The following is a 236,800-nucleotide window of genomic DNA, read 5'->3' as shown; positions in this document are numbered from 1 at the left end:
ATCATGACCTGGGCCGATATCAAGAGTCGTATTCTTAACCAACAGAGTCACCCAGGCACGCCTAAAGATTTTTATGTTTAAGTAAGCTCTCCACCCAATGTGGGGCTTGAACCTACAACCTGGAGATCAAGTGTTATATGCTGTATGGACTGAGCCAGCAGACACCCCTGGAGCTATATTTACTTTGAATACATTCTTCAGTGAACCTGTTCTCTTAAGTGAATTATCCTGACTGGGCCTTGGGGACAGCAAGGAGGATGAGATTGTCTATCAGGCCTCACCAAAGTCTCACTCTTGAGGTTTGATTAATTTTTCATCATTGCAGCTGATGTGCTTTCTTTTTTTCTTTTTTTTTTTTTTAAGGCTTTGTAGTTGTAGAATGTTACCAGCAGAGGGAGATAGTTTCTTACAATTTTGTTATATTTGCCATTGCACCTTCACAAAGGAATTAGTTGGACATTCCTGAGACTGAATTTTCCAGGCGAGCAGAAAGATAGAGACCTTGGAAACCATTTGAGCATGTTGCAAAGGAAATAGCTTTTGTTCCACTAAGGCTGGACACCAGCCCTAGATATAGACCCCTTGTGACCTTGGGCAAGTCCCTTCCTCATCTGTAAAATGAGGGGATGGGACCAAATAAGTTCTGAAATTGAGGAAGTGGTGGTGATTTTCTTCGATCAGGGGGAAAGTCCAAGAAGTTGCAGTAGTGGTACATGTAGATATTAGCAGATATCCTAAAACATGAGTTTCTCTTTCCTGTGAAATACATTTGATACACTATTCACATTTGGGACTTGTACTCAGAACTGCAGGCACCTTTGATACATCAGATAAAACACTCTGATATGTGATAGGAATTAAGAGCAAAGCCCATAGTGAGGAAACTTTCCATCTAATGCACAAACTGATGCTAGGTAGACAGTTGTGTTAAGAAATAAATGGGAAAGCAAGCGAAAGAAAGAAAGAAAGAAAGAAAGAAAGAAAGAAAGAAAGAAAGAAAGAAACATCTTACCAATATTTAAAGTGTACATTACATGCCTTTTGACCCAGCAGTTGCATTTCTAGAAAATTTCCCTGTGGATACATTTGCTCATATGCAAATAACAAAAGTACAAGGATATGCTTTGCTACTTTGTTTATACTCACAAAACAGTAGAGACAAATGTCCACCTCTAGAGAATTTATTTAAAAAATATATGGTACAGGGCATCTGGGATGTCTAGGTGGCTCAGTCGGTTAAGCGTCCGACTTCGGCTCAGGTCATGATTTCATGGGCCGTGGGTTCGAGCCCCATGTCAGGCTCTGTGCTGACAGCTTGGAACCTGAAGCCTGCTTCGGATTCTGTGCCTCCTCTCTCTGCCCCTCCCCCGCTTGCACTCTGTCTCTCTGTCTCAAAAATAAACATTAAAAAAAATTGGGGGGCACCTGGGTGGCTCAGTCGGTTGGGCGTCTGACTTTGGCTCAGGTCATGATCTCATGGTTCGTGGGTTCAAGCCCTGCGTGGGGCTCTGTGCTGACAGCTCGGAGCCTGGAGCTTGCTTTGGATTCTGTGTCTCCCTCTTTCTCTGCCCCTCTCCCGCTCATGCTCTGTCTCTCTCTCAAAAATAAATAAACATTCTTTTAAAATTATTATTTAAAAAAAGCAGCAAGGTAAAGAGCAGCATGTATAGCTTGCTGCTATTTGTATTTATTTATTTATTTATTTATTTATATGTTGTATGTGTACTTGTTTTGCTTTTTATTTATTTTTTTTAATTTTTTTTAACGTTTATTTATTTTTGAGACAGAGAGAGACAGAGCATGAACGGGGGAGGGTCAGAGAGAGAAGGAGACACAGAATCCGAAACAGGCTCCAGGCTCTGAGCGGTCAGCACAGAGCCCGACGCGGGGCTCGAACTCACAGACCGCGAGATCATGACCTGAGCCGAAGTCGGCCGCTTAACCGACTGAGCCACCCAGGCGCCCCTGTTTTGCTTTTTAAAGTAATCTCTACCCCAAACGTGGGACTCACAGCCTGGAGATCCAGAGTCATATGCTTTTCCCACTGAGCCAACCAGGAGCCCCTATGTGTGTATGTGTTTGTTGGCGTGTACATCTCTGGAGAGATATAAGGAATTTGTAACGGTAGTTGCTTTGGTGGAGGAAAGAGGTAGCTAGGGGACTGGTAGGATGGATTTCATTTTTGTATGTCCTTTTGCACCCTTTGAATGTTGCTCTATGTTTATAGCTTACTTACTCTACATGGGTATATACATAAGAAATTAATTTCAGTAGTTGATGATTGGAATCGACTCTGGAGGAAAACTTTTCTTTTTTTTTTTTTTTAATTTTTTTTTCAACGTTTTTTATTTATTTTTGGGACAGAGAGAGACAGACAGAGCATGAACGGGGGAGGGGCAGAGAGAGAGGGAGACACAGAATCCGAAACAGGCTCCAGGCTCTGAGCCGTCAGCCCAGAGCCCGACGCGGGGCTCGAACTCACGGACCGCGAGATCGTGACCTGGCTGAAGTCGGACGCTTAACCGACTGCGCCACCCAGGCGCCCCGGAAAGCTTTTCTTTTACACTTATTAGAGAGGCGACAGCCAGCCCTCTCGTCTCTTGTCTCATTGTATTCAATCATATCCCAATTGGCCTTCACACTGCAGAGAGATTATTCTAAAATACTGTTTTCATCACATATCCTCCCTACCCCCAATTCTCCATGACATAGAAGTTAATATCCAGTTTTCCTGCTGATATTTCAGACCATATATAAACTGGCCTCAATCTTCCGTCCTCCTGTTTGTCAGAAGCAACATTGTATAGGGTTCAATAACCAAGGTTTTGAGGCTCAACACCACTTATCATCAGGGAAATGCAAATCAAAACCACAAAGAGACACCACCTCACATTTGTGAAAATGGCTGTTATGAAAAAGAAAGGAAATACCAAGTATTGGTGAGGAAGTGGAGAAAAAGGGAGCCCTTGTGCACTATGGGAGGGAATGTAAATTGGTGCAGCCACTGTGGAAAACAGCATGGGTGTTTCTCAAAAAATCAAAAATAGAGCTACCATAACAACTAGCAATTCGACTTCTGGGGATCTATCCAAAGAAAACAAAAACATTACTTCAAAAACATACATGCATCCTTATGTTCATTGAAGCATTATTTATAATAGCTAAGTGTCCATTGATAGATGAATGGATAAAGGTGTGATATATTTGTACAATTGGATATTACTCAGCCATAAAAAAAAAAAAAGAATTCAATTTTGCCATCTGTGACAACATGGATGGACCTAGAGGCTATTTTGCTAAGTGAACTAAGTCAGAGAAAGACAAATACTGTGTGATTTCAGTTTTTTATTTTGAGAGGGCGCACACATGCGTGTGCAAGTGGGGGAGGGGAGGAGAGAGAGAGACACACACACAGAGACCGAGAGAGAGAGAGAGAGAGAGAGAGAGAGAGAGAGAGAATACCAAGCAGGATCTGCACTGTCAGCACGGAGCCCGACTTGGGGCTCGATCACAAACTGGGAGATCGTGACCCGAGCCGAAATCAACAGTTGGATGCTTCACCAACTGAGCCAACCAGGCACCCTTGTATGATTTCACTTACGTGTGGGATCTAAAAAACAAAACGGGGACATCTAGCTGGCTCAGTCAGTGGAGCACGGGACACTTGATCTTGGGTTGTGGGTTCAAGCCCACATTAGGTGTAGAGATGACTTAAAAATGATAAAATAAACTTGAAAAAATTAAAAAACAAAACAAATGAACAAACAAAACAGAACAGAAAGAAATTGATAGATACAGAGAAAAATCTGGTGGTTGCCGGAGGGAGGGGTCAGAGAGTGGGCAAAATAGGAGAAGGGGACCACAAGGTATAGACTTCTAGTTATAAAATAAGACACAGGGATACAACGTACAATCGGGAATATAGTTAAAAATATGTAACAACTCTGTGGTAACAGTAACACATGGCAGATATATTGTGGTGATCACTTTGCAATGTATACAAATTTTGAATCATTATATACCTGAAACCAACAAAATGTTGTGTGTCAAACTATGCTTTAGAAAAAAGTTCTGGAGGCACCCCTGTTGGCTCAGTCAGTTGAGCGTCCCACTTCAGCTCAGGTCATGATCTCTCCGTTTGTGGGTTTAAGCCCTGCATCAGGCTCTATACTGACAGCTTAGAGCCTGGAGCTTGTTTCAGATTCTGTGTCTCCCTCTCTCTCTGCCCATCCCCCGCTCATGCTCTGTCTTTCTCAAAAATAAATAAACATTAAATTTTTTAAAAAAAATTAAAAATAGGGGTGCCTGGGTGACTCAGTCGGTTGAGCGTCCAACTTCGGCTCAGGTCATGATCTCGCGGTCTGTGAGTTCAAGCCCTGCATCGGGCTCTGTGCTGACGGCTGGGAGCCTGGAGCCTGCTTCTGATTCTGTGTCTCCCTCTCTCTCTGCCCCTCCCCCACTCATGCTCTGTCTCTCTCTGTCTCAGAAATAAATAAACATTAAAAAAAATTTTTTTAATTAAAAATAAAAAAAAGTTCTGGAGATGGATGGTGGTGATGGTTCCACAATATGAATGTACTTAATACCAACAAATGCTACACTTAAAAAGGATAGGATAGTGAATGTTGTTTACAAAAAAATTGGAAAAAATAATTAACAAAATTAACAACAACAACAACAACAACAAAGGCTTTGACGTAAAACCACCTGGGTTCAGACCTCTGCCTGTGATCATGGGTTGAGCTACTTAATCTCTGTATGCCTCAGCTTTTTTCTTTTCTTTTCTTTTTAAAGATTTTATTTAACAAATGTTTTTTTAACGTTTATTTATTTTTGAGACAGAGAGAGACAGAGCATGAATGGGGGAGGGTCAGAGAGAGGGAGACACAGAATCTGAAACAGGCTCCAGGCTCTGAGCTGTCAGCACAGAGCCGACGCGGGGCTCGAACCCACAGACCGCGAGATCATGACCTGAGCCGAAGTCGGCCGCTTAACCGACTGAGCCACCCAGCGCCCCGAAAGATTTTATTTTTAAGTAATCTCTGCACTCAACGTGGGGCTTGAACTCACAACCCCAAGATCAAGCGTTGCATGCTTCACTGACTGAGCCAGCCAGGCGTCCCTCCTCAGTTTCATCAGCTGCAAAATAAGCACAGAATGGCCCCTATTTAGCAGTTTGACTCATAAGACCAAACAATACACATCAGCTGTGATTATTTTTGACAATTTTGTTTTAATGATAATACTTTCATTCTTATCACAATTTATCCTTTCATTTTGGTTTATTTACTTGTTTATTGTCTGTCTCTCCCAGTAACGTAGGGAACTTCCATGGGTTCCTCCACGAATATATTTAAAAATATATTACCAGGTGCACCTGGATGGCTCAGTCAGTTAAGCGACTGACTCTCAATTTTGGCTCAGGTCACGATCTCACGGTTGTGAGATTGAATCCTGCGTCAGGCTCTGCACTGGCAGCATGGAACCTACTTGGAATTCTCTCTCTCTTCCTCTTCCTCTGCCCTTCCCCACTTGTATGTGCACACGTGCATGCATGCTCTTTCTCGACATAAATAAATCAACATTTAAATAAAATAAATAAAAATATATTACCATACATATTACATGGTTTGGCATATAGTAGGCACTCACTGAATATTTGTTGACTGCATGCTCCCTCAGTTGTCAAATTCCCAGTGTGTTCACTTATCCAACACATATTTAGCAAGTCTCTACTGTATGCCAATCTCTGTACTAGATAATAAAGCTGCGAACAAAACAGAGCAGTATCTGTTGTCTTTGAGCTAGGAGATTCAGGGTGGAGTAGTTCTATGTTTTAACCTGTTCTAACATGATCGAGCAGTTGCAAACCAATCCGGGCATGAGAAGCCCTAGAAAGTTTTAGAAAAAGTTTGAAGTGGGGTCTGAGGCCAGCCCTGGAACCGGCATTTTTAAAAGGAAGCAGTTAGCAGCCAGTTCAGTGTTTCTAACATTGAGCTCTATAGAGTATTTTTTTTTTTAATTTTTTTTTCAACGTTTTTTATTTATTTTTGGGACAGAGAGAGACAGAGCATGAACGGGGGAGGGGCAGAGAGAGAGGGAGACACAGAATTGGAAACAGGCTCCAGGCTCCGAGCCGTCAGCCCAGAGCCTGACGCGGGGCTCGAACTCACGGACCGCGAGATCGTGACCTGGCTGAAGTCGGACGCTTAACCAACTGCGCCACCCAGGCGCCCCTCTATAGAGTATTTTGATGGGTGGTAGGATTAGTCACAAACTCTATGGCAATTTTTATGCTTGGGTTTTTAATGACAAGATCTTATATTATATTATATTATATTATATTATATTATATTATATTATATTATATTAAATGCTTATTTATTTTTGAGGAGCAAGCAGGGGAGGGGCAGAGAGAGAGGGAGAGAGAAAATCCCAAGCAGGTTCAGCACTGTCAGTGCAGAGCACGATGGGGGGCTTGAACTCATAAACCGCGAGATGGTGACCTGAGCCGAAATCAAGAGTCAGATGCTTAACCAAGTAAGCCACCCAGGCGCCCCGGAAAGACTTGAGTTTCTTTTTTTATTTTTTTTATTATTTTTTTTTCTTTTTAACGTTTTATTTATTTTTGAGACAGAGACAGAGCATGAACGGGGGAGGGGCAGAGAGAGAGGGAGACACAGAATCCGAAACAGGCTCCAGGCTCTGAGCCGTCAGCACAGAGCCCGACGTGGGGCTCGAACTCACGGACCGCGAGATCGTGACCTGAGCCGAAGTCAGACGCTTAACCGACTGAGCCACCCAGGCGCCCCAAGACTTGGGTTTCTTAAATCGGTGTTTCTCATACTGGGATTCGGTGAGTGTATCCCCAGGGGTTTCTGCATTATTCAAGTTTGAGGAACACAGATCCAGTGCTTTCTGCGGCTGACCCAAGACTCCTCAGTAGCACCTTGCCCTCCCTACTTGAGAGGGGACCTGGGTTCTGACCCAGACCTACGTCCTAAGAGGTATCCCAGAAGGTCCACTTTATTCCAGAGTGGTGGGCTGGCAGCTTAAGATTCCTCCAGTCTCAGGTACAAGGGGTGTAGACTGAAACCCTTGGGCTCTGTTATCTCTGGCATTTCCTTAGACCACGCATGAGTTCATGAAGATTCTCACCTACACACCAGGTTGCCCCCTTGGAAGGGGTACTTTGCTGGCCCCCGCCGCCTGGTGACAGTGATACCGTAAAGTACCGGAGCTTGTGAATCATATATGCCTAAGTCCCAATTCTGTCTTGCTTCCCCCACCCTCACCCTGCCCCTCAGATGTGTGGCCTTGGGAAAACATACTCATACGACTTTGCACCTCAGTTTTCCTCATCTGATAAATGGAGCTGTACGAACAAGTCACACAGTGGTTGCTTCCGTTAAGGGACACTTCGACTGCCCGATCAAGGCACGTTGTTTCCCTTCTTCAGTTGACATCCAAGAGTACTTCCATTCACCACTGCCCTCCCTTGCTCTCATCAGGCCTCAGGGGGTCCAAATGAGTTAATTCCAGGCCAGGGGTCTATCAGTCCCAGTTGCCCCTAGGCAGTGCCAGAGAGGGTGGGTGCAGCTCTGAGGTCGGTTCCAGGGACCCAAGGAAGGCGGGCGCAGAAGCGCGACCCTTCATTCACTCCCCCTTCACACCCCCAGGCGGCGTTCCAACCTCTGGAGAACCTCTGCCCAGGACCGCAACCCTTCCCAACATGGCCGCACCATTAGGCCGCCTCGCGCGGGGCCGCCGCGCTGACGTCTGTGCGAGCGCATCCTCCGCGCCGGCCCCCAGCGCATGCGCATTCCGCGCTGTCTTCTCCTGGCCAGAGCAGCGGCGGCGGCGGCGTTTGAGTGGAGGAAGATGGCGGCTCCGGGCGGTTCGGGGTCCCGCCAGCTGTGAGGGGCTTGAGTGCGGCAAGCGCGGCCTGAGACGAAGCGCCTCTGCTCTGGCCCTGTGCCCGGCTCCCTCATCGCCGTCGCCAGCGGCGCGAACCCGAGAGCGTGGCGCGGGCTGGGCCAGGTGAGGCCTCTCCCCCTCCTGGGGCCGCGGCGGGGAGCCGGCGCCTTCTGCCCTTTATGCCCCAGGCCCGCAGGGGGCAGGGGGCGTCCCGGGTCCCGCGCTGGACGCGCATCCTGCGCGGGGGTCGGTGCTGGCTGGCCTGGGGGCCTTGCTGTCGTCATCCTCGGCCTCCCTGGGTTGGGCAGGGAGGAGGAGTGCCCCCTTTCCACCCGGCCCCTCTCCTCAAGCAGGGCGGTCCACGTCCCCTCGCCGGGGCCACGAAAGGGGATAAGACCGGAGCAAGGATGGCTGTAAGGGTGTCAGATAATCTTTCGCCCAGCCCCGGAATCCCGTAACGCCTTGCGCTGAGGAGCCGGAGCCCGGTGCCTTCCAAAATTGGGGCTGCGGCGAGGGGGCCAGCGTCTTTGAAGCTGAAGCTGCAAAGGAAAGATTTTGGAACTGGCTTTGAAAAATTAGACGCAAGCAGCCGGTCTCACCGCCTAGCTTTTCGAGGGTTCCTCCGGCGAAGTGGGAACCGCGGGTCTCCTTGATTGAGGCAGCCATCCACGTTGTGACTGTGAGAATTGTGCAAAGGGGACGGTGCAGGGTGGGAACGGATCTGTAAGCGGAGAACAGCCCGGTCTGAGATCTTCGTGGTCTCTGCAGGCTCACTTAGGTGCTAATGAAGCCTTCGTTTGTTTGAAAGCTTTGTATTTTGGGGATTCGGCGTAGCCGGTTGCTTTTTGTCTGTTAAATCTCCCCGGATTTTATTAGGAAAATAAAAGCTGCTTTTCTTAATTGCCGAAGTCTTCGGAGTTTCGATGGTGGGATTCTGATTGCTCGGGGTGAAGATTCAGACAACCTTACCAGTTCTCACTTGCTGGCAGGGGCCTTGTGCTATGCCTGTTATTCCTTTCTGAGAGTAAGTTTTTGTTGTTGTGCAATTGCTAATTTGGAGATTTTGATTTCGTTTATCTCACGCTGGGAAGCCGGTTTGAAGCCTTGTGGTCTCTTGAAGGATGATGGAATCAGTTGGAATTGTGCTATATGGGCGTTTGTTGAGGCGATGGCTTTGGGCTTGGACACACCGACTACCTTTGTAACTTAAATTTGCTTTGCTTATGTTTAAAATGATGACATCATAGGTAAAGGGAGAAGGAAATTAGAGGGGGAAATGCCCCATTTAGAACTGAACATTTACAATGCATCCTGAAAAAAAAGAAATAAAATGCATCCTGTAGCTTTTACAGCGAGTAGTGACTCTCTGTGTCAAATTCCTAACTTTGTGCATATTCATGTGTCTAATCTGATTGGGTGTCCTTTGTATTGTGTGTTGTCATTTTATACCCTGTAAACTGTTTGCTTTTGACAAACCCAGTATGAATCTTAATCTGTGTCGACCACGGATGTTTCCTTTACTTCAAAAAGCTTTTAATTGTTAAAATGACAACTGTTCGGTTTAATATTAGCTAATTCTTTGTTTTTTTTCCTTAAAGCCTTTCCCATAGAAATTTGTAGATTTTCTTAGTGCCTTCCATAAGGACATAAACGTGAGCAGATAATGTCTTCATCATAGAAAATTTGAGAGCCACTTTACATTTCAATTTGCTAATGAAGAGTCATGAAATTCATGCAGTAAAAGATCCCGATCGTTTGACATTATGCATCTTGGCATAATGAGTTGCATTGTTGTGCTAAATCATCACCAGGTATTGATGCAACTTCATGACATCCATGACATCATTCATTCTCCAGCGTTTTGCCTTTTGCAATTCTTTACCCTTCCAGAGTCACGAAAAGAATAGGATCAGGGGGAAAAAAAATAGCTTAGGATGCTCTTTACTGTCTGATTTCTAAGAGCCTTTGTGTAACACTGCTTTATGTAGTTAAAACTCTCCTGGAAGATTCAGGGCGGTGTGTGATTCCTACCTATTATGAAGAGCAGACACGGAAAATGCTAGTAAAACCTCTGGGTTTTACAAGAATATTGAGGTCCCAAGGAGAAGGTATTTCAAAGATGAACACATACGTGATTATCTTTTGTGATTTCAGGGTTGTTTTAGTCTGCGCATTAACAATTCTTTATAAAACCAGAAGCTGTCTGGTTAACTAATGCCTTTTCCACTCCCAAGATTGTTACGTGAGTCAAAAGAGGTGATGTTTTGTGAAAGTTCTTTGTAAAATAAAAGGTAAACGTAAGATTGATTATTCGATGATCGGTTTCATGAAAATCCCTACCGAGGGCCCTCTAAATATGCTGGGCATTTTGGGAAGTAGGCACTAATGATTCTAAGATAAGACACCTTCTGATCTCAAGTTGCCTATAGTCTGGTTGGGGAGCCAGACAAGGAAACTGGTTAAGTATATTGTAGTGTAAGAAGTGAGAAGTGCACAAAATCCAACCAAGGGAGTCAAGGAAGGCTTCTCAGAGCCAGGATTACTCCCCATTCTTTCCTGTTGCTGCAGAAAAATCTGCCTTTTGTGAGTGACTTGCTTTTTATAAGACCTTAACAATTTTTTTATCATGAGTTCTTTCCCCCTTATATTCATTCAGTGTCATGACACCTCCCACACAGTATGCCCCAGGTATGATTTCTGCATTCTCAAAAATCCAACAGAGTCTTGGGAGAACCTGAGAGTGAGTCATACGCCAGGCAGCAAACACAAACATTGCAGCTGCAGTTAAAAGATCTCAGATTACTGAATGGTGACAACGTTAGAGTGGTGCTGTTTTTGTTTTTGTTTTTGTTTTCTAAACTGGCACAAGAAGTACTGTTTGATTTTCGTTTGATCATGTTTGGTTAATGTTTAGTTGTGAGTCCCTTGGAATATTGATTATAAGTGGTTATTGGTACTGTCTCCCTTCTCCCAGTAATAAATTAAGGGAGAAAGTCCTTTGCCTTTTCGGGTGAAGTTGATAATTTAAACCAGAACTATACTAAGCTATTTTATAGAATTTACTCATGTAGATTGAGATTGCTTAGAATCTGTGATACTGAGTTGCTGCAACCCAATACAGTTCCTCATCTTAGTACTGTGGTCGTTTTATAATTAATTAAGCGTGTTGTCCCATATATTGCGAAAATTTTGAGTTTTTGGATGTGTAGAATCTTTGGTGCAATATTAATTGAATATTTACAATTTGGTAACACTCATGTTTACATGTTACCATGTAAACACTCAACACTAAAAATGAGGGCTTTAATGCTGTGGTTGACAGAAAAATGAAGGTGATGTGTTCACTTATTTTTTTGTAATTGTGAGTTTGTTACATGTACAAGGACAATGGACAAGTCATTTAAAAGTTGCCCAGGGGTGCCTAGCTGGCTCAGTTGGTAGAGCATGGGATTCTTGATCTTGGGATTGTGAGTTCCAGCCCCATGTTGGGTGTAGAGATTGCTTTACAAAAATAAAGTATTTTTAAAAAATTGCCCAGTATTGGGGCACCTGGCTGGATCATTTGGAAGAGCATGCAACTCTTGACTTTGGGGTTGTGAGTTCAAGCCCCACATTGGGCATATAGCTTACTGTAAGCCAAAAAAAAAAAAAAAATGTTGAATAAAAAACTAAATTGTTTTTAGTGACCTTCTAAATGTCTTATAAAATTATGACTTATGGTATTCCTGTCGTTTAATTTTACACTTCCTTACTCATGCATGTGTTAGAAGGCAAATTTGCGGGGCGCCTGGGTGGCTCAGTCGGTTGAGCGGCTGACTTCGGCTCAGGTCATGATCTCACGGTCCGTGGGTTCGAGCCTCGCGTCGGGCTCTGTGCCGACAGCTCAGAGCCTGGAGCCTGTTTCAGATTCTGTGTCTCCCTCTCTCTGACCCTCCCCCGTTCATGCTCTGTCTCTCTCTGTCTCAAAAAAAAATAAACGTTAAAAAAATTAAAAAAAAAAAGAAGGCAAATTTGCTTTGAATTTTGATTTGTTCTGTATGGAATTTCTATTTAAAAAAAAATTTTTTTTTTACATTTATTTATTTTTTTGAGAGACAGAGAGAGACAGCATGAGCAGGGGAGGGGCAGAGAGAGAGGGAGACACAGAATCCGAAGCAGGCTCCTGGCTCTGCACTGTCTGCACAGAGCCCTATGCGGGGCTCAAACCCATGACCTGTGAGATCATGAGCTGAGCCAAAGTCAGACGCTCAACCGACTGAGCCACCCAGGCGCCCCTGGAATTTCTATTTTTTAATTTGTAAAGTTTTCTCCCAAGTTTTTATTTACTTATTTATTTAATTAAAATTTTTAAAAAAATTATTTAGAGAGAGACAGAGACAGCACAAATTGAGGAGGGGTGGAGAGAGAGGGAGAAAAGAGAGAATCCCACGCAGGCTCTACACGGTCAGCACAGAGCCCACGAAACCGTGAGATCATGACCTGAGCTGAAACCAAGAGTTGGATGCTTAACCAACTGAGCCACCCAAGTGCCCCTTCTTCCAAGTTTTTAATTTAATTTTTTCCAGTGTCACTATGTTTTGCTTCCAAAGTGGAAGTAATCTTGTGGTGCTTTGATGCTTGTTTACTTATGATAAATATACAGATATTATATAAAATATTGGTTGCTCATAAATTTTTACATAAAATTTTACTTTTCTGGACAGTAACTTATTTTATCTTCCAGTAATAAATAAATTTGAGGTAGTTCAGTTAATTTCAATAAAGGCAAACAAGATTTACATTTCAGCTATTAATATTCCTCTAGAATATTCAATATTTTGGATACCTTTTTTAAAAGTTTATTTATTTTTATAGTTTATTTATTTTGAGAGAGAGCGAGAGCGAGAGCACTGAAGGGGTAGAGAGAGGGAGAGAAAGAACCATAAGCAGGCTCCACACCATCAATGTGAAGCCTGATGCGGGGCTCAAAGCCACGAACCATGAGATCATGACCCAGGCTGAAATCGAGAGTTGGACACTCGATTAGAGTTGGTTGGATTAGCCAACCAGGTGCTCTATTTATTTATTTTTGAGAGAAAGAGAATGCAGGAGAGGGGCAGAGAGGGAGAGAGAGAGAATCTGAAGCAGGCTCCACACCATCAGCCCAGAACCTGATTTGGGGCTCAATTCCACAAACTGTGGTCTGATCACCTGAGCCGAGATCAAGAGTTGGACACATAACTGACTAAGTCACTCAGGCGCCCAAAGGATACTTAAAAATTTTTTTTTTATTTTTACATAAGCTCTATGCCCAATGTGGGGCTTGAACTCATGACCCTGAGATCAAGTGTCACATGCTTTACCAACTGAGCCAGCCAGGTGCCCCTATTTAGGATATTTTTATTTCAACTATTTTAAGGAATTCATTGGTATGACATTATTTCCAAATTTGTGTTTCCCATGTTATTCTCATTTTATTTAAATTTTTTTTTAATGTTTGTTTATTTTTGAGAGAGAGAGAGAGAAACAGAGCGTGAGTCAGGGAGGGGCAGAGAGAGAGAGGGAGACACTGAATCTGAAGCAGACTCCAGGCTCTGAGCTGTCAGCGCAGAGCCAAACAAGGGGCTCAAACTCATAAACCACGAGATCATGACCTGAGCCAAAGTCAGACACTTAACCGACTGAGCCATCCAGGCATCCCTTGTTATTCTCATTTTAAATGCTTGGTTCATGTAGGGTGCCTGGTTCCTGGGTGGCTCAGTTGGTTAAGCGTCCAACTTCAGCTCAGATCATGATCTCACAGCTCATGACTTTGAATCCCGTGTTGGGCTTTGTGCTGACAGTGCAGAGCCTGCTTGGGATTCTCACTCTCTCCCTCTCTCTCTCTCTGCTGCTCCTGTCCGTGTACTCTTTCTCTCTAAGTAAATAAATAAGTTAAAAAAAAATAAATAAAGCCTTGATTCATGTTGCTGATTGGGAACAGGAATTTTTTTCCAGAATGAAGCTCTTGGTGCATTGTTTGGAGAAAGATTGATTTTTTTTAAAGTTTATTTATTTTGAGAGAGAGCGAGAGAGCATACACACTCATTGGAGAGGGGCAGAGAGAGGGAGAGAGAAAATCCCAAGCAGGCTCTGCACAGTCAGCACATAGTCCGAGGCGGGGCTTGAACCCATGAACTGTGAGACCATAACCTAAGTCGAAGTCGGACACTTAACCGACGGAGCCACCCAGGTGTCCTAAAAGCAGTTAAGATGGCGTGTATGTATGTTATGTATGTATTATCACAATAACAATTTTAAAAAAGGTAATTTAATAGTTTATATATGCTCTGTAGGATGGCCTGATAACCATTTATTTTAACATAGTAATTAAGATCCTAGGCTTTGGTCCTAGGTTGACTCAGGCTCATAGTTCTTCTTTCCTTAGATATGGACCTTAGCTTCTCTGTTTTTCATCTATAAAATGAGGATACTGATACCTATGTTGTGGGACAATTAAACGTGGGAATGTATGTGATCATCTTAGCACATTGCTTAGCAAAGAGTAAACATCCAAATCTTAGACGTTATTATATTGCTTTTTTTAATGTTTATTTTGAGACACACACACACGGTGTGCATGCGCACATGTCTGGGAGGCTGGATCCCACAACCACAAGATCATGACCCAAGCCGAAATCAAGAGTCGGATGCTCAACCAACTGAACCACCCAGGCACCCCTATTATGCTGTTTTTATGGAACATCGAAACTGGGACAGGGAGGGGTGCCTGGCTGACCCAGTTGGTAGAGCATGCGGCTCTTGATCTTGGGATTGTGAGTTCGAGCCCCAGGTTGGTTGTAGAAGTTAAAAAAATAAATAGCTAGGGCTCCTGGGTGGCTCAATTGATTAAGCATCCAACTTTGGCTTAGGTTATGATCTTGTGGTTCACAAGTTCAAGCCCTGTGTAGGGCTCTGTGCTGACAGCTCAGAGCCTGGAGCCTGCTTTGGATTCTGTGTGTGTGTGTGTGTGTGTGTGTGTGTGTGTGTGTGTGTGTGTCTTTCTCTGTCCCTTTCCCACTTGCACTATCTCTCAAAAATAAATAAATAAACATTAAAAAAAAATCTTAAAAAAAAAAAAACACGGTAACTCATTGTCTCTTTCCTCTACTTATCTTTTGAACTCTCTGACCTTCATTGTACCTTGCCTTGCCTCTTGTGTATATTATGCTCATTTGTACAAGAACATTCATCTTCCCAGGTAGGGAGCCTTCTTTTTTCCCTTTTTCATTAACTACTGTCTGCAGCTCTGTATAGTGTCTCCTGTATGCTATACCACTGAACCACTTGTCCTTGCACAATTAGGTTAAAGTTAATATCCAAAATGAAAATTATTGTGCTAATTAATTTCTGCCAAATAGCTTAAAAGGGATATATCATACAGTGTAATTCATATGTAATATTTTTAGTGCCCTGTTGGCACATTTAGTGCTTATGTATTAGGCACTCAGATATTCATTTAGAATATACTTTTGATTCTTACAGATTTATGTTCCTCATGAGTTTTCTGAGATATTGTGTGATCCCAAGTATCTGTTGAATCTTTCTTGCCTTTTTGCCATTGAATGCTATAATGGGATAGGCATGGTTCAAGGTAGCAGGGATACGATATACAAAACAGGCAAGGTCTCTAATTTCCTGGATCTTACTTTTGAGATTGGAGAAACCAATTAATGAGTGAACAAAATTTCTGATAGTAATTACAACACAGAAAATAAAACAGGGGGATGTGGGTAATGACATGGAGTAGAAGGGGAAGACTGAGATTGGGTGGTTTACCGTTCTGGACAACAGTGTGGAGGTTCCTCAAAAAATTAAAAATAGAACTACCCTGGGGCGCCTGGGTGGCTCAGTTGGTTAAGCATCCCACTTTGACTCAGGTCATGATCTTGTGGTTTGTGGGTTTGAGCCCTGTGTCGGGCTCTGTGCTGACAGCTCAGAGCCTGGAGCCTGCTTTGGATTCTGTGTCTCCCCATCTCTCAGCCCCTCCCATGCTCATGCTCTGTCTCCCTCTGTTGCTCAATAATAAATAAATGTTAAAACAAAAACAAAAACAAACAAAAAAAAGTACCCTATGACCCAGCAATAGCACTGCTAGGAATTTACCCAAGGGATACAGGAGTGCTGATGCATAGGGGCACATGTACCCCAATGTTTATAGTAGCACTTGCAACAATAGCCAAATTATGGAAAGAGCCTAAATATCCATCAACTGATGAATGGATAAAGAAGATGTGGTTTATATACACAATGGAATACTACTTGGCAGTGAGAAAGAATGAAATCTGGCCACTTGTAGCAATGTGGATGGGATTGGAGGGTATTATGCTAAGTGAGATGAGTCAGAGAAAGACAGACACCATATGTTTTCACTCATATGTGGATCTTGAGAAACTTAACAGAAGACCATGGGGGAGGTGAAGGGGGGGAAAAAGTTACAGAGAGGGAGGGAGGCAAACCATAAGAGACTGTTAAATACAGAGAACTGAGGGTGGATGGGGGTTGGGGGAGAGGGGAAAGTGGGTGATGGGCATTGAGGAGGGCACTTGTTGGGATGAGCTCTTGATTTTGTGTGTAAGTCAATTTGACAATATATTTTTAAAAAGATTAGGTGGTTTAGAGAAGGCCTCCGTAAAAGGGTAATATTCGGGCTGGAAGACACAAGGCTGAATGTTTAGTGTTCAGTTTTGGGGACAGAGAGAACACAACCGCAGAGGACTAAAGTAGGAACCAGGAACCGATGAGGATTCCTAAATTGCATTTGGCTGTTATTGAGTTTTTGCTTCTTAATCTAAAACAGCCCACCCCCCCCCCCCCATTGACACCCCTCTCCCCTTTTCTTTCCCTAAATGACATTGGGTTTTTGAAGATACCAGTCTGGTTCTCTGATAGACGTTTCCACATTTGTGATTTGTCTTAGTGTTTCCTTGTGTCTTTTAACTACTTTATCCCCTTTTAAGACGACTCTAAAGGCTTGATTATATTTATATCTGCAATCCTTTGTCATACCCTATACTCACATCAAACTAGATGTCATGTTTTTCCATGATAATGATGAAAAATTTGGTCACTCGGTTAATGTGAAAATCTTGATCTTTGTATTGTAAAGCTTTCCCTTTACAGTGATCAGGTAATCTATGGGGTGGCAATTTAACATAATGTAAGTAAACTGTTTCTCAACTGTCTTTCACTTGTTGGTTTTAGCATCCATTAATGATCCTTGTTTTGAATCAGTTGTTTCATTGGAGGTTGGAGAAGGATGATATTATTACTCTTCCTTCCACACTTATTAGCTGACAAGGAACCACCAAATGAGAATGAGCTACTAAAAATCTCTCCTAATCAGGCAGAGTGTTTAATTCTTTGCTTTTCACTGTAGATTTTCCTAGTAAACAGTTGGTCATCCCAGTGGTGGCAAGTAAGTTTCTCTGCTTTTTTCTGCATCACTGTAGGTACATGGATTTTTATTTATTCGTTATTTCACGCTTAGTTGCGGCCATTATTAGTTTTTTTGATGCTAATGCTCTCCCTGGTCTTCGGATTGTTTTCAGTCACAGCAAGATATCCCAGATTCACCTTGTACTTTTCCTGTCCTTGACCTAAAATCAGTCATTTTTCTAGGAAGGCCTAGTTTCGTTTATAGGCAATGCCGCTAGAAACCCAAGATCTGAGTGCTAGGGATGCTCATCGAGACTGGGTCTTCATTATTTCTGGGTCCTTTAGATGGGCCGACTTGGAAAATGTGTTTTGTTTTGTCTTTTTAGAAATGAGAACTTCATATTGATATTTCCAGTTTAATTTGAACGTATTGCAGGGTTTTTTTCTTTAGATTTTATATTTGTCTCTCTTTAACTGGAAATCTTGGTTTGTAAGTACTGTTCACATTTATTATTTGCTTTCTCTTCCAATAGACATAAGAAATTAAAAAATAGATAGTGTCTATATTCTAACGAAATTACTGAGGCAAATTTAAGATTCCTTTGTGATTCTTTTTGCCCTTAACATTCTGTCAAGATCCAGTCAAGAGAATGGAAAACGTACTGGGTATTCAAATAGAGGAGATTTAATGTGGAGAATTTGTGATGCAAGACAGTAAAAAAAGAGTTGGGTGTAGCTTAGAGATTCATAACTGTAGGATGAAAGTATTATCTCAAGAGTCAGGGGAACTTCAGGGGTACGTGGTGTTACCAGAACTTTTGAAGAATATGGAGGAGGGGTCACCACGTCAAACATGCTGCCACTTGCAGAGCCGGGACCATGAGGAGGACTTGCCAAGATGTGCCACATGGTTGGGGCCCGGACTGTCCTCTTACCCCTAAGTTTTGTTAGTTCTTAGTTTAGCCTTTTCAGGTTTTTCTTTGGGGGGGGGGCAAGAATCAGCAAATATCTGCATATATTCTTTTTACTCCTTTCTTACACAAAAGGTTGCCGTATTATGTACACTATTCAGCACCTTTCTTGCTGTGTCTTAGTGATCTTGTCATAACGGAGCAGGTAATCCTGAATCATTTTCACAGCATTTTTGTTATGTGGATGTGCTGGATTTGTTCTAGTCAGTCTTTGATAAACATCAGTAAGGAATGCTTTACTGCTGCTCTTTTGAAAATAGATCTTGGTACGGTGTGTTAGAAGGAGCACTGAGACACAGGTTCTGTTTTGTCCCCTTAGGAAGTTGCATGTTTTCTGACCTCAGTTTCTCCTCACTGGTAAAATAAGGGTTCAGTTGCTCTATGATCTCTAGGATCTCCTGCTATATTTTATATTTTTTCTGGAAATTTTATTAGCCATTTTTTAATTTTTAAAAATATTTTTAAATGTCTATTTTTGAGAGGGGGCGAGTGGGGCAGAGAGAGAGAAGGAGAGAGAGGATCCAAAGCAGGCTTTGCGCTGACAGTAGAGAGCCTCGTAGGGGCTCGAACCCATGAACCATGAAATCATGACCTGAGCTGAAGTTGGACGCTTAACCAACTGAGCCACCCAGGCACCCCTATTAGCCATATTTTAAACCTATTGCTTACCAAAGTATGCAAGGCACAGGAAAACCATAAATGAGAACATTAAGCCAAGTTTCATTTATTTATTTATTTATTTATAAAATTTTATTTATTTTTGAGAGAGAGAGAGAGACAGAGACAGAGTGTGAGCGGAGGAAGGGCAGAGAGACAGGGAGACACAGAATGTGAAGCAGGCTCCAGGCTCCGAGCTGACAGCACAGAGCCCGACGCGGGGCTCGAACTCACGAACCGTCAAGATCGTGACCTGAGCCAAAGTCGGATGCTTGACTGACTGAGCCACCCAGGCGCCCCTGAGACCGGCCACATTTTAATGGTTACTCAAGAACTTGATACTCAGAGTCAGTGGGCTGGCAGCATTGGCATCACCAGGGTTAGAATGCAAAAGTGTGTCAGGTTGCACCCCAGGCCTATTGGGTCCAAGTCTGTAGTTTAATGAGATCCATGTTACAACTTGAGAAGCACTGGAACCTTGAGAGATTTGTAGTGAGAGTTCCTCCTTTTTGTCTGAGTTCCTAATGATTTGGTGGTTCTTTGTGCCTTTGGCAGGTTGGTTTTGCTGTACACTATTAGCTGAAACTATTTTGTTTTATTATTTTTAAAGCTTTTGTTCTTTGTGGGACCCAAACTTACGACCCCGAGAACAAGAGTCACATGCTACGCCGACTGAGCCAGCCAAGCACCCCTGAAACCGTTTCAGATGAAATATATGAGCACCGTTCAGGATAAAAGTTCAGTTGCAGAAATCTTTACATGCTATTATTAAATAGTACTAAAGATTAGGTTCAGCTAGATTTTTAAGTGTTATGAGACATTCCAAATAACGCATGAAATATGTGTTTAAAGAATAATTATAAGCGAACACCTATGTAACCACCAACCAAGTCAAGAAATAGAATATTGCTGGAGACCAGAGGCACTTCCAGTGTACCCCGCCCTTGATTACATCCATTTATCTCTCTTGAAAGTAACCGCTGTTCTTTTTCTTTTTAAGTTTATTTTTTTAAAGTCTATCTCTTTTGAGAGAGTGTGAGTGGGGGAGGGGAGGGTAAAGGGAGAGAGAGAATCCCAAGCAGGTTCTACGCTAAGGTGCCCCAGAAGTAACCACTATTCTTTCTTTTGTGATAATTTCCTTGCTTTTCTCGATAGTTTTATCACCTGCATACGTATCTCTAGACAGTAGTTTAGTTTTGCCTGTTTGTCAACTTTATGTAAAGGGGACCATACTTTATGTGTTCTTTTGTTGTCTTCTTTTGCTCAATTTTAGTATATGTGCTGCCGAAGCGAGCACATCTTTTGCTCAATTTTAAAGTAGTGAAGCCAAAAACAAAAGTCTGACAAGTTTCAGTTTTAGAACAATTTTAATTATAGCGTTAAGCCTTGATGTTCAATTGTCTTTGGAGAGCACCCATTGATACAGAATTTGTTTCTTTCCTCTACTTAAAGATACACAGTTGTAATATGTAAACCATTTAGCACTTTGATTCTAAACATTACAAAATAGCTAGTTTTTTAATATTTATTTTTGGCAGGAATATTATAAAATCTCCTAGGTGTCTTTTTTTTTTTTAAGTTAGGCTATAGAATATTCTACTTTTAAATTTGTATTTTTATATTTAAAATTGGAACCATGTTGGATTTACTGAAAATTTGGAAGATATTTATTTATTTATTTATTTATTTATTTTAAGGGAGTGATCTTGTGCATGAGCAAGCACACACACATGTGCATATGGGAGGGGCAAACAGGGAGAGAGAGAGAATCCCAAGCAGGCTCCGTGCTATCAGTGCTGTGGCTGTATAGGTCCAGGCAGGGCTTGAACTCGGGAACTGTGAGATCATGACCTGACCCAAAATCAGGAGTTGGATGCTTAACCAACTGAACCACCCAAGGATCCCTGGCATGTGCATTTAAAATGTTGGCAGGTAACATTTTAAAAAAGATTTTAACAAGTATGGTTTAATTTTCCTTCACAGCCCTCAAGTTGATTGGAAATTTTGAATTAGGGAAAGGAAAGAAAAATAAGATAAAAAAAAGAGGGAGGCAAACCATAAGAGACTTAAATGCAGAGAACAAACTGAGGTTTGCTGGAGGGGAGTTGGGTGGGGGTATGGGCTAAATGGTGATGAGCATTAAGGAGGGCACTTGTTGGGATGAGCACTGGGTGTTATATGTAAGTGATGAATCACTAAATTCCACTCCTGAAATGTAACATATTACATTATATGTTAACTAACTTGGATTTAAATAAAATTTAATAAAAAGAAATTTTGAGTTATCAGTTATAACAGTTATGTTATAAATGTTATCATTTATTCATTGTCTACCACTGCTAGTTACTAAAGGCAGTACATACATAATTAGATATAGAACCATACTTGCTGAGAAAGGTGTGTACCTGATTATCATATATGGTAGAAAGAAGGAGATATAAAGGGAATTCAGAAAAAGATCCCTTCTAGTTGGAACAATCAGGGAAAGTTCTCTAGACTGGGTGGTGCTTGAGCCAGCCTTGAAGTATAGGCAGATTTGCATGTATGAAATTGTATCCCAGACAGAGAGCATCAAGGACAAGGGATCACAGAGGCAGGAGGAAGAGGCTCTATGGAAATTTAGTTTGTCAAATAATAGAGGACTAGGCTGGAGTGGGAGAAGCACACAAAAAGTGAGGTTTGACCCAGGTTGTGGTGACTTTAAAGTGTTATGCTAGCTGTGGATACCAGTTCCTCAAAAAAGTAAACGTAGAATTCCCATATGATCTAGGAATTCCACATCTAGGTTTATATCTAGAAGGATTGAAGTAGAAATTCAGACAGGTATTTGTGCATCGATGCTCACAGTAGCATATGATATGCACAATAGCCAAAAGGTGAAAACAACCCAAATGTCCATTGACAGATGAACAGGATATTAAAATACAATGTTACAGCCAGCGTTCCATATGATGAATATTCTTCAGCCCTAGAAAGGAATGAAATTCTGACATATGCTACAACATAGATGAAGCCTGAAGACCGTGTGCTAACTGAAATAAGCCAGACACAGAAGGACAAATACTATACCATTCTTCCTATGTGAGGTACCTAGAACAGTCAAATTCATAGGGACAGAAAGTAGAGTAGGAGTTGTTGGGGCAGAGGAGAGGGGAGAAACGGGGGGTTTGGGCTCAATAGGGAGTTTCTGTTTAAGATGATGAAAAAGTTCTGGAGACGAATAGTGGTGATGGTTGTACAATGTGAATGCACTTAATGCCATTGAAATACATATTTAAAATATTTAAGTGTTATATTTTATGTTATGTATATTTTACAATAAAACATGAAAAATACAATGCTAAAGACCTTAAATGTTAAAGAGAAAGCATTTAGTAATTGATGAAAGTTTTTTTTTTTTACTGAAGTATAATTAATATACAATATTATATTAGTTTCAGGTGTGCAACATTGATAATTCTTTTTTTTTTTATTGTTTATTTATTTTTGAAAGAGAGAGCATGAGCGGGGGGGACAGAGAGGGAGACAGAGAATCCAAGCAGGCTCTGTGCTGTCAGCGCAAAGCCCGGTGTGGAGCTTGAACCCACAAACTGTGAGATGATGACCTGGGCCGAAGTCGAACAGTGAACTGACTGAGCCACCCAGGCGCCCTCATTTGATAATTCTGTACATTCCTCAGTGCTCATCCATGATAAGTGTAGTCCCCACCATCTACCACTATACAAAATTATTGCCAATTGCTGGCTGTATTCTTTATGCTGTATTTTTCTTCTCTGTGACTTATTTATTTTATAATTGGAAGTTTGTATCTTTATTTTAGAGAGAGAGCAGGGGGGAGGGGCAGAGGGAGAAAGAGAATCTTAGGCTGACTCCATGTTCAGGGGGGGAGCCCAGTGCAGAGCTTGTGGGATCAAGGCCTGAGGCTGAGTCGGTAGCTCAAGCAACTGAGCCACCCAGGTGCCCCTGGAAGTTTAGATCTCTTAATCCCTTGATCTTTTTCACCCATCCCCCCACTTGATGAAAGTTTTTGATCCAGATTTGCACATGAAAATTAATTCTGAATTAAAAGAAAGAGTAAATTGGAGGGGTGTCTGGCTGGCTCAGTTGGTGGAACATGCGACTCTTGATCTGAGGATCATGGGGTTAAGCCCCACGTTGGGTGTAGAGATTACTTTAAAAAATAATAATAAATTGGAGAGGGAAGGAGTAAGCAGTGGAAAAACTAAGTCGTCCTCTTTATTAAAGTAGTTTAGTTAAGAGATGATTTGGGCCTCTAAGGCAGCAGTGGAGAGAAGTGGGAGGAAGGGCTAATGCTGGGGGGTGGGGGTGGGGTGGAATTTGACAACAGATTAGATGTGGGAGGGAAGAGAAAAGGAAAGATAAAAGATGACCGCTAGGGGCGCCTGGGTGGCTCAGTCGTTAAGCATAGGACTCTTGATTTCTGCTCAGGTCATGATCTCTTGGTTCACAGGTTCAAGCCCCATGTTGGGGTGCGCGGACAGTGTGGAGCCTGCTTGGGATTCTTTCTCCCTCCCTCTCTCTCTGCCCCTCCCCTGCTTGCTTTTTTTTGTCTCTTGAAATAAATAGACAAAAAAAAAAAAAAAAAAAGATGGCCGCTAGATTTTGGGTCAGGTATGCAGGAGGATAAACAGGTGGCTAGAAGAATGTTCAGTATGAATTTAGCATCACCTATCCAGAAGGCAATAAAAATATGAAAGTGGAGAGATGTAATTCAGGAGAATCAGGCCTACAGATGAGTTGTGGGGTGATTCTCCTGTCTGTCCATCCATCTGTCTTGAACATTTGTTCTGCCTTTGCTGGGCATGTTAGATGGACACAGCAGTCTGTAACCTCAAGGATCATACAGTCTTGTGAGTCATTTAGTGGTTGTGTTCGAAACCATGTGATTGTCTAAGGAGAAAATGTGGCAAGGAAAGAGAAAGCAAAATGGAATTTTAGGGGCCACCTCCACATTTAGGTATGAAAGGAGAAAAGAACCTCAGAATGAGAGGTCAGAGAGGTAATAAAGACCCAGGGGAATATATAGTCATCAAGAATTAAACAATTTGAGGAATCAAAATAGTGATAACAGATGAAGTTGGAAATTTTCAGAAATGTGTTCTTCAAAATAAATTTAAGGTTTGCTATTTCACTTTTTTTGTCCATAGGTGTGACAAAAAAATATTTTTTCTCTTGTGCCATTTTTCATATTTTTTGATCCATGACTGAGATAGAGTTACATCAGTGTGCCGTCGGCTGTGCTTTCAGTTTTGGATTTCTGCTGTTAAGCGGGAATTCCCACTTGGAATTTTTGTCCTTAGTTTTTTTTCCCTGTCAGTAAAATTCGTCTTGCTTCAACTTAAACTGGCTTGACTGATAATACTTTTCTTTTTTATTGTTAAAGTATACATAACACAGAATTAACCATTTTAGCCATTTTTAAATGTGTAGTTCAGTGACATTAAATATATTCACCTTTTTATGTAACCAATAATACATTTCTTTATTCTTCCTGCTTTTTAAAAAGCAAACCTCTTTCCTAGCAATTTTTTCATCTTTCCCACCCATAAGATTGATTCTTGTTTAATTTCACTAGAAGATTTAACACACTTAATTTGAAGTACCTAGTAGAGTGATTCAAGAATGTTATTTCATTTTCCTAGGGTTTTTTTTGTTTTTTGTTTTTGTTTTTGTTTTTAAGAAATAGGATGCCTTATACCACGTTTTACAGAAAGATACTTATAGGGGCAGTAAAATTTTTTAAACATTGTAGCTTTATCAAGTTTGTCTTTTTGCTGTATTTGCTTCAGATTTTTCTAAAAAATATAAGACACAGGTAACAGTTGAAACCCTGTATGTTCCCCATCCAATCTCAATTGCCTTGATGTCTAACCATAATGAATTTGGATCATTATTCCCATGTACGTTAGTATATTTTACTATATATTCATGTATTTATAACACGATATAGTGATAGTTATGTTGTGTAGGTATTTGATATAAGTAACAATTTTTATTTTTATTTTTGTTTAAGTGTCTATTTATTTTGAGAGAGAGGGAGCATGCATGTGGGCAGGTGAGGGGCAGAGAGAGAATCCCAAGCAGGCTCCACGTTGTCAGCACAGAGCCTGATGCAGGTCTCGAATTCTCGAACTGTGAAATCATGACCTGAGCTGAAATCAAGAGGCAGACACTTAACCGACTGAGCCACCCAGACACCCCCAAGTTTTATTTTTAAATGAGTAATATTGTACAAATTAGGTTTTGTTTTATGAAGTCATTTTTGTGACTGTAAACATGAGTTAGTCAAGGGGTGCCTGGCTGGCTCGGTTTGTAGAGCATGCAACTTGATCTTGGGGTTGAGAGTTCAGGCCCCATGTTGGGCATAGAGAGTTAAAAATAAATAAAAAAAAGAGTTGGTTAAGCAGGTCTTTCTGTACTAATGTACAGAATTTTTTTTACTAATGACTTCCCTTTTTAGGTCTAACGTTAATGTAACTTTCTTTACACTGAAAATATGCATTTTATGAAATGTATACATAATGAAAAATTTATTTCATTAATTTAATGAAAGTGTATTCATTAGTACTGCAACTAAGTTTCGGATAACTACTGCTACTAAACCAGCAGAGGGGGCTCAGCAATGTAAGAAATTAGCAATGTCAGTTCTGACTAGAAAACTTGAAAATTTAAAATAGAAGAGTCTTAGTGATTCTATCTTTGCATGTAAATGACTACATCCTGATTAATACAAATTTTAAATCACTACCACTGTGGGTGAAGGTTAATAACAAAAATCTTTTTGTAACATCTAAATCTCAAGTGTTCGTCCCCACTCCCCATATATGTGTGTGTGTGTGTGTGTGTGTGTGTGTGTGTGTGTGTGTGTACATGCATACAATTGTATATTTCTTTCTAAATCAGATTCTGGTAGACAGCAAACATTTGTAGAATTCGTAATTGTGTTGTTTAAATTCTGAATACTTTTTTTCCTGTCAGTTCTTTAAATTTGCAAATAGCTCCTGGTTCTGGCCATACCACTATAAATAGGAAGATATTTATGCTAACCTGCAGTTTTAGTTAAGCAGGCTTTTCTTTATAAAATTAAACACTTAGAACTATAATTCTAGGCTTTCCTCAAGTAACACTGCATTCTATAAACAGAACTTAAAAGTTCTGGTAAGCTGGTTTTAAAAGAAAGTTTTCATTATATTAGGCTTCCTGAATTGGAATACTGTAGTCAAGAACTCAGCTATAGGGGTGCATGGGTGGCCCAGTCAGTTGAGAGTCCAGCTCTTGATTTCAGCTCACGTCATGATCCCAGGGTCATGGGATCGAGCCCCTCCTTGGGCCTCTGCGCTGGGATTCTCTCCCTCCCTCTGCCTCTCTTTCTCTCTCTCTCTCTCTCTCAAAAAAAAAAAAAAATCAGCTGTCAATCATCTTGGAGGGAAATAAGAATATATTTCTCTTTTAGTGTAATACAAGCAAATGAGCATTAGTATAAATAAATTGTCTAGATTTAGTTACTTTATCAGTAAAAGTAGTTTCCATACTAAATTGTTTGTAAAATGTTAATTTTACATAACATAATTAGAAAAATGTTTGCTTTTTGAAAAATTTTTTTACTTATTTTATCTTTATTTTTATTTATTTTTAATTTTTTAAAAATTTTTATTTATTTTTGACAGAGAGAAAGACAGAGCATGAACGGGGGAGGGGCAGAGAGAGAGAGAGAGGGAGACAGAATCCAAAGCAGGCTCCAGGCTCCGCGCTGTCAGCACAGAGCCCGACACGAGGCTTGAACCCACAGATCGCGAGATCATGACCTGAGCTGAAGTCGGATGCTCAACCGACTGAGCCACCCAGGCGCCCCTGCTTTTCAAAATTTAAAAGACAGTATTTTTTATTTACATTCAAAATGTTCTACTCTGGCAAAAATAGGAATATTATTTATGCAAAGTAACAGTAACAGACTCTTCCATCAAAGTGAAACTAGAGATTCTAAAATCATTTGGAAATCAAGCCATACATGTTACATGATGAAAAATGACTGTCAGCACACAGCCGAGTGCATGGCTTGAACTCACAAACTGTGGGGTCCTGAACTGAGTCGAATCAAGAGTCAGGCACTTAACCCACTGAGCCACCCGGGTGCTGCTACAGTTTCTGACAGTCATCATCACTGGTTCTCAGCAATTTGCTTACAATACGCCTTGGTGTGATTTTGTCTTTGTGTGTGTGTTTTTATCCTGTTTGGTTTGTTCAGATTCTTGGATCTCTGGGATTATAGCTGTCATCAAATTGGGAAATTTTTTCACCATTACTTCTTAAAATCTTTATCTGGCCCCTTCCCTCTTTTCCATAAGGACTCCAATTATGTGTATGTTAGACCATTTGGTATTGTCCCAAAGGTCACTGAGGCTTTGTTAATTTTTTTCAGTCTTTATTCCCTGTGTATTTCATTTTGGACGCTTTGTGTTGCTGTATCTTAAATTTCGACTGATTCTTTTCTTCTGCATGCTCTAATCTGCCATTAATTGCATACAATGATATTTCCATTTCTCATATTGTATTTTTCATCCCTACAAGTTTCTTTTCTTTTAAATGTTTCCTGTTCCTTTCTGTTATAGTGATGTTTCCCTTTAAGTCCTTGAGCGTAATGAAGTTCTTAAAATTTTAATGTCCTTATCTTTTAGTTACATTTGCCATTTCCAGGTTTGTTCTGTTCACTAACTTTTCTCTTAGTATGGTTTTGTTTATTTTTGTTTTTTTTTCTTTTTGTCTCTTGGCACATCTGAGAATTTTTGGTCGGGTGTTGGATGAGTGTCTGGCTTTTGTTGTCTTTCTATAGTGAGTGTTTTGGCTTTGTTTTGGTAGTTAAGTTGCCTGCTGATCATTTTCATGTTTTTGAGATCTGGCCTAAAGTCTTGCTGGAATAGATCTACAGTAGTCTTCATTTCAGGGACAGTTCAGCCCTATACTAAGGGGTGAACCCTCGCAGGTCTCTACTGAATATCTCAAGTGATCACTGAGGACTCTTTACTCTGACTTGCTGGAGCTTGAATATTTTTCTGCTTGTGAGCTGTGGCAATTGACCAGATTACAACTTCCCTGTCATTCTTTGCCTGACTTTGTGGAGTTTTGCTATGCATGTGTTGCCCAATACTTAGCAAAGATTCAAGAGGATGCTATGCAGATTTTAGTTCTTTTTCTGCGTAGCTTCCTTCCTTTCTGGAATTTTGCCCTAGAGTTCTAAACTCTTCAGCCTCCCTGAGCCCTGTTATCTGTGTCCTCAACTCAGAGGCTAATGGGCTCTTTTGGTTCCTCCTTACTTCATTGAATATAAAAATTGCCTCTAGGCAGACAGCTTGGGCTATCAGTCTTTTCAATATCAGAATATGCCATAGTCTGCATTTATCTGATTACTTGTTTATGGTATCATTTAGCTTGATCTAGAGGCTAAGTGTTTAAATTAAAAATTTAAAGCAAGAACCCTTCACAGGCAGTCCTCAGTCCTGCAGACTTGCCATTGTTTGGCTCATGATGCACAATTTCTAGAGGTCTCGCTTTTTTTTTTTTTTTTTTTTTTTTTTTTTAATTTTAGAGAGACAAAAAGTGCAAGTGTGAGTGGGGGAGAGGGGCAGAGGGAGAGAGAGGGAATCTCAAGCAGGCTGCATGTTCAGCATGGAGACTGATGAGGGGCTCTGTCCTATAACCCTGCGATCATGACCTGAGCCAAAATCAAGAGCCAGACTCTCAACCGACTGAGCCACCCAGGCACCTCAAGAGGTCTCCAGTTTTAACCATGTTCAGATTGAGCATTGGGTTCAGGTGATAGTAGCCCCATATCTCCATTGGAATATTTTCCATTAATCTTTCATGGAATGGTTTTAGTACCTGTTTGTTGACTATAAATTATTTTGGGGATTGCAAAGTGGTAATTTTCTTATTGTGTTCTTCATCTAAGTGGAATTTCCAGAAAGAACGTTACCACATTAACTGTTTGGTTGCTCTCTTGATTAGTGTAGGAAAAGTAGGAAAGGGACTTATTCTTTCCCTTATTTTTCGAGTAATTTTAGAGTAATCATGAACTAGTCCCTTTAGTAGCCTCCCCTGGTAACCATTGGAATTTTTTTTAGTAGCGTTATGAACATACAGATTTTTATATATTTCATATGTTTTAATCCGTAGTAGTTTTGTTTTTTGTGGTTTTGATGCTCAAATTGTTTCCTCGCAGGCCTGTGGGAGTGAGTTTTATTTGGGTCCCATGACTTTTCGACATGACTATATTAGGTTTTTTTTTTTTTTATGTTTATTTTTGAGAGAGAGAGAGAGAAACAGAGCACGAGTGGGGGAAGGTTAGAGAGAGGTAGACACAGAATCCATAACATTCCATGCTACATGCTGTCAGCACAGAGCCTGATTCAGGGCTCAAACCCACAAATGGAGGGATCATGACCTGAGCCAAAGTCGGACACTTAACTGACAGAGCCACCCAGGCGCCCCTACATTAGTCTTTAATAAGTCTCCTTGCTTTGGGCCCAATAAGATGTTCCAGGCTCACCTTGTACATTTCCTGCCCCAATTTTAGAAACAGCTATTTCTCCAAGGAGACCATCTTTTTAGTGAAAAATAGGATATAAAGGCCACAATCTAGGTTCTGGGGTACTCTTTACTACTGAGAGGTCATTGCTTTTAAATCTTTTCAAAGTAATCTCTGCCCTCAACACAGGGCTCAAACTCACGACTCTGAGATCAAGAGTAGGATGCCCTACTGACTGAGCCAGCCAGGTGCCCCAGGAAATGCTTGCTTGCTTTTTTCTTTCTTTCTTTTTTTTTTATAGTTTATTTATTTTGAGAGAGGGAGAGAAAGAGAGCTCAAGTGGAAAAGGGACAGAGGGAGAGGGAGAGAGAGAATCCCAAGCAGGCTCCACGCTCAGTGTGACACCCCTAACGTGGGGGCTCAGTACCCTAACCATGAGATCATGCCCTCAACTGAAATCAAGAGTTGGACACTTAACTGATTGAGCCACCCAGGCACCCCAGAAATGTTTTCTTTAAAGAGGAAAAAAACGAGTTCCTACTGATACCTTTTTTTTTTTTTTTAAATGTTTATTTTTGAGAGACAGGGTGCAAGCAGTGTAGGGGCAGAAAGAGAGGGAGACACAGAATCCGAAGTAGGCTCCAGGCTCTGAGCTGTGAGCACAGAACCCGACGCGGGGCTTGAAACCATGAACGGTGAGATCATGAACTGAGCCAAAGTCGAATGCTTAACCAATTGAGCCACCCTGATACCTCTCTACTGATACTTCTGATTCAAATGTATAATTATAGGGTTTTTATTTGACCTCTTTTATTTTATACTTGTATATCTTTGTTTATGCTGAATGTTTTTGTTTTTTAATACTGTTAACATGTTTATTTGCTTTATCCTGTAGGGTATCTGTATTCTTTTTTTTTTTTTTTTTTTAAGTTTATTTATTTATTTATTTTGAGAGAGAGAGAGAGGGAGAGAGTGTGTGTGTGTGTGCAAATGGGATAGGGGCAGAGAGAGAGAGGATTCTGAGACCAAGAGTCACATGGTCTATCGACTGAGCCAGCCAGGTACTCCATGCTTTTATACTTAAAATATAACTCACAGAAGATATGTAGTCAAAAACACTGTACTTTAAAACTGCTTGAATTAATTCCTCTCTCTATGATGTTATGCCACCAGCTTGATATAAAATTAGGTCATTTATTTATTAAAACTTTTTCTTTGCTTCCTGATAATATATCAAGGTCACCTTTTACCTTTATACCACTCACTCCCATTTAATGGGGATTTGCTTTCATCCAAAGAATTTCAGTGTATAGGAATAAGAGTATTTGAATGTTTCCATATACCTGTTTGCCTGTATGGTTCATCTTCATGCACTCTCTGAGTATCTCTCCTGAAGGTTAGATTTATGGTTTGCAGCTTAAAAGAAGTAACAGAGAATAACTCCTAATAACATAACTATTATCTTTCTTTTGTATGATAATGTTATTGTGTGGGTGGGAAGTCTATCAATGTATGTCAGTTTTATTTTAGAGTTTGTAAACTGATCCAGAATAGTACATGTGAAGCAGTGAAATCAGGGGTATTTTGTTTTATATTACGTTCTTGTGGGTTTCTTTTAAAGAATTAAAAAAAATTTTTTTTTAACGTTTTTATTTATTTTTGAGACAGAGAGAGACAGAGCATGAACGGGGGAGGGGCAGAGAGAGAGGGAGACACAGAATCGGAAGCAGGCTCCAGGCTCTGAGCCATCAGCCCAGAGCCCGACGCGGGGCTCGAACTCACAGACTGTGAGATCGTGACCTGAGCTGAAGTCGGACGCTTAACCGACTGAGCCCCCCGGGCGCCCCAAAGAATTTTTAAAGTCAGCTGTTTAGAACAGACCATACAATTGACCTTTGACTTCAAACACCAGTAAAGTGTTGTATGAGGCCATTAGTTTAAGTGTAGCATCAATTTTAAGTAAGTACAAAATTTTGCCTTCACATATTTGTGTCTGATAGCTGAATTCAATATTAATAATTTGAATACATTTATATTTTGCACAGTCTTCACTTATTTTTATAGAAATGATATAAAATGCCACAATTTGAAATTTCTGGTAGATTTTTTTTTAACCAAATAATTGATATGGTATGCAAAATCAGTTTCTCTCAGGTCACAGCAAATTTAAAGGCCAAAGATGGAAATCAGTTTTCCTGACTCCATCCTTTCAGATGTGTCGACTCCTTTTTTTTTTTTTTTTTTTTTTTTTTTGAGAGAGAGCACACACGTGCACACCTGGTTGGGGGGTGGGGGGGGGGGATGGGAGGGTGGAGAATGAATCTTAAGCAGGCTCCAAGCTCATCATGGAGCCTGATGATGCTGGGCTAGATCTCATGACTGTGAGATCATGATCTGAACCAAAATCAAGAGTCAGACAGAGGCTTAACCGACTGAGCCACCCAAGTGCCCCTAAACGTGTGGACCCTTACAGAGTGTTAAAGATTTTTAGCCATCACACTACTCATCTGAAGGACAGTATGAGGCAGCACATAAAAAAAGGGCAGTTGGCATTGGTCATTTTCACATGTTCCTAGACCCCTTATCTTAAAGTATATTGTCTGCCTGGAAGCAAAATTTGGGTTGTATATGTTGAATCTTGAGTGCCTTTTGTGATGTTTCTTTGTCTGGACTTTATTGGAAACCATAGCAATAAGAAGTGAAATATGGGTTTTAATTAGGCGAGTTATTAATGAGCAGAATTGTAACTTGTGAAGTGATGAAAAGTAGGAACTATCTGTGTTATTTATCTAATGTTGGCTTAGGTCTTGTAGGCCACCTAACTCAACAAATATTTATACAGCTCTTAGGTAATGACGATACTGTACAAAATGAATAGAACGCCAGAAGGAATATTTAATAAGCTGGAGGGGATGGGAGGATCTCACAAGGCATAACTCTTAAATAACAAGTAGGAATTTGCCAAGCTGGCAAGTAGGAGAAGGGTATTTTAGGAAGGGGGGCGGGTAGCCAGCAAGAACAAAGACCAGCGATGGGAAAAGAGCTTAGTCTATTACAGGAACAAGTAGTTCAAAACGACTGAATTGAAATCTGTGAGAAAGAGACATTAATCTTATTCTTAAATCCCTGGCATGCTTTGGTAGCTATTCCTTAGTAATTTTATTCATTTAATCAAAACATTCATATTGTTGATAGGAAGAATTAAACCAAATAAGATATATTTTCCAAGGTCCAGTAGAATAACTTTATTTACTTTCTGTCCAGATGACATATCAAAGTTTAGTCCATTAAATCTTTTCATCTATTCCATAAATGTTCCCCTTTTTTGGATTAAAGTAGATATATTTGATCTTCATTCAATAATAATAGTAGTAGTCTGCTTTCCTACTGTGTTGGAGAAATTAAATTTTAACATATAAGTGCAATATCATTTTTTAAGATTTTATTTTATTAAAAATTTTTTTTAATGTTTATTCATTTTTGAGAGAGAGAGAGACACACACAGAGTGCGAGTTGGGGAGGGGCAGAGATCGAGGGAGGCATAGAATCTGAAGCAGGCTCCAGGCCCTGAGCTATCAGCACTGCATCTGATGTGGGGCTCAAACTCATGAACTGTGAGATTATGACCTAAGCCGAAGTCGGATGCTTAACTGAGCCACCCAGGCACCCCAAGATTTTATTTTATTCAAAAAAAATTTTATTTAAAAAAAATTTTTTTTAATGTTTATTTTTGAGAGAGAGAGAGAGAGAGAGAGAGAGAGAGACAGAGCGTGAACTGGGAAAGGGCAGAGAGAGAGGGAGACAGAATACGAAGCAGCCTTTAGGCTCCAAGCTGTCAGGACAGAGCCTGACACAGGGCTTGAACCCACAAACTGTGAGATCATGACCTGAGCCGCAGTTGGATGCTTAGCCAACTGAGCCACCCAGGTGCCTTGTAGAATTTTATTTTATTTTATTTTATTTTATTTTATTTTATTTTATTTTATTTTATTTTATTTTATTTTATTTTATTTTATTTTATTTTATTTTATTTTATTTTTAATGTTCATTTTTGAAAAGTTTTAAAAAATGTTTATTCATTTTATTTTTTGAGAGAGAGTGTGCAAGCCAGGGACGGGCAGGGAGAGAGAGGATCCCAAGCAGGCTCTGCAGTGTTGGCACAGAGCCTGATGTGGGGCTTGAAATCATAAACTGAGATCATGACCTGAGCTGAAACCAAGAGTTGCCACTTAACCAAGTGAGCCACCCCAAGGTTTTATTTTATTAAAAATTTTTTTAATGTTTATTTATTTTTGAGAGAGAGATAGTGCATACATGCAAACAGGGAAGGAGTAGAGGGAGAAAGGGACAGAGAATCTGAAACAGGCTTAGTGCTGTCAGTACAAAGCCCGACATGGGACTTGAACTCATGAACTGTGAGATCATGCATGACCTGAGATGAAGTTGGATGCTCAACTGACCAAGCCACCCAGGTGCCCATTAAGATTTTACTTTTAAGTGATCTTCACATCCATCGTGGAGCTTGAACAGTTCTTGAGTTTGAGCACTGTGTCTGGGTCTCTGCTGTCAGGGCAGAGCCTCTGCTTCAGGTCCTCGGTCCCCTTCTCTCTGCCCCTCCTCCACCCCCAATAAACAATTTTTTAAAAAGGTTTATAAGTAAAATTTAAATTAAAGTTAGTTTGTTGGGGCACCTGGGTGGCTCAGTTGGTGGAGTGTGCAACTCTTGATCTTGGGGTTGTGAGTTCGAGCCCCACATTAGATGTAGAGATTGCTTAAACATAAGATTTTAAACAGTTTATTATGCTATAAATCCACAGTGGCTTACTTCCTACGTAGTTATGTTATCATTTTTTTCAATGAGGTGTTTGGAAGGAGAGTGTCTTAGCTTGGGCTGCCAAGACAAAGTACCATAGACCAGGTGGCTTAAACAACAGAAATTTATTTCTCATATTTGTGGACTGAAAAGCCCAAGATCAAGGTGCTGGTAAGGTAGTTTTCATCCTGAAGCCTGCTTTTCTTTCTTTCTTTCTTTCTTTCTTTCTTTCTTTCTTTCTTTCTTTCTTTCTTTCCTTCTTTAAGCTTGCTTGCTTATTTATTTATTTATTTATTTATTTATTTATTTATTTATAGAGAGACAGAGACATGCAAGTGGAGAAGGGGCATAGAGAGAGGGAGATAGAGAATCCCAAATGGGCCCTGTGCTCAAAACCAAGACTCAGTTTCTTAAGTGACTGAGTCACCCAGGCGCCCCTGAAGCCTTTTCTCTTGACTTGCAAGTGCCTACCATCTCCTTGTGTGCTCATGTGACCTCTTTGGGGTCTCAGGTAGAGAGAAAGGGAAAGCTCTCTGGCAGCTCTTCTTACTAGGGCCCTTAATAGGATTAGGGCTCCTACTTCCACTCTTGACTTCATCTAACCCTAATTACCTCTGAAATGCCCCATCTCCAAATACCATTGGGGGTTAGGGCTTCAACATATGAATTTGAAGGGGACACAAACATTTAGTCCATCACAGAGGGCAATGAGTTCCTTGTCAGCATTTTATGTTTTTATCCTTCCAAGAAAATTCTCAAAGGAAATGAATAGAAGCTCTTAAGAGTTTGCTTAATAATGTGATCAAAACTGGGCTTCAGAAAATCCTGTCGTGGGGTTCAATTGAGGCCTTGCCTCCTTAAGATTGTGCTTCTGTCCTACAGCTCTTTTACCAAAAATCTCTGTTTTTCATTTGCACAGAATGTGAATATATATTAAGAAATATCGATAGTTCACTTTAGCTAAAGGGAAAAATAGTTTGTAAGCAAGGGAGTCTTGTGATTATTATTATTTAGTCAGCTCTCATTATCAAGTCAGCCACCAAAACTGGCAGAGTCTAGTTCTTGGTGTGCAAATATGAAGGAATGCTTGGTAGACAAACACAACTTGGAAATTATGCCAGTTGGAAATGAGGTGCCGGGTGCCTTGGTGATGCCTCTTAATGGAAAGTACTTGTTGGTTTTCATTAAAAAAAGTTTTTTAATGTTTATTTATCTTGAGATTGCATGTGTAGGGGAGGGGCAGAGAGAGAGGGGGAGAGAGAATCTGAAGAAGGCTCTGCCCTTATCTCATGTACTATGAGATCATGACCTGAGCCAAAATCAAGTCGGACACTTAATCAACCGAGCCACTCAGGTGCTCCTTCCTTCCCTCCTTCCCTCCTTCCCTCCTTCCCTCCTTCCCTCCTTCCCTCCTTCCCTCCTTCCCTCTTTGTTTCCTTCCTCCCCCCTCCCTCCTCTCACCTTCCTCCCTCCTTTCTCTTTCCTTCCTTCCTTCCTTCCTTCCTTCCTTCCTTCCTTCCTTCCTTCCTTCCTTCCTTTCCTCCTTTCTTTCTTGGGCACAAGTGAGCCAGGGGCAGAGAGAGAGAGAGAAAGAGAGAAGCAGGGCTTACCTGGGGCCTGTGTTTTACCTGAAGCAGGACTTGAGCTCGCCTGATGTGGGACTCGAACTCACGAACTGTGAGATCATGACCTGAGCCAAAGTCAGACGCTTAACGACTGAGCCACCCAGGCACCCTTATTTCTTTATTTTTAACCTTTATTTCCCCATTATGAATTTCCTGGCATAGGTATACACAGTTTTATTTGCCCAAGGTATGAAGAGTGACATTATGCAGTAGTCTTCTGGTCGAAAGTATTTTCTATTTATTGTAAAATTACCTTAGTGTCTAGCTACATTGTGTGCTAATAAGAATTTTACCTAGGTGGAGAGAAGTTTAGGAAGATAGGGGAAATTAAGTTCCACCTATTGAAAGGGAGAGAATCTACATAAATTATTTGGAAATCTGCAAAGGGGATTTGTCTTCTGTATTTTTTTTTTAACCAATCATTTATATTGCTATAAACTCATGGATATTGTGCTCGAAATGGTTTAGCTTTGACCAGTAGGAGCTCTTTCATTTGTCTTGTGTGTCCCTTAGACATGATCTTATAAGTGTTTTATTTTGTTTTGGGATTGTGTCCTTACTTCCTGACACTCCAGGATGATCCAGGCTCATCTTGTACAGTTTCTGTCCCACTCGTAGATTCTGCCATTTCACCAAGGAGCCCTAGTTCCTTTTATTGGAGGATGGTATTAGAAGTTAAGATCTGGGTGCTAAGGTATGCTCATTGCTACTGGGGATGTTGCTGCCCTCTCAGCTGACAGAACAAAGAAATACATGTGTGTACACTAACTCATGTATATACATAAATCTATAAATATTTCTGTGTGTAATCATCTGTATCTATATGAAGCTAAACATGAGTTTATATTAATGCATTATCACATGATCATTAAACCTCCTTGCTTATCTGTGAGTTCCTACCCCACAAGTGAGGAACTTGGCTCCAGCCATCAACTTTACTTAATTGTTCAAGTCCAGTATATGTGTATAGCTGTATTAGAATTATTAACTATGCTCCTGTAGGAAACAACTTCATCCGCTAGTAGAAACAATAAGCTAGTGCTTATTTGCAGTGCCTTCTGTATGTAGTCTTACAGATGTCACGCGTTTTCAAAGTTACTTAGGTTAGCATGGTTTCCTCCACCCACAGCTCTTTTATGTGTTTGTAATACAGTTAGATTCTTTTGTCAGTCTCATTCCTTCCTAATAAGTTTGTTAAAATATGTGTACGTTAAGGTTTTTTTAAGTATACGTACATATATATATATATATATTTTTTTTTTTTTTTTTTTTTTTTTAAGTAATCTCTGCACCCAACATGGGGCTCAAACTCGTAACTCCGAGATCAAGCTTTGCATGCTCTTCCAATTGAGCCAGCCAGGGGCCCCATAATTTGCATACATTAAGTTTCACTGTGCTGTAAAGTTCTGTGGGTTTTGACAAATGTGGATTGGGATAGTTTTACTAGAATTTTAAAATGCTAAATAATATGGTTTGGCCAAAATGATATCCGGCCCTAACTTTTAACTCTATAGTGCTGTGATTCTAACATTTATCTTTCTCATTTTGGCTTCCCTCTAATATTTTTCTTCTAGTACTTATCACTATTAAAAGTTGGCAATTTGGGGGGTGGGTTTGCTTCTTTCTTTTTGTTTTATCAGCTAAGCTCTTAAATCTAACATGCAGATTTTTATAAAGGAACAGTTAGATCTTTGAAGATTCCAGGCATTACCGAATCTGTGATTGAATTGATGACAGGTATTCATAATCTGGCATTGAATGGTATCTTAGCATTTTTACCCTTGATTGTTTTGGGGTGTTATCCCTATTGGTCATTTTACAGTTTTATTCTTAGGTGGTTGACTCATTTGGTTAGCACGAAGTTACCTACAGCAAGTAGTTGAAGATTTATTTTTAACTTAGTAACTTAATGCATTAGTGAAGGCAAACCTGTTTAATGTTCTTCTTCCGACTAAGGCTGTCTTTCAGATGGCTTTGTGCCTTTGATCACAAGGAGGGCCATGCGAAAGTATTGTTCAGTAGGAGTCCTTCAACACTAAACAGCTTAACGGTGGCAACCAGAAGTGAGTCAGTAACACTAATCTCTTCAGGAGGGGACCTTGTAATTTGTAATCTTCATTCATTAAAAAATACTCATTGGTAAGGTACCAGCTAATGTGCCAGGTGTTACAAAGATGAACATGACTTGGCCTCTTCTCTCAAGTAGTGTATCGTGTAGTGGGAAGAAAGGAAGTTAAAATGAAATTTGGAAGCAGGTCATAGAGATGAAGTCTGTATAAGTGAACAGGACTTTTTAGTGACATCTGTTGAGATTAGAAAAATTTAAATGTCTCATCATCAATTGAAAGTTTTCGGAGGATATATATCTTACTTAAGAGCATTTACCCATTACTTAGATGACATCTATGTAATTCACTTCTATGTTTTGGCAGTGGTCGTAAATTTAAATTATTTGGGTAATGAAAGCTATAGTTGATTCTGATTAGTGAGTTTTCTCTTGGATGAAGTGTAAATTTCTAGAAAAGGATAGGACTTATTAACATTAACTCAAGAAGAAACAAAACTCAAGTAGTCCTATTACAAAGGAAATGGAATCGGGACAGAAAAATCTCAAAAAGAAAACCCTAGGCCTAAATAGATTTACAGGTGATTTCTGCCAAATATTCAAGAAGCAGATAATTCCCCATTTTATAAAAGTAAACTCTTCCAGAGAATGGGGGAAAGAGGAACAGACTTCAAATCATTTAGTTTTTTTAATTTATTTTTTGACCCCAAATCATTTTATGAAACTAGCATACTTTTTGATTCTCAAACTGGAGATAGACAATAGAAGAAAGAAGAATTACAGGCCATGTCTCTCATGAACATAGATACAAAAATTCTAAACCAAACATTAGTAAACTGAATCCAGCATTGTAAAAAATAGAATAAATCATATTCCATTTTATCTCAGGAACGCAAGCTTGTTTTAACATTAGAAAATCAATTGGTAGGGGCACCTGACTGGCTGAGTCAGAAGAGCATGTGACTTGATCTTGGGTTGTGAGTTTGAGCCCTATGTTGGTGTAAAGAGTAAATCAATAAGTTAATTAATTAATAAGTTAACTAACTTAAAAAAAAAAAAAGGAAAATCAATATAATTTACTTAAATGGACTAACAGGAAACCATACATTTTAGTAATTGCAGCAAAAACAATTGATAAACTTTTAAAACCCATTTATGATTTTATTTTTGTTTTTATTTTTTTCAACGTTTTTTTATTTTATTTTATTTATTTATTTTTTTTTATTTTTGGGACAGAGAGAGACAGAGCATGAACGGGGGAGGGACAGAGAGAGAGGGAGACACAGAATCGGAAACAGGCTCCAGGCTCCGAGCCATCAGCCCAGAGCTTGACGCGGGGCTCGAATTCACAGACCGCGAGATCGTGACCTGGCTGAAGTCGGACGCTTAACCGACTGCGCCACCCAGGCGCCCCTATTTTTTATTTTAATAAAAAAAATTTTTTAATGTTTATTTATTTTTGAGAGACAGAGAGAGACAGAGCATGAGTAGGGGAGGGACGGAGAGAGAGGGAAACACAGAATCGGAAGCAGGCTCCAGGCTCTGAGCCATCAGCACAGAGCCCGATGCGGGGCCCAAGCCCACAGATGGCGAGATCATGACCTGAGCCAAAGCCAGGTGCTCAACTGACTGAGCCACCCAGGCACCCCTATGATTTTAAAATAAAATAAAATTGGGGTGCCTGGTTGGCTCAGTTGGAAGAGCATGCAACTCTTAATCTCGGTGTCATGAGTTCAAGCCCCATGTTGGATGTAGAGATTACTTACAAATAAATAAACTTTAAAAAGCTAAATTAAATTAAAATCACTTGTTACATACACTGCAGATGGGAGTGTGCGTCGGAATAATGACTTTAGAAGACAATTTGACATTACCTAGGAGAGATGCACACACTTGTACCTACACCCTGCAATTTCACTCCTAAATATGTAGTCTAAGTTCATTTATTTATTTATTTTTTTGAGAGAGACAGTATGTTCACGAGAGTGGGAGAGGGGCAGGGAGAGAGGGAGAATCTCAAGCAGGTTCCATGCTGTCAGCATAGACCGTGATGTGGGGCCTGACCTGAGCTGAAACCAAGAGTCAGACACTTAACCAACTGAGCCACCCAGACACCCCTCCTAAATATGTATTCTAGAGCATTGTTTTCAATCTATGGTTTGCAGCCCATTAGTAAGAATGAAGGCAATTTAATAGCATTTGACCAACAATTTTCTTAAGTGTTAAATACAACAGAAAATGTCAGTGTACCTCATTGTTAGGGTATTACTTTTGAAAAACTTATTCCCAATTATTTATCTGTAGGTGTAGGTGGACTGATTTATGAGGTAGAATGTGTTTTCTTATTTTGTTTGTTGTCAAGAAAGTTTGGAGGCCACTCCTAATCTACACAAACTAAAAAATGCTCATTATTTCATAAGAGCAAACATTGGAGACCTTGATTTCTTTCAGCAGTAGAATGGATAAATTGAGATGTATTCATGCAACAGTTTTACGCTGTGTTGAAAATGAACTACAACTACATCCATCAACTAAACAATATATTGCTTAGGAATAAATTTTTATGTGATATCCTTATGTGGCAAAACTATAAAGAAAGGTAAGAGAGTGATAGAGAAAATAGCATAGTGATTACTTATGGTTGAGTCAGAGGTAGATGGTAACGAGGGGGGCGTACAGAGGCTTTCTAAGTGTCCTGGTGATGTCATATTTCCTAACTTGGATGTGGGTACGAAGTGGTTCATTTTATTATTTTTTAAATTGTGTATCTATGTCTATGAAGTTTTTTTAATTGTGGTAAAATATACATAAATTTTACTATTTTAATCATTTTAAGTGTGCAGTTAAGTGGCATTGAATATGTTCACATTGTTGCCCATCACCACTATCCATCTCCACGTTTTCATCTTCCTTGACTGAACCTCCATACCCGTTAAATAATAACTCTCTGTTCTCCCTCCCCTCCCCGCTGGCAGCCACCATTCTGCTTTGTATCTGGATGTATTAACTACTTCAGGTACCGCATGTAAGTGGAATCCTGCGGTATGTCTGGCTTGTTCCATGTTGTAGCAGGTGTAAGAATTTCATTCCTCTTTAAAGTGAAGAATATTCCATTGTGTGTATATGCTAGATTTGACTTATAATTTATCAGCTGATAGACATTTGGGTTGTTTCCACCTTTAGCTATTGTGAACAGTGCTGCTGTGAACATGAGCGTACAAATACCTGTTTCAGTCCCTCCTTTCAGTTCTTTTGGGTATATACTCAGAAATGAGATTGTAGAATGTGGTAATTAGGATTAATTTTTTGAGGAACTACCATACTGTTTCCCACAGTGGCTACACCTCTATACAGTTTTGTACGTATGATATTTTTGGCTGTTAAAAGTTAATTTTAAAAAGGTAAAGACTCCATCTTTCCCTCCTCAGAGATTATGTCTTAAATTTGATGTGTGTCTTTCTAGATAATTTTTCTGTGTTTATGGGGTACTACATGGATTTATGTTTATTCATTTGTTGTTGAACTGGCTGTGAAAGAGTTGTTGGGTGCTTCGTTAAAGGTAAAAATGATGGAGGGGCGCCTGTGTGACTCAGTCGGTTAAGTGGCCCTATTTTGGCTCAGGTCACGATCTCATGGTTTGTGCGTTCGAGCCCTGCATCAGGCTCTGTACTGACAGCTCAGAGCCTGGAGCCTGCTTTGGAATCTGTGTCTCCCTCTCTCTCTGCCCCTCCCCCACTCATGCGCGCTCTTTCTCTCTTTCTCTCTCAAAGATAAACATTAAAAAAAAAAAAGATAAAAATGACTGAGATCCACTGATCCCTCCACTGTGTGCCCCGGAGATTTTGATATGGTTGGTTTGAGTGATCAGGAATCTGGATTTTAATAGTTTTCAAGGGATTCTGATGGGCAGCCACTGATTTATTCCTTTTTTTTTTTTTTTTAAGTTTTCTTTAAAGGTCATTCTTTTTTTTTTTTTTTTTAAGTTTATTTATTTATCTTGAGAGAAAGAACACATGCATGAGCAGAGAGGGGCAGAGAGACCAGGAGAGAGAGAATTCCAAGCAGGCTTCTTGCTGTCTTCCTGGAGCCTGGAGCCCGACTCAGGGCTCAATCCCATGAACCATGAGATCATGACCTGAGCTTTAACCAAGAGTTACGCTTAACTGACTGAGCCACCCAGGTGCCCCTTAAGTTTTTATTTATTTTTTTAGTAATCTCTACACTTAACATGGGATTCAAACTCACAACCCTGAGATCAAGTCGCATGCTTTTCCAACTGAGCCAGACAGGTGCCCCTGATTTATTCTTTAACATAAATGGTATTATGCATTTTTTGCATAATAGTTTGTCTTGGAGATCTCTTCATGTCAGTATATGCTGAAATACCCATATTTTTAAAAACTGGTGTTCTAATTCTGTAATTTAGATCCAGCATAATTTATCTAGCCATTCTCTTAATGGGCATTTAGGTAGTCGCAAGTTTTTGTCATTACAAAGAAGATACAACAGACCTCTTGTGCATACATCTTTGGGCACGTGTATGGATGTTTGTGTTGGAAAGATACCTGGAAATTAAAATTTGCTAAGTCAAAGAGTTTGAACATTAAAAATTAATAAACATTGTAGGGGCAGGGGCACCTGGGTGGCTCAGTGGGTTAAGCATCTGACTTCAGCTCAGGTCATGATCTCACATTCCGTGAGTTTGAGCCCCGCATTGGGCTCTGTGCTGACAGCTCAGAGTCTGGAGCCTGCTTCAGGTTCTGTGTCTCCCTTGCTCTCTGCCCTTCCCCCACTCACACTCTGTCTCTCAAAAATGAATAAACATTAAAACAAATTTTAATTGACAAATATTATTAAATCCAATACATTCTTGAACTTGTTTTTTTTCTGTTTATTATCTTAATGTTTATTTTTGAGAGAGAGAGAGCAGGAGTGGGGGAGGCGCAGAAAGAGAGAGGGAGACACAATCTGAAGCAGGCTCCAGGCTCTGGGCTGTCAGCACAGAGCCCTACACGGGGCTTGAACCCACAAACTGTGAGATCATGACCTGAGCCAAAGTCAGATACTTACTCAGTCACCCAGGTGTCCCTGTGTTTATTTATTTTGAGAGAGAGAGAGAGTGCACTCACATAAGCAAGCAGGCAGGGGAGGGGCAGAGAAAGAGGGAGAGAGAGAGAATCCCAAGCAGGCTCCATGCTGTCAGTGCAGAGCCCAATTCAGGGCTCGATCTCATGAAGCATGAGATCATGACTTGAGCCAGGATCAAGAGTTGGACGCTTAACCAACTGAGCTACCCAGGTACCCCAAACTTTTTTCCTCTTATGTATGAATTTCTTCTTCTGAAGGAAGTATTTATACAAATATTTACCTGTATAAAGTAAAATGAATTTGATTTAGAAAAATTTCTCCTTCCATTGAAATAGATCTGCAATGGATGAGTGAACCAGAAAGGTGTTAGCCTTTCTTAAAACTGAAGCCATGAGGTGGTGATTGCTTTAGTTAATCTTTAACCCAGGAGAGACTTCTGTTTTCTTTATTATTTCAGACTTTCTACTGGATCTTGAAGAGTTTTCTAGCTTATATAATTTTGGAATGAAGTTTAGACTTGTGTTTTTTTGTTTGTTTGTTTTAAGTAGCACAAATAGCATCTTGTGTGAGAACCTGGTGCTTAAAACTTTAGTTTCTATGAAAAATTTTGAAACTCTGGTTTGACTGTAATACTCCCAATAACAGTAATAAAATGTTACTAATACACTCAATTACAGTTTAAAAGAAGAAAAAGTGCTATAGTTAAATCTTAATAAAAATATAGACCTTAAAAAATATATAGACTTTAAGAATTTAGTGGAGAAAACGCAAGAGTGAAAGTATTGTAAATGCAAAGCCTTGTAAATTAAAAAACATTATTAAAAAAGCCAACTAAAGAAAAGAACAGCTAAGATATTTTTAAAAGAAATCAGGTTGCATTTATCTTTTATGTATTCTTGCCAGTAGCCATCGTTGTCTCTGATTTAGTATCATTAGGGAATGGTTTCCCAGTATACTGGGAAGAGCTAGTTTTGTTAAAAATAACAACCTAGAAGAAATGGATAAGTTCCTAGAACTTATTATTACCTACCAAAACTGAAGCAGGAAGAAATAGAAAAATTTGAACAGACCAGTTACCAGCAATGAAATTGAACCAGTAATCAAAAAAACCCCAACAAACCAAAGTCCAGAACCAGGCAGCTTCACAGGTGAATTCTACTAAACATTTAAAGAAGAATTAATAGCTATTCTTCTCAAGCTATTAAAAAAAAAAAAAAAATGGAAGAGGAAGGGAAACTTCCAAATGCATTGTTTGAGGCCAGCCTTATCCTGATACCAAAACCAGATAAAGACACTGTAAGAAAAGAGAACGAGAGGCCAGTATCTCTGATGAACATAGATGCAAAAATCCTCAACAAAATACTAGTAAACCAAGTCCAACAATATATTAAATCATTCAGCACAGTCAAATGGGATTTATTCCTGGCATGCAAGGGTGGTTTGATACTTGCAAATCAATCACTATGATACATCACATCTGTAAGACAAAGGATGGGACGCCTGGGTGGCTCAGTTGGTTGTCTGACTTCAGCTGGGGTCGTGATCTCGTGGTTTATGGGTTCGGGCCCCACTTGGGCTTGCTGCTGTCAGCTTAGAGCCTGCTTTGGATCTTGTCCCTCTCTCTCTCCCTCCCCAACTCACGCTCTCTCTCTCTCTCTCTGTCAAAAACAAATAAAAACATTTTTTTAAAAAAAGAGAAAGGATAAAAACCATATGATCATTTCAATAGATGCAGAAAAACCATTTGACAAAGTACAACATCCACTCGTGAAGAAAACCCTCAACAAAGTAGGTTCATAACGTCCATATATGAAAAACTCACAGCTAGTACCTTCAGTGGGGAGAACTGAGAGCTTTTCACCTGAGGTCAGGAATAAGACAAAGATGTCCACTCTTACCACTTTTATTCAATATAGTACTGGAAGTCCTAGCCATAGCAATCAGACGACAAAAAGAAATAAAGTGTGTCCAAATTGGTTAGGAAGAAGGAAAACTTTTACTTTGCAGATGACATGATACTATAATTATAAAGCTGTAGTAATCAAAACAGTATGGTACTGGTACGAAAATAGACACATAGATTAATAGAATAGAATAAAAAACTCAGAAATAAACCCACAATTATATGGTTAATTGATCTTTGACAAAGGAGGGAAGAGTATTACGATGGGAAAAAAATAGTCTCTTCAAAGATGCTGGGAAAACTGTACAACTACATGCAAAAGAATGAAACTGGACTACTTTCTTACACCATACACAAGAGTAAAGTCAAAATGGATCAAGGATCTAAATGTGAGATCTGAAATCATAAAAATTCTTGGAACAGGCAGCAATTTCTCTGACATCAGCCACAGCAACAGCTTTCTAGATAGATCTCTTTGGGCAAGGGAAACAAAAGCAAAAATAAACTGTAAAAAAGCTTCCGCACAGCAAAGGAAACAGTCATCAAAACTAAAACTCGTCATCAAAACTACAGAATGGGAAAAGATATTTGCAAATGACATATCTGATAAACGGTTAGTATCCAAAATATATAAAGAACTGATACAACTCAACACCTCAAAACCAAATAACCCAATTAAAAAATGGGCAAAAGACACGAACAGACATGTCTCCAAAGAAGACATACAAACGGCCAACAGACTCATGAAAAGATGTTAAACATCATTCGCCATCAGGGAAATACAAATCAAAACTACAATGAGATATCACCTCACACCTGTGAGATTGGTTAACGCAAAAACACAAGAAACAACAAGTGTTAGGATGGCTATGAAGAAAAAGGAACTTTCTTGCACTTTTGGTGGGAATGCAAACCAATGCAAGCACTGTGGAAAACGGTATGGAGTTGCCTCAAAAAATTAAAAACAGAACTATCATGTGATCCAGTAATTTCACTACTGGGTATTTCCCCATAAAATACAAGAACACTAATTCAAAGGGATACACACACTGTGTGTTTATTGAAGCATTGTTTTTTTTTTTTTTAATTTAATGTTTATTTATTTGAGAGACAGTATGCACGCATGAGCAGGGAAGGGGCAGAGAGAGAGGGAGACAGAGGATCCGAAGCAAGCTCTGTGCTGACAGCAGAGAGCCTGACCGCGAGATCATGGCCTGAGCTGAAGTTGGACACTTAACCGACTGAGCCACTCAGGCGCCAGTTTATGGAAGCAGCCCATGTGTCTGTCAGTAGATGAATGGATAAAGAACCAACACACGCATGCACGCGCGCACACACACACACACACACACACACACACACACACAGGAATGTTATTCAGCCATTTAAAAAGAATGAAATCTTGCCATTTGAAACAACATGGGTGGAGCTAGAGAGTATAATGCTAAGTGAAATAACCCAGAGGAAGACAAATACCGTGTGATTTCACTAAAGTGCAACTTAAGAAATAAAACAAATGAGTGAAGGAAAAGAGAGACAAACCAAGAAACAGACTCTTAACCTATAAAGAACAAACAGATGGTTACCACAGGGGAGGTGGGGTGGGGGTGAAATAGGAGATGGGGATTAAGGTGTACGCTTAGCCATGATGAACACTGAGTAATGTATAGAATTGTTGAATCACTATACTGTACATCTGAAACTAATAGAACAGTGTGGGTTAATTATAATGGAATTAAAATAAGAAAATAAGGGCACCTGGTTGGCTCAGTCAGTTGAGCGTCTGACTTTGGCTCAGGTCATGATCTCTCAGTTCGTGGGTTCGAGCCCTGCGTCAGGCTCTGTGCTGACAGCTCAGAGCCTGGAGCCTGCTTCAGATTCTGTGTGTGTCTTTCTCTCTGCCCCACCTCCGTCACCCCCCCCCCCCCGCCCCGCTCTTTCTCTCTCTCTCAAAAAAAAAAAAAAACATTAAAAAAATTTTTTTAACAAAATTTTAAAATTCAGATTATATAACATTTTAATTGTAGGATTTTTTTTCCCCACAAAGCAAAGTGTTAAAGTTTCCCCCACAAACCACAATAGTGGTTCCCCAAAATAGTCATCCACACTTATTATCTTGAGGGTGTGTGCATAAGTGTGTATATGTGTGTATGGTTTCCTTTCTTGGAAGGGAAACCTTTGATTCAAACACTGTGATCTTCCACCTTGTTCAGGTTTTTAAATGTCCTTTTGTGAAACTATATTAGATGGCAGGATTTGTGTATACGGTGTTTCTTTCCCCCTTGTCCTTATTTGGGAAAATAAAAATTTGTTGACCCTGTATCAGTCCAAAAAAAATTGCTGATCTATGAAATTCAGAAGTCTGGGAACCACTGTGAAAGAATCTTTCCACAAAAGGCTAAGAGAACCCTGGCATGCAGTGGTTTTTGTGCAGTCCTCTCTTGTCAGAGGGAAGGTGCCTGATACTGTATGTTTTTAATTTAAGAGTAAAAATTCCCACTTATTCATGCCCTTTTTTTACTCTCTGCTCTCTGGTTTTGTTAGTCTTTAGCCATCTGAACTCTGATTTCATTGCTTTTTATCTTTTTGATATGGTTTGTTTCTTTCGTGAGAATATGTAGGAATTAACATTTAGGTTTTGTTTTTGACTCAAGAGTCAATTCATAAAGTTGCATTTGTTCATTCAGCAGCCTTTTGTTGAGGGCTTGCCTGTGTGGATGCAGAAAACAATTTTCTGTCCTGCCCTAAGGGGAGAGTAGGAGGCAGGCAGACAACTGCAGTGTAGTAATTTCTAGTACTGCAGGCACGTATGCAGTATTGTGGGAGCCATAGCATGTAGAGAGAGGTCTGTATGTTCTGAGCATTTCCCATAGCCTGATACAGTCAACTTTGAGTTAATACAGTTTACTACTGTTACAGTACGGTTATTTGCTCCTTTTGCATTTTTCTTATTTTTTTAATTTTTATTTATTTTGAGAAAAAGAGAGAGGCAGAGGAGAGGGAGAGAGAGAATCCCAAGCTGACTCCATGCTGTCGGTGCAGACCCCAACCCAGGGTTTGGTCCCACAAACTGCGAGATCATGACCTGAGCCGAGATCAGGAGTTGGACTCCCAACTGACTGAGCCACCCAGATGCCCCCATTTTTCTTAATGTCTTAAATATTTTTGAGAGGGAAAGAATTTCCCAACCCAAAATAAGGCACCTTTTAAAAAAATGTTTATTTATTTATTTTGAGAGAGAGAGGGAGAGAATGCGAGTGGGGGAGGGGCAGAGCAAGAGGGAGACAGAATCCCAAGCAGGCCCCGACTGTCCGTGCAGACAGACCCTGACTTGGGGCTTGATCCATGAGCTGTGAGATCATGACCTGAGCCAAAATCAAGAGTCAGACGCTTAACCGACCGAGCCACCCAGGACGCCCCAGAATAAGGCACCCTTTTAATGTACCTTTTTTTCTCCTCTAACTCCTCTCTGATTTATACTGTACTTCAAATGAAAACCTGTTGTTTAAAATTGTTATATGTTAAATTATTACAATCCAAATTGTTCTATACTTTGTAAATTACTACTGTCTTCTCTTAAAATCTAAAGATTAAAAAAAATCTAATAATTCAAGCTCTCACACAATACAAATTTGCATGTTAAAGTTCTGTTATACTCTTTCTACCAAATGAAACATTTTGCTGAACCTAGAATATATGGTTCCTCCATATGGAATTTTCAGAACCTAGAGTATTTCCATTCATGATATGAAACCAGCACATTTTTCTTGACCATTTATACTTAGTAATAACAAATCCTTTAGCTTCTACATATGAATATGGAGAACTCCCTGAGAACTGGTCCATTTCTGTCATAAAGTGCTTTCATTTAATATCAGCCATTGTGAAGAATAGAAGTATACTAAGTAGGTAGTTTGGCAAAATACTTTATTTTTCTATTTCATTGAAGAGAGTCTTAATTAGATAACACATTGATGAGTTAGCCACTTAAAAAAATTACTGCACCTGATATCTCTTTTAGGTTTGGAGTGCTTTACGGAAACAGCTCTCTGAATTTGCTTGTCAAAATAGCTCACAGTTTGCTAATAGCAACAGTCGTTATGCCGAATTGTTCTATTTCTAGACTTTGTCACAACATTGACTGTCAGGAACTAAGGAGTTTCCAGATTATGAGCTTCTGTTAATGTGGATAAAATAGTAAGTAGTGTGTACAAGTGGTAAAACACCCATCAAATAAGAGATAGTTTTTACCTTTGTCCTAAAGGTAGTTGTGGAAAATAGCAAAGCATATCATTTCAAGAGAGAGTAATTTGAAGATCTTTATCCCTCCACCTTCCCCCATTTCATTCTCTGAAATCCTGCGTATTCTTCAAAGTTGAAATGCTTACCTTTGTGTAATTTCCTGCTCAGACTAGTTGGAAGCCATCTCCTCCTTACCTGAACTGCTAAAGCTGCTTGTTTCATACCACAGGTCTGTCCTGTGTTGCTGTTCTTTATTTAGGTGCCTTTAGTTCTTACCATGTTAATCCCCTTGAGAGGAAAGACTGGCATCTCTCTCTCTCTCTCTCTCTCTCTTTTTTTTTTTTAATTCTCATGGGATGTAAGCACAGTATTTTCTTCTTTTATTTTTTAAGTTTATTTATTTTGTGAGAGAGGGAGAGAGTGCTTGTACAGAGGTGGGGGGTAGAGAAAGGGAGGGAGAGATAGCAGGGCTCCATGCTGTCAGCGCTGAGCCGACTGGGGGCTTGAACTCATGAAAATCATGAGATAATGACTTGAGCCGAAATCAAGAGTCAGATGCTTAACCGACTGAACCACCAGGCACCCCACACAGTATTTTCATGTATAGCAAATGTCTCATTGATATTTGTTGAATGCATGAAGGTATAAATTTTTATTTTCCCATTTTCTTTTTTTTTTTTAACTTTATTTTTTTTTGCTTAGTTTTGAGAGAGCAAGCAGGGGAGGGACAGAGAGAGAGGGAGACAGAATCCCAAGCAGGCTCCATGCTGTCAATGCAGAGCCCAATGCGGGTCTCACAAATCGTGAGATCATAATCTAAGCCGAAATCAGAAGTTGGACACTTAACCAACTGAGCCACCCAGGCACCCTCCCCGTTTTCCCATTTTCTATAACTCTTTCATTTGACTTAGTACAATGATAATGTATGTTATTAATAAGAAGGCCTTGTTATCTTAGATTGAATCATTTTGTGGTGTTCTATAAATCTTCACTTAACAGTATTTCATATTTTTAAGAGTAGAATTTAATACCTTTTAGCTCATGTTAGTACTGCTAAGGTGGGTAACTTCATGAGTTCATATCGATATCCAGAAGCCTCAGAAGCCCTCATGTTGAGGGATGACTGGGGTGCTTTTCCATTCAATTCAGCCACATGATTTTCAGTTAAGTCTCAGTGCTTTATTTTACTGTCAGTAAGAGGTTCCCTTATTGAATTTTTGAAAAGCTTTTTGAAATTGTGAAGAATAATCTCGATTGCATTTTAAATGTTTGTTTATTTTTGAGAGAGCGAGAGAGAGAGAGAGCATGCACACGACGGGGAGAGGCAGAGAAGGAGAGAATCTCAAGCAGGCTCCGGTCTGTCCGTGCTGGACTGAGCCACCCAAGGGCCCCAATCTTGATTGCATTTTAAATCTTCAGGTTCCTTTTAGGTAGGTGAAGTGTATTTTGATTTCCATAAAGACATGTTTACTCCAAAAGGATTGTCAGATGTCTAATGTACAGAAACCAAGGCATAGTTAATCAAATATTGTACTAGGATCTGATAATAACTTTTACATGGATAACGAAGTAGTTTTGTTCCCATCCTGAATTTCTGTGAATTGATTTTAACTCTTTCCAAGTTAATCACTTTCCTCCAAGGAGTTCAGAGTAGTTTGTTGATATCTGCTACCTTTATAGAATCTTCATATTGGTAGGGAATTTTCATTACTTACGGGTAAAGAGGTTTTCCCACGTTGTTCTGTGTGACTTACCCTGGATCACACAGCATTATATAGGCAGACTTTCCATCTCAAAATCTTAACCTTAGTTTATACTTCAGAAGGGCAAGGTATTTGGATTTTTTTTTTTTTTTTTTTTTTTTTTTTTGGTAAATAAACTCTACACCCAATGCGGGGCTTGACCCTGCCATCAAGAGTCACATGCTCTACTGCCTGAGCCTGCCAGGTGCCCCAGGGCATTTGGATTTTTGAAAGTGATTTGTATTCGGTTGGATGTGGTCTGGTAGTATACTGTATATAGTATAGTATAGTATAGTATAGTATAGTATAGTATAGTATAGTAGTGATACTACTGGGCCAAATACATGGTTTCTCTAGTACCACCCATCTTGACCTAGCCAAGGGTCATTGGGTCTGGCTCAGGAGTCCGGCAGCAGACTCACAGGCCAGTGTACACCTTAAAAGGCCAAAATTCAAGGGACCAGAGAGAGATGTCCATTCTGACCAATAAAATACCTTGACAGCAGCCCGTAACATGTAAGGGTAGGGTCTGCTACTCCTGGATGTACTGACGATGTAATTTTGATTATAAAATAACAGGAAGTCAGCACAAGGGTGTTGTGAGTCCTTGTGCTAATTTGAATGTCTAGTGCTAGCGAGACAAGATGGCCAGGCAAATGGTCTCTGCCCTCAAGAAGCTCAGATTCCAGTAAACCGACTTCGTTTGATGTTTGTCCCCAAAACTTGGGGAAACTAAGAAGGCTTCACACAAACGTGAAGGGTATGGAAGATTTTTTTTTTAAAGACTTCATGATCTCGGAGTTGGTTTGAGCCCTATGTTGGGTCTAGAGATTACTTAAAAAAAAAAAAAAAAATCTTTAAAAAAAAATAAATAAATAAAGACTCCATGAAAACCGTGGCACCTGGCTGTCTCAGTCTGTAGAGCATGCAAGTCTTGAGCTGAGAGTTGGAAGTTCGAGTCCCACGTTGGGTGTAGAGATTACTTTGAAAATAAAATCTTAAAAAATAATAAATACTTCATGAAAACCACATTCAGTGAGTTAACAACAATTGCATGTGAAATGTTTTATAGGGCTTCTTTTGGCATGAAAAAAACTGTTTCAAAATGCCTCCATATCCTGTGGGAATGTGAGTGATGATTTCATTACCTAATCATGGAAGTGAAAATGAGGGACCGTGCAAATTGGTGCTGGAAGTGTAATCACAAGGAATTACATCTGAGCCCATCCCTGTGTGTTCTCACTGGCATTTGTGCTCGAGGCCAAGTTCGCAAACATGCCCCCAGGAGCATCGGGTTTGGTGCTTTTGTGGACAGTAAAATGGTTGAATGGTGAGAGTTACTTAAAACTGGGCATTACAAAAGTTTGCATCCCTTTATGTAGGCTTACTAAAGGGAGTAAGAAGTTGTTTTATTGAGCCAAACAAATTTATTTTGCTTGGGGGAAACATAGTATTATACAAATAACCTTTTGCAGTCTTCATTGATTCAGTTTGTTCTGAAGCAGACCCTAGACTCACAGTCTGTCAAGTTGTTGAGTAAAGAACAACTATATTTGAGATACTATGTTTAATTCAAATGTGAAAGATGCAGCCAAACTTAAGGAATCTGTTTCTTTGGACTCTTTTCCTTGGTGAATTCCAGAGCTGAGTGGGAGTTAAAAATATGAGAAAGTCAATAAATTAGGGAAGATAGCCAGTGAGAGGTGAGAAATGATAACTTGTAGAGGGGAGAAAAAAGAGGGAATACGGGAAGTAATTTTTTTCCAGTAGTAAAAGGTACCTTTTTTATCCCCCAGAAAAAATTTTTAGTTTTTGTTTTGTATTGTACCCCAAACTGTACTCTTTCGGGTCAGTGTTGGAGCTGGACATGGAAAGGCCTCCTCTTGCAAGTTAAGCATGTGGAAGAACCGCTCACCCAAAGTGGGGAGCAACTAACTGTCTAGGATCCTTTATGTGCTATGGTTACAGTGAACCTACAGTAAACACTCCTTCCCTGCTGCAGGGGAGTGGAAGACATTGCCCCACCTTCCTCTGCTGCTGCCCCAACGGGGGCGGGGGGGATTTCGGCTGCCCCACTATGTGTATAGCTCGCCACCAGTCCTTCACCATCAGCAGGACTCCAGCAGCCGCTCTGCCAGGATACATTGTCTTATCATGAGCTAATTTGATAGATGAGTTTCTTGGAAGCAGTTTCATGACTTGATTCATGTTTTCATTTTCCTTATTGTGATCATCCTTCCAGTTTTTAAGATGTACGCAATTTCCTGTATGATTCATAGGAGTGGCAAGGTGAGGTGGGAAGCTTCCCTTCTTTGCTTTCCTTGTCCCCCTCACCTTTGGGAACATTTCAGATCTTTGTTCGTTTTGTTTTGTTTTGGTTTTTAAAGATTTTATCGGGGGTGCGTGCCTGGGCAGCTCAGTTAGTTGAGTGTGTGTCTATTGATCTTAGCTCAGGTCATAGTCCTGGGTCATGAGATCGAGCCCCACAGCAGGCTCCACGCCTGCTTAAGATTCTCTCTCTCTCTCTCTCTCTCTCTCTCTCTCTCTCTCTCTCTCTCTCCCTCTCCCTCTCCCTCTCCCTCTGCCCCCTCCCCTGCCCTATCTCTCTTTTTAAAAAATTATAATAAAAAAAGGATTTTATTTTTTTAAGTAATCTCTGTAACCAACGTGGGGCTCGAACTCACAACCCTGAGATCAAGTGTAGCATGCCCTGCTGACTGAGCCAGCCAGGTGCCTCTGGAACATTTCAGATCTTTCTCAAAACCCCAAGTGTATTTCAGAATCACTCTTCTCTTCCCATTATTTTTTGTTCTTTACATCAGTGCTAGAGGCAATGCTGGAAATTTCTAAGGTGAATGGCATAGTGAATGGTCTGGGTAGGTATGTGTGGTCAAGGGGAATAGGTGTATTAGAAAATGAGAAAACAAACTCAGATGTCCTTTCAAGAAAAGACTTCCTGCCCATCTGTAAGGAGTGTAACTGAAGAAAGCTGTTAGTCTCTTCTTCAGGGTCAGCCTCAGCTTTGGAGCAGCCCCCCAGCCAGTGGCTGAGCAGAGCAATGACAGATATGCTGCATTCTGGAGCCTTCTAAATGGCCGCCTTGTTCCAGGCATTGTCAAATCTGCATCACACTCTGCTCCCCCCGCCCAGTCCTGCTTCCTTCTTTTTTCTTCTCAGAAGACTTCTCCCCATGAAACATTTTTTCATTCCAAATTTTGTTTTTTTAGCATTTGCTTCCTGGGTAATATAACCTGTGACACACTTCTTACATAAATCACCCTACTCCCTTCATTTTACTGTTTTTTGCCCCAGGCTGTGCATGAAACATCATGGGAATGGTGTGAGTGAGTTGCCTGCCTCTGCGTGTATATTTCAACATGTTGTGCTCTTTCTAGAAAATTTAGGGAATAGAGAAATTAAAACTCAATCATAATGATTTTTTTAAATACCTTCACAAGAGGTAACTTGATAATGGCTTATTTTGATAAACTTGAGAGAAGTGCATTAAACATTAAGTGCTCATCTTGGTGAATTTATCACAAACTGAACATATCTGTATAACATTACCCAATCAGGAAACAACTTCACCAGCACCCCTGCGGCACTCACTTTGAGGAGCATGAATTAATTTTACCTGGTTTTGAATCTGATATAAGCGTGGCCATGTAGTATGCACTCTTCTGTCTTTGGTTCAGTGTTGTGTTTGAGAGAGTTACCTGTGTGGGTGTCTTGCAGAAGTTCCATTGTGTGAATGGACCACAATTTATCTGTAACATTGTTAATGGGCATATATATTATTTCTGGTTTCTTACTCCCTAGATCTGTTTTGATGTTTTCTAATACAAATGTTGCCTAGTATTTGGTATTTTAGCTGGGTAAGCCTATTCTTGGAACGTTTATTATCCTTGTAAGTGAATTGTCTTATGTAAGAAGACTTTGTAAGAAAAACTTTTCTTAATCCACATCCTCAGAATGTTCTTACTCCTCTTTATAGGACCCTCAGTTAGTTTTTCCTCTGAAGTCTGAGGTCTTGAATCATGTTACTGGCCAAGGGAGTTTAGTTGCTGTTCCTTTTGCTGTCTTCCAGTCAGATGCTTGCCTTAGAGGAGCTGTTACGGAACAACTTTCGTGTTTTATGGGTATGCCAGAACACGGCTGTCATTCTGGTTTACAGTGGAGAGAAAAAATATAATCAGAAGCTTTTAGGGGAGCCTGGGTGGCTCAGTTGGTTGAGTGTCTTACTCTTGGTTTCAGCTTAAGTCACGATCCTGGGATCGAGTCCCACATTGGCTCCACACTGACAGTGTGCAGACTGCTTGGGATTCTTTCTCCCTCTCTCTCTGCCCATCCTGCATGCATTCTGTCTCTCTGTCTCTCAAATAAGTAAGCCTCAAAAAAAAAAAAAAATAAATAAAGAAGCCTTTAGGGATTTGTTAGATATTTGGGATGGGCTTGGTGTTTGAGCTCTACCTGTCCAATTAAGGTGGCTCTCAACTAGTGTGGGAAAGTGCTGGAGAACAGATTTCACACCGAGGGTCTAAAAAATATCATGTGCAGCTTGGATGCATGTGCCTGAGTTATTTCAGAGCTTCTGACAGTGTATACTGATGTTTGTTCGTTTCCCACTATAGCTGTTGAGTGGAATGTCATGGCCAGCTCCTCGGACAGTGAAGATGACAGTTTCATGGCCGTGGACCAAGAAGAAACTGTGCTGGAAGGGACAATGGAGCAAGATGAGGAGCCCCACCCAGTACTGGAGGTTGAAGAGACTAGACATAATAGGCCCATGTCTGAGCTGCCAGAAGAGGTTTTGGAGTATATCCTGTCCTTTCTTTCACCATACCAGGAACACAAAACTGCAGCCCTTGTCTGCAAACAGTGGTATCGACTTATCAAAGGTACTGTGCAAAGTGGAAGGCTTATTTATCTATTTGAATTTGCTTTAATGGTTTATTTTTTTTTTATTTTTTTTAAATTTTTTTTTCAACGTTTTTTATTTATTTTTGGGACAGAGAGAGACAGAGCATGAACGGGGGAGGGGCAGAGAGAGAGGGAGACACACAGAATCGGAAACAGGCTCCAGGCTCCGAGCCATCAGCCCAGAGCCCGACGCGGGGCTCGAACTCACAGACCGCGAGATCGTGACCTGGCTGAAGTCGGACGCTTAACCGACTGCGCCACCCAGGCGCCCCTTTAATGGTTTATTTTTAAGGTCCCAGTTTCGTTTTCTCCTTTCTCCCTTAAATTTATTGTGGTTCTAAAATTTAGTGTTAGACAATTAACTGTACATTTTCCTTTTCTCTTAATTCTGGTTAGTTTTATGAACAGCTTGGATTTTGTAGTATTTAATCCAACTTGCAGTTTTAAAATGTGGATTCTTTTTTTGCATATTCTTAGAGTCGGTCTGGTAAATTGTGTCGTTCTTGAACAGACGAAGTAGGGACGGATGTGGGATAACAGTGCAGCTAATGTTAATACACCTCTTCCCATTGTCAGCCACTGTTGTGACTGCTTTACTGTCCTCACAGAAAACTCTGAACAGGTGAAGAAACAAGAGTGTGAGAGGCACAGTTAAGTAACTTACCCAAGGTCACACGGGTATCACGGGGGATCGAAGATCCACATTCAGGCAGTCTGGCTTTAGTGTCCGTGTTCTTTAAGAGGATATCATTTTGTTTCTTAAAGTAGCTAATTGTGGCAAATGTGGGATTGTGCAAGTATTTACTGCTTTATTTTATCTCTAAGTGATAAAGGCTCTATGCATATCTTTTACTTTTTAAAATGTTTTTTTTTTTAATGTTTATTTTCGAGAGAGAGAGACAGAATGTGAGTGAGAAAGGGGCAGAGAGAGAGAGGGAGACACAGCATCTGAAGTAGGCTCCAGGGTCTGAGTTGTCAGCACAGAGCCTGACAAGAGGCTCGAACTCATGGGCCGCAAGATCATGACCTGAGCCGAGGTCGGACGCTTAGCCAACTGAGCCACTCAGGCGTCCCTCTTTCTCTTTTAAAAATGAGTTTCTCCTCTTTTTCTCCCATTTTTCTCTCTCTCTCTTTTTTAACGCTTATTTATTTTTGAGAGAGAGAGAGAGAGAGAGAGAGAGAGAGAGAGAGAGAATCTGAAGCAGGCTCTGTGCTGACAGCAGAGATGCAGGGCTCAAACTCACGAACCATGAGATTATGACCTGAACTGAAGGTAGATGCTTAACCAACTGAGCCACCCAGGCACCCCTTCTTTTGTTTTTTTTTTTCAATGTTTATTTATTTTGAGAGGGAGAGAGAGAGAACACACGAGTGAGCATGAATTGGGGAGGGTCAGAGGGACAAAGAGAATCCCAAGCAGGCTCCTCACTGTCAGTCTCCAGAGCCCTACTCAGGGCTTGATCCCAAGAACCATGACCTGAGCCAAAATCAAGAGCCAGCAGCTTAACAGACTGAGCCACCCACACACCCGTCTTCCATTTTCTAATCAAGTTTTGAACTTTAGCTAAATGTTGTACTTACCAGGGGTGGTGTCTTTTTAATTGAATAGATAGCAGTTATTTTTTTACATTTACAGTTACATTTTAACTGGAAAGGGCCCATTTTTGAATGAAGACCAAGCCAGTTGAATAAACTTTGATCAAGCAGTTTGTTCCTTCCTAGTGGGAACAGGCAGTCAGAAATACAACAGGAAAAAACCTTTAGATCAGAATCAGTCTTAAAATCATTTCCTTTCATCAGGGTGGTTCTCATGGGGCATGGGGTCATTGTCAATTGCTCAGAACCCAACCTAGAAGGCTAAGGACCGGCTGTGTTGAAACTGTTTGCTGGGTCCTGTGCTCATCTGCTTACAACTGGTAATGCTTGCTTTCTCTTTGCAGATTTAATGGACCCTTCAGTAGAGATTGAATGCTTACCCTGTGAAAATAGATGATTTCACCTCTAAAATAGAGGTGGAAGAACCACAGATGAGGGGCTATGATCTAATCAGATTTATGAGTTTATTCTTGGTTTTATATGGCATTCTTACTGTTTTGATATGTATGTATGTGTGTGTCTATATATATATATATATATAACATATGCACATAGATATGTGCATATGTATGTATATATGTATGTATACATATGTATGTATATGCACATACATATATGTATACATACATACATACATACATATACATACATTTATACACACACACACTTTTTTTTTTTTATAATTTTTTTTTTTAACGTTTATTTTATTTTTGAGACAGGGAGAGACAGCATGAACAGGGGAGGGTCAGAGAGAGAGGGAGACACAGAATCCGAAACAGGCTCCAGGCTCTGAGCTGTCAGCACAGAGCCTGACACGGGGCTCGAACTCACGGACTGTGAGATCATGACCTGAGCCGAAGTCGGACGCTCAACCGACTGAGCCACCCAGGCGCCCCCACACTTTTTTATTTTAAAGAGGGAGGAACCCTAACCTAGCACTCACAGTCTTAGATCTTCTGGGAGAAGGAAGTCACTGCCAGGACAGCTTCTTCTTTCCCCCTCTCTATCATTATGTATCTGTCCCTTATTCATTACTGCCTTACCTCAATTCAGCATTTTCAAATCTGTTACTTTCTTCATCAGAGTATAGTTGGCACTGTAGTCACACATTGAAGATGACTATCTTTTTAATATTCCAGTTCTTAACTGTGAGTTCAGCCAAAGGATAGTAATCATCATTGGAAAACATGTTTAAATACTGTGATCCTGCTTAAGGATCCACTAAGGTGACATGAATTAAAAAATGATACATTCTTTCAAAGTGTAACATAAATTATTGTACTCTTCATTCAAAATGTTGCTCTTTGAAATAAGGTAGTCATCTCATGTGTTAAAAACATAGATTGTTCCAGAAACATGAAGCTCTCACCTTTTAAAAAACAAAGACTTTTATTTTTCTTTCTTTCTTAAGAGAGCTCAAGCTAGGAAGGGGCAGAGAGAGGGAGACAAAGGCTCCAAAGATCCTAGCAGGCTCCATGCTGACAGCAGAGAGCCCAAAGCAGGGCTTGAAATCATGAGCCGTGAGATCATGGCCTGAGCCCAAGTCAGACGTTCGCCTGACTGAGCCACCCAGGCGCCCCCATAGACTTTATTTTTTAGAGTGGTTTTAGATTCACAGCAGAATTGAGCAGAAAGGTCAGACATTTCCTGTTTTCCCACATCCACAACCTCCCCTACTGTCAACATACCCCGGTGCATTTGTTGCAGTTGACAGACCTGCATGGACACATCATCATCACCCAAGTCCAGAGTTTACATTGGGGTGCACATTCTGTGGGTTTGAACAAATGTATGATGATATGTGTCCACCATTATAGTACAAGCGCTCACTTTTAATTTTTTTTTTTAACGTTTTTTAAATTTATTTTTGAGACAGAGAGAGACAGAGCATGAACGGGGGAGGGGCAGAGAGAGAGGGAGACACAGAATCGGAAGCAGGCTCCAGGCTCTGAGCCATCAGCCCAGAGTCCGACGCGGGGCTCGAACTCACGGACCGCGAGATCGTGACCTGAGCTGAAGTCGGACGCTTAACCGACTGCGCCACCCAGGCACCCCAAGCGCTCACTTTTTAAAACAGCTTTCCTTAGTTGTAAAATCATCATTTCATAATTCAGTGTAAGCTAATTATTGTCTCCTCGTTTATTAAGATGGAATATGCTTGGTTCCCATGGTCTAACCACAGGCATTTATGAACACCTGTTTTTTATACTCCAGATGCTGTTTTACCGTGCTCTTTCTCCCAAAGCTAAATTACCCCCAGTCCCTTTGCTTTGTTTAAACAATTCCCATTATTGAAATTAATTTAACTTTAATTTTATTTTTTAAGCTTATTTATTTATTTTGAGAGAGTCAGAGAAAAAGTGTGAGTGGGGGAGGGGGGGAGAGAATCCCAAGCAGGCTTTGCGTTGTCAGCATGGAGCCTGACTGGGGCTCTGTCTCACAAACCACAATATCATGACCTGAGCCGAAAGCAAGAGTTGGATGCTTAACTGACTAAGCCACCTAGGCACCCCAGTTATTTACTTATTTTTAAAGTAACCTTTATACCTATCGTGGGGCTCAAACTTACATCTCTGAGATCAAGGGTCGCATGCTCTACTGACTGAGCCAGCCAGGTGCCTCTACCAATTATTTTAATGTGTTGCTTTAAGATATGATGTAAAGGGGAGCAGAGTTATAGTGTGAGCTAATTTTGTAACCTTGACCTTTGTAACACTTAACCACCCTGAGCCTTTGTAAAGTGAAAGGATTGGATCTTCTACTTTTGAAATTCTGTTTCTTACTTTGAATGAAAAATAAGAAACAGGTTTTATAGAAGTTATGTGACAGCTAATAGATGCAGTTTTAATAATTTGGTTGAAAAGTGAAGTATCCAGGCTGAAGCATTTGTTATTTTTGTCTTTAGGTGTAGCCCACCAGTGTTATCATGGTTTCATAAAGGCTGTCCAGGAAGGAAACATTCAGTGGGAGAGTCGGACTTACCCTTATCCTGGAACCCCGATCACTCAACGGTTCTCACACAGTAAGTATTTACTGTGAGAGTAGATGCCATCCTGCCCGTGGTCGTATTTCCAAAAATTCCTCTGGAGGCATGTATTTTGTTTGACTTTTTAATGAAGAGAATGTAAAATGAGGACTTACATTAACTTTAGAATCAGGGAAGAGTGTGAGCCTAAGTACAGCATAGGCACCTTGGTATAATTTTATATTTGAATTTTTCTAGTATCTCTACCCCAAAGAAGTCAAGGTGTTATCTTAGACTTGAACATTGATATCAAGTAAGAGGGTATCAAAGAAGTACAGGAAGGTGTTTCCAAGATCCTGCTTAGGGAGTAGCCAGAGTTTAACACTAAGAGTTAAAATAATTCTTTATTTTAACATAGTATATGTTTAGCCAACACTGAATTTGGCTGGGATCACACAAAGATTTTGAACATGAAGGGTATTAATTTTAAAATGTCAATTTAAATAGTAAAATTATAAATGCTCTGGTAAATAAGACACAATTTAGAGTTTTTATTTTTTATTTTTATTTAAATTTTTTTAATGTTTGTTTATTTTTGAGAGAGAGAGAGAGAGAGAGAGAGAGAGCGCGAGAGAGAGCATGTGAGCAGGGAGCATGAGAGCAGAGAGAGAGGGAGACACAGGATCCGAAGCAGGCTCCAGGCTCTGAGCTGTCAGCACAGAGCCTGAGGTGGGGCTTGAAGTCACGAACCGCGAGATCATGACTTGAGCCGAAGTCAGATGCTTAACCGACTGAGCCACCCAGATGCCCCTAATTTAGAGTTTTTAGATTATTCTAGAATTAACTCTCCATTTGAATTTGATTTTTGTAGACACCATTTTATTCTATTAGTGATTCATACCTTCATCAAAATGAGATTAAGATGTGGTATATCTTAGGCCAGTACAGGTATATTAATAATGGTTCTCCATAAAGAAAGCTCGTGACAGTGGGGTGGGGGTGAGGGAGCTCTAAATACTTTCCCATAATTACAGCTTTAATTATATTACTTCCCAGTTCAGAAACCTTCAGTGCCTGTTGCTTACAAGATAAAAGCTAAACTTAGTCTTATATTCAGAGCCCTCTTTAATTTGACCTGTGTTCAGATTTACCACATCATCTCCCAGCTTTTCCCAAGAGCTCTCCTCTTTCAAGCTGTCACATTGCCATGCTGGGTTCTTCCTCCCTGGAGTGTTTGTATCCACTTAGCTAAAGCCTGCCTTTCCTTGAAGACTCCATTGAAGTTCTGGCTCCTTCGTGAAACCTCTCAACTCTTTAGCTCATAGAAAATATTTTCCTGTTCTGAGCCTATGTTGTTGTCTGAAATACTGATTTTGATACTTTCTGATACTCTTTTTTTTTTTTAATTTTTTAATGTTTATTTTTGAGAGAGACAGAGCACGAGTGGGGGAGGGGCAGAGAGAGGGAGACAGAATCCAAAGCAGGCTCCAGGGTCTGAGCTGTCAGCACAGAGCCTGACATGGGGCTTGAACTCATGAACGGTGAGATCATGACCCGAGCCGAAGTCAGACGCTTAACCGACTGAGCCACCCAGGTGCCCCAACTTTGTGATACTCTTGAATATTACTACTAATTTTGAACTCTTTTGTGTTATTCAGGTTTTAATTTTAATTCCAGTATAGTTAACGTACAGTGTTATATTACTTTCAGGTGTCCAGTGTAGTGATTCAGTACTTCTGTACAATACTCAGTGCTTATCATGATAACTGTGGATATTTGGAACTCTTGAGGGAAGGAGAGTGTATTGGTTATTCATGTTGTTTAAAAAACTTAGCAGCTTAAAACATTTATTATCCCACAGAGTTCCCAAGGGTCAGGAATCTGGGAGTGGTTAGCTAGGAAGTTCTGGCTCAGTGTCTCTGATGAGGTTGCAGCCAGTCTGTCAGGGCTATAGTCACCTGAAGGCTTGACTGGGGCCCAGGCGGTCTGCTTCCAGGTTCACACAAGTAACTGTTCACAGGAGGCATCCGTTCCTTAGGACTTGGACCTCTGGGGGCACTTGGGTGGTTCAGTCGGTTAGGCATCCAACGTTGGCTCTAGTCACGATCTTGCAGTTCATGGGTTTGAGCCCCATGTCGGGCTCTGTGCTGACAGCTCAGAGCCTGGAGCCTGTTTCAGATTCTGTGTCTCCCTCTCTCTCTGTCCCTACCCCGTTCATGCTTGCTCTCTCTTTCTCTCTCTCTCTCTCTCTCTCTCTCATAAATAAACATAAAAAAAAAAAGGACTTGGACCTCTTCGTGGAGCTGCTCATGACTTGGTAGCTGGCTACCCACAGAATGAAAGAATGAATGATTGGGGAGAGAGAGAGAGAGAGAGAGAGGGAGGGAGAGAGAGACACCAAGATAGAAGCTGTAGTGTCTTTTACAACCTAATCTCTGAAATGAATCTCTTTCCTGACCCGTTCTGTTGGTCACACAGATATTGACCAGCAGGGTAAATACCAGGCAGTGAGGACCTTTGGAGGCCATCTTGGAGGCTGGCTGTCCCAAACCCTGTGTTGTATTCTCATTTCCAGAGGAGAATTCAGTACATAATTATAATGTATCATTGTCTTTGAACTGGATCTAAATAGATCAAAGGAGCAGGCCAAATTGTTGCCGTGTTCTCAGTTCTCTCCAGGAGCTGTTTGACTTTTACTATCATAACCCCCCCTAGGGCAGTGGATCTCAAAGTGTGATTCCTAGGCCTCTGGGGAAGAGGGCAATCTGTGAGACCCTTTTGGGGGTCTGTGAAGTCAGAACCGGTTTTCTTTGTTTTAATGCCCCTGCCTTGAGTTTTGCACAGGCTGTAACAGTTTTATTCTGCATTGCTTTTGTACCATTAGTGCAAATGTCAACAGAGTGGAAAAGGCCATTAACAGCAACTACTGAAAAAAACGTAAACAGGGCACCTGAATGGCTCAGTCCATTGAGCGTCTCTTGATTTCAGCTCAGGTTGTGATCTCATAGTTCGTGAGATAGAGCCCCAAATTGGGCTCTACGGTGACAGCATGGAGCCTGCTTGGGTTTCTCTGTCTCTGTGCCTCCCCCGTTCACACTGACTTGCTCTCTCTTTCAAAAAAAAATTTTTTTTTAATGTTTATTTATTTTTGACAGAGAGAGACAGAGCATGAGTGGGGGAGGGGCAGAGAGAGAGGGAGACACGGAATCCGAAGGAGGCTCCAGGCTGTGAGCTGTCAGCATAGAGCCCGACGCGAGGCTGAGGCTGGAACCGTGAGATCATGACCTGAGCCGAAGTCGGACGCTCAACCGACTGAGCCACCCAGGTGCCCCACTTGCTCTCTCTTTCAAATTAAATAAATAAACATTAAAAACAGAAACAGGGGCCACTGTCGGTTAAGCATGTGACTTTGGCTCTGATCATGATCTCATGGTTCGTGGGTCCAAGCTCCACATCCAGCTCTGTGCTGCCAGTTCAGAGCCTGGATCCTGCTTCGGATTCTGTGTCTCCCTCTCTCCCCCCCCAACCCCCCCGACCCCGCACTCTATCTCTTAAAAGATGAATAAATGTTAAAAAGCAAGCAAACAAACAAAAAACAAAGCCCAGGCTACTGTTACTACTACAGGTACTTCCTTCTCTTCCTCTCTCCCTCCTTCCTCCTCCTCCTCCCCCCCCTTTCTCTTCCTCTCCTTCTTACTACAAAAATAGTTTTTGAAAGGGACTTGAATGTTTTCAGGAATCCACACTTTAATACTTAATTCATTTAAGACTATAAATGAATCCTTGTCAAGCATATGTAATGAGGGGCACCTGGGTGGCTTAGTCACTTTAGGTCAAGTCATGATCTCATGGGTTTGTGAGTTTGAGCCCCTGGATCTCGCTCTGTGCTGACAACTCAGAGCCTGGAGCCTGGAGCCTGCTTCAGATTGTGTCTCCTCTCTCTGCCCCTCCCCCACTCATTCTCTGTCTCTGTCTCTCTGTCTCTGTCTCTCTCTCCCTCTCTCTCAAAAATAAATAAACATTAACAAAAAATTTTTTTAAAGGATATGTAATGAAATTACAGGAGAATCCATGTTAGATCCAGTATTTGTTGTTGAGGGAGGGTTAACCTCAGTTACTGACAGATAATTGGAATGAGAGGCAGAGACAGAGTTTCTAAAGACTGTTTTAAGATGGTTTTTTTGAAACAAGTATTTTTAAGAACCCTAAGTGAGGGAAATGGAGTGAGTCTGGATAAAGTAGAAACCAAGCTGGGAAGTATTCAGGGGTGAGTAATTATCACAAGACAGACAATTTAGCTTTCTAATGAGAGAAGAAAAAAATTTTTCAATTAACTAGCTTTTGAAAGAGTATCATTACAAAATAGTGACAGTTATTTGCAGGGGACATAGAGAAGAAAAATAGAGTGAGTAATCTCACAGAAATTCAGAGGTTGGTGCATTTCAATATTTGTTTTTACCTTAAATTTTTTTTCATGTCTTCATTTAAAATCCAAGAAAAGGTGCCATAGATTTTTTTTTTTAAGTTTTTTAATGTTTATCTATTTTTGAGAGAGAGACAGCGAGCAAGCAGAGGAAGGGCAAAGAGAGAGGAGACACAGAAACTGAAACAGGCTCCAGGCTCTGAGTCATCAGCACAGAGCCCGACACAGGGCTCAAACCCACAAACTGCAAGATCATGACCTGAGCCAAAGTCGGACGCTTAACCCACTGAGCCACCCAGGCGCCCCGAAGGTGCCATAGATTTTTTAAAAAGGTGTCTGTGTGTCTCGTTTCCTCTCTCTCAGCTCATCTCTCGCTGTTGCCTTTCTCTCTGCATGCTGGCAGACTGAAGAGAACTGTTACACAGAAATGGGCATTTTTCAGAATAGGTTGAAAACAAGGAATTCCTTCAATGTCTTTCCTTAGCTCCTTCCTCTTCCTACTGCATGTTTCTCCCCAGAGCTCAATTTTATTTCTTTTTTCTTTTTCTTTCTTTCTCTCTCTCTCTTTTTTTTTTTTTTAGAGACAGAGCGCAAGCTAGAGCAAGCAAGTGGGGCGAGGGGCAGGCAGGGGAGGGAAGAGAGACAGAGAGACAGAGAGAGAGAGAGAGAGAGGGAGGGAATCTCAAGCAGGCTCCACGCTCAGTGTGGAGCCTGACACAGAGCTCAATCCCATGACCCTGGGATCATGACCTGAGCTGAAGTCAAGAGGTGGATGCGACTGACTAAGCCACCCAGATACCCCTCAGTTGTATTTCTTATTCCTGATTCACTCTGAGCTGGAGATCTGCATTTCCAATTCTTTGCTCGTATTGCCACAGAGATACACAGATGCTTCATATCTAGTCAGCTAAAAGTGGAATTCAGTAGTTCCTCCCAAGTTTTCCCCTCTCCATAATTTAGTTAATGGCATTATCATTCTCGCAGTTACACAGTGTGAATTCTCGGATTTATCCTCAATTCCTCTTCTTCCTTCAGTGACAAAAGTCAGATCTTGTTGATTCTGTTCGTCTCTGCAATCTCTCTCATATCTTTCCTTCTTTTTCCCATTACTCACATTTATGAATGTGAGTAATGATTACATTACTCATTAGAATGATTACATTCTATCTTTCCTAAATCTTTTCTAAATGATTGCATAAATAAGAAGTTCAGGTTCTCCATCTGAACCTGAACGAGACACTGTTGGCAGCCATCTCTAAAGCTGGGACAGTGCCACCTCCTAGGGCATTTGGAAATGTGTAAGGTCATTGTTCATTTGCTTGACTGGGTAGCACTGTATGCATTTAGTAGGCAGGAATGCTCGGTGTCCTGCAGTGAATGGGCTGCTCCTCCACAAAGAGAATGGACCTGCCTAAAATAACAGGAGTCCCTGTTGGGAACCACTGTAAGTGAAGCATCAGACCAGTCTCGTCACTCCTCTGCTAAAAAACCTCAGTCTTTCCACGCTGATGGAGGAGTTTCCACTCCCCTTGGCTTTCGAGGCCCCAGCTTACTCTTTCAGCCTAATCTCTCCCACATCTTCACACAGCCAGGCTCCACCCACACGAGACTCCTTGTTAGGTCTTACACTTCCCTACTTGATGGCCTTGCTTGGATGCCCTGATTTCCTTCTCCCTTCCCCTCCGGTTCCCCTTTTCGTCCCTGGACTTGTTTGCCCATTGTTAATGGACTAAAATGTTCTATCCTCTAAAACCCATCTCAGAGATAAAGCCAAAAGCCCCCTCTTCACAAGCTCCTGTCGGATTCCCTGCCATGGAGATTAAGATCTTTTTTTCCTCTGCCTATACACCCCTAAAACACTCCTCTTGCCTTTCTTTTTACTGTTTATTACCATCTGTCTGTCGCCATAATTGTCTGTGTTGGAGAGGCTGCATCTGAAAGAAGAATTTTAAACTTGGGAAGTAAGTTCCTTGGCTCTTCTTTTTTTTTTTTTTTTTTTTTTTTTGAAGATTTTTTTTTAATGTTCATTTTATTTTTGAGAGAGAGAGCAACTGCAAGCGGGGGAGGGGCAGAGGGAGGGAGACACAGAATCCGAAGCAGGCTCCAGGCTCTGAGCTGTCAGCACAGAGCCCGACGAGGGACTCAAACCCACGAACCGTGAGATCATGACCTGAGCTGACGTCAGACGCTCAACCAACTGAGCCACCCAGACGCCCCCAAAAATATGTTTTTAACTGCAAAATGATAGAGTGGTGGAGAGATCTCTTCCTCAAATGGTTGTCTGCTTGAGGACAAGCAGGTTCCAGGTGTTAGACATCCATGCACCTTTCACAACACTTGGTCCATAGTTGAAATCGTTGAATTCTGTGAAATTAAGTGTAACAAAGATGTAGCAGTACAGCTTCTTTCCTGTTTAAAAGTCTGGGACAGAGAGGGGAAGGAAAATGAAGCCAGTTTTCCTAACTCTTTGGTGAGTGTGCGCATGACCGATCATGCAAACCTTAACTAACAGAGAATGTCCTTTTCAGATTGATATAGGGATCTGTTGAGTGTCCAGCATCGTGCTTTTTGTATTTCGGTGAAGGCTGCAAATAGGGTCGGGTCATGTCACACCCATGCTAGCTGTGCTCCTGTAGTAGCTGAGCAGGCCCAAACGGGATAACCAGCCTTGCTTGTTCCATAGTTATGTAATTACAGGCCTTATCAAATATGTCCTGGCTTGTAGACGTGAGACACATGACAGCATCGTCTCTCTGAGCATGGGATTCATGCCTCCGGACCTTTCCCTGGAAACAAGTGTGGAACAAAAGAGAATTTAACATCTGAATGCAAAAGTTAGAGTTAAGTAAACATTTCTCAAGTGGCTCTCTAAAACAACTGGAAGACCTTGCACTAGAGAGGAGCATGCTACAGTACAGAGATGTTTAGGATGCCAGAGAACTACTGGTGTGCTGTGTGTTGATATGAATATTGGACTTGTCTTTGAGTAGGGATTATCGGATATTAACTGGAAATGTATGTTTTGCAATAGTTGTTCATGGAGCAATCAGGCCATTTCAGAAAATTTGAAGAAATGTAGTAATTAGAATAAGCATTCTTTTTTTTTTTTTTTAATTTATTTATTTTGAGAGAGACCGTGCAAGTGGTGGGGGGGGGGGGTGGACAGAGCAAGACTGAGAGAGAGAGAATCCCAAGCGGGCTCCGCATTGCCAGCGCAGAGCCCAATGTGGGGCTTGAACCCACAAAACCGTGAGATCGTGACCTGAGCCAAAACCAAGAGTTGGAGGCTTAACCGACTGAGCCACCCAGGAGCCCCTAGAATAAACATTCTTAATGTTACTTAGAGTATTCATACTGTACTATGAACTGTAACTTTCGTATTGCACATTCCACTGGTCTAGATGTTTTGAAAAGAAAACTATGTGGGTGGAGAACGTTGGTAAAAGGGAAATGACTACTTGAGCACTGGTATTTGCTTAAATTCTTAATTTTTTCTAAAAGGCCCATTGAACTTGTTGAGTCTCCCCGCACCCACCCAGACCAACATGTAGATGTCTTAAATAAAAATAGACAATAAACAAAAGCTTAGTAGGATGCTGAAAATATTTGAGGGTATTATTGATGGCTGTTTTCTTATTCCATTATATTGGAGTTCTAAACATAGCTGCCCAAACTGACTCTCTTCCTCTCTAAGCTTCATTGCTGATTAACTGAGAGACATTGAGAATACGGTGTGCGAAACTTGTCATTTTAGTCCTGCTAGCTTTGCATAGTTTGGCCTATGCCTTCCTCTTCCAGAAACCTTTGTTTGTTCCAAGAGAAGCAGGAGAATGCCGATTGCCTTATTTTAGTATAGGATTAAAATACATGTGGCAGGGACCTCATGGGGCCTGGCTGTTGGCTGGGTTTTCAATCCAAATAGAGAAGAAGAATGTTTGCTACCTCTTTGAAAAATAAAGGCACTGTGCTCTTTTGCTGTATGAAGGAAGCAGCTGCCAAGAGTTGATGTTTGAAGAACGGGGAGACATAAATGAGCCCTTGACTCTTAGTTATGAAATCACAGATTTGTCTTATTAAAGATTGTTATAATGGACACACATTAAGGTTTCAGAGGCCATAGGACATTGTTAATTTATTTTCCGTAATATGGGTTATCAAGAAGAAAAGAATGTTCTTTTATGCCTGGTACCAGTTGGTTCAGTTCAGAATTTCAGTCAATTTGTTGGAGTAGCTAATTCAAGAAAGATATGAGAAGACCAAGATATCTGAAGCTCAGCTCCTTTAGTGGAGATTGAAATGTGACTCTAGCAATTATCCTTCTTGTTTGTCTAATATCAGCTAAACTTGATCCTTCATTATTTACAGTTCTTTTTAAAAAATGTTTATTCATTTATTTTTGAGAGAGAGACTGTGCACACACATGTGTGCAAGCAGGGGAGGGTCAGAGAGAGAAGGAGAGAGAGAGAATCCCAAGCAGGTTCCCTGCTGTCAGTGAAGAGCCTGACTCAGGGCGCAAATTCACAACTGTGAGATCACGACCTGAGCCAAAATCAAGAGTCGGATGCTTAACTGACTGAGCCACCCAGGTGCCCCTTGTTATTTGCAGTTCTTAACCAATCTGAAATATGAGCATTGGAGTTTCATAGGATTTTATTTCTTAATAGATTTTCTTGTTTAGATGTGGATTTTTTTTGAGGGGGGAGGGGCAGAGGGAGAGGAAGAGAGAGAGAGAGAGAGAGAGAGAGGGAGAGAGAGAGAGAGAGGGAGAGAGAGAGGGAGGGAGGGAGAGAGAGAATCCCAAGCAGGCTCCACACCCAGCCGGGAGCCTGACGCAGGGCTCCTCTCATGAAACGAACCGGGAGATCATAACCTGACCCAAAATCAAGAGTCAGATGCTTAACCTACTGAGCCACGCAGGCGCCCCTGCGATGTGGATTTTAAAACTTATACAGATTAGAAGTTATTTGCAAAGGCAAAGAAAGTTAGTGGAAAGTGTAAGATCATTTAAATCTTCATATACTGTAGTGTGTTAATTTGAAAAGTCTGGAGCTCCATTGTTGCACAGTGTCAGAGGTCAAGATGATTTGGATCTGTGCCTTCCACTGGCTGAGATCACTGGGTGTAAGCGACTAAATACACTACTATGGTACCTCTTAACTCCTGAAGTTTTCTGACTTGGCCTTTCTGGTGCAGAGATTCCTTAAAGGGCCTATGGGGTGGGCTGATTTAAGAAAAAAAAGGAGGGTTATTCCCAGAGCTAGTACATATCACAGAGATAATTATAGCAGTAGCATTTCTCTTTTTCTGAACTTGACTAAGTGGTGCCAGAGTTCAGAAGAGATCTTAAAAACAGAGGTGTGCTAAACTGCACTAGAACTGCAAATAAGCTGACTGGTCACTGAAACCATGCACTAGTGGGTTGAATCTCTGAGTTTCTTTTCACTTTCCTCCTACTCTTATGTAAGGGGAACATCGAGAATTCTTTTTTTTCCCACCGGTATGCATGAAATGAATGGAAAGGAAAGTTTTGCTTGGCCCCCTTCCTGAGATCCGAGATGGTAAATGCAAGTCTGTAAAGAGTGGGGTCATCGTTTCCAAAGAATAGAGACTAAGTGAACTTTTTAGGGCAAAACAAGGTGGTAGTGCCTCTCCTCTAGACTTTGGCTGTGGTCCTTCTGGTTTTGGAGGTACAGCCCAGCCCCTCTCACAGTCCTTACCCCTTTTCTTTGGAATGGTGTCTGTCGGTGAGGAGTGTATAATCATCTGATTGAAAAGGCTCTTCTCAGAGACCTTGATGCTTTTTAAATGTTACTTCACTGGTTTTCTGTGTAGCACCGAGCAGCCTGTCTTGGTGGCTTTCTGATGCACCTTGGTGGCTTTCGGCTTAACGACCTCCATGCTGTTCTCTCCGTAGCTTGGGGACCGTCCTACTTCTGAGATCCCCGAGATACATTGATCTTCATGTGTGGTTACTTCATGGCATCGATTAAAATGGTTTTCTGTCATTCTCTTCATGTAAAGATGTGTTTATTAGTTTGTGCTTCAGGTTTCATTTGAAAACAAAAGCAATAATAGGAGGGCTGGAGGAGAGAAACAGGAGGACAGTGCATCCATTAGCACTGGCTCTCTCTGCCTAGCCCTAGAGGGTGAGGATGCAGAGTTAGGTTAATTGTGCAGCTGTACTGAAATTTTACCCATTGAGCACCCATAATCTGAATTCTTGTGTGCTCTTGCTGGAATTATACGGTCTTATTTAATGGTGACATTGTCAATTTGCTCAGTGTTCTCAGAAATGATATTTCTATAGCTTTCCTCTGAGCTTTCTTTTACTTTATTTTTTAAGTTTATCTGTTTTGCATAACCTCCACACCCCCCACTGAGCCCAGACTCACGAGATCAAGAGTCAGCCAGGCGCCCCTTGCTGGACCTTATTTTAAAGAATAATATGATATTAACCAATCTGAAGACAAGAGGCTGGTTCTAGAAAGTTGGTACCTGGCCACAGAGTCGCCGAATGGCTGAAATTATTGATCTTTGAAAGACAAGTGTTATAGTTAAGGTGTCAGAGGGGCTTCAGTATTGAACATCAGTTATGCTCTTATTGTTTTCTTTCTAGGTGCGTGCTATTATGATGCTAATCAATCTATGTACGTGTTTGGAGGCTGTACCCAGAGCAGCTGCAATGCTGCTTTTAATGACCTCTGGAGACTTGACCTAAATAGCAAAGAGTGGATCCGACCTTTGGCTTCAGGTAAGAGCTAAAGTGCTGATGTTTGCCTTCTCACCAGGTAACTCCCTTTGCATGGAAATTCTATCTGCTCTGTTTTGGTGTTGGTCTCTGGTACTAGGGTCCCAGGTCAAATCTGTGTAAATGCTAAAAGTAATGTGTTTGTATAAGGTCTTTGAATTAAAAAAATTATACTTTATTACTAGTATTGGTGCCCTGCCAGAATTGTACTACTGTGTGAATTCATTTGTGTGGTTTTCTCAAGTCCTTGCACTGGTGTGATGTGCCTTTTGGTATGAAGTTGAAGTAAGCAGAAACACAGCATCGTGAGAACGGTAGTTCACTGACAGAAGCTGTTGTTCCAGGGCTGAGATCTCTGAATATCTTTGTTGTTGCCAGCTCAGACATTTGGGGAGTGTATGGAACATGCCTCTGCTGGTTACTCTTAACGACTCAGGAATGTGGGAAGATTCTCCAGTAGATACATTCCTGCATAGTCCCACTATGCCGAAATTCTGGCAGAAAGAAACTAGATTATTTTCTTTAAAAATTTTTTTTTTGTTTTAAATGTTTATTCATTTTTGAGAGACAGAGCACGAGTGGGGGAGGGGCAGAGAGAGAGGGAGACACAGAATCCAAAGCAGGCTCCAGGCTCTGAGCCGTCAGCACAGAGCCCGACGTGGGGCTTGAACTCATGAACCATCAGATCATGACCTGAGCCGAAGTCAGACACTTAACCAAAGGAGCCACCCAGGAGCCTGATTATTTTCTCCTTTTTGATTTAACCTTTCGGGGATTTGTTTTTGCACTCTTGAGGCAGGACAGTTTGAAAAGGCACAGCCGTAAGACCGAAGGGGCTGGTGTGCTGGAGAAGTAAGAGTCCACTGAGCATAGAGTACTCTGTGATTTGTTGACAAGCTTTTCCCAGACATTCGTGTGGCTTTTCAAGATTGAAATTCACTCTAGGACTAAGGAGACTCAGGTTTTCTTGGGCAGATTCCTTACTCCTTTAGGTCTTGATTTACTAGTTTGATAACTACATGGGAAGTGACTTGGTGTAGTAGAAAGAGCCTAGGCTAAGAGTGAAGAGACCTGAGTTTCATCTCCTGCCATAATAGCCAAGTCTGCATTGTCAGTGAACAGAGGACTGATTGCATCTCTCTGGGACAAATACGGAGTAGGATTAGATGATTCTGTTTTCAAATGGCTAGTTTATGCTTTTCTTTTTTTCTGGAATGACTGCTATGATTGTCTAAGCCAGGGGCTTAAAACCTTTTTTTTGGGGGGGGGGGGGGGGAGCAGTGCTTAAAACCTTTTTAAGAGAAGAAACTGTAATTTGCTTCCCCAAAGCTGTAAGCTCCTGTTCCTTCCCCTGCAATAGACAAATCTAGGAGGCAGAAGCCTACTGACAACAGGTACTCACAGGTGGGGCTGGGTTTTGTACAGATGAAATTCTTTATTAAAATCATTAGAAAGAAGACCAAGTGTTAATCTTAAAAATTTTGGAAGTTAGTGCTATTTTAGGGCCCTCAGAATTGTGTGCTTTGGAGAGTTTCCTTTTCTAGCCCCCTGTCCCCTCTTGCACTTAGAGCAATGCTGATTAATGTTTGGAATCACAGATCTAAAATGTCCAAGATTTCTTCAGCTTCAGCATCCTGTTGCCACCGTACTTGGTGTCCAGGTCCCATTCCAGAGCAGTTTCGGCTATTCCAGTCACAAAACGCCAATACTGCCCCTTCTCTCTTGTGTAACCAAGCTCTGCGCTTCTGATACTTTGGCCTGGGGGTTGATCTTCCTTCTAGAAGTGGAGCCCCGGACTGTGGGACCTTCATGGCATACTGCTGCCTACTGTGCTTATTTCCCTAATTTCCCTCTGTAAGGTAGACGTGGGACTTTTTTTTTTTAAACCACTAAGACTCTGTTTTGAGATCCTCAAGGTAGAAGTATCAGAGAAATAACCGACTTTAAAAATACAATGGTAGACTGTTTCCTTTTGTAAAACATAGAAGCTCCTGAAGGTTCAATTTTCTAACAAAGTGTCTCAAAGAGACCGCTTGCCACTTCACTGTAATCTACAATTAGAGCCTAGTTTTCAAGGGGGGGAGACAGTTTTTTGAAATGTCTCCTTTTTTAAACAAACAAGCACTAGTTTTTAATAAAGAAGCCTGTGAGATTCTCCTTCAGGCAGAAATCCCATGGGAAGATTGCCTGAGGACATGCTTCTGTGTGCTGTCATGAGTCCCAGCCAAAATGACTTCCTCACTGAAACATCAGTGAGTCTTTCTGAACAGCACCCCGTTGTCGATACGCCTTGGTGTGCCTGACTCACCCGTTCTGGCGCACGGAGGTGGGCAGGTTGGAAAGTGACTGAGGGGAGGGTGTCAGCTGTGGAGTCCCCTCGCTTATATTTGTAAGCAGAGGGTATTTAAAGCCGTAACCTCAACAGGGTTCAGTCTTTGAAAGTGTAGCCGTGTGGAGAAGAGTAGCAGACAAGCAGTGGGGCAGTTTCATTTGGAGTGGAGAGTCTTTCTGGACGGTGCTTCTGCATCAGGTGCCTTTTTCCTTGTTTATCGGCTGCCCCTACACATGAGACAGGAGCCCTGCCACGTGGGGTGGTGTCCTAGCCAGCTCAGGCTGCCACAGCAAAATACCGCAGACGAGGGGCTTCAGCAACAGAACTTTATTTCTCACAGTTCTGAAGGCTAGGAGACTGAGATCAGGGTGCCGGTGAGGGTTGTCTTCTGGTCTTGGGGACAGCTGCCCTCTTGCTCTCTCCTCATCTGGCAGAGACAGAGTTCTGGTGTCTCGTCCTCTTCTTATAAGAGCACCAATCCCATTATAAAAGGCCTCAACTTTGTGACTTCATCTAAATCTCATTAATCTCCCAAAGGTCCTATTTCCAAAGGCCATCACACTGGGGTTGGGGCTTCAACATACGAATTTTGAGAGGACACAGTTCAGTCCATAACCATGGGAATTAACGCGACTTGCCTCTGAATCCCGGTTGTTAGTTCCTTTTGCAGTGATAGAAGCACTCCATCTAGAGGGAGTGTGGTGATGACAAATGTTAGAATGAGAACTCTTCCGGCTGAGCCAGACCTACCTATAGCTAGTGCTTCTCAGATGTTTCCAGTGAGGCGCCCCCTGCTTCCTTTTACAGCTGTCTTGTAGCCCCTCCCCTCATGAAGTGTATATCGTATCCTGTAATGGGGGAGAAACAAAAACAAGCAAGCAAATTATTACAAAGTATGGAGAAAACAAGGAATGAGCCAGAATAAGAGGGGGAGAGCTACTTTAAACAGAAGGCAACTTTTTTTTTTTTTTTTTGCTGAGATTTGAAGGATGAAGAGTGGAAAAAGCGAGGCCAGCATATGCAGAGGCCCTGGGGCAGCAAAGAATAGCACACGTAAGAGGACCCGAAAGTGGACCTTGGTGGACAGACATAGTATGCTGAGCAAGGAGCAGAGTGGCCCAGGTGGAGCTGAGATGTAAACAGGAGCTGACTTGTTCACGCTCCAGCATCTGAGAGATTTTGAGATTTTAAGCAGAGGAATATGGTCCAATTTACATTTTAAAGAACACTTTTGCTGCTACTCAGGAAATGGATTGAAGAAGGCAAGAAGACAAAGCCGAGAGAACAGCTAGGAGGCCCCCACATGGTACGGGTGAGGGGATGTAATGACTTGGACTAGAGTCCTAGGAGTAGAGGTAAAGGGAAACGGAAGAATTTGAGCTGAAACTCTGATAAAATCAACAGGACTTCTTGATGGATTGGCTGTGGGAGGGTCAGAGGGCCGGTCAAGGCTGACTTATGCTTCAGGTTTGACAGCTGGGTAGATAGAGGGCCCGTTCCCTGAAATGGACAGTAAATATTTGGAAGAAGTTTAATTTTTTTATTTCTTTACACATTTCAGTGGTGGTATCATGTAACTAGTTGTTATGAGAGTTTGATGTTTAAAGTAGAGGGCTTGACTTCCCGTAAACGACAGCACAGTCCTTCCTTTTGTTCCGTTAGTTCTACTCTCATCCTTCATTTGTTCTTGCAGCAAATATTTATGGATTTCCTACTCTGTGCCTGGCATTGTTTTAGATGCTGGGGACACATGAGTGAATAAAACAGACACAAATCCCGCTCTTGATGGAGATCAAATCCAAATGAGGGAAGACATATTTAAAATGCCAAATAACATAATATAGTATGTTAGAAGGTGATTACTGCTACTGAAGCAAAATGATAGCATGGTAAGGAGGGTCAGGAATAGGGAGGTATAACTAGGTCGATAAGGGTAGGCCTCATGGAGAAGGTAGGATTAGAACAAAGAGTTGATTGGGTACAGAAGTGAACCAAATGGATAGCTAAGTAAAAGAACATTCCAAACTGAGAATAACCAGTGCAAAGGTCTGGAGGTGGGAGTGTGCTTGGGACAGTCAAGGGGTAATGAGGAATGAGAGTGAACAAAGGAGAATGTTCTAGGAAAGGGGGTTGGACAAATAATGGACGGAAATGTGTCATACACGTAAGACCTTCAGGCTGTCGTGGGGACTTTTTCGCATTTTTTGAGTGCAATGACTGGCCATTTAGTTTTCTGAGAAGAGTGTATACGAAGACAAGTGTAAGAATGAGGAGACCAGCTAAGAAGTGGTAGCAATAATCTAGACAAGGAATGGTGACTTGGGTTAGGGTGTTAGCAGAAAGCTAACAACTGGATGGATTGAATGGAGCCAGTGGGATTTGCCCATGATGCGGATGTGGAGTGTGATAAGAGACAAGAGTCAAGGGCAGTCCTAAGGATTTTTAGCCTGGGCGTTTGAAGGAATAGTGTTGCCATTAACTGAGATGGGTAAGAAAGGCTGTGGGTGGTCAAGGTCGGCAAAGTTCAGGAGAGATGAGAAATTCAGTTTGAAACACATTACATTTGAAACACACATTGGGACGTCCAGGTGGAGTTGTGTCTGGAGTTCCAGAGAGACCTGCACGCCTGAGACAGTTGTCTAGATAACCATATGGGAGTGATTAGCATCATGGATTCCCTGGGTGAGATGACCAGGGAAGTCTGGGACATAGCTTTGTTTGGGGATCAGGGAGAGAGGGAGAAACAGCAAAAAAAAAAAAAAACTAGCAAAGGCATATCTGTGGAGGTGGGTGGGGGAAGACAGGAGAATGAGGCATCTTAGAAGCCACCAGACTTGAAAGTGTTTCTGGGAGGGGAGGAAATAGCAGCCGGGTCCTACTCAAGGGAGAGGTCAAGTCATTTGAGGACTTCGAATTGTCCTTAGGTTGAGTGAAGAGTACTTTCAATGAGTGATAAGGACGAAAGTGTATTTGGAATGGTTTCAAGACAGTGGGAAGAGAGGACTTGAAGACAGGACGTATAAACAGTGCATTCCCGTTTTTGAAGAGTTTTGCTGTAAAAGAGAGCAGAGAAACCAAGCACTAAGCGGAGGGGAATGTACATTTGAGAGGTTTGTTTTTTTAAGATGGCAGATTTTATAGCATATTCGTGCTGCTGGGAATGATCTAGAGGGAAGACTTGATGTGGATAGAGAGGAAGGATCGTTAGAGCTTGTCCTCGAGGGGTAAGAAAGGGAGAGGGCTGGCCATGGACGAGAGCATTGAGCATTTATCACAAGGAGCAGGAAGGAGCATGTGATTGCAGATGCTGGCGGATGGGGAGATGTGGGAACCGGTAGAAGTCCTGATTGCTTTATCGCTTAGATAGAATAACCGAGGGTGGAGCAGAACAGGCCATCGAACATCCTGGCGGTGAGTATGAATGTACAATTGTCTACATTGTAGTCTTTGCCAGGTGTTCTAGGAAGTTGAATCTTCCACCTTCTGGAGGTGTGCTAAGGGAACACCTTAATTCTAATCAGCCTGTGTTGATTCCCCAGCAAATGCACAGTTCTTGGGACAGGTCCTTCAAAAGACTAATGTTTAAACACTGTTTCTAAAATACCCTCTAGTCAGACGGAAGGTAATTGTGGCATCTGTTTAATGTATAATAACATTATATAAGTCACGGCCTTTTTTGGTTACTTTAAATCAAAGTAGAGATGTTCAAGTACACATTTTTGCACTTAAAATTGGAGTGTTCTGGTTTTCAGAACTTCAAGATTAGCCCACACTCATTTACAAAAGGGGAACAAATTTCAGTTTTAGAATTTTCCACAGGTAGGAGAGTTGATAGATGTTAGATAAGGATTTAAGACTCAACTTGTCTTCTCTGTTAATGAGTCCTAGAGCACAGTTGATTTTCCCACTACATTCTCCCTATAGAATCTTATTGTCCAATACATTTTTTTGCTTTTCAGTTTCTACCCTATCAATCACACATGAAATTCCAAGTGATGGCTTATGGCTCAGACCCTTTGTTTTAGAAAACACTCAGGGACAGAGATACGCAACCAGGCTACCCTTGCCACTCCTGAGCCACTTGCCTCTGAACTTAATCCTTGATCACTTGTGTATTCATTGGGCCTCGGTTTCTTCTCCGTGAAAGAGGTAGAGACAAGATCACTGCTCCTAAAAGTCACAGGTTGACAAAAGTCACTTTTGTCCAAGTAACCTGGGAAGAAGCTTACTAAAAAAAATAGATTCCTCTGCCTCATAGCAGCCTCACCTAATCTCAAGAGGTTGGGAATAGAGTGGAGGATCTCCATTTTTAAAAAAGAGAAAATATCCCTAGCTAAATTTGGAAATCCTGGATCCCTCCAAAATCTTTTGGCTTTTCTTACTGCACAATCTGTGACTTCACTTTGTTATCGCGGTCTGTTAGGTGAGTGTGTAATGCTCAAAGCTAGACTCCTAAACTGTTGTTAAGGAAGAAGGATGACTGCTCGGTGTTCTCTTAACTGCTTCTTTGTAGAAACAGCTACCTTTTACTCTGATTAGTCAGGAGTGGCCTGCTGTCTGAGGAAATGTGTATGGATGACACCCTTGAAAGCGTTTTAGGGTGGGGTGTTGGTTGTCTCAGATTCTTCAGACAAACTATCTAACCTTCAAACCGACCCAGTTAGGTTGGCACTGCTGTTATCCCCATTTTACAGATGAGGAAACTGGAGCTCAGAAAATCACCTAGTAATTTACCTAAGATCACACAGCCAATAAATGATGGAGCAGTGATTGAAACCCAAGATTTTATCTCTAAAGTCTGTGTTCTTTCTCCTCTGCCAAGCTGTGAGTAGTTTTATTTTTCTATAATTTCTTTCACGTTTTAAAAAACTTTTTAAATAGACTTATTTTAGAATAGAACAGAGTTCCCATATGCCCCACACCTAGTTTTCCCTATTGTTAACAGCTTGCGTTAGTGTAGTACATTTATGACAATTAATGAGCCAGTACTGATACATTATTATTAACTAAAGTCTGTACTTTATTCTTTTTTTTGAGAGAGAGAGAGAGAGAGAGAGAGAGAGAGACAGACAGAGTGTGAGCAGGGGAGGGGCAGAGAGAAAGGGAGGCAGAATTTGAAGCAGGCTCCAGGCTCTGAGCTGTCAGCACAGAGCCTGACGCGGGGCTTGAACCCACGGACTGTGAGATCATGATCTGAGCTGAAGTCAGACGCCCAACCGACTGAGCCACCCAGGCTCCCCAGTTCTTTTTCTTTTGTTTGTTTAATACCTTTCTTCTGTTCCAAGGTCCCATCCAAGATACATTACAGTTAGTCTTTGTGTCTCCTTAGATTCCTCTTGGCTGTGATAGTTGCTCAGACTTCCCTAGTTTGATGATCTTGACAGTTTTGAGAAGTACTGTCAGGTATTGTGTGGACTGTCCTTCGTTTTGGGTTTGTCTGATGTTTCTCTTACGGTTAGATTAGAGTTACAGGTTTTGGGGAGGAACACCACAGTGGTAAAATGTCCTTATCACATCCTGTTGAGGGTACATACTGTGAACATGATTTTTTTACCATTGATCTTAACCTTGATCACCTGGCTGAGACAGTGTTTATTAGATTTCTCTACTATAAAAAAAAAATTTTTTTTTTGCCCTTCCTTTAAAATTCTTTTTCCTAGTTTGTTTTTCTTTCTTTTCCTGTGATTCCCTTTATTTGTAGTTGCCCTTGGTCCTTGATACTCTATTGAATTTGGGGGAAAAACTAAACGCTCTGGCCGTTATGTCTGTGATCAGAGTCAGAAAAGGATAATGAGCAGAAGGGTATATGTCATTTGAGGAAACCTTTTCACAGCTTAGAGAATTTTCAAATATCAATATGATTTGCCTTTTCAAATTTCTTTTGGCGGGGAGCAGAATGCTGAAGACATCTTTTTTTTTGACCTAACACATCAAGATTTTTCCAGCCGTGCAGAGTCAAAAGCTCTATTGGAAATAATTTTGTTTTCATTAAGACTGTTTCCTAAACAAATAATCACATCTTCCAAAATCACTGAGTAATCTAGCAGAAAAGCTAGTTTACTTTTGGAGTTGGGCAAGAAAAAGAAAGAATATTGGTCATATCAGATGTCTGTGGGAAGGCCAGAATATCCTTAAAGCTGGAAAGTTCTGGAACTGCCCAGAGTGTTACTGTTTCTTTTACTCTGTAAATGATATCTGAAAAATGGTGCACACAGGGCTCTTGGATCCATTGATGAAGCTTTGCTGTCCTGTGTCTGGTAGAAAAGTTTAGTCTTTCCTGAGCCTGTGCTAACATGTTCAGGAAATGTCAAAACAAAGAAGGGAGTGTGGGACTGATACCTGGCACCAGGTATACCCAGAACAGCTAACCAGGAGAGTGTGTTCTGGAAAAGATCACCCAGTCCTTCCCTTGGCTTAGGTCCCAGGTGTCAGTATTGACATTGAAATAGCTGGATGTGGAATTTTTTTAAATAACTTATTAGTGTGTTCAAAGGCGTTAGATTCTGCTTTGTAGTGTTGTTTTGAATCTAAACACTTTATACATTTTTAAAACTTACCATTATGTTCTGAGAATGCCAGTTCTGTGGAGATGAGAGAGAGGTAGATGCCTATCAACTGGTAAATATTGGACCATATTTAACAAGAGGACTTTCAAATACAATCCAAGCTTCTTCTTTTCTCTGTGCTAAAAACTGATCATTGACCTCACTGTTTTAATATTTTCTTTATGAATGAGAAGGCCCAACTAATTTTACCTATGGATCTTTGTTTGTTTTTTAATTTTTAAAAAATGTTTATTTATTTTTTAGAGGGAGAGAAAGAGTATTAGCAGGGAAAAGACAGAGAGAGGGAGACACAGAATGCAAAGCATGCTGTAGGCTCTAGGCTGTAGGCTCAGCACAGAGCCCAGTGTGGGGCTTGAACTCATGAACTGCGAGATCATGACCTGAGCCAAAGTCGGACACTTAACCAACTGAGCTTCCCAGGTGCCCCTTTTTAAAAAAATTTTTTTAATGTTTATTTTTGAAAGAGGGGGACAGAGGCTCTGTGCTGACAACAGAGGCCCCAATGTGGGGCCCAGACTCACAACCATGAGATCATGATCTGAGCTGAAGTCGGATACTCCACTAACTGAGCCACCCAGGCGCCCCGGATCTTTTCTTGATTATTTAATGTCTTGATTGCCAAAATGTATTAAAATCTGTCCATGTTGAAAATTCTGCATCCTTTCACTTTTATTTACTTGGTCCAGCTCATGAGTTTTTCTGTCCTTTCTTAAAACTCTATAAACATTTTCTTATATTTTATTTTATTTTATTTTATTTTATTTTATTTTATTTATTGTATTTATTTATTTTTTAAATTTAAGTTTATTTATTTATTTTGAGAGAGACAGAGAGAGCAGGGGACAGGCAGAGAAAAAGAGAGAGAGAATCCCAAGCTGGCTCCACACTGTCAAGCACAGAGCCAAACGTGGGGCTCAAACCCACAAACTATGAGGTCATGACCTGAGCCGAAGTTGGACGCTTAATCAACTGAGCCACCCGGACACCCCTGCCTTTTCTTATTTTAGATAGAAGTCTGAGTGTCACTGAGCATAAGCAGTGACTTTCCTTAGAATTCTGAGCCTCCATACCCGCACTGTTATCCCGTCTGCCCACCCTCTTGACAGGCAGTTTTTGGTTGCGTTTCCTGTGCAGTGAGACTCTCAGACCATCTAGTGTTTGTTTTTCTCAGGTATCCACATAACCACCCCCCACCAATAGCACTTGGTGTTTTATGAGCACAGTAGACTTCATTTTGTATGATGCTTTATCCCTATCTCCAGTGCTATTCAGATTTCTTAATTTTATTTTGTGTCCTGAGTGAAATTGCAGAAGGCTAATCTTATGTGGGGGAACACAAAAGATACTGTGCTAGACTCATTTCTGACTCCTTCCCCATGACACTGTTGGCTTCTAGGAAACTCGGCAGTGCCTTGCACCAGCTCATGCCCTGGTGCTTATTATTTGGCTCTTTATTCTCTGTACAGTCAGGATTGGGCTGGTTTTTCAAGTTTTTCAGTTCTTGTGACCTTGAGGAGATTTTGTAAAGAATCTGCAGGGTGGTTGGTCTTCTAGGTGGGTGAGAATTGTGATTGGTCATTTATTAATTTGAAATATCAACTTAGGTTCTTAGAGACTACTTTAACTTTTCAAAACTTAGAAGCTACCTCTCATCTCCTTTTTGGGAAATGAACTCTTGAAATACTGCTTTAATTAATTCTACTTTTTCAAACAAGCAGCGTGCCTGATAATTTCCTCTGTTCCGTAATTCTCTCTAGGAGTGATTATGGGCTATTTTATATTTGATTTGTCGGCTTTTATGCTGTGTTCCTTTTTTGCCTTCTTGCCCATTTAGTAATGTTTCTGAAATTCATTGCCCAATCTTAAGTTGTTTCTTGCTGTTTTATTTACATATATGAGTTACAGCGTGGTTGCATTTTATGGAAGGAATATGTTCTCAAAGACCTCCCGTAATGAATTTTCTGGCAGTGGATTGGTCTTTCTGTTTCCTGGTAAAAGGAGTGGCTGATGCCATGTGACGGTGGTATAAACATGATTTACAGTTCACTTCATTCTATCAGCTCTGACATTAGCTAGTCTTTTTTTCTTAATACTTTATTAAAACATAATTTACATACAGTAAAATGAATAAATCTTAACTTAGATTTGTTCTCTGCACAACTCAGACTTTTTTTTTTTAATTTTTTTTTTTTAACGTTTATTTATTTTTGGGACAGAGAGAGACAGAGCATGAACGGGGGAGGGGCAAAAAGAGAGGGAGACACAGAATCGGAAACAGGCTCCAGACTCCGAGCCATCAGCCCAGAGCCCGACGCGGGGCTCGAACTCACGGACCGCGAGATCGTGACCCGAGCTGAAGTCGGACGCTTAACCGACTGAGCCACCCAGGCGCCCCTACTCAGACTTTTTAAACTGTGTATACACCCGTGTGATTATCACCCAGATCAAGAAACAAAATACTTGTCACCTCAGAAAGTTCCCTCATGCCCTTTCATGTCAATACCACTCCCCACCGAGGTAACCACCTTCTGACTTCTAAGAGACTTGAGATTCATCTTGGTCTGTTTGAGATTGATCTGTGCGGTTGCATTTATCAGGGGTTTATTCCTTTTCGTTGCTGTAACTGTTCCGTAATGTGAATATACTACTTTTTTTTTTTTTAACCTATTCTAATGTTGATGAATACTTGGGTTATTTCTGCTTTGAATATAGTTGCAGTCAACATTCTTATGTGAGTTTGTTTGTGGACATATCACTCATTTCTTACTTAAGACCTACCATGTCAACTTTAAGAAATATTCTAGGGGCGCCTAGCTGGCTCGGTCAGTAGGGCATGCAAGTCTTGATCTTGGGGTTGTAAGTTTGAGCCCCACAATGAGTGTAGAGATTACTTTTTAAAAACCTTAAAAAAAAAAATAAGACATATTCTAGATACAGTGAGTATCCCAGAGAGTTCTCTATTCACTTAATCCTGCTCTAAGTAGAAAGATCTGATGATATAACTAAGTATTATAGAGATTTGGGGGAGGAAAGACTGCTTGGCTAATAATTAAAGGTACTGCTCATAATTAGGGCCTCCCTACCTAAAATGATGGGAGGAATGTGTTGTGAGAAGGAAGGAGACTGGTTAGTAATAACATTAAGAGCTTGGTTTTTGTGCCAGGCAAACACAGGTTTGCATCAGATCTCTGTTGCTTAGTAACCGGTGACCGTAAACAGGTTATGTAACATCTCATTTGCCTCACCTTTAGAATAGAGATGGTGATATCTACCTTTCGTAGTTTTTGTTCAGATTACATGCAATACAGTATTCAGATGGAGGGAGATGTAGAATCTGATTAAGTTCAGTTTGTATATATACAGAAGTACTAGCTAGGGAGTGGAGAGTGGTCAGAAGTTATCCTCAAGTTCCCAAAGCTTGAAAAGGGATTGCCTTCATCCCTTTGTTTATTCATTTTCATGCCTTTATTTATTGAATGTTTATGCCCAGTGCTGTCCAAGCTGTGGCAGATATAGGAGTGAACAAGACACAGGTCTGTTTGGGGGGAAGACAGCCCATAAACAAATCAGCCAATACAAAGAAAATCTAATGCACTAGGAAGAAAATTAACTGGTGATGCAAGAGAGTAGACGGAGGTGTTTAAAGTAAGTTATAAACTATATCGATCCAGGACTTCTGTATGGATGGATAGATTGTTAAAGGAAATCTGATTCATGAAGAGAAAAGTAGCAAACTAATGAATTTGGATTCTGTTCACAATTTGTTACAGTTTATTTTTAAGGCCAATTGCATGTTTTTATTAAGATGACGTGCTTTTGATTAAAGCGCCTATGAAGTATCTTAAATATTTTTCTGTTTTCATAGAAGGAAGGCACCCAGCGCTCAGCACTTCCATGTACTAATCTCTGTGAAGAAGGCATAGGATGTTACTTAGCCAACTACTTTCAGTTCTTTGCAGTATGTTGCTATATTAGCTCCTTCCCGATCCCTGGACCCGTTCCTAGTTAATCTATATGAGCTGGTGATTTCTCTTGTCTCCTCTAGCCATTTGCAGTCTAGAACAACCTGGGTCTGTGGTGGTCTCAGGACAGGTGAATGAGAGCAGAGCCTTGGGGTTCCCCTAGGAAAGGAAGGAACTCTTCCTGTTTGTTTATAAAGTTCAGATGCTGGGATTTTTCCAGAACACATACTTTTCTGAGGTGGGTATACGTTATCTCCTATTGGAGAGAAGAGTGGGAAAATGTGCATAGCACAAGTCTGGGTAAAACCTCAGTCTTCCAAGGGAGAGAATATATAGATTATACCATATTTCAGTCTGGCTCTCTCCTGCCTGACTAGGATTTCCCTGTTTTGACACCAGGCCAGAAACTTTATGACTAGCAACATTGTTTTTACTTCTAAACAGAGCCACTTCAAAGAGTACCCACTCTCCTACCCCCATTAGAACTGCAATTAACAAGTTATCTGATTAAACTGACTGTGGGCCTCCTCTCTTCCAGGAGAAATTGGATCAAAAGACCACTTGAAATGGTAACAAGGAACTATTATTGGTTTTCATGCTGTTAATTTTTCGCTGATAAGTACTGCCCTATTCATCAAGTGGCCTTTCTCATGGGTTTATTTAGAAGTGAAAACAATGCCAATATGGAATTTCTTTTTTTTTTTTTTTAACGCCTGTGGTATATGCAGTCATACAGGATCTAAACTTCTGTCATGCCCATTACAAAAGTTCCTCTTGTTTTGGATGTTCCTCTTGCTTTGGATGACCCAAGGAGCGATTTTTTTAAAGATGTAGGTATAATTATAATAATGAAAATGTATGCCCTGAAGCCCAAGATCCAGACAAGCTTTTGTCTTAATATTAGTGAGTTGTTTTGATATCAATCAGTAACTTTCTGGCCATGTTACAACTGAAGAATAAAATAGGAAAAGGAAAAAAAAAAAAAAAGGCAGTGTAAGGGAGACACCCAGAAAAGTGTTTGCCCTCAGCCCTGCTGAGTTTGCTGAGCCCTGCTGAGCCACTTCTTATCCCACCTCATGAGGAATCTATAACCATTTGGTTTCCAGGATTGGATTTAGTTCAGCATTTTCATAAGAAACAGTTCCTGTCCTTTAGGATAGTATAATCTTATTGGGAGAGTCTAGATGGATAATTTCAACACAATGTGCTAAATTCTGGGATCGGGGTTCATACAGTACCCTTCCCCCTCCAGGAGGCTCTTTAGCCTAGTGTGGGAAGGGATGTGCTGGCAGAGGTCCCAAAGAAGGCCATGCCTGTGCAGAAGAATTTAGTACCGTGTTCTTTGTGAGTAACTGAAGTCTCTATTTTAGACTGAGTTTAAATAGCATACTTGACTAGAACCAAGTTCTGGAAAGCAGCATAGGGATTCTGTAGAGACTTTCCCAAAGAGCAACTTTGTATTTGTTTCCTACTTTGTTTCTGTCAAATAAGCTCCATATACTTGTATCTTCTGAGGGCATCTCTGTAAATGCAAAGACTTCTTGTAGTTACTATTGGCCTCATTGATGGTAAATTGGAAATGTTTTCATTATCGGGGAGAGACTGATTGCGTTCCAGACAGAACCCCTGTGGTCTTTCCTGGAGAACATTTTGAACAGTTAGTCTTCTAGGTGTTTACAGCCCAAGATGGACTTCACACTCAGGGATTGTAAAATGTTCTTCTCAGTTTTCCTTTTGTCTCTCCATTCCTCAAATAATAAAACCGTGAAACATGGCTTTTCTTGTTTCCATGACAGAGTATTACCTATAAAACCAACAGTTTAGAGATATAAGCAGTTAAATTATAACTCCAGTAGTTTTTCTTTAAGGAATTTCTCCCCTCCTAAGTTATCAATGCCAGCCTGTCCTCTCCTGCCCTCTAGGTTTTCTAATTCAGATGCTAATATGGTGTTCTGGGAAATGCCTCTCCAAATTATTCTTTTCCTGACCTCTGAACTCTTGCTATCAAGGTCAGTTACTTCACACACTACCATAATGACAGCTCTATCAAGCCAAAGGCTTGGTCGGCTTCCCAAGACCCAGCTTGGGTTCTGTCAGCAAAATGCATCTCCCCTACCCACTATGCACACACCAGCTCAAGGCTCCTGGCTACCACAGAGAAGAAGTAGCCACACAAAAGAGACTGAGCCATATGGCTGTTGGTCAGTCTGGTCTGTCTGGTCTTGCTTTGCCCTTGAGGCCAGTTCCATCCCGCAGATGGAGCTTCTTTGGAGCTACCCTGAGGAAGCGAGTGTTTGCGAAGAGTGGCTAGAATGGGGTGGGACTGTGACCTGAAACCTCAGCAGTTACTCTTTAGTGTCCCCTTTGGCATCGTTACTGTAAAAGAATTTGAAAGCATCCTAGGGAAAACTTTTTGATTGCCAGATAAGAACCAGTTCAGAGTGGCTCAGTCAGGTAAGCGTCTGACTCTTTCTTGGTTTAGGCTTAGGTCATGATCTCGTGGTTCGCGAGTTCAAGCCCTGATTCCGGCTCTGTGCTTACAGCGCAGAACCTACTTGGGATTCTTTGTCTCTCTCCCTCTCTCTGTCCCTCCCTTGCGCATGCATGTGCTTGCTTGCTCTCTCTGAGAAATAAATAAACATTTTTTAAAAATCTGCAGAACAAAACATTATATTTTTGGAAGAGAGCGCAGGGGAGGGGCAGAGAGAATCCCAAGCAGGCTCTGCACTGTCAGCACAGAGCCCAGCACGGGGCATGATTTCATGTTCATGGGAGTGAGCCATGTGTAGGGTTCTGCACTGAGCATGGAGCCTGTTTAGGATTCTCTCTCCCTCTGCCCCTCTCCCCCATTTGTGCGCACACGCGTGCACATGTGTGCTCTGTGTCTCAAATAAAAAATAATAATTAAATCATTTAAAAAAGAACCACATGGTACAACATTCTGGAATTCCATGAGCAAAGTAAAGATTTTGCCTAGTACTTCTCTTCTGGATTTATCAGTATGCTCATGAATCCCATGGTTAAATTTTTCATGCTCGTAGTTGTTTTCAGACTTCACCTCCCGGAAGTCCCTAATTCCTAGTCTTAAATCTTCTGTTTTCAGAGTCATGGAGAACTATTAGCAGCTCACCTCTGTCGCTATGAGTAAGTCTTAAAGTGATTTGCCTGAAAGCCAGTAGACAGAACGTGGTTTTTTTCCTTTTATTTATTTTCCAAAGTGTAACTTCAGTGACATAGAGACGAGAACGACTAGAGAATATTTGTATACTGAAAATGTGAGTGTTCTTTTCAGCACCCCCATGAGCAAAGCATTTGTCAAGGAAAGCCCACCTTGGACCCTTGTCCTTACTCTGTTCACCATAATGAAGGGTTCCATATAGTCATATACTGAGTATGCTTAGAAAAAATTCTGCATATAGTCCACGTTAATGTCATTTTGGAGCACTATTTAAAGGCTCACTCAACGATGGTTTAACTCTACAACATGGTTCTCTAAGTCTGGTCCCCAAACACGAGCATCACCCGGAAGCTTTGTTAGAAATGTAAGTTCTAGGCCCCCACCCCGTACCCACTAAACGGGAAGCGCGGAGTGAGGCCCACAGTCTGCATTGTAACAAGTCCTCCACCTATTAGCAGAAGCTGGAGTTTGAGAACTAACGTTCCAGGGGAATGGTGGCTGTTGTTTAGACCATTGTAATAACATCCCAATAATACTAACAAAGACTGATCGTGGTATAGAGATGTCGAAATAACTTTCTAGTCATGCATGAAATATAGGCATCCCTAACTAAAACCAGTCCTTGTTTTGTCTTGTACCCGCAGTAGAGCCGCTCTTCTAGCCCTTGGTTCTGTGCGAGTAGAAACTCCAGTTGTGGGAAAGTGGCAAAGAAACCAAACCAGAATTTGGAATTGCTTCACCATTTTACCATCTTTGCAAAAGTAAACAAGAATGCCTTGTAATTCTACCGCTGTCTTCCGCACGTGAGATTTCCTGATTTCATAGGAACCTTGGGAAACATCTGAACTAATGAGCGATTTTAGGGAATATTAGTTCTGTGTGTAGGGTGCCTCTCTGATTATCCAGTTTCTCACAGCTGCCTTTCTGGCTCGTGCCTCGTTCAGAGATGTGCTCCACTGATCATGTCTGCTGTGTGATTAGGAGGCCTTTGGTGTGTTTGGGGAATGAAGCCTATGAGGCTGACCGTCGGCTCTGGGGGAGCAGGCCCAGGTAACATGTCCCTCCAAGTTTGCTGGTGGGCACATTTGGTCCCGTGGTGCTCGATGAGAACCTGCATGGGAGTGACACCCTTTCTTCCTCTACTTTCGTGATACAACGATTTTAGAGTCTGTCTGGAGGCTCAGTAGCCTCATTATGTTGAAGGTAGGCCAAGAAACGTCCTAATGAGTATAAAACTTTCATGTATAAGTTTTCTTGAGGGCAGGGGATTTATTTCATCATATGTCCCCATGATGATGATGGGCCTTTTAACTGTGGAGGGTCTGCAAGTGTCAGAGTACCTCATACCAGACCGGATTCCCAGTGAATCAGTCTGTGGTGTGGTAGGCAGGTGTGTGTTAATAAAAATTTATTGGGACGCCTGGGTGGCTCAGTTAGTTCAGCATCTGACTTCGGCTCAGGTCATGATCTCACAGCTCATGAGTTTGAGCCCTTCATCGGGCTCTGTGCTGACAGCATGGAGCCTGCTTGGGATTCTCTCTTCCTGTCTCTCTGCCCCTCCCTGGCTCACATTCTCTCCCTCCCTCCCTCCCCCGCCTCAAAAATAAATGAACATAAAAAAAAAAAAATAAACAAAATTAGGGACTTTTTAGAGAGGCTTCACACTGTTGATTTTTAAGTAACAAGAATTTGGGTCGCCTGGGTGGCTCAGTCGGTTGAGCGTCCGACTTTGGCTCAGGTCATGTTCTCACAGCTCGTGAGTTCAAGCCCTGCGTCGGGCTCTGTGCTGACAGCTCAGAGCCTGGAGCCTGCTTCGGATTCTGTGACTCCTTCTCTCTCTGCCCCTCTGCCTCTCACACTCTGTCTCTCTCTGTCCCTCTCTCAAAAATAAATAAACATTAAAAAAAACAAAAAGAAAAATAGTAAAGTAACAAGAGTTTAAAAGTATTCAATTTGCAACAAATGCAAACATTATATGCATAATTGGGGTCACAGAAAATTTGATACACCAGTATCTTTGACCTCTCCTTGGTGAACAATTTTATATAGAGGTTGTATGTTGAATTCTCTGCCTTCCCTCCCCTGCTGCTTCATTTGTTTTCTTATGGTAATTTTTTCCCACTTCCAAATTTAGGTGGAGGAACACAGTTAATTAACTTTAAGTGTGACCCTACTTTAGTTGGCTCAAAATGTTAAGATGCTGAAATTAAAGTGTGTATTTGTGACATGAAACAGGCCTTGGAAATACTGGATGAGGGAGTTCTCCCACTCCTTGGGATAGGAAGTAGAGGGAAGGATTTTGGCTTTCGAAAAGGTCAAGATATTTGTGTGAAATCATTTTGGAAAGTCCTTACCTAAGATAATCCATAAGGATTGAGTTGTCATTGTCACCGGCCCCAGTTTACCTTTCCTTCAGTTTACCTTTCCTTGGAAAGTCCCGAGGACAAATAAAGGGTCCTGTAATAGAGGCAGGGTGTGACCCAGAGCCTTGTGGAGAAAAAGAGGTCTTAAGAATAGCCTTCTGTTCAATTTACTAACCTCTCATCGACTCTGTCTCTGTGGCCTACCTAATTAATTAAGACTTAAGAAAGTGCTTTTTCAGCTTTGAAACACTCCCACCTTTTGCGGTATCTGACTTGTTTATGGCATCTACTCAGAAGGAATGTCTCCGTATGCATGAAGAGCAGTTTAATACAATGGCTAAGAATGAGTTTTAAATCCAGACTAAACGGATCAGAATCCTGGCTTCACCACTTATTAGTTCTATGACCTTGGGTAAACTATTTATATGAGCTGTGCCTCTGTATTCTCATCTGTAAAATGGGAATAAAACTAGGAGTTTGGGGGAAGAATTAAATTAGCTTATACATGCAAAGCACTTAGGTGCCTAGCATATGATACATGCTTAATAAATATTAGTCATTATCATTAGTTGTAATTGCAATTTCTCTTAACAATCACGTCACCTGGGGCACCTGGGTGGCTCAGTCAGTTAAGCCTCTGACTCTTGATTTCCGCTCAGGTCGTGGTGGTCTCATTCATAATGGGTCCGCTGACAGCCTGCTTGGGATTCTCTTTCTCTCTCTGTCCTTCCTGCTTGATCTCTCGCTCTCTCCTGTGTGCGTGTGTTTTCTCAAAATAAATAAATAAACTTTTAAAAAAAGTAGGAAAAAGTCAAGTTACCCATCCATTCCTACCATCCCCATAGCCCCTAAAACATGGACACGCTGTCACTTGGTGCTTTCAGTTTCCGCCTAATAAAGCATGGGCGTTGATTGTTCTAAGACAAATAAAGAGCCACCGAATTTTGTTTAAGGTTTATTTATTTTTGAGAGAGTGTGAGCAGGGGAGGTACAGAAAGAGAGGGGGACAGAGGAGCTGAAGCTGGCTCCGTGCTGACAGCAGAGAACCTGATGCAGGGCTCAAACTCACACATCGTTAGATCATGACCTGAGCCACCCAGGTGCCCCCAGAGCTGCATGATTTTTAATTACCACATACTGTTTTTTTATATGGATGTTTCTTGGTCTACTTTAACACTTCAAATGAGCATCCTTGTATCTATTTCTTTTTTCATTTTGCCCAGCTATCATTAGATTAATCCTTAGAAATGGAATTACTGATTGAAGTATATGCTTTCAATACTGATTGAAAGTATACGCACTTAAAATTTTTTGATATAAATTTGATACAAATGTTCAACTAAAAGTTCTGTTTGGGGGCACCTGGCTGGCTCAGTCAGTTGAGCATCCGACTCTTGATTTCAGCTCAGGTCATGATCCCAGGGTTGTGGGATCAAGCCCTGTGTTGGACTCCTTGCTGGCCATGGTGCCTGCTTGAGATTCTCTCTCCTTCTCTCCCTCTCCCCTGCTTTCTCTCTCTCAAGAAATAAAATAAATTCTGTTCGGTGGTTTCCGTGTCTTTTAACTTAGTTAATTAATTTTTTTAAAGTAAGCTCTAGGCCCAACACGGGACTTCACCTTACAACCCTGAGATCAGTAGTCCACGGGCTCCTCCGATGGAGCCAGCCAGGTGCCCCTGATTGTTTCCATGTCTTGCTGTTTGGGGAACCCTGGGTCTGCTGCCTCATTGTATTTTTTTAAGCTTTTATTTAATTTCCGGTTAGTTAACATACAGTGTAGTATTGGTTTCAGGACTAGAACCCAGTGATTCATCACTTACATAGAACACCCAGTGCTCATCCCAACAGGTGCCTTCCTTAATACCCATCACCCATTTAGCCCATTCCCCCCAGCAACCCTCAGTTCTCTGTATTTGACTCTCTTAAGGTTTGCCTCTTTCTCTGTTTTTATCTTATTTTTCCTTCCCTTCCTCTGTGTTCATCTGCTGTGTTTCTTAAATTCCGCATATGAGTGAAATCATATGATACTTGCTTTCTCTGACTTATTTCGCTTAGCAAATAATACACTCTGGTTCCATCCACGTTGTTGCAAATGGCAAGATTTCATTCATTTTGATCACCAGGTACTATTCCAGTGTGTGTGTGTGTGTGGGTGTGTGTGTGGGTGTGGGTGTGGGTGTGTGTGTACACACACCCACACCCACACCCACACACACACCCATATCTTCTTTATTTGTCATTCTCTTACTGACTTATTTTGCTTAGCATAATACTCTCTAGCTCCATCCATTTCATTGCAAACGGTGCTGCTTTACTTTATACACTTGATTTTAAAAGCCAGGATTTCCAGTATTTCAAATCCAAACCCAGATTTTAGTCTGGTAGGTTTTTTAAGCTTTTCCCAACTTTTTCATAGTATTTACGAGTTCCAAGGTAAGGGTAAGAACTTGAAGCTTTGTTTGATATTTCACAAATTAAATAATTTGGGGATAATACTAACATTTTAACTAGACCATTGTATTAGTTAGGTTTTCTCGTTGGTCTAGGAGGCTTCCTCCCGGGAAGGCAAAAAGTTTACCCCAGAAATCGCAAGACTCTGTGAAGGACAATAGCCCCCTTAGTCATGATACCTGGGGGGTAGGAGGGTAGCAAGAGCCAACTCATGCAATACCTCAGCCAGTATGACCTCAGTCAGTGCTGCCGATTGACAGGAGAATCATTCCTAGAGAGGACTCATTTCTGTGGTCAGATCCTGTCTGGATTGGTGTCTGTTCTATTAGAAAAGTATTCAGAATAGCTGATGCCACATCGTACTCTGAGATGCCCACTCCATATTCGAGAATCGGTACCTTCTCATCCCATGGTAAGTTACTCTTAAGTTGGATCCCAAGAAGACCATCACTTACTCCGCTTTTTCAACCTTGAGACTTTGTCGTCAACACCGTGTCCCCAAAAACCCTTTGCTGAAGGGGAAGGCACCTCTGTCTCCCGGAATGGGAGCATCTCCGCTGCTGTGAGGTTAATACACTGTTGGGATTCCTTCTGCTGATGATTTTTGTCTTTTTTAAGGGACCCTGCAGCTTTAACATTTTTTTTTTCTTGAATATTAGTATTGACTGACACCTGGGTACATATGTACATATTTACGTATGTATTGAGACAAATTTCTTTGGTCTTAAGCAAACTAAAGCAAACCTACTCTGGCATGCAGAGTAAGAGGTTGGGAGAACTAGCAGTGGTTACATAAATGCAGAAAGGGCTCTGAAAAATCATGCTCCTGTGTGACATTTGCTATCCGTAAGGTTTTCTAGCATAAGCCACATTTCTGTTGTTCCAAAATTTGGTCAGCAAAGCTCACAGATCCAGCCCGCAGGGCCTTCGTAGCCACTCTTGGTACCGCGGCCTACATCTTCACTGCAATGTCTTCACACTGCGCCTGAAATTTCGCCCCCATTTGTGCTAGCGAAGCCCACAGTTAGAGGCCTAGAGGCCACTATGCTAACAAATGAGAACTGCATGCCTCCCTTTTTACCTATGTTGGGTAACAGCAGTTATTTTATTTTTTAAGTTGCATCCAGGAACTAGCCTGTACATATACTCCTTGATCTGTTCTTTTCTTTCCTTTGTTATGTCTATTAAGCTTATTAAAGGGATGGGCAGGAGAGTCAACATTTATTGAGCACCTACTAGGTGCCAGGCACTGTGCTGTGTGCTTCAGATGTATTACTTAATACTCAAAACAGCCTTATGAGATAGGTACTCTCATCCCCCATTTCAGGTAAGCAAACTAAGTAACTGTCCTCTAATTCAGGTTTCTCTGTTTTAGTTATAAAAGACGTATAAATTGATAGTGATATTGTAATAGTCGATGTAGCTATTGGTGGTAGCTACACTTGTGTTGAACTTAGCATAGTGTATAAACTTGTGGAATCACTATGTTGTAACATTGTGTGTCAACTATACTAAAAAAAAAACATGTATAAATTGGTGATGGTTTTCTGTCAGACCTGCAAACCAGTTTTGTCTCCGCCTTTCCCTTATGTTTTATGGTATAGGTTCCCCTTTTGTGACTCTTCCAGGGAATGGTCATATATAGACAACCTCCCTACAGCTTGTGAGACCCTGAATCCTGACGATGGTGTTATTGACTTTCCTAGGGTCCTATCCTTCCCCTAAAGCTGGGGCAACTCTGGTCGTGTACAAGGACCTGCTGGTGCTGTTTGGTGGCTGGACGCGGCCAAGCCCTTATCCCCTACACCAACCAGAGAGATTCTTTGATGAAATACATACTTACTCACCCTCTAAAAACTGGTAAGCCACAAAGATAAGATTCTTCCAATCTGGAATAAAAGATTTTAGATAAATGGATTCCTGGGGTGCCTGGGTGGCTCCGTCAGTTAAGCGTCTGACTCTTGATTTCGGCTCAGGTCATGATCTTGCCATCCTGACATCAAGCTCCTCCTTGGGCTCCACTCTGGGTTCCTCACTGGGCATGGAGCCTGCTTAGGATTCTCTTTCTCCTTCTGCCCCTCCGCTGCTTGTGCTCACTCTCTCTCTCTCTCAAAATAAATTAAAAAAAAAAAAAAAAATATATATATATATATATATATATACACACACACACACATATGCATATTTATATATACATACATATATGAATAAATGAATCTTTTCTGTGACCAGGAATCTCTTTGAGAATTTGGTAAAAGCTATGGACTCTTTTCCAGGAAAAAAATTTACATATGCATAGATTTTGCTGACAGTTTCAGAGAGTGTACAGGACCCCCTTAAAACCTAAAGCTAAGGGGTGTCTGGCTGACTCAATCGGTAGAGCACGCGACTCTTGATCTCCAAGTCGTGAGTTCAGGCTGGTAGAGCTTGGGTGTAGAGCTTACGTTTTTAAAAGGTTGTTGTTGTTGTTGTTGTTGTTGTTAAGTTTAGAGAAAAAGGTTAAAATTGTTTTCAAAGAAAAAGAAACTAAAGCTATGAACCTTTATTCCCAAGAGAAAAAGTGGAAGAGATTTTATCCTCTTCCTAGAGAAATGAATGTGCCAGTTGGAGAATAGTTCTGGCTGCTAATTCCCCAGGTGTGCTGTGGATTCAGATGATTCATTGTTCCTTCTGTGTCCCCAAGACTGACTCCTGACTCTTTTTCCTTTGTTCTTGGAACAGACTACTAAGTACAGGGCTCTCAGTAGTTGCAGCTGATTGGGACTGTAGAGGGAAGTAGAGGTGATGCTCCTTTCGCACACGAGCCTGGAGCGGCGAAGAGCCGTGGTGGCTTCCCTGGTCCTCTCTCCACTCTACCTCCAAGCCATACACACTGAGAACTTGAAAGCGAATATAGCTTTAGCAGGTTTATAAGAAGGGCATAAATACCTTCCGCCATCCTCCATTTATTATCCTACCAGTATCTCTACTGAAGGTGATAGAATCGTCGCGTCAAGTGGATACTGACTTACTGCTGCCACCTGAAACACGTACGACCAGGTGGTGCTGACTTCTTGGCTTCTTTCTGTCTTTTTATATTAGGTGGAACTGCATCGTGACGACCCATGGGCCACCTCCCATGGCTGGCCATTCCTCCTGTGTGATAGATGATAAAATGATTGTCTTTGGTGGCTCCTTAGGATCCCGGCAAATGTAAGTATATTTGGTTTGCTGACTATCAACCTGAAGGTAAATACTCCTGGGAATAACAGGTCAGAAGAGTGAACTAGTCAGGTTAGTATTCCTGAGCATGGTTCTAATTAATCCAACCACGGGTTGCTTCCTAGCATTCCAGTTGTTGATCCCCTCATCATAGAGCAATACATTGGAAACCTTCCTCCATAAAGTCAGAGCTGTGTAGGATCTTTTTATTTGGGATGTGGTTCATTCAGTGGGATCAAATTCTGCGATAGCCTCCACCTTGTCTGTTTCTACCTGTGCTTACGGAAGGCTACTGTCCGAGAAGCACAGGGTGCTTTTACCTGCTCTCCTTTGTGAGCCAGCCTGTGCCCTTTTGGGCTTTAGAGGAGAGAGCTAGATTGACAGGACAGGTGAAAATGGTTCCTTCTCCAGATAGGATGGGTTGGGGGGGGGGGTAGGAGCAAGAAATCTATCAGGTCTGATACACCCACTGTCCTCATCATCTCTGGCCATGACTCGGCAGCTCAGGCCAACGTCAAGTAGTGGTCATTTTCCCTGTGCTCTGAAAGGCAGGTTGATGGGCTGTCAGCAGTAAAACCATTCCAGACCCAACCCTGTTCCCTGTCGGGCAGCGTACCCCACATCTTCCTGTTTTAAAACAGTTGAGACACCGTGAGCTGCCCTTCAGCTGAGACAGTTTAGGGCTTTATGGTATTAGAGTTCTTATTCCGTGTTCCTCTATGTGAATAAACGACCTTAGCGAGATGACTGTAAAATAGAGACTGCCTTCCAGGAGTCTGTCCTTGCCGTACTGGTCCCTTGGGGGTTGGAGATGCCAGTTTGTCCTCAATAAAACTGCAAATCTCATTAGCCGTGGTGAAATTAATTTGTATAGCCAGAATTGACAAATCTTTATCTCCTAGACAATGATAGAGCTACTTTTTGCATCAGTTTTTTTCTCTTCCTTGTGGCTTTTGCTTTTGAAAGACTGTATCTTGACCAGTAGCTGTTGCCAATTAAACTTCCAACGAAAATTCGTTCTTACTTTAGATACTAGTATGTCGCTGTAGGTTTGACTCAAAAGAGGACTTACGGGTCAGTGGGAAGAACAAAGGTTTGAAGTTCTTGAGGTGGGTTCCAGGGAAAGAAGGGGAAGAAAAATAATTTAAGATGGCATCAGCATGGCACTTTGCTAGGCATCTTTATAAATGTGACTTCAAGGGGCACCTGGCCGGCTCAGTTGGTAGAGCATGCAACTTTTGATCTCAGGATTGTGAGTTCAGGCCCCATGTTCAGCATGGAGCCTACTTAAAAATAATAATAAAATACCAATGTAACTTCATTTATATCAGCTCTGGGGTCCCTGGTGGCTCCTGAGTCCTTCATTCTCCTGTCCTTATCTTATAGGAGCAACGATGTCTGGGTCCTTGACCTCGAGCAGTGGGCGTGGTCCAAGCCGAACATCTCCGGCCCCAGTCCTCATCCTCGAGGTGGCCAATCTCAGGTGCTCAGGAATTAAAATAACTATTCAGCAAACACTGTAGCATCTTCCTGTTAGGATGGGAAAGGGAGGAGGGAGTCAGGTAAGATGCCAACATGCATAAGCCAAAGAGACTTTGTCGTTCTTTTTTGCTGGTATTTATTTTTCAACTTCTAATGGGTTGTATTAATTTTTAGTGGCTTTATATTATGCCTCTCCCCAAAGCATTTACTTTGCTATTTCATTTCTCAAGAGAACCCTGCATTTTATGTGGTTGGTACACTCATTTTAATGTTTGATCAACAAAGGATATATCCATTCAGGTGAATCATCAGTAATTTGCCCCCAGAGATCAGAATTGACATGGTTTGGGGAGACTGGAGAGCTTATGATGACTAGAATACTCTCATTTGGGATCTGGGTAGGCTGTTTTCATATACCACTGATGCATAGGAGGTCAGGTGCCTGTGTCTTTGTGGTTTTATTTTAAATGTCTTCCTCTCCCCAGATTGTCATAGATGATGCAACTATCTTAATTCTTGGAGGGTGTGGCGGTCCCAACGCTGTGAGTATTGCTGGTGTGGCATATTCCGATGCACACGTTGCTAAGTGTTCGAAACTGGTTTCCCTGTGTCACCTTGTAAGCAGTTATAAGACCATTTCCACATTTGTATTTAGAGAATACGTTTTCACTTTGGGTATATATATAACCTTTGTATTTTCTGGCTGAGATCTGCTTTTTGTTTTTGTTTTTTGGAGGGGGAGAGGTACTTTTAATCAGAGATGTTCGTCTCTTAAATATTTGTATATTCTCCCTACTCCTACTTCCTCTTTAGGCTGTAATGCTGCTGTCATGTTTTCTAGGAGGAGTGGGACAGAAAAACAGTTTACGTGGAATTTATTTAAGAATGCAGATTCAGAATGTTACGGATATGTATTATTTACGCCACCTACCCATGCGCTGTACAACAGGCAAAATTTAGAACCACTTAAAATTCATTTGTAGGTCACAAGCACAGTTTCATATTTCCAGGCCAGTGGTGGTATATGAATAAATGAAGGGGCATGAATGAATGGCTAACCAAAAATTTTGCTCTTCCGAAGAGCCCACACACTCTCTAGACCAAACAGCATGGCTTTGAGATTCCAACTATGTGTGTATGTTTTGTAACCTATACCACACCTGAGCCCTCCTGTCGGTCCTTCTCTTACAGCTCTTCAAGGATGCTTGGTTGTTGCACATGCATTCAGGCCCCTGGGCCTGGCAGCCACTCAAGGTAGAAAATGAAGATCATGGGGCTCCAGAACTGTGGTGCCATCCAGCTTGCCGGGTGAGCAGAGGACTGACAGGCCAGTGAGAGAGGACGTCCTAACTGTAGGGCCAAATTAGCTCGTCAGACTTCTAAGCAAATTTGTATAGAAATGAAAAATACCTTGATGTCATAAAAGAAGTGGGCATTGACCATAACTCCTTGAGCATTGCTCATATATGAACCTTTAGATGAGAAACCTGTGTGGGCCCCACTGATCCTTTTTTTTTTTTTTTTCTTTTAAGTGTATTTATTTATGTAATCTCAACACCCAACGTGGGGCTTGAACTCACAACCTCAAGATCAAGAGTAGCACATTCTCCTGACTGACCTAGCCAGGCGCTCCCCACCCCACCCCATATACCCCACTGATCCTTTTAGTGCTAGCTTTTTAAGCATCTCTTTGTCTATGAACCTTTCTTCGGGGTCCCCAAACCAAAACTGATTCCTCTCTCCACCCCTCCCCTGTCCTGTACATACAACTCTAATGGTAGCACCTGTCACGCTCCAGCAAAAATTATCCCCATGTTTATCTCCCCTTCTAGCCTAGAAGGCAGACTCCGTTACGTTCATCTCGGTGTCTCAGGTACCTACAAAATGCCTGGCCTCCCCAGATGCTCCTGATCAAATGTTTGCCGTTTAGACGAATGATCAGAACTGAGCACAGGTCTTTTGTCTTCCAGGTGGGGCAGTGCGTGGTGGTCTTCAGTCAGGCTCCTAGCGGGAGAGCCCCACTCAGCCCAAGTTTGAACTCTCGCCCATCACCTATCAGCGCCACTCCTCCAGCCCTGGTTCCCGAAACCCGAGAGTACCGCTCTCAGTCTCCAGTAAGGAGTATGGATGAAGCTCCTTGTGTTAACGGCCGCTGGGGAACACTGAGGCCCAGAGCTCAAAGGCAGACCCCCTCAAGTTCCCGGGAAGGGAGCCTGTCCCCAGCCAGAGGAGATGGCTCCCCCATCCTCAATGGTGGGAATTTGTCTCCAGGAACAGCAGTGATTGGTGGCTCTTCCTTGGACAGCCCTGTGCAGGCCGTGTCTCCTAGCACTCCATCTACCACTGACGGATATGACCTCAAAATGGGACTTTCTTTGGCCCCCCGACGAGGGTCACTACCAGATCAGAAAGATCTGAGGTTAGGATCGATAGATCTGAATTGGGATCTGAAACCCACTTCGAGTAGCAATCATATGGATGGTGTGGACAACAGGACAGTCGGGGGAAGCACGAGACACCCTCCCGAACAGACGAATGGTGTGCATACCCCACCACACGTGGCCAGTGCCCTTGCAGGGGCTGTCTCCCCAGGTGCCCTGCGTCGGAGCCTAGAAGCCATCAAAGCAATGTCATCCAAAGGCCCCTCAGCATCCACAGCACTAAGTCCTCCTCTGGGGTCTTCTCCAGGCTCCCCCGGGAGCCAGAACCTGAGCAGTGGAGAAACAGTGCCCGTCCCTCGCCCAGGGCCTGCCCAAGGGGATGGGCATTCCTTACCTCCCATTGCCCGCCGCCTGGGCCACCACCCTCCGCAGTCCCTGAATGTTGGCAAACCTTTGTACCAGAGTATGAACTGCAAGCCCATGCAGATGTACGTGCTAGACATTAAAGACACCAAGGAGAAGGGGCGGGTCAAATGGAAAGTATTTAATAGCAGTTCTGTGGTCGGACCTCCTGAAACCAGCCTGCACACAGTGGTACAAGGCAGGGGCGAACTCATCATATTTGGAGGACTCATGGACAAGAAACAGAATGTGAAGTACTATCCAAAAACAAACGCCTTGTACTTTGTGCGAGCAAAGAGATAATATGTTCCAAACCCCCTTCCCTTTCTGTGGCTTTTAATTTTCCAGTGTGCAAGCATTTGGACTGCGAATTGGGAAAACAAAGGACAGAATTACCCCATAATTACCCCAAACCCCCAGTTCCCAACCTCACTCACTGCAGGCTGGGGTCAAACCTCCATTACGAAAAAAATTATATATAAATATATAAATATATATTATATAGCCAACTCTGTTTACAGAGAGGGAGAGGTCTCCGTCCTGGTTCAGATCAAATTGTTGCTGTGTTTTAGCAGAGGCTCGGCTGCCTTTTTCTACATTGCTGGTAACTAGACCAAGAATTTAGGGAACAGACTAATGTCAGAACTTAACCTAAGGCAACTGAAGAGCCCCCATAAGTCCTTACGTGGCCTTCTTGGAGTTAGAGAAAGAAAGAGCGTGTGTAAGGTGCACAGGTGGAGGCTCCAGACCCACGAGCTCCAGGAGCTGGCGGGGGGAAAGGAGCCTGTAGAGAACTGTTCCTCCCTTCCCTTGAAAACCACAGAGGACCCGAGCGGTAATGCCCTCTGCCTGGCCCCGTTCTGCCCTCGTGACTGAGGAAAGTTATCCAGCCGGGAATTCTTGTCCACATGTGTGTGCCAGGATCACCGTGAGACGATGTCTATGCAGACACGCCTGTCTACCTAGTGTCCGCTGGTCTTTTGCGTGGTCCCTCTGTGTCTCAGAAAAAACATTTTGGTGTCTGATTTTGGAAGTTTCTGACAATCGTATTTGATTGCAAGTTGCCAAAAACCACATTTGTTCCCTTAAAACTTGATCCTCAGAGGCTGCCTTTTTCTTTTCTTTTTTTTGGGGGGGGGGGTGGCATATGTGGATTTTTTTTTTAAGCCCTAAAAGCTTTCTCATTTTCTGTTTCTTTTACAAAGCTAAGGTGCCCAGGGAAATCTCTTAGAGATATTTCTTTTCTGGAACCCTTTCTCTGGTATCACTTAGGAGGCTGGTAGGGAATTCCAAGATGCCAGTATCATGAGAAGTCCTTGAAACATCAAAAATACTGTTTTTTCCCTTTGGGGCTTGTTTTTACTTCCAGAGCACATGGGGCCCACCCGTCCGTATTCATGCAATGTGGAAATTGATCCTGGAAGGAAATCCTAGTAATAGCTCCTTCTAGAAATGATTTTTGCCCTTGTGGTGACATGCGTTTTTCTGCCTGGCTGTTGAGTGGTGGTTGGGTTGAGCATCATGTGCTTAGCGTCTTTGCAAGGCTGACCTCGGGAGCGGCCCCTCCTTTGTGATTGTGCTGTTCACGTATGACACAAATAAGGTTTGGGTTTTTATTTCACGCCATTTCTGAGATAAAGTGCAACCAACTGGAGCATGTCTTTGGTTGACCTAGGAAGTTACAAGTTTACCAATCTTCTTGGAAGTGACCAGTCTCTAAACCATGGGCTGGACGTAGGAGATGTTAGAATAAAGTCAAATGTCACCACTTAAATGTGGATTCTTGGTGATTTCTCATCAGTGCAAAGAGGATTTTTACTTTGCCCTTAGGATTTGAATTTCAAAACATTGCATTTCCCATCTTTCACACTCCCCTTTTTCTTGTTAGCGTTTCCCAAGCACAAGCCTGCTACAGCTGGCCCTGGGTCCTGGCTCTCGGCCAGCACTGAGCAGTCTGTCTGATAAGTGTGTTTTCTCCTATTACATCATGTTGAATTCTTTCCCCTGGCCATTAGCTTTTACAATGTGGTCTTGGTGGGAAAGCCCCTGTGGTGCCAAGCGCAGGAAGGGGCCAGCTCGCAGGGAGAGGTCTGTGTTCCAGAAACTGTCCCATGTGCTCCCTTAGATGAGGAAACTACCAAGCCGACCTGCTGTGGTGTCCACTACTCACAGCTCAGCACTTAGCTTTCCAGACTCCTCGCCCTTGGGCTGTTGCCGGTCCTTCTTTGGCAAAGACTGTTAGACCATGTGGGGTCCTTATTCACAAGATAAAGCAGCCTGTGAGATTAGATACTACACTATTGCCATTGCTGAACCTTGTTTATGACGTTGCACTTGTGCATGGACAGCATCTCCTAACTCAGTTCCTATTGAAATACAAAGTATTTGGAAGCCTGAAAGTTCAGACTCTCAACTTGGTGATTCCCTTTGTCCTGTGGCCTCCCTAAGCCAGCTGTTAGCTTGTGGATTCCCTCCGTTTTCCCCAAACAGGGAGGCAGTGGAGATGATGATGCTCTTAGAAAGTAACCAGCTCCTCGGCACTCCGTGGCATCCAGTATTGTCTACACCGCTCCGAACCAGGCTGTTGACAGCTCCTTAAGAAAAATCTGCCTCATCCGCACCCGGTGTTGTTGGTCTCGGTGGCTCCTGGGCGCTGTGGGCAGATACCTTAGGAGAGCGACTCGACACGGTCAAGGCGATTGTGTCCTCAGGCCCTTGTGAAGCCGCACGCGCGCGCGCTGGGACTCCAGGCGTCTCAGCTGCGGAGAGCATTCTTCCAGCCCCCGGGGGTGCTTCTGCCAGGTCACATCTAACCACAACTCTGGTTTTGACATGACGCCAGTTTTGTCTTAAAATTCACTGAGAAAAAGGAGACCATTTCTTAAGCCTTCAGGACCACCTAAATTAGCAACTATTTATCAGTATTTAAGTATTTAAAATACATTTTGTTTCTACTTGAAGCTTTAACCCCTTCCATTCCTGCACGTGTGCCTTTGTGAGCCCCATGTCCTGTCCGCTTCATCGGCCACCCTGCTGAGACTCTCACGTGAGAGTCTTTTTGTCTTCCTTCCCTCTTGGACGGAGCTTCCCTTAACTCACTTTACAGTCTGGGCAGCACAGAGGGTTCTGTGTTTTCGTTCACATTTCTACTAACGTGGATGGTGGGCTGCATAAACACCCCTTCATCCCCCCCAAATAGTATATTTTAGGAGCACAAATGAGGTGTTGAAACAAGCTTAAATTTAGTTGTAATACTAGGCTCACTCTCCTTCCAGCCTTCTACGGATTGATCTGATTTTAATGTTTGAGTTCTGTATCAAGAGCTAAAACCATGAACTATCCTAGGAACTGTGTTGGAACTCTTTAGAGAAAAGAAGAAGAGGAGGATGAAAGAAAACCAGCTTGAGAAGTCTTGACTTTGGAGAACAGAAAGCCACCAGCTGTTGGAGAACAGAGGGATACTTGCTGTCCTCTGACTTTATCTTTCTGTGTTTCCGTCTGCTTTGCCTCTTTCCTTCCCCGTAAAAGTGATGTTCCTGGTGGGTTTGTCTGTCTGTCCTTGTCCTTGTGGTGATCCTGGCGTGGTGATGTGCTCTGCTTTGCGTTGTCTGTGCTCTCTTACCAGTGCACGAGTCAGTGGGGAGGATCTGAATACCCCCAGGGGCAAGGAAGCCGAACTCTGAGGCCTGCATCCCGTGCAGCCTCCCCGCGAAGTGCAGAAGGCATGTTCTGCACGGTCACCAGTAAGTGGCTCCCTCTCACTGTGTCCGTTGTCAAATGAGAGCAACCCCTAGGTGTCAACTCCACCCCCGCTCTCTTTCCTTCGCTCTGCTCCCCTCCCACCAACCAGGGTGCATGTCAGCGCACACCCATCGTGCCCTGGCGAAGCTGGTGCTGTGAGTGAGGTTTCCCCGCAACTCAGGGGTCCCAGGTGGCTTCCCCTGAGATGGTCATCTTAGGCACGTAACAGTGTAGGAATGAAAAGTGGACTTCACTAATATCTAAATCTCTGTCTATTTCATTTTTTGTTAAGGTTTTCCCTGATGACTTTTTAGCAATTTAACAAATAAAACAAAATGGACAGAATTGTCTTAACTGTTTTATTAGTAGAAAAGAAAGAAGAAAGAAAGCTGTAGTAGCAAGCAGTTGAGGTTGGAGACGGAAGTTGAAAGCAAGGTAGTTGGGAGACTCCCTCCTCCTCTAGGAGGGATGTGTTTTGGGGCTGAGGTGGAGAGCTGCCCTTCCCCAGGGACAGCTCCATCGCGGCTCCCTCAGTCCTGCTCGAAGGACTTGGTGTTTCAGAGCCTCAGTTACTACCCTGTGGTGCACACCTAAGAGAGGTGATCAGCTTGGAGCGGAGGCCCCGGGGGCCAGGACAACAGCCACCCCATCACCGGCCTCCTGGGCAAGACGAGGACACGGAGCCCTTAGATCTTGGGACATAATCGCAGATGGTGGTGAGAAACAGGCCTGCGGCTCTAGAGGCCTCTGACCTCATCTCGCCTTCCCCCTTTTAGTACTTCCCCTTGGATACAAGTTTCCTCATCTGTAATTTTAGTTGTTTTTATCTGAAAGGATCACGAGGGTGAACCGAAGTTGAATACGAAAGCTCTAGCACAGGCCCTGGCACATGGCAAGAGCTCGTTAGGTGGTGGGTAGTGTTTGTAATTAACCCTCGAGAAAAATACAGGATCGTGAAGGAAAGGGTTGGGCTCGTTGCGTAAACCGTCACGAGCGTGCCCCTGCTGAGGATTATGCGTGTCTGGTCGTCTGGGTCCTCTTTTAGATGTCACCGTGAGAACCTCTGGGGCTTTTGCCTCTCGACAGCAGTAAGTAGCAGCTGCTGCCATCAATCAGGTCAGAACTGTCTCATCGTTTAATCTCCCTTCCGGACTTCATTCTGCGGTGTGCTCGCTAAATTCTGCCTCCGGCACGTGAGGTATCCTTCTGCCTGGTTGCAAGGGCACACTTGGTTGGCTCCCAGTTTGGAAGTGTCGGTTAGGGACCGACGACACGAGTCTGCCCGGTTGTGTGGGGGCCTGGGAGGAGACAGGCACCACCAGGGCAGGGGGCTGCCCCAGTGCTGAAGCCACCCGCCAGGTGTGTGCCAGATTCTCACACCCACGGGCCTTTGGGCCGAGCACCATCGCGGGCTTTTCGTCCAGCGGTTACTGTACCAACTTCGTCCCAGGTTCAGGTGCTGTGGAGCTGTGGCTGTCATCCCATCTGCACGTTTGTGTTTCCCAAGCTGTGGGGTGAACCTTCCACCTCTAACAGCAGGTGGTCTGATGCTGTCTGTTCCGTTTACCATACTCTAAGGCGGATAGCAAACTACAGCATGGTCTGGGGAAGGGCCCTGGGGTACAAATGGCCCAGCACCACGTGCTGGCTGCTACTGAATTGGCAAGGGCTAGCATGATTGTTCTGAATTCTGTCACAGTCGCCCTGCGGACGGGTTGGACTTGTCCCTGGTGGGTCTTTTGGGCTGAACAAGGTCCGGTGGGTAGAAGCTCTAGGGAAGAGATTTCAGCATCATTGGGAAATTCCTCCCAATGGCCAGAACTGTATGTATCAGGTAGAACCAGTTTGGCACCATTGGGGGAATTCAAGCACTGCCCGGGCAGTCTATGCATGGAATGTTGTGGAGGAGGCTGTGTTTGGTGGGTAGGGTGCTAGGGGTGACTGATTGGTGGTCCTGGGGAAGGAGGCAAACACCGGTGCCTGAGGAAGCCCCCCCCCCGTGCCCAGTCTTCAGGATATGTCAGACCTGCACAGCCTCCCAGACCACATCCTAACTCGGTCTGTCCCTGCCAAGGGCCATGCTCCTACCCCCTGATGAGCATGTTTCTGCCCCAAAGACGACCTGAACTTGACAGCAGCCTGATCAGCCCCAGGTCAGAGGGTGTGTGGGAGCATAGAAGAGAGGACATGCCAATCTGGGGAGAAACCTTAATGTGGAGACGAACAGAGAAGATCCGTGACTCTCCCAAGGCCTGACCGGAGGTGCCAACCACTGCCTTCTCACGCAGGCCTGGCACAAGACTCCCTCGCCACTCCCCTGGGTGTCTGCAGGCCAGAGGCCTTTGCACATTTGGGTGTAAATCTCAGCACCTAGCCGGGAAGGGGCAGCTCCACACTGCCCTCTCTCCTTCGCAGGCCCTGGCCACTCTTCTCCAGCTGGCTCTGTGGGTCGGCAGTGCAGGAATCACCGACTCAGACTGGGAGGCCAAGGCATCGCACAGGTCGCTACCGTCAGCCAGCTCTGCAGCCCAAGGCTTTACCTCGCATCACCCTCATCTGGGAGCCTCTGCAAAAAGCCAGCCTTTGAGCACCCTGTTGTTCAGCGGGACAGGAGGCATCACCTCAAAATCTTGCAGGCTGGCCTGCTTGAAACGCTGCCATGGGGGACTGGACCCTTGCTTCTCTATGCCTTGCCACCGCCCCCCACAACAAGGGAGCATCCCTAGCTTAGGTCTGCCTTCTGCTCTCAGTGGCCACAACTGTCCCCACTTGCCCACAATATACCACTGACAAAAGCAGCCAAGTGCTCTTGTGGATACTTTGTGAGGTAATGATGTCACCGTTGCTGGAGGTGCTCAAGCAGAGACTGATTAACTCTCACGGGAAGGGAAGGTAGAGCTGAGGTATGCATCCGGTCAAGAATGGGGCCAAGGGACCCCTCCGTGCCCTTTGCACTCAGAAAGGACTTCCTAGAGAGGCTGCAGGACAGGGACGAGGGCCGGCTTTGAACCAGAAAAGACCTTGGTTTCAAAAGCTGGCGCTGTCACTTTGGGCTGAGACAAGTCATCTCACAACTCAAGAGCTGAGAGGGCACCTGGGGGTCCCTTGGTCCCACCTGAGCCTCAGTTTTGTCACTCAAATGGCGGTGATGCTGCTAGCCTCACAGATGAGCGGCCTAGCTGGATCCAGCAGTAACTTGGTCCACGGAGTGGGTGCGCTTCCCCAAAAGACCACTTGGGGGCACCCCGTGAAAGGCTTTGTGGCCTGGGCACTCCATCAGAGGCTGACTTCAGAGGGAAACTGAATGGGCTGGAGGAAAAAACTGCCCATTTCTCCCCTCCCGCTGTTGGTAGAGTCTGGGTAGGGCCCCTTCCCTGGCCTCTGCCACATGTCTGAACACCGTCCCAGGCTGCCTTCCCCCCACGCCCCCCGCCCTCTCTGCCTCAGCCTCCAGCTATGGGAAAGCCAGTGTTGTCTCCACTGGGCTGGGCTGTGGGCCCAGGCCCTGTCAGCATGCACAAAGCTGAGCCGATGTTACAAGTAAATGCCTCAGAAGCCTGGCAGAGTGTGCCATTTCCCCACCGGGGAACCTGTCTGCCCCCGCCCACTGCAGGGAAGAGAAAGAGGGCTGAGGACCAGACCTTACCAGGCAGAACCCTGGAAGGAAGAAGGAAGCTGCTGCCCACCCATCAGCAAGGCCAGGAGAGCCCAGGACTGCCCTTCGGGGTCAGTCATTCTCGGCACACCTGAGCACACACTGACCCTCGAGGCACTGGGACTCAGATGGCTGAAAAGAGGCCTGCTCCTGGAGGAGCTCACAGCCTCATCACAAACCAGGGAGGCATCACACTGGGCTGAACAAAGATGACAAATCCTGAGCTTCAGAAGCCAAAGACAGTCCAGGTGTCGTACTAAAAAGATACAAAGGAGGCAGAGTCAGAACTGTCTGTAACCAACATAGCCAGTCAAGGGCAGGACAGTTGTTGGGAAGCCAGAGAGAGCTAACAGATGGGTTTCTCGTTGCCCCAGCCTCACCCCCACTGAAATGAGAATAGAGCCTTTCTTGGGGGATCCCAGGCCCGGCCTCTGGCGGTCAGTAATGCAGGGTGTTGGCGGGCCTCCAGGCCTCACCCTGGGAAGACAGACTCACTGTGGTCCGGGAAAGGTGCAGAAGGGCTGTGGGAGGTCTGGCATATCCAGAGGGGCTGGGGTTTGGGGCTGAGGACAGTACAGAGTGACCCATATGGATCTGTTGACCAAAGGTCATCCCCTCAGATGTAACAGGGAAAGAAGCTTATGAGCAGAATCCACAGCGGGAGGAGAGGCCCGCACAGCTGAGTTCTCCCAGTAGTGGGAGGCCCACAAAGGTCCAGGACAGAGGACACCCAAGGAGTGGGTGCCCTCCACAGACATGCTTCCCTGGCATTTGGGCAACACCTCCTACACACTGAACATGAGCCCCAGGGCCGGAAGAGGGGGAGATGAAATAACCTCGAGGAGATTGAGTTTAAACAGTAGAGAATGAGAAATCCATTGAATACAAGTTTACCAGGAAATTATTGGATTAAAATGTCGGCAGACAGATTAAATCAAGCCAGGAAACAAAGCTCTGTTTCTTAAACATCTGAGTCTGCCAAGGTAAAAGCTGGTACTTGCTCCAGTAGAAGGAGAGAAATCAGATAAGGGGCTAGGGAACCCCAAGACCCAAGGGTGAGAGGGGCTGTGGCCAGTGCCAGAGGAAGAAAGGAGAAGGGTATTCCCGTAGATGGAGGAGGCTTTGCAAAGAAATCCGAGTATGACCAGCCCTTCCGGAATCTTGAGAAGGTCAGTGTGAGACTGGAGTGCACGGGGCAGAACTGGAGAATGAATTGGAGATGGGGACGAGAGGCAGAGGGGGAGTGGGATCTGGGCCCAGGCAGTGGCAACCAAGAGAGGACAGGATGTCAAATGTGTAGGGAGAGGACGCGGCGCCTGGTGGCTGCCTGGATCAAGGGGGGAGGAGGCCGGCACTCATCCCTGCATGGAGCAAGTGCGGAATGCCACTGTGTGCCAGGCACTGGCCCTCCCCGTGGAGGTGGCATCTCAGTGGGGGGTGAGGGTGGAAAGAGCTAAGCAGGACCATTCCAGATGAGTATCCCGAGGAAAATTAAAGTGGGATGTGACAGAGTGTGATGGGCTTGGGCTCATCAGAGAAGGCCTTTCTGAGGAGGAGACGTTTCAGCTGAGACCTGAATGTAAGAGCAGCCATGCGGAGAAAACAGCAGGAACAAAGGCCCAGAGGCAGGCATGGACTCAACAAATTCAGGGAGCAGAGGAAACGCCGGAGTGCCTGGGGCATGTGAGTGAAGGCAGAGGGTGCCAGTGAACCTCGTAGGCCATGGGGAGGGAGGGGTGGACAAGACTCCAGGTGCAGTGGGAGGCCATTAGAGGGTTTTAAGCAGGGAAGTGACACATGAGGCTGTCCGGGTCAAGGACACCAACCTTGCTGCCAAGCACAGGCCTGGCACATTCCAGGCTCAAAAAAACCTCCCTGGGGATGATTTGGCAGCTCCAGTCCCACACCGTATATTTAAATGGAATCTGGACATTTTTAATCTACCCTCCCGCCCTGCTTATAAGTGCAATTCCCTGGTTATTGGATTATTGTCCCCAGTGGAGTGTGGAATGCACAAGGACAGGGTCTGTATCTCCTTTACAGTTGTCTTTCCAGTGTCTGGCCTGGCACGGGGAGTGCTCATACGTATTTGACAAGTGCATGTCTTCACCCACTCTTGCCTGTAATGTTTGCCGGGCTCCCTAACTGGTGGCTTCTTCCAGGCACCCTCTTCAGGCCATTCCCCAAGCTGCAGCCACAGCCAGTCAGCCAACACGTTTCCATTGAGTTTTTACTATATGTCCAACATATTCTAGCTAGTAGGGGTTATTATGGGCTTAATTGTGTCCCTCTGCCCCCCTCCCTTCTCATATTGAAGTTCTAACCTGCAGAACCTCAGAATGTAATCATATTTGGAGATAAGGTCTTTACTGAGGTGATTAAGTTAAAATGGGGCCATTCAGGTGGGTCCTTATCCAGTGTGACTAGTGTCCTTATTAAGAACAGCAAATTTGTACTCGGATTTGTACGGAGGGAAAGTGATGTGAAGCCATGAGGAGAAGATGGTCACCCACAAGCCAAAGAGAGAGGTCTGGAGCAGATCCTTCTCTCCTGCCCCTCAGAAGGAACCAACCCTGGGGCGCCTGGGTGGCTCAGTTGGTTAAGCGGCCGACTTCGGCTCAGGTCATGATCTCGCGGTCCGTGAGTTCGAGCCCCGCGTCGGGCTCTGTGCTGACAGCTCAGAGCCTGGAGCCTGTTTCAGATTCTGCGTCTCCCTCTCTTTGACCCTCCCCCGTTCATGCTCTGTCTCTCTCTGTCTCAAAAATAAATAAACGTTAAAAAAAAATTTAAAAAAAAAAAAAAGAAGGAACCAACCCTACCAACTCCTTGATGTATTTCTTTAAAAAAAGATTTTTTTGGGGGGGGCGCCTGGGTGGCTCAGTCGGTTGAGCGTCCGACTTCAGCTCAGGTCACGATCTCACGGTCCGTGAGTTCAAGCCCCGCGTCAGGCTCTGGGCTGATGGCTCAGAGCCTGGAGCCTGCTTCCGATTCTGTGTCTCCCTCTCTCTCTGCCCCTCCCCCATTCATGCTCTGTCTCTCTCTGTCTCAAAAATAAATAAAAATTAAAAAATAATAATAATAAAATAAAAAAAATAAAGATTTTTTTTTTAATGCTTATTTACTTTTGAGAGATAGAGCATGAGCAGGGGAGGGGCAGAGAGAGACAGACAGAATCTGAAGCAGGCTCCAGGCCCTGAACTGTCAGCACAGAGCTTGATGCAGGGCTCAAACTTGTGAACCGTGAGATCATGAGCTGAGTTGAAGTCGGACCCTTAACCAACTGAGCCACCCAGGTGACCCATTGATATGTAACTTCTAACCTCCGGAACTGAGAAAACACATTTGTGTTGTTTAAGCCACCCAGTCTGTGGTACTTTGTTACTGTAGGTGTAGGAAACCGATACAGGGGTATAACAGAATGAAAAGACAAGGCCCCTAGCCTCATGGAGCTTATGTTCTAGGTGAGAGAGACAATAAATTTAAAATTTCAGAATCAAGGGGCGCCTGGCTGGTTCGGTTGGTAGAGCACGCGACTCTTGATCTTGGGGTTGTAAGTTCAAGTCCCATGTTGGGTGCAGAGATTACTTAAAAATCTTTAAAAAAAATGAAATTTCAGAATCAAGAACAGGAGGGCGTGAAGGAGTGAGTCTCGGAGGGTAAGGGCGAATCCTCGAGTGGAGGAGGAGGAAGGCCTCTGTGCAGGTGAAGCAGCCATCCACGGGAGGTTGTGGGGGTGATGCAGGGAGGTCTAGGTGCTGGACACCGGAGGACAGAGGTCCTGTGTGGGAACAAAAGGCCGGGCTCGCTGGAGGGCATTGGGGAAGGGGAAAAGCGCGACCATTGAAATGAAAGCAAGAGGTGGTCAGATGGCCACAGATGGCCTTGACGGCATGGAGTTTGGATTTTATTCCGAGGGCAGTGAAAACTATTGGAAAACTATAAGCATGGGTGTGGCATTGCTGGATCTACTCTGCCTAAAGATGACTCTGGTGCCCCTGTGGCATTCCAGAAGGCAAGCAGGGAAACCTACAGGAAACAGCTGCAGTGTCCAGGCAAGAGAAGAGACGGACACCCAAATCTGACTGTCCCTCCTCCACTCATCCTCCTGGGCATCCCACCCACCCCTGCCCCTGAGGGCCTCAGGCCTGTGTGTCTGCCCGTCCAGGCCTTATGGTGCCCTGTCCAGAAGGTGCTCAATCAATTTGGGAGACGGGGGGAGACCAAACCATGAACAAATGAGTAGATGAATCAGAAAGTTTTACACCATATGGGCCTTTAGATAGATGGTCCACCTGCTTCACCTTAGGCCTTGAGAGGAGAAACATTTTGCTTTTAGAGGGACACTCAGTTTAATGGTCAGAGGGGGCACAGGACAGCAGAACTCACTAGACCAAAATGGTCCACAAGCATCCTCTGAAACGAAATTCTGACCACCTCACTCCCAGGCTCTAACCATCGACTGGCTCTCTCACCAGCAGTGACGTCTAAGTGAGGTCTGTGGACCCTGCCATGGACTGAATTGTGTGTGACTCCCCTCACCCCCGGCCAAAATCCATATGCTAAGTCCTAACCCCCAATGTGACTTACTTGGAGATAGGGCCTTTAAGGAGGTAATAAAGGTCAAATGAGGTAATAAGAGCAAGGCCCTAATCCAGTAATGCTGGTGTCCTTATGAAAGGAAAAGACATCAAGGGTATGTGTGCACAGAGATGAGACCTTGTAGGACACACTGAGAAGGCGGCTGCCTGCAGGCCGGGAAGAAAGGCCACACCAGAAACCAACCCCGTTGGCAACTTGATTTTGGACTTCCAGCTTCCAGAACTGCGAGAAAATAGATTTCTGCTGTTTAAGCCGCCTAGTCTGTGGTAGTCTCTTACGGCAGCCGCAGCGGACTGATACAGAACCCAACTTCTGAACTGCCCCGTGTTCTCATGCAAGCTTACAGACCCATCTGGCCCCCCAAAGCAGGGTCTCTGGAGGATGGACCCCAAGAACCCACGTTTTGAACAGGCTCCTCCTGATGCTCCCGAAGTGTCCTCTCCAGGAGCTCCTGAGGGCGGTGAAGGCTGATTCCCCCCAAAACCTCTGGCCCCTAGATCCTCTGATCACCGGCCTCCCCCTCTGTCCAAGAGGACTTCACATCTGGCCTCCAGGATAACTGGCAAGCTCATCCTGCCAAGCTGCTTCATTTCCTCACACTCCCCGAGCCCTCCAAGGCCTCCAAGAGCCAAGACGGGGCACGGCTAACGATGAAGTGCAGAAACTCAGAGATAAGTCAGATCTGAGCCCTGCCACGGAGGCACTTCAGGTCCACGGAGAGAGGGCGCTCCACACAGCGTGACCAATCCTGAGTCTGGGCAGGTGCGGTAAGAACGGCAGGAAAGGGAGCTGAGCAACCTGGGACTGTGGGCAGGGGTTTCCAGCTGCAGAATCCCGGAGAAATCAGTGCTCATTTGTTATGTTTCCGCCTAGCTGCAGTGGAAGCAACTGACAGCAAGCACCCTGTCTTATACGGCCACGTCCCCTCTACTCTCTCGGACATAATGGACCTCGACGCTTTGTGGGTTGATGGCCCTCTGGCTGCTTTTGGCATGACTAAGAAGGGACCTCCTAGTGGCTGGGGACAAAGTTTAAAAAAACACGAGACCCAGCCTGGCAGAACAGATGTTCAGAGTCCAGGAATCCTGGGTTCTGAGTCTAGTTTTGCCACTGGCCAGCTGTGTGATGTGACCCCAGATAATCATGTTGTCTGAGTTTCCTCACCTGTAAAAGAAAAGAGAGACGATAATATTTCCCATACAGGTTTGTTTATAGAATTAAACGAAGCTAACCTCTGTAAAGCCCCCACTGTCTGGCACTGAGTTGGCCTTCAATAAAGGTTAACTTACAGATTATTCCTTACAAAGCAGTGATTTGTCCTACTTGACAAATTTGTCCTACTTGAAGGACAAATCTTCGTGCTACTTGCACGAAGATACTGGTAAAAATTAAGTGTAATAGATAACCTCTCAGCAAGGACCCACCTGCATCCTGTCCAACTAACGCATTTACTGAGCACCCCCACCTTCTGGTAACAGGTCGGTGCCCACTGGAAGGGTGGAGGGGGGCTCATGGCCTCAGTGCTGAAATGTCAGCCGCAGAAGGGTAGTACCTCTTGTCTTTCCATTGCCAGTGCCTAGAACGGGCAGAACACATAATAGGTGCTCAGTAATTATTTGTTGAATGGATGGGACGAATCAATGAATGGCCGGTAGACTCCTGTGGCCCTCTGACTCATTTCTTTTTTTTTAATGTTTATTTATTTTTGAGACAGAGAGAGGCAGAGCATGAACGGGGGAGGGTCAGAGAGAGGGAGACACAGACTCTGAAACAGGCTCCAGGCTCTGAGCTGTCAGCACAGAGCCCGACGCGGGGCTCGAACTCACGGACCTCGAGATCATGACCTGAGCCGAAGTCGGCCGCTTAACCGACTGAGCCACCAAGGCGCCCCCCTCTGACTCATTTTTAAGACTTTGAGCAAGTCCCTTAACCTCTCTGAGCTGCTGTTTCCCCACTTACGAAGCCATAGGTGTTTTAATTCATCTCTAGGTCCTGTCGAGCAGAATTAATAGAGCGATAACAATAATAATAAGCAACACTAACTAAACTTATTGAGCACTGCTATGGGCTGAGCACTGTTATAAAAAAAAAAAAAAAAAACCTAGGAGGTAATAGTATTTTATACAAAAAGGAACTGAGTCACTGAGGCAGAGAAGGCTCCTGGTGGAGGGGGATTTGATTTGGGAGGAGTTTGGGGAGGAAAGCCTGGGAATCGGACTGAGCAATAGAAAGGACCCAGGGCCCCGGAGGGTTAGGCCCCGTCCGAGGTGCCCCCGCGTGGTGGTAGCGGCAGACAAGAGAGGGGCCAGTCCCGCCCCCGTCGTCTCCTTGACAACAGCCTCCGCACATGCGCCTCAAGCTCCGACGCCGAGGCAGGCTGAGCGCTCCGAAGCCAGACGCAGGCCGGGCGGAAGCAACCCGGGCGGGCTGGGCGGCGGGAGCGCGGGTGGGCTTTTAAAGGGACCAGCTCCGCCTGAGCCCGTTCGCCGACGGGGACTTCTGATGGTGAGGGCTGGGTGGCCCCAGGAGTTGGGATCGAGGAGGCAGAGGAGAAACAGGGCTGTGTAAAAACCCTCGCTCCTGCCCCGAGATGACAAGGGAGAGGGGGTTGTGTAAGTGCCCCCCGGGGCAATAATGCGATGGCTGTCCAGGGGGCAGTATGGGGACGAAGGGAATTGTCCCTTCGGTGCACTGGAATTGCACCGTCTGGGTAATAAGAGGGAGACGGGGAGTGTGTAACCCCCCAGGACCATGAAAGGAAACTTGGACTCCAAAAGCGCTAATGGGGATAATAAGGGTGAGGTGCAGTAAATGACGCCCGCCCCCCCACCCCCCACCCCAAGGAGGGAGCTGGGGTTCTGAGGAAGAGTCAGAGAGCAGGTTGAGAGGGATCGCAGGTCCAGCTCAGGACATTTACCCTCTCCCCTCCCCTACTCAGCATTCTACCCCGTCGCGGTGCCAGGCCATGGCCAGACCACCCGCCCCGGGCTCGGTGATTGTCCCAGACTGGCACGAGAGCGCCGAGGGCAAGGAGTATTTAGCCTGCATCCTGCGCAAGAACCGCAGACGGGTGTTCGGTAAGTGCCTGCCCCCAAGCCTGTCACTCCCCTGGAAGAACAGTGTCACCTGTTGGGAGGGGTGGGGAAGGTGGCAAAGCGGTAGGGCAGTGAGGGCCTGCTTTACTACACTCCTCAACCTTGGAGACCCCTGGAAGCCCTATCCCTGGGGCCCCCGAATCTCCTTAGAGCTAATTCCACCATCAGAGCCAGGAGCATGGAAACAGCCCCAACCCTGCCAAGAACACTGTCACCAGAGAGGCTGTTGATTCTTACCTCTGTGCCAGGCCCTCTGCTGGGCATGTTGCACAACAGACTCCCGCCTGCCCTCAACAACACACCTTACAGACTTGTGCCTGGTAAGTAGAGGCAAGCCTCTTCCATATCCTACAGTCTCAAAGACGAGACATTCACGTCTCCCAGGATGAAGCCACCTCACCCAGCGTTGCACTGACGGGTCAGCAGAGGGGCCTGGCATCTGCTGTGAGAGCTCAGCTCTGGCCAGAAGAAACAAAGCGCCAGGAGGTTTAAGACCATAGAATGACAGGGCAACCCACAGCTGAGGACTTTCAGATGCTAAGCCTATGCATGTATCATAATTCAGACCTTTTTTTTTTTTTTTGCAAATTAAAAGCATTCATAAAGATCTCAGTGTATTGATTCTAACAAGTTTATTTATAGTAACTGAGAATATTTTTGCTGATATTTCTCCATTGAGGAAAGAATTATGAAGAACCTTGCCTTTACATGTGGGAAATCTAGAACAGGTCATAATAGTATCAATAAAAACAATCTCATGCGTCAAACTTTATTTATTTATTTTTTTGTAATGTTCACTTATTATTTTGAGAGACAGAGCGCAAGCAGGGGAGGGGCAGAGAGAGAGGGAGACGCAGAATCCGAAGCAGGCTCCAGGCTCTGAGCTGCCAGCACAGAGCCCAGTGCGGGGCTCGAACTCCCAAACCGTGAGATCACCACCTGAGCCGAAAGTGGGCCGCTTAACTGACTGAGCCACCCAGGTGCCCCTCGTGCATCAAACTTTAAAGAAAAGTAATTCGGTATTATTTGGAATGGGCCTTGGTGCACCTAACAGAGCACAGGTGTTTGTAACAGAGCTCATCCAGGGACGCTGCCTGTGTCCCAGGCCTCCGTACCGAGTATAGAGAACCATGGATAGCTGGCACCAGAAAGCCCTTAGAGCTGATGGGTCTGATGGGGCAAGCGCAGGTTGACCTCTTGACCCCACCTGGCTCCCTTCTTGTCCCAGGGCTGCTGGAACGACCAGTGCTGCCCCCACCCGTGGCCATCGACACAGCCAGCTACAAGATCTTCGTGTCTGGAAAGAGCGGCGTGGGCAAGACAGCACTGGTGGCCAAGCTGGCCGGCCTAGAGGTACCCGTGGTACACCATGAGACCGCTGGTGAGTGCATCCCGGGAGGCCTTCCCTGGGGTGGAGGAAAGACTGGCCCTGGACCCATCGTCTACTCCGCAACCTTGGAAAGGCGTTTCGCTGGCTCCTCTATTCGTCAGAGATGATAGTTCCAACCCCAGTGTATTGTGGGATTGGTACTAGAGATCGTGTTGGTAACATGCCTCGCGCCGAGCTGGTACAAGATGGGTGCTCAGGGAACACCGATCTTCTCTTCCGGTTTCCTTCCGTTAGATGCTGATTGACCAGCAGGTTGCAACTGGATCCTCCAGTATCCAGTACGTCCGGGTCCCCTCGTACGTACGAGTGGAGCTGCTTTGTCATGGCTGGGGCTGGGGCTGCATCTCTCTGGCAGGCTGGAGACTCTTCTAGAGCAGTTCGGTTTCCCCCCATCAGCCTGAGAATTTTCCCGGGTCAGCGACTATGCTTTCCGCACCAGGCTGGTGGGCCCACCGGGGACATATCTTCTTCCTGTTTCTTCCTGGCCCCTGGCCCCTCTCCACTCCGCCTCTCCCATGCTGAATAGCTGACCCTCCCCCAGGCATCCAGACCACCGTGGTATTTTGGCCAGCCAAACTGCAGGCCAGTGACCGTGTTGTCATGTTCCGCTTTGAGTTCTGGGACTGCGGGGAGTCTGCACTCAAAAAGTTCGACCACATGCTGCCGGTGAGCAGACAGGTGGGCCTGGGAGGGGCCGGGAGGAGCTGGTTGTCTGAGGTGGGCTTCTGAGTACCTGCCCGGTCTGCAGGAGGCAGAATTGGGTGTGGCCTGGGGGTGCTGCCCCGGGTGGGAGAAGGCTGAGCTGGCCATGGGGACCGGGTCTCAGCCCCAGCTCTGCCCTGGGCCAGCCAGTCCCTGCTCTGGGCCTGTGGAAGGAGGGGATCTGCTGAGACTTCTCAGGGCCCTGCGGCTGATCGGAGGTTCTGGCCCCCTGGTTACAAGCCTCACGTCGGCCTCTCCCTCCCCAGGCTTGCAAGGAGAAGACAGATGCTTTCCTCTTCCTCTTCTCCTTCACCGACCGTGCCTCCTTTGAAGACCTCCCTGGACAGCTGGCCCGAGTAGCAGGCGACGCCCCTGGTGTTGTCAGGATGGTCATCGGCTCCAAGTATCCTTTGGGTGGCCCCTAGGACAGTCTGAGGCCACACCTGGCAAGGCACAGAGCAAGGGGATCAGGGACCCTGCCTCTGCCTAGCTGTGGGCTCTACGCCCATGGACAGTATCTTAAAGGCTGCAGCAGCCGCCCCCCCTGCCCCCACCGGATGGGGCTCCGGGGAAGAGGGCTGAGGCTGGGTGCGACAAGGTGGTAAGCAGAGACACCCGGCCAGGCTCCTTGACCCTCCTCCAGATTTGACCAGTACATGCACACTGATGTGCCTGAGCGTGACCTCACGGCCTTCCGGCAGGCCTGGGAACTGCCCCTCTTTCGGGTGAAGAGTGTGCCGGGGTGGCGGCTGGCAGATGGGCGCACGCTGGATGGGTGGGCTGGGCTGGCCGACATTGCCCACGTGCTCAATGGCCTGGCGGAACAGCTGTGGCACCAGGACCAGGTGGCAGCTGGCCTGCTCCCCGACACCTCAGAGAACTCCCCCAGCTGATCTCTACTCCCAACCGTGACGCAAGGCAGAGGGCAGGACCAGGTCCTAAGGCTGAGGCAGGAACGTTGACCTCATCCTGAGGACTGGCCAGAGGGGCCTGTCAGGAGGATGAGGAGGCACCTTCCTTGCAGAAATCACAGCAGTGAGGTGGGGACACGAGGCTCTGTGCATCAGTGGCCTAAGGGCATCCGGGGGCCCCCTGGCCTTCTCCCTCCACCTTGGAGGGTCTGGGCTCTGGAAACTGAGGAAGTATAGGGGCAGAGCCTCAGGACTCAAGCTTCTCCCGCACCCCACACCTGCTGTCCTCCCAGAAAGGGCGACTGGAAAGGGGGGGCATCCCAGCTGCACCCAAGTGACTTCAATCAAGAGCCTGTATTCCTTGAGGCAACACCATCTGCTGTTTCAGATAAACCCTGAAATCTCAGTGGCTTTACTCTATAGAAATGTTTTCCTTGCTCAGCCTCACTTCAGCTGGAAGTGAAGGGATCTGGGGGGCTCTGCTGAATGAACCCTGACTCTGAGGTCTCTAACACATGGCTTCCCGGTTTGCCCCGGGACATCAGCATCCAGTCAGCAGAGGGGGAGTGACTGCGAGTGGAGGGTCACCTAGGAGGTTTCCCCGGACCTGGCCTCTGGGGTGTGCCTTCTGCCCACCTTCCATTGGCCGGCACCCAGTCACATGGTTACATGGGGCTGCAGGGCAGGCTGGGAAACGTAGTCCACCTTCATGTTCAGGGGGTGAGCCCTCCAGGCAGTACCTTTCTTGAAAATGAAGGTGTCAGGCTAGGCTTGGGAAGCAGGGCCCCGCCAGCCTGGGGTATCAGAAAGCTCACTGGGCAGGGCCAGGGACTGGACCAGGTGGGGTCAGAGAATGAGGTGCCCTGTTTGGCAGCTCTGTCCTGTGGGAAGCCAGCAAGCGCAGGAGCAGGAAAGTGAGGGAATGTGCCCATTCTTGTGTCTCACCCCTGCCCCATCCACCAGAGACACTGGTGAATGCAGGCTAAAGTAGGGGGGGGTGGGGGAGGGGGCGGTGCTGATGCAGAGGGCCTTTATACTTTCGGACACCCCCTGATGGTACCCTGGTTGGAACCCTGGGTTGAGGCCTGGGCTGAGTCTGAGCCAGCTGGAAGGACCTGGGGGCCCAGATATGTGACCCCCAAAGCCAGCGGACCCTTGGAGCCGCCTCTTGAGAGGGGAGCCCTGGCAGCTTTGTATACCACATCCTCACAGGCATGATCACGTGCTCACACATACCAGCCCTTGTCCTAAAACACCGCCCTCCTCCCATGTGCACACCCCCCTGCTGGCACACTGGCCACCTGCCTGATGGCATTTACCATGTCTCCTACCCTGGGCACCACCCACAGGTTCGTCGGTCACCCCTTCCGGGGCCTAAAGGACCAGCGCTGGCTCAGAGCTGAGTCCTGAGCTTGTCCCATACCCCAGAGAAAGAACGTCCCTGTGCGGGACCCCAAGCCTCACCGTGGCACAGCCGGTGGGTTGGCTCCTGCTCCTGAGCTCCTGAGCCATAGACCTGTCCCCTGCAGGCTTCAGCTCTGCTTCCAGGCAGCCGGCTCAGCCCATTCTTTTCCGTTCTTAGCTCCAGTAGACCTTACCCGGGAGGCAACAGCAAAGCTTGGGAGTGGGACCCGGTGAAGGTCACCTCTGGGCCTGAATGTGATGCTCTAGCTACAGGTGCCTGTGTTGTGAGCACCAGCCAGTTATCTCTGGGCTTGAAACTCCCCCAGAAAGGAAGCTACTGCATCCTTCTTGGGTCCCCGCTCTGTACCCGCAGGCCAGTTTTCTCCTGGTTAGCCCTGCCCCAATCAGAGAATCACCCTGTCACCCATCTTCACCCCAAACCAAGGAGGCGAACAGTTCTCTGCTGTTTTCCTGCGTAAGGACAAGGTAGGGAGGCCAGGGGGACTGGGACCGGGAGCCCGGCCACCTGCCCTCCCAGCACCACTTTCTGTGCCCCTGCGAGCCCTGCCGCCGTGTCCCTTCAGCACTTAGCAGACTGCTTATCCGGGGGGCCTCCGTGGCAGTGCAGAGCTGGGAGCCATTATCAAAATAGCAGGTGACTGCACTTACAGTGTGTTCCCTGGGCAGGGCCACGTGGAAAGGGAGAAGAGCGTGCGGACACACGCATGTGGTTTCGAGCCAGCTTCACGGCCCTCAGAGGGGCCCTCCCACCTGGTTTGAAGCTCCGCTCTGGCCATCTTGAAACTCTGGACACCCCACAGTCTGTAGCGGGTCCTGGGTGTGTTATCCAGGGAGAGGGTCTGGGCTCCAGGTAAAGCTCCTCTCTCCGGGGTTTGGAGGGAGGGGCCGCTCCAGGGAAGTGTCACAAGGCCATCTTTTCTCCCTGCTTTGGTGCCCCAAATTCCACCATTAGGTTAAGCCTCACAGCAGTTCAGGGCAAGTATCTCTCCACTCACCCCACCCCTCCATGGGCCCTGAGGCTCCCTGGAAGGAAGGGGTAGTGATGATGCCCCAGACTGGGTCAGGGGTGGGCCCTGACTTTGGGAAAAGGTCCTGGAGGGCCCTGGAGCCACTGAACTTTGGGGCTCTGGAGGGAAGCCCCTGGGAGCGATCATCTTTTCCTGAGGCGAGGGTGGGGGTTAGCTCTGCTGTGGCCTGGCCCCACTGCTGTTCCCAGAGTCAGGATTTACCAGCTGCTTCTTCCTTCCCCAAACAGGCTCTCAACAGAGCCTACAGATGGGGAGTGCCATGGTGTGAATGTGTCCCCCCAAAATTTATACTTTGAAATCCAAATCCTTAATGTGATGGTATTTTAGGGACCTTTGGGAGGTCAAGAGGGCAGAGCCTCATGCATGGGATTCGTGCTTTTACGCAAGAGACCCCACAGAGCTCTGTAGCCCCTTGCACCCAATGAAGACACAGAAAGTGCAGACTATAAACCAGGAAGAGGGTCCTCGAGGACCTTGCTGGAGCCTTGATCTTGGACTTCCCACTTTCGGAGCTGTGGGAAATAAATTTCTGTTGTTTATAAGCCACCCGGTCTGTGGTATTTTGTTATAGCAGCCTGAACAGACTAAGACAGAGAAGCTGAGGTCCAGAGAGGGACAAGCATTTGCCCAAGGTTGCAGAGCCACGAAGCAGCCCTGATGCTCTCAGCCCTCAGCACTCTCCTCCCTTGGACCATCCCCCCCCCACCTCATCCCCTAATGCAGTCTTCAGGATTCAGCCCCTCACAGGCCCTCTCCGGGTCCTCCCAATTTTTCCAACTGTGAAGCCTGGGGCTGCTTGTAGGAGGGGAAATGCAGTGCTGGCCCCTCCCTCTCCTTCCCTTTTCCTCCCTGCCCCCCACCCTGCCCCCAAAGCTTCCCAGGTCCGGCTGAGCTGAGCTGTTAAGTGAGAAGTTCTTCTTCGCTGCCAGCCTAGGCTGGCTGGCCTCTTGGGGAGCAGGGAGGACCCCAGGTGAGGAAGCTGGCCCCAGGATAGGAAGGGGCTGCAGGAATCCCCCCTCCCTGCAAAGGCTGCTGGGTGGGCCTCCGGGGCCCTGGTTGAGTCCAGATTCCGGTTGGGGCTTTCTGGTCTTGCCCTGGATCTCCTTACTCCCTAGGCAGCCTGGTGCCAGCTGTGATGCCCCTGTGCCAGGCACAGGCTTGGGGGTGGTGGGGGGGGGATGTGCCCAGATGGAGGCAGGGGGCTCAGAGGCTAGGACAGGTTGGGACTAGACCCCCAGAGGGCCAACCAGGAGATGGGAAGTGAAGCTGGGAAGTGGTGAAGGTTCTTCCCTCCCTGTGACCTCAGACCCAGAGGCTGGGGCAGTGGGGATGGAGGAAGCTGGTGTTCAACTCTATTCTAGAAAGTTGGGGTGGATTCTGGGAGCAAAGAGGACTGACTGAGGCTGGGGGTGGAGAGGGGGTCCAGAAGGAAGGTGAGGGAGAATTGGGGCCTTGGGCCATTCACTTCAATTCCCATGCATTCATTGATCTGTAAAATGAAGAGGACAGTAGCACGCATTTCTTTGGATTGTAGCTAAATGTGTGGGAAATGTTTAGTGTTGTGCCAGGCACCAAGTTAAGGGCACAATAAATGGTGGTTGTTCTCTTCATCGTTGTTCTTATGGTAGTGGTGGCGGTTGGGCTGGAGAGGAGGGAGACCGGTCGACTGCGCCAGGGCGGTTGGATGCACGCTGAGCCAGGGGTGGGCGGGCCGAGCGGCAGCCCAGCAGGGGCGACGGAGAACGGAGAAGCTCCTGGCACCAGTAACCGCTTCCGGTCCTCTCGCCCTCCCTCCCGTCCTGTTGTGCCCAGGACGGTGATGGCACCGTGGACGAGGACCCCAACGACGACCGTCTCTGCGCGTCCTGCGTCAACATTTGTGCCTCCGACTCCGGGGGCAACCTTTCCCGCGGCAGGAAAACCGAAATCGGTGAGACACGTCCCCCGAGGCCCGAGCAGCCAACCCACAATCCCGCTCTTAAATCCCCTCTTCCCCCGGCCGAGCAATCCCGTGGCATCTCTCGTCCATTTCTTGCAATGGACAGTTCCGCCTTGGAGCTAAACCCAATCCTTCTTGCTGCAGCACAAATTATTTCCTTTAATTCCGGCTTCGCCCGGACTGATAGGCCCAGGAGGGAAGTGAGGCAGACAGTTCCCAACTGCCCTCCCACCCCGCGGGGGGGGGGAGGTCACAGCAGTTGCGATTCCCCAGTGGCCCTGACACTGCAAGTGCCAGCGGAACCTGCGCGCGCGGCGGGAACGGGCAGCGCAGGCTCTGTCCCCGAGGCTGAGCGCGGGCTCCCCTAATACGCTCTTCGACCTGCGCAAGCGACTTCAGCATCTCATCTGTAAAATGGGCTTTACCGTGGTGTCAGCCCCCCCACCCCCAACCCAGAGGGTCTGTGATGCTGAAGCGGGCGAAGTGTGTCCAGCGCCCAGCCCAGGGCCTGGAGATGCCCAATACACGAGAAACATCAGCCACGACTCTAGGACGCCGGCCTGCTCAGCGTCATCCACGTTTATACACCGGAGGTGCTAGTTCCCTCCTCGTTTGAATTTCAAACGAGAAAACGCGTCCGTCAAGGCGCTTTTGCAGGTCAAGGCGCTTTTGCAGGTCAAGGCGCTTTTGCAGGCGGGAAAGGACCCTCGCACAGAACGGGATCTGCCACCTCCCAGCCAGGGTCGCAAGGGAAGGGGCCCGGGGCTCTGGCCCGCCGGGCACTTCGCCAAGCTGAGCGCGTCCTGGGAGCTGCTCCTGTTCCACGCGGAGGAAATGAGAGGAGTGGGGAGGGGTCGGCCGGGTCGCCGAGTTTTGCCAGGCGCGCGTCACCCTGCTCTCCTCCTCCCCCAGGCCCGACCCACCCTGGATTCGGACCGCTCTGCGGGGCCGCCGCGGCGCCTGCGCCTGAGCAACTCTCTGCAGCAACACGTGGCCAAGCGGCCGCGGGACTTCTGCAGGAGCCCAGACCGCAGCTCCTCGCGAGCCAGGAGAAGCGGGGTGGGGCGGGGCCTTCCGCAGAGGGGCGGGGCCTTCCGCAGAGGGGCGGGGCGCTTGGCTCCCTGGTTCCGCGCGGAGGCAACTCCTGCCTAACTCGCTTGAGGTCTTTGGCCAGTCGGTGTCCTAGCGGCTCCCAGTGCCTGATTCCCACCCGTTCGGTCCCCCTCAGATGCTCATCTGGCTGGAACACACCAGCCCAGGCTGAGCTTTGTGGGGAGATGGGCTCTCTGGCTTTAGCAACTGGCGCATCTCAACCCTGTGTCCCCAGCCTAGAGACTAGACTCCGCACTCCCATTGTGTTAGGTCTCGCACTGGGCAGAGGGCTTCTGACCCCTGCTCTGCTCACAGATTCCTAGGCAGGGATTCCCACGACTCCTACTTCTCCAACACAAAGAGGCAGAGGTGGTGAGACAACTGCCTGGGGGTGGGGGTGGGGGGGATGGGGCAGGGACCTTAAGGGGAGGGAGCTGACGCCAGGATTCTTTCTGGCAGGTGGCAGTCTATGCGAAGTAGAAACGCACAGAGATGGCCATTTCCCGTCTGCTGGCCAGGGGAGTTGACCCTGCAGCCTTCCCACTGCATGAACTGGAGATGACCCAAGCTCAGCTCTCTCCCACTGCTGGGGCATCAGGAGGGAACCCTGCAGCCCTCCCTCCTTTCATCTGCCTGGGGCCCTTTGACCCGCCCAGGTACCAGGTGCCTGATGCAGACTCCACCCCTCACCAATTGCTGTGCTCCTGCTGGGCTTGCTGGAGATGCTGGCACAAGTACCAGCCCCTGCACCTTGTATGAGAGTACTCTGGGGAGAAGGTGGCCATCTACTTTACCTGGCACTGGTGGGGGGGGGGGGGGGGCTGGGAGCTGGGGTCAAGTACAAAGACGGCGGCTCGCAAACTGTGTCGTCTTGTCAGGCTTCTGCACAGCCTCACTGCTGCCTGCCTGCTGCCCTTGTGGGCACCCCGGTCTTTATTTCTGGCCTTATTGTCATGGGCACCAACACACCAGCATGAGTGGCTGGAGCTAGGGGCAGGAGGACGGGCTGGGTGGGCCAGATCAGATGGTTGGTTGAGGATAGACTCTCCCAGGATGGGCACTTTTTGCTCATAGGGAACAGATCTGTGCCATGAGCGTACCTTCCTCATGTGCCCGCTCTGCCATACCTGGGATTCCAAGGATTCCAAGATCTGCCCATGGCAAGGTGAGACAGGGACAAGAACAAGGGAATGGGTAGGTGTTTGGGACACCTGGGCCTGGCTGTGGGGAGGCAGTGCTGGCCCCGCAGTATGTCCCCTCTCCCTTTCTTGCAGTTGGGCTACTTCTCTATCTGGGGACTTGTGTTCTTCAGCATCTTTATGTCCTTGTGGGCCACGGGCTTCCTGGAGCACCGGAAGTGCAAGAGCATCACCCTTGTCCACCACTGGGACCGCAGTGACTTCCAGGAAGAGGAGGTGAGGCCCAGCTCAGCCCGCCAGGCCCAGAACTCCATTTCCCAGAGTTCTCACAAACCACAAGGCATGCTGGGAAGAGACTAGACTTTGGAGTCCAAAATTCCAGGATCCAAATCTGGCTCCTTCCTACACCTCCCAGGTTACTTTTCCACCTGCCCCTGATATCAAGATGATATAAGGTTTGGTGAGGTTAAAGACTGGGTGCATTTAGGGTCTCAAAGAGAAACTTTGGCACAGGGAAGAAGGGGAGAAGCATTCCACTCACCCATCCAGCCAGCCACCCACCAGCCCATCCAAACACCTAATCACTGATCCTGAATCTGCTTCTCTCCACCTCCACTGCCCCTCCCTCCCCTGCCCCCTGTCCCCAGTCCAAGCCACCATCCACCATCGTTTCACGCGAACCACTGTGGTAGCCCTCCAAAGGTCTCCCTGCTCCTGGACTTGCCCTACTTAATTTCTTTTCGGCTGCCAGGGTGATCTTTTGAAAACACAAATCATATTGTGCATTGTCCTCCCCAAAGCCTCCCAGTAGGATGCATTCTCATATGGGATGCATTAGGTTAAACAGATGTGGGGGGAGTGAAAAAGCAGGAAGGAAACATTGAGGTAACAAAGTCAGTGTGAATGGTGCCCCCTAGAATAGTGCGGTATACAACTCATGTGACCTAAAGAATGGCCCTGCCTTTGCACACATGGTTCCTCCCTGCCGCCACCACCACCACCACCACTGTGGGACACTGTCTTTCCACCTTCTTCTTACTTAGCATCGTTCCTGCATAGGACTTCTTCGCAATTACGTATTTGTGCTTGTTTGTTTGATGTCTGTCTCCCCAACTAGACTGTGAAGTCCATTAGGGCTCGGGCTTTGTCCAGGTTGTTATCCCATTGTATCCAGCATCTACTGTAGAAGAGTGTGCAGTCAGTTATAAGTTACCGAACACACTAATCCATGATCTATTACACATTATATCCAGCATCCATCCCACCCGGCTTTCATCTGCTCACCCACCTAGCCATCCAACCATCTATGCACCCACCTGCCCTTCCACTCACCCGCTTGTGCACCCACTTACAGACACGTGTCAATTGTTGGCCTGTCCGGTTTACCCACCCATTTGTCTTCCTACTGCCCACCCATCTGTCAGTCTATCCAGCCCTCTCCCACAAGTACATCCATTTGTTGTTTACATTTGTTTTTACCTCCCCATCCATCCATCCATCCATCCATCCATCCATCCATCCATCCATCCATCCACAGGCTCTTAGCCAGGCCCTTGAGGGGTGGGGAAGGCCCTGCAGAAAAAAAAATAAATGGAACCTCATTCCTGTACTTCCAGAGCTCCCTGCACAGGCGGAAAAAGATGGGGGCTCCCCCCACCCCAGGGTTGTGACACCCAGCCTGTTGGGTTGCAGGAAGCACATCTATCGCCTCTTTGGACAGGAATGTGTGTGTTTGCTTTGACCCCAAAGGGTTTGCTTTGGGCCCACGACCCAGTGATAGGCTTGAAGGAGTCCTTCAAGGACTGCACCCACCTTCCCCACCTACTCCTCAGCTCTTCAGTCATCCTCGTCATGGTGAGGGAGCTTTGGGCCCTTGCTTTGGAAGGACCATACCCTCCAGAGTGGGCTGGGATCCTGGGGGCCTGCCCTCCAATTCTGACAACCCTCCTTGCTGGCCCCCTGCTCTGTGTGGTGATGAGTTTCCGGGGGTCCGTCATCATTTTACTGTGCCATCATCAGCAATGGCTGATGCCTTTTCACACGGGCAACCCCATGTCCATGACCCGAGTGTGTGCCCCTTTGGGGTGGCAGAGGGTGGGGGCACTGTTCTAGACTCGAGGCACAATATGGGCGTCTTCAGATTCCTCCTACCCCTACCCACCTGGCTGGGCTTCAGGTGATGGCCATAGGTCTGCCACAATCAGCAGAACTGTGCCCAACCTGGTACTGATCCTCCTCTTGGGTCAGGTCTGTTACTTGCTGGCTGAGCAGCTCACCAGGTGGGGTGAGTGAGGGCAGGGGCTCACAGGGGTGCCCAGGAATCATTTGAGTCCTGGGAGCCCTGAGGCAAGGCTCCATACACCTCAAAGCCTTCAGCTCCCATCTTGGTGTCCCCAGCCTACTCAGCCACCCTCAAATGAAGATGGCCAGGGGCGCATGGCTGGCATTAAGTGCAAGTGGGTTGGGGACAGAAGCATATGGACTGACCCGGCTAAGCTGTGCCTTCCTCCTTACAGCCAATAGAACTCTGACCATCTCTGCCTTTTGCCCAGAGATGCACAGAACCCAGACCTTCCACGAAGACCTTCACTTTCAGAGTCTTCTTCTTTGAGTTTGTCGATTTTCTACTTTTCCTTCTACATGGCATTCTTCAAAGGCAGGGGAGGACCCCCTACCCCACCCGGGGCTGTTGCCTCCCAACAAAGTGGGCCGACAGAGTGGCATCATCCTTGAACCTCCAGATTTGTTTCTACCAAGGTCTTGCCGTTGACCTTGAAATTGGTCCTCGATTTCCCTGGGCTTCAATTTTCTCAACTGTAATGTGCTAACACATCATTGGGTCAATATGAAACTTCAACACCTGCATTCATTCATTCACTCAGCCCTCAAGGTGGCCCAGGTCTGACACCCCACTTCTCAGTGCTGCCGTTTGTGTTCATTGCCATCTTTGTGGCAGGTTTCCTGCCGGCACCCCTCTTTGCTGTGCTCAACAACTGGGTGGAGATCCGACTTGGACACCCACAAGTTCGCTGGGAGTATCCACCGCCAGTGGCTAAGTGGGCACAGGACATTGGAATCTGCCTGCTTCCGCTTGAGGCTCCGGCCCACCTTCTGGTCATTATGAATGTGAGCATGGGGCGGAAGAGGGGAATACAGGGGCAGAGGGGGAAATGGAGATTAGAGACTGGGAAAGGTGGTTTAGGAATAGGGAAACGGGTGCTGAATTCCAGGGTCAGAGATAGAGAAATAGAGGCAGGGGGCTAGGATTCTGGGCGCTGACTCATCTTGCCCACACAAGTGGGTTTGGGCCCAGGTGGAGGTAAGTTTGGAGATTGGGCCCTGGAATCCCTCTGGCCCTGCAGGCTTTCCTCCTCGTCGCCTTCACCTCGGACTTAACGCGTCTCCTGTACGAGTACGAACACTACAGCCTGCTGTATGTACAGCTTTGTCAACTTCACACCTGCACCCACACCTCCAGCCTACCTTGCCCAGGAGGACCACTGCCCTGGGGGCCTTCAGGCTGGGATCTGGGCCTCTCTGGGAGGGGCGGGGCTCCGGAGCCCGGGGCTCGGCTGGGGTGCGGGGTGCTGAGTCTGGAGGCGGAGCGGGGAGCCAGTGGGAGGGGTGGAGCGGGGCGTAACTGGGAGGACCGGAAGCCGAGTCTGCGCGGCGGACTGCCGGGCCGAGCGGAGGGGGTCAGGGCTGAGGGGGCGGGGCCAGGCTCCAGGGCGGGGAGGGGCGGGAGAGCCTCGCGGGACCCCGCGCGCTCCCCAGCTCAGGTACGCGGCCTTTCGCGCGACGCACAGGAAAGCTGCTGGCCGTGCGTCTGGGTTTCACCATCTCCTTCCAGGTATTTGTGTATCGGACAGACCTGGGTTCGGCTTCTGGCTGCCGCCGACCAGCTGTAAACGGGGCTATGCCATAGAATAGAATCTAGAGGGTCGTAGTGAAGATTCGGCGTCAAGCATTTGCACAGCGCCCAGCACACTGTAGTAGGTCAATTAGTAGCACGGCTACTGTTATCTTTAGGCAACAGAGCTGGACGAAGGCGAGGAGGCCTGACCCCTCCAGCTTTGCTCAGGATCCTTTCTCCAGCCCTGCCTCTCCATCAGGGTCCCTAGTGTTATGCCTGTGTCTTTGGGCAAATGATAACTGCTTTATGCTTCAGTTTCTTCACCTGTAAAACGGGAACAGTAATTGTACTCCCCTCCTGGTGTTGCTGGGAGGATTGAATGAATTAATACCCGGGAAACCCTCAGAATGGTGCCCTGCACTTACACATTCAGCTAGCTAAGGGACTCCTTCTCTCTTTGGCTCCCCCTCCCCCCAGCATGCGGTGTTCTCCGTGCGCCTCCTCGCCTGGCTCGTGCCCGACGTGCCAGCCGCCCTGGTTGCCAAGGTAAAGCGCGAAGCGCTATCCGGCCGAGCAGGAGCCTGCGGACGACCGGGAGTCGCTGCTTTCGGTCCGCGCTGCTAACGGATCCTGGCTCCTCCCCCTCTGAGCCTGCCCCGCCCCCCCTCGACCCGCCCTCAGACCTTAGCTCAGCCCCCTCTTGCTCCGCCCTCTGGTTTGGCCTCTCCTGGAGAGAGAATTGGCCGGGAGTCCCTACGGTTTCTGCCTGGCCCCGCCCCTCACCAAACCCCGCCCACGCCACGCCCCTTCTATTACATTCTCCCCACCTGCGTCCCCTCTGCTCTCGAAGGCCCGCCTATTCACCCTGACCAAGCCACCATGCTTTCTGTCCTGTGCAGCAGGGGCTCTGTCCCCAGAGCCCAGGACCAGGGGCGAGTGGGGAGGGGACTTCCAAAAACCTAGATTCCCCAGATGCTTCCTTCCATTTGGGGTCCTCTGCTTCCGGCTGGGGTCTTGGGCAGTACCTTGGCCAGCGGCCCCAAGGTTGGCCTGGGAGAGCTCTAGGGAGACCGTTAGTCCTGCATTGCCTTCCTCTCCCTGTCCCCGTCTCCTGCTCTGTGTGCAATGCGGGCAATAAACCTCCCTCTGCCCCCCAGCGTGCCACCTCCCCATAGACGCCTGGTTCCCGCACACACTGTATAGTGTGTCTTCACTATGTGGGGATGTTCTGGAGGCCAAGGGAGTGGAGGGACCCTAATCACTCGGTATTGAATGGTCACCAGTTGTTGGGGGAGAGTTCGTTGGGATCTGGGCCCAGGACACCTGCCCATTATGCTCACGGAGGCCTGCCGTGTACGACTAAGAGTAAAGGGTTTAGTAGGGAGAGCTGAGACACCTCCCCACGGATGTTTGCACACTTTTCGCCAGATCCTCCCCCAAAGCCTGGTGATGCACTCCTTTGTTAAGGACTCAGGTTGGTGGTTGGGTCAGAGACCTGGGTTTGAATATTAGTTCTGACACCTATTGGCTGCACGACCTTGGGCAAGTTATTCATCCCTTGAACCTCAGTTTCATATCTGTAAAATAGAGACTTCATAGAGCCAACGAGAGATTTAACGCATTTATTGCGATACCTCCCCTGATTTAACCCGTACAAGCCTCCTGTCCTCATGTGATAGTAGGAGCAGTAACAGTATCGACCTCATAGGGTCGTGGCAGAGATTAAACGAAACTTTTCAAAAGTCTGCAGCTCTGTGACTTGGCTTTCCCCGAAGATCTGTATTACTACGTGTTTTTGCTAACCGGAAGAAATCCAAAGAACGTTTTTGCTTTTACGGAAAAAGGTGAAAAGGGAAAATAGCGTTTGGCACGCAGCGACCCCCTGAGCAGAGAGCCTGGCCCCACCAAGCTTTGCCCTGGTGCGACCCTCAGCATGTCATTATCAAGCCACCCGAGCTTTGTGCTTTATCTCCATCTATTTTGTGCATCTGTTAGCAAGATATGTCCTAAAGCGTCCGAAAAACCCAAGAGAGGTTATTTTTGGGGGGTATGGAAGTGCTAAAAACATTTTTCCAAATAAATGAATGATGATTGCTTCTTCGCTGCACGTCGTTTTGGCTTAGGAAAGACTTCACAGGAACGCTCTACTTTTGGACAGGGAAGGAAACCTGTAAATCAGTGTGAAGTGCTCAGAACAGTGCCTGGCACATAGTGGACAGTAAGTTATTAGCAACACGATTATTGGTATTTGTGTACGTATTCATATTACTACTATGTGCCTGGCAACTACCGAGTGCTTAAATGAATGGCAGAGAGTATTAGGAAGAAAGCAGCATTCCCTTTCCCGGGGTCGGGGAAGGTTGCTGGCCGTAGAGTAGGCCCTCCTTACTGGAGGCTGGTTCTACTTGGGCTGTTGGTTTATTGAGGGCTCATTTGGTGTGGACTAGAGTCTGGGAAGGCTTCCTGGTGGAGGAGGCCATTGGAAATGGCAAAGGTGGGTCCTTCCAGGCAGCCGGGGTGGATGGGTCATTCATGAGAGCAGTGATGCTGGAAGGGCCGGCCAGGATGGTCCTGGATGCATCACGTCACCAAACTTTCACGATTTCCATCTCCCCGCCCTAGAGATGAGCATTCCCATTTTATAGATGCTGTAGCCAGCTCAGAGAGGGTCAGCAGAGGGGGGACTGCAGAGTTCTCAGGGTCCCTGAGGAGTCCAAGGCTCGGGAGGTTCTCTGTGAAGCCCCTCCACTCCCAGCGTGTCTCATGTTTGGGAAGCTCCAGAAAAGGGGGTGACATGTTTCCCAGGAGGAAAAGCAGTGCTTCCCCCATCTTTAGGACATCGGTCTAGGGTCCTTCGGAGCCTCTCCGGGGCATAGGACTCCTATTGTTCCAGCCCCCCTCTAGTACCCCAGACTGGCCAAACCGGTTCTAGGGAAGGGGGGCGGGGAGCAGGCACGTTGAGACAGCCGTCTGCCCGCCTGCGAGGTTCCCTCCGCCTTCGCCTCCCCCCTCCCCGCCCCACACAATACCCAGGAGCTTGCACTGCCTGGCTCGGGGGGCCATGCCGACATCGCCCCCTGAGGACCCGGCTACAACCCCAGAGCCCCCAGGTGGTCTGGAGCCCTGGACCGTGTCGGAGGCTGGACGGAGCTCCCTGGCTGAGGTAGGGCCCCACCCTGCTGCCTGCAGCCCCACCCCTCCCGTCAGTCGTTCCAGAGTGAGTCCTTTGTGCTGCTTGCCTGGTCTCTGATCCTGGCTCCCACCCACTTATGGCCTCCTGGGGCTCCACAGCCCGTTTGGCCTAGATCCCCTTTCCAGCCACGACCTGCCACTTGGCTTTGTCCCTTGAGGGGCAGAGGGGCTGTGGCAGGGCCCTACTGCTCTGGGCATCGGGACAAGGGGCACCAGGGAGGGAGCAGGGAAGACCCGGGCACAGGAAGCCAGAGGTGCTCTCCCTGGACCGTGTAGTATTCAGAGACCCTCTCTGCCAGCCTTGCCAAGTGGGCCTATTGTCTGTGTGATTAGCAGTGCCCACTGATGGGACCCTCCCTGGCCCCTGCCCATCCTTCTCCGCCTGCAGAGACACTCATGATGACACAGGTCTCCTAGAGGGGGCAGCCAGGAGGGCCCTTATGTGCTACTTTACAGATGGGGACACTTGAGGCCCAGAAACAGGCTGTGACTTGCCTAAGGCCACACAGCCAGTCAGGGTCAACACTGGGCTTGAACTCTGGCAGGGGCTTTCCCCTGTGGGTTCCAGAATGACTGTTGGCACTAGAGTATCCTGTGATCATGTCTGGGGCAGGGAATGTCCCTGCTACTTGGGGCCAGTTCTCTTCCTGTGGCTTTTTCCTCCCCTCCTTCCCACTCCTCCCCCCCCCCCCCCCCCCCCGCCAGCAGAGATGAGCTACACATAATATGAACAGAGCTCTACTCCTCCTTGGTCCCCCAGCACTGAGACTGAGTGGGCCACATCTTTGGAAGGCCACAGCGCTGGTATCTCAGCCTGTGTATCCCCTGGTATCCCAGGGTCATTCCCATTGCCCTTTGGTCTGGACAGAGGTGGAGGCTGACTCACTCCTGACTTCCTCCCCCAGGGACCTACCTCCAGCCTGTCTCTCCAGAAAGCCTTCTACCGCCTTCCCTCAGCATTCACCCAGCCTTCTCCTCTAAGTCTTTAATACACGGGTGCTCCTGCCCCAAGGCTTCCATGTTTTTGCCCATTTATCCCTGTAACTCAGAAGGGTGTAGTGGATGTGTGCTCCCTGCCTTCCAGGAGCTTCCAAAATCCAAGTGGAGAGGCTCACCCAGAATGCAAGGGAATAGAATACTGTGAGTCCTTACAGAAGCAAGTAGGACTTCTATGTTGAGGACTTCAGATTCCTGGAGAGAAAGAGACCTCTCTGGTGGGCAGTGGTCTCGTGCCTCATTCCACATGCTCCTACAAAGAAGAGTGGGTCTCATCCTCACTGCCTCACTTTCCCCATCTGTGTGATGGGGGCAGTCAAGCCACCTGCCTGACTAGAGAAAGACTAATCACAATACTCAGTAGAATGACTATCAACTACAAAGCTCCCACTGTGTGCTAGCCGCATTGTACATGCTATCACGCATTCTCGTATTCGTGTTTTATTATTTTTTTTTAACATTTATTCATTTTTGAGAGTGAGAGAGAACATGAGCAGGGGAGGGGCAGAGAGAGAGGGAGACACAGAATCTGAAGCAGGCTCCAGGCTCTGAGCTGTCAGCACAGAGCCCGACGCGGGGCTCGAACTCACGGACTGCGAGATCATGACCTGAGCTGAAGTCAGACGCTCAACCGACTGAGCCACCCAGGCGCCCCTCACATTCGTGTTTTAAAGTTGGCACGACTAGCCTATCTACCGGATGAGGAAACAGAGATGTGCTCAGATGGACAGAGGTTTAAGGTACAAGCTAAAGCTGTGCCTGTGGGGAGGGCCTGGACCCTTAGGAGTAACTGTCTCTTAGGAGCAGCCCCACCCCGCCCCACGCAGGGACTGAAGAGAGCAGGGGAGCAGTTGGGCGCCTGTGCAGAGTGGTCCCCCACTGGGTCTTCTTCCATCCCTCTCTCCCAAGGTCACTGACACTGTCACTGTTCCTCTCAGGTCAAGATTTTCTCCCTCTCTATGTTTACCGGGTCCCTGGGTATTTCGGCTGGAACAGTTTGTCATTACTTCCTCCAGGAAGCCTTCCTGGAATGCTCAGGGCAAGTTGAGCGCCGATGGTTCCTCTGCCTGGGCTCCTGCCAACCCAGATTGTAACTGTTTTCAGTTTTAACTCCCTCACTGGACTGGCAACCCCGCGGGGCACAAAACATTTGTTCATCTGTCTCCCTGGGTTTCTCTGTGCTTCTCATCTGTCTCTGAGTATCTGGTCTGCGAAATTTTCGGTGTCTCTGTCTGTCCGTCTCCATCTCTGGGTCCCTGAATGTCTTGGCGTCTGTGGTTTTCTGGGTTTGAGTCTTTTGGGGTCTCCATTCCGAGATGCTGCCTAAGGGGTCTCTGTATCTCTGGGTCCCTATCTCTGTCTCTGTCCTCTGGGTCTCCTTGCCCTGCCAGGCTGGGCACTGCTCCTCTGGCCTGAGGGGGCCCCTGGGGGGGGGTCCATCCTGCCCCGCCTGCCCACAGTGAGGCCAGGCTAGGGTAGGCCCCCGCCCAGCCCGCTGCCTGCACCCTCCCTCCCTACCGCTTGCCTCACCACAGGGTTTGATGAATCAAACTCTTTGTCTGGGTGGGATCTCCCCCAGCCAGCTGGGCAGAGAGAGGGCTTCCCCTGCCGGAGCAGAGCAACATCAGCAGAGGCCCTCGGCTGGAGAGGTGAGGGGGCTGCAGGAGGGCAGCCAGAGGAGGGCAACGGGGGAAGGGCTGTGGGGGCCGCGATCCCTCAATCAATAGGCCTGTCCCGAGGCTCCGGCAGACTCCTTGGCATGACATCCTGCCCAGAGAGGACCCGGTCAGCTGGCTTGATCCCGGGGGCTGGGAGCTGGGGCAGGGAAGGACCCCTTCTCTCGCCCCAAGCCGGGGAGCGGGGACATCTCCCTGCCCTTCTCCTGGGAGGGCCTAGCCTGATCTGGGTGGTGGCCCGCCTGCCAGTCCGTGACCCTCCCAGCCAGCTTGGCAGGGTGTGGGCACCACTCAGCGTTGAAGGCTGTAACTCTGGGCACGGGAGAGGAGGTTGGGTAACACCAAGGCAAGGACGTCTGGGCCCGTGTGTTTGTGTCTGGATCCTGGTGTGTGAGTGTGAATGGAACAGGAGTGAGAGCTCGAGTGGATACACAAGTATCTGATGGGTCGGCATGTGTGTCTGTGTGTGTGTATGAGAGAGAGAGAGAGAGTCTGTGTGAATGTATGTAGCTGGGTGAAAAGTGTGTGAATGTGAGAGCCTGTGGGCGTGAAATGTCTGAGCGTATCTGTGAAAGTGTGTATGTCCGTGCGTGTCCTGGGAAGAAGGCGTGTGTGCAAGTCCACGGAACATACGTGTGTTTGTGTGACAGCGTAGGTACCTGTGTGTCTGAGCCTGGGTCAGCGAGAGCTGGAAGCGTGCGAGGCGGTTAAAAGCGCAGCCTCAGAAGCTACGCTGCCTGGCTTTGAGCCCTGGCTTCACCACATACCAAAGGACCTCTGTGCCTCGCTCTCCTCACCTATAAAATGGGGACGATAATAGCGTCCGCTCAGGGTTGTTGTGCAAATGCAATAATGTATCCAAAGCACTTGGCCCGCCCTTCGGTAAGTGTCAAATGAGTAGGAGCTTCAGCGCGAGCTATCGCCGTGCAGTCGGCTGTGTGGCTGGTACAGCTGTGGGTACACAAGGGTTTGTCCAGGCCTCCGAGACAAAGGTGGCTTGCTGGCCAGCCCTGCTGTTCCGTGCCCGCCTCTGATACCTTTTCCCCTACAGGTCCAGGTGGGTGGCAGAGCAAAGGAGGCATGGACTGTGGGCCACCTGCCACCCTCCAGTCCCACCTGGCCGGGCCACGTGGCACTGCCCGCCGCCCAGTAGCCGTGTGCCAGCAGGAGAGTCTGTCCTTTGCAGAGTTGCCCACCCTGCAGCCCCCGAGCCCTGTGTGTCTGGATCTCTTCCCCGTCGGCCCAGAGGAGCTGCAGGCTCCTGGCAGCCGCTGGTCCCTGGGGACCCCTGCTCCTCTCCAAGGGCTGCTATGGCCACCATCCCCAGGAGTCTCAGACAGCGAGATCTCCACCGGTGGGGGAATGCGGCCCAGCAGGGCTGGCAGCTGGCCACACTGTCCCAGTGCCCAGCCCCCAGCTCTGGAGGGACCCTGGAGTCCCCAGCACCCACAGCCACAGCGCCGGGCCAGCCACGGCTCAGAGAAGAAGTCAGCCTGTGAGTCACTCTGGGTGGTGGCCCAGTGGGGCAGATAGGGGAGAGGCTGGGTGGTTCTTTCGGGACTCTTAAGCCCCTGAGTTCTCCAAACAGGCAGGACAAGTGGTAGATTTTAGTGGTAAGGGAAGGAACTGGAGCTCAGGGAGGACAAGTGACTTGTCGGATGTTGCACAGCAAATGAGCGGCTGCCCTGGGCTCCTTGGCCCCTTGCCCACTGCAGTCAGGCACTGTGCTCTCTCTACCCCTCTTGCTGATCCCATTTTTTTTGGGGGGGACCACATCCTGGCAAAAACATTGGCCTTTCCCTGAGGCGTGTCCTTCAGACGCTCAGGGCCACAGGGTAGCAGCAGGCAGGAGTAGAGAGAGCGCCCAGTGGATGGATGCCAGCCTGTGCTCTCACCCCACTTGCCTGCAGGGCGCAAGATGCGGGTGTACCAGCGTGAAGAGCTCCCTGGCAGCCCTGAGGCCCATGCCGTCTTCCTGGAGCCTGGCCAGGCAGCAGAGCAAGCCCTGAGCACAGAGGAGCCTAGGCCCCTGGAGCTGTCTGGGCCCTCCCGGTTAGGCCTGGAGGGGCCTGAGCGGAGGCGCTTCTCGGCCTCTGAATTGATGACCCGGCTGCACTCTTCCCTGCGCCTGGGGCGGAATTCAGCAGCCAGGGTGCCGACCCCAGGGTCAGGCACTGGAGCAGCTCGGGAAGGTACCAGCTTCTCCCCTGGGCCCTAAGAGCAGGCCATGAGCCAGATGCAGCAGGGGCCCCGGCCCACACCTGAGACTGGGTGCTGGACAGCTGGAGGATGGCACCCCAGGTGCCCAGCGCCATTCTTGGAGCCACCCGCCCTCAGCTCTCGCTCTCTCCAGGGAAGGCGTCCGGAAGGGAGTCGCGCGGTGTAGAGACGAGGGCGGACGGTACGGCGATGCCAGCCCCTGTTGAGCTGAGCGGCGGCCATAGCGGCTGGCCCGAGCCCAGGTACCATCTCCTACTTCGAGCTCGGCCCGAGGAGGGGTGCAGGCGAAGAAGGGCCCTGACACCGTCCCTTTCTTAGGCTGGACGCGCAGGAAGAGCTGGCTCTGGGTTCCAGGAGCGCCAGCGAGCGGCGCCAGTCCCGGTTTCTCCTTAACAGTACGTGGGAGGAAGGGCTGGGGGCCCGGGGGGTTGGGGGAGTTCGGAGGTTGGGATCTTGCGAGAGAGGGAGGGAAATGAATGTCAGCAGCAAGCACGCGGCGGCTGGCACGCGGGGGGCGCGCCAGCCGCGTTGACGGAACGGATGAGGGAGGGAGGGAGGGAGTGCGTGCGCGAGGCTACCGTGTCCCGCGACCCGAACCTTCCGAAAGGCGCGCTTAGGGAGGCGGGCTCTCGGGGAGCCGGGCGGGAGCCGGGCGGGGCAGGCGGGCGCCCCACGGCCCTCCCCCGCCCCTCTCCCCGCCCAGCGGTCCTCTACCAGGAATACAGCGACGTGGCCAGCGCCCGCGAACTGCGGCGGCAGCAGCGCGAGGAGGAGGGCCCGGGGGACGAGGCGGAGGGCGCGGAGGAGGGGCCCGGGCCGCCGCGCGCCAACCTCTCCCCGAGCAGCTCCTTCCGGGCGCAGCGCTCGGCGCGAGGCTCCACCTTCTCGCTGTGGCAGGACATCCCCGACGTGCGCGGCAGCGGCGTCCTGGCCACGCTGAGCCTGCGCGACTGCAAGCTGCAGGAGGTGGGCGCCGGGGGTCGGCGGGGCGGGGTGGGCGGGGCTGCCCGCCGGGGAGGTGGTGCTGGGGCCCGCGGGGGGCGGGGCCGGGAGGACGCGGTCCCGGGACTCGGCGGGGCCCTGGGGTACCCGGCCAGTGGGGCTGCGACCGGCGGGAGGTGGGCAGGGGCCTCAGCGGGGAAGGCGGGGCCACAAGGGGGCGGGGCCGGCGGGACCGTCCATGGGAAAGGTGGGTGCCGGGGGACCTGACAGGGTGGGCCGGCTGCCGGCGGGCTGGGAGCGGGGCGGGAGGCGAGGGCGGCAGCCGGACGAAGGGGTGGGGTGAGGGGCGGAGTCAGGCCGGGCGGGCCGAGGTGGGATCGAGAAAGCGAGGACAGGGGAGGGGCAGAGCCCTCGGGAGGGAAAACGCGTGGTGCGCGAGCGACTCTGCTGGCCTGGGACCGGGGGCGGGGCTAAACGCAGGGCTCCCCGCGGAGGGGCGGGGCCACTAGGGCCCGGCCCAATGGGTGGAGCCAGGGACTCAGTCAAGGTCTTCGGTTGGGTTTGAACACTTGCGCGCGGCTGGAGGTGGGTCCCCTGAACCCGCCTGCCCCCAGGTATTCGGAGGTGGGGCTAGAAAAGGGGCGGGGACACGGGGGGTGCGGCGTCTAACGCGGTGGTGGCCAGGGCTGGCGCAGCCTGGGGTGGGGGGCGAAGGGGCAAGGAGGGGGAGGAGGGCGGGAGGGAAGTGAGGTCAGGGATGGGCCGTTCCGGCTCTTTCAACCCCGCGTCCACCCACACTCAGGCCAAGTTCGAGCTGATCACGTCCGAGGCCTCATACATCCACAGCCTGTCGGTGGCCGTGGGCCACTTCTTGGGCTCTGCTGAACTGAGCGAATGTCTAGGGGTGCAAGACAAGCAGTGGCTCTTCTCCAAACTGCCTGAGGTCAAGAGCACCAGCGAGAGGTGAGGGAGTGGTCCGGTCAGGGGTGTGGCGGGGGCGGCGGAGGGGGGGCCCAGGTCTGGCTCTCTCCTTGGCCCTGACCCTGACCCCTCGCCGGACCCCTCAGGTTCCTGCAGGACCTGGAGCAGCGGCTAGAGGCCGATGTCCTGCGCTTCAGCGTGTGCGACATTGTGTTGCGCCACTGCCCAGCCTTCCGCCGAGTCTACCTGCCCTACGTCACCAACCAGGCCTACCAGGAGCGCACCTACCAGCGCCTGCTGTAGGGCGGGAGGCTCTGAAGGGCGGGGGAGGAGGCGGGGAGGGGGGAAGGAGGGAGGGTAAGAGGGGGGTCTTAGGCGGGAGGGGGTACCGAGGACTGGGTGAGGAAGGGTGACCTGGGAGGGGAGCAGGTCCTGAACAGGCCTCTCTGTCGAGGATGAGGTTAGATCCAAGCGCCAGAGGCAGGAGGGATGTGCTGAGAAGGCACCTGAAAAACCAAGGTGGTGGCTGGGGTCATGGATCCTGGCCGTTCGAGGGACCGAGAACCCATCCGTGACTCCAACCCCCTCCCCATCTTTCAGTCTGGAGAATCCCAAGTTCCCTGGCATACTGGCTCGCCTGGAGGAGTCTCCCGTATGCCAGCGTCTGCCCCTCACCTCCTTCCTCATCCTGCCATTTCAGAGGATCACCCGCCTCAAGATGCTCGTGGAGGTACCTAGAGGGCTACAGCGAGGGCCGCGTGAGGAAAATGGTGCTGTGCCCTCCACAGCCCCTCCGGGTACCCACGGGTGGGCAGGGTTATAGGTGGAGGTCATGGCCTGCCTCACTGCACCGACCCCACCCTCCAGAACATCCTGAAGAGGACAGCACAGGGCTCAGAAGATGAAGACGTGGCCACCAAAGCCTTCAATGCGCTCAAGGAGGTGAGCTCGGCTCCCGAGGGCCTCCCCCAAACACCCGCATATCTCTGAATGAGCCCCCCGCCATCAGAGCTTCTGGTCCCCAGGAGGGGGTCTGAGGCTGGGCTCTGGGAGCCGGGGTTGGGTGGGGGGTGGGGGGGCTGCAGGTGACCCACCCACGGCCTCCCCAGCTGGTGCAAGAGTGCAATGCCAGTGTGCAGTCCATGAAGAGGACAGAGGAGCTCATCCACCTGAGCAAGAAGATCCACTTTGAGGGCAAGGTTCGTGTCCGCAGCTGGGGGGATGGGGTCCACAAAGGGGCAAGTCTTGTTCCCTTCCCCCCTGGGCACTGGGAGCCAGTTCATCACTGCCCACCCCCTCCCATTCCCTGTTCTGTGCTCTTTGCCCTGCTGTCCTGGGCCTGACCTGCCCTCCCCCTTGCCTCTTCCTTCCTTCCTTCCAGATCTTCCCACTGATCTCTCAGGCCCGCTGGCTGGTTCGGCACGGGGAGCTGGTGGAACTGGCACCGCTGCCCGCGGCACCCCCTGCCAAGCTGAAGCTGTCCAGCAAGGCAGTCTACCTGCACCTCTTCAATGACTGCTTGCTGCTCTCCCGGCGGAAGGAGTGAGTCTGGGCAGGGTGGGGGGAAGGAGACTGGAGCCAGGCTCTCTTCTTGCCCACCAGTGGGCTCACAACCACGGCCACCATTGGGCTCAAGAACCACAGGTCAGACTGGGCTGCCCAGGCACCCCGAGCCTTGCAGACTCCCCCAGGAAAGGCAGAGATGTGAGGCAAGTCCATTCCATTTTCCAGACCTAAGAACCAAGGGCTGGACTGTATGTGGAGGACTGGACGCTACTCTGAACCTAAGCCAAGTAGAGCAGAGATTAAGAGCTCGATCCTGGAGCCCCCGCTCCGCCCAGAGTCTTGATGGTGATGGCCAACATTCACTGAGTCTGTGCCAGGCATGCTGTGTGGATTATTCTCTGTACTTCTTTAAACATCTCCCTGGAAAGTAGGCTCCCTTATTATTCTCAAGATCGCGTAGCTAGCGAAGTACAGGAGCCAGGAGGCCGGGTCTGTCTGATGTCGGATCCCGGGCTCTTAACCGTTGTATTATCCTGTCTTCCATCTGTAAGACAGAGACTACCAGGTAGGGAGATTCAGTGTCGTAATAATACGTGGAAAGGCCACAGCACAGTACCTGGCACATGGTGAACGCTCAGCATTAGCTGTGAGTGGTAAGTTTGGGATGAGTGAGAAGACTTTCCGAGGGAGGTAAGCCTTAAGGCTGGATGCGATGAAGAATGGACTCCTTGCACTATGGGCAGGGTTCGTTCCTGATTCATTCATTCACTCATTCATTCAGATGTCCCCGAACCCCTATTCTCTCCCGGGCCCTTTTGGGTGCCAGGGACATAAAGCTGAATGAGACTTGTTTTCTGCTTACAGGAGCTCTCAGAACAATTCAAATACATCCTGGTAACCACCTGGTTAGGGTTTTGATGGAAAGCATCCCCTGGCCTGGGGTGAGAATCAGTAAAGCTTCAAAGAGGAAGGGACACCTGAGCTGGGTTTTGAAGCATAAATAGGACTTTGCCAGGTAGAGGAGGAGTTTGGGAGGATATATAGCAAAGTCACAGTGAGGCGTAACGGCAGATTGTGTTCAGGGGATGATGAAGCCTGCTCTGGCTGGGTTTGCAGAGGGGAAGGGCAGGAGAAGGAAGCTGGGGTGTTGAAAGTCATAGTGCAGAGGTGGGGCGTCCTGAGGGCCATGGGGAGTGTGGAGAGTGAAACAGATGAGTGACATCTTACTCCCGGCCAATTTGGGGGATGGACTGGAAGGGGAGAGACCAGAAGCTGTGGCAGTTGTCCCCAGGTGACAATAGATGCTTCGGAACTGGTGGGGGGGGGGGGGGCTTGTGGTAAGTGGATTCCAGGAACAATAGGGAGTTAGATAGGATGGAGCTGCTGGCTGGGTGTGCAGGGAGAGGGAGGGAAGAGGCAGGGAGAGGGAGGCAAGGGGTGCGAATGACGGTTGAGTTTCCCCCTGGGCACCCTGAAGGAGTATTTCCCCGGAATGGGGAACAGTGAAACGATCCGGTTTGGAGCGAGGCATACTGACTTCGGTTTCGATGGGTTGAGAAGAAGGAATCCGTGGGACATCCTTGACCCACCCACCTGCCCCTTCTTCCCACGAGTGTTTGTTGAACCCACACTGTGGGCCAGGCGGGGCGAAGCACTGGGATAGAGTGGGGCAAACAAGAGACAAAGTTCAGGTTCTACACCAGTGAGAGAGGCAGACCCTACACAGGGCAGGGTCTCCTCCGAGTGGCTGTCCGTGGGCTCTTTAGAACAGGGACCCACGGGAGAGGCGCAGAGAGAACTTGGACGCTCGCCTGGGGCAGCGACCGGCTTTTGTCACCTCCACTTCCGTCAGGGAGCCGGCAGGAACGGGGTCCCCGTTCCCTGTGGGGACGGTGCTGGCTGTCGGGGAGGTGATGTCTTGCACAGCCAAGTTTCCTTGGGGAGGGAGCCGGAGTTCTCCTTCGGATCAGAACTCACCTGTCCTGAGGGTGGGGCTGGGAGCCTGGGGATGAGCCAGGCTGACCTCACCTCCCCGGGGCCCTGCAGGCTGGGGAAATTCGCCGTGTTCGTCCATGCCAAGATGGCCGAGCTCCAGGTGAAGGATCTGAGCCTCAAGCTCCAGGGCATCCCCGGCCACGTGTTCCTCCTGCAGCTCCTCCACGGGCAACACGCGAAGCACCAGTTCCTGCTGAGGGCCCGGACGGAGTGAGTGGGCCTGGGTGTGGGGAGAGAGGACCCCTAGGAGGGCACGAGGCCTTTGACCTCTGGCTGCGGGACGGTGGCCTGAGGCAGGACACGGGCGGAGCTGGCGTCCGGGGTGGGGGGGCTTCTGGGCCCGCTCTGTCCTTAGGCTCAGAGCTGGGTGGGGCACAGGCTTGGGGACAGGGCTGTGGGGTGGGCCCTGGGGTGGGTCCTGAGTCTGGACATCATACCCGATTCTCCCAGCCCTGTTTCGCCACTCTGGCCCTGGGAGATTGCACTTTGCGCCTTGTGACAGCTCCGCCTCCCCCTCCCTAGAAGTGAGAAGCGGCGGTGGATCTCGGCCATGTGCCCCCCCAGCTCCCGGGAGGACAAGGAGGTCTTCAGCGAAGGCCAAGGTAGCAGCCCGCTGCACCCCCCGCCCCCCGCCCCCCCCCACTTCTAGGCCCACATCCCCCGGGGCTGGGTCCTTCCCTTTCCTCCAGCCCTGGTGCCATGTTGCCCGCAGGCCCAGCAGGGAGAGAGATCAGCTGACCCCGGGGCAGTGGGGGCGGCTGTGCAGAACCTTGAAGGAGGGGCGGGTTTTACAGGCGACAGGCCGACCTCCTCTCCCCCCCTCCCATCTCACCCCTACAGAAACCCACTTTACAAGCTAGAAAACAGGTTCAGAGGGGTAGAGTGACCTGTCCGAGTAGGTGGCGGAGCTGAGACGGGAACCCGGGTCTGTCTCCGTCTCTGCCCTAGTTGTAAAGAGGACAGGAACCGGCATGGCCAGGGGGTGGGGGGTGACGCAGAGGCTTCTCTCTGGGGTGTGAATGAGGCCGGTCAGCCAGAGTGCTGCCCAATCACAGAGGATCTTGAGGGAGCAGATACCAGGCAGCTACTGAAGGCTTTTGAGCAGGGGAGTTAGGGCTGAGCTAAGGAAGGGAGTGGAAGGGAACTCATTCCTACCCATACCTGCCATGTGTCAGGCCTGGTATTAGGGGCTTTTATATGCATTTACTTTACTTAATCCTCATGACAAGCCTGTTAAGTAGACTCTTCCCCCCCCCCTCTGCCCCCTCCCACATCTGAGAAAACAGGCTCAGAAATGTTAAGTAATTTGCCCAAGGTCAGGTAGCCCATGGGTAGCGGAGCTGGGATTCAAGCCAGGTCTGGCCCCAAAGTCTGTGGTTTTCCCAATACTGCCAGCCTGCCTGCTGTGGTAGAAGGAGCCTAGGGCCTAGACTGAAGCCGGTTCTCTGGGTTGGGCTAGGAGTCCTGTTTGGGCTGTGGGGTGAGCTTCCCGCAGCTTCCAGACAGTTGGTCAGGGAAAGCCCCTGAAGGATGAAGGGGGGCGGCCATGAAAAGATCTGGGGAAAAGCACTCCTGGGAGGAGAAGCAGCCAGTGCAAAGGCCCTGAGGCAGAAGGGAGTTCAGAATATTTGGGGAACAGCAGGGCAGCCGGTGTCGCTGAGCTTCATGAGCAAGGGGGAGAGGGGAGGAGGAGAGGAGGGGAGGCTAGCAAGAAGGCAATGCCATCCCATGCACGGCTTTGGAGGCTTGGGGAGGACTCTGGATTTTATCTTATTCGAAGAGGACTGGGAAGCCCTGGAGGGTTGTAACTGGGGGAGTGATGTGACTTGAAACCCAGTTGAGAAGGATGGATTAGAGAGAGCCCCAGAGAAGTAACAGGGGCCTATGAAGGGGCCATTACCGTTTTGTGGGGGGGGGGTATCTGGGGGCAGTTGGACATCGGCCTGGAGGTCAGCATCAAGGTGTCAGATTGAGCTGGGGAGGCGAGAGCCCTGGGCACAGAAGCAATAAGCGAAGCCGGGAGGGGCTGGATTCGCCTAGGGCTTGTGTTTCGGGTAAGAGAGGAGAGTGGCCAGGGCGGGCAGAGGGAGGTGCAGAGGAAATGAAGCCGCAGTGGCCACCCTCCTACCCCTTTGCTTCCTCCTCCTACCCCTCCCTGCCCCCTCTTACATTCCCCTGGGGGCTCCCTCACTCTCCCCTGGGCTGTCAGACCGCCCCAGGTTCAGTGTGTCAGGACATACAAGGCACTGCAGCCAGATGAGCTGACCCTGGAAAAGACTGACATCCTGGCAGTGAGGACCCAAACCAGCGACGGTGAGAAGGGCCTCCTGGGAAGGCCTCCCTGATGGGGCTTGGGTGGGTAGGAGGTCGCTAGATGGCTAAGATATCACAGGAGAAGCTTGTGCAAGTGTTGATCAACCACAGCATGCAGGAATCAAGTTAGACAAGAGGAGGAACTTCCTGCTCATAAAGGTGTAGGATTTGGAGTGACTGATGGGGGGAGAGTGGGAAATACCCTTCGTAGAGGATGTCGGGAAAAACAGGTCAGAAGTTCATCTGCAAGGCTGCCAGAGGCAGGGTCCTTCCTGGAGCTGGGAGATGCTGGGATGATGTCACCTCGGCCCCGGGGGTGCAGACAAGGCTTGCATCAGGGCCTAGGCGTTCCCTTGCAGACCTGGCCCTGGTGTCCCTTCGATGCCACTCACGGATGCTGCTCCTGGCCTGTGTGCCTGTAGGCTGGCTGGAGGGGGTCCGCCTGGCAGATGGTGAGAAGGGGTGGGTGCCCCAGGCCTACGTGGAAGAGATCAGCAGCCTCAGTGCCCGCCTTCGAAACCTCCGGGAGAAGAAGCGGATCACAAGTGCCACCAGCAAAGTGGGGGAGCCCCCCGTGTGATGGGCAGCCGCGGCCTGGGGCATCATGCCCGCCTCCTGGACAGGTCTGGAGGGACCTGTTGTGTCCCATGCCCCAGGCCATCGCGGCTGCGCCTTGGCCTGGCATCGAGAGTATAGCCTGTCTTCGTGTTCCTTAAAGTCCACGCTTTGGGGCCAATGCCGGTTTCTTCCTCTGGCATAGGGACTGCACAGGTGACATATGACAAGGACTTGGGGCCCCTTCCCTTCACCCTGCCAGACTCTTAGTCCCTCTGGCAGGGGCCTGGCTCTGGTGCTGTTGGGTGCTGGGACTTGTATGTATATATGTATATATTATCTGGGATCTTCTGGCCACAGCCTGCATGGGCCCTGGTTGCTGTGGCTTTTCTGTAAATAAACTCCCATGATGCCTTTGCTTGGAGTCTGTGAGCTGTCTGATGCTGCCCCCACCCCCCCACCCCTTGCCCCACTTCCCCAACTAAAGGTCGGGGGGGGGGGGTCTCTGGCTGCGTCTCAGTGGGGATTTGCCTTTCCATGGAGTTCACATCTTTTAAAAAAATTTTTTAACATTTATTCATTTTTGAGAGACAGAGAGAAACAGAGCGCGAATGGGGGAGAGGCAGAGAGAGAGGGGGACACAGAGTCCGAAGCAGGCTGCAGGCTCCGAGCTGTCAGCACAGAGCCCGACACGGGGCTCGAACCCACGGACTGTGAGATCATGACCTGAGCCAAAGTCAGGTGCTTAACCAACTGAGCCACCCAGGAGCCCCCATAGAGTTCACCTCTTAACCAGAGGAGGGTGACAGCAGGGCTGTGGATGAATTAGACTACTTTTGACTGCAATTGACAAAATTTCAGATTCAAATAGGCTTAGAGATTAAAGAAAATTTATTAGTTCTTGTGTTTGTTTCTTATAGCTTTCTGTAACAAATGATCACAAGTTAGGTGACTTAAAACAACAGAAATTTATGCTCTGACTGTCCTGGAGGCTAGAGATCTGAAGTTGGTGTCATTGGGCCAAAATCCAGGTGTTGGCAGGGCTGTCCCCTGTCCTGCAGTGGGTGTGTGCTCCAGGGGAGAATTGTCCCTTGTCTGTTCCAGCTCTGGTGGGTACCAGCTTTCCTTGGCTTGTGGCCACACCGCTCCAGTCTCTGCCTCTGTGGTCACATTGCCTTCTCCTCTGTGTGTTTCTGTCAAATCTCCCTCTGCCTCCCAAGTATAAGGATACATGTGATTGCGTTTGGGGTCCGCCCAGATAATCTATCTCATAATCCTTAACTCAAATCCCACCTGAAAAATCTATCCCCCACCTTGTGGGGCACCTTGGTGACTCGGTTGATTAAGCATCTGACTTGAGCTCAGGTCGTGATCTCACGGTTCCTGAGTTTGAGCCTGCATTGGGCTCTCTGCTGTAAGCACAGAGCCCACTTTGGATCCTCTCTCTCTGCCTCTCCCCTGCTCTCTCTCTCTCTCTCAGAAATAAATAAACATTTAAAAAAATCTATTCCACGCCCCCTTGTTTATCATATAAGATAACATTCATAAGATCCAGGGATTAGGATGTAGATAATCTCTTAGGGGACCATTTCTCAGCCTACCACAGTTCTCATAACTAAGAAGTCTATAGGCAGGTTGGGCTTCAGGTAAGGTTTGATGTCACTGAGGACCCAGCTCTTTCCATTTTTCTACTCTGCGGTCCTTGGTATTGTCTTCATCCTAAGGCTTCCAGGAGCTTCTTCACTCACATCCAACACGGGAGGAGGGAATTGTCTTTGTCCCAGCGTTCCAAGTCAAAGTCCTGGGATGCTTTTTGATGAGACCAGCTTGGATCATGTGGCTACCTCTAGGCTGATCACAGTGGCCAGGGGGGTGATGTGTGTTGACAGACCTAGCTTAGGTCATGTGTTTTATGCCTGGAGCCAGGTTGGGGAGTTATCTTTCCTGGAACCCCATGGATTCCCAAGTGGAGTTTGATGGCTCCTGCACAGGAGTGGTAGCTGCTGGGGAGGCCAATGTTCATGGAAACCCAAATCACCCGAGAGAGTAGAAGTACCTGGGAATGAGCTTGGAGATGTGAGCACACGTGGGGGGACCAGAGCCTCCTCATCCCTCAAAAGGAGGCCGTGGGGCAAAGAAACTATGAGCCAGGGTGGTCCTAGAAGACAAACGTGGGCAGATGGGGAGAACCTCAGACCCATGAAGAAGGTTTTGGGGATGACCTTCTAACATGAGGTGGTGTAGGGGCGCCTGGGTGTGGCTCAGTCGGTTAAGCGTCCGACTTCAGCTCAGGTCATGATCTCACAGTTCGTGGGTTCGAGCCCCGTGTCAGGCTCTGTGCTGACAGCTCAGAGCCTGGAGCCTACTTCGATGCTGTGTCTCCCTCTCTCTCTGTCCCTCACCTGCTCACACTCTGTCTCTCTCTCTCTCTCAAAAATGAATGAACATTAAAAAAAAAGGTTAACATGAGGTGGTGTGGAGAGGGTGGAGTGTATGGGCTAAGGAGGCAAACACATTTGCATTTGAATCCTGGTTCAGACATTTATACCCAAGAGGTTATTTTTTTTTAATTTAATTTAATTTAATTTTATTTTATTTTATTTTATATTTTATATTATTTTATTTTATATTTTATATTTTATTATATTATTTTATTTTATTTTATATTTTATTTTATATTTTATATTTTATTTTATATTTTATATTTTATTTTATTTTATTTTATATTTTATATTATATTATTTTATATTTTATATTTTATTTTATTTTATTTTATTTTATATTTTATATTATATTATTTTATTTTATTTTATATTTTATTTTATTTTATATTTTATATATTTTATTTTATTTTATATTATTTTATTTTATATTTTATATTATATTATATTATTTTATTTTATATTTTATATTTTATATTATATTATTTTATTTTATATTTTATTTTATTTTATATTTTATTTTATTTTATATTTTATATATTTTATTTTATTTTATTTTATATTTTATATTATTTTATTTTATATTTTATATTATATTATTTTATTTTATTTTATATTTTATATTATATTATTTTATTTTATTTTATATTTTATTTTATATTTTATATATTTTATTTTATTTTATTTTATATTTTATATTATTTTATTTTATATTTTATATATTATATTATTTTATTTTATTTTTTATTTTATTTTATTTTATTTTATTTTAATTTTATTCTATTTTATTTTATTTTATTTTATTTTATTTTATTTTATTTTATTTTATTTTATTTTATTTTATTTTATAGAAAGCATGTGTGAGTGGGGGAGAGGAGCAAAGGGAGAGAGAGACAATCTTAAGGAGGCTCCACGCTCAGCACAGAGTCCCATGTGGGGCTTTAATCTCATGACCTTGGGATCATGGCCCGAGCCGAAATCAAGAGTCAGATGCTCAACCGACAGAGCCACCCAGGTGCCCCAATCCGTATGATTTTTTTTTTTTTTAATAAAATAAAGCCTTTACTTTGGAATAATTGTAGATCCACAGAAAAGTTTCAGAGATGGTCCAGAGAGTTCCGTGTGCCCCTTTCCCCGTTTCCCCTGCTGTGAACATCTGACATTACCATGGTACAGTTGTCAAAACTAAGACACCAACTTCGGTACATGGCTATTAACTGAACTCCAGATCTTATTCGGATTTCACCAGCTTTCCCACTAATGTCCTTCTGGTCCAGGATCCAGTCCAGGATCTCACGTGGCACATGGTCCTCATGGCTCCTTGGTGTCGTCTGGTCTACACCACTTTCTCCATCTTTCCTTGGTTTCCATGACCTTAACAATTTTTTTTTAATTATTTTTTTTAACTTTTTTTTTTAATGTTTATTTCTTTTTGAGACAGAGAGAGACAGAGCATGAATGGGGGAGGGTCAGGGAGAGGGAGACACAGAATCCGAAACAGGCTCCGGGCTCTGAGCTGCCAGCACAGAGCCCGACGCGGGGCTCGGACTCACGGACCGCGAGATCGTGACCTGAGCCGAAGTCGGCCGCTTAACCGACTGAGCCACCCAGGCGCCCCATCCATGACCTTAATTTTAAGGAGTCCTGGTCAGAATTTTGTCAAACTGTCCCTCTAGTTGGGTTTATCTGATGTTTTTCTTATGACTGGGCAGAAGTTACGGGTTTGAGGGAAGAATACCTCCGAGGCAGAGTGCCCTTCTCGTCACATGATCTCAGGAGGCACATCATGTCCACGTGACTTAGTCCTGGTGATTTAACTTTGACTGTATGGTTAGGCTGGTGCCTGCTAGGCTTTCCCACCGTGAAGTTACTATTTTCCCCCTTTCCTTTTTTTGTTTTTTTTTTTTTTAAGATTTTTAAAATTTAAATTAAAAAATTTTTAAGTTTATTTAGAGAGAGAGAGAGTATACAAGCAGGGGGAAGGGGCAGCGGGAGAGAGAGAGAGAATCTCAAGCAGGCTCCACACTGTCGGCGCAGAGCCCAATGCAGGGCTCGAACTCCCGAACCGTGAGATCGTGACCTGAGCCCAAATCAAGAGTCAGACGCTTAACTGACTGAGCCACCCAGGCGCCCTGATTTTTATTTTCTCTATTTTAATGTTAATTTATTTTGAGAGAGAGAGTGTGAAAGGGGCAAGGGCAGAGAGAGAGGGAGACAGAGGATCAGAAGCAGGCTCCGTGCTGATAGCAGAGAGCCCGATGTGGGGCCCGAACCCACAAACCGTGAGATCGTGACCTGAGCCTGAAGTTAAATGCTTAACCAACTGAGCCACCCAGGCGCCCTGATTTTATTTTTTTCAGTAATCTCTATACCCAACATGGGGCTGGAACCCCAACCCCGAAATTAAGAGCCACACACTCTACGGACTAAGCCAGGCAGGCACCCCTGTTTTCCCTTTCCATACTCTGTTCTTTGGAAGCAAGTGCAACCCACACTCAAGGCATGTTCCCGATTCCTGGTGGATATATCTACATGTATTATTTGGGGTTCTTCTGTAAGGAAGATTTGTTCCTTTTCCCTACTTATGTAATCAGTCATTTATTATAAAGGCATGTACCTATGCTTTTATTCATCTTTCCTTTGAGTTATAATTAAATACTAAGCTATGTATTTTATTGTTCGAATTGTTCCAACTTTGGCCATTGGGAGCTTTTTGGGCTAGGCTCCTGTGTCTGTTTGACACCCCCTTTTCCTCTTGTTTCTCGAGCACTGCCTTACTTCCTGGCACTATGAGATGCTCCGGGATCACCTTGTATTTACCTGCCTGAGTGCTAGAATCAGCCATTTCTCTAAGGAGTATAGTGTCTTCTATTGGAGAGTGGTATTTAGAAACCAAGATCTGGGCACTGCGTGTGCTCATTGCTATTGAGGTGTCACTGCTTCTAGGCCCTCCCATTGGACAGAGGTAGGAAATCTATCTATCTATCATCTATCTATCATCTGTCATCTCTCTCTCTCTCTATCATCTATCTATATCATGTGATTTTAAGTAAGATGCTTAATAACTCTAAGGCTCTGTTACCACATCTTCAAAATGGGGGTGGTGATAGTAATGCCTACTTCATGGAGTCTCTGTGAATCAACACGGTGCCTGGTCCATAAGAAGTTGCCAAAAATGATGGCTTCTATTGTGTCAGAGCTGCATAACCAGAGCGTGGGGGCCTTTGTGAGACGATCAGGCCTCTGTCCTTAAAGATTTAAGGAACTCCAGGAATGGGATTCCTGCATTGAGTAAGGACCAAAGGGCCTCTCTGCTTCTTCCAGTGCTGAATCTGCACTGGGAGAGCCAAGTTGGCACCAGACTGGCAAAGCGGAGGAAACAAATTCTCCTCATTCAACTTGCCCTGGCATATCTGGATTCTGGCTGACACCCAAGTCTGTGCTAGGCTGCTGGGGGCTGGGGTTGGGGGGTGGCGGCTGGCTTTGGGGCCATGCTGCCAGGCAGGGAGGCGAGGGCTGCACAAGACCCCACCAGGCCCACTTCTCTCGTTTGCCACCTACCCAGGAGGTAGATCCAGGCAAGGCATCTTGACGTAGCCCCTCTCTCCGTGGTATGTGCCTCTGCGTGGTAGGCCTGGCCTCGGTATCTGGCCTTGGCCAAAGACCTCGGGCCCTGCCCCTGCTTGCCGTGGGAGAGGGAGGAAGTTGGGATGGGTCTGGCAGGACAGATGGGGGCGGGCATGTCTGGGGTAGGGGTTTTGGCCCCTCAGGCTGTCTGCTCGGCCAGTGTCCAAGCCGCGTACCTTTGGGAGCCAATCTCAAGGCTTCCCGGAACCCCCTTCCCACCCAGGGGTCCATAAGAAGCCACCCAGGGCTGACCCCTTCTCTACAGTGACCGAGGGGATCCTGCTTTCCTCTGCCACTCCCGATAGATCCCAGGCTCCAAACTACTGTTTCAAAGATTTTATCCTCAAAGGAAACTGTTGAGAATAAAATTTATTCAATTGCTCATTTACAGGGCACGCTGAGGTTTCAGGGTTAACCAGGAGCCAAAGCTTCAGTCCCAGCAGGCACTAACCTTTGGGGCAGCAGCATGAAGGCCCACATCATGGAGATGGCCTCTTGTGTCTTTGTTGATTCTCTTCCCCCTTCTCTCCCTTCCTTTCCTTTCTTTCCTTCCCTTTCCTTTCCCTTCCTTCCTTCCTTCCTTCCTTCCTTCCTTCCTTCCTTCCTTCCTCTCTGTCTCTCTGTCTCTCCTTTCCAGTCCCCTTCACTCTCCTCTCTCATCTGTGTCTTCCATGGACGGGGGACAGGGGGCACAGAGGCACCCACTCTCTGTAAGAGATGAGACAGACAAGAGACCGGACACAATGCAGGGGGAGGCTTCCAGACAGACTCAAGAGTTGGTAAAAGTGGGGGCAGCAGGACCTCCCCTAAACTGTCGGCAGGGTACGAACTGACACAATACTTTGGACAATAGTTTGGCTGCATCTGCGAAGGCTGAGTACATGCCTACCCAGTGATCCGGCAAATCCACTCCTTTCTTTGGGTATGTACCCAACAGAAATGTGTACGCGTAGGCCCCGAAAGACACGAGCTAGAAGGTTCATAGCAGTCCTGTTCATTAATGACCAAAATGTGAGAAATGACCCAAAGGCTCACCAGTGGCAAAAGGGATAAGGTGTGGCCTATTCCCAAGGGAAACCCTGCAGAGTAATGAGAAGAAACCATCTGCAAGTCTGTGCCAGGACATAATCTGGACACAACGCGAGAAAAGCCGGACGCAAAGAGGACTCCTCAGATGGTTGTATTCGCGTAAAGTGCAAAAGCAGGCAGAACTCACTGAGGGTGTAGAGGTCAGGGTGGGGCTGTCCCCCTGGTGGGGGATGAGTCTGAGGATGCCCCTTACACAGGCTGCTCATTTGGGGGGACAGCTCATTGAGCTGCACACGTAAGGTCTGTGTCCCTGATGCCTCGGGGTGAAACTTCAACAGAAGCTTTACCCTGGTAGAGAAACCCTGGGGCTCTGGGTGGGCGAAAACAGCAGCAGCCAGCTCTCACAGGAGATCGGGATGGGCTTCCCGGAGGCAGGGCCCTCCAAGCTACATCTTGAGGGCTGCCGTGCAGATGGTCGGAATAGGATACGGCAGAGCAGAGACCCAGGATTTGCCCTCCTCTGGGAACTAGCAGTTTACAAAAGGTCTTTTCCAGTCAGGAAGAAAGAAGGAGTCTGTGGCTCAAGTCCCGGATCTGACCTTGACCTTGGCCTCCTCCTGCTCTGCTTCCCAAGGACCCTCACTCCAATATTTGATCTGGGCTTTGATGGAGAGTTGCCTTCCGATTCCAACAGTTTAGCTGTGAGCCAGAACCATCTGGGGGGGAATGACCCTTTTTGCCGATGAAGGAAGTTTGGTAAGAAAAGCCTATGGGACGTGGAGGTTCATCATGGGGACAGCAGCAGCGACGGGGCCTGTACCTGACACTCTCTGAGCACCGGCTGTGAGCCTGGGACCAGACGCTTTGCCATCAGTGACTCCAAGGATTTCCTCAACCACCTGTTCTGCAGGGCAGTGGGAGAGCGGGAGGAGGCGCTCTGTAAGCTGTCAAGTGCAGCGCCCTTGGACAAGGCCTAGAACTCTTCCATTAACCAATCAGCGGGTTGGGCAGCCCCGTGTGCACGGTGGGGGGGAGTTTGGGACCGGGGGATGGTGTTGAAACTGAACCCTGAATGATGCCACCGATGGGCCTGTTATTAGAGCAATGAGAGAATGCCAAGTATTTAATGACCACTTAGGCCCTGATATAAGGACTGTATGTCCATCTCCATATTCAGCGGGTATTGTTGAACCCATTTCACAGATTAGAACACGGACATTCAGAGAGAAAGGCAGTGTGTGCGTCCACACACTGGAGCCCCGTACAGGCTTGCCGCCCTGGCCATTTTCCAAGCTCGTTCCAACCCCAGGGCTTTTGCCCAGACCGTTCCCTCTTCCTGGGGCGTTCTCGGTCCCTTCCTCGGGTCTGGCTCCTTCTTGTTCCGGCCGTGACCCAAACGCTACCTCTTCTGGAGAACCTCCCTGATCACTCTCAAATATGTGGCCTCCCCACCTTCCCTCCTGCCACTCTGGGATTTCTCGTTTATTCACTTATTGACTTGCTCATTGTCACCTCCCTGTCGGACCAGGAGCTCTGTGGGGCAGGGACCTTGGCTTTGGCCTCAGGGCGGAATGCAGTGCCTGGCTCAGAGGGGAGGCTCAGCAAATGTTTCTAGAGGGGTCTGAGGGGATTTGAACCCAGCCCCACACGACTCCCGAGTTTGAGCCTTCACGCTCTGCTTCTCGGGTCCCATGCCAGGCCGATGAGCCACACGATGCCAGCGGGGCAGGGGGTGGGCCTGACCGGCCTCAGGCTGTGGGTGAGGCTGCCCCACCTGGGCTGAGGCTGTCCTGGGCACCAGGAGACCAGCTTGGCCACTCTTGGCGCCCTGACCTGGGGTTGAACCTGGGCTCAGCTCTCACTTCCTGTCCTCGAGGGACCCTTCCCCATTCCAGGGTTCCTCTCTCCAGGTCTCAAGTGTCCTCCCCAAACCGTGTATCCGACACTCCTTGGGCGGGGGGGGGAAGAGCAGAAGGAAAGGGGCTGAGCCACCAGCAGGAGGGACTCTCTGAGACGGTAGAGAACTTCTCGAGTGTGGGAACTGCGACGACTGGGCGGGTAGAGGAGGCGGAGTTATGGAATCTCCTGAGCAGCATGGAGAACAGGATGAACAGTCATCTGCTTGGGCGGGGTGCAGGGGGGTGGACGGGGTGACCTTTGGAAGCCACTCTCAAGCCCCCGGCTCATGAGCTGTCCTGAGGGCTGGGGACCTGGTTGGGAAGGAGGGGCGGGGGCAGCTGCTGGGCCTTGTGGGAGAAGGTGGAGAAAGAAGCTGACGGGGGCAGAGGCTGGGCCAGCTTTTTCAGACGAGGCCATAAGGATACGGGGGATGCTGAGGTGCTTTCTGGTTTGCAAAGAAGGGTGTGGGGCGCGAGTGCTGGGACTGGAGTCAGGCCAACCTGGCCCTGAGTCCTGCTTTACCACTTACAAGCCACGAGGCTCTAGGCAAGTGACTTCCCCTTTCTGAGAGCCTCAATCCCCTCATCTGGGAAACGGGAATAATAGTGCAGAGCAAAGGAGGGGACGCTTCAAAAGAGGACTTTACAAAAAAACATTATTCAAAAGGGAGGCGATGTCCTGCTGACTGGGCCAGTGTCGTGATCACAATGGCGCTATTATCGTTCTCGGGGCAACCTGTGCACCTGGCGTTGGGTCACTGAATCCTTATACAACAGCCCTGTGTTGTCACCCATTCTAGAGAGGAGAACTCTGAGGCTCAGGGAGGTGACTGGACTTGTCCAAGGTCACATAGCCAGTTGGAACCTGACTCGGGACTGAAATCCCCATCTGATTTCGGTCCAGTATCCTGCAGCCTGTGATTGGCGGAGAAGGCACTTTACAAACTGTAACGCGGTGAATATCCTCATCACCGTTTTCTTTTTTATGGTAATTGCTGTTTGTTACCCGCTTTCCCCTAGTGGACGCAGCGTCCTCCTCAGTCCCGCCACCGGGGGGCAGCAGAGCCCCGGGCTGGGACGCGGGGGTCCCGAGGGCGGTGCCCTGCCTACTCCTCCCGGCAGTTAGGGATGGGCCCACCTGAGGCTCCGCTGTGGGGGTGGGAGGGGAGGTTAGGGACGCGGGGCGGGCAGGGGTCAAGAGAGGGCACAGTCTCCGGAAAGTAGGAGCACGTGCCCAGCCCCGGTCTCAACTCTGAGAGGAAGAGGTCTGACGCGTAAGATGGCGGTTGGTTGTGCCTCCCCCTCCGTGAAGCCCCCAGTGCTGACTCCAGGGCTGGGTCCGGGCCGCCTCCTTCCCTGACAGCGACGCCTCCCGGGCATCAGCTGATCGCAGGGCCCGTCGCGGGCTCCCTGCTCCCGCTGGACAGTCGGCACCTTGAGAGCAGGGCTCTGATGCCTTCAGGGATCCGGGCACAGACGGGGTCACTGTGGGCTGCTTCAGGTTTATTGACTACACGTGTGGAGGTGTGTCCGCGCTGGGTCCAGAGTCCCTTCCCTCTGAGACTGCCCCGAAGGCACTGGAGGGCAGGGGAGGATTCCTCAGACTGAAAGATGCTTATCCCCAAAGGCTCTGGAGACTACCCCCTCGGGCCTGTGATGTCCCAGGCTTTATGCCGAGTTCTTGGCTACATAATGGGACAATAAAAATCCCTACCACCGGGTAGTAAATGTTGTTTGCCACTCCGTCAGCATCAATTTCCTCCTTTAACCCCTGTAACAGCCCTCTGAGCGGGTTCTATTCGTAGCATCCAGACTCTACAAAGGAGGAAAGGAAGGCTCAGAGAGGGGAAGTGACTTGCCTGAGGTCACACAGCAAATGAGAGGCAGAGCTTCTTTGAGCCCCGGCCCACGGGAAGCAGAGCCTACTCCCTGAAGCCCTTTCCTATAACCACCGCCTCCTTCCCAGCTCTGCAGCATTTCCTGGCTCGTGAAGCCTGTGCTTGTCCACCAGCCGCAGTTCTCAAGGCATCTCTGGGGGAGCGATGATGTTGAGATGCCCATAGCCTCTCTCTGCTCCGGGCCGGGCTTCAGCCCCTCTGCCTGGCCCCCCTGATGCCTCTGCCCTCCCTCTGTTTGCTCGTGCCCTGCTTGGGTGTGGGGATAATGCAGTTTGCAGTGGCCCGTCCCCTGATCCTGTTATCCCCTATAAGGCGTGACAAATGCTTCGATTGGCCCTGCCCGCCCCTGCCCCAGTCCCTCGTCTAGACTCCAGGTGAAGTGTTATGCCCCGCTCGGCGGTGGGATGCCTCAGACCTCATCCCTTTGTTTGGTGCCCCTTAAGCTGTGCCCCGTGGCAGAATGGCCCTGACATTCTCCAAAGAAAGAGGACACCAAATGATGTGACATCAACCTTGCTTTAACACCCGTCTACGCCTGCCCCTTTCAGGGTGGGGCGAAACAAGGCGCCGTAGAGGGCAGGTGTGGACGTGCCCTGGGACGCTGTACTGCTTGGCTGAGGTAGCGGCCAGCAGCACTGGTCACTCAAGGCCCTGGGGCACCCTGGACTCGGCCCCCACCACAGCCAGCTCTGACGGCTGGATCCGGTGGCTTTGCGGGCCCGAGGAGGCCGGCCAGAGCGCCTGGGGGGGGGGGGGGTGGCGGCAAATACACGCTGCATGCTGGTGAGGGAGCGGCAGCAGGACAGGGTGCCCACACCCCCTCTCTTTCCCAAACAGGTGCCTCCCTTCTGCGCTCCCCCACTGCGTCTGCAGTCTTCCAGGAAGAGGCCGATATAATCGCTGAGTTGGCTGATGGAGGCTGGTATCACCCTGGCGGCTCTACAGGATGAGCCTGCTGCTTCCAGGGCCCAGAAGGGCCTGCCCAAGAGCCCGGACCTGGCCGGGCTCCCGTTACCCGCCCTGTACTATTGTTCCTGCCGGGCACCTGGCCCTGCCCCTCGCACTCTCCTCCTCTCCCGCCCCACCCTCTGGCCCAAACATCACCTCATGCCCAGACCCAGCCCCTCTCCAGTTCCCCAGACGCCAGCCTTGCTCATCCCTGGGGCAGGATGGGGTGCCAGGACCCCCGGCAGTTGCCCACTCCCCACCCTCCACACACACACACCTCAAGCTTCATCAATGCCAGGTGCCCCGGTCTTGGTACAGGTTTGATTTCCAAAACCAGGTGTCTTGGCTGTGTGGCCTCGGGCAAGTCCCTTTACGTCTCTGAGCCTCGATTCCCATGCAAAGTGTCGTGCCCCCTGTGCCGTGCTGTTAAACCATAGAAAGTGGCCGGGCGGGGTACCCGGCACGCTGGAGGTGTTCAGGAAATGTGTTTCCGACTCTTCCCCAGCATGACCTGTTCTCCCGGGGCCTGTGGGAAAGAAAGAAGCTGTGGAATCTTCAGCTCGCCCATCTAACAGTAATCAGCATGCAATCATCATGCTCAACATGCAGCCCGAATTGTTCACTTGTGAAATGGGTTCCAGCCTCGAAGCTCTCCCGTCAGCCGGCTCTGGGCTCCCGGCTCCGGGGGCGGCTGGCTCGAGTACCGGGGTCCGGGACTCTGGGCGGGAACGGGGTCTGAGATGTAGGAGGGGAGTAGGCAACGCCAGGGGGTGGGGGGGGCACGGGCTGGAGGGGGGGGGGGTTGGGATTTGGAAGAATCCGGCCTGCCAAAGAGGGGAGTGGACCAGGCTGCCCTGTGGAGGCCCGGGAAGCCTGGCCCCCCTCTGGGGCAGCTCCAGGGGCGAGCCCCTGGCCCAGAAGCCCGTGCTGGAGGCTTTAGCGCCCACATCCTGGTTCCGGTGGTGGTAGCACATCACCCCTGCTCCAGACAGGGGTCAGTTTTTCTTCTTGCTTGTTTTGGGTTGGGGGCGGGGGGAATGCAGGCAAGCAGTGTGACAGATACCCTCCAGGACTGGCAAAAGGGGTGCTGGGAAGGCAGAGAGGAGAGGGCCTGGGCTTGGGGAGGGCTCGGGAATGACCGGTAAAGAGGGAGGGGCGTGTGAGCGCGGGGTGGATCCACGAGGGAATGAATCGGTGAGTGTGTAAGCGAGTGAATGAGCGAGTGAGTAAGCTAGGGCCCAAGTCGTATTAGCAAACACTTATGCAGCACTCGCTGCCCGCCTGACGTTGTACAAAGCGCTTTACTTGTCTGAACTCAGTCTTCACCGGAACTTGATGATGTAGACAGTATTATTACTTCCGTTTCGTGGAGCAGGGACCCCCACCCCCACCCCAGGCACCCCAGGAGAAGTTAAGTCAATCGCTCAAAGTCACACAGCTGGTATGCGACTGGGTTGGGACTTGAACCCACGCAGGCTGGCTCGAGTCTCTGGGTACTAAGTGGGTGCCTAGCCCCAGGGCTATACAGGAAGTTGGTAGCTGAGGGATGGAAAGACGGATTTTGCGTCTGGACCTTGAGGCTTCAGGCTTCACGGCATTCATTCATTCATTCATTCGTTCATTCCAGGTGTCTGCTCGTTACTTGCTCACTCATCCACTCACTGAATGCTGGCCTTGGGAGAAGGAGGGGTGAGATTAGTAAGATTCTGTTCTGCCCTGGCGGAATTTGTCCGTCAGGGCTTGGCTTCAGTGCCACCGCTTCCAGGAAGCCTTCTCTGACTTCCTCTGCGGAGGGCTCACAGGCTCCTGGGCTTCCCTCAGTACTATCTTCCCCTGATGTCTGCTTCCTTCCCTAGCTGGGCGGTGCTTTTGTCTCTGAATTCTTGGCATGCCCCGGGTGCTCAATAAAGGCTCCATGAGCAAAATGTGGCCACTGAGCCTCCTCCTGGGGCCTCCCTGCTCTCTGCCACCTCCTCTCGTCACTCCAGCCAGGAGGCTCCAGTGTCTGGGTAGAGCCCATGGGGTCCCTGTAACTCCCCAAGGCCTCCCCATCAACTGGCGGCCACTGTCAGCAGGGCTGGGACTCGCCTCTGCCCTGGGAGGGAGGGAACTGGGCCCGCCCTGGCTCAGCGACCCACAGCAGCCTCTTCCTCCGTTGGCTAAATGTTTGTTTTCAAATTCCTGAGGCCTGCGTCACCCCACCCCTGTCCCTACTGGTCCCTGGCCGGCTGGGCTGCCGTTGCTTCCTTCCTTGCTTGACCAGGGTGGGGTGCTAGGCCAAGTCTCTCCTGCTGCCCGCCAGCTAGGGCCAGAGCCCTGAGTGGGCTGACATCGGTGAGATCAGAGACAGCGCCCTCCCCAGCCCCCCTGCGTAGACTCTTTTCTCTGCGGGGAACAGTGGTAAGGGATCTCAGCCATAGCCAGGACTGGTTATCTTCTGGGCGGGGTTGGCTGGGTTGGGGAAGCCCTGAGCTGGGCACTGCCCGCCCCCCCCCCCCCGCCCCCAGCAGGCCTGGTCCCGGCCTGGGAGCCCAGCAGAGGGCAGACCTAAGTCCAACTCACCCCAGCGGGGCGAGTGGGTCTCAAACTGGAACTATTACCCGTGGGAATCACCCGGGACGCGGGCAAACACGCAGCCTCCTGGGCCCCATCCTCTGAGCCTCCCCGGTGAGTCTGGCGCGGGAGGCCCACACGGCTGGATTTCAGCTGGCTTAGGCAAGCAAACTTGGCCTCTTCCGGCCGATCTAGCACTCAGCTGCCCTGCAACTGGCCTCCTAGAGCTCCACTGTCCAGTTCCGGAGGCGCCGGCCACAGGTGCCTATTTAAATTTAAATTAATTGAAATGAAATGAAAGCCGGTTCCTCAGGGGCATTAGCCGCATTTCAGGTGCCCAGCAGCCACTTGTGGCCGGTGGCCATCGCGCGGCCCAGAGCAGATGTGGAACGTTGCCATCCAGCCATCAGTCCGTCCGCAGAACGTTCCCTTGGACAGCACCGTTCTAGAATGTCAGCTCCGTGAAGGCAGAGATAACTGCTTTATTCCCGCTGTCCACAGGCTCCAGTTCGGTGCCTAGGACGTAGCTGGGGATCGATAGATACTTTTTCAATTAATTTTCAAGCCCCGCATCTGGCTCTCTGTTATCAGCACAGAGCCCACTTTGGATCCTCTGTCTGTCTGTCTCTCTCTCCCCCTCCTATGCTGTCTCTTTCAAAAATACGTAAACACTGGGGCGCCTGGGTGGTTAAGCAGCCAGCTTCAGCTCAGGTCGTGATCTCACAGCTCATGAGTTTGAACCCCGCATCGGGCTCTGTGCTGACAGCTCGGAGCCTGGAGCCTGCTTCGGACTCTGTGTCTCCCTCTGTCTCTGCCCCTCCCCGCCTCACATTCTGTCTCTCTCTTCTTCGAAAATAAATAAACATTAAAAAAATTTTTTAAATAAACATTAAAAATATATATATTAAAAAAGAAAAAGAGCTTTCTCAACCTCCCAAACTCAGACTCTGGCCCCATGAAACCGTAACTCCTCATCAACAAACAGTTTTGAACAAATGAGCGGCCTTGGCCAAGTCACTTCCCCTGCTCTGGGCTTTAGCTGTGTCATCTACAAAATGGGTATCATACCAGTTTGTCAAAAGGATCAAACGAGATAAAGTGTGTGCTTAGCACAGGCCCTGGCACACAGTAAGTGCTCATCAAATATTAGCTGTTACTGTGTTATTACCCCATCGGGAAGGGGAAGTCGAGTGTCCCACACCTCCCTGCTTTCTGAACTCTGCATTCAAGTAAACAGAAACAGGGACCACTGTGGGTGTGAATCACATGGGTGTGTTTTGTCTCCAGGGTGTGAGCCACTATTGATCCTTTGTGTCCCCAGCCAGGCTGGTTACCCTGATGACCATGTTTGCGTTTCCCAGAGTTCTTTCACCAAAGGCCTCCCTTGCGATCCTGCAACAGCCCCGAGGTGGGGAGAGGTTAGAAGGGAACCTTATAGACGATGTCAGTGTGCAGATGGGAAGGCTGAGGCCCAAGGTTAACACCGGAAGCCGGTGGCAGAGTCAGGATTCCGAGCAGAAATCTTTCCAAACTACCCTCTGACTGGCACACGGGAGTCATTGGCTGAGTGGATGGATGGATGCTGTTAGGCTGATGAACCTTTCTTTTTAAAATTTTTTTGTTAATGTTTACTGATTTTTGAGAGAGAGAGGGAGAGCGCGCGCACGAGCAGGGGAGGGGCAGAGAGAGAAGGAGACACAGAATCAGAAGCGGGAGCCAGGCTCTGAGCTGTCAGCACAGAGCCTGTTGCGGGGCTCGAACTCACGGACCATAAGATCATGACCTAAGAAGAAGTCGGCCACTCAACCGACTGAGCCACCAAGCACCCCACAGGCTGATGAGTTTTTCTTGTTTTTTGGTTGTTTTTTTTTTTTTTTTTTTTTTTTTTTTTTTACAGCTGAAGGGACAGGCTCAGGGAGGTTAAGTGAGGAGCTTGGTAAATATTTATGGAATTGATCACACGGTGCCAGAGGTTAGGGCGAGCTGGCCAGGCGCTCTGAACCCTGTAGTACCTTTAATCCCTGCCCCAAGGGACAGCCGGGACAGTCTTCTTGCACAGGATGGGATGTTATTATGGTGGAGTAGAGAGAGAAGCTAGCTGTTGGCATCGCGAGAGAAGGAAGGAATTTCTTTGGCTTTGGCGTCAGCCTCAGATCCGTGACAGATCTGGAGACGAGGGTGCGGTCTTGCAAAGCTCCGCAACTTTCTAAGCTAGGGACCCTTCTAGAGACACTGTCTCTAAAAGCTGTGGCTGGCCTCCAGTCAGTGGTGAGCTGGTAAATGTTTCACCACCGGCTGTCTGAAAGGAAGAAACAAAGCAAACCAGCAAACAAAAAAACCACAAAATCTTGGTTTGCGTCAGTTGCCAATTGCCGTGGTGTAAATACTTACACTTGCAGCTAAGTTCAAAGCGCCAATGAAATCGGGCTTGCAAAATCCATGAGCCTTTAACAGCCCCCTCTCTCTGAGCCAGTAGGAGCTAGGTCTGTGTAACTCAGGCAAGACTCTTCCTCACTCTGTGCCTCAGTTCCTTCATCTGTAAAGTGAGTCATTTCCATGTTCCAGCCCAGAAGTGAGGAGATCAGCAAGGCAAAGGGGACACCTTTGAGCCTCTGGCTGGCTCATGTTGGCGGGGACCCGGAGGGCAGAAAGGAGCATCAGCTGGGGGGACTGGCACCACACCCCCTTCCCACCCGGGGCTCCTGGGCAGCCCGATCTTCCTCCCTGGCCCCAGGCCCAAGGAGTCCAGAGTGGCCCAGTGGAGGTGACCATGTAGCCCCCCCTGTCCCGCCCGGCCCTGCGGGCCACTTTCAGAAGTGGGCAGAGGGAGGGCAGAGCAGCCCAGTGGTGATGACAGAGTTTGCTCAAATCTGGAAAGACAGGCTTACCCGCCCCTGTCTGGCTAATCCCCCTCATGTACCCTGGCTTACCTCCTGGCACCATGGAGAGGGGAGAAATTCCCCTCTGCCACCCAGGCAGCTCCTCCTGTTCCTACCTGAGCTCTGGCACGACCCTGGGCACCCAAAGGGGCACAACTTTGACGAGGGGGTGCCAGGTCACGGGGACGGTCCCACTCCGCATCTCTCCTCTTGCTTGTGGCATCGAAGGCATTTGCAGCCAGGGACTAGTGAGCCTGGAAGTTAAGGGGAGGTGGTCATGTTGAGAAGGGTCCGTTGAGAGGGAAGACTGCATTGCTGAACAGGTGTTCCAGAACCTTCTTTCCGTGAAAAGAGATGAGAACACAATAAAATATTAGGGCAAGACGATGCCTAGTGAAAACGAGCCTTCTGCTACAAAGACGGGGAAACTGAGGCCAGTGAGGGAAAAGGTCATGTCCACAGTCACACAAGGACTGAGAGGCTGAGCTGGAGCCCAGGCCCGGTCCCTGGATGTTCAGTCTCTCTTCTTTGCTACCCGGTGAGTGGCAGAGGGGCCAGAAGGTGGGGACCCAGTCACAGGCTGTCCTGGAGTGAAAGGGCGACCAGCCAAGGCCTGCCGTTTCCCAGGGGGTGCTGGTGACCGCTCCGGGGAGATCTGTCACCCCCTAGGAAGCAGACCCCCCCCTTCTGGAACACCTAGGGCCTGAGAAGTGCGGTGACTATGAGTCCGGGGTGGGTCGCTCCCCTTCCCGACTTGGGGGCGATGCTGCCCGCGAGCGGGGAGCTAGGCCTGCCCGACTCTGCTCCCATTTTCTCCCTGATGCCTTGGGCCAGTCACAGTCCCTCCTGGCACCAGCCTCTCTGGCTGCAAAATGGGAGGTTTGGACCAGATCGCCGGTTGACAACTCAGCTGCAGAATTATTTTCAAATGCCTGGTACAGAAAATGGACACACGAAGGGGCAGGTCTGGGAGAAGCTGGCGCTTAGGAAGGAAAACAGGAGGGTCGAGGATTTGGATTCCCTGGAACGGACCCTCAGACCTCCCTGGGCAGAATTCCTGCATGGGACCACAGAACCCACGGGGAGCTTCATCCGCAGGGTGGGGTGGGATCCCAGGAGCCTGGGTCAGACCCTGAGGGAGGAAGTCAGGTGCTAGTCCAGTCTCCCGGAAACCTGGAGAGAAAGAGATAGAGAGAGATAGAGACGTCAAGAGATAGAAAGACAAAGACAGAGAGATAGAGACAGAGACAGAGAAGTCAAGAGATAGAAAGACAAAGGGGGAGACAGGGCAAACCAAAAAAAAAAAAAAAACAGAAAAGGAGGCACACAAAAAAAGAGAAATATTTGAGAATGAAATGGAGGGAGAAGGAGAGGGAGAGAGGGAGAGAGGGAGAAGGAGAGACACATGTTTCCACTCAAAGTTCTTGTTTAAAATAAAACCGAACCAACAATCTCAGCGGCTGACGGTTGGCCGGAGCCCAGGCCCCAGGCAGAGTGTGACCACGGGCCTCCTGGCCCCCTGCCTGGAACTCAAATAATGACTGCCTGGGGCCTGATCTCAGCCACCTCCGACAGAGCCTTGTCCCCAGACAGTGGTTCAGGCCTGAGGGTCCCAGGAGAGGCCCCAGAGCCGGAAGAGCCCCCAAGGCCTCTCTCAGATACCACCGAGGGGGATGCCTCTGCCAGAGCGTTTTGGCCATTCCAGGCGGGGAGCAACCAGCCACGAGGAGGCCTGGGGCTGAGGGCCAGAGGGAAGCCTGAGAGGGAACAAGCTCAGATTTTAACCTGGGGCCCGGTCAGCAGGGGTCCAGCACCACCCAGATGCTCAGGGTCCCTCCACCCCTCCTCTCAGTGCCTGTGGCCCCAGGCCCAGGGCACTAGGCTGGGAGTGAGCCATGTGCCATGGGCATTCTGGAGGGCCTTCTGGAAGGAAGAGTAGGCAGGTGGGTGAGTCTAGGGCCTTGTCTCCCAGTACACCTGGCCAGGCTTGCCCAGAGCCCCCTGTCTCTCTCTCTCTCTCTCTCTCTCTCTCTCTCTCTCTCTCACACACACACACACACACACACACGTATATTATGCACTCAGAGCCAAGACTTGATCTGGCCTAAACCCCATGTACCTGGGCAAGAATAAAAGTACTTTAATAGCAGCTTGTATTTGTAGGGCACCTGCTGGACCCTGGGCCCTTCCAAGCCCTGAATGCATCGTCTTAGTGAATCCTCAGGCCCCACAAGGCCTGGAGCCATTATAATGCTCTCTTTACAGATCGTGAAACTCAGGCTCAGGGGAGTTAATACACTTACCCAAGCGTCACCAGTAAGACGCGGGATTTGAACCGAGGTTTGCTCACCTATGCAGTCCCATGCCCTGAGGTAGGAGGAACTTCTGGGGTGTGGGGCCAATCCCCCCGCATCCCAGGGCCCACGGAGGGGGCACAGTCCACACCCTCAGGCCCAGACTCCTGTCCCTTCCGGAGCTGAGAGAGGCAGGTCTGAGAACAGCTGATCCCCTGGGTTTTGTTCTTGGCACAAAGGAGTCCGGATCCAGGCTTAGTGGTGAATGGCGAGGGGCCCGAGGGGCCCGCAGCCCCCTCCCGCGGGCCGGCCTGGCAGGCTCTGCGCCTGCCGCTTCCCCAGAGCCCCTGAGCCCTCAGCTTCCTATTCAGAACCCCGGCTCAGCCCCGACAGGAGTATCAAAGGCCGGCAGATCTAGGGGGATTACAGGAGGCAGTGGGAGGCTGGGGGAGCTGGGCTGGAGGCAGCCCCAGGGGCTCCCTACTATGTGTTGGGCACTTCCTGGTCTTGGGTACTCCTCACGGCCACAGGCAATGTGGGTGACGACGGGAAAAGGAAGGCTAGAGAAGGGAAGGGACTGGTCCAAGGTCACACAGCAAGGCCGAGGCAGAACCAGGGTGTGAATCCAGGTAACCTGGCTCCCAGTCAGGGCTTTCTTCATGAAACAAGGCTCCTCTGTGCCCAAGACACCCCTGTCCCGTGGCCTCTTCCAAAGACAGAGAAAGGGACAACGGCAGACAGAGAGGACAACGAGACCCTGGCTGGCAGGGGCAGACACAGGAGAGAGAGGGTGTCCTGTGGGAAGCCCCTTCCCCTGACCACCCGAGGGGGGCACTGGGGGCCCTGGGCCAGTGAGAGCAGTGGGGTCTGGGGACTCAGACTTGCCCAGGAGAGAAGGGAATGGGGGTCTCGCTAGTGAGGGCTCTGGGTGGGAGTAGAGGGTTAGGGGGAACAGTACACTGGGCCGTTGGTCCCCAGAATGTGGCCCTACTGTGTGGCCTCAGGGAGGAACAAATCCCTTTCTGGGCCTCAGTCTCTCTCTAGGCCCCCAGACTCAGAAGACCTCCCTCGTTCTGTCATGGGGACGCAGGCTTGGTAACTGAGGGTCCTTTCCCTGAATCCTTGCAGTGGGGCTGGCTGGTGCTAAGCTCTGGACCAGCATTCTTTCCACCAGTCCCCCTGGCAATGCCATCAGGAGGCTGCCGCTATGTCTCCCCCACCTGACAGATGAGGAAACTGAGGCTCAGAGAGGCCTTGTCCAAGGTCATCCGGCTTGTAAAGATTTCAGAGCCTCGCGACCTTACTCCCACCCTCTCTCCTCAGGATGCCGGGCCCTGGCTGTGGGCTGGGCCCCCAGCGTGCGGTCCCCTCCCTCCTGGTGCCAAGGTGGCAGGGGAAGGTGCCCACCTGCCTCCCCACCCCAGCTGCAGGCGTGGAGCCACGGCACCCCCGGGGAATGCCGCTGCATTCCTGTGGTGGGGGTGTGGCCGCCCCGGGCGCTGTTTGCCCCGGGCTGGTGCCCGTTGCTAAGCAAGCCCCAGCTCCAGGCGCTGAGTCAGCAGGCCCGGCAGCCCTGTCCCTCCCAGCGAATCACCAGCACGGTGGTGGCTGGAGGGGAGGAGGAAGTTCTACTTCCCTTTGGAGGAGGAGGGGCGGCCTTAGGGTTCACATCTGGGGACACCGGCTAGACATAGTGGGGGGAGTCGGGGTGGAGGTCTGAGGTGTGCCTGGGGGAGGTAAGACACACCCTTCGAGAAAGTTGGGGAAGTGGGGCTCGGGGCCCCAGTGGGGGTGGGAGGGACTTTAGACTAGAAGGGAGGCAGCGGTGCCGGCCGGCTGCTTCATCCAGGTCCTTATCTCGTATAATAAAAGTGATTCACTATCGATATCCTCCACTGTTCAGATGGGGAAACTGAGGTGCGGCCAGGTCTTTAGCGAATAAAGGGCTCCGACAGGCCTGTGAACCAGACCTGTGCTCAGCACGCCAGGGGCGGGGAGAGACCCTCCAGGCCTGGCTGTATGAGCCTGGGCTAGGCTTTCCCCCTGGGCCTCAGTTTCCCTTCTCTGCTGGCATCAGCCCAGGGCCTCTCCGAGCCCTGAGAAGGAAGAGAAAGTGGAAGGTCCTACAACCTCCTCCTAGATTAGGGATAAGTCACTTCCCCTAGCAGGTCTCACCCTCCGGGCCAGACTTTGATCTGGCGCCCGCCTTCAGATTTCTTTATCTTTATGAGCAGTGCCCCTGGGCACCACCCCACTCGGTCATCTGGTGCAGAAAGGGACAGGTGGAGGGACCGGCACCAGGAGGGGCCGAGGACTCAGAGGGGTCCGGATGCTAACCTCTGCTCCCCTGGGACTTCCTGGTGGGTGGTGGGCACTGGGTGCCAGGATGGGGGAGACAGGGTGGGGCAGGGTGGAGTGTGGGGGTCAGAAAGCTGGGAGTTTCAATGTCTGGTTTTGGTGGTTTTTGATAAGAGAAGGACTGGGAGGTGACAGGGCTGGGGAAAAATGTCCCACCCCCAGCCTGCCTGGCAGCTTTGTCCCACTGTCCTGGAGCCTCTGTCAGTCTTGGGGGGAGGCGACTGGAACAGAAGACAATGGTTTTGGGGGGTTGGGGCTGAAAGGGGCAGTGTCTGTGATACTTCCTTGGAGAGGAGCACCCCCCATCCAGGCCGATGGGGGAAGGCTCTGCCTCTGTCCTGGGACTCTCTCTACTCGGATCAGAGGCATCCACTCTATACCTGGAAAAGCCCCCCAGTCTGCTGGAGGAGTTCCTGCCCTTTCCCCTGGGGGGTTCACAGTCTGAGGACAGAGGCAGGCAGGGCTGCTAACTTGCAGGACTGTTGAGAGTCCAGCTCCTGTACCTGCTGGGCCTCATCAGGCCAATCTGAAGGTGAGGAAGGCAAGGCAGGGCCCAGAGACACATACCTTCACCCCCACAGGGATCAGCCTAGGGTCAGGGCCTGGCTGGGGAGGGGGGGGGGGTCTCTGTCAGACTGGCCCCAAGGCACATTTTCAGGCTGTGACATGAGGTGAATCCCGTACACAAAACAATTATTACTGCTTGCTCCTCTGGGCCTGGCGAGACAGGGAGGCTCTATTACAGGGTTGGAACAGCAGGCAGCCCTCCCACCCCACCCCACGCTGCCTGCTCCCCACATACGCCCAGGCACAGACACACACACACCTGCACACACATGCAGACACACAGTTTAGTTGTAGGAGCAAGTCCCCCCCCCCCAAGCCTTGGTTTCCAGGGCTGTTCTGGGGATCCTAATAGCCAGCATTCCTGGATATGCAGTATCTGCAGAGGCCAGCACCTCCCTCCCCCACCCCCTGCCCTTGCACTGGGACAGGATAGACAGACACGGGCACACACGCATTCCTACACACTCACCTGGGCACTTACCTATGCCTGCGCAGCCCTGCTCAGAACCCCCCACGCCCTCTCATGCAGTGTGCCCACACATCCCAGCTGGAAGATCACACCGCCACTCGTACACGCGGATATGAACTTGGGGGCCACGGCAGGGTTCCCAGGACCCCAGACAGAGCTCTCACTATCCACCATCAACAGCATTCCGTTTCTAGGGCGGACCCCAAGTCAGCCCAGCCCCAGGCGAGGCCCGCAGGCTCTTTCCCTGGCACCCAGGGAAATGCCAATTTGGCAGGGGGGACCTAAGTGCCCGAGACATCCGCTGGGACAAACTGTGCACGTCCGTCTACAGACCTTCAAAGCCGCGGTGTTCCGCTCAGCCCAACCCCAAGCAAGTCTGTGGTCTCCCTCCTGCCCTTGTCAGTTGGCAAGTCCCAGGTGCGACCTTCCCCTTCCACAGACGGGGAAACTGAGACCAGAAGGAGGACGGAGTTTTCTAGTTGTGAGACCTTAGGCAGACGTCTGCCAGCCTCAGTTTTCTCGTCTGCCTCCCCTCCAGGGTCGGTGTGAGGACAAACGATGAGGAATGAGAAGCGGTAGCCCGGTGCCTGGCACCGAGATAAAGCTCGCTAACGCCCACTGTGATTATTGTTAATTATTACTGTTATGAGGCCGCCAGGTCAGGTGTAGTGGCTGAAGGCTTTCTGGAGGAGGCGACTTTTAAGGGCGGGGTGATGGGGAGGAGGGGCGGCTCGCCCTCCAGGGGAAGAACCAGCAAACTGTCGGCAAGACGGCGCACGGGAGCGCCGGTCGCCCACCGCGCGCCCCCAGAAGCCCCGGTCCCCCGCCGCCGTCCCCGGGGCCGCCTCTGTCTCCATGGCGACGGGGGCTGCCCCTCCCCGGGCTCGACCCCGTTTAGGAGGCGCAGGGGCGGTTTCTCGCAGCGGGGAAGGGGCTGGGCCCCCCCGGCCGTAAAGTGCTCGCGGCGACCCTCCAAGGAGGACACCTGCGGGGCGGAAGCGGGGGCGGGCGGGGCGCGAGACGGCCCGGGGTGGCGGCGGCCGCCCCCTTCCCCCCACCCCCAGGCGCCCCCCGCCGCGGGCCTGCGGGTCGGCGGGCCCCGTTCCGGGCAGGTGGGAAGCCCGCGCGGCAGAGACCCGAGCCCCCGCCCCCTCCCGCCCGCCTGTCCCGCGCGCGCCGGCGCCTCTGCCCGCCCCCCATTCCCCCCCCTCCACCCCCCCACCCCTCCACCCCCCCACCCCTCCACCCCCTAACCTCCCCCACCCCCCACCCCTCCACCCCTCCACCCCCTAACCCCCCCACCCCTCCACCCCTCCACCCCGCGCCTCTCCCTGGCCACGTGGCCAGCTCCCGCGGGCCTTCTCCGCGCTCTCCCGCCGGCTGGGCCCCGCTCTGCGCGTCTCCGAGTTCGTCCCTCAGTAGCGGCGACAGCGGTGGGGGGCGTGGGGGGGGGGTGTAGGGCGGTGGACGGCCCAGGGACTTGCCGGGCGCGGGGGTGGCGGGGGGGGGGGGGTGGGCTGGGCCCCTCACCTTGGGGCTCAGGTCAGGCCCCTGCTCGGGAGAAGGATAGAGGCCGGGTACTTCTTTCAAATTAGGTACTTATTTCTGAATAGCTCACTGATGCCTAAGGGGCCGACTTCACACAATGCACAGGAAGGACCCACAGTCACACAGCCGCCCCTTCGCGCCCCCGGCCCCCAGCAAGGTTCCCAGTTCCTCTGCTCACTCTCTCACACACACTGGCAGGAGCACAGGCTCCTCAAGGCAGGGCTGTGTCCAGGTCTCTGGGCCCCTCAGGATTGAGCACAAATGCTTGTCCCAGGTCACAGAGGTGGCGACACAAGTGAGCACGTGTGTCCAGATGCACGCACACCCCCTACGCAGGGCTGGCTGAGGGGCACCTCAGCGGCCCCAGCCAGGGAATATGTGACCGGTGGCAAGCGTGGACAAGTGGCTGTGGCGTGATGGATAGGATGGCAGACGGATGGATGGATGGGCTGATGGACAGACGGACAGACAGGCAGCAGCTGCCGAGAGGTGACTACCTGGCTGGACAAGACTGTCTGGGAAGTGATGGATGGGGCCGGGCCCATGGGGAAAGGAAGGATGGATAGATGGACAGACTGACAGATGAGGGAGACAGATGAGGGGGTGGAGGAAGGCTGGGTGAGGCAGGGGTGAGTGATGAGAGACCCTGCTGAGAGAGGGGACAGGGTCTTGCTGGGGAGGTTGTGACAGAGATGAGGCATAGGACGGGGTTACTGCCGGGCTGGCTATAGACGGCAGGACAGACAGATGGACTCGTGGATGGGTGGGTGGGTGGGTAGATGGGGAGGGGAGTCAGGAAGGAGTGACCAGGGCCTCACCGGGACTGGTTGATGGAAATGGATAGACAGATGGAGGGAGACAGGATAGGGAGGAGGGGCAGGGGTGCCGTGGGATAGGAGCCTCTGTCTGCCCTGCAGTGATCCCTACAGAGACCTGTGTGCCTGGACAGGCGTGTGCGTGCGTGCGTGTGTGTGTGTGTTCGCACACCTAGACACACAAATGAGTCTGGTGCTGAGGCTGTGGTTGTGTTCACAGCACTTCCTAGTGTGTGTGTGTAGACTTTGAGGGCTCAGACCTGATGCTGGGCGTGGGAATAAGGGCCTGGAGTGTGGGGTTCCTCCCTTCCCTTTGGGGCTGGATGGGATCTTGGGGGGGTTATCCCCCGGGAGCACGGCCAGAAGGGGACCAGAGGCAGGGTTCTCAGTGAATTGGGCCTTGTGCTGTCATCCGTGCCTTCAGGAGGGGGAAGGGGCTGGGGTCAGACTTGGAGGTTCTCAGAAAACAAGCAGAACAGCTCCCCTGCCCTCCCTCCCTTCCTCCTCAGAGCCTACACCAGGCCAGCTGCCAAACTGTCAGGATGCGGGAAGGGGGGTGGCGGCACCTGGCAGGTACTGTGCCAGCCCCGGCCCCCAAATATGGTGTCAGTGATAAAAATAATCACAGCTGACATTTACGGAGGACTTGCCATATGCCAGGCACCGTGCCAAGAGTTTTTCACACTTTCATGGCTCCCCTGACAAGGTGGGTATTACAATATTTTTATCCCCACTTGACCAGGGAGAAAACAGAAGCTCCGAGAGGTGAGGCTTCTCATCCAGGGCTCACGATAAGTGTGACCGTGGGAAGCCAGACGTGTGCCCTCAGCTCCTCACCACCCACGGCACAGAGGACCCTGGTTGTCAGGCTGGATCATCACAACTCACAACAGGGAGGAGACCAGGGTGGAGAAAAGACCAGAGTGATCTCCAAAGGCCATGCTTAGCTGAGTAGCGCTGGGGCCATGGGGCATGTGGGAATCTGGGGGGGAATCCGGGACTCAGAGAAGGCCCCCACCTTCTGCAGCAGTGGGAATCCGCCCCCCTCCCACTAGTCCTGTTGGCCCCTTGACTCCCGGATTCATCCTGGGCCTCTGGCTGTGGCTGAGCCCTGTGGCGTGTGGTAGCTTGTGCCCCCCTTGACACACCTCTGAGAGGAGGGGCCGCTGCTCTCCCCATGGTGCACCTGTACCAGTGAGGAATAGTCAGGGAAAGAGAGAAGTAAATGGCCCAGATCACACTGAGGGAGTTCTCTTACCACTGTGGTAGCAAGTATAAATATTAATAAAGGGGGGGGGCTCATTTGAAATGGAGTTGGCAGGGTGCCTGGGTGACTCAGGCGTCTGACTCTTGATTTCGGCTCAGGTCATGATCTCAGGGTCGCAAGATCAAGCCCCGCGTCAGGCTCTGCCCTGAGCATGCAGCCTGCTTGAGGTTCTCTCTCCCTCTGCCCCTCCCTGCTCACACACGCACTGTCTCTCCTTCTCTCTCTCTCTTTCTAATTATTAAAAATAAAATAAAATAAATTAAAAAAAATAAAAATAAAATGGAGCCGGGAAGCCCAAAGGGGGAGCCTTTGTGCACTATGACTCTACCTCCCCATGGCAGCCACAGACCCGGACAGGAAGAGATACGCCTTGCAAATGGGCACCACTTTACGCTCCAGCAAGAGGGAAGATTTCCTTTCCTGCTCAGCAACTCAGCCAATGAGAAGCCGTCACCACCCTGAACCCTTGATTTCCTCCAGTGGATTTTGTTCAGGACAACCCCTCCCAACTTCCTCCTTTTTCTCGACAAAGTAACATTCCTCTCCTTTGCTTGTTAAGCTTGCCTCTGGCTTGCTTTTCCTGAATTGCGATTCTTTACTATTCCTGAATAAACCCATTTTGCTGGTGAGATAACTGGCTGTTTTATTTTTAAGATTGACAGAAGCCACCACGTGTTTTGCCCATTTGCTCAACAAAGTTCAAAGTTGGGGGGTGGTGAGCCATGAACAAAACAGGCAGCAACCTGGGGGTCCTTACACGGATCTTGCATGCTAATGGGGCAGACAACAGACAATATGTAGAGTGTGGGGCGGGAAAGTGCCATAGAGAAAAATGCAGCAAAGAAAGGAGATAGGGAGTCTAGGTATGGCTTAGGGTGTTGCCATTTTACTAGAATGGTCAGGCAATTGACCACAATGAGCTGAACTTCAAGCAGCCCCCAAGGAGGTGAGGGAGGGAGGGTGGGTGGGAGGGAGAGTGCCAGGCAGAGGGAAGGTAAGTGCAAAGGCCCTGAGGCAGGCCTGCCGTTCTCCATCTTTCAAATTCTCTTGTTGCAAAGGTTGATGAGGCACCTTCCACCCCATCTGACAGCCTTTGGAGGCAGAAGGCCTGGGTTCTAGTCTTCATGCTGTCTCTGGGACCTCCAGCAAGATCCTTCCCCTATGTGGGCCTCAATTTTGTAAAATACAGAGGTTGGACTTTATCTGCCAAGATTCCCTTTCATAGGACATGCTGTGACTAGTTACGCATGGTCCAGGGCTTCTGTGTGTGTGTGTGCGTGTGTGTGTGTGTGTGTGTGTGTGCGTGTGCGTGTGTGTGTGTGTTGGGGTGGGGGGACAGCAAAGCAAGGGCTTTGGAAGATACTTCTGCCCCTTTAGGCTCCTGACCCTGAGCAAGTGACTCAGACTTTTCTGAACCCCAAAGTTCTCATCTGTAAAATGGGAGTAGCATCCCTGCTTCTCTAGGGAGTGTTTGTGTGCATGAGGTGAGGCTGTGCTGCAAAGTTTAAGCCAGACCCTGGCTCATCACTGGGACTCCACAAGTGAGCCCTGCTTTTACTTTGATGTTTAAGACACCTGGTTAAAAACTGGCACTCAGAGAAGGGAGAAATACCAGTGGCCGGGGGTGGTCAGGGAAGGCTTCCTCGAGTGGAACATCTAAGCTGAGTTTGTTCGGAAGGAGAGAAGGAGGATGTGGCCACAGAGGGAAGGGAAAGGCAAGAAAATGAGGGGTGACAACCGGAAGCCAGAGTTGGGAGGGAGGGGCTCTGAATCCAGGCAGGAGGTGGCCCCAAGACACACGGGGAGCCCCCTGCCCTCCCGCTGCTGGCCGCCTCCAGGCTGAGGCCCCGCCCCCCCCCGAAGCTCCGCCCCGTATCCAGGCCCTGGGGAGGATTTGCCGGGAACCCACTTCAAAGGGTCCCAGGAAGCTTGAGCAAGCCCCAAAGGAAGCGGCACAGCCTCTAACCCAGCTCTGGGAGTGGGGGAAGCCCCGCAATTATGTGGAGGGTTAGGAGGGGGGAGCTTCCTCCCACGCTGTCGGCCTCCACTCCAAATTTAAGTACCCCTCTCCCAACCTCAACCCGCCTCATCGGGGCAGGGGAGCTCAGCAAAACTTCTGCTCAGGCAAGTTCACCCCAAAAACCTCACCTGAAAAGCTGAACGTGGAGTCCACCTGTGGCTGCAATCGGGGAGTGTGTTATTTCGGGGGTGGGTGGGCGATGTGTGTGCAACCCACAAGCATTTACTGACCGCCTACTGCACCCCGGGCTCCACTGGGCATGACAAGGTGGAATAAACCGGCCTCTGTCCCTCAAGGAGCTCCCTGCCTGAAGGGGAGGGCAGGTGAGGAAGTAATTATAACAGTGTGAGAGCTGAGGTTTGTTCCAGGGTGAAACAATTTGGCCTGGGGGAGCCCAGCGGCTTTTCAGAAGTAACTTTTGATTGGGAAGGTAACAGCTAAGATTCAGTGCACGCCCACTGTGTGCCAGATACTGTGCTAAGAGCTTTACAGACGTATTCTCAACTAATCCCGCCACAGTACCAGAGGGAGGAAGCCATTAGTATTGTGCCCATTTTACAGATAAGGCAGCTGAGGGTATAAGGCTTGGCTAAGGCCAGGCGGTCGGTTAAGCGGCAGAATCCAGGTCATTCGGTTATTTGCCCAAATCTGTCTCAGCGCCTGTAGACCAGGCATTCCCCTGCACTTGGGGCTCCAGTGTTCCTTCTCCTGAGTTGCTCCAAAGTAAGTCTTAAAGAAGGAGTAGGGATCCTGGAGGTAGAAAGAGCACCAGGAACACAGCGGGTGGGGTGGGGGTAGGGGTACAGCTTGGACAAAGGCACGCAGGCTTGAAAACACATGGTGTATTCAGGAAAGAGCAGGGAGACCGGGCTCTGCGGTGAGTTGGACACACTTAATTTTTTCGTTCTACCTCTGCCGTGTCCTAGCTGTGTCACTTTAGACAAGTCAGTTCTCTCTGAGCCTCAGTCTTCACCTGCAAAACTGGCCACGATATTACCTTTTCCTTCCAGGGCTGCTGGGAGGATTAATGAGTTCTCCTGGGTGCAGGTGGCTTGGCACATAGTAGGCCCTCAAGAAATATGAATCAAAACAAATGGAGGGAACTGATTTAGAATGTCACCATCGGGGCACCTGGCTGGCTCAGTCGGTGGAGCATGCGACTCTTGATCTCAGGGTTGTGAGTTCAAGCCCCACCTTGGGTATAGAGATCAGTTAAAAATAAGATATTAAAAAAAAAAAAAGTGAATGTCATCATCACATGTGAGCATCTATTGAGTGATTCCTGGTGCAGAGCACTGTTCTAGCTGGTTCCAGAAGGGCAAAGGGCAGCAGGCTCCTTCCTTGCCTTGGAGAGCTTACAGTCTGGTTGGGGAGATGCTTAAAGTCTGGTTGGGGAGACGGTTCTGAGTCTGAGAAAGACAAGAGAGGGTTCAACTGGCTGAGGCCAGGGTCCGGGGGGGGGGGGGGGGGCGGTTGCTGGGTATGGGGGCGCCAGGGGCTGAAGGGAAGGCCGTCCGTCATCAGACGGGCCTTGGAGATGCCGGCAGCAGAGAGCAGGTACATCACTCCAGGCCAGGGAACAGCTCTGGGGGTTCTGTGGAGTTTAGTGCTTCCAGAAGCAGGGGCTGAGGGAGGTACCTGTGAGGGTGTGTGGATCCAGACTGCCTGGGCTAGAATGCCAGCTCCAACTTTTAAAGTTTGTTCCTCTGCAAAATGGGGACAGTAACAGTGCCTACCTAGTGGGGCTATAACGAAAACTAAGGGGGTCAGTGTAGGTCAAGTACCTAGAACTGGGCCTGGCACTTAAGCATTTTATTAAAAAATTTTTTAAATATTTTTTATGTTTTAAAAATGTTTATTTTTGCGAGACAGAGAGAGAGAGCATGCACACGCAAGCAGGGGAGAGGCGCAGAAGGAGAGAGAGAGAGAGAGAATCCCAAGCAGCCTCCGTGCTGTCAGTGGAGAGACCGATGCAGGACTCGATCCCACGACCCTGGGATCATGATCTGAGTTGAAACCAAGAGTCAGGAGCTCAAGCCACCCAGGAGTCCCTAAGCACTTGAGAAGAAGTGTGGGCTACAATTATTTTTTTCTCCTGCTGCTCTCAGGCACAGATCAAAGGTGGGTGGGTGAAGCTATTGTCTCGTGTTTCTCTTTCTCGTCAGCTTGTCCCCAGCCTACAGCCAAGTCCTAGCAAAGGTGGACACCTGAGCAGGCTGGTGGGCTTGAGGTGGGGATGGCAGGTGAGGCCCGCTCAGCCACCCACAGACACACTCAGGCTCAACCTGCCTGTACCCGAAGCCTTGCCTGCTGCAGTGGCACTCAGGCCCGCGGGCTTTTTGGGGCCTTTATGGGGTAATTCTATCTCCATTAGGGCTTATTATGTCACAATAAATACCACTTTTCAGCACAGCTTTGTAAGACCTTTGTAAGACTCACCAAAGGACTCTTCCTTCTCAGCATCCAGTCACGCTGAGCGGGAAGGACTCCGGGAAGGGCGTGTCGCCAGGTGAGTGACTAAAAACCAAGAAGCTTCTCCCACCCCCACCCTCCTGCCAGCGCCCTCACCACCCCTTCCCACAGGCCTCTGTGGGATCGACACCTGTCCCTGCACTCTCAGTCACCAGCCGGGCCCATACCTCTAGGCACGCAGCCCACAGCCAGCAGGGGCTGCCCTCACCCCTGACACGTGGGGCCACCCGCGTGGGGCCACGCAGGGAAACCTACACATGCCACATAAAGGACCCGCCAACACGACGTAAAGAGACTTCCAGGCACCACACAACCTGCCAATGCCTTCGTTCGCTCATCAGTCCATTCACGGGCAGAGGTTTGCTGAACCCCCGCTATGGGTCAGGTATAAAGACAAATGTCCCTGCACTCTCGGAGCGTACCTTCTAGTGTCGCGTCCAACATACGGAGCCTGCACGGCATGTGACATACCTGTACAGGGAGGGTCTTACATTCAACACACATGAAATCTTACATCCACCACAGCCCAGAGCTGCCAAACGCAACTCGCGAAAGGCTTCTCCCTACGTTTACTGCACACACACGCGCACACACACACACTTTCTCTCCATGTGCCATGGAGGCCCCACAGGCCCCGCCCAGCACACGCACTGCTTCCTCTGGCCGCACTGCATAGACCCGTAGCAACAGCTGGGATTTCACAAGCGTGTTCTGTACCCACGATCTATGCGGTTTACACCCACGTCCTTACTCGATCTCAATAACCCTCTGAAGGAGGTTCGTACATCTTCCCGAGGAGCAGACTGAGGCTCGGAGAAAGGAAATCTCCAGAAACCCCTGGGCTGACTCCACGGCCGGTGTTCTCGACCCTTGCCAAGGACAACACACTCACACTCACACACTCGCACGCCTCCTCTTACATCCGCCCGTGCTTGCTCACACCCATGCTCACACCCCCCCCAGCACATCCACACGCACTCGCGCACACCCTGACACAGCCACGTGCACGCACTCATGCACACCCACACATCCGCACATACTCTCATGCACGCTTGCACGCTCACAGACTCTCAGAACACCAAGACTCTCCTCCTATCATCTTGGTCAAAGGCTTTAATTACGCTACTCCAACACCTGTAATTAACCCTCCTCCTTCTCCAGAGGAGGTGTCTGGACCCGCTTCCCAAGGGCAGGCACCAAGGCCGAGAGGCCAAGATGTCCACATCTGGCAGGGAGGACCCGGGTACCTGAGTAGCCCAGCATGGCCTTTGGGCAGACAGGCCAGGGGAGTCAAAGAGAGTCCAGAGTGGGGTCAAAGAGAAGGAGGTGGGCAGAGGGGTCTGGAGCCCCTCAGGGAATCATGCCCGCTACCGGTGCTCCTCCCCAACTGGCCAAATGGCGATTGGGCAAGAGGCAGCCGTGGGTGGCCCGGCAGGCGGGTCAGAGGACATTTCCCGTTTGTTTCACTAAGGCCAGCCGCTTTAGTCAGAAGCGGAGATGAGCTCACATCTGAGGAGCCTCTGGGTTCCCTGAAGGGGCAGGTGGGAGGCAGGTGCCCTCCAAAGTGTTGAAACAGACCAACTGATTCAGCCACGCCAGGGTTGGGGGATGGGGCGCTCCACAGAGCAGCCTCTTGCCTGCCTGTCCCCTGCATGGGGAGGGACTACGGAGATTCAAATCCTGGCTCTACCACCTTGGAGCTGTGAGACCTTTGGGCGTGTGTGTAAAGCTCTTGGAGCCTCAGTGTCCTCTTCTGTAAAATGGGGTTAATGATACCTACCTCCCAGATGAGAGTTACACGAGATAATGCATGTCTGACTCGTGCCTAGAGGTGGTTGCTCTTACATTAGGGTATTCTTAAAGGCCCCTGAGCAGAGATGCTCTCCTCGACCTCCTTCGAGAGGTCCCAGGAAGAGGGGCATCCAGGTCGACTTCCGAGCTCCCCTCAGAGGCATGCTGCTGAGGAGACAACTGCTTCTTGGCCCCGCTAGCCCATTTGTGCCCCATCGGAAGGGCAAAGAGTGAGAATGCGCGTGCTTTAGGGCCAGCCGTCCCCACGTCTGGGGTCTGGGCCGAGGATCCCGGCCCGGATCTGCAACTTGGGAGGGCCTGGGCGGGAGGAGGGGGGTGGGGGGGGGAGGGCTTCAGGGAGGCCAGAGGGCCCCAAGGTCCTCCCCAAACCCCTTGGGTCTCCCCTCCCTTCTTCCCCGGTGCCAGCCCGGCCCCTTTAAAGACATTCCTGAGGGCGTGGCTTCGGTGACGTCACGCGGGGCATGAATGAACAGGAGCCGGTTCTCACCCAACTTCCATTAAGGACTGGGGCTGGAGGCGAGAAGTTGCGCGCGGGCCGCGGGAGCGAGCAGACGGCGAGGCGGGCGTGCGGGCGTGCGGGAGCCGGGCGCGGAGGACCGGGCCGGGGGCGAGGAGGCGGCATGGAGCGTCTGGCGCCCCGTGCCTGCCTGGCCCTGCTGTGGGCTTGTGTGCTGGCCGCGGCCGCCGCGGCGCAGGGCAAAGAAGGTGAGTGTGCGCGCGGGGCCGCCCGGGTCCGCAGCTGCCCGGGCGGCCCGACCCCGGGAGCCCGAGCCTCCCGGAGCCCCGCGGGGCGACGCGCGCAACTTTGGAAACCGACCTGGCGCCTCCCGGCCCCGGGTGCCGGGGTCGGGAGGGCGCGCGCTGCCTTCGCGACGAATCTGGGACCCCAGCCCGGGTTACCGGGCTTTCGGGGACCGTGGGGTTGCGGCCGGGCGCGCGGGGCTCCGAGGCCGCCGAGAAGGGGCCGCGGTGCCGGCCACGCGGTCGCAGCCCGGGCGGCGCCTTCAGGAACGCGTCCCGACGGGGGCGCGAGGGTCCCCTTGGAGAATGGGGTGTCTGAGAGGGTTTCCGCGGGCTCAGTCTCTTGATGACCTGTCCTCACTCACCCGCTGGGTCCGATTTTGCCGAGAAGCATTCCTGTGGAGGCCCCTCGTTTTGGGGAGGGGGCTCTTTGGCCGGCCAGGAGCCCCCTGCGGAAGCCCCTGCTCCCTGAGGGCTTCTCCACGCCCCCTTTTGCCTCCAGGCGGGCAGGAGAGTGCAGGGGGAGTTTCGGGCCAACCTGCCCACGCAGAACCACCCTGTCTTCCCAACCGGCATTCCCAGGCTCGGGGGTCAGGTTCGGGGCCACGAGTGCGGACAGGAAGTCCCAAAGTCAAGCGTTCTGAGCTAGGGGTGACTCAGAACGAGGAAATGCGGCAGGTGGGGGCGCGGTCTCTCGAGGTGTGGAGCCGTCACCCCAGGGCCACCGGGGAGTCCGGGCATCCGGGGGTGGGGGACTGAATCACCCACCCCCGCCCCAGCGCTCCCTGAGCGGCGCCGGGTGAGGGGCCCGCAGACTTTGCCCTGGGCGGGGCAGGTGTGTGGATGGGGGCGTTGCCCCTCAGCTAGGGTCGCAGAGAGGATGGGGACTCCCGTCCTTGGCCCAGGACCTTCCTGTCCACCCAGCCGAGGCCGGCTTCGGTTTTCAACAGTGAGAACACGTTTTTCCCCCGTCGGCCTGGGCAGAGCGGGGCTTCCGCAGGCTCCAGCAGGGGGAAGTGTAGAGGAAACCCCAGGCCTCTGAGAAGGTTCCTTGAGCCTTGCTTTCTTTTTCTGTCTCCCAGACTGGGGTTGGAGGCTTTGCTTTTCCAAGTTGGGAGGAAAAGAGGCCAGAGCTAGAGCTGGTGGAGGTGGAGTGGGGCAGGGGGTGCATCCTGTCCCAGTTCTTGGATGGGTCCCGGGCTCCTGGTCCCAACTTGCAGCAGTGGGTGGCAGGGATTTCTGTGATCCCCAATACTCACCACTCCACCATCACCCTCCAGCTTTTGGTCCTCCCCCTTCTTGGGGAACTGTGCTTGGAGAGAAGGGGAGAGACAGCTGGAATCCCTATAGGCTTTTCTGGAAGGCTGTCCTGGGGGTGAGGGGATTAGGCAGAACCGACACTACCCGGAGCTGCCAAGCTGTGCCTGGAGTCGTCTGGTGCTTGGGCCCCATATTGCCCCCTCCCCAGCCTAGATGACTAGCCACCCCCTCCATGGGATTGAGGAGGAAAAGGGTGTGGGCTGGAGGGTCCTGGGATGGGGGAGCATTTTTGCTTAGGCTCCAACAGCCCCTGTGGACGACTCCCTAGGTGTGCCCACAGTGGTGGTGGTGGAGGGGGGGCGGTGGTGATGGCCCAGCTGGCAGTTGCTAGTGGGTTTTGTTCTTTGGTTTTCAGGCTGAATGCGGTGGATCTGCCTGGGGCAGATGGGAGTGGGGTGGGCAGAGAGAAAGACCACATGCCCCTTCCACCCTTAATCTAGAAGACCGCTGCTCACATCCCTTCTCCTTTCTCGCCCCCTCCTTGTGGGCAGAGGAGCCGGGATGTATTTGGAGTCCCAGATGGAACCTGTTAGATTCTCAGCAGCCACTGAATCTGTCCTCCTTTTGCAAATGGGGAAACTGAGGGAGGCCCAAGCTGAGCCCTTGCCAGCCAGGGCCCTCTGCACAGAGAGGGTCACATCTGAGCATCTGGCTTTTTGAGCTGCTAGAGCCCAGGGCCCCTTGTGCTGTGGTTTCATGGCCGATTTTCCGAGGAAGCAGAGTCTCTGGGCACAGATGCAGTGGTGCCGATGAGGTGGCTGATGGGAAGGGGGCTGGAGAGTGCCCAGGGGCCCTGGAAAGTCCTTGGCTTGCTTCTGTGATAGCCCAGCTTGCTCTCTGTCCTCTGCCCTTTTTTCTTTTTTCCCCACAGAGGCCCTGCCCTCCCCCTTTTCTTTAGGAATTAGCTAGTTTTGGTGAACGAGGGATGCAGGGAGCAGGGGGGTGCCTCCAGGTAGTGCTGTGTTTGAGTAAAGAAAGCAATATGGATCCCTAAGGATGACGTCTGTCATGGAACTGGAGACAGAGAAGGGGTGGGGTGAGGGACCGAGGGCTCATGGATGGGCCCTGCCTAACCAGGGCCTCTCAGTGAAGGCTCCAGGGGCAGCCAAAGGCTCCCAGGCCCCCACCCCTTCCAGGGAACCAGAGCCCTCAGTCCCTGGAAGAGCTTAGGGAGAGAGAGAGAGCCGCACCCTGGCTCCTGTTCCTGTTCCTGGTGATCGGTTCTAGGGAATTTCCTGGGAGGGGGCTATGTCTGGAAGCCCCCAGGGGAGGCCTCCTTCCTGTGTGAAGGCTTCTTTTCTTCTCAGATTGAGCCCCGTGACACTTCTAGAGCCAGGCCTGGGGCTGGAAGGGGAGTGCACTCTGGGAGGGGTGGTGGGGTTCCCTCTGTGCCAGGTTAACCCTTCAGAGCCTGAGAGCTATGAGCCCCCTCCCTCGGGGGCATGGACTGCAGCTTCCTACCTGTCTGAGGAGGAGGGGATCTGCAGAACTAGGCGGGGGGCACTCACTGGGGTCCTCCTACCCACCCAGCTGGAGCCAGGAACCCCCAGATCCCTTCCTTTGTAGCCAGAACATTCCATCTGCCAGTGGGGTTAGTGAGTTTTCCAAGCCTGGGCCCTGGGCATGTCCGAACAAATCCGTGCCCCTACCCCACCCCCTCCAGCCACCCTCCTCTATCCCCATAGCCTTGGGACAGGTGCCACATCGGATTTCCTCTTGCCGGTCTGGGCTGCCGGGCCCTTCCTAGAGAGATTTGGCTCGGGTCAGCGGCGGGTGGTGGTGCCTCCCACCAGGGGAGCAAGGCATTCAGACCCCAGGAGAGGATTTCCAAGACCCTCTCTGTCCCCCTCACTCTGTACCCATCCGTGAATCAGGCCATGTCTGTCCCCCGCCTGCCCGGGCTCCACCCTTAGAGTGATTCTTCCAAGTCCTAGTCTTGAGGAATGCTGCCTCTTGAGGCCATATTCTTCATGCTCCAGGGTCCAGAGGAAGTGTGCTCAGTCCCTTCCCCCTTCCACCTGAGGATTCTTACCCTCCGAATCTGGGGACTTTGCATAGGGCTCCATGCCTGAGTTTCCCCAGCGTCCCTGCCCGCTAGGGAGGGTGGCACCGCCTGGAAGCTACCTGGACTTTACTTGGAAATGAAGGTGGGACCGTGCTGGGGTCTTGGGTCATGGCTGCAGCCACTGAGCCTGGCAGAGAGCCAGAGGTGGACTGACAGGTGCTGCCCAAGGGCAGGGCCAGATCTAGGGAAGCCCCTGGCAGTGTGTCCCTCCCCCGGGCTCCAGATGGCTCTCTGGGGACAGCATGGTCCTGGCACCTGATCCCTCTTGGGCCTGGAAGTCCCCTCTAAAGGTTTCCATCTCTGTCCCACCAAGCACCCCTGGTAGGGCAGTAGCCAGGGGTCAGAAAGACATGGCAGGCGGACCACTTTCCCAGGGAGGGGACCTTGCCAGCTGTGTGTATCTTGGGCCTCTCCTAGAGGCCCCTATGGGTTCAGAGCTTTATCCTGCCTGCTCTGTGGCTTTTGTGGTGGGGAGATCAGTTTCCAGACACCCCCGCCATCAGTCCCCCCTCTCCTCCCTGGAGCTGTTCCCACCTGTTAACAGCCCTCCCTTCTTGGAGTGCCAGGAGACGTGTGTGTACATATGTGTGCTGCGTATGTGTGCGACGTGGCCTGGGTGGGGTTGGGGATGTTTTGTGCTGGGGGTGGGGGGGAGATGTGGCAGGAGCAGACATGGGCGCTCCCCAGGCCCACATGCCTGCTGAGGGGCCTTGTTTCAGGAAGCAGACGGGGCGGCGTGGCGTCACTTAACGGTCCTGCCCGCCCCAGCTCTCTGCCCAGCTGCTGTCCCCCTGCTGGGCTGAGCTCTGTCCTGCTCTGCCCAGCTGGGGGCAGACCGGAGGGGGGTGGTGTGGTTGGAGCTGTGGCCTGGGAGACAGGGGGCCTAGTCCTCACCCAGCCTGTTGCGTAACTTTGACCGGGTCCCGTCCCTTTCCCAGGTCCCTACTTCCCTGTCTGTCGAGGGACAGGTCTTTGGGATATAGTGACCTTGTATAGTGGGGTCTCTTTCTGAGAGCCGAGGAAGCTGTCAAGGCTCCTGGGGGGCTCTCAGCTTTCCCACCATGGCCTGAGCCCTGGAGATGCCCCCGAGCTAACTGGCCCTCCTTCCCATCTCTTCCAGTTGTACTATTGGACTTTGCCGCCGCTAAAGGGGAACTTGGCTGGCTCACGCACCCATATGGCAAAGGGGTAAGCCTTCAAAGTCAAGTAGGGGCGCGGGGATGGGGAAACTGAGACCCAGTGAGGATGGGGTCAACCTAGATCAAATAGCTCAGCCAGAGATCAAACTCAGGGTCCCGCTTCCCACACTAGGCTCTGCCATCCAGGCTGGGTAGGCTGGGGGTTGGAAGGTAGGGGAGGGACCTGAGAGGCAGAAAGGACTGGGGAGACAGCTGAAGGCCCTCCCAGAGTAGGGGCCCTCGGATGACCCAGTGGGCCGAAGCTCAGAGGACCCCCCACCTAGTTTCCTCCACCTACCTCTTGGGAGGGTGAGGGTTGAAAGTTCCCTATCTTCAAGGTCCCAGCCCAGAAGGTGAGAGGTAAGGGAAAGAGAGGGAACAGTGGCTCCCAGGTCCCATAGCCCAGGAAACTGGATCTAGTTCCTTCCTGCTGGGCCTCTCTCCCTTCTCCACCGGCTGTTACTTCCCCTTCCTGCTAGGGGCTGATTTGTTTTGCCTCATCCCCACCCAAGTTTCCTCCCCTCTGTCCTGCCCTACTGTGACCAGGATTGGTGGACAAGACACTGGGATCCTTTTCCCAGCCTTGTGTGATTTTGGGGAAGATACTGCTGCTCTCTGGGCCTCAGTTTCCCCTCTGTGTAATGGGCACTTGCTGAGTTTGTCCGGGGGCCCTGAGCCAGGGAGAAGTATGTTTCTTGTGGGGGGGGGGGTGCAGTTCCCACTGCTGGCCAGCTCTGCATGAGTCAGGTGCCTATCCCTGGCCACCTTAGCCCTGTGCAGGCCTGAGATGTAGCTGTGTAGATTTCCAGGATCCTAGAATGTCTAGCTGGGGGGAAATACAGATCACCTAATCCAACCCAGTCATGATACAGCGTGGGAACCTGAGGCCCGAGGGCATTCGAGAGGGGCCTTGGGCAGCGTCCAGGCCTCTTTCCCCAGCCCCTCTGCTTTTATTCATTCATTCACTTGTTCGTTCAACAGATATTTTCCTGAGCACCTACTCTGTTCCAGGTAGGCCCTGGGGTTGCATAAAAGAATTAGATGCAGTCCTTGCCCCAACGAACTCCAGAGTCTAGTCTGGGAGCCAGATGTAGGTATCAGCACGTAGGTTCCAAACGCTGTGATTAAGGGGGTATGGAGACTGAGAGGCAGAGGGGGCACATGGCTCAACCTGAACAGTGGGGCATCATCCTTTGTTTTTGACTTAACCCTTTCCCCTGCCACTCACACCTGTACACACACACACAGTAGATGATGATGATGATGATGATGGTGACACTGGCTGCCAGTGTGACAGTGCACTTCTTACCCACACCAGACAACGTGCTTGGCATTTCGTAGACACTCTGTCATCTATCCTCATAGCAATTCTGCGAGGCAGACCTTGTCTCCCTCCTACAGATGCAGACTTGGAGGCTCAGAGAGCTTAAGTGATCCACCTGAGGTCACATGGGATCCCCCAGACCCCACCCCCGGCTCCCAGTCCATATAGAGGGACAGGCCGCAGCTCAGCCACTTTGCAGCCTGTGAGGACGAACTTGAAGCACCTCTCTGGGCTTCAGTTTCCCACCCCTATAGCGAGAACTATAAAACAGCATCCCGATGCCCCGCTCTGCCTCCTGGGCATTGCCTCTGGGCCTCAGTCTCTCCTCGGGCGCCTGCCCACACTAACCTGTCGCCCCCACCCCCCGCCCCCCTGCGCAGTGGGACCTGATGCAGAACATCATGGACGACATGCCCATCTACATGTACTCTGTGTGCAACGTGGTGGCCGGCGACCAGGACAACTGGCTCCGCACCAACTGGGTGTACCGCGGCGAGGCCGAGCGCATCTTCATCGAGCTCAAGTTCACCGTGCGCGACTGCAACAGCTTCCCGGGGGGCGCCAGCTCCTGCAAGGAGACTTTCAACCTCTACTACGCCGAGTCGGATGTGGACTATGGCACCAACTTCCAGAAGCGCCAGTTCACCAAGATTGACACCATTGCGCCCGACGAGATCACGGTCAGCAGCGACTTCGAGGCCCGCCACGTGAAGCTGAATGTGGAGGAACGCTCCGTGGGCCCGCTCAGCCGCAAGGGCTTCTACCTGGCCTTCCAGGACATTGGCGCCTGCGTGGCGCTGCTCTCCGTCCGCGTCTATTACAAGAAGTGCCCCGAGCTGCTGCAGGGCCTGGCCCGCTTCCCCGAGACCATCGCGGGCTCCGACGCACCCTCCCTGGCCACCGTGGCTGGCACCTGCGTGGACCATGCCGTGGTGCCACCGGGGGGCGAAGAGCCCCGCATGCACTGCGCGGTGGATGGCGAGTGGCTGGTGCCCATCGGTCAGTGCCTGTGCCGGGAGGGCTACGAGAAGGTGGAGGACGCCTGCCAGGGTGAGTGACGGTACAGGGGTGGCAGGAAAAGGGGCTGCTGGGGTGCGGGGCTGTGGTCCTGGCTTCTAGTGTCGGCTCTGGAACTGTGAGATCCTGGTAAGGTCATCCCCGCTCGGACTCTGACCTGCGGAGGGGTCTGTTAGTGGAAATCACAAGAGCCTTCCCGGTCTTCGGTTTCCTTATTTATGGTTGGGTTCACTCATTCACTGAGAAGGGACACACTGAAAAACAGGAGACTATGGAAGGTTAGGAGCAAGGATTCGAGGACAAGAATGCCTGGGTTCAAATCCCAGCTCTACGTTTAGCTGTGTGACTTTAAGTCAGCTTCTTAACCTCTCTGTGCCTGGTTTCCTCATCTGTAAAGCAGAGACAAACATAGTGCCCACCTTGTAGGGTGCTTATGATAATCTAATGACTTAATGCTCGTAAAGCGCTTAGGTCAGTGCCTGACACATAAGTGCTTTTAAGTGTGGTTGTTATTTTTGATTCATCCCACAAGTATAATTTAAATATCTACTATATACCAGCGCTGTGGACCCATGATACAGTCTCTGGAGCTCGTTCCATCCCTGTTAACTCACCGCATGACCTTAGGCAAGTCACTTAACCTGTCTGGGTCTCAGGCCGCTCTCTTGTACACGGGGTGAGGGAATTGGACCCAGGATTCCGTCCCCTGGCTGCACCTGAACCACCTGGGGAGTTTTGGGAAAATGTGTGCCTTGAGGTAAGAGTGGAAGGGAAGTGTGAGATCTGACGTTCCCCAGGGCCACGGTCCCAGGTTCTCCTGATGAATCTTCTGCTGCTGACAAACGGAACCCAGAAAGGGGCCAATCATACTGGACTCTGTCTGGGAACGGGGCCTGGGCATTTGTGAGCTCACATCAGGAGGCCGTGGCTTGGCATGGCCAGGGCCTGTGACAGCGGAAATCTCTACAGCAACGTGGAATTTTTTTCAATGGGTGACTTTTTCTAGAAATGGCTGTGGGGCAGGGCATTTGTGGAATGCAGGCCAACCTTTGGAAGGCCAGCTCATCCTCTCTCTCTGGGAATTTCTTTGCTGAGATAAGCGGGGTGTTGAGAAATTGGGGTTTAGCGCCTGTAGTTCTACGTACCCACTGGGTGATCTTGGGTAAATATCTCTTCATCTCTGGCCTAAAATAGGAAGGCTTTTTACTTGTTTTTTTAGCTACAGATCCTGCAACACACGAAGTAGGTTGAAATGTCGGAGGAGACTGAAGCCTTTTCTGATCGGCTCCATTTGCCTCTTAAAGCCTCAGAACCTTGCTTAACATGCTCTGTAAGCCCCTGGATAAGAAGTTCCCTTTCTGGCCGTAAGCCCGTGGTGTAGTCTCTGCTCTGGCCCTTCCTACCACCCCAGTGTCCTCCCAGCTCCCCTCTGCTGTCTGAGTCTCTCTTCCTTAGGCGGCCCCTGCTTTAGGTGACCTCGAGCGCACACTCCCAGTTTCAGACAATGACTGCGGGGTGGGGGGGCCCCGAGGCAGCCCAGTGGGTCGAGCAGGCTCCTCCCACATGACATCCTCACACAAGAATGCGGGGGTGGGGGGGGGGTGAGGGGCAGCTGAAAACTTTCCACAGGCTGGTGATTCGGGCCCTGCAGAGATAAGTGGACATTGGGGTTGGGGGTGTTCTTTCCAGCAAGGCGGGGGGCAGCCTTCCTTCCCCTGGAGGCGGGGGGGTCAGGGTTCTGGCAGGCTTTGTTTGTGAAGAGCTGGACGGGCCCCCGGGTAGGGAGGACCGGTTTCCACGAGCAAATCTTTGACTTTCCTGGTGGATCCTTCTCAACCGTGAGCCGCCCGGAGTCCTGGATTTTCTTCCTTGAGATCCCTCTCCCACAATTAAAATTCCCTTCGGTGTGGTCCAGGGGCCACCGGGTGGCTGGGAACCCCCAGCCTGGCTGCTCTTTATCCCTGCAGATGTTCTCAGCAGCCCCTGACCATGATGCCAGTGGAGAGAAGAACAGTAACTCCTGTAGACAAGTGATCTTCACCGGCAGGTGTGAGCTAGGCGAGCACTTTATCCGAACGCTTTGCTCGGTCCGGCCCACCTTGGGGAGGCTGAGGCTCAGAGAGGCAAAGAGACTTGTCTGGAGTCACACGGCTAAGGCGTGTGGTCGTATCAGGATTTGAATCCAGGTGACGCTGCAGCTCCGGGGCCGGAGGATGGGCCGGGAAATGGGGCGGGAAGTGACCGGTTCCTTTGGAATCCCTGACTCAGCTCCTGGCCAGGAGACAAGCTCTCTGGGTAGTCCCTGGATGGCGGGTCCTGGCGCAGGAGGGAGGGTGATCGGGGGCTGTTACTAAGCACACTGAAGGAGAAACAGAGGCAGGTGCAGGGCCCGCCCTCCCTGCCTGGCCCTCCACAGCGCCGTGGACCCAGATTCTCCCACTGGGGCTTTTACTGATGACAGATGGAGTCCAGAGAGGGGTGTGGGTTCCCTGAGGTCACTGAGCACCTGGCCCAGGTCATCTTCAGAGCTCGCTTCTTTTCAGGGTTCCTTCCCCAGGAAGCTTGGCACTCAGGAAAGAGTTAAATGGACAACGGCAGGGAGGCACCTCCCAGGTGCTGTGATCGGACAGGTGGGCACACTGCCCGGAGAGCTTTCTGAGCTATGTCAGGAATGAGCCAGCTTCACTCCGGTCCCCCGCCCTGCCCCCAGCCCTGCCCGGGGTGGGGGTGGGGGGGGGGGACATCGGAGTCGCTCAGGCTGACCATCATCTCCCCCGGGGCGGCTTTGTCTCTCCTTCCTGTGCTGGCATCGGCAGCTGAGCTGCCGGGGCCCTGCCTGGCGCCTTGGCCGTGGGCACTGCCGGCCAGGTGAGCAGGTGGCCAGCGGCCTTGGCCAAAGGCTCAGCCTAGCAGCTGGGAGGCCAGAACTGGAGGTGGGCACCGTGAGGAATTCCTTCTTTGGAGGCTCCTGCTCCTTCAAGGGGCCCGGCCCCCTGGGGATGTCTCCTGTCTAGTTTCCCTGTCACCCGGTTCGTAGGGACACCCGAGTCCGGGCACCAGGCTGAGCATTTCACGTGGTTTCCTTCAGTCTTCACAAGCCCAGAAAGGCTGAGGACTTTAGCTCCATTTTATAGATGAGGAAACTGAGGCCCAGAGAAAGGAGACAGTGACTAGTGACCAAAAGAGCTGGCAGCTGGCATGAGGAGGGCAGTGTACTGTGCCCAGCTCGCTGCCCCTGGCATGTATCCTACCCATAAACGATATGAACTTGGCAAGTCCCCTCTGGGCCTCATTCTCCCCATCTGTAAAATGGGTGGGTTGGACCCCTGCCGATCTAGTGATCAGAGTCCACCTCCTGTGACTTTCTACTGAAAGCCTAAGAACCTGGATTGCTCGGGCAAGCTGTTGACTGGGTGACCTCACCTCGTGCAGCAAGGATCAGGGTCCTAGTGCTGGCGTCCTGAGTGGCCCAGGCCTAGTGGGGGTGGGGGTGGGGGGCCCAAAGTGGAAGGGAAGGCATCCTCTGGGCAGGGGATGGCTCTAGTTACGGTGGTCTTTGGGTAGGGTGGCCCCAGGCTGTGTCAGGGGCTGTTGGCAGAAGCCCTGCTTAGTCAGGACATGACTGATCCTCAGGCTGGCGGCTCTGTGAGCTGTTGACTCTTGGGCACGTCCCCTTCCTGGGGAGTGCCACCGGGCCTGATTTCTGTGGTTTCCTCTGGCCTGCTGGGTGGGAGCCACGGATGGGATGGGATGGCCGCTCCCCACCTCTGTGCCCTGCCTGCCCCGCCCTCAGCTCACACAGGGGGCAAATTCACACCCCGGCAGCTCAGTGGGGTGGCCCCTCCCTCCCTCTCCGGAGGTAAGTGGGTCCCCTGAACGGAAGGAAGGAGGCAGGGAAAGCAAACAGAAGATAAAAGGCTGGTGGTGGGGAGACAGCAGGAGGCGGAGGCTGGCGGTGGGGGGAAGCCAGGCTTATCTCTGGCACGGTGGAGGAATGTGCCTGAAGATAATTCTCCAGGGTGTGTGTGAAAGGGGCAAGGTGCTCGCCACGGGGACATCCCCACATGGGGCTGCCAGAGCCTGCTGGGGAGTGAGAAGCCACCGGGGTCTGGGGCCTGGGGCCGACATTTCCCCCGGACGTTTCCCCTCGTGGGCAGGGTCGATGACTTCTGGGTCACCATTTGCTGCCCGTCAGGGCAGGAGACAAAGTCCACGCGCTTTTCCCCTGAGCCTCGGGGAGGTGACTGGCCCCAGGTGAATTGCCACTATGACCTCTTGACCCCGTGACCTCGCCACTACCAGTTTGGGAGGTGGTTGGGCCTGGGGGGGAGGGGCTCTGCCAGGGGCTAGATTTGCGTCACTCCAGAGGGTGTGTGTCCCTAAGTCACTCCACGCTGCCATCTGAGAGGCGGGCACTGGGAACTGGAAAAAACCGGGGTGCCGCTCTGGGCGCAGCCACCGTGCCCCAGTTCCCCTGCTCGGTGGGGCCCGGGCCTGCCAGGCAACCTGCACCAGAGAAGCTCTCCATAGGTGTGCGTGCCAAGGCCGGGCTCTGGCGCCGGGCAGGTGGGCATCCTGGTGCACCATCCCTGCAGGGCCTCCGAGGGCACTGCAACCCTACTCACTTCCGTGGCGAGTGTTTAACGTACACGTCCTAGGCTTTGCCATCTTCGCGCGTTCATTTGCTCATTCGCCTATATCCATCCGGTCAACAGACGTTAGCTGAACACCTACTGCGTGCCAGACCCGGGGCCGGGCCATGGGACGCCTAGAAATGGGACTCTGTACCTGGTCTCCAGGAGCTGCCGGTCTCAGAGAAGATCCTCATGTGAGCAGAAATCATTTCAAATGGAGCACGAAAGCCAGGCCGTGCATTCCCCTGAAGCAGAAACAGTGTTTATCTCTCTCACTATCATATCCCAGATTGTGCCAGACACGTAGGAAGTGCCCAACTTCTATTTGGTAAACAGAAGATTGAGTAATAGATGCCCTAATGGGGCAGAAGAGGGCCAGAAGTTGGGCAGTCTGGGACGGCTGTGGAGAGGCGCTCAAGCTGGGTATGGAGGGATGCATAGGAGTTCCCCGGTTGGCTAAGGGACCATGGCTGTTTGTGTATGTGCGAACACCCGGTGCGTGACCCCGTCCCCACTTGCGTGTCCAGAATGCCAGGAAATCTAACCAAGTCAGAAAGACGCGGGGGCTTGTTGGTTGGTGTCCTCCATGCAGATTCTGGGGCGCCCCCAAGCACGGGCACACCCTCCAGGGCCCCCGAGGACAGCCCCTCGTAGTTGTGCGGCTGGAGGAGGGGGCAGCACATTCCCGTCAGGCAAGTACTTGCCCTGTTGATGCTGCCTCTCCACTGTATTATCTAGCATATCCACAGCGGAAATCTCTCCAAATTCCCTCTTTCCTGCCGGCAGCAGTCAGGCCACCCCGGGCTCTGGGGCCAAAGAATGGAAGCTGGCTCTTCCCCCCACCCTCCGCCTTCCTCCTCTTGGCACAGGGCTGGGGGCGCTGGGGAGCAACCGCCCGGTGGGGAGTGGGGGCACGGGGTGGGGGGGGTGGGGGGTTGCAGGTGGCTAACCCCTTCTGGGTAGAACCAGGCCTGAGCTGTGGAGGGGGTTTGTGGGCCCCTCCCCAGCCTGAGGGCCTGGGCCGGAAGGCGTGATGGTGGTTCTAGGGGCCCCTGAACATCCCCCACTCCATTGGGCCCAGACACCTGGAGCCGGTACTTACCCAGCGCACAGGCCCCTCCAGGGACAAGTCAGGGCACTTGGGGGAGTGAAACCCCAGCATAAAATGGCCCAGCTCTCTGGAATTTCAGTTTTACTTGAACATTTGGGGGAGGAGAGAGCTATTTTTGTGATGTAACAGATACATAAGGAGGAATGCAAAACGCACGTGGATTTCTGAAGTACAGTAGGAGGCTTGGTTCCCCAGCCAACACTCCGGGCTCGATTCTACCTTTCCTTTGCATTGGCCATTATTGTGCCCAGGCTGAGAAAAGAGCTTTGTCAGGGAGGTGCTCCCCCCCCCCCCCCCCCCGCTGCCCCCGTCGCCCCCCAATCCGCTACCCTCAGCTGCTCTGAAATTAGTCTTGGGATTTTCTGGCTGGGTCAGGACTCATCTCCTGTCTCTTCGGGCTCCTTTTAGAAATGTTGATTTCTCTTTGTGCTAAATCAAGATGTTTGTGGGAGGAGAGGGGCTCAAAGTCGAGCGTCCTGGGTTTAGGTTTTGGTTTCGTGTCTTAGGAGCTTGTTGACCTTGGACACGTGGTCTTGCCTCTCTGGGCATCAGACTCTTCTCCCCGAAAGTGGCGTGAATGATACGGGGCTCCAGTTTAACAGGCTGGTGGTGGGGACTAGGAGTGTCAGATGCTTGCTGGGCCCAGGAGCGGCACACAGTAGGTGCTCAATCAGCGGTCCCTGCTAGTGACTGGGGCTCCAGGCTCTGCAAGAGCGGGAGTTGGGTCCCAGGCCCCCTCTGTCCTTGACGAGCCCCCTGCCCTGCGGCCTGCGCCCTTTCAGGGCCTGGGCTGGGGTTCTGATGTGACGTGGAGGAGTGGGCTGCCAGCGTGCCCTTGGAGTCCTGTCCCCTGACTCCCAGTCCTGCTCCCCTCCTCCTCTCACACAGGGAACGGGACAAGGAGGGAGACTCTGCCCAAGAATTTTCTTGACACTGCGGATCTGACCGTGCCGTTTTGCTCTACATCAAACCTTCAGTCCTTCAGTGGCACTCATTGTCCCTAGGATAAAGTCCTGGCTCCTTGGCCTGGCATTAAAGGCCTTTCTCAATCTGGCCCCTGGAAACCTGTCAGCCTCATTGCCTCCTGCCCCCACTCGTACTTTCTGTGTTTTCTGTGTTAGTCCTGCTCTTTCTCGGCCTGACCTTCCTCCAACACTGCTGCCCCACTGAACTCCTCCTCAGCCTCTAAGCCCCAGCTGAACTGTCCCCACTCTGACTCCTCAGACCTTAGCTCTTGCCCACCCCAATGGCAGACATTATCATGTGTTCCTGTCCCCTGAGTTCAGGGGCTTTGTCTCATCTCAGGGTTCGTGCCACAGAACAAAGAACGTGGCACTAAGGTTGGAGGTGTCTCAGGACATTGTCCGCAGAATAAGCCGGAGGGAGGTACAGTCATGGTAGGGCTGTAGAAGAGGTTGTAGGAGAGGGTGATCCCACCCCACCCTGGCCACTTGCGCAGCTGCCTAAGCCCTGGGCTGCCCTGGAGAGTGGGCCTTGTGTCTGGGCAGCTTCCTGCCTAGGAAGCCAGGAGGGGGCTTGGGGCAGCAGCAGGACAGGCTGGTGGGAGGAAGAAGCCTCTGGAGTCAGGTGCCTGAGCCCCTAGCCGGCCTGGCCAGGACAGGACCTTCCCCCCCGGGGGAGGAAAAGCTGCTTCCTGGCGGCCCTTGTGAGTGGCGGAAATGACTCGATCCTGGAGGCAGCTCCACGGAAGATGCCGGGGGGAGGGGGGGGAAGGAGGGGACCGGCCTTTCCTGCTTCCTGGTGGGCCAGCCCCGGAACAGGAAGGCAGTCGGGTCCTGGGGTGGGGGAACACCTGCAGGGGTGGCATCCTGAGCGGGTGTGCCTGGCTGATCAGCCGAGATGGTGGTGAGAGTCCGTCCACAAGCACCAACGGTGTGGATGTAGTTACTGCCCTGGGCAGCTTGAACTTTAGGTGGGGACCCATCAGGCTGGTCTGCACGGATCAAAGGAGAGGAGGCAGGCGGGCAGCGCGCTCTGTCCGGGGCCGAGCCAGGTGTGAGGTCGGATTCTCGGGAAGCCGAAAGGGGAGACCGAAGCCTTGAACGCCAGGCTCAGGTGTGGCCCTTGTTTCGAGAGCAGGTGGGGAGGGCGCAGAGGTTCCGAGCACAGGGGCGAGGCACTCGTTGTAATTTTAATTTAATTGTTTTAAAATCTAAATCCAAGTTGGTTAACACGCAGTGTAACAATCACAAGATGTTTCACCGGAGAGAAAACAGGCCCACAGGGGTGTGTTTAGCAACTTGCACGGGGTCCCCCGGCAAGGTCCCACTAGAGAAGCCGCTGAGGGGGTGAACTGTCTCTCCCTGTGTCTGCCAGCCTGCTCCCCTGGATTCTTCAAGTCCGAGGTGTCCGAGAGCCCCTGTTTGAAGTGCCCCGTGCACACCCTGCTGTCCCCCGAGGGGGCCACCTTCTGTGAGTGCGAGGAAGGCTACTTCCGGGCACCGCAGGACCTGCCGTCGATGCCCTGCACTCGTGAGTCTTGCAGTGGGTCGGGGAGGTTGGCCGGGGTGCGCGTGGCGTGCCGGTTGACACGTCCAGGCTCCCGGGGCCTGAACTCTGCCCTCCGTGCAGGCCCGCCCTCCGCCCCGCACTACCTCACGGCTGTGGGCATGGGCGCCAAAGTGGAGCTGCGCTGGACGCCCCCCCAGGACAGCGGGGGCCGTGAGGACATCATCTACAGCGTCACCTGTGAACAGTGCTGGCCCGAGTCCGGCGAGTGCGGGCCCTGCGAGGCCAGCGTGCGCTACTCCGAGCCGCCGCACGCGCTGACCCGCACCAGCGTGATCGTCAGTGACCTCGAGCCGCACATGAACTACACCTTCGCGGTAGAGGCCCGCAACGGTGTCTCGGGCCTGGTGGCCAGCCGCAGCTTCCGCACTGCCAGTGTCAGCATCAACCAGACAGGTGAGGGCTGGCACGGCTGTGCCTCTGAGGCCATCCGGGATGCGGGCGGGGCTTCCGGAGGGTGGCCGCCCAGGGTGCAGCTGTGTCTGGAGACAGGCAGCGGCAGGTGGTTAAAGTCATAGTCTGTGGGGTTGCTTCCGAGCTCTGTGACCTCTCTGGGCCTCAGTTTCCTCACCTGTAAAATGGGAGTAGTAAGAATAGAGTTATTGAGAGGATTCAATAAACTATTATATACGAGGCTCTTAGAACAGTGCCCAGTCCACAGACAGGTTATACCAAGAGTCCCCTGTTGCTTTACTTTTAGTATTTATGCACTCGTAAATATTCGTAGGGCACCCCGCATGTGCCAGCCCGCGGGATCCAACGCCTGCGGCTCTGTGCTCTGGGGCCGGAAGTTAAGAATCCCAGCTGGGGGGGGCGGGGGGGGGGCGCCTGGGTGGCTCAGTCCGTTAAGCGTCCAACTTCAGCTCAAGGTCATGATCTCACGGCTTGTGGGTTCGAGCCCCATGTGGGGCTCTGTGCTGACGGCTCAGAGCCTGGAGCCGGCTTCGGATTCTGTGTCTCCCTCTCTCTGACCCTCCCCCGTTCATGCTGTATCTCTCTCTGTCTCAAAAATAAATACACATTTAAAAAATTAAAAAAAAAAAAAAGAAAAGAAAAGAAACCCCGCTTGGGATGTGAAGAACCAGGGCTGTGGGTGAGACTGGGTCTGGGTGCACTCACCCCCCTGCCCCCCACCAGCTCCTCACACCCTTCCCCCCCGCCACCGTCCTGCCCAGAGCCCCCCAAGGTGAAGCTGGAGGGCCGCAGCACCACCTCGCTCAGTGTTTCCTGGAGCATCCCCCCACCGCAACAGAGCCGTGTGTGGAAATATGAGGTCACCTACCGCAAGAAGGTAACTCGAAGGGTCGGGGCTGGGCTGCAGGCAGGGGGACTGGCTGGTCAGAGGTGCTTATCACATCCTGCAGATGGGGACACTGCGGCCGGGGGTTTTCCCAGCAGTCACCTCTCCCAGGCCAGCACAGCAGAGTGCTGTGGGAGAGAAGACACAGTGCGCTGGAATTTTCAGGAGAGAGAGTCGGGATGCAGGCAAAAACCTGGTCTTGGGGGCGCCTGGGAGGCTCAGTCGGTTGAGCGTCCGACTTCGGCTCAGGTCATGATCTCACGGCTCATGGGTTCGAGCCCCGTGTCGGGCTCTGTGCTGACAGCTCGGAGCCTGGAGCCCACTTCGGATTCTGTGTCTCCCTCTCTCTGCTCCTCCCTGCTCATTCTCTCCCTCCCTCTCTCTCTCTCTCTCTCTCTCTCTCTCTCATAAATAAATGAACATTAAAATAATTTTTTTAAAAAGGCTGGTCTTTAAAAAAGCCTGGCCCAACCTGGTCAGACAGACCTAGGTGTGAGTTTTGGGTCGTGCACCTGCTGGCTATAACCTTGTGTGACTCACTTCGTTTCTCTGAGCCTCGGTTTCCTCATCTGTAAGAAGAGTGTCGAGTGTGCTAGAGAAAGTGAGCCTCCTTGCTAGGCTGGGCTGGGAGTGGTCTCTGGCGGGCTGATACCCCTGCCCTGCCCTGCCCTCATCGTCGGCCCCTCTCTCCGTGGCCACCTCCAGGGGGACTCCAACAGCTACAACGTGCGACGCACCGAGGGCTTCTCCGTGACCCTGGACGACCTGGCTCCGGATACCACCTACCTGGTCCAGGTGCAGGCGCTGACGCAGGAAGGCCAGGGGGCCGGCAGCAAGATTCACGAGTTCCAGACGTTGTGTGAGTTGGGTACCGGGAACGTGGGCCCTGAAACAGAACAGGTGGGACATCTGGGAGGAGGAAACGGATCGGAGAACTTAGCGATGCCCCCTCCTGGTCAGCCTGGGCCTGGGATCACCCTGTGTGGGGGTCAGCCCCAAGTCTGGGGAAGGGGCGGAATCGAGGGCTGGGGGCGGGGGACCAAGGACGTGCATTCAGGGCAGTATTGTGAGAAGGAGGGACGTGGGGTCCGGCATTGGCAGACTCGGTTCAAATCCCGTGGCACCGAGAGAGTCCCACACACCTGGAAAACTTAACTGTTTTCCCTGGGGAGGACCTATCATTTGCCATCTATGAAATGGGAATAAATATTCTCATGCACCGTCACAAGTAAAAGCATCCAGCACATGTCTCGGGTCCCTCAAGTGGCCTTTGGGTGCAAATCCAAATCCACGGCATTGCCGTGATTTGGAGCGTGGGGGACTCCCTTGACATCAGCTGGTTTTCCCTGACAGCCACGGAAGGATCTGGCAACATGGCGGTGATTGGTGGTGTGGTTGTTGGCGTTATCTTGCTTCTGGTGCTAGCAGGAATCGGCGTCTTCATCCATCGCAGGTCAGTTGGAGCCCCGCCCGGGCTTCCCAAGGGCTGAGGTGGGACGCAGAGGGGGCGGGAACCTCAGTTTCCTGTCTGGAAAATGGGGCTGATGGTAATCTAATCCCTGCCTCCTGGGGGCTGTGAAGAGGCAGCCAGCCGTAAAGTGCCCAGCACAGCGCCTGGCACGCCGCAGGAGCTCAGGACGTGGCGGTCATTATCTTTGCTCTTGGTAGTAACGGTGTGTCCACACTTCCTCTGGACACGCAGGCAGGAAGCTCTGGGAGCTCTAATGAGGAAAGCCCTCATTATGGCCACTTAAGGGGCCATTATGGGGCGTAGATCCCAAGGAGCGAGCCCTGCTTGCTTGCTCATTTCCTCCCCGCCTCTCCCGCTGCCTTCCCTGCACCCTCTGCCTGCTGAGCAGAGTGCTGAGCTCACCAAGCGCCCAGAGGGGAGCAGGAGGCTCCTGGCCAGAGCAGGTCGCTGACCTCCCTGTGCGTTTGGTTCTCCGGGGGGGGGTTCTCTCAGGAGGAAGAGCCTGCGGACCCGCCAGTCCTCTGAGGACGTTTACTTCTCCAAGTCAGGTGAGAGGCAGCACCCCTCCATGCCCCGCCCCGCCATCCCCGAGCTCGGTGGTGGAGATGGGGACAGCCTTGCAACCAGGGCTCTGCAGTGGGCAGCTCAAAGGGGCGGGGCCAGGAGCTTGGTGGTCGCGTGGCCTCCTCCCCTTCCACTTGGGTGACCCCTCCCCAAACTGTGACCCCGGCCCTCCTGCTCCCTTCCAGAGCAACTAAAGCCCCTAAAGACATACGTGGACCCCCACACGTACGAGGACCCCAACCAGGCTGTGCTCAAGTTCACCACTGAGATCCATCCATCCTGTGTCACGCGGCAGAAGGTGATCGGAGCAGGTGAGTGCGGCGCCCCAGCAGCGGGACCTGGGACCCGGCTGGGAGCGCCCGATTCCCGGGCTGACGGGGTGCTCCTCCCGCCTTGTCTTCCTTCAGGGGAGTTTGGGGAGGTGTACAAAGGGACACTGAAGGCGTCGGGGAAGAAGGAGGTGCCCGTGGCCATCAAGACGCTGAAAGCCGGCTACACAGAGAAGCAGCGGGTGGACTTCCTGAGCGAGGCCAGCATCATGGGCCAGTTCAGCCACCACAACATCATCCGCCTGGAGGGTGTCGTCTCCAAATGTGAGGGCTGGCACCAGGCTGGAGACGGGAGACCCCCCCACCCCCACCTCGCCCCGGGGCCGGACCACCCATGGCGGGGGTGAAAAGGGGCTGCTACCAAACAGGGGCTCGGTCCGTAGCTGTGCCCACCCCCACCCCCAGCGGTGCCCCCTGTCCACGACTCTGGCCACCCCCTCAAACCTGTGTCCACCCTCTGCAGATAAGCCCATGATGATCATCACTGAATACATGGAGAACGGGGCCCTGGACAAGTTCCTTCGGGTGAGGATGTGGGTTGGGGTAGGTGGGGGGTCCAGGGCTGGTGTGCCCGGGGTGCCCCAGGGGGCTCGGGGGGCTGGTGGCTGAGGGCCTGTCCTCTGGCAGGAGAAGGATGGCGAGTTCAGCGTGCTGCAGCTGGTGGGTATGCTGCGGGGCATCGCGGCCGGCATGAAGTACCTCGCCAACATGAACTACGTCCACCGCGACCTGGCCGCCCGCAACATCCTCGTCAACAGCAACCTGGTGTGCAAGGTGTCCGACTTTGGCCTGTCCCGTGTGCTGGAAGATGACCCCGAGGCCACCTACACCACCAGCGTAAGTGCTGGGGCCGCTGTCGTCGTCCCCGGGGATGAAGGGCTCGAGGGCGAAGCAGCCTTCACTCTGGGCACCTGGGCACAGCCCTCAGGAGGCGAGAACACTCTAGGGAGCGTGGAGGAGGGGCCCTGACTAAATCTGGCCTGGCTGCCAGAGTCCTGGGGCTGGCCAGAGGGGCAGTAGTGACCGGGCCTGGGTCCCCCACAGGGTGGCAAGATTCCCATCCGCTGGACGGCCCCGGAGGCCATTTCGTACCGCAAGTTCACCTCGGCCAGCGACGTGTGGAGCTATGGCATCGTCATGTGGGAGGTGATGACCTATGGCGAGCGGCCCTACTGGGAGCTGTCAAACCATGAGGTAGGTCCCCTTGCCCTGCCCGCCGTCTCCTGAGCCGAACTGAAACCCTTCGCCTGTTTCTGAACCCCAGCGGCTGGGCAGAGAAGAATTTTGGGGGCTAACCTTCGTCTGGTGCATTCAGTAAATGTTTATTGAGCGCCTAGTATGTGCCAGGCCTTGTGCTGGGCTCCAGGCCCAGTCCCTGATTATAGTCAGTGGAAGGACAAGGAAACAAGCCGATGGAGGGGGGTGGGGGGGAGGGTGTCTGTGTTCCTGCGTGTGTGCACCCGCGTGTGCATGTGATATATGCGTTCGTGTGTGTGTGCGTGCACATGCCTGGTGCCTCACGCAGCCTGGAGGCTGAGACACGGAAGGGGAAGGAGGCGTGTCTAGCTCCTAGCTGAAGGAGTGTCTCCTATAGATGTCCCGAGACTGGAGGGAGGCTGGCTTCAGCCTGGGGCGCCCTGGAGGGTGCAGGGTCAGGAGCCCCTTCCTCCGTGGAGCTCTGGAGACAGACCCTTAGCACTCGCCGTCTGTACCTCTGAAAGTTGTGGTCTGAGTCAAGAAAGGAGGCCCATCCCCTCTTTCTGGGGCTCCCCGTCCCTACTCTGCCCGCCTGCATGTACGGGGCCTTCTCGGGGACCCTGCCCAGATCTGGCACCTGTGAAGGCACGCCTGACCGTCCTGCCTTCCCAGGTGATGAAGGCCATCAACGAAGGCTTCCGGCTCCCCACCCCCATGGACTGCCCCTCCGCCATCTACCAGCTCATGATGCAGTGCTGGCAGCAGGAACGCGCCCGCCGCCCCAAGTTCGCCGACATCGTCAGCATCCTCGACAAGCTCATCCGAGCTCCCGACTCCCTCAAGACCCTGGCTGACTTTGACCCCCGGTTAGTTCCATATCCTCTGTGCATGGCGGCCCCTACTTTTGACTCCTGAGCCGCTTCGGTGCAGCGACCGGCCAGGGCTAGCGGACAGGGGGCTCGGCACTTACACGGGGGCTTTACTTACACGGGACAGGGGCTCAGGTCATGCCAATGGACGCCATCGACATATATGGGAAATGTGTTGGGCAGTGTGCGCCGTGCCTAACATGTTTTAACTCATTCAAACAACCGATGAGATGGGTCCTGTAATTATCCGCCTTTTGTTGATGAGGAAGCTGAGACAGGGCGATTAAGTGTTTTATGTGCTGGCAGGTGGCCAGGCTGGGGCTGTGCCCCCAGGAACCTGAATCTTAACATTTCATTATTTTGTGGTTATTGGTGGTGGCGTTGCCAGCGGGGGTAGAGGGGGCAGCAGGAGCTGTAAACGCTGAGGGCTCGCGACGTGCCAGCCTGTCTCCCTGAACCCTGCCTGATCTGGCTTCCCTGTTGCCCAGGTAAGGAAACTGAGGCACGGGGCAGCTGGGCGAATTGCCCAGGTTTAGGGAGCAGCAGGCTTGGAGCCTGGATGCGACAGTCCCTCACTGGCCGGTGGGGGCTTCCTGTTACAGCGTGTCTATCCGGCTGCCCAGCACCAGTGGCTCAGAGGGCGTGCCCTTTCGCACGGTGTCCGAGTGGCTCGAGTCCATCAAGATGCAGCAGTACACAGAGCACTTCCTGGCGGCCGGCTACACCGCCATCGAGAAGGTGGTGCAGATGACCAATGAGTGAGTCTGCCCCCCCCCCCTTCTCCCCACCTCCCTGCCGCTCCCCCTTACTCTCTCTTTCTCTCTCGGGGGAGAGAGGCTTCACAGGAAGGGCAGAACCAGGCCGGCAGCCAGCAGTTCTGGGCACTCGTTCCTGGCTACCCACCCCCCCCCGCCCCCCCCCGTCTTCCTGCATTTTTTTTTCCAGAATGGGAAAATAATAGTAATTGTAATAAGAGCAGTGTTTATCGAGGGCCGACTATGCGCCAGCTGTGAGCCTGAGCACTTTGAATCCGTGTGCATGCTAGCTCGACAGGTGGTCTTGTCAATGTTCCCGCCAGACGCGTGAGAAAAGGGGGTGCAGAGAACGGCAGTGACTTGCCCAGGGTCCCATGGCCTCTAGGGGAGCAGCAGGATTCCAGCCCTGGCCAGTGAGGGCCCAGAGCGCAGGGACCACGGAGGTCATTCGTGGAGAAACTGAGGTTCAGAGAGGTTACGTGGCCCACCTCAGGGCACACGGTCTGTAGCTGGGAATCTGGGGGAAAGAAAGGCTTGTCTTCACAGCTGGTGTCTCCTTGAATTTCCTGATTGCCTTGTGATGAGTAGATGTTACTACTTCCCCCATTTAGCAGGTGCGGAAACCGAGGCTGCCAGGTTATGTAGCTTGCCTAAGGTCACACAGCCAGGTAGGGGCAGCATTCCTGCCCAGGATGCCGAAAAGAAACGGGCAGAGCCCTTGGACTTCACGTCTCCCCAGGTGGTTGACTCTGGGCCTGCAGTCCAGCCTGACAAGAAGTGCCAGTTGCCCCGGCCCTGGCTCAGGGCACAGCCCTGTGTCAGGCCGCCCTGTGGGAGCTCTGCTTTCCCCTCCAACATCGGGGAACTTTCCCGGCATGGCCTTGGCTCGGACACCTCTTCCTGCCCCGGCGGGGAGAAGATATTATCCTCTTAGCCTTTTGTGCCTCCAAAAATAGCATTAGGTCCCAATAGCCCAGCTCGTAGAGGGTCCAAGGTCAGGGCCGGAATGGGCCCTGGGGCTGGGAGGTTTTGGGAATCACACGGAGGGGTCAATCTGGGCCTCCCACAGTTCGGGGTCACAGAAGTTCTGGGATCTGGGCCTGAGCAGGAATATTCTCCAGGGGCTTTGAAGACTGCTCAGCTGGGCTTCTGGCGGCTGGTCAAAGCTTCTTCAACCAGGCCACGGCCCATCCCAGGGGACGGGGAATCAGACAGGGACAGAGCTGGCCGGGGGGATGCCTGGAGACGAGGAGAGAGGAGACGGGTCCCAGGATATTTTTGTTGCCAGCCAGCGGCAGGGTCCCAAGCTCGGGCTGTGCAGTCACACTTTGGCTTCAGGCCCCACATCTGCCGCTTCCTCGCAGGGGACCTTGGTCAAATTAGGGTCCATCTTTGGGCCTTGGTTTGCATTTCCCTGCTGTACAGATTGCATGGGTGCAGTTCAGGTGACAGCACATGGCACCCCGTAGGGGCTTAATCCACATCACTCTCCTCTCTCCTCCACCCCCTCGCTTTCCGCCTGAAGCCTGTGGGCAAATGCCAGGGTTCCTGGGCCCCCTCCTGGAACAGCCCCTTTGCCCCTCCAGGGGCTCCCACCAGGGACAGCACAGATTCTCTTGTGGGTGAGCAGAGCTGAGGGCAAGGTGAAGTGCTTACAGGAAACACATGTTCTTAGAAGCTTCCCGAAATAGCCCGGGGTGCTCCTTGGCCAATTCCTTTCCCACGAGCAGGGACAGGGCTATCTTGGATGGAGGGAGGCTGTGTATATGTGTGTGTGTGCATGTGTGCTGTGTTTTGAAAGGCCTGAATAAAGGCAGGAAGTCATTCCATGCTCCCTCCTCCTCCCACCAGCTCGGTGGTGCTCAGAGCTCAGGCCTGTGTGACTCACCACCACTGCCTCCTTCTTGATTTCAAATAAATGAAATGAATGGGGATCTTAGAGCACTTTTTTACCCTGAGGGTTGTGTCTACACATGCCGTGAGTCCCGGTGGGAGGCAGTGAGCTGGTCTCAGAACTCAGCACTTTCCCCGATGGGGTCGGGGTTTAGGCTCCAGTGTCCCTTCCCTACCCCACTCTGGTCCCTCCCAAGGAGCTGGCTGCTTGTTCTCCTGCGGTCCCACGGCGGCCACCTTTCCTCAGGTCGAGCATCCACCACACTATTTTGGAGTTGCTCGAGGGTCTAGCTAGACTAGTGGTTCTACCTGTCTTTTGAGGAACTAAGGAAGTAGGGGACGTTGTGCCCCAGGAAAACGCCCTGTCCCGTGTCTGGGGTGACACAATACAGCTTTCTGTGACGGAGGCACAGGCTGATGGGGCTTATGGTCTCTTCGTGCCCTCAGCGTGGGCTTGTGCCGACGGACTGTTTGCTGAGGCCACGGATCATTCACATGCGAGGCTCCAGGAGCCCTCTCTCACTCTTTGTGGCCAGGCCAGCACACAGTAGGCAGGGGAGGTGTGGCCTTTGAATTTCCCAGGACCGGGGTTGGCCTTGAGAGACCTCAGAGGAAAGGTAGCCCCCGTCACGTGTCTCCCTACCCCCATGATGAGAGTCGATGGGAATGGCAAGAGGGAGACTGAGGCTGAGGCAGGAACAGGCTTGGGATGGTCTACAAAGGCCTGTTTTGGTCACATGCCTCCCACAGGCATCAGTGGGTCTGTGATTCTCGTCTTTTGGGTCTCTGGTTAGCAAATGAGGCAGGGAAGGTATCGGGGTCTCTTTTGTGTTGAAAGAGGACGGAGCTGGGGTGGGTGGCTCAGGAGCGTCTCACCAAAGCTTCCCATTTTACATATAAAGAAACTGAGACCCAAAGACAGGACAGGACCTGCTCAAGGCTTTGATGAAGTCTGGGACTAGAATTTGGCCTCTTGCCTCCCAGCCCAGGGTTTTTGTTCCCAGGTGGGTCCCGGGAACAACCTCCGCTCCCACCCTGTCAGATTAACTACACCGATTTGGGAGAGGGTCCCAGGGCGGCCCGGGGAACTGGCTCCGTGTCCCCCAAAGCAGCCATTCATTCATTCATTCAGTAGGTACTCCTTGAGGACCTACTGTGTACCAGGCCTGTCCTGGAGCCCAGAGGACTAGGTCTCTGTCGTAACCCTCCGAGTTCCCTGGGAGCGCACTCTGAGACCTATAGGTGTGGGGAAAGCAGCGCTGCGTTTTCAGCACCCCTGGCTGTTTCGGTCAGAATGGCCCGCGGTGCTTGGTCAGGACGTTCTCCCAGGTGTCGGACTTCTGGCCTTCCTGCCATGGTGGGAGCAGCCAGCCCCTGTTGGAGGTCCGTGAGCCACCCTCCCCGCGCCCCTGGGTCTGCCCTTCCCCGCTCAGCACTTCTCCAAGGTCTCCCAGAGCCTGTGGGAAAGTCATGTCTCCGGAATTGCAAACAGGAGCTCGCACCATATAATTAGTTTCATTTACAGCCAGGAGACGGCCCATAAAAACCTGGGTGTTTTCATGGGTTTGGGCTGGTGGGTGCGGGTGGTGGAGGGGAAAAGTCCCAGAGTGAGCAATAAACATCCTGCTCCAGGGCTCCTGGGAGCATAAGTGGTTTTATAAGAGGATGGAGAGGCATGGAAAGGGGGGCGGGAGGGGGCTGTGGGCTCCTGGGCACGTCTTTCCATCTGGCACCCATGCCGCTTTTCCCCCCTCTCTGCCACCAGTTTCTGGGGTCTGCCAGCCTTCGGCTAGGTACTCATCCCATTTTACAGGTGAGGAAATTGAGGTTCCTAAAGGGAAAACACCTGCCTCAGTGCGACCTGGTCACCTGACTGGTGACCCGCAAGCCCCTCCCATTGGAAGCAGACAGAACTTTAACCTTCGAGGTCCCGCTGGGAGCGGTTCCTGAGTTCTTCCTCAGTTGTTAGCAGTGGGCACCCGGAGGGAGTAGGGGTGAAATGAAGCGGTGGCTGGGAAGACACCTTGGGGGGAGAGCTTTGAGTAACACCCCTAGAGGGTCCCTGCCCCCTGCCCCCTGCCCCCCCTCCCCTGCAACTGATGATGGTGTCAGCGCTGCCTGGGGAAGAGGACAGACCCAGAGTCTGGTTCGCGGCTTGGTCAATTTCCAGCTCTTTCCGCCTCCCAGCTGTGTGACTTCACCTCTCCGAGTCTCAGTTTTCTAATCTGCAAAACGGAGATGTAAAGAGCACCTGCTGTACAGATCATTGTGCAGATTTGATTGGGGGCGGGGGGGAGCTTCTAGAGTTGGTGCTTCTGTTCTTTATGGGTACTTAAGTTTGTTTGTTTATTTATTTATTTATTTATTTATTTTGGGGGGCAGGGGCAGAGAGAGAGGGAGAGAGAGAATCCCAAGCAGGCTCTGGGCTGTCCGCACAGAGCCTGACGTGGGGCTCGAACTCACGAGCCGTGAGATCAAGACCTGAGCCGAAATCAAGAGTCGGACGCTTAACTGGCAGAGCCCCGCAGGTGCCCCCAGAATCAGGGCTTCTCTCGCTTTCTTAACTTTGTCGATGTTAGTGAGCTTTCGGGATGTAGAACCTCCCGTCAGGCCTCTGCCCCCCTCCGTGCCTCCCTCTTCTCCCCTACCTCTCCCCAGCCAGCCCCTAACTCCCTCTCTTCCTCACCCACAGCGACATCAAGAGGATTGGGGTGCGGCTGCCCGGCCACCAGAAACGCATTGCCTACAGCCTGCTGGGACTCAAGGACCAGGTGAACACAGTGGGGATCCCCATCTGAGCCCCAGCCGGCCTCGAACCCCCTCGGCCAAGAATACTTGAAGAAATGGAGTGGGCTTTCGGCCTGCTCTGCACTGGGCCACCAGGGACCTTATTTATTTTTAGTTATTCCATATGGATGCCACCCTGAGGCCTCTGCTGGGGGGGGTGGTCTTGGACGACACCTTGACCTAAACTGAGGACACGCTCAGGGACCCCGAGCTGGGGGCCTGTTCATCTACGAAGGACAGACTGCCAAGCACTTAGCAGGCACCCCCATGGCCCCAGCACCCCCTGGGGCAGGAGCCCCGCCAAGGCATTCAGACAGACACACAGGACATTTCCAGACTGACCTCCCCTTTGCTGTCTTGGGAGGTGGAGGGGAGGGGTTAGCCTGTGGCCATGTGAACAGGGTACCTCAAGTCCCACCCACGAACGAGAATCGGACAGCCAGCAAACTCAGCTGGGCAAGACCCACGGTGGTTCCCCTGTCCCTCTGGTGCCTTCCTCAGCCCCCCAGGCCCTGTCCTCAGCCCCAGCGGGCCAAATCTTGCTTCCCCGGGGCCCTCGCAGGATGCTTGGTTGTGTTGAGGTTTTTTTAAATATATATTTTATATTTTGTGGAGAGTATGTGTGTGTGGCAGGGGGCCTGGCCGGGGCTGGGGACAGACGATGGCCTGTGTCAGACATTCCCAGGCTGGGGGCCGGTCCATCCGGTCTCCCTCCCCTTTAGACAGCATTCGCTACTCTGTCAGTGTTAACGATTTTGTTTTGTTGGGTATTTTTTTTCGAACCTTAATTTATTATTATTTTTTTTATATTTATTGTTAGGAAACGACTTATTTCTGCTCTGGAATAAAGTTGCAGATGGTTCAAACTGATCTCAGTTTTGAGTCTTTGGGGGAGCTGTGGGGGCGGAGAGTTCACTCCGAGCGCTTAAACAGAGCTTCTTGTCCAAGGCACACGCAGTGAAAGTGTGGGAGTGGGGGTGGGTGGGAGGTGGGCAGGGGGCCAGGGAGCAGGGAGCTGGCCCTGCCGAGCCTGGCCTCCACGCCAGCAGGCCTCTGTCACCTTTGATCTCTAGACTTCTGGAGAGCTGGAAGGCAGGAGAACCATGAGAGCAGCCACCGGCTCCCTCCCACACGTCTCTGGAGAGCTCGTTGCAATAGATTCTTCGACCATCCACGTAGGGCTCTGAGGTTTACAGAGGCTTTCCACGAGTTTTGGCTTGTTAGCACCTCAGCACTCAGATTTTGTGGCAGCCCCGTTTTACAGAAGAGGAGAACTGAGCTTGGGCCTGGGGACAGGGCTTGTCCAAGGCCACACGGCAAGTCAGAGGCAGAGGCCAGAATTGGAAGCAGGGTCAGGAATCCCAATTAGATGCTTTTCTCACAGATGAGGAGACTGAGGCTCAGAGATGTGCAGTGGCTTGCCCTAAGTCACACAGCAGCAAGGAGCAGAGGGCCTCGGGGGAAGCCAGAGTCCTGATTTCAAACCCTGAGCCTTCTCCATGATATCACGCTGCCGCCCTGCATGCCTGAGGTCGTTCGCAGTGAGCCTCAGGAAGGTGTCATATATAGGTGACCAGGGACATGACCAGGTGAGCAGAGACGATCTGGGACAGAGGAGGATGGTTTCCTGGTGGAGGGTGGCTCCCGCACTGAGACAGGTAGGGATTGTTGGGACAAGTGGCAATCAGCCAGTGGAGCAGTAGGAGAGGACAATGCAGGCAGAGTAAACTGGGGGTGTGAAACCGTGTGGTTGTGCAAGGGGGAATCACAAGTACTTCGATGTTATTAGGGTACGAAGCAGGGCCTTGTAAGGCAGGTCCAGGAGTGGGGATTTTAAGGTATGGGCAGTGGGGAGCCACTGAAGATTTTAAGCAGGGTGAGGCATGATTACTGTGCCCTAAGCAGAAGTCACTCGTAGAGGCAGACCCAGAACCCCAGCCTCCTGACTCAGCTTGGAGCTGGGGGACAGCAAAATTCTGAGGATGCTCGGCTTGCCTTGGGGTCTCAAGACTGGCCTGCTCTGTCCTGACCCCCTGCCACTGCAGGAAAGTGGCCTCCATGGGGAGCCGGGTCCGGGTCCGACCCACTAAGCATCAGGGAGCCATGCAGCATTGGGTGGGGCTGGGGTTGGGAAAGGAAAGAAGGCACTGGTTTGTCTCACCAGGCCTTCCTCCCGTTAGCACTAGGCCGCTGGGTGTGGCAGCTTGGTGGCTGAGTCAGCCTTTCCCGGGCCCTGACCCTTACCTGGCTTGACCAGGTGGCCACTGTGGCTCTGTTATTGGGCTATGGTTACTGCCATTGCCAATGAGAGAACTGTGCGTCCAGCAGGGAGCAAGCCTGCAATCCCACAGTGAGCTGGGTCTCAATGGCACCTGAGGCCAGGCCTGAGTCCCATTCCCAAAGCAACTCAGCCACCCGGTGGCCCCACTGGTGAGCAGAAGTGGACACAGGAAGTGGCTGAGCACAGGAGAGAGATGGCCTCATGGGCTGTCTCCCTCAGGGCCCCGATGGATTATGAAGCCCTCCAAGGGCACAGGCCTCTGAGCTGCAGACTGGGATCTGTGCTCAAAGGCCCGTGGGCAGCTGTCTGGAGCCTCCAATGGATCTCATGATTGGCCAGAGGGGAAATTTAATTTTTTAAAAAGTTAAACCCAGCTCTGCCCTCTAGAAGGCCTAGAAGCAGTGACACCCCCACAGCAATAAGCACATCCAGCCCCCAGATCTTGGCTCCTAAACACCACCCTCTAATAAAAGAACCCAGAGCTCCTTAGAGAAATGGCTGCTTCCAGGGCTAAGACAGGGAAAATACAAGAATTAGTCTGGAGCATTCTGGAGGGAGGGAGAGTAAGGAAATGCTCAAAAAATAAACAGATGAGGGGATGTCAGACCCAGGAGCCAGGCTGAGAGAGATCCCAATGGCCAAACCTAGACCAAGTTGCACAGAACAAAAAACGGGGCGCCTGGGTGGCTCAGTCAGTTGAGCGTCCGACTTCGGCTCAGGTCATGATCTCACGGTTCGTGGGTTCGAGCCCCGCGTCGGGCTCTGTGCTGACAGCTCAGAGCCTGGAGCCGGCTTCGGATTCTGTGTCTCCCTCTGTCTCTCTGCCCCTCCCCCCCTCATGCTCTGTCTCTCCGTCTCTCAAGAATGACTAAACGTTAAAAGGAAAAAAAAAAAAACGAAAAAGAACAAATAACATAGAATTAAATTGAAACCCAATAAAATAAATATCTATGGGTCTAAGCTGGTATAAATAATGACTGAATGACTGACTAAATAAATAAATAAGACTAGACAAATCTTCCTTATAGAAGAGTTCCGCGTAATTCACGCTGGTTCTCACCGCCAGCAGGTGGTTAATTCCAAATCCAGGCTTTGAATGTACGGTGGACCCAGGGGCAAACCTTCCAAAGAAAGGAAGCGTAGAAAGGGTTAAAAAAAGAAGAAGAAGAAACAGGAATTTTACAGTGGAGAAACCCAGCAAACACTACTGTAACCACGTTGACATCATCAGTGAAAACACAGACCCAGGGCAGTAGGAACTTGTTGCTGGAATTTAAGGTCAGGTATCAGCAAACACTTGTATAGGGATTCAGTGGGTACCAGCCACTGCTCTCAGTGCTTTGCTCATGTTTAATTGTTTAACAGTTATAACAACCCCTTGAGGTGGGTACCACTGCTATCCCATTTTACAGATTTGAACACCGAGGCACAGGGAGATTAAATGACCTGCCAGAGCCATCTGGCTCATGCAAGACAGGGGAAGGAATCAAGCCCAGGCAGTATTGGTCCCATGAAACGGAGCCCCTAATAAAATGCTTTCCTGGGGCCGCTTGGATGGCTCAGTTGGTAAGGCATGCCAGTCTTTTTTTTTTTTTTAATTTTTTAAAAATATATTTATATATTTTTAAGAGAAAGAGAGAGAGACACAGCATGAGCAGGGAAGGAGCAGAGAGAGAGGGAGACACAGAATCTGAAGCAGGCTCCAGGCTCTGAGCTGTCAGCCCAGAGCCCAATGTGGGGCTCGAACTCATGAACCGTGAGATCATGACCTGAGCCGAAGTCGGACGCTCAACCGATTGAGCCCCCCAGGCACCCCTGGACCATGCCACTCTTGAACTCAGGGTTGTGAGTTCAAGCCCCACGTTGGGTTTTAGAGATTACTTTTAAAAAGATGTTTGGGGCACCTGGGTGGCTCAGTTGGTTAAGCATCTGACTCTTGGTTTTGGCTCAGGTCATGATCTCCCAGTTTGTGAGTTCTAGCCCTGTGTTGGGCTCTGCACTGACAGCGTGGAGCCTGCTTGGGATTCTCTCTCTCTCTCTCTCTCTCTCTCTCTCTCTGCCCCTCTCCTGCTCATGCTCTCTCTTTCTCAAAATAAAACAAATAAACTTTAAAACATGCATTTCCATTTGCCACCCTCAACTGCCAAGACAGGACATTCTCCCTCTCTCTGCCACGTTGGGCACCTCCCTAGATACGATCTGAGAAGCATTGGTTCTGGAGAAACTGAGGCCACATAACCTTCCCACGTTTCCAAATATGTCAGTGCCATTTCCTGTTCTGTGCGAGGCTGGGCATGGGGCCACAGAGGTGAATCAGGCCTCTCTCTTTCCTCAGAAAGAAGAGAGTTCTCAGTTAGATGCGGGCAGGGGCGGCCATACAGCAGGACCCGGGCTAAGAGGGGGAGGAGGTGGGTGAATAGGAGCAAGAAAGAGGCACCCGACCCATCCTGGAAGGTTCAGGCAGGCTCCCTGGAGGAGGAGGAGGAGCCTTCCAAGCTGAAACAAAGGTCAAGCGGGAGAGCACCAGGCAAGGTAGAGCAAAATGTCCCCAGAAGAGCCCGTCCCTGCCCTCCATACTCCAGACCTCTGTGGGTAGGGCCTGAGTCTCCCCCATTTGACCGGGACCAACCATGTTCTGGCTCCAACGCCCCCCTAGGCCCTGGCTGTCATGTCACGAGCAGCCCTATGATGCCAGCCCTGCTCTCGTTTCTACCCCAAGCAGAACCTTCACGTCCGACCTCAGTTGTCTCAGCTGGGAAATGGGCCCTCAGGCCACTGCGCTCCTCGGGTTCTGAGCTGCAGGGGCCCTGGTAGCCCTTTGATACACCCAACCAAGCCCAGAAGAAGGCGAAGGCAGCAATTACGAGGGTGCTGGGTGGGGGTTGCCCTCTTTCTCAGCTGTAACCGGTCCAGGTGGCAAGTTAAAACAGTATCACCGGGCACCCGCCTCAGATCTCCTAATTAATTAGCGAATCCTAGAGGAATGGGCAAGCTCTCCGCCTTCCTTCCCACCCCCACCTCCAGCTGTGGCCCAGGGCCGAGAATAGGGCCCACTGCAGGGCAGATGCTGCTGGAAAAGAGGTTGAGGATGTGTGTCTGACGTGCTTGCCATCTCAGCTCAGGCCCTCTGTGCGCTCACGCCACGCTTTATGCCTGGATCGCCTGCTCCCCAGAGCGGCGTTGGGCACCTAGTAGGCCCTCAATAAATATTTGCCCCATCAACAAATCAATGATGGGAATGGGGGGGGGCCTTAGGACCCAGTGGGGAGCCATTTGGGGCCAGATTGTCAACATCCCAAGAGGAGGGTTGTGTTGGTGAGGCGTTGTGTTGGTGAGGTTGTCTGGCGTTGCACAGACAGCCACAGTTCCCGCTGGCCGGCTGGAACCAGCGTTTCTGAACACCTACTCTGTGCCACTCAGCGTGCCAAGTCCGAGACCCACACTATCTTATTGAAGGCTCACGATGACTCTGCAAGGCACGGGTTTATCCCCACTTTACAGACGGGGACACAGAGGCTCAGCACGGTGATGGTGTCAGACCGAGGTCCCTCAGCAGGAGTGACAGAGCAGGGTTATGAGACCAGGGCCCTCTCGTCCCACTGCCTGCTGCTGATCGACATATGGGGGTCTTAGGCGTTCCTGGGAAGCAGGGCAGCCGGAAGACCTTTGGACAGGAAGAACAGAGTCAGGGACACTATTGGACGACTGTTGGTTTTGCCGTGGGCCCCCGGGCACGTCCCGTGGCGTCTCTGGGTCTCAGTGTGCTCATTGGGCAACGTGGAGGCCGGAAGTCCGTCCCGGCTGGGATGAGGGGTTCCTGCCTCCACCCCAGCCCTCTTCCAGGCAGTCCCAGGCCTCAGGCCCCACTCCAGCCCCCGGGGTCTGGCGTCTCAATCCAAGCCTTGTCAGCCAGTCCCTGTCGGCAGAACCAGACCCCGGTTTCTGGGAAGCTGCGGCCGCATCCCGCCCTGCCCGGGATGGGGGCCCCCCTCTCTCCCCCTGGGCCTTGGCCCCATTTCAGCAGCCTCATCACATTCCCCAGTGGCCTCCACTGCCGGATGGACGGACGCAGTTTCCACACTGGTGTGGCAGAACCCGGGAGCTGCGTGACCAGGTCTCCTGCTGGGCAGAGGGGTCCTTCCCCCCTCCAAGGACCAGGCCTCGGGGGCCAGTTAGACCAACCTCAGCATCTGGGCACAGACAGCCACACCCCTGCAACCCCAGGACACATCTCCCGTGCCCAGCACCCCCAGACCCTGCGCCCTCACAGGGCACCCTTGTGCCAGCCAGACGCCTCAAACCCGCCCTGGCTTCTCCTTCCCGGCTCTCCCCACCCCCACACCCCTTCCCTATTTCTGCCCGTACTCACTCTTCCAGACCCAGCTGGGATTCCCCATCCTCTAAGAGACTTCCAGAACCTCCTCCCCTGCTGCTAACTGATTTGGGGAAAGTCCGCCCCAGCTGTCTGTCCACCCCTGACTCTTCTAGACAGCTCAGCTTCCTTTCCTCAAGAACTCCGTACCAAGGGGCGCCTGGGTGGCTCAGTCGGTTAAGCATCCAACATCAACCCAGGTCATGACCTCGCGGTTCATGAGTTCGAGCCCTACACGGGGCTCTCTGCTGTCAGTGCAGAGCCTGCTTTGGATCCTCTGTCTCCCTCTCTCTGCCCCTCCCCTGCTCATGCTTTAGCTCGCTCTCTCTCTCTCAAAATAAATCAATAAACATTAAAAAAAAAAAAAAAGAACTCCATCAAGTCTGCTACTAAGTACCCCATGGGCGGGGGATATTGTGTCCCCCCCTTTGGCCAGGACGATTTAGGTCGGTTGTCCCATATAATTAGCAATAGTGTTCCTTTTCATGCTCTGTCCCTATTTGGATGATAATTTATTTGGTCGCCCTACCATGAGACGTGGAGAAGGGAGGGCTTTCCCAAAGCCCCAAAACTGGCAAGTAGCAGAGTCAGGACTTGAACCCAGCACCTTGCCCCAGAGCCCCGCCCTACACTGATGGGTTTTGGCATGAACGAGCCTACCTTGGGCATTCTCCAGGGCCTGCTGTGTGCCGTCTGTTGACTGGAGCTCCTCCCCACACCCTTGACCTGACAAGCTGGCTTTCTCTTGCCTTTCGGCTCATGCGTCCGGCCTCAGAGAAGGTACCCCCCCCCACCCTTCTTAAAAGTGCCCTGGACCCCCTACACATTTCTTTCCTGCACTTTTGACTCTTTGCATCTGTGGGCTCATGTGATGTGATAAATATCTGTCATTGACGCCCGCCTCCTGCCCAGCGGCCAGTCTCATGAGCCTGTTTGGTGGCCCCTGGATCCCCAGTGGGATGCCCCCACATATTTGACGAAGGAACCAACGAGTGGTCCTTGGCACGTGCCAGGGAGAGGGTGGGGAGTAGGAGAGCCCAGGGGGTGCTCTCACAGACTCCTCAGGCTGCTGGGGAGAAAGACCCAGGGTAACATCAAGAAAACGCAGAAGATAAATTCTGCGGTTTGACAAGCACGGGGACTGTGGGATCCAGAGGAAAGAGCAACTTGCTCAGTGTAGGGCAGGTCAGGGAAGGTCTCCGGGAGGAGGTGCTGTCTGAGCTGGCTTGAAGGGTGAGGTGATAGCCGGGAGAATGAAGGGTTGTTCGGCTCAGAGGCTGAGGGCAGACCAGTGTGGCCGCAGCTTTGAGGGCAGGGCCCTGGGAGGGTCGAGGCTGCAGGGGTCGGCAGGAGCCTGGACGCAGAGGGCCTTGCGGCACAGCTGAGGATTTTATTTTTATCCTAAGCGTGGGCATCAGGGAGCAGCTCGATGGTTTTGAACTGGGGGAGGCGAGGTGGGCAAGAAAAACCTCAACTGTCGTGTTTTTTTAAAAAATCGTGCTGTCCCCTTGGAAAAAAAAAATATCTAAGTGTTGACGTATAAAAAGAAAAGTGGATTTATTTGTGTGCCATTGTGGGCCCAGAGCCCCTGCCTGCCTGGCCCTCAGGGCTGTTCTTCAGAACAGCTCCGGGGACTGAGCCACGGAACTTGCAGGTGTCGCAGCCCCATCCCCCCACCCCCACCCCATCCCCAGCCATCTGTCTGGGAAGGTCCATTGTGGTGGCCTCTGACATCACCACAGGGGGCAGCGTGATGTCACGGGGGCCCCATTGTGGCCGTGGAAGGCGAGGTGCCCCCCCCCAGATACCCCCTCCCGCCCTCGCCCAATCCTATTAAGCATGGGCTGGGGACAAAGGAAGGCGCTTTGTGTTTTAACGGGTCTGAAGTGAGTCACAGGCTGCAAAGGGAGGGCATAGCAAGAGCCTGTACATTCCAGAGCCTGCCACCTCCCCCAGCCGGGCCTGCAGGTCAGGCTGGAGGCCCTGCTGTCACCACCAGTCATTGTCCCCATGCCAGGCCCTGCGCCTCTTATCCGCGTCCCCCTCAGGTGTAGGACCAGAGCCTGTGATGTAGAGGCTGCGGGCAGGACATCCTCCTACATCCCCGATGTCAGCCTGCGAGGTGGGGGTCCCCTAGAGCCCTGGGCTGGGAGAAGGAGCCAGAGGCAGCTGGAGCCAGAACAGGCAAGAGTCCCTGAAAGATAGCTTCAGGGCATAGATGGGGGGACCAAGGCCTAGAGAGGGACAGGACTGGTCACCCGGTGGCATCACTGAGCACTTATCAGCGAGCGCTTAGTAAATTCCTACTGAAAGCCGCACTGGCCTGTGCTGTAGGTCATGTGATCCCTGAAACTCTGGAAGGTGGTGGCCCGGACCGGCCCCACAGAGCTGACCACTCTGGACAGGCCTCTCTGAGTAGAGAGGGAGGCTCAGCATGGGGACAGCTAGGTGGCCGCTTCCTTGTCCCAGGTGTCTCTGAGAGAAGAAGGAGGAGGACTCCCTGAGGCTCCAGCTCAGAGGTCAGAGGGCTTGCTTTGCAGTTCCTCTTCTGCAATGAACTCGCATGCCTTCCCCTCACTGAGCCTCTGTTTACTCTTCTGTAAAATGGGACCAATCAGACCCTTCTCACAGAGTTGTGGTGAGGACTGGATGTGATGGCGTGAGTGCCCAGCTGAGGGTGGGGGCAGGGCATCGCAGTGCTGGCACACAACCCTCCCCCAACCCCATCTCTCCTTGGGTGTCAGCCCTCAGCCAAGTCTCCTTCCAGGCTGGCGTCCATCCCCTTTGAAGGGCCTGTCTGGTCCTAGGCTGAGAGTAGGGTGCAGCCAACAGGGGATGCCTAGGCGGGGACAGGCAATGGCTTCAGGAGGGCTCAGCACACCCCACTGCCACCCGAGTGGGTTCTCCATCTTTGGCAGAGTACCCAGGCACGCGAGGAGGCTGGGGGTGGCTCAGCTTCAGGCAACAAAGCCCCCTTTCTCCCCAGCTTGAGGAATGCCCGGCACCCCTCTCACCCCCGCCTCCATCTATATGGAGACCAGACCCCAGGGTTCACTCTGTGGGGCCCAGGCTGGGCACTGGCCCTGCCCCGAGCCTGTGAGGCAGGCCTGGCCCTTTATGAGGCAGGAATGTCACCCACACCCACCTCACACACACATACTCACGTGCACACGCACACACACTCACACACCCATGCCCACGTGCCTCCCCCAAATTGCCCAGCCCTCAGTTTGGAGCCCTGAGCTCAGTCCAGAATCTGAGGCAGTCTGGAGCAAGGATGTCCACGGCTGGCTGGGGCTAGAGAAAGGGCCAGAGTGTGAGTGCCCTGTCTCACCTTGGCTCTTCCTGTGTCTTTGTGTTTGATGATGTTTTTTTTTTTTTAAATATCTCAACTTGGCAAAGCGAAAAATCACAGTCCCACCCACACCTGCCCCATTTTTTGAACTGGCATGTGAAATCCCAGCGTCAGAGCCCCTGACTCTGTTCAAACCCCTCATTTTTTACCAAGGAGGATGCGGAGGCCACAGAGCCCCATCGGGCTGGGACTAGTGTGTGTGTGGGGGGGGCGCTGGGGGGGGTGAGGGTTAGGGGCTGGTGAAGACCGCACGTGGGAGCTGGTGGCATCTCATTCCAGGGCAAGGGAGCAGAACTGGCCTCCCCGGTAAAGGATGCACCCTTTGTACAGATGAGAACACTGAGGCTTGGAGGGGAGGAGCTGAACATTCCCCAGTGAGGAGTGGAAGAATGATCTGAGCTCCAGCTCTGAGGCCCCATGGGTGGGAGGGATGGTTAGAGGGGCCTGAGCCCCCAGCATCCCTCCCAGCCACCGCAGCCCCAGTCTAGCCCCAGGCCTCAGCTAGGGCAGGCCCATCCTGGAAATGGGTGTTCAGGCCTAGGCTGCTGCCCTGGTCTTGACCCCCTGAGCAGGATCTGCCCCTCCTGCCACAGCCCTGGCCAGACTCTGCCCAGACACCTCAGGAATGTGGGGGGAGGGGGAGACTCAGGAAAGATGGGGCCTGGGGTCCAGAGGTGGACAGAACAAAGAAGCCACGTGTCTGGACTCTCCCTGCACCCCCAGGCTGGATCACAGCCGGCAGAGGCAGAGGCCCCCAAGAGCGGGTCAGGCATGTGTCCCTGTGTGCTGTGTGACCCTGGGTATCCTGCTGCCCATCTCTGGTTTCCTGGGCTGTAAAATGGGGTACAGGAACAGGGGATCTAAGGCAGAGGAGCCTGCTGCAGGCCTGAGGTTGGGACTTCTGGCAGAGGGTAGAGAGAAGTAGGGGGCCAACCCTGCGGTGGGCTCTTCTCCCTGCCTCCTCGCTCAGCCTCAGGAATCGCCTTAATTACAGCGTCAGCTTCCCTGCGCTTCCTGCCATAAACCCAGGAATCTAAATTAGAGGGCAGGAGGCTGGCTCCCCCTTCCCTCCGACCCCCCAAGTCTGCCGGGAAGTTCTCCTGGAGACAGGCCGCCAGTGGGGGGCTAACTACAGAGGTGCCCAGGGCCCAGGCTCGGGGGGTCTGAGAGGCCAGGCAGGCGGGTGGCTATCCAGAGAGTCCTCATGCCTGTCACTGCTGACCAACTGCTACGTGCCAGGCAAGGGGCTGAAGTCGCCCTTTTGATCCTCCCAGCACTTCAAGACTGACGTCAAGATCCCCTTTTACAGAGGAGGAAACTGAGGCGAGAGCCCAAGGTCACCCAGGGTCTCGGTGGCTGAGCCAGCTGGACCCAGGTCTCCAGCTCCCAGACCAGGGCTGGCCGCCTTTGCAGAAGGCAGAGGGAAGGGTGGGGAAGGGTGGAGAAGGGAAGGGGATGCTGACCCATGAATCGGCCCCCTGAGTCCCAGGGGGAGAGGGGAGGCAGTTGACGGGAGGGCGCTGAGGGGCTGGTGTGCAGAGATCAGGCAGGATGTAGGCTGGGGTTCTGAGCAGAGTCTGCCTTCTGTAAGCCTGGCCTGGGCCTGGCCCTTCCCCAGGGGCCTGGCCAGGTAGATCAGGGCTGGGCGGGGCTGGGGCCCTTCAGAGTGAGATCCAGCCGGAGAGCCTCGTGTGTGTGTGTGTGTGTGTGTGTGCGCGCACGCGTTTGGGGGTGTGTGCAGTTTGCGTCTGTGGGTACTTCTGTGTGACAGGGAGTGCATGTGTGCATGCATGTGGTGGGGAAGTGAGGTCATCTGGGCAGAAGGGAGCTGAGCTTGTCCAAACCACTGGAGCCACTGGAGGAGAGAGAGACAGACTTGGGGGGGAGGCAGCGTGCCGGGGTGGGAGTGGGGGTCTGAGGGAGGGAAAGAGACCAAAGCAGAGAGGAGACAGCAAAGGACAGAGACAGAAGGATGAGGTGGGGTGGGAGGCAGACAGACAGACAGACAGACAGGATGAGGGGGGACGCCCCGGTGGTCGTGGGGGCACAAGGAGAGGCCCAAGAGCTGTCCAGAGAGAAGATGTTGAGTTTGACAAAGAGGGAGCCCGAGAGCGGGGCAGGGAGGAGCAGCCCTGGAGGGCAAGGGGGCTCAGGCAAAGGGGCTTCCCACTGGGCTGCCCCTGAGGTGAGGACAGAGGGAGGGGGACCGAGGGAGGATGCCTTACGCCTGCTTTTTGTCCCGGTCAGTGCATCTGAGGTCACCCAGCCCTCAAGCAATATTTTTTAACGTTTACTTATTTTTGAGGTTTATTTATTTGTGCCCGAGGGAGACACCGAATCTGAAGCAGGCTCCGCGCTGCCAGCACAGAGCCCGACACGGGGCTCGAACCCACAAACTGTGAGACCATGACCTGAGCCGAAGTCGGCCGCTCAACCGACTGAGCCACCCAGGCGCCCCGGCCATTTTTTGAGGACCTCTTACGCATGTATCCCAGGGGTGGGGTCTACCTGAAGGAGCAGGAGTTCAGAGGCTTGAGAGCCCAGGGGGTCTCTGGGGGTATGCCCCAAGAGCATGGGGGCAAGGAGGGGAGGCTGGGGGAGGCCAGGACGGTGACTTCAGACCCGGGCAGGGCTGGAGCCGGGTGGGTGGGGCGGGGGGGCAGGTCCCACTTCTCCTCAGCCACATCCCAGCCCCATCACCCGACTCTCCTACGTGGCTTCCAAGGCCCCATGGGCCCTGCAACCTGGCTCGCCTCACCTCCCACCATGCGCTTCCTAACCCGGCGATTCTCAACTGTGGGGATTTTGCCCTCCACCACAGGACATCTGGCAATGTCCGGAGACGTTTTTGCTCGTCACAGTTGGAGGAGCGTGCTGCTGGTATCTGGTGGGTAGAGACCAAAGATGCGGCTAAACATCCTGTAACACACAAGACAGGCCCTACAACAAAGAATCATCCAGCATACTCATTTTCCCTCTTTTCCCCCTGAGCATGCCAAATGCGTTCCTGCCTCAGGACCTTTGCAGTTCCTTTCGGCCTTGACTAGAACACCCCTCCCTAGACCAGCACACAGGTTGCCTTCTCATTCTTCCAGAACCTGCTCAAATATCCCCTCCTTAGAGCAGTTTTTCCTGACACCCCCACCCCCTTCCACACTCTCTATCAGAAGCCTCTGTTTATTTCCCTCCCAGCCCTTATCCCCAAATCACGACGGTCTTGTTTATTTATTCAAGTCCTTATTATAGTTTGTCTACCCTCCACTTGGCCGTGAGCTCCATAAAGGCTGGGAACTTTGGCTTTTCAGCAGCACCCAGATGCTGAGTACTGGGTGTTAAAATTTCACTTAGAACAGCCAGGGGCTATTTTAAGCACTTTGTTTAGAACACTTTGCATATATTATCTTAATATTATATATTATCTTGGCATATATTATCCTATGAGGTAGGCGCCACTGTTGTGCCCATTTCACACACGGGGAGACCGAGACTCAGAGATGTCAAGTAACTTGCCCAAAGTGACACAGCTGGTCAATGCATGAGCTGGGATTTGAACCCAGGGAGGTCGGCTGCAGAGTTCATGCCCTGACTTGAAGGGGCCACACTACAGCCTCTCTGCAAATGTGAGTTGAGTGGATGTGACTCCATGTCAGGAACCCAGACCCCCATCTCCTCCTCTCCCTGAGAAAGACGATCGCCACTCTGTAACCTGGCCTTCTTGCCTCTCGCCCCCGCCCCAGATCTGTAGAACTGAGGAGCCTCTCCAAGTCAGCAGGGAGATAAGGTCCGCATTGGCAGATTCTGACAGGGAAGAGACTTGGGGACCCAGACGTGGGGGCTCCTCGTCATGGGGATCCCCCGCTGCAGCCAATGCACTGGGGCCACAACCGCTGCCCTGAGTCACTGTTGACTCTCCCAGGCACTCCTGGGTGCTGGGGAGGAGGCACGCCCCTTCCTCGAGCCTCCCTGGCAGGGCAGGGTGGACCGGCATTGGGGTGAATCTGAGGGCTGTGCCCAGCCCCGCACTGGGGCTCCCCCAGCCCAGCTGGCCTCCCCTAAATGAAGAACGACAACCAGGAGGGGGTGGTTGGTAGGGGCAGCAGGAAGCTCTGGGTGCCCATGCCTGCTTGGAAGGCTGCCCGGAGCTGTTTGCTGCCCGGATTCCCAGCTAGGACGCCACTCACAGTCCCAGCTTACTGCCCGCCCCTCTGGCCATGTCCCCGGGCCCTCTCTCTGTCAGGCTTGGTACCTGTCGATTAACCCAACAGCTGACCCAGTCTCCCCAAAACATCCTTCCCTGGCCCTGTCCCCTCTCCCAGCATCTGTGGAGCCCATCAAGGGACAGTCTCGACCTGGGATCTGCCAGGGAAGGCTTTAATTCTTCTTCATTCGACTAGCCTTTCGTTCCTAACCATCGCAGTGCGGTGGTTAGAACGCGGATGCTAATCTATACGGCCGAGTCAGTATTTTTCCCGCTGTGTGATCTCGGGCAAGTGTCTGAGCTGGACCCAGTTTTACAACACGGGGAGGTTACAGGGCTTTGGGAAGCTTCACTGGGATGAGGCATAGAGTACTGAGCATGGGACTCAACTTGTGATAGGTGTTCCATCATAGGAGCTGTTCTTTTTCTTTATTCTCCATGAAGAATTTCCTGAGGCCCCTGGAACACACAGACCCCGAATAGCAACCCCCAGCCCGGATAAGGCTTGATCCCGAAGGCCTCCTGAGCGGACCCAGGCGGGGACTCTGGATTCTCATCCTGGCTTCACCATTGGGTTGCTGTGTGATCCGAGCGAGTCGTCATCCCTCTCTGGGTCTCGAGCTCCCTGTGTGAACAGTGACTGGTTGGCTTGGATGAGCAAAGGAGAATCCGTACGGTGAAGAATTCCACCTGGGTTTGAATCCTGACTGCCGCTTACTGTGACCCCGGGCAAGTGACCTCTCTCTGCCTCGGTTTTCCACTGCCAAGTGGGGCAATAACAGTACCTACCTCCAGGAATAAGTGAATTAATGCCTGGAAAGTGCTTTACAACAAGTCTGATACGCAGCTAGGGCACAACAGGTGTTAGCCATTATTATCAGCTAACATTATCTCTAAGGATCTTTTTCTTTTTCAACTGAGATATAATTTACATACCAGGAGATCACCTTTTGAAAACATACGCTCGAGTCATTTTTAGTACACTCAATACTAATTCCAGAATTTTTTCATCATCCCTAGATGAAAGCCTATACCTACAAGTCCCCATTCTCCACACCCTGCCCCCGGCAACCTCCGATCTGCTTTCTGTCTCTGCGGCTTTGCCCATTCTGGACATTTCATAGAAACGCGATATGCAACGTTGTGTCCGGCTTCTTTCACTTAGCACGACGTTTTCAAGGTTCGTTCCTGACCTATCTGTACTTCATTCTTTTTTTTTCTGGCTGAATAATATTCCATTGTGTGGATGGACCACATTTGTTCATGGACATTTAGGTTGTTTCCACTTTTTGGCTATTATGCACAATGCTGTTCGTGAACATTCAAGTATGAGTTGTTGGGGGTTTTTTTAAGTTTATTTATTTATAATCTGTACACCGATGCGGGGCTCGAACTCACAACCCTGAGATTAAGAGTCTCGTGGTCTATCAACTGAGCCAGGCGGTGCCCCCAGTGTAATTGGCTCAGGTCACGATCTCGCCGTTGGTGGGTTCGAGCCCCGCGTCGGGCTCTGTGTGGACGGCTCGGAGCCTGGAGCCTGCTTCGGATGCTGTGTCTTCCTCTCTCTCTGCCCCTCCCCTGCTGGTGCTCTGTCTCTGTTTCTGTCTCTCTCTCTCTCTGTCTGTCAAAAATAAACATTAAACATTTTTTTAAAACTTTGAAAAGAAAAAGAGTCACACGCTTTTCCGACTGAGCCAGGCGTGTGCCCCTGCTGCACAATTTTATACTCCCACTGGCAATGTATGAGGTGCCAACTGCTCCACACCCTTGCCAACAGTGGCTAATGTCTTCTTTTGTATTGTAACCATCTTAGTGGGTGTGCAGAGGCATCTCGCTGTGGTTTTGATTTACATTTTCCCCATAACTGATGATGTCAAGTGTCTTTACGTGTGCTTATTGGTCATTCACACATCTTCTTGGACGAAATGTCCATTCCTTTGTCCGTATTTAAATCGGGTTATCTGTCACTTTATCATTGAGCTCTAAGTATCCTTTATATATTCTAGACACTAGGCCCTTATGAGATGCTTGAGGCGCAAATATTTTCCCTGTTCTATGGGGTGTCTTTTCAATTCTTGATGGTCCTTGGAAGCAAAAAAGTTTTTATTTTTGATGAAGTCCAATTTTCTGCCTTTTTCTTGGCTTCTACTTATATGTCATATCTAAGAAACAGTCGTCTAATCCAAGGGCATGCCTGTTTTTGTCTAACAATTGTATCATTTTAGCTCTTAGAGTTAGGACTCTGATCCATTTTGAGCTAATGATGCATGTGGTATAAAGGGCGTGAAGTAGAGGGGTCCAGCTTCGTTCTTTTGCACGTGAAAATCCAGTTGTCTCAGCATTATTTCTTGAAAAGACTATTTCCCCATTGGATTTTCTTGGCACCCTGGTCGAAACTCAATTGATGGGGCACCTGGGTGGCTCAGGCATTTAACTGTCTGACTCTTGATTTTGGCTCAACTCATGATCTCATGGTTTGTGAGATTGATCCCTACATCTAGTTCTATGCTTGTAGCACAGAGCCTCCTTGGGATTCTCTCACTCTCCCTATCTCCCTGCCCCTCCCCCACCCTCTCCTTCTCTAAATAAAGAAACTTAAAACAAAAAAATCAATTGACCAGGGGTGCCTGGCTGCTGGTTCAGTTGGAAGAGGATGTGACTCTTGATCTCAGGGTCATGAGTTTGAGCCCAATGTTGGGCATAGAGATTACTAAATAAATAAATAAATAAATAAACAAACTTAAAAAAGTCAGTCGACCATAACGTATGGGTTTTTGGACTCTCAATTCTATCCCATAGAGAGAGAGAGAGGGTGTAAGCGAGCGAGGGGTGGAGAGAGAGAGAAAAAGAGAGAGAGAAGTGGGGCTCATATGAAGTGGGACACGAGCTCACCTGAGGTGGGGCTCGAGCTCCCTCCATGTGGAACTTGAACTCAAAAACCATGCGATAATGACCTGAGCCAAAGTCAGATGCTTAATGACTGAGCCACCCAGGTGCCCAAGATTTTATCTTTTTAAATAATCTCGACATCCCACCTTGGGCTCAAACTCATAACCCTGAGATCAAGAGTTACAGGCTCTACTGACTGAGTCAGCCAGGCACCCTGGTCCCTTTCATCTCCATATGAATTATAAGAGGAGCTTGTCCATCAGGATCTTTGAACCTGTGATTCTAAGGCCATAATTTCTTTATAATTCCAATAACTAAAGCCATTGTGGTCTATTTCTATTGTCTTCTTCAATTGAAATATAATTGACAGATAATATTGTATAAGTCTAAGGTGTAGGACATGTTGATTTGATACATTTATATATTGCAATATGATTACCATTATAGCTAACACCTCTCCCATGCTACATGCTTCTTATCTCTGTCGTCTTTTGATTGTGCTGATTTTTGCTCGTTGTGTCTTATTTCCTTGTGTGTCTGGTTATCTTTGACTATCTTCTGCTCAGTGTTTGAAAATGATTTGTGAAAATAACCTGAGGCCTAAGATGATGCTACCTCCTTGCAGGTGAGTTTTTTGTTTGCTTCTACCAAGCACCCGGAGACACTTTAATCCAAGGCCACTTTAATTCAAGTTCAAAATTAGAGTCACCCAGGTGCTTGGGCTCACTCAAGGCATGTTTTTTATTTGTTTGTTTTTTAAAGTTTATTTACTTTGAGAGAGAGAGTGTGTGTGTGTGCATGCATGTGCATGAGTAAGCCGGGGAGAGAGAGAGAGAGAGAGAGAGAGAGAGAGAGAGAGAGAGAATGCCAAGCAGGCTCCACGCAGTCAGCTCAGAGCCCAGTGTGGGGCTCTAGCCCACAAACCGTGAGATCATGACCTGAGCTGAAACCAAGAGTCTGATGCTCAACCGACTAAGATACCCAGGCACCCCAAGGCTTGGTTTTCTCCTGGTTCACCCTTATTCTGAGGATGTCTCAGTTTAAAGAAGATGCCAGGTATCAGGCTCCCCATCTTGGACAAAAAGCTGGGCTTACCTTTTGTCCTGTCTCCTCCCTGGCCTCCCATAAGGCTGCCAAAACCACAACTCAGTTTCAAGGCCATTTCTTCCAGATTGGTAAATGCCCCCAAGGCAAATGTGGTCTTCTACCCTGGGCTTTCCCCCCTGGATTTTTGCCTTCTCCTAGATTCTCACTAGGGAATTTTTTTGCCACCTAGTTAATTGGTTGATGGTTTTAAGAAGATGGTCTTTTTGAATTGGCTCTGGAGACTTCAATTGTTTTCAGTGGAAGTTTCGTTCAAAATATCTATCCCCCCATTCCCGGAGACGGAAGCCCCTACAAAAGCCATAATTTCCCACTGGCATCTCCTTCCCTTTGCCCAGGCTGTGACCAGAATACACCCTCTCTCTACTCATCTCAGGCTCTCTTAATCTCAAGGCCCTGCACAGAGCTTTGCCATCAGAAGCTCTCGCAACTCAAGGTCCCTGGTCCTGCGATTCCGTCTCTGTTGCTGCATTTAGTCATCATCAAACATTTATGTGGCACCCATAGTATGCCAGGCCCATCCCAGGCACTGGGGATTCTGCCCTAACAACACAGAAGCTGTCCCTTACCCTTGAGGAGGGTGATAGATAGCTGGTTGCAACTGAGGGACATCAAGGTTGGGAAGGGGAAGCAGAGGGAGCCGTGGAGTACATTGCAAGGAGATCCAACCAGGGGAGGCTTCCAGGAGGAAATAATATTTAAACTGAGGCTTGAAGGATGTGGAGCAATTACCCAGCAAATGAGGGGGGAGGGAAGGGCATTCCAGGCAGAATGAAGATGTGTCTTCACAGAGATGAAGAGATGTCTTCACCGAGAGGTGCTGGGGAATCAGGAGAGGGCGTGAGGGAGGAGGGGGCCAATGGGTGAGGCTGGGAGGTGGGTCTGGCACCCCATCCGGCTTCCTGGACAAAGACGGGGCTACACTTGAGGGAAAGCAAAACTTCCTTGACCTTCTGTGCTGAACAATTCCTTTCAGGAAAGGTCCGAGTCCTTGGCTCATTCCAATCCCTCAGCTTTGGCCCCCTTCCTCTCCTCCTGCCCCGGGCCGAATGGAGGGAGGCCACATCCTCTTGTCACAGGAGAAGCAGGATGTGGAGCTGAACGAAGCCACAGAGACTCTCTTCCTCAACGGCCTCTGCCAGAGCGTCCTCTGTACAGGCCCTGGGGCCCTTCCTGTGGCGCCTCGGGCACCATCTTGTTTGACTTGGACGGGGTCCCTGACAGAGAGGACGGATAGGGTGTGGGGGCGCTGAGCCCTGAGCCCCAAGCTTTGAGGAATGGTTCCAACGAATGCTGTCCTCTGCACAGCCAGGATTCTAGTGACGGGGGACAGATGGGACCCCAGCCCCTCACCTGCTCCCCGGGTCACCGCAACATCAAGCCTGGGAGGTGAAGGCTGATTGACCCAAGGGAGCCAGGAGTTGAGGGGAGACTAGATTTCTGTCCTGACCACTGAAAAGTTTATAACACAGAGTTGGGTGAGTGATCCTGGCTGGGGAGGGGTTCCCCCCTCATTATTTAATCCACTGAGCCCCACCCCACCGCACCCTATCATCCAGATGTAGAAATTGAGGCTCAGGTCATGTGACTAATGAGAAGCGGAGGCAAGGCCTGAACCCAGGTCTTCTGACTCCTGGCTCAGCGCTCACTTCCTCCTCTGCTCCTCCCACACGCATGCCTGATGCCCATTTCTGGTGGTTGTGGTGGTGGAAGGGGGTTTCAAGGCCCACACCTGGGCTGTGGTGGATGGGGCCGACAGGTGCTGCAGGAGTTCACCGTTCCCCAGCCCCGAGAGCCTGAACCTCGGCCTCCTGGGGACAGAGGGAGCTTACAGGCTCCTCTCCCTCCGGGGTCACGCCTCATCAGAGGCTGACGTTTTCCTGGCCCGTGGCTCCAGAGGCATCAACAAAATGGGCTGAGCAAACACATCTTGCTCAGTTGTTCTAAGACTCTGCGGATGCTTTCCGGCCAGAGACCGCCAGAACCGCGCCCCCAACAACGCTGGGCTTCCTGCTCTCCGGGAGGAGGGAGAACACACCCCTCAGAAGGCGCTGGTGAGAGGGAGCTGGTGGGGTCTGGAGGTGGGTGCTCCTGGGGAGGATTCCAGGGGGGTGGATCCTCGCTCTGGATTGGCCGCTCGCAGGGAGCAGGGGTAATGCTGTGACTGGGTATCTTGATCATTTTAATCTAGAAGGAAGAGGAATGAATTGAAGCGAAAGCTGTGTTTGGCAAAGAGGCAGCTGTCATTCATTTAGCCAGATAGAGGGACATCTGGTCATTTTCGTGGTTTGGGCCATGGTTACTTTTGTCTGTGTTCAGACATGATTACGGAGTGGTCTTGCCTTTGTCTTTTTTTTTTTTTTTATGTTTATTTATTTATTTTGAGAGAGAGAGAGAGAGAGAAGGAATCCCAAGCAGGCTCTGAGAGCTCAGCACAGAGCCTGATGCAGGGCTCAAACTCACAAACGGTGAGATCGGTGAGATGGTGACCTGAGCTGAAACCAAGAATCAGAAGCTTAACCAACTGAGCCACCCAGGCTCCCGGAGGTTTTGCTTTTGTCTTGATCCATCAAGGTCGTTGAGCAGCCTCGTCTGATGTTGGCGATCCGTGAAACTGCGCTTGTTCCCAGGAGCACAGCATAGCCTGACAGGGAGGGCTCAGCTGTCAGGGGCTGCTTTTCTTTCTCCACATGAGGGGAAACAGCATGGGGCCCTGGAGAGCTAGCCACGTCACATGGGGTGCCTGTGAGGAGCCAATGTCAGCCACGCCTTGTCGATCTGTCCCAAAGCTACAGAGGAAGCCAAGAGGCTCCAGAGTCAGACCCGGGTTCAAATCCTACCTTCTTTCAGGCTCTTGGACAAGTCACTTCCCGTCTTGCAACTTCATCCACTAGACAAATATTGAGCAAATACCTGTTGCATGCCGGGGACTGGGGACCTTGGGCAAGTGCACTTAATTCTCTGGGATTCGGTTTACCCCTCCAGAAAATGGGAATCGTACCGGTACCTGATAAATGAGTGCCTATCTCCCAGGGTTACTGTCGGGTTCGATGAAAAACTGCGTGGAGTCTAAAGGACAGTTTGGCACAAGCCGTCTGCACTTCCCGGGGTCCCTGCCTCCCTGGCCACCCCTGCCTGGGGGGCCTTCACTAGTGGGGAAGCAGGAGGGGCCCATTCCATGTACAGCCTGCTTTGGAGAGCGAGTCCCCTGCCCACCCTGCCCAAGACTCCAGCTGGTCCCCAAGCGGGTCTATTGGGGGTGCCCTCCCAACAGGGGTGCTCTGTTGTTGCCCAGCCTTTTCCAGAGCAGCGATGCCAATGTGGCTCCTGGGGCCTGGGGAGGCAGCGAGGGTGCCAAGGCTGTGGGGGTGGAAGAAGGCATGCTCCGTCCTGCCTTCTCCAGGCGTGAAGGAGGGGGTGGCGGCAGGAGGGTGTGAGAGGCCAGCGCAGAAGGAAGTTGGTGTGCCCATTGGCGGTGTCGGGGGGAGGGCCCATTACATGGGCCTGAGTGGTATGGCAGGTGGGGGCTCTCGGCCCAGGGCTGTGCATGGAGGTGCATGTATGTGCGTGAGCAGGATCTGACAGCAGGATGGGGCGCACATTCACGTGTGCGTGGGTGATGCCCCCACGTTGGCGCCTAAGGTCTTGAAAACAACCCAAGTTTAGGATTCAGACTAGCCTGGGTTAATCCCCACTTGAGGGACTTTCTGGCTGTGTGAACTTGACCAGGTCACTTACCTGCTGCGAGTTCCATTCATCTGCTGCACAAGTACACCTTGAGCTCTTGTGTGCCGGGGATTGGGCAGACAGGGGCACATAAGGTAGAGCCCAAACTCTCATGCAACCAGCCTTACTTTCCCCATCCTTAACTTTTTTTTTTTTTTAAGTTTTATTTGTTTAAGTAATCTCTATACCCAAAGTGGGGCTTGAACTTAGATCCCTGAGATCGGGAACAGAGCCAACAGGTGCCCTTTACTTTTCCCATCTTTTTCTTAAGTGTATTTATTTATTTTGAGAGAGAGAGAGAGAGAGAGAGAGAGCATGAGTGGGGGAAGGGTCGAGAGAGAAAAGGACTGAGAGAATCCCAAGCAGGCTCTGTGCTGTCAGCGCAGATCCCAACATGGGGCTCAAACCCACGAACCTCGGGATCATGACCCTAGCGGAGATCAGGAGTCGGACGCTTAACTGACTGAGCCACCCAGGGGCCCCTACTTTACCCATCTTTAAAGTGGAGGCAGCTATATCCACCTCCCAGACAATATCTGTGAACTTCAGGGCATAGGGTCTCCATGCTCGGTGGAGATTTGTTTTCTTCCGGCTTCTGGAAGCCTTGGAGCTGCACCCTTCTCCTAAAGGACACAGCTCTCAGCTGGTGGGAACAGGAGCCAAGGGGGCCCTCCTTCAGGGCACGATCCAGCTCCCAGACTGCCCTTGCTCTGCTCTGCTGGCGTGGGCCCTGGGAATGAGTGGCAAAGGCATCTGGGATGGGTTGGATGAGGTGGGGGCCTCGGCATTCCAAGAACCCTGGCGCCTTCCCAGCACCAGGAAAGAGAAGTTGGTGGGGGGGCAGCCCGGAGGACAAAGATCCTCTGTGGGCCCCCTTCAATCAACCCCACACACCCACCCGGTATGGGCACAGGTGTGGGATGGAAACTCCTCCAACAAGTTAGGACACCCTCTTTCCCCTGGGCGGGGCTCAAGGGGAGGGGGCTGGGGAAAGGGCAGAGGAGATGCCTGCCAACTCCCCACTGGCTGCTGTTTGCACCCAAGCGATGAGCTGGCTCTTGGCTTCACTGCCTTCTCACCTGGCCAGGTGTGCCAGGAGAAGCCACCTGGCTCCTGCCTGGCTCCGGTCGGCATTCAATGCTCTGGTCCTGCTGGATTTGGGCACAAGAAAGGAAGCTGGGGGAGAATGATCCTGGACCCTTGCTTAGAACCAGATGTCTGATTGCCCTCTCTGCCTGATTTCTCTCTTGGGTCCGCAGCAACTCCTCTGGGTTGTAGCTCCTCTCGAGGGGGAGGCTGGTAGAGCTTCGGGCGCCCCTGGGCCAGAAAAGATGATGCCTGGAGAAGGGGTTCGTGGCTTCTCTTCCACATCAGTGGGCTGCCGTGCGTGTCAGTAAGAATGCCTGCCATTTGCCAGCCCAGAAGGCAGTGGGGGAAGAAAGAGGCTGTTGCTAAGGTAGAAAGGATTCGGTTACAGCCAAGAGAGCCTCTGCAGCCCCAAGGAGGGATAGCGGAGTCAGAAAGGGATGCTTATGAGGCTGCTGGACTGATGTGTCTCAGGGCCTGCCTTTGGCAGGGGAGGGGAGACAGGCCAGGGGAGGTGGAGAAGAGGGCTGGGGCGGGGATGGGAGGGCCGGGTCCTCACTCCTTCATACCACGTGAAGGGCATGAGGATCCTACCCCCAGCCTACCGCCCCCACCCATCCCCTCACACACCCCCAGCCATCTCCATACAGAGAAGCCAGGCTTGGGAGCTGTACAGTGAGAATTGCAGGGTGATCGTGGGCAAATCCCCGTCACCCCTCTGAGCCTCAGTGTTCCTCTTCTGCATGATGGGTAGATTGTATCTGCCTCTCAGGACCCAGGTGAGACCACAGCCTGCTACACCAGCAGCCAGATGTGTGAGGTGCTTTGTACACGCCACACCTCCCTGCACATGGTTTAATTTTTCCCTCCCATCAGCCCTCTGAGGCAAGCACCAGTATAGTCCCATTTTACAGATGGGAGTCCGAGGAGACTGGTGATAAGCTGGGATGGATCTGCCATGGGCAGGGACCCCCTCTCTCAGAGAGCGGAGTGAGGCAGTCGCGGACTGTGGCCAAGTTTAAGGTCACGGCTCATCCCAGACACAGGGGACTTCTCTTCCAGTTCCCTTCCCTTAAGCAATGGGTCAGGGCTGCGGAAGCAGCTCTAATGACACTGATTGGCATCCAGGACCCAGGTCTCCCCCCTCTGGCTTGAGGTTCCGCCCACCACCTGCCACCCCCAGCTCCCAGGGTCACCCTGTGACACCTGCTTCCTTGCCAGTTCCAAGCTCGCTTTGTTTTATGTTCAAAGAAGATGCAAGGAGTTTAACACACCGTGGATATGTCGGTAGCTCGTCAGGCTGGAAGCAGGAGCTGGGAATGACCCCAGGCGGCCCACTTGTGCCTGTACTCCTAATTTCATCTACTTGACCTGCATTAAACCTGGCTCCCCACTCCCTTTCCAGGCCCCTGCTGCTGCCCAAGCTGGGGCCTCCTCTCTGTCCTCCTGGCCTCCAGTCTGGTCCCTCCCAGCAGCCTTAGCTGATCACTCCCCTCCCCTGTGCTGAATCCTTCAGCGGCCCCACTCTGCTTCCAGACAAATCCTGACTGCTGGGTCTGGCGTTCAGTGCTCTCCCCGTGGTGACCGGCCATGCCAGGGGCCACCTGGGCCCGTGGGGCCTTCTCCTCACCACTGGCTTCAGGCCCTGAGTCAGCCAGCCGTGAGCCTCTTCTAGCATTGAGGGAGACAATGGTTCCATGAGTCCCCTGGGGGAACTGAGGCCCAGAGAAGGACTCCGCCTTTTCCAAGTCCTACAGCCAGGCTTTCTGGCAGAGGGGAGCTCCTCTCTCCTGGACCTTTGCTTCCGTGGGCATGGGCCCCTTGGGAGTCAGCTGCCCATGGCCAGGGCTGAGCCCTCCTCCCCTCCGGCATGGCCACCCAGTTTCCTGTAAGCTGGGTGCAAATCAGCCTGTGCAGATCACCCCCACGTGCTCTGTGTACCCCTTGGACCTGCTGCCCACATGCCTGCTCCCCGCCTGGGCAGCCTCTGGTCAGCATCCCGCTGCCTCCCTGCTGGTGGGTTTGGGGCACAGGCCTCGTCCCAGGACAGCCTCCCTCCCCAGGCAGGGCGGTCTCCATCCTAGTGCCCCCCCACCTCTGGCCCTGCCCAGGCGGCCCCCAGCAGGTTGTTTTCTTGGTGCTGGGCCTGGCTCAGCCCCCGGGGCCTGCCAGTCACGTAGCCAAACTTGTTCCTCCTCTCTCGCTGCCCAGGCTGCTGAGCACAGCGGTTTCCTGCTGGGGAGAGCACAATGGAACCCGCCCCTGAGGGACCCACCCTGGGGAGGCGCCAGCCCAGCTGGCTCTGAGTGCTGTGTGACCCGGGACAGAACCCACACCCTCTCTGAGTCGTGGTGTTCCTGGTGAGAAGTGAGGGGGTGAGACAAGGTCACGAGAGGCCATCATCTCCAATGCTGATAACAGCGAACTTTCCTTGGGCACTAAGTACAAGCCAGGTGCAGCACCCCCGCATCCTCGCGGCCACCTGTAAGCCCGGCCGGGTCAGGGCCGGGTTAATTCACTTGTCCACAGTGGAATGTCCCTTTTCTGTCCAACCTCCCAGAGTTGCTTCCCCTCTCCTGCTCGGAGATCTGCTCTCCCCATCTCTGCCCCCCCCCCCGCACCAACCCCCCCAACCCCTGTGTCTCCTTCCTCCCCCTCCTCCCCAGCAGGCACCCTCGGAGAAAGGAGAGGAAGTGTTAGAAGGTCGAAAGCGTCACCTGCACCAAGTGTTCCAGGCCTGCTGCCCTGGTTGACAGTGGGGGGAGGCTTAGGGAGATACGGGGAGGGGGCTGACAATGGGAGGAGGAAAAGAGACAGCGGGGAGAGGGCTGAGGGCTGGAAATGGCCTGCAGGCTGGCCTGGGAAGCGCCCACCAGAGGGTTTCGGAGGCTGGGAGCCTGAGGTCCTACAGAGTTTGGCTCCCGCCTCCCCACCTGTCCCCACCTCTGGCACAGTACCACCACCAGCCTCGATAATCTCTTCTTCATCTCCAAGTTTGGACCGGGCTCTCCATTCCAGGGCCTGACTCTGAACGAGATCCTCTGAGTGGTGGGCAAAGGGGAAGTGGCCACAGTCCCATGATGGCACTTCCTCAGGACACACAGATGAGCAGCCCTAGCCTCCCTGCCTGACTCCGTCATGGGTTTGGGTTAGGGCACCGTATGGGTTTCCAAGCGAGAATCAGGGAGACAGCGGGGCCTGGGTGCCTGCAGCAAGACCCTGTGGTTCCCCTAGTGGGAACAAGTGGCTACTGTCACTGACGCCCTGTCTCCCAGTCCCCCCCACCCCGCCAGCCCCGACTTCAGTGTCCGAGGCCTGGCAAACACTCTTGATGACTGACCCCCTCCCCCAGACCTCCAGGATCAGAAGGTGTGACTTTGCTCCCGTGCAGCCATGACTTTCATCCTGCCTGAGTCCCCAGGCCACGGAGGCATCACAGTGACTCTACTCTGAAGCTCAGGGTCCCCAAAGGAACCAGCCCTAGACAAAGTCCCAGCTGACACACATCCCCCCCCCCCCCCCTTTGGCCCATGGGGTGTGGAATCCTAGCCTTGCCTCTCTGAGCCTGTTTCCTCATCAGCACAATGGTCCTCGAATAATCCCCACTTCCTAGGCTGGTCGAGGACCAAAAGCAACAGTGTGCATAAGGACCGTCACCCAGTGAGATGGAAATCCTAAAATTTTTATTATTTTTTTAATGTTTATTTATTTTTGAGAGAGAGAGAGAGAGAGAGAATGAGCAGGGGAGGGGGAGAGAGAGAGGGAGACACAGAATCCGAAGCAGGCTCCAGGCTCTGAGCTGTCAGCCCAGAGCCAAACACATGGGGCTCAAATTCACGAACTGTGAGCCCATGACCTGAGCCAAAGTCGAATGCTTAACTCACTGGGCCACCCGGGCGCCCCAAGAATTTTTATTTTTAACTGGATGTGCTTGCCGTCACTGCGTGTCTTTGCCCCACCTTCTCTCCCACACCTCTTTTTTTTGTTTGTTTGTTTTTAAAGATTTTATTTTTAAGTCTCTACACTCCAGATGGGGCTTGAACTCACAACCCCGAGATCAAGAGTCACGTGCTCCACCGACTGAGCCAGTCGCTATTTTTCCTCTCCCGCACTTCTGACTCCCTTATTTCCTTCTTGCCACCTTCGAGGCCCCCAAGCCCGCTGGAAGTGTCCCCCATTGTCACAAAGAACCCAGAAGCCCACCTCCTCCCCAGCCCACCCCGGACTCCTCCCCAGACAGGCTTTGGCCCTCCTGGCAGGTCTCAAAGCCCGACCGCTGGGCCTCCTCAGACGCCCCCCCAACCCCAGCTCCTCAGCCGACTAGGGAGTCAGGGCCTGAGGGGGTGGGGGGTGGCAGCTCCAGAATCTACATGTTTAACCAGCTTCCCAGTGGATTCTGATGCCCTCTATCCTACCTGCTGGAGCAGGAACATCCGACACCTTGTGGAGTCCTGGGAGCCCCTCTGTCAGCAACATCGTGACCTGGTTGCTGCCCCCACCCACTGGGGGAAAAAAAAAAAAACAAAAAACAACCTTTCCCAAAGTGTGATTTCTTCCCCACCCGCTTCTAGGACTGGGAAAGCAGGAGTGGGCAGGGCCGGGCTGGGCAGGGCTGGGTAAGGGAGACCAGCGGCGTTGTGCTCGTTTTTAGGGGTTTTCCTCTTCGGCTGGTTCCTAAGCAGAATGCCTGGGTGACTATGGGGACAGAGCCTGATGCAACCCCTCATGGGGCCCTCGTGGGGCACAATAGGAGATGATGGGGGTGCGGGCTGCATTTACGCTCCTCCCAGAGCCCGGCCAGGGCTTGAAAAATCTTTAAAGTCCCCTTCATGCAGGAGTTATTCCCCCATTTTACAGAGCAGGGGTCTGAGGCTCATCAGGGCCCAGGGGTGTGCTCAAGGGCACACAGCTGAGGAGGGGGCCAGAGAGGGGACTCAGCAAGGGAGTTTAATTTGGGGCCGCACAGGGGCTTGGCTGCTCTTTCCTCCTCCAAACTCCCTCCCTTGCTTCACTGTGCCCTCCCCCAACTCTGCACGCCTCCCCCCAATCCCTCAGGCTGTGTGTCCTCTCCTCCTTCTTCCCCAGGCGGCCCCATCCTCAGCCCTGTCCTCATCAGCCTCCCCCAAAGTGGACACAAGCCCCTCATGGCTTCAGCTGCCAAGATCCAAAGCATCAACCCGAGGTCACAACAGCAACATTTAAGGAACTTGCGTGGGTCAGGCCCTGCCTTAGAGGTGTTCCGGAGGTATCAGCCAGCTGGTTGAACCTCACCACAGAGCAGTGAGTAGATGCTGTTACACGAGGAACACGAGGCCCAGAGAGGTGAAGTAATTTTCTGTAGGGGACAGAGCCAGGGTTCAAACCCAGGCATCTCCCATACTTCCCTTCCCCTTGTCACCCCTCTGACTTCCAGCCCAGACCTCCCACCCTGGCTTCAGGCTGGACCACCCCTCCCAGTTTCTCTTGAGCCCCCAGCAAGGGGGTCACCAAGCCTGTCTGGCTCCTACCATAGCTCGCATCTCAGCGTCAAGAATTGTTTGTTCCAGGTCTCCCGCTAAACCTAGACTGGGAGCATCTCAGGTCCCCTTCAGTCACGGCCATGTCCCCACACTCACCTCGGCAAGCTTGGCACACAGTAGGGCCTGAGTCCCTGTTCTAGAAGGAACAAAGGCTTTCCAGCTCACAATCTGGCCAGAGCCTCCCCCACAGTGCCCTCTGCTGGTCCGACCAAACACTGCCCTGGGGCCTTCCAAACATCAGCGCGCAACTGATCCCCATCACCCTAATAACCCCCTGGGTTTAAAAAGCTCCTTTCTTCCTCTGAGCTCAAAGCACTTTCCCATCTGTGATCTCCCTGGCTTGGGACCAGCTGCAGCATTTCTCTCCCCACTTTACAGAAGCAAACCGAGGCCTGGAGAGGGCGAGCCCCGGCGTGCTGCTGGCAGATCCAGAAAAGAGCTTGTAAGTTTGTTTCTCCAGCCCTCTCGGTTACAGGTGAACAGACTGAGGCCCAGAGGGGAACGGACTTGCTCACATGAGTCCTGGGAAAGAACCTGGTGTCCTAAATACCGTCTGGGGCTCTCCCGCGACATCGAGATCTCTGCAGCTCAGCAAGGGGTGGCCACGTCATTAAACATGAGGAGTCTCTGTTGTCCCATTTGTAAAAGGAACAGAACTTCCTGCTCTGTTCTGTCCGCCCCCCCACCCCGGGGGGATGGAGAACACAGAAGCTGTGAGGCGTGAGGCCAGGCGAGGCTGGGTAATGGGAGAATGAGGGCCGTGATCCAAGCCGCAGACATCAGCAGGACCCTCACCCCTGTCTGGCATAAACACAATCCAGGAAGCCACTCCTCTCCAAAACTTGACCTTCCGGTGGGCTGGCACGTTGCGTATGATGCCCATGCACGTCCTTCCCTGGATGACCTGGTCGGGGTATCAGAGGTGGAAGGTGAAAAGCAGTGGTGGCCAGTCTAACCCCGCGTCTCAATTCCTGCCCCCTGTTACACCCCTCCTGGCTCTTCTCACAATCCGTCAATATCTGTATTTATCTTAGTGACTTGTTAATATCTCTTCGCTGCCAGACTCTTAAGTCAGACATTGGCAAGCTTTTTCTGCAAAGGGCCAGATAGGAAATCGTTCTTGCTTTGAGGGCCATACCATTTCAGGCTGTTGTTGGTTTTTTTTTTTTAATTTTTTTAAATGTTTATTTATTTTTGAAGGAGAGACAGTATGAGTGGGGGAGGGGCAGAAAGAGAGACAGAGACAGAGAGAGACAGAATCTAAAGCAGTCTCCAGGCTCTGAGCCGTCAGCACAGAGCCCAATGTGGGGTTCGAACTCACGAACCGCAAGATAATGACCTGAACCGAAGTTGGATGCTCAACCGACTGAGCCACCCAGGCGCCCCCCATTTCAGGCGAAGCAGCCATAGACAGTAGGTAAACAAGTGAGCGTGGGTATGTTTCAATAAAACTTTATTTACAAAAACAGGCCAAGGGCTGGATTTGGCCCAAGGATTATAGTGTGCCGACAACTTCTCTAATCCCCAAGACAGCTGAGACTTGCCTGATTCCTCCCAAGTGTATCCCATTGTTTGGGCAGACAACACAGGGCAGGCACAGGTTTGATAAATATTGGATGAATGAGGGAGAGAAACAGGAAGACCTATGTGGTGACACCGAGGGACACGTGTGATGTGGACTGATCAAGGGGGAGCAGAGCTTGTGCAAACATCACGAAGCAGGGTTGGAGGGGATGCTGTCCGTCCCCAGGAGTTACCAGGCTCAGAATCCCCCCAGAGGTCAAGGTAGAGGGGAAAGTGAGGGGTCTAAGGGCTGCTGCAGTGTGGCCAGGACTCGGACCCACCCCTAGGGTTACTGGGAGGATTAACAGGACGGGACCAGAAAGGGTCTCGGCACAGCAGCTGGCACATGATTATGTTGTCACTGTTATTAACCCAAGCACCCGAAACTGCCCTCAAGTCCTCACCAGTGGCCCCACTTGGGTCAGCGGGACTCTCCCCCACGGAGGATGTGATGAGCACGAGAAAGCCTGTCTGTGGAACAACTGGGGGATGTCTGTCCAAGTGCTAAGGACACACACCACCTGCTTGCTCACAGACCGGAAGCTTCTCCAGGGCAGGGTTTCGTCTTGCCCCAGTCTCCCCCACGCCCAGCACAGCGGCCGTGTCTCCTCCATCAGACTGGAGGCTTGCCTTTCTCTCTCCTCATCCCACCTAGTCCAGCTTGTTGCCTAGGGGGAAGTGGGGTGGAGGGTGGGGGGTGACTCTGACCTGTCACCCCACTCCAGCTAGAAGCCCTTAGTCCCAAGCCTGTGCTGGGAATGCACATAGTCTGAGCTCAGCCTGGTCTCCAGAGGTACCACCCAGCACCTGAACCCTCTGGGTGGAGGCTGGAGTCCCACTGGCTGTGGGGTTCCAGTCCTGGCTCTGCTCCTAACCAGCCTCGGTTCCATCTTTCCTGGGTCTCAGTCGCCACTCTGCACAGTGGGGGTCAGGACCAGGTGAGGTCCGAGCTCAGGAGCGTTGCTAGCCTATAGGAGACTTTGTGCAGATCTGGGTGGAGACAGCGCTCCTTAACAAATAGGCGACACCTTTGTGTTAAGAAAAAGGCACCCCATATGGAGGCGGGCACAGCCCGTGCCAGAGCTCAGGGCTTGCTGACCAGAGGATGGGAAGGGTGCTAGTGCCCTCCCCCTCAGCTGGGCACCCTCGTGCAGGTCGCACGATGCACAGCCTTGAACTGTGGCTGGGTCTGAGTCGCCAGCATGGTACTTTCTGGGTCAGTTGGCCAAGGTAAGAAGATGAAGGCAATAAAGATGCTGTCTTGGGCTGCCCCCTGGTGGCCACCTCCTGCATGACACTCACAACTCAGGAAAGCCAGCTCCGGTGTCTCGCCTGTCTCTCTTGGTCCGAACAGGGGGGCCTCCTCCCTGCCTGCAGAGATCCAATGCCCAGGGAGTCAGAACCTCAACTTCTGAACCCTGAGAAAGGGATCCTGTCATGAAGCAGCCACTGCGGACCAGGCCCGGGACGGGCACGTTAGAGATAAATTTAGCGCACCTGTTTCCTCACCAGGCTGGGAGCGTCTCCAGTGTCCCTAGTGCCTGGCACAGTGGCCGTGTCTCCTCCGTCAGACTTAGAGCTCCCTGAGGACTTTGCCTCCCCAATCAGATGGGGGGCTCACCGTCCTCTCTCTCTCTCTCCCTCCCTATCTCATCCAGTTCAGCTTGTTGCCTAGAGGGTTACAGGGGGAGGGCTGGGACCTGTCACCTCACTCCAGCTAGAAGCCCCCAGGCCCGAGGCTGGAGCTGAGAGCTGCTTTCTTTCTCAGGCTTCCCGGAAAGGCCCCAGGCAGGGCTGGGCCTCCAGCGAAACAGGACTGGGGAGGCTGGTCCAGGTCTCAACAGCACCTGAGACTGGGAGACTGGAAGGAAGCTAGGTGTGCAGAGGAGGAAACAGGATGGGGCTTCCTGTT

General features: G+C 50.2%; 4 protein-coding genes across 7 annotated transcripts; all 4 read left to right on the top strand.

Moving 5' to 3' along the window:
* Nucleotides 1-7,842: 7,842 nt before the first annotated feature.
* FBXO42 (F-box protein 42) lies at nt 7,843-101,705 on the top strand. The gene is made up of 10 exons (XM_042994231.1): nt 7,843-8,040; nt 55,594-55,860; nt 60,384-60,500; nt 71,483-71,617; nt 94,172-94,325; nt 95,547-95,657; nt 97,053-97,149; nt 97,634-97,690; nt 98,340-98,456; nt 99,119-101,705. Exons 2-10 carry the CDS (start codon nt 55,611-55,613, stop codon nt 100,232-100,234), a joined length of 2,154 nt encoding a protein of 717 aa, XP_042850165.1. The 5' UTR covers nt 7,843-8,040; nt 55,594-55,610; the 3' UTR covers nt 100,235-101,705.
* Nucleotides 101,706-114,314: 12,609 nt separating this feature from the next.
* On the top strand, nt 114,315-118,619 carry CPLANE2 (ciliogenesis and planar polarity effector 2). Of its 2 annotated transcripts, none has more exons than XM_007083776.3 (6): nt 114,315-114,431; nt 114,865-115,003; nt 116,250-116,402; nt 116,953-117,077; nt 117,380-117,516; nt 117,757-118,619. In XM_007083776.3, the coding sequence occupies exons 1-6, from the start codon at nt 114,429-114,431 to the stop codon at nt 118,004-118,006; spliced, it is 807 nt and encodes a 268-aa protein (XP_007083838.2). In that variant the 5' UTR covers nt 114,315-114,428; the 3' UTR covers nt 118,007-118,619. The 2 variants fall into 2 exon arrangements, with proteins under 2 accessions (XP_007083838.2, XP_042852038.1); XM_042996104.1 differs by lacking the exon at nt 114,315-114,431 and adding an exon at nt 114,462-114,538.
* A 16,825-nt stretch (nt 118,620-135,444) lies between these two features.
* Nucleotides 135,445-145,240, top strand: ARHGEF19 (Rho guanine nucleotide exchange factor 19). Its single transcript, XM_042997050.1, has 15 exons — nt 135,445-135,859; nt 136,275-136,556; nt 136,718-136,826; nt 136,903-136,979; nt 137,288-137,550; nt 138,329-138,489; nt 138,594-138,746; nt 139,048-139,177; nt 139,315-139,389; nt 139,557-139,646; nt 139,829-139,989; nt 142,000-142,158; nt 142,471-142,560; nt 144,158-144,261; nt 144,684-145,240. The coding sequence occupies exons 1-15, from the start codon at nt 135,445-135,447 to the stop codon at nt 144,839-144,841; spliced, it is 2,427 nt and encodes an 808-aa protein (XP_042852984.1). The 3' UTR covers nt 144,842-145,240.
* Nucleotides 145,241-175,899: 30,659 nt separating this feature from the next.
* Nucleotides 175,900-205,580, top strand: EPHA2 (EPH receptor A2). Of its 3 annotated transcripts, none has more exons than XM_042996575.1 (17): nt 175,900-175,936; nt 182,958-183,025; nt 184,720-185,389; nt 193,439-193,594; nt 193,694-194,026; nt 194,806-194,921; nt 195,636-195,789; nt 196,284-196,383; nt 196,894-196,949; nt 197,151-197,276; nt 197,373-197,558; nt 197,758-197,819; nt 197,922-198,131; nt 198,339-198,488; nt 199,164-199,357; nt 199,963-200,118; nt 204,701-205,580. In XM_042996575.1, the coding sequence occupies exons 3-17, from the start codon at nt 184,729-184,731 to the stop codon at nt 204,804-204,806; spliced, it is 2,766 nt and encodes a 921-aa protein (XP_042852509.1). In that variant the 5' UTR covers nt 175,900-175,936; nt 182,958-183,025; nt 184,720-184,728; the 3' UTR covers nt 204,807-205,580. The 3 variants fall into 3 exon arrangements, with proteins under 3 accessions (XP_042852509.1, XP_042852508.1, XP_042852507.1); XM_042996573.1 differs by lacking the exon at nt 175,900-175,936 and adding an exon at nt 178,254-178,416; XM_042996574.1 differs by lacking the exons at nt 175,900-175,936; nt 182,958-183,025 and adding an exon at nt 178,229-178,416.
* Nucleotides 205,581-236,800: the final 31,220 nt, after the last annotated feature.

Source organism: Panthera tigris, chromosome C1, assembly GCF_018350195.1.
Source record: "Panthera tigris isolate Pti1 chromosome C1, P.tigris_Pti1_mat1.1, whole genome shotgun sequence".
Lineage (NCBI taxonomy): Eukaryota > Metazoa > Chordata > Mammalia > Carnivora > Felidae > Panthera > Panthera tigris.
This window is presented reverse-complemented; position numbering and strand designations above follow the sequence as displayed.

What these genes read in the sequence shown, in the direction of transcription:
- FBXO42 (XM_042994231.1), top strand. Translation starts at nt 55,611, where the DNA reads ATGGCCAGCTCCTCGGACAGTGAAGATGACAGTTTCATGGCCGTGGAC. An exon ending in GTGGTATCGACTTATCAAAG is followed by an intron (nt 55,861 to 60,383) that starts GTACTGTGCAAA and finishes TTTTGTCTTTAG; the next exon opens with GTGTAGCCCACCAGTGTTAT. An exon ending in GGTGCCATCCAGCTTGCCGG is followed by an intron (nt 98,457 to 99,118) that starts GTGAGCAGAGGA and finishes TTTGTCTTCCAG; the next exon opens with GTGGGGCAGTGCGTGGTGGT.
- CPLANE2 (XM_007083776.3), top strand. An exon ending in GAACCGCAGACGGGTGTTCG is followed by an intron (nt 115,004 to 116,249) that starts GTAAGTGCCTGC and finishes TTCTTGTCCCAG; the next exon opens with GGCTGCTGGAACGACCAGTG. An exon ending in GGTACACCATGAGACCGCTG is followed by an intron (nt 116,403 to 116,952) that starts GTGAGTGCATCC and finishes ACCCTCCCCCAG; the next exon opens with GCATCCAGACCACCGTGGTA.
- ARHGEF19 (XM_042997050.1), top strand. Translation starts at nt 135,445, where the DNA reads ATGGACTGTGGGCCACCTGCCACCCTCCAGTCCCACCTGGCCGGGCCA. An exon ending in GCCTCAAGATGCTCGTGGAG is followed by an intron (nt 139,178 to 139,314) that starts GTACCTAGAGGG and finishes CCCACCCTCCAG; the next exon opens with AACATCCTGAAGAGGACAGC. An exon ending in CCTTCAATGCGCTCAAGGAG is followed by an intron (nt 139,390 to 139,556) that starts GTGAGCTCGGCT and finishes CGGCCTCCCCAG; the next exon opens with CTGGTGCAAGAGTGCAATGC.
- EPHA2 (XM_042996573.1), top strand. Translation starts at nt 178,332, where the DNA reads ATGGAGCGTCTGGCGCCCCGTGCCTGCCTGGCCCTGCTGTGGGCTTGT. An exon ending in GCCGTCGATGCCCTGCACTC is followed by an intron (nt 193,595 to 193,693) that starts GTGAGTCTTGCA and finishes CCCTCCGTGCAG; the next exon opens with GCCCGCCCTCCGCCCCGCAC. An exon ending in CGTTTACTTCTCCAAGTCAG is followed by an intron (nt 196,950 to 197,150) that starts GTGAGAGGCAGC and finishes GCTCCCTTCCAG; the next exon opens with AGCAACTAAAGCCCCTAAAG.